The following is a 262,413-nucleotide window of genomic DNA, read 5'->3' on the forward strand; positions in this document are numbered from 1 at the left end:
CTGGACTGACTTACTCTCTCTTCTTCCCTGCTACCAACAGGTCATCCACATACTGTAACACTTGGGCTCCGAGAAGTGTTATAAACTTTTCTAATACGGCCTGTAATACCTGTCCAAACAAATTTGGTGACTCAGTATATCCCTAGGGCAAAACCCACCATCTATATTGCTGCTTTCTTCCTGATTCTGGATCTTCCCATTTGAATAAGTATCCCTACTTTCAGGGTCTAATGGGCAAGCCCAGAATGCATCCTTCAAATCTATAACACTGAACCACCAACTATCTCCAGGAATTCTTCCCATAATGGTATAAGGGTTGGGTACTACTGGATGGGAAGAAAGGACCACCTTGTTAATCTCCCATAAGTCCTTTACTAGCCTATAGGATCCATCCCCCTTTTTGACTGGCAGAATTGGGGTGTTAAAAGGGGAGATACAAAGTTCCAACAGTCCATCCTTTATAAGTCCTTGAATAACAGGCTGGAGACCCCTCCTTCCTTCTGGAGGAATGGGATACTGCCAGACCCTGACTGTCACTGTCAGGTCTCTCAATGTGATTCTAATTGGGGTGATCTTTATCCGCCCCTGATTATGGGATTGTGCCCAGACCTTCGGGTCAATTTCTTCCCCCCTCCCCCTTCTCTTAACACTAGCATCCTTTTTGAAGGGATAATTCGGGTTCCTTGAGGTATTAACTGAATTGAGAGTTTGGTAATCAGATCCCTGCCTAGCAAATTGATCCCTGCCCCCAGTATCAAAAGAAACCTCCCAAGGGCTGCCATTCCTTCACATTCAAATTCAATAATTTCAGTAAGGGGAACAGTAAAGGTGTCTCCCTTCACCCCAGAAATAAGTAGAGTATCTTTGGATAATTTAGTCCCTTGGGGCAGCTGTATCACTGAAGATCTAGTGGCCCCAGTATCAATCAAGAATAGTAATTCTTTCTTTTTCAGTCCCACCCTTAAATTTATCAAGGGCTCTGGGTGGGTCATTTTGATGAACTCCTGACACCCTAATCTTCCAGTTCCATAAGGCAGAAAACCCTCTGTTCAGACTTTCGTGAAGGGCATTCCCTTCTCATTCTTGCCCACATTCAAAACAGGTTAAGGGACCCCACTCCATTCTCTTCCCAGGGGGTCTAAACCCCCTTCCTCTTCCTCTGCCATAAGAATTTGATAAGTTTGCCTGTGGTTTCATCACTGACCTAGCTACCGTCTGTATGGTCTGAAGCACCACTTTATTTTGTTCCCCTTGTTGTTTTAGAGACTGTAACATGATTTTGGTGTTCTTATCCCTCTCTCTTTTCTCTTCTGATGCCCTGGCCACATACACCTTCTGAGCCATCTCTAGTAACTCGTCCTGAGGCTTTGTCTGCCACCCGTCCTGTTTCTGTAACTTCATATTAATATCTGACCAAGAATTGGTAACGAAGTATACCCTCAATAAGTTCTGGGCAGTGGGGTCATGCTCCCCCAGCCCAGGAAACTTCCTCATACACTCCTTAAGTCTAGTCAGAAAAGCAGAGGGGGTCTCATCCTTTTCTTGCTTGACCCCCGCCACTTTATTCATATTCTGACTCTGGGGGACTGCATTTCTAATCCCCTGGACAATCATCGTTCTCAAATCTTTCATATTTTCCCTATGGGATGCGTTGTTATGATCCCACCCTGGGTCCTGAAGGGGGAATTTCTGCTCTCCCCTAGGTCCTCCTTGTGCTATCTGTTGAGCATCATCCCAAGGCCTCGTAGCCGCCCTTCTTATTTGTCCTTGTTCTTCCCCTGTGAAATGGATCTCTACGACTGACATTAACTCTGGCCAGGTGTAAGTATTGGGGCCGAGAAACTTATCCACCTGTTCTGCCAAACCCATAGGGTTTTCTAACAATGATTTCATCTCCTTTTTAAACCCTCTCACCTCTGAGGTGCTCAAAGGGGCGTTCACAAACCCCAATCCTCCCTGTGCTATCGGGACCTCTCTTAGGGGAAAGGATTCAACCTTGGTCTTGGAGGGGAGGGGCAAATTCTCCTGATCCCTAACTGATTGCTTAAGCTCTCTCCTGAGAGGGCCGTGAGGAGTGGATGGGTTGAAATCAATCAGGTTACTATCGGTTCTCTCCTCTGCAAGCAAGAGTGGGGCAGAAAGAGAGTCTAGTCCCCCCTGCAACTGCGGGCAGAGCTGGTGGTGGAGGGACATATGGTGGGGGTAACGAGAAGAAGGGGTCCCAAGGATGGGGCTTCTGTTCTTCTAAGTCCTTTTTCGGCTTCTCCTCCTCCTGTTTTATCAGTACAAATTGTCCTGCCACCAGCAGCCATAAAGCCGCATATTCACTTTCTTCTGAATTAAATGGAGTTTTAGAATTGACATGTAAATTTAGTTGTTGGCATACCCAGTCCTCAGACGATCCGTATTTTGGCCAGAATACCTTTCCTCAGAGCGGGATGCTGCCCCAAACAATACAACAGTATTTAATCATCTTCTTTTTATCTTTTCCCTTATATTTGAATGATTCATCCCAGTCTTTAAGTCTGCTCCCTAGAGGACTATCCTCCAGAATATTGGGAAGATTTTTCGTGCTAGCTACCTCAGATGTTCCTTTCCCGTGGTTCACGAGTTCTTGTCCCCCGTCTGAGGACTCACTCGGTCTCACCAAAATTTCCAGGGAGCGGGAGTCTTACAGACTCGAACCACTTAGACCTCCCCCTGTCCCCTAACAGGTCACCCAGGGGCTCACCAGATCTTGCCCAGAGGACTCACTGGATCTTGCTTACCTGGGTTGTGCGCACAACGTGACCAAAATTCAGTTTCCTTTATTCGGTGGTCTTCGTTAGCACAGTTGGAGCTCCTTTCACTTTCGTTTCTACTTTCTCTTAAGTTCCTCTCTTCGGGATCCTTTACCCAGCCGGAGTAAGTCCCCCCAACCGAGATCCAAGGACCGCCAGAGAAATCTCTGGTGGGTACCTGCCCAAGGATCTTAGTGAGAACGACCCCCTCCTGGCCAATGCACCAGAAGCTGTGTGGGACAGTGATGACCTTTACCCAAATTAATTCAGAGGCTTCTCCAGGTAGAAAGTAGAAAGGATTTTATTTCAATCTCGAGAAAGGGCAACTCACACCAAAAGGCAGTTCGATGCAAGACTGCAGGTGGTCAAGCAAGCATTTTTATTCCCTATTGGCCACACCCTTTAGTGGAGACCAAAACTTAAGTTGGAGTTTTAATTGTGTTTAGGGAATAAGAGTGGTATAACAGTATGCACTGATACACATTGATTATAGTATTACTGTAGGACTATGGTGCAATGTTTGATCAACCCCAACTCAAATCTTAAACATTGATCAAACTCAGCACCCATTCTTCTCTCTTAGAATGTGAGCTCTTGTTAAGGAATGTTAAGGGGTCTCCTGAATTTGAGTTTTCCGGAAACACTAGACCCAGAGTATGCAGGAGACCCTGAATGTGTCGAGAACAAAGCTCACTCTGAGCTGACGTAATGTGTTGTTTGCATCCCAGGCTGGACTCCAAGTGTATCCTTGGGAATCAAGACAGACACCAGTCAGTCTGCACTAGGCTGAGAAATTGCTTGTGCAGCTGGGTCTCTTGTAGATAAGCAGACTCTCCCATCTTCATTGTCTAGCATGTAGGTTCCCAAAGTGGGGCAATACTGCCCCCTGGGGAGTGTTGGAACAATCCAGAGGGACAGTAGTAGCCTTGGGTGCAATTGGGGGAAGTTGAATAAAAATAAAGGGGTAGTGGTAACATAAGGAAAGAAGAGAAGATAAAAAAATTTGAAAAACTGTTCGTATATATGTCATCTGTTGTGTAACAGAGTTAAAGTCATAGTGATTACATTGTTCCAAATAAACACTCAAAATGCAAGTTATAACCAATTGTGGTCAAGTGCCCCTCCAGGTCTTAAGAAGCAAGTGTTGCACATTGTTGGAAGGTCCAGCATGCATGTAATGACTTGTTTACAATCGCAAGCAGCACAGAGTCCGTCAACATGGAATGAGAGAATACAGTCCAGGAGCCTGACATCAGTTGCCTTCAATTATGGTCTGAGAAAAATGAGGGTGGGCTGGGGGGTGGGAAGTACCAATGTTCTACTGGTGATTGGTGATTACTGAAATGCCCCACATTGTTCCAGAAGACCCAGAGCATATGGTAATATCATTAGATCACATCTCTTGAATGAACAATTGGGGTGATATTGGAGACTGAGGTTAGTTTCCACATCCAAAGAAACATTCCTCCATTCCATTTTGTTACATTTCCAATTTCTGAGGCTCCATTTTGGTTCTTCTGTGGAAATCTCAAGGAAATAGTTATAGTTACCATATAATATATAGACAACTATATTATAGGGGAATATTAATATGTCTTAGGAGAGCTTCCTCCCAGGTCCATATATCTCTAGGTTATAGGAGTCAGCTGGGAACTTGACCTGTGTTGGTTAAATCCTACCTAATGGGAACTTGCCTGATACTTGGCCTCAGCCTAGGCTAGCTAATATATAAAACCAAAGAACCACAGAGTCTCAGAGTTCAAATGGATTTCAGAAATCAAATAATGTGACTTTCACTAAAGCAGGAATCCCCTGCTTTATGATATTTTGATGCACCATCAAAATACTAATATGCAATGAAACCTGGCAATATTAATTAAAAAAGAGTCTGCTTTTGTTTACTTTGCTTAAACCCCCTTCATTTCCAGGCAAAATAATGATGATCATGCTGTTTAAGGGCAAGCCTAACACCAACATCATATTAGTTCAGATTCAATGTTGGCATGAAATACGACACTTGAAAGTCATTGAATAGTTAATGGAAGGAGTTTTACTTTGCCCTAACACAGCAAGAGTATGTAGCAAGAATAGAATAACACTTAGCCTCTCTGGTCATGGACCCCCTTATCTCCATATGGAAACTTATCTGGTCATCAGGTATGGTTGCCATTTGAGTGATCCACTTGGGTAGTCTTCAGACATCTCTCAAGTTAGATGGGCCCCATATCCATGTGAGTGGGACTTTTTATGATCTTATGTGAATAGGAAAATGCATCAAGGAAGGGGAGAGATAATCAGACCCCAGGGACAGCTTCGTTAATTTTTAGGGAAAATTAATTCCTCTCATGGGCAAATAGGGGAAACCTGGTCCTAACACAATGATGCTACTGTTGAAGATGATAGAGATACTGATGATATTGATCACTGAAAGAGGAGATGATGATGATAATGATGACAATGACGATGATAGTGACAGTGATGATGATAAAGATAATGATGTGGTTTTTTTCATCAAACAAAAGTGAATTTTTCATCTCTCCCCATCACCTACCACAGTACTCTGAGCACAGCTGATGATTAATAAATAATAAATATTGGTTGAATTGCATTGAAGGAAGGGACAAGGGTTTTGTTACCAGGTTTCAGCTACTGCTTCGCTTCTCTGCTATTTCTTTTAGGTTAGTAGGAGAGAGTGCATTAGAAAAACACTCTCTACTCTTTAAATGGTGGCTGGAAGACCACTTGATAATGTTCAGAAGGGGATTCCTGCTTTAGTGAAAGTCACATTATTTGATTTCTGAAATCCATTTGAACTCTGAGACTCTGTGGTTCTTTGGTTTTATATATTAGCTAGCCTAGGCTGAGGCCAAGTATCAGGCAAGTTCCCATTAGGTAGGATTTAACCAACACAGGTCAAGTTCCCAGCTGACTCCTATAACCTAGAGATATATGGACCTGGGAGGAAGCTCTCCTAAGACATATTAATATTCCCCTATAATATAGTTGTCTATATATTATATGGTAACTATAACTATTTCCTTGAGATTTCCACAGAAGAACCAAAATGGAGCCTCAGAAATTGGAAATGTAACAAAATGGAATGGAGGAATGTTTCTTTGGATGTGGAAACTAACCTCAGTCTCCAATATCACCCCAATTGTTCATTCAAGAGATGTGATCTAATGATATTACCATATGCTCTGGGTCTTCTGGAACAATGTGGGGCATTTCAGTAATCACCAATCACCAGTAGAACATTGGTACTTCCCACCCCCCAGCCCACCCTCATTTTTCTCAGACCATAATTGAAGGCAACTGATGTCAGGCTCCTGGACTGTATTCTCTCATTCCATGTTGACGGACTCTGTGCTGCTTGCGATTTTACGTGGGCTCTTTCCATGTACGTTTACTGGTACCAGGCAGCTAACTCCAGATAGGTGGAAAGTAGGATGTGTGTTTGTGTGTGTGTGTGTTTCTATTCTGACTCTATTGTATATTAATGCCTTAGGCCCTTTCTGAGGTAATTTCTTCCATCAGTCAACACACAGCTCCAGTTTCCTAGTCTCGGTGGCTATTTGGAACTCTCCAAAGAACAGAGTTTAGAATGACTATATTTTCTTTTTCTTTTTTTAAAAATCTTCTCAACTGTATTTATTTTATTCTATTTTTGCTTTTTTTTTTTTTTTGGTGAGGCAGTCAGGGTTAAGTGACTTGCCCAGGGTCACACAGCTAGTAAGTTTCATGTGTCTGAGGCCGGATTTGAATTCGGGTCCTCCCAACTCCAAGGTCAAAGCTCTATCTCCTGTGCCTCCTTGTTACCCCTCAGAATGACTATATTTCACACCCCATTCACTCCAAGTATCTTGTAGCCATCTCCTCTGTTGCTACTCTCTTCTCCCTATCTGGAGTAGCATCCTAAACCAGACCTTGAGAGATCCTGCCCCACTCTTCAGGGCAGTGAACACACTCAGTTTTTATTATCCACGCTGGTGCCAAGTTGTCCTGCCCCAGACACGCTTCACATCTATCCTCTTAAGGACATCTTGTTGCTATCCTACCCTTCTCTCTCTCTCTTTCCTACCTTTGATTTTTGGCAAGAATAATCAAAACAATATTGATATTGCTTCTATAAAGGATGTGAACATGGTGACGAGACTTTTCTATGGCTTCACTTACCATTCCTGTAACTCCCCAGACCCAAGCTCACTTCCTTAGCTATTACTCTTCTACATGTGGGGTTCTTTCTCCCCACTCCACCCATAGAAGTCATATAATGTAAGCTCCCTCAGGGCAGGGACTATATCACTTTTATGTTTGTCTCCCCAGTTCTCAGCACAGGCCCTGACATATAATAGATACTTAATAAATACTTTTTCATTCATTCACCTGTCTATCCATTCATCCATTCTGCCAATTTACTATAGCCTAGAATCTAGGCAAGGGTCTCAGAGCATATTATGCTCAGGAGAAGATTGGGGACAGAAAAGTTAATACAGCGCAATGTCCCAGTGTCAAGGCCTATGAACCATAAGACATTCAAGCTAAAGAGCAAAAGCATCAGTGCCACTCAGTGTTTTGCCTTCCAGGGAAATAGATTGTCAAGAAAAATATACAAGTCAGAGTGCTCAGGAAGAAAAGGTTAAAGATTAGAATGTCAATAAAACCAGAGGAACAGGCTAAAGTGATCACAGCTGGAGGCTAAAACCTGTAATCTCATTTTGTTGGAATGACATATGACTTGTCAGTGATATTTCTTATTCCTGGTAGATAAGACATCACTGCTGAGTAATAATCATAACAGAAAGGCAAACTTAGGCCCAAGTATACAGGCTTTAATTAGGTTAGCTATATCCAATGGAGGAGCTCCCCCTCCATGCCTGCATATAGTGGAACAGCATTAGGATCATTGGTCTGAAGGGAAAGTTTCAAATCCAGTAAATTCTTCACGTTAATTTTTTTTTTAAAGAACACTTCATTCACTAAGATTCTAGTCTCTTCTTCCCACTTTCACTTAAGGTACTTTGAATCATTTTATTTGACCAGAATAAACATTTTCTACATTGCTAATATTAGGAAAAGAAGAAAATATTCTTATTTTTTCAACAAGCTTCATTAAACCCAATGGAAGAGGCAGTATCTCAGTTAAAAACTGGCTTTGAAGTCACTGACCTTTCAGTGGTCCTTGCAACTCTCAAAGTTTTCATGTTGTAGAGGAATTAAGAAATTGCCTTGGTTGAGTTTCCACACTTTACCTAGGGGCAGCCTGGGGCAGTGAAAAGAGAACTCAGGTAGGAAGGAGAACCTGCAATAATAGGGCCTGGATTCAAATCCCACCGCTGATGCTTACTACCTGTGTGATCTTACGCAAGTTGTCTAACCTACTTCAGCCTCAGTTTCCTCATCTGTAAAATGAAGGATTTGGAAGAACTGACTTCTCAGGCCCTTTTCAGGTTTATGTTTATGAAACTATCCTAGGATAGAATCCTACCCTGATGAAATCTTGGGTCAGGGCAAAAAAACAAAGCAACAAAAACAAGACAATGCATCATGCTAGGTGCTGGAGGAAGATAATAAAGATAAATAAAATAAGACTTCCAAGGTCAAGGAGCTTAACTTTGTTCACAGATTATTCCAGAGCTGTGTTCTATTTATAGTGAATTTGAGAAGAAAAGAGGATATAAATGTGTTTATCACAATTTTTGGTAATGATGAGGGACTAAGAAGTGAATAGTAAAGAGGGAAAAGGTTAGACATCTTCAGTAAAGCAGGAAGAAAGGAGGGAGATTGAGTTGTGTGGAACTTCAAATTTCAGTCCCTGTTACCCCTCAGAACTTTCCCTAGTTCACAAAATCAGTTTTTTTCCCATTGAAGTAAGGCCTAAGCAAATATCTGCTTCAGGTATATTCTGTTCTTCATTTATCACTCTTATGGAAGTATTGAAATTTGTGCTGAGTCAGTCCGAGTGACCGCATTGTTTCCAGGTTTGCTTGTTTTCTGGTTAAGTGTCAGCCTATCTCTAGAGAAGGGAGACATGTACTTTGATCCCCAGTGCTTACTGGGGAATTCTGTTCTGACACCGTCGGCCTCCAAACTGGGCCTTTGTCTCTTGGTAAGCAGAAACAGACTCCCCTGGTGGTCAGTCAGCCATGAGGTGATCAGAAAATTTAACTCCCGAAACTCGAGGATAAGGAGAAATAGGTCTTAAATCTAAATTTTGATTTTTTCCCCCCTCTAATTTCTGGATGAAGAACAGAAGAGGAAGGTACTTGGAAAAGACAGGGTAAGAAAGGAGTTTGCTGTGTGTGTGTGTGTGTGTGTGTGTGTGTGTGTGTGTGTGTGTGTGTTCCCCTCATTTGCAAGAGAAAACCAGTATTCATGATAGGATGGGGGGGATAACCTTCTCCTGACTCCTGGGTAGTCAAACTACTAAAGCTTGGCCATAAGAACCCTGTCAAATTTGGTCTACTGAGCTTCACAATTTGGATTGGGAAAGTGGTGGAATAAACAGAAAAGAAAAGAAAAGAAAAAAGAAAATTTGGCCACATAAAGGATGGGATCTTGAGAATTATAGTTAATCAGATGTGAAATGCTAAACAAGAAGGGAAAGGGAGATTTAGAAAAATCAAGAAGGGCCCACATGGAAGGACTGCCAACCCACCCCCATATCTCCTAGGTCTAGAGCCTGTTGTGGATAAAAGGGATAAATAGCGACAATGACAGGAGGATGGAGGTGGTTAAGAACCAGGGGTGTCTTTGGGGGGCACCTCATTACCCATCACCGAGCTTCTGTGAGAGGGCACTGAAAGGCAACTTAGAAGGGTGTGGGGAGATTAATAAAACTTAAAACAGATATATTAATTCTCACTATCTTTTCATCAGACTCAGTGTGAGATAAGGAGGAAAACTGTGAGAGTCTTTCTGCCTCCACAACTCTGGTCAGGTTGGAGAAAGCAGAGATAAAGATAGATAAGGAAAAGGAAGAAATTTTTTTCTTTCTTTTTCTTTTCTCCTGGTTTGTAGAAAACAGTTGGAAATGATTCAGCAGAATTTAATTGTTTAGGTGAATTAGTAGGCTTTAATCTAAGTTCATTGGAAAGTTATAAAAGAAAGGAAGAGAGAAAGTTTAGGCAAGTAGGGATAAGAAGAAATGGGCAGAAAGTTAAGAAAGTGGTAGTCTGCATTAAGAGTGTGAATAGGGGGCTTGAAAGTAATGGCTTTGAAGTTAAAAAAATTTTTTTTTGGAGTATTTGAACTATACTTTTATTTATTTATTTATTTATAATTTCTTTTCCACTTAGTATTTTATTTTTTCCAATTACATGTAAAGATAGTTTTCAACATTCAACTTTATAAGATTTTGAGCTCCAAATTTATTTTTTCCCTCTGTTCCTCCCCTCCCCTCTCCCCAAGATGGCAAGCAATCTGATATAGGCTATTCATGATACAGGCTATCAGATTAAACATATTTCCACCTTAGTCATGTTGTGAAAGAAGAATCAGAACAGAAGGTAAAAACCATGAAAAAGAAAAAAAAAAGAAAATAGTATGCCTCAACCTGCATTCAGACACCGTAATTCTTTCTCTGGATGTAAATAGCATTTTCCATCATGAATCTTTTGGAGCTGTCTTTGTATTGCTTGTAATCCTTGTATTGCTGAAAAGAGCTAAGCCTTATCAAAGTTGATCATTATACAATGTGGCTGTTTGTGTATAATATTCTCTTGGTTCTGCTAACTTTACCCAGCATCAGCTCATGTAAGGCTTTCCAGGTTTTTCTGAAATCTACCTGCTCATCATTTCTTATAGCACACTAGTATTCCATTACTACAACTTGTTCAGCCATTCCTCAATTGATGGGCATCCCCTCAGTTTCCAATTCTTTGCCACCGTTAAAAAGAGCTGCTATAAGTATTTTTGTGCATACGGGTCCTTTTCAATTTTTTTGATCTCGGGTACAGACCTAGTACTGGTATTGCTGGATCAAAGGGTATGCAGAGTTTTATAGCCCTTTGGGCATAGTTCAAAATTGCTCAGTTTGGAGTTTGAGAAAGAGGTTTGAGGAAGGTTTTTAATCGTATTCAAATAAAAAGGATATTTAAAAAATTATTTTGTTATTCTTTATGATATGGAAAATATAATATAGAAATATATTTGCAGCACTGAATTATTTGAGTATAGCATACTAGAATTCTGTCCTTGAAGGATCATTAGAAGGGTACATTTTAGTCCTTATATATGGAGTATACATTCATAATTTCATTATTACATAACAGAGGTTATATTTGCAATTTTCGTGTTTTGAAAATCATGGGTCTTAAAAGCAGGGTGAAAATACAAGACTGTCCCTTTAAATCTTTGGCAATAGATTGTCTGAAGGAGTTGGCCCTGTAATTTGAAGTGCTAGCAGTAAATGGCCATTGGGAGAATTGAGATTCTATATGATTCCATTTGTAAATATAAAGCCAGATGTGACTGAATTTATTCTAGTCTCACTCTAGGTGAGATGTGTTCTCCTGTTAGGATAATTTCGATCTTTGACCCTTTATAAGTAAATCAGACCTTAATATTTTTACATTTTACATTAATATTTGATATTAAGGCAATGTGTTTAGAAACTGCAAAAATAAGTTTTTAAAAAAATATAATTGGTTCAAAATTATCCTGTATTGGTCTTGAATGCAATCAGTATAGAATACCAAAAGTGATCAAGATGAATGAAGTGATTTGCTATGTAAGATAATTTCGGAATGCATTCAACTGAATTGATGTTATTTGATTGTTAAGAAGTTTTATTTCAGGTTTTAAATTCATAATATTGAATATGTATGTTTCAAAATTTTTTTGTATTGTGAATTTGGTAAACCATTCATTGCATATGAAATGCCTTTAAGAGGATGATGCAATTGCATTAGAAAATTAACTCCTTTTTTGATATGGATGCTGTGAAATTATTGTTATTAAAGTCTGCTGTCATAATGTTAAAACCTATCAAGTATTTCATTGGATATATTTTGCTTTAAAGGAAGAAAAATAACTACTTACTATGTGGGAAAAGTGTAAGAAAACAAAAACAAGAGAGACCTTGTAAAACTTTCTTCCTGGGAAAGTTTTATCAGCCCTTATCAGCCCAGAAGTTGCTAAATGCTGTGAAATTATAGAATAATGGATTGGTTTACTGAAACACAGGGCAACTAGGTGGCACCATGGATAGAGTGCCAGCCCTATAGTCAGGAGGACCTGAGTTCAAATCTAGCCTCAGATACTTATTAGCAATGTGACCCAGGGCAAAGTTATTTAACCTTGTTTGCCTCAGTTTCCTCATCTATAAAATGAACTAGAGAAGAAAATGGCAAATCACTCTAGTATCATTGCCAAGAAAACCCCAAATGGGTCACAAAGAGTTGGACATGACTGAAATGACACAATAAGAAAAACTGAAAAAACTGGGATCCCTTCTTCCATCACAAACACTCACCACCAAAATGTGTGTGTGTGTGTGTGTGTGTGTATGGGGGGCAGTTACAAGTTGCTTATAGTATAGAAATGATTTACATGATGATTTGTGATTATGGAAATTATGAAATTTTATCGATATTAGTATATATTGAAGTTACATCTTGAACCAATTTAGTCTCAACAGACTGTAGTTTTAAAGATTTATTTTTGCCTTTTGTCTTAAGATATAGATATCTATTAGTCTGGAGGCTTACAGTAAGTAGTCAGTGGTCTTTTTTGGGGGGGGCAGTTCAAGTGAACTATCATATATATAATATCTATGTGGAACTCCAGAATGTGATTATTTTCTTAATTTCTGACTGATTTTTTTAACATCAAAATGTGTTTAAACTATAGGAAAAAAGAAAATAAATGAAAAGGATAATATTGATATATGTACATATACATATACATGTGTGTGTGTGTGTATCCTGCAAAACTTTTACTGTTAACTGTTATTGTAACAATATGAGAGAAGTAACTATATTGAGCCCTAAGCTGTGATTTGTGAAATTGCCCTTTGAAGTAAAATCTCTTAGGAGTGTAATTTGATATTGTAATAAATTTTGATTTCACTTGTGATTGTCTGGATTGTTATTAAGCTCAGTAGTCCCCCATTCATGGGAATGTGCTACCCAAAGGGAGCACAGCCTGAGAAAGGCTACAAGTGAATGTCTGTGCCTGGGAAAAGTTGAGGGGACAACTTTGCATTAATGAAGGTAAGATTCTCTTGACTTAGTTTCCCATTGTGCTATTTCATTTCTGAACAGAAAAATTTCCCAACTGGTTAATTGTGAGCCCGGCTATAAAATACCCTGTGAACACAAGTGGGACTTTGCTACATGATTGGCTATTGACTATGACTCATGCCCCCGTTAAGGCTTACGTCAGCTCAGTCTGTGCCCTTGAATGGACAGCGCTAATATTGTCATAACCATGTCCCTCCCTTTTCCTTCTGTGGCAGATTTCTATAACCAGGGCAGGTGAACTGTGGAAGTTTTGTCATTGCAATACTAAACCTATTAATTAATAGGTTAATGTTAAAACATCTGAGTTACTATAATAGGACACAAGCATGAAACATCTTACTATTTTTAATCTGTATTTGTGGTTATAACTCCATAGCTTTTGCAACTAGGTAAGTGAGTTTTTAGGCCGGCTCTTCCCTTGCTAATAGGTTTATATTCATGTATCAGATTAGGCCCTTGAGGTATCTCATTCTTTCAGGATGAGATAAGGTTAATTTATAGATCCTAAAAAAAAAAAAAAAAAAAGAGGGAGCAGATAAAGATGTAAATGTATTTTAAAACATTTACTGTAGTAATAAACTTGGAGAAAAGCAACAAGATTAAGCTGTTAGAAATCTAAGGACTAGGATATATGTGTGTGGGTGTATGTGTGCGTGTGTGCATACACACATATGTATATGAACAACTATCAAAATGTTTCAAAATGGGACGTACTGGCTTTGAGTATATTTTAGAAACAAGCTGTCAAAATATTTGGATGAAGGGTTTTACACGTGAAATTGCATTAATAAATGTCAAGAATTTTTAAATCATGTCTGTTTTCATATTTTGGTAATATTAAGAGACAGAAGTGCTTATTTTCCAAGTCAGGACCTTAAGGATCTCTTTTAGAAGAGTAGACCTGTAAGGTCTGAATGAGTTTTCATCATCACATGAGCTAATTATGGAAAGACCAATCTGATTAGATTGTGTCATATTTACTAAATTACACAAAATCTTATCACTAGCAAGACTTAGCAGCATTATGTAGAAAGTCTACAAAAGTGACCTGGAACCCAGAGATGGTGAGGAAATGCCTCCACAGACTTGCCTTGATCCATACACAGATGTTTGAGAGATGCACAGGAAGTGTTAGCCAGATCCCTGAAGATCATGGACTTTGCAAAAGGACTTGACGCTCCTTGAGCTACTGCTATATTGGGCTTACTCACCTACTGTAACTTTGCTTATGTTAGTCATGCATTGTCATGCACCTGTTACCTGTTCTGTAAGCTGCTATCATTTCTTCTTGGACTGGTGCTACTATAGGAACTAAGGCCCCTGTGTCGCATGTTTGCTGGTCATGGTTTGCCCATGGTCTTTATGCAGAGGCCCTTCCTTCGGTCTCTAGCTGCCTTTCTTGTTGAGCCTAACATCTCATATAAGGAAACTGTGATGAAAGGGGAGTGAAAGTGGGTGCCCTACAATCTGAACACCCACAGAGTCACTATGGTGCAGAAATTGTCCTTAGCTAAAGTATCTGTTTGTGGGTTTTCTCGTGTGTCCTCCTAGAGATTGTGTTCTGTTGATATTTACAGTGTCTCCCGTGGTGCAAGGGACTGACACCCAAGCCAGCTCCCACATTTACAGGCAACAGAGATTGGGATGTGGCAGCTGAGGATAGGGGAGCGATATAGGTATAAATGTGGTGCTACATCACGGGGGGAATTACTGAAATTTGTGCTGAGTCAGTCCAAATGATGCCACTGTTTCCAGTCTTCACGTGTCAACCTCTCTCTTGGGAGAGGTGACATATACTTTGATTCCCTTCCCGTATCCTTCGCTAGTCAGCAGGTTGACACATGGGCTTCATCATCTCTCCCTTATCTCTAATGTCATTTCTCTAAGATGTGGCAATAGGTGAGGAGCTAAGATGCAATGGCCCAACCCCTTTTGGAAGTGTGTACCTATCAAGATTGTCTTGCCCTTAAGTGAAATGAGCAGAACCAAGAAAACACTGTAGGCAATATCAGCAATATTCTGTGATGATTGGTGATGAATGACTCAGCTCTTTTCAGCAACACAACAATGCAAGACAAGTACAAAGGACTCCCGAAGGAAAATGCTATCTATGACCAGATAAAGAACTAATGAACTCTCAGAATGCAGATTGAAGCATTTTTTTTCACTTACTGTATTCTTTCTTGTGGTTTTATTTCCTTTTGATCTGTTTCTTCTTCCACAACAGTGACACATATGAAAATACGTTTTACATGATAGCACATGTATAAACCAAGGCAAACTGCCTGTCATTTTTCAAAAGAGGGGAGAGGAGGGAGGGAAAAAATTTGGAACTCAAAATCTTGTAAAAATGAATGCTAAATTTTTTTCTTGATATGTAATTGGGGAACAAATAAAATACTATTTAAAATTTTTAAAATAGGCACAAAGAGTCTACAACCAAATAAATCTAATATTTATTTAATTAAAAAAAAAGATTGCCTTGCTCTCATTACGAAAAATTGTCTATAAAAGCAGCAGGTGATTTAAAATTGTATCCTGGCCTCTCTCAATGCCTAGTTGCCTTGAAGTGCTTAACAAACTCATTTACATTTTCTCTACCTGAGTTTGCTTCATTATTGAGGGCAAAGGCCCAAACAAAAATTTTCTTTGTAACAGAAGGAAATGGAGTACAGAGGTCTCGGCCTATCCTTCTGAAGACCCGAATGACTCAAAATCGGAATAAGATTTGTGTTATTTACTCACTTCACAAAAAGTCCGGTATTCTGCACTCAGAGGACGGTGTTCAAATTTTCTTTCTAGAGTTGAAATAGAACCCCTTTGGAGAGAGTTTGGCTGGATCCAAAAATATAGGTAGTATGCAATCTAGTAACAGTCACAAAGAAGATTCTATAGGCAAAATGGCTTCCAAAAAAAAAGTATTTATGGAATATTTCATTTTCTCTCTGTCTCTATGATTCTTTTTTTTCAGTTTCATATCTTTTTAAAAATTTATTTATTTTTAGTTTTGTCTCTATGATTCTTAAAGGTATTTGAATATACATGACATTGTAAATTTGTTAACATTCTGAAACTTTCTTGATTTTCTCTCTCATAAATACAATGAATTTCATAGAGATCTTAAATGATCGTCTATGGATTTAAAATTTACCTTTTGTAAAACTGACCTTTGCAATCAGGAACTATGGACATTATGAAAAGGTAACCTCTTTTTGAAAAAGAAGACACAATGGGATTCAGTGTGCTATAGAATAGCAGGCTTAAGTTAGTATTTTAATGGAAAACTTCATGCGGAAAAGGGCAATTGTGATGACATATACAAGTCGCCAGCATCCTTAAAAATTTGCTATATTCTACGATGCCTGCAAGCTATCGTCCTAAATCTCTTCTGACTTTCTCAGCCAAACTCCTTTTTTTAAAAAAGCTCTCCTTTAAACCCTGTGAAATCTGGCTTTTGACTTTATCTGAAGTTACTTTATCTTTAACTGAAGTTCCTCTCTACAAAGTTGCTAGAGATCTCTTAATTACCTAATCCATGGATGGGAAACCTGCAGCCTAGAGGTCACATGTGGCCCTCTAGGTCTTCAAGTGTGGCCCTTTGACTGAATCCAAACTTCACAGAACAAATCCTCTTAATAAAAGATTAGGGCCGCCCTAATCTAAGAGCCTCTTCTTAATCCTCATCCTTTTTTTGATCTCTCTGAAGCATTTGACACTGCTGGCCACCTTTTTCTCTTGGATATTCTTTTTGGATTTGCATGAATCTGTCTGACTGATTTTTCTTAGTTTCCTTTAATGGATTACTACTCATATCACTCTCCCTAACTGTGGGTGTGCCAAAGGCTCTGTCCTGTGTCATCTTCCATTTTCTTTCTATACTTGCTTTTGGTGACTTCATCAGCTTTAATGAGTTCAATTATCACGCCTCAGGAGATAACTTCTTGATCTATGTCCAGTCTCTTTCTTGACCTACCCCTGGTCTCTTACCACCAATTGCTTCTTGAATATTTTGAACTTAACATCTTAGATTCATCTCAAACGTAACATGTCCCCAACTGTACTCATTATCTTTACTCCTTTTCCTCCCCTCCATCACCCTCTATTCCTTTTCCAAACTTCCTAATGACTGTTGAGATCACTACTATCCTTCCAGTACCCAGTTTTGCAAACTCAATGTCATCCTCAAGTCTTCACTCTTGCCCCACATTTCAATTGCCAAATATTGCCAATTCTATCTCTACAACATCTCTCAAAATCACTTCTTCTCTCCACTCACATCACCATAACCCTGGTATAGGCCCACCCCCATGCCTTGACTATTGCAACAAGTCTCCCCTCCAATTTATTCTTCACACAGCTGCCAAAATGATTTTCCTAAAGCATAGGCCTCATCATGTCACTCCCTCCCCAACAAACTCCAGTAGCTCCCTAATACCTTTAAAGCCCTTCAGAACCTGGTCCCAACCTCTATTTCAGTCTTACATATTAGTCCCTGCAATATTCACTATGGTTTGGTCAAACTATTCCTCATATACAGCATTCCATTTTCCATTAGAATGCAAGTTCATTAGTGAGTAGGGATTGTTTCATTCTTTGTACCTGTATTTCTATCTAACATTTAACATAGAGACTTACATATTTTCAGTTGTGTCTGACTCTTGTTTTTTAGGCAATTGGGGTTAAGTGACTTGCCCAGAATCACATAGCTAGTAAGTGTCAAGTGATTGGTGTGAAGCCAGATTTGAACTCAGGTCATCCTGACTTTAGGGCCGGTGCTCTATCCACTGCGCCACCTACCTGCCCCACAGGTCTGACTCTTTGTGACCCTTTCTTGGCAAAGATACTGGAATGGTTCTTCCATTTCCTTCTCCAGCTCATTTTACAGATGAGGAAACTGGCAAACAGGGTTATGTGACTTGCCCAGGCTCACACAGCTGGTAAGCATCAGAGGTCAATTTGAACTCACGAAGATGAGCCTTCCTGACTTCAGGCCTGGCACTCTTTTCATTGTACCACCTAGCTGTCCATAATTATGCTGAACTTAATAAACACTTGCACAATTGCACTAGGTATCCCCATGCTTGGAATGTAGTCCATTCTTTTAAAGTCCTTGGTTTCCTTAAAACTCAGTTCAGGAGTCGTTAAAAACTTTTCCCAACCCTACTCCTCCACCCCAGTTACTAGTACCCTGTCTCCCCAAACTACCTTGTACTGATTTTGTGTGTGTGTGTGTGTGTGTGTGTGTGTGTGTGTGTGTATCTTATCTACCTGGTTAGAATCTAAACCATTTAAAGTCAGGGACACTTTTATATCCCCAGCACTTGGCACAGTGTTGGCACATAATAAGCAAGTAGTGAATGCTGGCTGATTGATTGATTTGCTAGCTTAATGTCTCAGTGTTGTTACAAATAATTCAATCATTAGGTAGGAAAAACCTAGATGATAACATTATTTAGCATCCTGTGGCAATTCATCAAAAATAATATTTTAAATGCTTATACCAACACTCGTGGCCTTAGGATACATCTGATTTGAAAAGGCGTATCATCTGGAACAATGGAAGCTTACAGTTCTTATATATATATAAAATGCTGGCTTTTGATCTGACTTGCTTTATCTTTTTATTGTTCAGTTGTTTCAATCTTGTCTGACTCTTTGTGACTCCATTTGGGGCTTTCTTGGCATGGATACTAGAATGGTTTGCCATTTCCTTTTCCACCTCATTTACAGATGAGTAACTGAGAGGTTAAGTGATTTGGCCAGGGTCACACAGCTACTAAGGGTTTGAGGCCAGATTTGAACTCATGAAGATGAGTCTTCCTGACTCAAGACCAAGCATTCTATCCACTGTGCCACCTAGCTGCCTTTGCTTTATCTTAGGCTATCATCTAAAAGAAAATAAAAAACAGCATACATGGATTCAACGAATAATTTTTATTGAATGGTTAATTAGCATTGATTACCACACATAAGCATTTCAGAACATGAAAGAAATGGAAAGCAACGAACCTGCTCTCAGGTTGGAGCAAAAATGTAGGTACATACAGAGAATAACATATAAGTCATATGAATTAACACAATATGCAATATGTAGGGAACATAGGAAAGAGTGTGCTAGTGAGCTCAGGTTATTTGCAGACTACTTCCTTGGACAAGGTTTTGAGTCAGAGGCAAAGGGAATGACGACTGAATGTAGGAATCTGGAGAGACTATTGACTGTACTACCAAGTAAGTGGTCTTGTGACCTCATAAGCAGGTTCCTCCCCCTCTTTGGGCCTCAGTTTCTTCATCTGCACAATAAAGAGGTTGATTGGATGAAGCTAACGTTCCTCCCCACTCTCTGGGTCTGTGAGAGAAAGTGGGAGAAGGAAGCAGATAGCCATTAAAAAAATCAAAATGGTCACAAAGGTAGGGAGTGAGAATCAGGGCACAATGAGTGAATTTTCTTGACTAGAGTAAAGTCCGAGAGCAGCAAGCAAGGAAACTGATGAGATAGATTTGAAGGGAGGCTTTTGATAGCAGAGGCAATCAGGTGTTGTAATTGGAAAAGAAAACCCAAAAACCAAAACAATAACAACCCAATAATCTGCTTTCTGTAATGGGGAGTCTAAGTGCTTTAAATTTCCCTAAAAAGGGGCCTTTTCAGTTTTTCAGAAGGAGCCCCCTTTTATAGCCTAAGAAAAGAGCAGCTGCTGAAGTCAAGACTGTAGATAATCCAATCAGTCTCAGAAGTCCTGGCACAGAAGGCAAGTTCCTCTCCAAGAAGGTGGTGGTGATTGGCTGGGCTGGCACATCCTAGATAAAAGAATATTTTATGTTAGTCCTGAGACAGGTGGAGGGGCAGGGCAGTTGGTGACACATGGGGATAGAGTGCTAGGGCTGGAGTCAGAAAAACTAGTTAAATCTGGTCTCGTACACTTACTAGCTATGTGACCCTGGGCAAGTCACTAACCCCTGTTTGCCTCAGTTTCCTCATCTATAAAATGAGCTGGAGAAGGAAATGGAAAACCACTCCAGTATCTTTGCCAAGAAAACCCCAAAATGGGGTCATGAAGACTCAGATATGACTTAAACAACTGAATAAAAAGGTGAAGGGGCAGACTAATGTTTATATCACAGTCACAGGATCTAGAGATAGAATGAGCTTCCATTGTCCATGGACACACAGGCAGCAAGGGATATAAAGAACCCAAACCAAAGAGACTTATTATATTTAGATGCTTCTGTATAATAGACTAAAAGTCAGATGGGGGTACTTTGGCCAAGCCATTTTCTTTCTTTGAGAATCAGTTTTCACACCTATAAAATAAAGGATTGAAATTTGGGGTCTCTAAAATCCCTTCCTGCCATGATTCCCATGATCCTCCTTTCATGGTGGTATTCTCTTCTATTTTTGAAGTGATGGGGGGCACTGTATTTATTTGAATTTTCTGGTTTTCCCTTGAGCAGGGGAGGAAAGTTAGCCAGTGATTAGGTAGGGATGTTGGTAAAGCATCTCCAAATATGTTATTCAATCAGAAAGCTTCCTGGCTGAGTGATAGGGGACCTGGCAGTATAGAATCTATGAATGAGCTACATCCAGCACACTCAAATCAGAAAATTCTAAATCTGTGTGGGAGTATATTATGGAAGAAGGCACCAGACAGCCCAGGGCTGGAGAGGTTTGTGGGGCAAGTGAGGCGAGGCCTGGTGATCTTAGTTTATAAAACTTAACCATCCAGCCTTGTTAGCTGTCTTTCACATACATATCTACTAACCTTATCCTAGTAAATTATTTATGGATTGGTGTAGTCTCTTTTCCCTTATAAACAAATCCTTGACCATGCTTACTTGTTACAAGAATTTTTTTTTCTTTTTTCTTTTTCTAACAAGGTGGGGAGTGGGATGGATAGAAAACAGATTAATTTTTAAAAATAGAGCGATACAGGTGGTGCTACGTTTTGAAATGTTGCACTCACTTTCAGATGAGGTCATTGTATTATTAGTTTTACTTAACTCTTTTACTTTGTTACAAGATACCTAGCACAAAGTGGAAGTAAGAACAAAGCACATCAATAAAACTTAAAAAAAAAAGGAACCCTAAACAACCCATTCTTGTATTTTGGAATGTGGATGGCATAGGTAAGAAGGGAAAAAGGGAAGGAATGCTAGGATTCTGGCATCTAGTTATAGCCCCGTGGAAGAGGGGTAAAGGTAATCAATTATCATATGCAGCAAATCCAAATTCACAGTCAAGCCACCCATGTGGGTAATGGACTTAGTAACTCAAAATCATCAAGCAAGATTATTTACAAAATAATCAATTAAACTGGGTGTGGTGTCATCTGTGAATGTGGGAAGCTGAGGCTGGTGGAGGGCTTAAGCTCAGGAATTCTGAGTTGCAACGAGCTAGGATAGTCAGGTGTCCATATGAAGCCTGGTACTGACAAGGTGAGCCCCTGGGAGTAGGTCTGTGGAGCCACCAGGCTGTCTAAGTGCCTAAGGATGGGCAAATCAGCCTAGGTCAGAAACAGAGCAAGTCAAAGCTCCCATGCCAATTCGTAGTGAGATTATGAGTACCCTCCTCATTTCTAGGCTGGGAGAGATAGGGATTTCTTTTTCTCACTCTCTTTTTCTTGAAAAACAAATACACAGACATATATGTGAATATATATGTATATGCATGCATATATTATATATATAGAAAGAAATATATTCATATGTATGTATATACACATATTATATATATATATAAAACATATATAAAATATCTATATAGTAATGAACATTTACTAAGCAACCTACTATGAGCTAGGAAGTATACTAAGTGCTAGGTACACAAAGACAAAAATGAAATAATCTGTGCCTTCAAGGTGCTTCTATGCTGTGGATGACAATATGTCCTCCTACAAGTTTATATAAAATAATATGTATATAACATATCTTTATATGACAAAATAAATTCAAGACAATTTCCAGAGAAAGCACTAGTAGCTGGATGTATTAGAAAACGTTTCACATAGATGGTGATGCTTGAGCTGAGTTTTGAAGGAACTGAGGGATTCTAAGAGGCAGCTAGGTGGTACAATGGATAAAGTGCTGGGCCTGTAGTCAGGAAGATTCATCTTCATGAATTCAAATCTGGCCTCAGATACTTTTTTTTAATGTAAAACTAAAAAACTTGTTTTTCTTAGTTGCCTCTTATGGAGCCTTGCTGCCAATGAATTTTATCTAGATGCTCATGTACTTAGTTGTCTGTTTCAGACTGCATCACTTCCTGAGGTAGGTTTGGACAAGTATATGATTATTTTAGCCTTTTTTCATGCTTCAAGGTCTGCTTCTGGATCATAATATTCTGGGTCTTAGTATATCCATTGTACTCATGCCCTTAATGATTGCACAACCATATAGTGTAGCTTTCTCTCCATCTTCATCTTTACCAAAAGAAGAGGTCTAATAATCATGAAGAAGTGAGTCTTTTTCAGGTTAGATAGTCACTGAAGCTCCTTCCAACTCTGAAATTCTATGGGTGCTTCTGTGCATGAATAATTTTAGTTCACATTCATGCTGGAGCCTACTCATTGTTTCCATCATTTGACTTAAAAGCCATCCTTTTGTATTTCTATGGCATCTTTCTTTAGATTTCTTAATAAGCACTACATGGTGTTCAAGAGTGGGACAAGTTTCTACTTTCATTCTGAAGCCTTTCTTCATAATGTCTAGCATCTTGTTAGCCTATTTGGGCCTGATGCAGCATGAACTTTTTGGAGAGGAACAGTTACTAAAAATACCCTTTTTAGATTAAAGCATTAAAAAGGGTCTCCTTCATTCCCTGCCTACTTTTTTACTCTCTGTTACCATTTTCTGAGATTTTCCCAGTTTCCCTTATCACTTGACTTTTCACAACTCAGAAAATCTTAATGTCTTTTGTAAGATTATAGATTTTACCAAATGCTTCTCTTGCAGATCATTTACAAAAAATATTAAACAAGATTGATCTTAGCACTCATTTCTGAGGTTGTCTCCTATTCAGAAAAAAAAATCAGCTTGTTCCTACTCTTTTTACCTTTTATGTTCTATCTTGTTAGTTCTTTGTGACAAAAATATACACAACACTCCCATCTCCAGGCCCATGGTAGGTACTTCCTTAAAACATTCTTTGATTGAAGCACATAAGCATTTATTTTATGCCATTCATCCTGCTAAGCACAGGGGATACACAAATATACACAACCTTTCCACCTCCAGGCCCATGGTAACTCCTTAAAATATTCACTGGCTGAAGCACATAAGGATCAAAAAACTATATTTTTTCTTAATTTTTTAATAATAGTAATTTAATTTAATAATAATAAAAGAGATTTATACTAATGTCATCAGACATTACCTGAAGTCATTAGTACATCTGACATCATGAAACATCACTTACCACAGATTCTGGTTCTGACTTCCAGATTTCATCCTCTGGAATTTTTCCCATAGCATGTAGTACCTGAAATGAGAGCATTTCCCAGTGAATCCTACTAGTTTAAATGTAACTTGTAAACCTGCATTAAAGGAAAAAAAAAAAGAACTCTCTCCTCTTCCTCATGCATCCTCTCCTCCCTTTCTTGTTCCCCTCCACAGTAAAATGAAAGAAGGCCATCAGCTCATCAGCTAATCATTGAGTAGTCTGTATCTTTCCACCCCCCTTAGTAAAACAGAGAATTGACCTTCCTCTTTGGTTATGACTGACTGTTTCAAAGCCAAGACCTCAATAAAATGCACAGATAATGCAACTCTATAGATGAAGTATAAATAAGTGTGTGCATTTATAAAAATGATTGTAGTTAATTTTTTTCCCCAAGAGTGGGGGCTTAAATTGCTCCCCACCTCCTATTACCCTTTCATTTTATTTTTGAAAAAACACATCTGAACCTGGAAACCAATGTTATCTATGTATTTAATTAGTCGTTTCCTGGCCTGAACTGAATTTCCCTGGCTGTTGGTCTGGTTTTCTTTCTTATCTTTTCTGCTCCAAATGGAGGGCCTTCTTTGGGTGGGACCTGGGTGGTAATCAAGGCAGAGGAGGAAACAGTAATGTAGAAAGAACTCTGGATGTAGAGTTAGGAGACCTGGGGGTTCAAATCCTAGCTCTGTTATTATCTCTGTGATCTTTGGAACTCACTGAACTTCTCTGGGCCTCAGTTTCCTCATCTGCAAAATGAAGAAGTTAGACTGATGAATTCCAAAGTCCCTTTCAGGTCTAAGTCCATACAATCTTAGGCATCATGTATGAGTTACATGTCTCAATAATGGACAGAGTAGTGAGTCTTGATCTAGAAAGTTATTTGCAACCATTTAACTATCTCCATTCCCTCCACCAGTGTAATAGTCTTATTTATATGGGTGCTAGGAGAGGGACATCACTTATGTATTCAGAATTCCAGGGAATGTGTCTGTGGGTTTGCCTTACAGATTCTGGAGCTGGATTTTTAGCAGTGTTATAATCTGCTGGCTTTTATCAAATATAATACAGAAAAAGAGGATAAAAAAAAGATATGTTTGTGTATAATACACACACATATATTTGCAGGACTAGAGCTGTGATTTCATTGGATTAGGGGATTCTTGGTGAGGAAATGCTTCCCAACAATGCAGATCAACAACTATTTTGCAACTAAGTCTTAAACAAATGCTTGTGTAGCTGGGTGGCAAAGTGGATAAAGCACTGGACCTGGAATCAGGAAGACCAGGGTTCAAATCTGGACTCAGCTTACATGCTGGGCAAATCACTTAACCTCTCTTTGCCTCAGTTATGGAGATTATGGAAATTATAGTAGCATCTACTTCCTGGGGTTGTAGGACACATCAAATAAGATATTTGTAAAACATTAGGTACAGTGCTTGGCACATAGTAGGAGGTATATAAATCTTAGCTATTATTATTTCTATTATTATTTCATGACTTTCCCAAGGTCACATAACTAGTATGTGTCAGAGGTGGAGCTTGAATACTTGAGAGACCAGTCCTCTATCCACTAGACTGTATTGCCTCTCTCTATATACAAGTGATATTTTTAAATGATAAAAAAGTACCTTTTACCCTGCTTGGTGACTTAAAAATATGAGCATAAGAATAAAACTAAATTTGGTACAACAAATTACAAAAGCTCCCACAACCTCTTCCACCTGTAGAAGATAAATAGTATGTGAGGTTCGTCTAATTGGTATATTCAGGGTCATCTTTTGGAAGTCTCAAACATGCATTTCTCTAAGTATTAAAGCTGGAAATAAGCTGAAATAAGTATTAAAAAGAAGTATGCAAATGAATTCCTAGCTTTATCAGAAATGAAGAAATTTTGAAATTTTGGGCACATTTCAGCTTTAAATTGTTTTGGTCTCTTATTCCATAGTATTTTCTTGTGGACAACTTAGTTCTAGCTTATTGGATTTTAGGAGGGGGAAGAGAAGAGCTGCATTTGCATTCTTCATCTTGGGAAGTTATTATAAATAATGTGACATAATTCTTTAGAAGGAATAGAACAAAAAGCATGGGATATTTATTTCTGTAATAACCTCAAGAAACTTGGAAATTGTTGATTTACTTTTAAATCTCTAATTCATTCTGCTCATATGAAGGTTGAGGCTCTGGGAAAAAAAGAATTCCAAAGTGGATATGGGATCAAACGGAGAGTTTTGGATATACATGTTGTTAAAATTGATACACGGTCTTTTACAAAAATAAAATGTAAAAATGGAGCTTATGCTTTCATGGCCAATATTTAAATTTTTTTGTTTGTGTATACGAATGTTTGTTATTGTGATAGTTGCTCGGAAAAAAATTGCAAAATTAATTTAGTTTTAAAAATAGACATTGACTCCCTTCCCATACCTCTCTAGCTGCCCTCTCTCCTGCCTCCACTGCTCCTTCCATATATCCGCTCCAGTGTGTAGCAGTCTCCGTTCCAGCAAAATAAATCCTGCCAACTGGCTGGCGAAGAATCCTTGAAACCGAAGCAAAGAGAAAGAGAAGGGAAAAAAAGGGAAAACAGCTTTAGAATTCCAAAACAATTGTTCTTGTTATGGAATGAACTATACTGGCCGTGTTCCAGGGAGAACAACAGCAACCAAGGATTAAAACTTGCCCCAGCTCACAGTGCTATGTAGGGCACACTGCACAAAAAGAAATGAAACCCAGCAAGTGCTAGTCCCTGCCCCTTCCTTGTTCTCTATGAAGTGGGATAGAAAATAAATGAGGTGAACCACACTTTGGGGCCTCTAGGTGGCGCAGTGGATAGAGCGCCAGGCCTGGAGTCAGAAAAACTCATCTTCCAGAGTTCAAATCTGGCCTCGGACACTTACTAGCTATGGGACCCTGGATGAGTCACTTAACCTTGTTGCCTCAGTTCCGTCATCTGTAAAATGAGGTAGAAAAGGAATTGGCAAAGCACTCTTAGTATCTTTCTCAAGAAATTGGGTCACGTGACCCAAATGGGGTCCCAAAGGGTCAAACATGACTGAGCAACTGAAAATACCACACTTATTTCTTCATTGGATCCCCAGCCTTAGGAGACCTGCATTGCATTCACAGGAGCTCAGAGTTGGCAGGGATATTGGAGGCTATTTAGTGCACCTCTATCACTTTACAGTTGAGCAAACTGAGGCCCAGAGAAGTTCAGATTTATCTGAGATCACATGGCTAATTGGTGGTTAAACCGAGACTTGATCTCTGAGATGTTTATCTGTTCCATTAATCAGGTTCTGGGATTTTGTTGGAATGAGCTGTCTTTCTACACTATGGTCTGAAAGTCTTTTGCAGTTTAGTAGATGGCCTTCACAGGATGCTATGCTCAAAGCATGTTATCAACTTGAAGTCAACATCCTGTTGACGAGTCTCTCTGAGCTTAGCTAGATAGGCTTAGCTAAGCAGGCTGATCAGTGGGCCTGCACTTGAAGTTTTGCCAATGTGTAACAGAATTTGCCACACCTTAGACTCTGTTGGCAGAGAACCCAGGGTTACCCCAATGCCATGATAAGGGATTAAAGTCTAAAATTAGGGAGGAAACATGATTAATAGCAATGAGAAATAGTACCCTTAATCTTAAAAAAAAAAAAAGCCAGCAGGCAATATGATCACAAAAAAGCCACTTATCATATATTTCTTGTTATAGATAAGATGAGGTAAGATATATCAATTTGCTACTGAATTGATTATATAATGATATCTCAAAATATCCTAATAAAAATCCTTTTAAAATGGGTGTTCTACTTTCTCTCAAAGGTGGTGGTTAGTCAGCACTAGCCTCGGTCTCCTATACTAGAAGAAAAGATATCAGCATGCATTCGACAGCCAGTTAAGGTAAAACCTTTAATAGCCTTTGAATCTGCACCCAAATGTTGGGTCAAATCTAACTCTGTCACTTAGGTGGCATTCCTCTAAATTTGGAATCTGAATAGCCTGGGCTCTTCATCTTAGTTCCTGTCTTTCTGATTGTGGCTTAATAAACCATTTTATGTTTCAGTTTCTCCATCAGTGAAAATGCAACAATAAATCAGGCCTAACATTTTCAAGAGGATGTTTTTAACAATGAAAGTGAATTTTATGTAGAACCCTCAATGTTCAATCAATCCCTTTCTACCGGGGAACATGTAAATAAGAGACAAAGAATTACTTTCCAGTTTATTCTGTTGTTGGGCTATGCTTTGTTGGCCTAACACATCTAGTTATGCCCCCTTCAGGTTTCCTTATAATAGAATAAAAGTGGATGACCACATCCTGACTCAGGGAAACCAGGAATATGTTGACAGAAGAGCTAATGCTGAGCTAAGGCCTTAGATTCTTGGCTGTCCAACTCAACAGTAACTTTCATCGCATGTAGGTTTAAGTGGGGGCGGGGGGGTTAACAGTACCTTAAAATTTTCATAAATCCATTAAATCTGTATTGTTCTGTCTATATTTTATTGCCTTTTCTTCTTCTATACCATGTTCAGTCATTGTTTCCTCTAAAACATTGGACTAAAAAACCATATGCATTTGCCTACCACCAATACACATGAAAATGGTACAAAGTAACAGAAAGGAGAGAAAAGAACTCAGAGAATCATAGAATTGTAGAATTTTAGAAATAAAAGGCAAATTTCAGACCCACTACCTCATTTATTCCTGATTTAGAGTATATCCATTCTAATGTAAGCTAATATCAAGTGAAGATTCTAGTTCTTGAAGACTTTTCTCTCCTTTTAGAAAACATTACAAAGAATGTCTCTTTTCCCCCAAAATGAGCTGAATGTTTTTCGTATGTATATGATATTTGTATTATAATAATGTTTTGTTATTGCATCAAAGCCTTACATTTGGAAATAAAGCTGCCACATTGCCAGGAAGGTCACTTGCAGCAAACTGAGAATGGTTTCATTCAGAAAAACATGTCTGCTTTTTGATAATCTCTACCTGTTTCTCAAACATTCTAGGTCAAACAAAACCTATCCCACATTTTCCTAAGCAATTTCTTCCTTTATTTATAATTTACTTATCAATTCTTTATGCAATAAATTCATTAGGACACAAGTCTTCCTTAAATCTATGCAATACTGACAAACATAGCTTGTGATAGGACCACAGAGAATCCCAACAAAATCATGATCCTGATGACCTGGGACTGGTCAATGAAATCATTCTCAGTTTGCTGAGAGCAGCAGTGGCAGCCTTATGGTGCCTTTATTTTTAGATGCAATATGAGACTTTTGACCTGGTAATGAAACATGTAGATGATCATAGTACACAAAGAAGCCATTCGGGTTAATTGGGGGAAAAATAGAGACATTGCCTATATTATCTCCTAAAGAAAAAGAAAAAGCTTCAAAAACCAGTAGCATAGCTCTATAGAAAGCTACTCTATGCATCATGAATATTGACATAAGTGTAGATGTCCTCTAAATGAGAGGGAATTGAGGCAGTAGGTCTGAAATGTTCTTTCCAACTCTAAAATTCTTAGAACCAAAGAAAGTCATAGCTAAAATCAACCTTAGTGATCACCTTCACCACTGGGGATCTTGAGACCTCCCTTCTTGATTTTTATCATTCTCCTGGGCTAGTTGACTGCTTGCAGGACTTGGATGAGATGGGAGTACAAAACTCTACTCCTTGCAGTGAGGTAGACGATCATGGGAACTACCATTTTCCCTGTACTTGCTTCTTAAGGTTCTTCAGGCCTTACCATCTAACCTGCCTCTATACCCTGTAGAATTCCAATATTATGATTTGAACCACTTTGTCATCTAAGAGCTCTTGGGTCTTGCCATCTATCCTACCCCTGACCCTTATGTTTTCTGGGTCATTCCATACACCCTGCTGCAGCTGAGCTTTCTTTTAATTTTATGTGTCCTCTTCCCCCAAATAGATTATATGTTCCTTGAGGGCAGGGACTATTCTCTTTTTTTTTTAGTTGTATCCCCTGTGCTTAACAGAATGAATGACTGAAAATAGGTGCTTAATAAATGTTTTTTCATTTATTGATTCACAAATTAATTCATTTATTTATTCATATACCCCACAGTTGTGAGGATAAGGTGAAATAATATTTGTAAAAATATCTGTAAATAAATATACAAGCCTTAAAGCACTATAAAAATTCTAGCTATTATTGTTATTATTATTATTATCATTATATAAGTGAGGAAACAGAGGCTCCAGGTCACTCAGCAACACAGGTAAAACTAGAATCCAGATCTCCTGATACCTAATCCAGCGTTCTTTTTATCTCGCTATTTTGTTTCCCTTAGGTATTCTGACTTAGTTTCATATCCAGACCAAACTGATTGAAATAATATGGTTGGCACCAATAAATTACTATGTAAGATGTTTCTGATGCCCAAGATGATTTTTCTAGAAAATTTTCTTCTCTTTATCCTGCTACCTCCTCAAATTGATGTCCTCTCTTTACCTTTCAATGCCAAAAATGTAGAAAGTATTTGTTATACTTGTAGCTTCCACTCTTAAAGCCCTTTACAGTCTGGTTTCTTCATTACCACTCTACTGAAAAACATATTTCCAGGTTTACTAATGCCCTCCTTAATGACAAAAGTCAATAGTTCCCCCTCATTTTTACTCTCCTTAACAACTCTTCAGCCCTTGATACCATCACTTTATTTTTGATGCTTTCTTCTCCTTTGGCTCAGATATTTTTGACTCTTCCCTTTCACTTATCGCTCACATTCAATCAGTAACAAAGTTCTATTGATTCCTTCCTTTAACACCTCTCTCACCTCTCTCCCTTCTTTTCCATCTGTAGGGCATCCACTCTGGTCTGGACTTTCATTACCTATTGCCTGGACTATTGCAATAGCCTCTTAACCATTATCTGATTCTATTTTCTCACCTCTCTGATCTATCCCTCACACCATTATAGAGTAATCTGTCTAATACATAGGTCTGTTCACATGACCTCTCTTCTCAAAAACTCCTGGGTCTCATCTCTCACCTAAACTCCTGGCATACATCACCAACTGCTTACAGGTCAGCTCCAGCTACATGTCCTATAGGCACATCGAAAATGGAACCCATTTATCTTCCCCCTGAAACCTAGTCCTCTTTCTGACTTCTCTATTTCTTTTAAAGGCATTACCATCCTCCTAGGATAATCTCAGAGTTATGCTGAACCCTTCACTCTCTGTCATCCCTCCCCCATCCAATTAGTTGTTATGTTTTACCAATTTAACCTTACATTTCTCAAATCCATCTCATTTCTCTACTTATAATACCAACACCCTAGTCTATACCCTCTTCACATCTCACCTGTAGACTCACCTAAGATTATGGCAGTAGTCACCTGTCTCCACTCTTTCATTTCTCCAATCTATTCTCTATATAGCTGTCTAACTGGTATTTCGAAATATGGGGTTGACCTCGTGCCATTCACCTGCTCAAAAAATTTTAAGTGGCTTTCTCTTGCTTCTTGGATAAATAAGAACTCCTTTGGTTGACCTTTAAAAGTTCTCCAACTTATCTTTTCTAATTTATTTCACATTATTTCCTTAGTCAGCTAGGTGGTACAGTAGGTAGAGTGCTGGGCCTGAAGCCAGGAAAATCTGAGTTAAAATATAGCCTCAGATACTCACTAGCTGTGTGACCCTGGTCAAGTCACTTAACCTCTACTTGCTTCAATTTTCTCAACTGTAAAGTGTGAATAAGAATAGCACCCAACTCCCCCAGGGTTGTTGTGAGGATCAAATGAGATAATATTTGTAAAGCACTTAACACAGTGCCTGAAACATAAAAGGTGCTATATAAATGCTATTAGTATTATTACTTTACAAACTTTATATTTGAAGCAATACTTGTCCTTGTACAAGACATTCCAGCTGCCACATCTGTAATTTAGGAAAGGCTGTCTTTTATGCCTGGATGCTCCTCCTCCCTACCTCTGCCTCCAGGAATCTTTAGTTTTCCATGATAATAAAGGATACATTCTGATGTTACTGTGCCCCTTTTATCAGTCTGAGTGGAGCACTCGAAAGGTTGCTTCAGAGCATACCCTTACAGTGCCTTGCACATAGTAGGCACTACTAAATATCTGTTGAATTGAAAGCAAAAACAAACAAAAACACCTTCCAGCAATGGTTCATCATTGCTTCCCAAGGTCTTCCATATTCCAACTCCAATCTTTCAGCTTTATTTTTTACGATTTTCCTTCATGTACTTGAATCCAGCTCTTTTATTCATCATCCCTTATTCTCCTGCCTTTTGTGCTTTCATACATACTATCTCCCAAGCCCAAAATGGAAATTCTTCCTTTCCTTTAAGATCTGATTCAAGCAGCACATTTTCCAGGAAACCTTTCCTGAGACCTTCATCTATAATTGATCTTTTCCTTCTTGAACCTTGGGTTTCATAATGGTCTCCCTTGTACCATTATCTGTTTTTTCCCCCTATATGCTAGATTATAAATTATATTTTTTGTTTCATTTTTAAAATTCCTATCATTTAGCACAGTGCATTGTACAAAATAGGTACATCATTTGTTTAACTGAAAATAGGCAGCTGTATCCTGCAAACAAGAAGCAAACTTAAAAAACTAAGAAGCTCTCACTTACTTTTAATGTCAGAAATCATTGCATTTCCTTTCATATTGCCATTCACGTACCATTATAAGTACCATTATAGAAATAAGTACCATTTTAGAAAGTACAAACTCAACAAAAAGTTACCATTTCTGAAGCTACTTGCTGATCATTGGAATTAATATTCTTAAAAACATAGTAAGAGGTATCATGTTGGCTTGAGAGTTATCCTTGTGGTCACCCCCCTCCCCAAAACCCCACCCCTTTCCCAAAGGGAAGCTTTACTTAAAAGAAGAAAAAGCTGCCTTTGGGGCCTGATTAACTTCAACTTCCCTGATACAACTTCCTTCCCTGCTTTGCATCCTGCTCCCCACCCTCCAATCCTCAGTCAACATTGATAAGGACTAGGACAAAGCTGTCTCTGGGATGTGATTAGCACCAGTTTCCTTGATGCACCTCCCTGGTCATTTAATTGCATCAAAAGTCCCAGGCACGTGGAGTCTGGGCCTCTCAGATTTGGTAGGTGCTTGAGACCATGCAACTCAACATATCCTGATGACTTATTGACCTGAAGTGATTCCAGATGGAAAGAAGGGGGGCCATGTCCAGAGAGCCTGAGGCTACTGGACCCTTGTTGCATGTCCTTGCTATGTGTTAAGGCAAAGTAAACTTCCTTTGTTAAATATTCACTATATTATGACAGTGCCTCATTTTGTCTCAATATCAAATCTGAACTAAGGGTGTTGTAGTTAGAGCTATGCCTCCAACACAAGGATTCAAAAAACTGGATCATCCACATGAGCAGTCATGGGCAAAGTACTTAGCTTCACCATTCCTACAAGTTACAGAGAGGCACCATCTGCATTCGTGAAAGGATTCCCCTACAATGACAAGATTGGGTACAGACCCCATCATCTCCTCAATAAAACAAAGACAGAGCCTGAGATATTGCTTTTTATAATGAAAACACAGTAATAGAAATATAATGGTGCTGAATTCCATTTACTTAATGTTGAAGAAATAGACCTTAGGGACTGGATCTGTATACCAACTTAAAAGAGAATTTTTCTTAGCTCACCCCAAGGCTCCTACAGTTACAGCTTTGTACATAAGTTTCACATACAGTACCTCCCATACTGAGTCATTATTCCTGGAGGGAAGTAAGTTGTGTAGCAGCCTCCTGAGTACTGTTCCTCACACCAGTTTTTCTCTTCATAATGCACTGGCTGTAAGACAATTAGGACAGTTTGAAAGAAAGTCAAAGGAAGACAGCACCAAACACTATCATAGCTTCTTTCTGAAACAACCTTATATTAGAATCTCAGAGCTCTGCTTCTCCTGCTATTATAGGATTTGGCTTTGGCCACCAGTCAGCAAAGTCCAAGTATATGGAAAAACAAAAAACAAACAAAAAAAACTTATTAAGAATTCTAACTTTATAAGTTAGAATACATGTGATACATGCATATATTAGTTCCTATTTACATGTCTTAAGTTTCCATTTCCCTTTTAACAAGTTTTCACCATTGGTGTCTATTTCCTTGGAAAATGGATTATTTAAGAGGCGTTTACTGTTTAGCACGTTGGGATCTGAAAGGCTCAGAAAACTAGGACAATCTGGGAAAAGGGTATATCTACCTTGGGTGTTTGGTCAAAGATTAGAGACAATTGCAGTGGTAAAGAGTGACAGCATCTCCATGTGGAAGGCAACTGAGAAGAAATATTATGAAAACAAAACATAACATTTCTTCAAGAGACAGGGGCCATTCACATTTTGAATCTATCTTACCGTTAGAAATGATACTTTCTGACACAGTGTGACATTACTGTGTTCACTTTATCAGATTCATTTGGCAAGCTGAACATTTGTTCAGCTTGTTGAAAATTTGTTTCAGAGTGTGCCATCTGCTTCTAGTTACAATAAGCTGCCACCAAAAGCTGGCAGTACCTTGGTCAAAACCAGTCATAGTTCACACTTAAATCCAATTTACGTGCATGTCAAGACATCATCCTCATGATGTCACTGGTCCTCTTCAAGAACGAAAGACAAACAACAAACGAAGTGCACGGTAGATCTATTCCATGGATGTGGCTTATTGGCACACAGAGATGAGCAAGCTCTTTTTCCCTTTATAAAAATAAAATTCTGTACAAAAATGGAAAGCACAGTGGGATTGGACTCAAGAGGCCTCAGGCTTGAGTCCTAGATTTGTCACTGACCAGTCATTTGATCATGGAGAAGTGATTTTTCTCTGTTTGGATCTCAAGTTTTCTCATCTATAAAATAAGAGGCTTGCGTGAGATGATCTCTAAGGTGCCTTCTAGCTCCAAATCCCCGATGTTATAGTATTTTTGGCAGGGCATGCCTAAATATTACTTTTAGGTTAAAACTTGTTAATACTTGAATATATAGCCTAACAGAAACTAAACTTAAAAAGATTAAAAATGGTATATTGTTTACAAAACAAGCATAGCTTAGATTTATAAAGCATAGATTGGATTTTGTAAAATTCTTTTCCTACAATGACCCTGGTAAGTGTCAAACTCAAGACTTGACCTTTGGTCCTCTGACTCTCTCATTAGACCACGTGTCTCTTTCCTATAGGTTTTAGCTGTGTCAGAAAACAGCTCCTGGTACACACCTAATAGAGTTAGGAGCTGCTGGTTATTAATGTCCAAAATAGGCTGTTGGATCCATAAGAGCAGGTAAAATATACTACTCTTTTCTGATTTTCCCTTAGAACTTAGCATAATGCCTTGCAAACAGTTGACCCTAAATGAAGATATGTTGAATGAATAAATGAGTGAATGGATTGGATTGCATATAGGGTACTTTGGTTAGACTTCTTCCCCCCATGGTTTATTTTTATGTTAATCTCTGTGTTTGTTTGTTTAAAGCTTAACAGATAAATGGCTTTTGTAATCACTTTCAGAAGGTGATAAAATACATGTCAAAATATTTCAAAATGAGCAGTCTAGTGATTATACCCAGAACATTAATTAATACTCAAAAGCTATAGAAAGTGAACAAAGAAGATGGATTTTGCTGTTGCTTATGAACTCTACATTAGGGCCCCTTGGTTTATAATAAAAATGTACTAAAAGTGAAGGTACCCTCTAAGAGCCTTTGAATTTAAAAGGAGAAAAAAAATCATCTCTTTGAATTGTTTCCATGGGTACGCAAAACACAGCTTTCAAATGCTGCTTCAAAGAACAAAAATGACAGTAGAGGCGACAAGGGTAGTCAAGCATGCAGGCAGGACCACCTCTAGGTGGACGGGCGGGCTAAATCATACTGTGTATTCTGCTGCTCCTCTTCCATTCCCTACTTCTCCCACTCCACTTTTTTTTTATTCCAGTAAAATTAGGGTAAGATAAACACCGAAGTTGTCTTAGAAAAGGAAAAAAAAATCACAGAGGAACAATCTATCTATGTGAAAGCTGGGGAGGGAAAACCACCTTATCTGCTTTGCCTGAGTGACAAAGGCAGTGCTCGCAGCTGGAGGTTTATAGCCTTATTTATAGACCTATTAAGCATGATCTTCAGGTTGTCATCACCTTTTCCTAGTGCTGCCACTTCCATCTTTCTTGCTAGCTAGCTACCTTCCCAAGGCTGTCTTTATTTGAGAAGAGCAAGGTCTCCCTGAAACTGAGGGTCCTGGGCAACTGTGTCGTTCACCAAACCTAGCAAGAGCAGTAAACATACAGGTTTGTGAGGTCACTAGCCAGCCAGGAGCTGACTCAAGATGGATATCCTTTGTGTGGGTCCTGGTAGAGACAAATCACACATATATAATGGAAGAATTTTTTTTCTTTCAACCGGCTTCTTACAAAGGACATTGTTAATCATATCAACATTGACTTACTGAGTCCCTTTTATGGGGGAGGGAGGAAAACCTGGCTAATTTTGTAGGAAATATTGGTCTTACATTGAGTGCTTCTTTTAATCCCAAAACCTTTGCATAGAGTTCACAGAGTTTCTTCTTCCTTCAAAGGCAAAGTAGAATCAATTAAACACCACCTTAGCTTCTCCTTCCCCTCCCTTACCTCTCAAATAAGAGGTTGATTATTCATTATTATTTTATTTTAACTTGGCTAAAAAGGTCATTTCATATCCAAAACACAAAACAATAAAGACAATGAAACGCTCAAACATTTTGAAGGCAACTTTTCAGGTCAATAGAATCACTAAGCAGGTAAAACAATCACTTAAGGTTTGCTGTAGTTTACACCAAGCTGACTGTCACACAGTACAGGCAGTGCAACGTTGAGGAAGGAATGACGGACTGGGAGTCAGATGACATAGGTTTCCATCCTAGTTTTCCTACTTATTAGTCATGATTATTTCCTCATCATTGGGAAAAATAAAGACAAGTCTGCTAGTAGTCTCTAACTCATTGTTGAGAGGATTAAATACGATTATGTAACTAAAGCACTTTGTAACCACAAACATTAGATCAATGTACTTAATATAGAACCTTAGAACTGGTTCAGCTCTCATTTCACTGGGGAGGAAAGCAAAGCCCCAGAGAGATGAAGTGAGTTGTCCAGGGCCACATAGTTAGGTAGCAATTAGAATTAGACCTAGGTCTACTGACTCCCAGTTCAATATACTTCCCATTGCACATTGCTTCTAAGGGAAGACAAATATCACTTCCTTTACATGATAAGAAACTGGAAGATATACCTTTCTGCTCTCCATTATCAAGATTTTTAATAGCATTGTACAAATATTATCTCATTTTATTATTACAGCCATCCTCAAAGAAAGGAGCTATTATTACCTTCATTTTACAGTTGAGGAAACCAAGGCAGACCAGAAGTTAAGTGACTGGCCAAGGATCCCATAGCTAGTGAATGTCTAAGGCAAGATTTGAACTCAGGTCTTCCTGACTCCAGGGTCAATGCTCTATTCACTGAGCCACCCAGCTACCTTTAAGTGATAGACAGCCTTCTATAATATACGTGCTGTAGATAATTCAGTACTGCTAAGGCTGGGAAAAGACATTTAGCTGGAAGAAGGACTTTTCTGACCAAGAATATTCAAGACAATATAGAGTGTCCTGCTTTCTATATCTAATTAGATCAGTCTGATTAGAGTAGCAACTGCCTGTAATAAATTCAAAGAATACAATATTTAGTAAATGACCATGAAGTATCTGTCACCTTGGAAAAGGAAATGACGAATATTCATCAGATGCTACCAGTGAGTAAGTGGCTCTATTTAGATTGTTTTATAAAGTGCTCTGTGGATTACTGGCTGGTAGCATCTATTCAAATAGGAATTTACCGAATAAATTAAAAGAGTTAAGACATCTCCCAAAGCAGATTGCTTTCTCCCGGCAAGTGACTAAGTCCTTGGCAAAAAATCTTTCTGAATGAGGAGAATGTATGGAAAATTTGAAGAGTACCCTTCCCATTTCTCATGTTGACAAGTAAAAGAGGTTCATTTCCACAAGATTCCACAGCATGTCACTTAACCCTCTTTGCCTCAGTTTCCTCATCTGTAAAATGAACTGGAATATCTTTGACAAGAAAATCCCAATAGGGTCATAAAGAGTTGGACATGACTGAAAAATGACTGAACAACAACAAAAATCAACCTAATAATAAGCATGTTTGTGTTGTTCATTCAGTATTTACCACATATTGCTGTGTATTGTCCAGGGTATCGGTCTTATCTTCCTCACTAGACTATAATTTTTTTTAAGTCAATTGGGCTTAAGTGACTTGCCCAGGGTCACACAGCTAGTAAGTGTCAAGTGTTTGGTCTGAGGCCGGATTTGAACTCAGGTCCTCCTGACTTCAGGGCTGGTGCTCTATCCACCGTACCACGTCGCTGCCCCTTAAACTATAACTTAATTAGGATCAAGGACTGTACCTTAAATAGCTTTGTATTTCCCCATATAGGCCTATTACCTTGTTCATAAGGAGTACTCAAAACGGCAACTATTCTGCAGAATGAATTAGAAGACCAGTTTTTTTTTTTAAATTCCAGCTTCATACTTTTCCTAAAATGGCTTCTTAGTGCCTCAGTAATTAACAAACTACTAGTATTTTGTGATACATATATTAATTGTTAGGTGTTCTGCACATTAATTTAAAATTCATAGTAATAAACTGTTAAATCACAAGCTTTATTTCTTACCTTTCTTCTTTGGTAAGACGTGCCAATTTTCTTGCTTTGTGGGCAAGAATAAATCTAGAACATAAAAAATAAGAAAAAATAATATGAAATTGTCTTCCCTCTTGTCCTGCTCATGTAAATTTACACATAATAGCATTCTGTTTTAAAAGACTGCTAACTATGTCCCAAACTGATTTATTTTGTCTCCATGCTCCTTTTATTTGCAAGTTGTTCCAATTCTAGGTACTGAATGCCACTTTCAGTCTTGAGGAATTCTGGGGGATAAATAAACATATCATTTTGTCAGCAGTCCAGGTCAGTATCATATCATTTTCCTTCAATTGTCATAGAATGATAATTGCTTATTAAAATTCCCCACTTAGCCTCATTCTTTGCCAAGCACTTTCTATCTTAAAAGTATATCATTATTCTAATAATTTCAACAAGATAACTTTCCTGTGAACTGCTGTCTTTTTAAACCCAAACCAAAATGGTGATAGATGTAATAACTGTCAAAATGTAAACAGAATTCTACTTTTTTAAAATGTGAATTTAGTAGACATTTTGAAAAAGTAATAGTGCTGATTTATGGAACATTATATTTGAGGAACCATTTTCTTGCATAAGAAGACATTTCAAAATGATTTTGGTTCATCTTTCTTAACAACATTAGTTTCTTCTTTTTCAAGAAGCAAAGAAAATTTAAAAAAAATCCTTCATCACCAAAAATGCTTGGACATTATAAAGGGATAGCTTATCTTTCATTCTTACCCTATTATGGCAGCATAACTACCATCTGGCTTAGTGTCATCTAGAGTGTAGGCAATTGGAGCTTCCTCCCCTTCAATGATCATAGATCCACAGTAATCTGGGTAAACCAGAAAGAGCAGAAAGAACTAAATTTTCCAATCAAATCACTTCCAGGTTCAACAATGCAACACTAAATTCACTAGTTTATTGTTTGGACAATAAATGCAGAAAGATTAGACAAGTGATTTATGTTGAAAGGAAAGGTAACCAACAGATCATTTCCCTTCTTTATTTCTGAAAATAAGGCTACAGATTTGGTGGGGGGGAGTAAAAGAATATAGTACTAAGGACAAATGTAGGATTGATTTAGTGAAATCTTGTTATTAATTCTCTTTCCAACATAATTTTCTGTTCCTTTTTATCTAGACAATAAGAATAAAAATGCAGTATTTCACCACATAATCATCGCAGATTTCATGCCAAATTTTTTGCAAAAAGTGGGGTGTGACCATTATGTAAAACTTTTTAAAAATTGTGCTGGTATTACCTAAAAATCATTTGTTACTAAACTGTCTTTGGTGCAAGATTAGGATGCGCTGAATACTTGTGAATATATGTTAAAATTGAATACTGACAATGAGTGTGCAATGAGAATTCTGGGCTCATGACAATGCCTGAAAGATAAATGCATACCCATATGCCACTGGTGAATACATGCTGCTCTGTTAACCTTTTAAGCAGTGTGTGAGGAACAGAATTAGACCATGCGACGATTATGCGATGAAAGCTTATAAACCAATTTTTGGACTGGAGTTGTGGAGGAACAGGGTGTGATGATTATGCAGTGAAATGTGATAAAAAAGAAGATTAAAAAGGTAAAGGATTCTAATAGTCTATTGCAAAATACAAATAGTACATTATGTCTAAAAATCAGTCAGGCAATTTGCAGGTTTTAAATTTTATGGTTATTTTCTTTATAATTTCCCCCCAAGAAATATATGACAACAACTATTTGTACTAAATTTTCAAAGAAATATCAGTTATCTGAGAGACAATGAAAATATAGATAATAGAAATCTACCAATAGGACAAAATCTTCACTTCAACCAATCATCTCAACTTCTTTCCTGTAGGGAACTGGTGAACCCCTTGTGTTATCTGATTTCATATTGATGGGTATCCCCTGACCATTCACAAAATTGATGTCAGATCTAGAAAATGGTGATACCAAGGTGTGGTGAAGATGCAATGGTTAGTATTTGAAATATTAGAATATATGCTAGAGAAAAGCTCATGATGAAAGCTCTACTTGATCCCTCATTTATTCAACAAACTGAAGTCATATGAGTAATAAGATTATAGTAATAACTAGTATGTTTATAGCACTTTGCAGTTTGTAGAGTGCTTTAAAATATCTCATTTTATCCTTACAACAAGCCTGGAAGGTGGTTTTATTAATATAATATTATTACAGATGAGGAAACTGAGGCACAGAGAAGATAAATGACTTGCTTTAGGTCATACACTAGTAAACATCTTAGAGACAGGACCTGAACCCAAGTCTTCTTGACTTATGGTCAAAGGGTCTATTCATCGTACCACTTAGCTGCCTAATGAAGAATTGTAGTTTTTTAATTTTTAAATTGTTATAATAATTTTGTAGATTTTGTAATACTCCCATGCTTTGGGAAAACATGAAATCAGGGCTCAAGTTATCATTTTGTTGATTGTCTAGGCTTAATAAAATAATAGGGGTAGCTAGGTGGTGCAGTGGATAGAGCACCAGCCCTGGAGTCAGGAGGTCCTGAGTTTAAATCTGACCTCATACACATAACCTTCAACTAGCTGTGTGACTCTGGGCAAGTCACTTAACCCCAATTGCCTCACCTCACCCCCAAAAAAGAAAGTGATAGAGAAAATATTAATAAGTAAATTAAATTTAAAAGTGTGGTACATGGATCTTTTTATTCAGAGTTAGTTGTTAGATAGTTAAACATTTCTACCTGCACACTCCTGCATATTAAGTATATAAAATATATACAAACATTTCCATATTAGTCATTTTGTACAAGAAGACCCAAAGAAAGAGAAAGAAAGAAAGAAAGGCAGCATGACTTTGGTTTCTTGCAAAGACGTTCTCAGCCTACTGCAGATGGTGGGGGTGGGGAATAGAGAAGATTGAAGGAATTAGGTTTTGGGAAGAGGGAAGAGTGGGATGAATGATAGAAGCAACACTAACTACAGTACAAGGAGGACAGATCATGATTGATATGTTTCTATCTTGAAGTTGAAAGGTTCAATGAATAGAGAGATGGCTGGACAGGTGGATGGATGGCTATTAGTTGAAGTAGAGAAGAGGAGGCTCCTTTCTTCCTTAATGTGTCCTGGGAAACTCATCTGTGCTAAAGGTTTAAAAAGATTGGAAAGGACCTATCTAGATAATCCACAAACTAGATCAATTACATCAGTTTGCAAAAATGAATGGTCTAAGAATATTTAAATAGTTTCCTTTTAATTATCAAAATTCTATCCAATTCTATCCAGTTTATTAAAAGGTAACATACATAAATGGCTAATTTTCAGAGATCTGTGACTTCCTTGGTATGGATACACCCTCCCTGACACAGATCAGAACTCCTCTATGCTTTAGTAAACAATATTCATGAAAAAATCATCAAATGGTGATGGCCATTCTTCTACTGACAAATTTCTTTGCATTTGGTTACAATGGTGTTAGGATGATAAACATAATCTGTCACCTGGCCCATACTCAAAATCTTTTCAACTTGTAGAGTTTGTACTCCACTGGCATCACCTTTGAGAATTCAAGGTCACTTCCATGCCATGAGGAAGCCTTGGAAGAGGATTTAAGTGGTAGGAATGATGAATAATTGGTGCATAAAATCTGCATAGTCGATCATAGGATTTTCTCATGGACTTTCTCATGCTTTAGTAGACTGGTTCCAGGCAGTTATCCTCAAGGATTATTCTAAGTACTAGCTTTGGAAACAAAAGGGTTGGGTTCATGTCCTGACTCTGCCTCTTAACAGCTGTGTGATCTTGGATAAATCACTTTTCTTTTCCAGACCTCAATTTCCTCATCTGTAAAATAACTCTTTGGATTAAATGATTTCTAAATTCTCTTCCAGTTCTAAATCTATGATAGTAAATTCTATTTCCCTCAATCTGTCAACAGGTAATGGTGTTTTACCTTAGCCATCTTACCTATTTAGGTAGGTCAAAATGTTCCCTAACCTATTAAAACCAGAGATAGTAAACAGCCACAAATCCCTTCCTTTCTTAAGATCTTACAGCAGAGATATCTGAAATTGTTTAGACCATGCCCTTCCCAATTTTCAAGTGAGAAAACTGAAGTTCAGTCTCTGAATTGACTTAATTATTTAATTGACTTGCTGAGATCACACAGGTATATTAAATAATAGAGCTAAGAATCAAACTCAGATCCCTAACTCCAAATTCAATGTTGCTCTTCCTACGCCACAATGTATCTAGACTGACTGCTTTAAAAAACTGTCATATATATCATGTTAGTTATGTACTGAGTAACAGTTAGTTTCAAAGAATGATTCATTTTATTTTCTTAAATGGAATCGTGACTCTTAACTCAAAGTTCTAATTTATTAAATTGACTTTCAACTCCATTCAACAAACATTTATTGACTGCTAATTCTGTGGAAGACATTGCGTTAGGTCCTGAAGAAGATAACAATAGCCAACATGTGTGTGTGTGTGTGTGTGTATAGAGTGTGACACACACACACATATATGGAAAGAGAGAGAGACAAAGAGAGACAGAGAAACAGACAGAGACAGATAGACACCAGACACAGAGACAAAGAAACAGAGACAGAGAGAGACGGAGACGGAGAGTTTTAAAGTTTTCAAAGTGTTTTACATAATAATCTCACTTGATCTCCACAACAAACTGTGAGATTGGCACTATTATCATCACCATTTTACAGATGAAGAAACTGTGGTTGAGTCATTAAGTGGCTTCAGAAAGCTAGTAAGGTCTGCCAGATTCCAAGTCTATCCACTACACCAGCTCACTGACTCATATAGATAGAAAGACGAACAATACATGGTTGCTGTCCTGGGGGGGATGAGTGGGAAGACTAGATAGGTCCACACAACAATATAATTGAATGCATAGTATACAATTGCCTAAGAGAAGTACAAGGAAAGCGCTATGAGAAGGAATGATCTTTTCTGGCTGATGGAATCAGGGAAGGATTTGTGGAAATGATTTTGAGATTTGAGACTTAAAAGGTGAACTGGATGTCCAGTTCCAGACATGTTGGGAAGGAGGAACTGCAGACTTGGAGAATAGAACATTCCCTAAAGGCATGGAGGTAAGAAAGGATTCAAAAAATGCCAAATAATCCATCTTGGCAGGAGTAGTGAGCAAATGAATAATTACATTAGATGAGGCTGGGAAGGTTGGTTGTGGAGAGCTTTGAATGCTAAGGTTAGGACTTAAAACTTGTGTTTCATGACATTAGAACATTTTAAAGGAAGAGAGTGACAATATTCCAAAATAATGTGCATTGGTGGGGAGTAAGGAGAGATAAAGAACCCTCTAAGCATTTTTCTTAGCAGACCTCTGGAATATTACTTCATAGAAATAAAATACCTACCCTTTTTCCTCCAAAAAGGTTCATGGTAATATACTATACATTTGATGACTGAACCCAAAGGAACACGACTAATCAACTGGTTTCTCATCATTGGTAAGGGTGGGTTAAAATGAATCTTCATACCCAGTGCTGGAGGAATAGCACTAATGACATATTTGGCCTGTAAGGAAACAAATGGCAAAATATAATGATAATAATAATAATAATAATGACGACAACAATAATAATAACAATAATAATGAAATGTACTTTATTTTCATAGGATCATAGATTTGGAATTGGAAGAAACCTTAGAATCAATTGAGTCCAACCTTCTTATCTTACAGATGAAGAAACTGAAACCTGAAGACGTTTATTGACTTGTCCAGAGTCACACAGTTTAAGTGTCTGAGGTAGGATGTGAACTTGGGATTGACTCCAAGTCTAGCACTCTATCCATCACACCAGAACAATCATTACCTATTCAGAGAGCTCACATTATTATAGGTCTTTGAATGTTAACCAAAAAGGAGAAAATACCACTTCTAAAAGATAAGAGAGCATTTTTCATTCTTCATTAGAAAAGGTACTACATTTGAAGTCTGGTAAAATCTTGTCCATATTTAAGTGCTGGGTATTGGCAGAACTCTGACATAAAATCTTATTAGAAGGGATCTCAAAGGTTGTTTGGTCCAATCTCCAAATCAATCAATTGACAAATATTTATTAAGTACTTACTATGTTCTAGGCACTGTGCAAGGCACTAGGGATACAAAAAACAATGAATTAAATGATCTCTATTTCCAAGGAGCTTAAATTCTAAAAAGAGAAGAATCTTCTTTTACCCCATCTTTGACTGATGATCACTGGGTCTTTTCTTGCTGGAGTCTGGTGACAAGAATTTCACCATTTCCTGAATATTTCACTTCATAAGAAATTCACAAGGTCTCTCATTTCATTTTTTTGATAGTTCTAGCAATTAAAAAGTTATTCATTACATTGAGCTGAAACATCTTAAATTTTAAATTTAATTGTTCAATCTTAAAAATCTGAAATTTCCAACCATTGGACCTACTTTTTATCCTCCTCCTTCTCTCCCTCCTAACCCCCCCCCCCCACCTCTGTAACCACCTGGAATAAATCTAATTTCTATTCCACATAATTCATCAAGTATTAGAAGACAATTATGGTTTCCTCTCTTGTCTCTTCTTCATTTACTTCCTCCAACTGTTACTCATAAAATACGGTTTCTAGCTCCTTCATTATTCCGGTTACTTTCCTCTGTACGTGTCCAGTTTGTCATACTTAAGAAGAATACCTGACGTGTTCCAAACAGTTCAGAGTATAAAGACCAATGGATTTTACTTGTTGCATTACAGAAACTACATTTCCATTGTATGATTGATTACATTATGGCAGCCTATGATTACACTGTTATTTCACAGTTAGAATGTTGACTCATTTTGATCTCATGGGCCACTAGCTTCCAGCCTTTTTGCCTTCCCCACCTTAGGAACTACTGTTATTATAGTTTTCCTTTATCTAAAATGTGTTTAGTTGGTTTTTTTAGTCTAAATAAGGAATTCTACATTTTATCGTATTAATTTCAACCCATTATTACTATGGATTAACACCTTTCAAAAATTCAAATTTTGCTGTTTGATGTATTAGCTATTTCTTCTTGCTTTAGGGCATCTTTAAAATTTGCTTTCTATATCTTTACCTAAGATATTGATAAAAATGTTTAGTAATACAAGACCAAAAGAAAATCCTTTGGCATGTGTCTAGAAATCTTCCTTTAGCTTAAATTAAATTCATTAATCAATGTTCTTGAGTGCTTCAACCAGCCAAAAATCAACCTTAACTAAACATATTTGTGTATCTTAGAAAATGTTTGTTAAATGCTTTGGGAAATGTGGACACACTATGTTTATAACACCTCTCTTAATCTTCTGGGTCTAATAACAATTTTAAAAAGAATTGTATTCATTTAGCATAACTTTTTTTAAATTTTATTTTTTTAAATTTGTGGAATAAAACAAGCATTTCTATAACATAGTATAATGAAAAGGTGATTGCACATAAAACTATAAATCTATCAACTTGTTATTTCTTTTAACCATATAAAGTTATCATGTAAACTTTTTTCTTCCCTTCCACACCCCCAACCCTAGAGGTGGCTATCATTAGACACAAATAGAATATATGCATATACATACATATATACATATATATAAATGTACATATATATGTAAAATTACTCTATACAAACTTCAGTTTATCAGTTCTTTCTCTGGATGCAGATAACATATTTTTTATTTGTCCTTTATAGTTTATTTGGGTATTTATAACTGTCAAAATGATTTATTCACTCAAAGTCGTTCCTTAAACAATATTGCTGTTACTGTATACGATGTCCTCTTGATTCCATTCATTTCACTCTTCATTATGTCATGCAAGTCTTTCCATGTTTTTCTAAAATCATTGAGCTCATCATTTCTTATGTTAGTATTCCATTACAATCATATACCACAGCTTGTTCAGCCATTCCCCAATTGATGGGCATCCCCGCAATTTCCAATTCTTTGCCACCACAAAGAGAGCTGCTATAAACATTTTAGAACATATAGGCACTTTTCCTTTTTCCCTAATTATCTTTGGAAATAGACCCAGTAGTGGTATTGCTAGTTCAAAGGATATAGGCAGTTTAATAACTCTTTGGGCATAATTCCAGAGTGCTCTCTCTCTCTCTGGATAATTTCAATTACATTAAATTTAAAAAGATTTTGCACAAATAAAACAAATGTAGCCAAGATCAGAAGGAAAGCAGAAAATTGGGGGAAAAATTTAAATACAGTTTATCAGAAAAAAGTCTCATATCTAAAATGTATAAAGAACTTTGTCAAATCTATAAGAATACAAGTCATTCCCCAAATCAATAAATGGTCAAAGGGTATGAACAGGAAGTTTTCCAATGAAAAAATCAAAACAATTTATAGTCATATGAAAAAGTGCTCTAAATCATTATTGATTAGAGAAATACAAATTAAAACAACCTTGAGATATCATTTTATACCTATTAGATTGGCAAAAATTATTGAAGGGGAAAGAGAGAAATATTGGAGGGGATATGGAAAAACTGGGATGCTAATTCATTGTTGGTGAAATTGTGAATTGATTCAACCATTTGAGCATAACTTGTTCTAAGTGAATACATTCTGGCTCCTAGACATCATTTGTACAACTCTGAATCATTTATGTGTGTGTGTGTATATATATATATATATATATATATATATATATATATGTATGTATGTATGTATGTATATACTATTAATTAAAATACTATCAGGGCTTAAATTACCTCATATATCTCATGGTTCAGTGTCTCCACAATAACTTTATCACCAGACTGATCAATATGAATTACAGGCCTTTCCAGCTTTACACTGTCTCCAAGAAGTTCCATTATCCTCTCACTAACTTGACCAGAACCTCCAACAAACTTCCTTTCCTGTAAAAGAAAGACATGCCATAAGAGGTGGGATAGAGAGAAAAGGAAATAGAATCTTTAACTTCCTCCTCTCAATGACTATTTTTATTACCATCCTTTCCACCTTCATTTTGTTCTTCTCTTCTACCCTCCAGAGGTATGTTTAAATGTTTTTTGGCTGACTGACTGTGTGTCAAATGTAAGACAGGGTGGAAAAATAAATTATTATTATTATTATTTGTTCTGGACATTGAACTTCAATTAATGCAGGCAAAGGAACAGAGAGAGATGTAGACGAAAGGGAATGAACATAAAATGAGAGGGAGATCACAAATGCTCAAGAGGAATTTCCAAAGAAATTTTCATTTACTCAGAAGAAAAAGAATTGCCTTCAATCCTTCAGGAAAGTACTGGAAGGTTTCCTCGTTTCCTCATTACACTTTATTGTAGTTCTGTTAAATAAAATTTGTTACTCTAAAGACTGTATACCCAATTAGTGAAAGTGGACTGATCAGATCCACCTTCAGTGTCTTTCCCTGGCACTTCCTCCTCCCATCATCATATTGTTGAAGAACTGGAGCTCTTATAAGCTGATTAGCGGTGGTGGTGATGCCTGCATGAGCTACAGACATTTTCTTCTGTCTCTCTATTGACTTCTGATATACTTATTTTGAGTTCTTCATAGGTGTTGGCGTTCCATATCTTGGCTCTATACAGCAACACCAGTAAAATGATAGTATTAAATAAAAAAAATGAGCACTTGCATTCTTGACAAAAAAAAAAAAAAGATCTTGGTTACTGGTCCTGTCATTTCCCGGCAAATAGAGGGAGAAGAAATGGAATCGATGTCAGATTTTATATTCTTGGGTTCAAAGATCACTGCAGATGCAACTGCCTCCATGAAATTAAAAGATGCTTGCTCTTGGAAGGAAAACTATGACAAATCTGAACAGCATACTATAAAGCAGACATCACCTTGCTGACGAAGGCCCATATAGTCAAAGCTATGGTTTTTCCAGAAGCAATGTATGGCCGTGAGGTTTGGGCTATTGACGCGGCTGCTGCAGTGGTGAGCATGAGACCAGCTCAATACCCTTAACCCGGAGGCGTATTGATGAGGCGGGAGACAGCAAGATCGCAGAAGCTCCGTTTATTAAGTGCTAGTAGCTTTCTTTTATATCCTTAGTAACACCTGATCAAAGCATGATGTCCACGTGATAGCCAATCACCAAGTCTGCTGGACACCTGCAGCCCTCGTATCAGGGGTATGAGTAGGATTTTTCTCCCAATGAGAGGAGAGCCAAGCCAACCGTGGGAGCTGCGTGTCAGCAAAGGAGAGGTCTTGTGAGACTTTCTTGTTTTTGCCACGCAACAGGTTGTGACCCTCAGCTTCTGCCAAGAGAAGCTAGAACTCCCATGGGAAAATTCTCCCAACAATTCCCCCTTTTTGTTTTTTAGAAAAGGCGTTGTTGTGGATATGTGTCCATTAATATGTGTACTTGTGACATAACATTTTTAAACATGGAGATCATTACTTTCAAAAGACATCCGACTATATCAGCATAAAAGTAAGCACACTACAACAATTACCATAATCCAATACTCAAATGACCCCCACCAATTGGAGGCATTATCAAACCAATGTAATATATTGTCTGCTGTTTTATCAGGATCCAGGTCCTCTTTAGAAGCCTTTTTGCTAGTGAGGCAGAGGAGGCAATCAAAGAAACCAATAGAGTGATGCCCATGACAACACAGCTGATGCATCGTTTTTCTCAAATTAAAGTGAGGGGATTGTGACTCTCTTTTTTCTTAATTATGGCATCGAATACATGGTCAGATTTAGTGTGGTACCAATCCTTGCTTTCTACAGGAAGCATGACTACATGAGGACGCATGATGACAAACACCGTTTGATTGACTATCAAAGGTCCTAGGCATTCAGATACTCTACAGTTGTGGCAAGTAACATTGTAATAATCGCCACCACCCTCTCTGGTGATATTCACCTTATTTCCCCACATAAAGGCATAGCACTCCCCTAGACATGCCTGAGAGCCGAAAGTATACCCAATGTTGGTCCCGTGGCACCACGAGTGTGGTCCAAGCACACCCCTCCAAGCTCCAAATTGTGACCCAAGTTGTTGGATGATTGTTATGTTACCCATGGCTGCAAAAGCCTTCCAAAGATCCCTCCAAGATTTTCCTATTTCAGGAACCCATACAGGTAAGGGCAGGGAATCACATGTCATGCCGTGAGTGTCATGCCATGATTGAACAATAGTCCCACCTAAGTTCATACAGAGGCGATGTCCAACCACACAAGGTTCCGCATGAGGCCAGCCAAAACCAGAGTCATTGTTCACCTTACATTTGTCCAGACCCCCCACACGCAGGGAAGTGGCGTTGGAGCAGGGCGTCCCCTGTCCGCTGAGTAGGTGAAGCTGGTATGGCCCCATGTCGGGAATGTTCACAGCAAGGGCAATGTTCCGAACTTGCATGCAGCCCCCCTGGCTGTCACCGCGGGACCAACAAAGCGGCTGCTGCACGGACAGTCCTGCAAAGTCACACCCCGCCATTTGCACAGTCTCGTTGTTTTTCACCTGGAGGTCGAATTCATCTCTTACTTCTCCCAGGCAAGTATTGTCAAAAGATGTCATCTGTTCCCCAAATACTTTCCATCTCCCTGGCTCAAAATAACCGTGTTCCATGAGCCAAGGGGAGATCCTTCTCTGTCGTTTTCTTACCACGGGATACGCCTCGGAGATCTCTTTTTCTGAGATTGAAGCTCTGAGCTTACTGGCGCTAAACTCTTGGAAAAGTAATTTTCTGCTCGTGGAGCCTTTTCCTCCTGCCCCACATTGGGCGCCAGCTGACACGGCCGCTGCAGTGGTGAGCATGAGACCAGCTCAATACTCTTAACCTGGAGGCACATTGATGAGGCGGGAGACAGCAAGATCGCAGAAGCTCCGTTTATTAAGTGCTAGTAGCTTTATTTTATATCCTTAGTAACACCTGATCAAAGCATGATCTCCATGTGATAGCCAATCACCAAGTCTGCTGGACACCTGTAGCCCTTGTATCAGGGGTATGAGTAGAACTTTTCTCCCAATGAGAGGAGAGCCGAGCCAACCGTGGGAGCTGCATGTCAGCAAAGGAGAGGTCTTGTGAGACTTTCTTGTTTTTGCCACGCAACAGGTTGTGACCCTCAGCTTCTGCCAAGAGAAGCTAGAACTCCCATGGGAAAATTCTCCCAACAGGCTATAAGGAAAGCTTGAGCACTGAAGAACTGATGCTTTCAAATTGTGGTGCTGAGGAAGACTTTTGAGAGTTCTTTGGACAGCAAGGAGATGAAGTCAGTCAATACTTAAAGAAATTAATTCAGACTATTCACTGGAAGGCCAAACATGGAAGCTGAAGCTTAAATTAGCCCATAATGAGAAGACAGGACTCATTGGAAAAGACTCTGATGTTGGGAAAACTGAAGGAAAAGGGGATGGGAGAAGATGAAATAAACAGGTAGTGTCATGGAGGCAATGAATTTGCACAGTCTTCAGGAGATGGTGAATAGAAGGACCTGGGATGCTACAGTCCATTGGATCACAAAGAGTTGTATGCAACTGAACCATTTTATAACAACAACAATAACAACAAATTCTTGGCACCTATGAGGCCCTAGACAGGGCTCTAATTTGGGCTAGTCTATTTAAAAAAAAACTGTTCCAACCATTCTAGAGGCTGAAGAAGAAAGCGATAAAGTTTTTTAAAAAAACAAAACAAAACAAAACAAACAATATCTGACATTATCTGAAAGCCAGAAAAATGTGTTCATGTGGACTTTATATTTTAAAATTGCACAAATTTCTTTACTTTTAAAAAAACCTTACTGAGAATATACTCAATTTCTCCATATTTTTTTTGTTCTTACTGTCATTTTGTTCTAGAGCTTCATAAACATTCTCTTAGGTTTTTCTAAAAATCTTTGGTCACATTGATTCCAAATGTGTAATTACAAAAATGAATACATTTAGATTTTTGTCTTAAGATTACACTCCAAGTTTCTGTTATTTTTAATGCTTATCAACAAATAGTGCCCTTCTAAAATATAATAAGAAAACTAAAATTACTATAACACTCTGTTCTCTCTCTCTCTCTCTGTGCATGCTCTGTTGTTCTTTCATGCTGAAGTAACTTTCTAACTAGAAACATCTGTTGATAATTGTGAGTACCTGTCCTCCATTGGTTGTTGAAATAATTCTGGTTGTGCCCCCACACTGCTTCACATACCACAGGAACCAAAGGGCAGAGACTTCATGCGTCTCAGCAGTGACACAGAGATTCACAAACAGTGTGGCAAGCTGTTTGGCAGATCTGTATAGGAAACAAAAGTGAAATTATCACCGCAATCATCCTCAGGGGAGAGCATGTATTTCATTCTCCAAGAAATGTTCAGAAGAAAAATTTAGATGACAAGATGAAAATTAATATTGTTAAGCTCCTCAGTCTAAAGATGAGGAGCCCAAGATCAAGCAATGTTATGTGACTTGAGAGGCAGCATGGCATAATGGATGGAACACTCTTGGTACGACAGTTCTTTTCACTGACAGTAAAGCATAGGTCCCACCATGCCACCTCTGTTATACTCAACAAACTGTAGTTGTTTCCTTCTGTTACCAGGATTAAACACAAAATCTTTCATTTGACTTTCACCATCTAGTCCTCCTCCCCCAACCCCCACCTTTCCAGTCTTCTTACACCTTATTACCTCCACCCCCACCCCTTCGATCCAGTGAGACTGGTCTTCCTACTCTTCCACAAACAAGATACTTTTTCTCTTGGCTCTGGGCATATTCTCTGGCTGTATTCCATGACTGGAATGCTCTCCCTCTTCATCTCTGCCTTCTGGCTTTCTTCAAGTCCCAGCTAAAATCCCACCCTGTACAGAAAAACCTTCCTAATCCCTCATAATTATTTCCTATTTATCCTGTATATACCTCATTTGCACATATTTATTTGCTTGTTTCCTTTATTAGTGAGCTACTTGAGGGTAGGGACTGTCTTTTGCCTTTCTTTGTATCCCCAGTGCTTGGCATAGTTCCTGGCTCACAGTAGATGCTTAATAAATGCTTACTGACAATACAAATAAGCAACTAGCAGCTTTAAAGAGTTGCCTGGGGCACTGAGAGATTTAGTGACTTGTTCACAATCACAAACCTAGTATGTGTGAAGAGGCAGTATACTCTGTCACACTGCTGTTCCTCATATTGATGAAACAACAATTTCTACCCTCAGTCCCCATAATGCTGTTCCCCAGTCATGTTGACACTATGCCAGACACACTGCTCCATCTCTCCCCCCAGCCACCTCTTTCTTGTACGTGTTTCTTTCTTCTATTACAATATAGGTTCCTAGAGGGCAGGGACTGTCTTTCTTTTTGCATCTGTATCTCTAAAACTTAGCACAGTCCCTGGTATGTAGTAAGTGCTTAATAAATGCATTTTTGTTCATTTATCATAGAGTTTTGAAAAAAAATTATATTCTTTTTACCAATCATATCTTACTAAAAGTCACCCTCGAAACAGTGAATTCTGAAATGTTTCACATTGTTTCTGTACTTCAATGGATTTGTGATCTCACTGATAGGGGTACTCTGACCAGTGATACAGACTAAAGACAATTCATGCCTTTTCATACTCTGTGACTTTTGTCCAGGTGTTTCTATAAATCCTTTATAGGTGGTCCACTCAATGTGTTTTGGTGCCTCTTCCAGATCGTCAAACATTTCCTGGGCACCACTGGCTGTCTAAGGACTATCCCTCACCTTCATTAGTCTGCATTTCTATGATAATAAGCAAGGCAAAATGATTTATGATACTTAGAATCTATGACAGGTGAAATTAAAGGTCCTATCATAGAGACCCTTAGTTGCAGCTCTGGCTAAAATCCTTCTGATATTCATTACATTCATAAAGTTTCCCCGTCTGCTGTACAAGACATAATTCTTAAGATGTTGAGTAAGTTCTATGCAGTAGTTGAAGACTTTCTTCAGTATGAACTGATGTTGAGAAGGCATTTGCTCTGGGAAAAAGTCTACTCTCCTTTATAAATGTTATACATGGAATTTTCTGATACACAGCTCAGTTGTGTGTTCTGATTAAAGTTGTGTGTTCATTATATTCACATAGTTAATCACATTATCTCTTAATCTGATGTTGAAAAAAGTCACAGCTTCAGGTGAAGGCTGCTTCCTATCTATTATATTCATAAAGTAACTCTCCACTATGAATTTTCTGATGGATATCAAAGATTGTACTCAGAAGAAAGGTCTTCCCACTCTCATTACATTATAAGGTTTCTCTCTAGTGTGAATTCTGTGATGTTAAGTAAGCTGTGAGATTTGTTGGAAGACCTTTACACTTTTATATCATTTATAATTCTTCTCACCACTATGAATCCTCTCATGTTCAGTAAGAAATGTGTTTTAGCAAAAGACCTTCCAATATTCGTTACATTCATATGGTTTCTCTCCCATATGAATTCTCAGATGCACAAAAAGTTGGGTGCTGCTGTTGAAATCCTTCCCACATTCATTTATTCCACATTCTCTCCCCCATGAATTCTCTATGTACAATAAAGTTTATGTTCAGAAGAAAGCTTTCCCATATTTATTACATTCATATGATTTCCCTCTACTATGAATTCTCTGGTGTATGTACCTAAGTTGGGTGCTCCTACTGGAAGTGTTTCCACATTTATAGAGTTTCTCTCTAGTATGAATTATCTGCTATTGAGCAAGGTGTGAGCTCCTCTGGAAGACCTTCCCATAATTATAACATTTTGTAAGTCTTCTTTTCAGTATACAGTCTCTGAGTTTCAGTGAGGTTGGAATTATAACTGAAGGACTTCTACCCTCATTATACTTAGGGGATATTTTTGAGCAGATTCTAATAGTTTCTGAGGATAGTCTGAAGCTCTTTCCATATGTATCACCTTTAGGGAGAGTATTTCCTAATGATGCTTTCTATTGTGGAAAATGTACTGGTCTCAGATTAGCAATTCTGGCACATTTACTATGGTCATACCCTCTCACTTGATTAAGATGGATGATTTTTACTAGTTGAGAATGTTTTCCCTTATTGCTCTGTTCTCTCTCCAACCTGGCAGAACATTGCCAGGCTTCTCATAACTTGGAGATATAGATACTAACCATGAGAAAGCTTCCCAGGACTCTCTCTAGGGATAATTTTACCACAGAAAGGCACAGCTTGGGAACTGATTCCTGGTTTTTAGGTGTGGTCTCCCAATTTGCACAGCAGATTTCAGGGACATCCCCCACCACTAGCATCTAAGGTGCTTCCCTTTGCCCTAGCTGGTGGATCATATCTCTTGGAAATGATAAGTCCCAGGCAGACCAAGTTTCTGGAGTTTTCCTGCATTACCTTCCTATACAGCTCACTCAGGGAAGGATCTGGGTGTTTCCACTCTTCCAGGGTAAAGTTTACAATCACATCCTGGAATGTCACTGACTTGTGGGGAGTTACTGACTACTTATTCCACAGTCAGAAAGGAATCTGGATATATTGGCCCCTGGAGACCAGAGGCAGAATTGGAAGTCCTGTGCATGTGTACTGGTTAGGTACCCTGTGGCCCTGAGGGAGATCAGGGTCCCTACTGCAGAAACTTGGAATTCTAGAAGAATCAGCTACATGACTGACTTCCAGTACAAGGCAGGAAGTGGAAATGATAAGACTGTTCTGCAGGACAAATGTACCATTTTGGTATGGTAATGCAGAGGTAGGTATGATATTGCAGAGGCAAAGTTGATGCATGTATATAATGGGTACCTTCCTACTAAAGCCAATAGCCTCAGGAGGCCTGACCACTTAGGCCTTATCAGACAAAACAGCACTGGATGTCCCACCTTCCCTTCCCTTCTAGTTCCTACAAGGCTGCCAAGGGAGAGAGATGAGGTCTCTGGTCTTCTGCCCACAGTGACTGCTCAAAGTCTTTACCTTTCTCTCCTTTCAGAGCTGTGACCTGATACCATGTGTTTGTCTTCTAATACCATTAAAATATAGCAAAACCATGCATAGAACCATTATCATTTTAACCTTTAGGACCCTAAAAGATAGCAGGGTTCTAAGAACACATTTGTTTATTATTGCCATATTAATATGTAAACAATTCATCCCCACACATTCCCTTTCAATTAAACATGTATGTGTACTGTGTTTCTCAGCTCAGATACTACCTTCTTTTTTTCTTTTTCAGATACTACCTTCTTTAGGAGGCCTTTCTGGTTCCCCCCACTGCTAGAGCCATTCCTTTGAGATTACCTTTCACTTACACTATTTATCTTATATGTACTTTTTTTTTTGGTATGCTCTTTGCTCCATTAGACTGTGAGCTCACTGAGTACAGGAACCATGTTTTTGCCATTCTTTGTATTCCCACCACTTAGCATACATAATAAGTGTGCTACTGACACATAGTAAATGTTTAATCAATGATGTATAGTATTTGCTTAATAAATGTTTGTTGACTGACTCACAGACTTGCCCAAGGTAGTATAAGAGTTAGGATTTGAATTCTACAAATTCAGGATTCTTTCCATAACACCATGTTCTCCAGGTTCACCTGCTTTGTAGCGAAGCAGTTACTTTATAAAATCATCATCACTATCTGACAGATACAAACCTGCAGCTTTATAGTTAACAGCTGCCTTTAAAATATTTCAGTTCAGTTTGGCAAGGAAGTCAAGCATGGAATAAAGGAATAAAAACTGAACTTGGAGACAGACCTGGGTTCTTATTCAGGCTCTGTTAGTAACTGACCAGTGTTGCTTTGGGCAAGTTACATTTTCTAGGCCTTTTTCTTTACCTATGCAATGAGAAGACTTGACTAGCTGATCCTCACTGTTATTTCCAGTTCTCAATTTCTATGACTCTTAAGTATTTATTGAGCATCTGCTAGTGATAATCCCACTGTAGTGAATATAAAGTATTAGGTATGGGCCCTGACCTAATGCCAGCAATTTCACCAAAAATGCAAGATCTCAATTGAATTATTGTTGTTGTTGTTATTGAGTTGTGTATAACTCTTAGTGATCTCATTTAGGGTTTTTGTGGCAAAGATACTGGAGTAGTTTGCCATTTCCTTCTCCAGCTCATTTTACAGATGAGGAAACTCAGGCAAACAGAGTTAAGTGACATCAGGGTCACACAGCTAGTAAGTGTTTGAGGCGGGAGTTGAACTCAGGTCTTCCTGACTCCAGGCCTGGCATTCTATCCACGGCACCTCCTAGCTGAGGAAAGACCTAAATTGAAAGAGTAGGTCATGTATGACTGCTCATTTAGTGTAGAGGAACAAACATCAGATAAGGAATCAGGAGACCTATGTTTGAGGCCCAACTCTGGCATTTATTAGATCTGTAGGCATGGAAAAATCATTTAAACTCTGAGTTTCAGTCCCACTAACTGGAAAATTCAATAATCGTTGCATTATTTATAATAAACATATCATAGAGTTGTCATAAGGAAAGGACTCTATAAATCTTAAAGTCTATTTTTATTTGTGAATCATAATAATAAATGTGATTTTGGGCAGGACACTTAAAACAGTACTTATTTGCAATCATAATAATACCTAACATTTACATAACACATTAATATAAGATTGCACGTAGGTGACATACTGTTGGAGCTGAGACTCTAAGACCATTTTGCCCTACTGAGTCAAATGTTTCTTTTTTTGAACCAATAAACAATAATAACAGTAGAATCTTGCATTTTTCATACATCTCAATGAATTGTGAGGCTGGGAAGATAGAATTTGCTACATAAAATTGTAAAAACACCACTTCCTTGGCATATTTTCATCAAGGATGTCTAGATCTACAGATACAGACCATTCTCATAAAGATTGGTACAGCTGAAACAGAAGGCAAAACAGTACTTAAAGATGTCTCCTTAATCACCTTTTTTTTTTTAGTATTAAAAGTACTTGATCAAGTACTTGATCTTTTTCATTTTTTTGTAATGTTGACAGTGAAGTATCTTTCACACCTATAGTTAAGATTTGATCATACAAAATCCTCTGGCAGATAGAACCAGAGGCAACTTTGTTCAGTGATTTGCATGCATCAGTGAATTAATCAATATTCATAATTTCTCATTCTTATTACATTACCAATCCAATTTCTTTGCTGGTCACACATGTCCTGCATGTTTTCCCTAACAAATTACAAAATGTTGATGATCACCATTGTCCACATCTGTTCACATCCATCCTGTTTGATGAAACAATCAGTCAACAGTCATTTATTACACATTTACTATTTGAGGGGCACTATGCTAAGAGCTGGGGATAAAAAGAAAAGCAAAATCATGGTCACTGTCCTCAGAGAGCTCAAATGAAGAGGCATACTTCTGAAATATAGGAAGCAGACTCAACAGTGATGAGATAATATGGTGGTCAGTTATAAAATTGAATTGGTTTGGTGTGAGAATCAAGAGAATCAATTGGATTCTATCTCATGAATACTGACTCCATCTTGTGCTGCCACATGTATTATCTGCCATCTTTTTTTCTGTAAACCACCCATGAGAAACTAGATGGTATAGGCCATTTAGTGTTTCAAACAGCTTGACTGAAACTCACTCTTCCCCCCTCTCAACTTGGAAAGCCCCTAATCTTTCCTCTAATTAGAAATCAGATTACCTAATTTTGTATCCTGGTTTGCATTCTTTTAATAGTTTTTTTTAATTAATTAGTCTTATTTGATTAATTGTTTTTAATACATAAAAATTTGTCTCACTCTGTATTCAGGGTCTTTAGGCTGAGGAATCCAATGACCCATTTGTAATGTCTGTTTTGCTAATAAATCTTACAGCTCAGATTTGTGTTTCCTCGGTTATTATAAATTATCCATCACAACAGCCACCTTCCTAAAATGAAGCACTTCTCACTTAAGACAAGTGAAAGAGTGGAAAAATATTACAGAAGCTACTTTGCAATATAGATCTTTCCCCATTCTCTTTTCCCTGGATGGCTTGTTTATTTTTCTTCATGAAAAATCCTACAAATCTAATCCAATATGGAGCAGTTTAGGCGCTTGAAGGGATTTGTTTTAAATCTGCCTGTTTTTAATCAGAGCTGCTGCTATACCACCAAATGACCAACTGCTATGACTGCAAATGTTATGATTCTTAACAGTAATTACCTGCATTTCTAATTGTGTTTTCCTTATTTATTTTTCCCCTTAAATGATGCCCCAGGATGTGCCAATGCAATAAGGGATAAGAGAACACTATAGCAAATGCTATTTTCACTTCAATGCAATATTCCAAATGAATGTTCGGGTATTTGCTTTTGATGGATGACAAGCTTTTCTTTGATAAGAGAGATACTGCTCAGCAATTGCTAACTCTCCATTTACTTCAAGGGACATTGCAAAATTATCATAGTAAAATTAACTTTAAATCACTTAAATTAAACTTTTAAAAAAAGCTATGCCACCTAGCAATTTTGAGGGGTTGGGGGTGAAGAGGCAATAATAGAAAAGAACCAAGCACTATAGCTTGTCAGCTTGTCACAATTACATAAATGTCAGCAATTATGGATACATCTGTTGATTCTAGTCCCACATATACACAAGAGCAAGTTTCAGTACAACAGAAAGAGATTCTTTGCCAATGGGATCATCGATAAGCTGAAAATACTTTTAAAACAGTCACTTTGCTTTTTCTGGCCTCAGTTTCCTCATCTGTAAAACCAGAAGTTGTACTAGATGATGTCCAAGGTTCTTTTGACTCTTAAAGTCATCTGAAATATATCTATTTCTAATCAGGCAGATTTCTCATCTAATCTATGTTACCTGTTCATTGCCTTTTATAAATATTATTATGAAACGGAGAGTGCTAATGTAGGAAACCAAGGGACAAAAGGCACATGAGAAGTGACAGTGTAGTCTTCCCTAATTTCTCCCCTCAATCCAAAATTGTGATGAAAGCTGTTCAAATATTATCTTCATTTTAATATTATCATTCATATTTTGGCTTCTAGGTGGCGCTGTGGATAGAGGGCTGGATCTGGAATCATGAAGACCTGAGTTCACATATGGCCTCAGACACTTACTAATTATGTGACCCTGGGCAAGTTACTCTGCTTGCCTCAGTTTCCTTATGCGTAAAATGGGGATAATGATAGCAAATCCCAGTGTTGTTATGAGGATCAAATGAGATAATAATTGTACTATATAAAAATGTTAGCTCTTATTATTATTTCTTTGCACATGAATAATTGAGGCATAAGGAGAGTAAGTGGATTGCCCAAGGTTACAGAGCTAGAAAGCAGTAATACTGGAACTCAGGCACAAGTCTCCTGACTCCAAATCTGTTGCTTCTCCCACTATAACTAGTTAATTAACACTAAAGGAGGACCAGAGGTATGATGGATGATTAAGTAAATCATGTTTTTGAACTGTGCCTTCAGGCTTGTAAGTGAATAAGGCTATGTCTGATAGTCTGAGAACTTATTCCAATGAAATTATGAAAGCATACTACTAAAACCAGCATTGGAAGACCTTGCAAAGTTGTTCATTTTTCCCCATCCTGTCTGTCTACTGTTTACTTTCAACTCTCTCCACTCTGCAAAGAACCTCATGATAGGAGATTTGTGCCAAAGTTTCCTCAAAATTCCCTGGAGCATTCTTAAATATTTAAAAAATTTCTTTTGCATACAAGATCACATATTAGGTTCTTAATAAATATTTAATGAATTGAATTGCATGGAAATAAAGAAATATCAAGCTCCTAAGTCAAGCACCCAAGAAGAATAACGACCTAATTTTTTAATAATTTTAACAAATTTAACAGTTTAATAAATTGGAGTGCTCAAAAGCACTACAAATGGATATATGACATATATAAAGGGTGATATCAAAAACAGATTAGGGGAGCAATGAAGAAATTACTTTTCAGATTGATGGATAAGGGAAGAGTTCATGACTAAACAAATCTTTTTGAGGATTATAGAAGATAAAATAGACAATTTTGATCATATAGGTTGTTTAAAAGTTTTTGCACAAGCAAATCAAAATTTAGTTAAAAATAAAAGAGAAATAGAAAACTGGGAAAAATTCTTTGCAGCAATTTTCTTTGATAAAAGTCTCATATTTAAGATATATAAGAAACTGATTAAAATTTCTAAGACTAAGAGCCATTCCCCAATAGATAAACAGTCAAAGGACAGGAAGAGGCAGTTTTCAAAAGAAGCAACTTAAACTATTGGTAGCTATTTGGAAAAATACTCCTAGTAACTAATAATTACAGAAATGAAATTACGGAAACTCTAAGGTCTACCTCACAGCCACCAAAATGGGAAAGATGACAAAAGATGAAATTGACAGATGCTGGAGGGGCTAGGGAAAAGTCAAACTACTGCATTGTTAGTAATCTTGTGAATCTGTCCAATCATTCTGGAAAGCAACTTGAAATCAAGCTCCCAAAGTTACAAGCCTTAGTTGAATTTACTTGTCTGTGGAGGACTGTTTTGTCATCAGCAGCATCCACTGTAGTAAAAAAGAGCATTACATCTGAAGTCAAAGGATCTGGGTTCAAATCCTGTTTGTACCTCTCCTTGATCTCAGTTTTCCCAATTTTAAAATAATGGAGTTATATAAGATAATTTCTAAGGTCCCTTTTTAAGGTTCAAAGTTTAGTTCATGTGTCTTGACTCAAAGCTATGCTTGCTTTGGGCATATATCTTTATGTCTTTGTCCAGATTTACACCTAGATCTAAATATTTTTCTCCAAGCACAAAATATCTACTGAACTTCAACATGCAAAAAGAATTTTATCTATTGGTTAAGATATAAAATTTGGGCCCACACCAAATCAATCCATTGAAGTGAGGCCTCCCTACCTCACCCCCTACTCCCACCCAATACTGTGTATATAATTTCTATATACTTATATGTATATGTGTTGTCTTTCCTGATAGAATGGAAACTTTCTGAGGCAAGAACTGTTTCATCTTTATTTTCTAATCCCTTGATCTCAGCACATGCCCAGTACAGTGGAAGTGTTTAATAGATACTTAATGATGGATTGGAGGAATCCACTATGTCTGAAAGAGGTATGCAGTGTTCTGAGAATAATTCATTTATTTTATTTCACCAACAGTGGTGGGTTAAAATTAAAGAAACAAAAAGACAAAACAAAATGGAAAATTATTTTTGCTGATGTAACTTTTTTTGTAAATTAAACTTTTGTGGAAAAAAGCAATTCAATTCTGATATGTTCCAAGTACTTTTCTTACTGTAACTTTAGAAGAGTGTAATTCCATTCGATTAAAAGTTTTAATAGTTTAAAATGGCATTAAGACTTTTGAGACATCCTGTATCATATACATGCTCTGATCTCCTTAATAAAATTGTAATCTTCTTAAGGTCGGGCACCATGTCTTCTAGTATTCCACCCAGTGACTAGCAGTGTCCAGCACATAATAGAAGCATGTTGAATTAAATTGCTAAATCAAAATGAAAGATTATATATTATTCAGGAGTTTTGTGGGAAGTTACTTCTTACTCAGTCCAGCAGACCTTATCCAATAGCTCCTTCATTGTCATGAAATCCCACTCTTCTGCGAGAGGTGCTTTCCAGGGAGCGTCACTTGGAATCTATACAGAAAAGGGCAAAATGTTTTTCCATTTTGGGATTATTTGGGGATACCAGCTAAATAGCATGTTAAAGCATAACTTAGAGACCGCAAATAAAGCTATGTGTCTGTACTATGCAATTTCATAAAGTTCATCTAGATAGCGGGGAGATACTGTAAATAAATGAGCTATAGTGTTTTTAAATATTAAGACAGACATTCAGACAGACAGACAGATAGGTAAATAGAATGTAAGTATGGTGTAGTGGATAGAGAGTTGGCCTCAGATCCAAAACAACATGAATTCAAGTTCTGTTTTTTTTTTTTTGTTTTGCTTTATGGTGAGGCGATCGGGGATAAGTGACTTGCCCAGGGTCACACAGCTAGCAAGTGTTAAGTGTCTCAGGCTGGATTTCAACTCAGGTCCTTCTGACTCCAAGGCCAGAGCTCTATTCACTGTGCCACCTAGCTGCCCCATACACCTAGCTGCCCCTAAGAAACTTGAAGGCAAGGACCGTTTCTTTTTTGTCCCTCTATCCTCAGTGCCCAAACCAGTGCCTGGAAGCTTCATAAATTTAACTTACTGAATAATGGAATTAATGTCTACTTCTTTTTTTTTTTCGTTTTTGTTTCTTTAGGCAATTGGGGTTAAGTGACTTGCCCAGGGTCACACAGCTAGTAAGTGCCAAGTGTTTGGTCTGAGGCCGGATTTGAACTCAGGTCCTCCTGACTTCAGGGCTGGTGCTCTATCCACTGTGCCACTTAGCTGCCCCCTCAAGTTCTTAATCTAATGTATACTGACTGTATTTGTTGTTGTAATGTCTTTTTCAATCATGTCCAACTCATTAGGGTTTTCTCAGCAGAGATACTTGGAGTGGTTTGCTATTTTTTTCTACAGCTTATTTTACAGATGAGGAAACTGAGGCAAACAGGGTTAAGTGATTTGCCTAGGGTCACACAGTAAGTGTCTGAGGGTGGATTTGAATTCAGGTTTTCTTTACTCCAGGTCTGGTGCTCTATTCACTGAGCCCTCTAACTGCCCCACACTGACCATTTGAACCAGACCAGGGGTGGGGAACCTGCAGCCTTGAGGCCATATGTGGCCTCAAGGTCCTTGGGTGTGGCCTTTTGACTGAGTCCAAGTTCTACATAACAAATTCTTTTATTAAGGGGATTTGTTCTGTGCAGTTTGGATTCAGTCAAAGGGCTGCACTTGAGGACCAAGAGGGCCACACGTGGCCTGAACCAGACCAACTTATTCAACCTCTGAATGCTCTCAGGCAATGCTCTCAGACCACAAGTCACAGAGTTGTTTATCTACATTGATAGAGAAGATTTTTCTCACTGGGTGTCTGCCCGCATTGATAAAATGAAAGGAAATATACACACACACACACACACGCACACACATATATACGTAGGTATATTTTATATATCATTCGGTCATTTTCAGTCATTTTATTTTATATATACATATTTATTTTTTGGCCTGGACCTTTGATGAAATCAAAGTCTCCCCCTTCCCCTCCCATCTGTGTGTATACATATAAACACATGCATGTTACAGTTATGTGTACACATGCATGTGAATATATGCATGTGTATATGTATGCATGTGTATTTGTGGACATTAGCCAGTGTGCCCCCTGTTTTCATACGGCCTACAGGTTAAAAATAGTTTTTACATTTTAAAATACAATAAAATTTTGTAAAACTATTCTTAAGGGGTGAGCACAGTGGGATCAAATCCAGCCTTATGGGCCATATTTGCCAGCCTCTGCATTACACCATACTGCCCTTTCTATGAAATATTTTTACTGATGTTATTAGGATTATTTAAATTGTTACCTTCACTGCCATAATTTTATTTGTTTGGCATTCATATTATTATTTCTACTTATTGAACTCTATTAACTGAACTGCTGAATTCATGATGAAACCTTTTCTTTCTTATAATAAATCCTGTCTTTAAATAGATGGTCCCCAGACATGGATCATGATGTCTAATTCTAATTTAAAACTAGCCACTATGTCAGATTAGCCTAATAAAGAAGTGATTGGTGGAAAGGAAATACACAGACAAAACTTTCCTGGATCTGCCCAGAAGGGGAATAAATTTGCCTCTGAACATGTCAACCCAAATTCAAAATACTTCAAAAATGAGGTCTATTGTTATTTAGTCACGTCTGACGCTGTGTGACCCCATTTGTGGTTTTTTTGGCAAAAATACTAGAGTGGTTTGCCATTTCCTTCTCCGGGTCATTTTACAGATGAGAAAACTGTGGCAAATGGGGTCAAGCGAACTGCCCAGTGTCATACAGCTAGTAAGTGTCTGAGACTGGATTTACCCAGTGGTCAATCTACTGTACCATCCCTTCAATTTGCTCCAATCTACATTTCCAGTTTAATTTCACCCTATTCTCTTCACACATTCTACATACTAGTCAAAGAGACTACTATCTCTTTCCTGAATGCAAGCTTCCATCTCTGACTTCCTAGAATAGACCATGCTCCACACTGGGAGAGTGAGCCTTCTTGATGGCCTCCACGGACCTCCTCATCCAATTTTCTTAAGGTACTTTTTGGGGAGCTCTCTTTTGTCCCTTCCTCCTTTTATCTTGTCTTGTCTCATATGTATTATTAGTCATGTCATATTCCCCAGTGCAATGTAAGTTCCTTGCGGGGAAGAACTATGTCCTTTTTCCTGTTTTTATTCCCAGAACATAGTATAGCACTTTGTGTATCATGGGCACCTCATAAATGTTTCTTTAAATGCTGTCAGAGACGTGGGAAAATTGAGACACTAATGCACTGTTAGTGGAGGTGTGAACTGTTCCTACCATTCTGAAGAGCAATTTGGAACTATGCCCATATGGCTATAAAACTGTGCATACCTTTTGATTTAGCAATATCACTAGTAGGTATGTATCCCAAAGATATTAAAAAAATAAAAAGGACCTATACGTATAAAAATATTTATAGCAGCACTTTTTATGATGGCAAAGAATTGGAAATTGAGATATCCAGCAATTGGGGGAATGGCTGAATAAACTGTGGTATATTATTTTAGTGGAATACTATTGTGCTATAAGAAATGATAAGCAGGATGATTTCAGAAAAAACTTGGACTTAACAAGAACTGATGCAGAGTGAAGTGAGCAGAACCAGGAGACCATTGTATGCAGTAACAGCAATACTGTACAATGATCAACAGGAAATGACTTAACTATTCTCATTAATACAATGATCCAAGAAAATTCCAAAGGACTCATGATGAAAAATGCTGTCTACCTCCAGAGAAAGGACTTATGGAGTCTGAATGCAGATTGAAGATGCTTTTTCTTCACTTCATTTTTAGGGATTTTTTTGTCTGTGTCTTCTTTTTCAATATGACTAACATGGAAATATGTTTTGCATAATTGCACATGTATAACCTATATCAAACTGCTTACTCCCAGGGAAGGAAGAGAAAGGTGAGGGAAAGAATTTGGAACTCAACATTTTAAAAAATGATGTTAAAAATTGTTTTTATATGTAATTAGGAAAAATAAAATATTATTTAAAAATAAAAAGAAAAAGAAAAATGTTTCTTGAATTGAAAAGAAGTGGAATGAAGCTCTGTGTAGAGATGTGGAGTCATAGCCTATACTTTAGAGAGAAGGAAGACTTGGGGAAGCATCAGCTGGTTCTAGTTGGTTCTGAATCAATGACCTACTGTGAGCACCATAGAAATAGAGAATTTTAAGTAATTTTTTAAATAAATATACTATTTATAACAGTAATTGTGCATCAAATTTTCTTTCTTTCCTTCTTTTCTTTTGAGTGTCATAAAGAATGGAAGAGAAATAAGACAACATAAAAATTAACATAGTTGAAATGTGATCTTTTTTAAAGCTTAGGGAAAGAAATGTATTTTCCCTTTAACTGACCAGCTAAACAAGAAGACTCTGTACCTCATAAAAGAAGACTGTACAGGTTCAAACATTCATACCTGTTTTCCCATGTCATCCATCGTTCTCCATAAGTTATTATGATCCAAGAATGCGATAGGGTTCCATACTGGAGGAATTGGACCTCTGAAGGGATAACTTTTGCCCTGTAACATATAAGATGAAAAAATAACTTTGACAAAATGTTCTATAATCTTTCATTCCTTTGTACATATTTATATTAATTTCATTATAATGAATACTTTCAAAGGAGAAATCTTAGACTTTCAAACATTTTGTCTTAAAACACAGCACATAATACAATTCCATCATGTTGAAGAAAGAAATGATTAATTAAAACATGGGTTCTTAACACATAGTCTATGAACTTGGTTTTAAAAAAAATTTTGATCACTGCATTTCAACATAACTGATTTCCCTCATAACCATATGGATTTTATTTTATCTATTTAAAAACATTATTCTAAGAAGGTATTTATAAGCTTTAGCAAAAAGGGATCCATGACACTCCTGCATTACTAAAATTATACAAGTGAGGCAACTAGAAAAGGCCCAAGATATGTCTAACTTGTAATGAGATCATAAGATCATAATTTAAAGCTGGAAGGAAGATCACTTAGTCCAGGCTCCTCATTTTACAGATGAGGAAACTGAGGACAGAAAGACTAAGCAATTTTTCCAAGGTCACACAGGTAGCAAATGGCAGATATTTTGATCCCTGGTCCTTTGACTGGAAATCTTTGCACTATTCCATTCTGCTTGTTTGAAGTGTGCTATACAACATAAACAGTAGCTCACATGTATATAGCACTTTATTTTATTTTACAATCAACAAATCTTTATTAAGCACTTATTATATGCCAGGCATTGTGCTGAAGATAAAAATATATTTTTAAATTTTTATTTTTAATTTATGGAACAAAATAAGCATTTCCATAACATAGTTTTAATAAAAAAAGATGATTGCACAAGAAACTGCAAATCTACTTTGTACAACTAGCTATTCCTTTTAAAATACAACAAAGTTAACATTTAAATTTCATTTTTTCCCCTTCTCTCCCCTCACCCCACCCTAGAAATGGCCACCATTAGACACAAATAGGTATATATATATTTATATACACACACACACACATATACATATATGTGTATATATACACGTGTGTATATATATACACACACATATATGTATGCATGTAAAATTATTCTATAGATACTTCTAAACAAATCTCTGAGGAAAGAGGTGTAAACATTATGATTCCCATTTTATAAATTTGTAAACTTGGACTTAAGGAAGCTAAATGATTTTCTTGCAGCTTTATATCTTATTAGAGGGAATACTAGAACTAGGACTCAAATATAAACCTGACTATAAGTTTGGTGCCCTTTCCACTATACTACACTGTCTCACCTAAGATTTTACGAGATATAGGCACATTGGGGGATGCAGGAGGGCACGAACAGGCCCATGTTGTGGCTGTTTGGTCATTCAGTTGAAAGTAACTCTTACCTCCTTCCCCTAATGTTTTGTATGTTACTACTCAATAAACAGGTGCACATTAATTCTCATAGAGCCCTTCGGGCAGGCTGAAGGGCAGAAGGTTTTGTGAGAGAAAATAGCATCGAATTAGGAGTTAGCCCCTGCTCTCCATTACTAACTAGTTGTGGGATATCAAGTCAAGTTATTTCTCTGGGTCTTAATTTTCTTATCTGTAAAATGACGGGATTAGTCCAGCAGAGTCCTAAAAATTCTATGATGAGTTTCTCATTCTCTTAGTTACCCTATTTTGGAGACGCTTTATCAACATTCCTCCTAGAATGTGACAGCTGGAAGAATTTCTTGAGAGTTATTCAAAAAGGACATATTTCTTAGGGACAGGCCTGAAGCCAGTATCCTGTTCAGGTTTGATTTGGGGATGAAATGAGACACTTGTCAGGCATGGAACAATTAACAAAAAGAGGCTTACTTTGCCCTAAAAATCTGCAACAAGAATACAGTGGCACTTGCATCTACACAGCTTTCATCTCCATATGGAAATGCTTCTGGTGGGCAGGACAAATTGGTGACTCTTGTGACCTTCAGATAGCCACCAAATCTGATAGCCCCTAACTCCATTTACATGGGATTTTTTACACCCTTGGTTGGCCAGGAAGCTTCACCAATGGAGAAAGACAGGTGAGGTCCAGAGGACAGATTTTGCTTTTAGGATAAATGAATCCCTGTTGTGGGAGGAGGAGCTGTAACCATGAGAGATATGGATCCATCACAGTATTCAAAAAAAGCCCTAAATGTGGAGTCAGAACACTAGAGGTTATTCTGGGCTAGTAACTTCAATCCTTTGTAAAATGGGGATAATAATAGTTGATTACCTACTTCTTTGGGTTGTTTGGGAAGGAGGGAAGTGCTTTGTAATCACCTATGGAAATGATTATTGTTATTACTGACTAGAAATGATTTACATTAAGTTCTCTGGTCAAACAAGTCTCTCTAGGTATCCTTTCTAGCACAGTTTGGAGCCACAGGCTAATGTGGGGGCAGAGAGACTCACAAATTCATGACTTATCCCTTAGCCATCCCCTTAAATATGATTCACAGGTAAATTTTATTTCCTCAAAGTCGCAGGAAAAGAGAAAAGAAAGAAGACTACTTTGTTGCAAAATAGTTAAAAAACAGTAATTTCCATAGAATAATCAATCTATCAATAAGCATTCATTAAGCACCTACTAGTGCCAGGCACCATGCTAAACCCTGGGGATGCAAAGACAAAAAAGAAAAAACAGGCCCTGCCTGCCTTTGAGACATTTACACTCTAGTGGAGGGGAGACATGTACACATATAAATGTATGCAGAATAAATGCAAAGTGTTCGGGGGGGGGAGGGCACTAAAGGATGGTGGGATCTAGCTCAAAATGCCTGCTCTACAGTTTTGGATGTGGCACTAGAGCTTAGGAGAAAGACTTGGGCTTTACATAGTTCTGTGACTCATCTGCGTAGAGATGTGATTAAATCGATGGAAGCTGATAAAGTGACCAAGAGACTGAATATAAAGAAAGAAGCTCCTGATCAGAGATTTGGGGAATAGCCACAATTTGGGGGCATGATATAGATGATTAACCAGCAAAGGAGGATGAAAAGGAAAACTTAAGATAGGTATCAGAATCAGTCTTGAAGACCTAGAGAGAAGGGATTATCCAGAAGAGTATCAAGTGTAACAAGGACAGCAAGAATGATGAAGACAGAGAAAAGATCATCATATTTGGCAATTGTCTGATTTTGGTAAATTTTGGCAAATGTTTAGATTGTTGGTAACTTTGGAAAAGAGAACTTTTGAGAGATGACATCAGAAGCCAGTTTTCAAAGTGAGAGAAGCAATTTTTCTATTATATTAATAACCATTATTAAATTAGGATTAAAGCTTTTTCTCTTTATTTCCTCATTCAGGGACCAGCCCCTGTGCAACAGTCACCCAGTATCTGAAGGACAAGGCTGATAGATGACATTGTCCAAATCCTCCAAGAACATGCTCCATGATCTTAGGCAGGGCTTCACTCAACTAGCAGACCTTATTTCTGTTTAGAGTGTAAACAAAATCTAATCTAGGTGGATTCCAGCCCCCCCAACCCCCCAAAGCATTAAGCCCATGTCCTTGTACCCCTCATTGGAGTTTAGGATAATTCAGCTCAAGAAGGAGAAAACCAACCAGAGAGGTCTGGGTAGAGATAGCTTTCTTTGTCCATATTGCTGGTTATAACTGAGTCTCATGATCATGAGAGATTAGGAACCAAGGGAGTATTGGGCAATCTGCCAGAGTAGATAGGAGACAAAAAGATCAAGGGCTCATGTAGAAGGGTTGGCTTTGGAAAGAAGAAGTGCCTTCGTTATTAGAGGCTAGAAGAAAGGAGGACAGAATAGGAAAGGGGGATAAAATCAAGTGGTTTTGAGATGAAGAGAAAGGGACAAAAGAGGGAGCTGATGGTAAATGGACTGGATTTTCTCAGTAAAGAAATGAGGTAATCTGCTGAGGGGGTTGAGGTGTGGGAGGTTTGAGGGGATAAGATAAGATATGGAATAGCTTTGGTGGCAAGTAGAATGGGCAATCAATTAGGGAGAACCAACAAGATTGAGCTAGGGTTCATGGAGATTAGATAACATAATTGTTAGTTCCTCCAGTCAGCTCAGTTATTTGATTTTCTCCAGCTGAGTGAGAAGGAGAACCTAGTGGATGTTGGGAGTAAGATGTGGCAAGGAATCAGTGACAATAATATAGGGAAGCTAGGTGGTACAGTGGAAAGGATGCTGCCCTTGGAGTCAGGAAGACTTGAGTTTGAATCCCACCTCAAACACCTATAGGTTCTGAACAGATGAAAATTGATTTGACTGGTCTGGACCCAGACCTACAAGATGCATGAAAAGTGTTTTGCAATTATATTAATATAATACTGAATTGATATTGGCAGGTGAGTTTCCAAGTATTTTATACTTGGCATATATTATATTGTCTACAGTTATTTTAAATGGAATTTCTCTTTCTACCTCTTCCTGCTGAGTTTTGTTGATAGTATATAGAAATGTTGATGATTTATGTGGATTTCTTTTGTATCCTGCAACTTTACTGAAGTTGTTCATTGTTTCAACTAGTTTTTAAGTTGATTCTCTAAATTTCTCCAAGTATACCAGCATATCATCTGCTAAGACTGATAGTTTTGTTTCCTCATTGAAGAAATATTAATTTCTGAGGCTGAGCCAATATAATAAAAATGACAATTCTATTTAAGTGAATTTACTTATTCAGTGCCATACAAATCAAACAATCAAGGAATTATTTTACAGAGCTAGAAAAAATAATAATAAAATTCACCTGGAAGAACAAAATGTCAAGAATATCAAGAGAAGCAATGAAAAAAAAATGTTAAGGAAGGTGGTCTAGCAGTTCCAGATTTCAAACTATATTACAAACTGGTAATCATGCAAACAATCTGGTACTGCCTAAGAAACAGAGTGGTATATCAGTGGAATAGATTAGGTATAAAATACACAGTAGTAAAAGACCATAATAATCTAGTTCTTGATAAACCCAAAGATATAAGCTTTTAGGGTAAGAACTCACCATTTGACAAAAATTATTGGGAAAACTGGAAAGCAATTCAGCAGAAGCTAGGCATAGATCAATGTCTCAAATCATATACCAAGATAAAGTGGAAATGAATTTCATTTAGACATAAAGGGTGATAGCAAACATGGAAAATATATCTGTCAGACCTATGGATAAGGGAAGATTCTATGACAAAAAAAGATAGAGGGATTACATGAAGTAAAATAGATAATTTTGATTAGATGAAATTAAAAGTCTTTTGCACAGATAAAACTAATGCAGCCAAAATGAGAAGGAAAACAAGAAAAATGGGAAAAACCGTGTAGCAATTTTCTCTGATAAGTGCCTCATTTCTCAAATATATAAGAAACTGTGCCAAATTGATAAAAATAAGAGTCATTGTCCAGTTAATAAATAGTCAAAGGATATGAATAGGCATTTTCAGAAGAAATCAAAGTTATCAAGAATCATATGAAAACATGCTCTAAATCATTACTATTTAGAGAAATACAGATTAAAATAACTCTGAGACACCACCTCACAACCATTAGATTGGCTAACATGACAGAAAAGGAAAATGAGAAGTGTTGGAGGAGATGTGGAAAGATTGGGACACTAATGCACTGTTGGTGGAGTTGTGAACTAGTCCATCCATTCTGGAGAACAATTTGGAATTCCATTCAAAAGCCTAAAAAACTCTGCCTACTCTTTGAACCAGAAATCCCACTACTAGGTCTGTATCCCAAACAGACAAAAGAAAAAGGGGAAAGGACCTATTTGTGCAGAAATATTTATAGCAGCTCTTTTTGTGGTGGCAAAGAATTAGAAATTGAGGGGATGCCCATCAATTGGGGAATAACTAAACAAGTGGCATATGATTTTGGTGTCATATGATTGTGCTATAAGAAATGACAAGCAGAGTGGTTTCAGAAAAACCTGGGAAGACTTAACTGAACTGAAGCAAAGTATTACTGTTACACAGTAACAGCAACATTGAAAGGATGATCTTAGCTATTCTGATCAAGACAACGATCCAATACAATTTCAAACTGGTTTGTTTTTTTTTAATCCTTCATTACCTGGCGCCTTCATACCTTTCCAGTCTTCTTGCACCTTATTCTCATTCATGTACTCTGTGGTTTAGCAACACTAGTCTCCTCTTGTTCCATACACAAAACACTCCATTCCCTACCTGCATCCATTTTCATTGGCTGTCCCCCATGCCTGGAACTCTCTCACTCCTCATCTCCTGGCTTCCTTTAAGTTACAGCTAAATTCCCAGCTTCTGTAAGAAGCTTTTCCCAGTCGTCCTTAATCTTAATGCCTTTCCCCCAAGTTTATCCACCAATTTAACCTGTATAACTCTTGTTTTTACATAGCCATTTGCATATTGTCTTCTTCATTAGACTGTGAGTTCCCTGAGAGTAGGAACTCTTTCTTGTTTTGTTTTTTGCCTTTCTTTCTATCTCCAGTACTCAATACTATGTCTGGCACATAGTAGACACTTAGTATATGCTTATTGACTGCCTGAATGACAAAGGAAGTGAGCTTCCTGAGTGATGATGGCAAGAAGACAGTCTGGAAGTGACAATGGAAAGTACGAAGTATTATGAATCACTCTCAAAGCTGATGGTGGGTGTGGGAAAAAACACAGCCCATACTGGAGAGGAGGAAGAAGCTAAGGTCTCAGTAAGAGCAAATCAATGGAAGGTATATGAAAGGAGGAAGTCCATAATGAAAGACATTTATTATGGAATGGGAATTCCAGGGAGCACATTGGAAGGGGTGTACTGAGTTGGAGAGGGAGATGGAAGAGGTAGGATTGAGAAAGATAAGGATGGGAGAACAGGAGATAGGGTTGGGGTGGTGTGCTCCTAGACAATTAGTGGTTAAATAACAAGGATGGAGAAGGTAACAGGTGATGGGAGTTCTCTAGTTACAGAAGTGACAGTAGGAGGCAGATGATTTAGAAAGCTTACTGTGTCTGTCCCCTTTGAGACTCATAATAAAAAGTTTTTCAGAGAATTAAATAACCTTATTTCAGAAAACTAGAAAGTCATTGAATTGGGGGAAATTGAACTTGTCTGTTAGAAAACATGATAATTATTTTAGGAAGAGGTGATGGAAGGGTCATTGAATTTGCTTTTTTTTTTCTGGGAATGGAGCAGGGAATTTAGAAGACTGCTTATGAATAGGCTGCTATGGCTAGAACACTGACCAACATCACATGGGTATTTTATCTTCTACTACAGGCTAAATGGGAGCAGCTGGGTGGTGCAAGGGATAGAGTGCTAGGAGTCTCATCTTCCCACGTTCAAATCTGGCTTCAGACACTTATTAGCTGTGTGACCCTGGGCAAATCACTCAATTCTGTTTACCTCAGTTTCCTTATCTGTAAAATGAGCTGGGGAAGAAAATGGCAAACCTCTCCAGTATCTCTGCCAAGAAAACCCCAAATGGGATCATGAAGAGTCAGACGTGACTGAAATGACTAAACAACAACAAGAAAAAGAGGATAAATGGCTGGAAAAATTCAGACATAGACTTAGCTTCAGGTCCACTCTTACTTGTTCCATAGGAATGTGTGTCTGTGCAGAAGGTATAACGTGAACATATGCACCACCAGGGCTGGGGTGGCAAGAAGAGAAAATGATACTCCTGAATATCAAAGAACACAGGAAAATCCAGTGGCATAGGAGAAATTCCAATTCACCAAAAAGCATTCTGCAAAGTAACTACCACTCCCAGAAAGGTTTAAGCCATGGAGAGTTTGACACCTTTGGGGGATATGGAAGGAAGTTGGTAGGAAGACGGGGTCTGTCCTTTTATAGGGCTTGTGAACTGAGGAGACAACTTGGTTGGCAATTATGACCAAAGTGAAACCCTACTGTGATGTTTTACAAATAATCAGAAGCTGAATACTTCACAACAGAAAAAACCTTGTGAGGGTAATATATTTAAAATTCCAAACAAAACATTTTTCAGACAGTTCCTTTGACTTTAGCTAGACATATGATGATTCTTTGCAATGGAGGAAATCACCATTATTCAAAACACTTCTCCCTCCTACTTGTTCTTCTGTTCCTGCTCTCAGCCACACCAATCTTGATATGACTCATTCTCTTGAATTCAATTTCTTGGCTAAAGCTCCTGAATCAGGTATGATTTTTGGACTATTATCTTTTGCCCTTTTGATTCCTAGACCTCGATCTTTGAGCACATTCAACTTCACCTCCCACAAAGTTTACCTACCCTCTCCCCTATTAATCACTCATTAAGCTTGGCAGATGCCAGTACTTTTCTGTCTCCTTCCATTGGGAAGGAAACTATAAAAATAAGAATAAAAAAAAAAGAAACAGTGAGGTCCTTTGTGTCAGTAAAAGAAGGTCAAATGAGTGTAAATGATCCGTGATTGAAAAAAGGAATAAAATGTCATACTTGTTTAGCATCCATAACCATTTTTCTCCTTGGTTAGTGTATTAAAGAAACTCATTGCTTTGTAAAATTTATAAAAGTAATTAAGATTTTCAAATGGGTAAGAAAAACATCTCATACAGAAAAATATTATTATTATGTTCATATAATCTTCATGCCTCAATGAGTCAATTTATTACCAAATAGGATAGCGGCAACATTTAGCTGCTAGAGATTTATACATGTAGTAGACTTACCATTATCCTTCCATTTTATCATTATACTTTCCACAGAAATTCTCCTTTAATTTCTTTACAGTTTCCTGAATATTCTTTTTTGAAGATGGCAATTCAGAATAAGGGTAGGAAAGTCAGGTTTTGGTAAGAGGTCTACACAAATAACATGAAGTTTAGGAATTTTCTGTGGATTTCATTTATCTGTACTTATATGTGTTATTCTTGGTCATTCAAATAGCCAATCAGTCAACTATCAATCATTGATTGATCTTTTGTTCTGTTGGTGGGAAACAACATGTACACATATAGCAATATACAAAATATATAAAAAATATAAGATAATTTAAAGGAGTAGGAACTAGCAGCTGAGGGAAATTAGGGGAAGCCTCATCTAGGAGGTGTTAGGCACCTAAGTTAAGCTTCCAAAGCAGTTAAGAATTCTAAGAGATGGAGGTGAATTGGGAGTGCATTTTAGACTTGGGGGACAGACTGGGACAATGACATGAAAGGTGAAATGTCCACAGGCCATTTGAAATCAAGGCTCTCTTTCACTGACTGGATTTTTGACTTCTCTGAACTATGATCAAAAAGCAATTTGGAATCATACACGCAAAGTCACTACACAGTGCATTCCTTTTGATCTAGCTGGGTTAATACTGCTAGGCTTACAACATGACTAACATGGAAATACATTTAATATGATTGTACATGTGTAGCCTATATCAGATTGCATGCCGTCTTTGGGAGGAGGAAGAGGAGGGAGGGAGAAAAAAATTTGGAACTCAAAATCTTGTAAAAGTGAAAGTTGAAAACTATCTTTGCATGTAATTGGAAAAAAAATAAAATATTATTAAGTGGGAAAAAATACTGCTAGGCTTATACCCAAAAAGTGTAAAAAGAAATAGGTAAAGGTCTTATATGTACAACAATATTTATAGCAGCTCTGTGTGTGTGTGTGTGTGTAGTAAAAAACAGGAAACTAAACAGATGCTCATCAATTAAGGGATGGCTAAATAAGTTTTAATATATGAATATGGTAGAGTACAATTATACTGTAAGAAGTGGGACAATGATTTCAAACACTCGTAGAAAGACTTATATGAACTGATGTAAAGTGACGAGCTGAATCAGAAGAACAATTTATACCATAACATCAACATTACAAGAACAAACAATTTTGAAGACTTTAAAAAACTGATAAAGAATGAAATAAGCAGAACCTGGAGAATGGTTTATATAATAGCAACAAAGCTATAAAGACAAACTACTTTGAAAGCTATAAGAACTATGATTTTTATTGATGATCAGCCACGATTCCAAAAGATCAAAGACAAAACATACTATTCACCTCCTAAAAGAGAGGTAACAGTTTATGGTACAGAATAAGACACATATATTATTGTTACAGCCAATGAGGGGATTTGTTTCTATATTTTTTTGTCCAATGATATGGAGAGATGGGAGAGAGAGAACATAGAAGTCTGTTAATTTAAGATAAAAAAAAACAAGTTGGTGTGGTGCTAAAGATGTGTAATGCTACATGCACTTTCATTTGAGGTCACTGTTTTGTTTATTTTGCATAATTGATTGACTTCGTTACAAGATACTTCCCACACAGTGAGAGGAGGGAAGAAATCTGTAAATGTTTGTACTATAGAAACAAAACTTTAAAAAAATTATTTGTGCCCCCAAAAGATCCTTAATAAATCATGAGATAAGTGTAGACATGTCTAAAGGAACCTATCTCATAAATACATGTAGCTGAGTAGTCCATCTAGGAAGATTATAATATTAATGAGACTGATGTTACTGTCTGGATCCCTGAGTAGTCCAATTAATTTTGTTTGCTTCCATGGCTAGAGACAAATCCATCAATTGGTGAATGACTAAACAAGTGTTATATGATTTTGGCATCATACAATTGTGCTATAAGAAATGACAAGCAGGATGATTTCAGAAAAACCTGGGAAGACTCAACTGAACTGAAGCAAAGTATTTCTGTTACACAGTAGCAGCAACATTGAAAGGATGATCAACTGTGAAAGACTTAGCTATTCTTATCAAGACAACACTTCTTCCCATTTGTCTTAGCCCTCAGGAACTACCAATACTTTCTATAAGCCTTATTTATTTTAGTATTTGAAGTCAGCTATCTTCTCTTTCCTCACCCCCCAAAGACTTTAATTTGTATTTCCTAACTCCTTATTTAGCTACATAAAAATTGGAGCAAAATCCCTCTTTAGAAAGAATTACCAGCAGTCAAGAGTTGTCTTTAAGAATTCTTTACTTTTAAGGTTGAAGTTCACCTTATTTGGAATTTCTGAGATTATTAGAGGAAAAGACAGTTTTGACTTAACCTTAGAGTCTAAGGTCACACATTCCCCAAACTTCAATTGATTCTAAGAGGACCAAAAACCTTGAGCTTTTTCTTCTGTAGAGTTAAAAAAAAGGTAGATTAACACTATTACATGATCCTAGTAGAGGTTCTCTCAAGATTCTATTTAAAAAATCTGTGATAGTCAAAAAAACCTTTTTTTTTGGAAGAGGATGTGTGACTAGATGCCATCACATCTGGATGTCTCCTGCTGAACAATCCCTCTGCTTACTCTTTTCTGAAAATTTATGGTAACTTTCATGTCCCAAGCTTGACCGGTGAAGGCTTTCCAAGATTAATCCCTGTAGTCTCCTTGTCTATGTCACCAGAGATGTGCTTGAGGAAGAAACTGTCACCTCTCTGTAAGACCCACCGTCCTCATCTGAATCAGTGTTGAGATGATGGAGGACCCATCATTAAAAATAATGAGGGTCATGGAACCTGGTTGAACTAAGGGTAGTCTCTTACAGAGCCATCTCCCCTTTTTTTTCTCCTCCTCCAGTGGTTTGACAATCCTTGAACTTAACATTCTAACAACCTCCTTGGGTTCATCTATGTTTGACCATGCTTCTGCCCCTGGGCATGAAAGTATTATAGGAGCATACATCCAGAGCTTCAAGGGACTTCAACCGGCCATCAAGTCAAACCCTATCATTTTACAGACAAGAAAACTAAGTTTCAAATTAGGTCTTAAGACCTCTCTCGTGTGAATGCATTGTAGAAAAGTCCTATGGTCTGAGATATTACTGGTCTGGAAGACTTTTGGGAAAATACCCCTAAACCTCAAAACCAGTTAGCTGGGTGGCACAGTGGATAGATCATGGGACTTGGAGCTAGGAAAACACTGAGTTTAAAGCCTGCTTCAGAAACTCACTCTATGATGGTAGGTAAATCACTTACTCTTTATTTGCTTCAATTTCCTCATCTGTGGACGATAATAGCATCTACCTCTCAGGGCTGTTGTAAGGATAAAATGAGATAATATGTATAAAGTGCTTTGTAAGCTTTACTGTACCCTATACCATTTAACTATTTTCTGAAAGAGACAACGTCATGAAGTTTACTCAGTTAATAAAGGCACTGTAGTGTTGCTACAAAGGAGAAATAGAGATAATTGTTTGCTTCATGTGTGCATATCTATCTCTCCATATGTATGTATGTGTGTATGTATGTATCTGTCTGTCTACCAATATCTATAAAACCATTTCAAAGCTTGGAAAATATTCATGTATACATCAATTGACTTTCTTGATAATGCTTTGTAATTAGTAGAAAGGAAACTAAAAATGACAATTTAGTTTCCTCTGAAATCATCAAGCAACAGATTGAAACTTAGTTTAACTACATTTACTGGAGTGCCTTAAAATATAATGCCTCAAACATGAATGATTGCTTATCAATGCAATAGTTAAACAAGAGTCATCCTTTAAATCCATATATTGGATTTTTCTCAGTTCAGGACTTTCATACACTCTGTATTTCTTTCTTTTCATTAAACATACTGTCAGCTTCCTACTCCTTTCCACAAACACCACAAAGACTGACTACTAATGCTTTCTACAAATATCACAAAGCCTCATATGTAACCAATGGGAATTCATTTGACTGAATGTTCCCTCGCTGACAAAGGGATCAACCAGAAATCTAGAATATCTTGCCATGCCAGTGAGAATTTATACTCAGCAAAACAATCTAAAATTGTGAAGAAAAAAAAGTCTTTAGCTCTTCTCAGCAATGAAAGGATCTAAGACAACTCCAAAAGACTCATGATAGAAAATGCTATTCACATCCAGAAAGAGAACTATGGAGTCTGAATGCAGATCGAAGCATATTATTTGTTATCTCTCTCTCTCTCTTTTTTGTTTCTTCTTTCTTGTGATTTCTCCCATTGGTTCTAATTCTTCTTTACAACATGACTAATGTTAAAATAGGTTTAACATGAACATATATGGATAAGCCTATATCAGATTGCACGCCATCTAGAGAGAGGGGGAGAAAATTTAGAACTCAAAACCTTATGGAAGTGAATGTTGAAAACTAAAAATAAATAAATTAATTTAAAAAATAAAGAACAAAAGTCTTTTTTGTCATAGTAGGTGCTCACCTGTTCTAAGGATTTTTAAAACAATTTCTGAATCCAAAGTTCTGCAACAATCATAACCTAATGTCTTCAGTTATTGCCAAACAGTCTGGCTAATCTATAACAACTGTAATGTCTCCTAATCTGAATCAGTTATGCTTCTAACACAGGCATCCAGAGATCAATTGCTCTCTTCTTCTTTCAAAGATATTATTTGAATATATTTGATGTCCCTGATACATAGGATAAACACTCTTGTGAATCTGCTTTGATGGAGTAAAGTGGTTAATTGATTTGGGAGGAGAGGGCAAACTCATGAACCAAAAGGATTAAAATAATCTCTTTAATGCATCCATCCAGATTTTTTTCTTAAACTACTTACTGAGTTTTCTCCAAGAGTTAACAACTATTTTCTGGGGGGTGAGGATGGAAGTCATCATATAGTCTTAAAAATAATTAACCAGTCCTGTGATTTTATTGGTAAGAACATCACCTGCTCTGCAGCTTTTAGGCTTAGAGAGTTGCCTAGGTCATTGAGAGATTAGGTAACTTGCCTATGGTCACAGAGCCAGTTGTGAGAAGTAGAACTTGAATCCAGGTCTTCTTGTCTGTCAGAATTACTTTTGATCCATTATATTTGTTGTTCAGTTATTCAGTCACGACTCTGCATGACCCTGTGGACCATACTGTCTATGGGATTTTCTTGGCAAGGATACTGGAGTGGACCGCCATTTCCTTCTGTAGTGGATTGAAGCAAACTGGTTAAGTGATTTGACCAATGTCAAATAGCTACTGAGTGTCTGAGGCCAGATTTGAACTCAGGTCTTCTGTTATATTACTGATCTTTAAAGTGGGGGCTATGACCTGACCCCAAGGGGTATATAGTGAAACAGTTAAGGAGTAGGATGATGGGTTACATACCATCTTTCCTGCAATAAAGCATTTCCCAATCCTCCTTAATGCTACTGTGTTCTTGCGAAGATTGTTTCCAATGTATCCTGCCTATATCTTATTTATACATAGTTTTCATTTTGTCTCTGTTAGACTATGAGCTCCTTGTGGAGCAGGGACTGCTTTTTGCCTTTATTTATGCACTTAGCACAGTGCGTGACACATAGCAGAAGCTTAAGACATGCTTATTGATTTGTTTCCAACACAGATATAGCTTATCCCCTTACCCTTTCAAATTTCCCTTTTCCCCTTCCTACCCATTCCCTCCATTGTGTAAACTCCTTCCACTGTACAAGCTCTCAACCTCACTCCTTTTGTTCCAAGTACCAAAACTTCAGGGTGGTTATAACCTAATCACAATCTGTGGGCCCTTCTTACCTCCCTTAGTAACTGTGAAGGTACTATTGGGAGATCTCCCACCTCCCCACCTAACATGCCCATCCGCAACCTCCCAGAACACCCAAGGCTACAAAAGGCACTACTGTGGCAGGTTCTGGGTTTCAGGAATTGGCACAATAAGGGCCTTGATACTACATTCTTTTTCATTTTGGGAAGGGCAGTGAATTGCATAGAATAAGCAGATTTGGGATGGGTTGGTATATGCATTACACATCTCATCATATTTTTCATTGCCCACAAATCCAGTCTTCTTCCACACTGCCATTTCAAACACTATGTTGCTAACTAAAGTGGTCTATCTGCTGTCCCTGGATTATGGCATTCCATCTCCTTCTTGCATGCTTTCCAGGTTGTTCTTATGTCTGGAATGCTTTCCCTGCCCTTTTCTCTTCCCTTTTCCTTGGCTCCTTTCATAGTTCTTCCTTTTGTTAGTTCCCTCTTCACCCTCATAGGATGATATTACTTTATATGCTCCTTTTATTTTTTTAGCTCCATACATGTTGTTACTGTCTTCATCCTAAAATGTTAAGCTTCTTGAGGGTGGTGACATTTTTGCTTTTGTAACTCCAGCACTTAGCAGAGTGCTTTGCACATGGTAGTTGAACTGAATTGAATTGAATCAAATTTTAAGTTAACAAGGAAACTCCTTTCTCTGATGCAAACTGTAACCTACAAAAAATTGCTGTGGCTGTAAGTCATCAAATCACCCTACAACCAACCTGATGATAAGCTTCTCTGGATGTAGGCTAGTTCTTAAGTAATTTCCAACATCAAGCATATAGGAAAAATCTCTCTAGCCTTTCTTCCTCAGAATACTATATAAATTAATGTCAAGGAGAAAGGAAAGTAGAATTATTGCTCCTTGTCCAAAGATACTTGTCTTCAAGGTTTAAAGGCTGCCTCACTAAATAGAAAAGTATTCTCCAATCTCAGGCAGCTAAGTGGAGCAATGGATAGAGTGCCAGGCCTGGAGTCAGCAAGACTCATCTTCCTGAGTTCAAATTTGGCCTCAGATACTCAATAGTTGTGTGACCCTGGGCAAGTCACTTAACCCTGTTTGCCTTAGCTTCTCATCAATAAAATGAGCTGGAGAAGGAAATGGCAAACCACTCCAGTATTTTTTATTTATTAATTTATTTTTAGTTTTCAACATTCAATTTCATAAGCTTTTGAGTTTTAAATTTTCTCCCCTTCCCTCCCCGCCTCTCTCCCCAAGATGGTGTGCAATCTGATACAGGTTCTACACATACATTCCTATTAAACATATTTTCACATTAGTCATGTTGTAAAGAAGAATTAGAACCAATAGGAGGAACCACAAGAAAGAAGAAACAAAATAGAAGGAAAAAAAAGAGCAAATAGTATACTTTGATCTGCATTCAAATGTTATAGTTCTGTCTCTGGATGTGGATAGCATTTTCCATCACAAGACTTTTGGAGATGTCTTAGATTTATCAAAGTTAGTCATTGTACAATGTGGCTGTTAATGTGTACAACATTCTCCTGGTTCTGCTCACTTCACTCAACATCAGTCCATACATGTCTTTCCAGGTTCTTCTGAAGTCTGCTTGCTCATCATTTCTCATCATATTTCACAACAGTATTACATTACATTCATATACTACAACTTTTTCAGCCATTTCCCAATTGATGGGCATCCCCTCAATTTCCAATTCTTTGCCACCACAGAAAGAGCTGCTATAAATATTTTTGTACACGTGGGTCCTTTTCCCATTTTTTTATGATCTCTTTGGGATATAGCCCTAGTGGTATTGTTGGGTCAAAGGGTATGCACATTTTTATAGCCCTGTGGGCATAGTTCCAAATTGCTCTCCAAAATGGTTGGATCAGTTCACAACTCCACCAACAATGTATTAATGTTCCAATTTTCCCACATCTTCTCCAACATTTATCATTTTCCTGTTATGTCATGTTAGCCAACCTGATAGGTGTGATGTGGTACCTCAAAGTTGTTTTGATTTGTGTTTCTCTAATTAATAGTGATTTTGAGCATTTTTCATATGACTATAGATAGCTTTAATTTCATCATCTGAGAACTATCTGTTCATATCCTTTGACCATTTATCAGTTGGGAATGACTTGTATTCTTATAAATTTGACTTAGTTCTGTATTTTAGAAATGAGACCCTTATCAGAGACACTGGTTGTAAAAATTCTTTCCCAGTTTTCTGCTCCCCTCCTAATCTTGGTTGCATTGGCTTTGTTTGTGCAAAAACTTGTCAATTTAATGTAATAAAAATTATCCATTCTGCATTTTATAACATTCTCTGTCTCTTGGTTTGGTCATAAATTCTTCTGTTCTCCATAAATCTGACAAGTAAACTATTTTTTGCTTTCCCAGCTTGCTTACAGTATCAGCCTTTGTATCTAAATTGTGTACTCATTTTGACTTTATTTTGGCATAGGGTGTAAGATTTTAGTCTATGCCTAGTTTTTTGCCATACTCTTTTCCAGTTTTCCCAGCAGTTTTTGTCAAATAGTGAGTTCTTGTCCCAGAAGCTGGGGTCTTTGGGTTTATCAAACAGTAGATTACTATAGTTATTGACTACTATGTCATGTGTACCTAATCTATTCCACTAATCCACCACTCTATTTCTTAGCCAGTACCAAATAGTTTTGGAAATTGCTGCCTTATAATACAGTTTAAGATCTGGTATGGCTAGGCCACCTTCTCTAGCATTTCTTTTCATTAGTTCCCTTGATGGACCTTTTGTCCATCCAGATGAATCTCTGTAAAATAATTTATAAATTTACTCTATAAAATAATTTTTTAGTAGTTTGATTGGTATGGCACTGAATAAGTAAATTAATTTAGGTGGAATTGTCATTTTTATTATATTAACTCAGCATACCCATGAGCAACTGATGTTTTTCCAATTATTTAGATCTGATTATATTTGTGTGAAAAGTGTTTTGTAATTGTATTCATATAGTCCCTGGGTTTGTTTCAGCAGGTAGATTCCTAAATATTTTATAATGTCTACAGTAACTTTAAATGGGATTTCTCTTTCTATCTCTTGCTGTTGGGCTTTGTTGGTAATATATAGAAATGTCAATGATCTGTGTGTGTTTATTGTATATCCTGCAGCTTTGGTAAAGTTGTTTATTATTTCAAGTAGTTTTTACTTGATTCTTTCTTTTTTTGTAATAAATTAATTTTTCTGTTTTCAATATTTACTTCCACAAGATTTTGAGTTCCAAATTTTCACTCTATCTCACCCCTCCCCCCACTCCCAAGATGGCATGCATTCTGAATACCCCTTCCCCTAGTCTGCCTTCCCTTCTATCTCTACCCGCCTTCTTTTATCCCCTTCCCCTTCTATTTTCCGGTAGGGCAGGATAGATTTCTGTACCCCATTTCCTGTATTTCTTATTTCCCAGTTGCATGTGAAACATTTTTTTTAAACATGTGTTTTTAAAACTTTGGGTTCCAAATTTTCTCCTTTCCTTCCTCCCCACCCACCCTCATTGATAAGGCAAGCAACTCAATATAGGTTAAACATGTGCAGTTATGCAAAACACTTCCACAGTAGACATGCTGTGAAAAACTAACTCTATTTCCCTTAATCCTATCCCACCACCCCCCATTTATTCCATTCTTTCTTTTGACCCTGTCCCTCCTCAGAAGTATTTGCTTCTGATTACCCCCTTTCCCAGTCTGCCCTCCTCTCTATTATCCCCCTACTCTCTTGTCCCCTTCCCTGCCCCCCCCATTTTCCTGTAGGGTAAGACAGATTTCCATATCTAATTGAGTGTGTATGTTATTCCCTCCTTAAGTCAAATCCAATGATTCACTCATTCCCTCTCACCTTCCCCCATTTCCCCTTCACTGTAAGAGTCTTTTCTTTTCTGTTTTTTTTTGTGAGATAATTTACCCCGTTCTACCTCTCCCTTTCTCTTCCTCCTAGTATAATTCTCTCTCACCCCTTAATTTTATTCTCCAGATATGACCCCTTCATTTTCAACTCACCCTGTGCCATCTATCTATCTATCTATCTATATCTATATATACGTACATATAATTTTTTCCCCTCCAACTACCCTAATACTGACAAAGGTCTCATGAATTACAAATATCATCTTTCCATGCAGGAATGTAAACATTCAACCTTAATAAGTCTCTTATGATTTTCTCTTTCCTGTTTACCTCTTCATGTTCCACTTGAGTCTCTTATTTGAAAATCAAATTTTCTATTCAGCTCTGGTCTTTTCATCACGAATGCTTGAAAGTCCTCTATTTCACTGAATGACCATTTTTTCCCCCTGCAGGATTATACTCAGTTTTGCTGGGTAGGTGATTCTTGGTTGTAATCCTATCTCCTTTGCCCTCTGGAATATTATATTCCATGCCCTGCGGTCCCTTAACGTAGAAGCAGCTAAATCTTGTGTTATCCTGATTGTTGAATTGTTTCTTTCTGTATGCTTATAATATTTTCTCCTTTACCTGGGAACTCTGGAATTTGGCTACAATATTCCTAGGAGTTTTCCTTTGGGGATCTCTTTCAGGAGGAGATCGGTGGATTCTTTCAATTTCTATTTTGCCCTCTGGTTCTAAAATATCTGGACAGTTTTCCTGGATAATTTCTTGAAAAATGATGTCTAGGCTCTTTTTTTGATCATGGTTTTCAGATAGTCCAATCATTTTTAAATTCTCTCTCCTGGATCTATTTTCCAGGGCAATTGTTTTTCCAATGATATATTTCACATTGTTTTCTAATTTTTCATTCTTTTGGATTTGTTTTACAGTGTCTTGATTTCTCATAAAGTCACTAGCTTCCAATTGCTCTATTCTAATTTTTAAGGAAGTATTTTCTTTAGTAAGCTTTTGGACTTCCTTTTCCATTTGGCCAATTTTGCTTTTTAGGGCATTCTTCTCCTCATTGGCTTTTTGGACCTCTTCTGCCATTTGGGTTAGGCTATTTTTTAAGGTGTTATTTTCTTCAGTATTTTTTTGGGTCTCCTTCAGCAAGCTATTGACTTGTTTTTCATGATTTTCTTGCATCACTCTCAGTTTTTCCTCTACTTCTCTTACTTGCTTCTCAAAATCCTTTTTGAGCTCTTCCAAGGCCTGGGACTGATTCCTATTTTTCTTGAAGGCTTTGGATGTAGGAGCTTTGGCTTCATTGTCTTCTGCGTGTATGTTTTCATCTTCTTTGTCACCAAAGTAAGATAATATAGTCTGACTCTTTTTGCACTGCTTACTCATGATCCAAGTCAATTACTTGAGTTTTAAACTCTTTGTTAAGGTAAAAGTCTGCTTCCAATGTGGAGAATGTACTGTCCCAAGCTTTGAGTGTTTGTACGGCTGTTTTCAGAGATACTTCTAGGGATCTGAAAATTTTCAGTTCTTTCAAGGTGGTATGATAAGGGGTGAGGTGTTTCTTCTCCACCGCCACAACAAGCTCCACCATACCAGTGTTCCTCCTTGCCCCAGGACTGCCCCTCAGAACTGTGACCCAGATCCAAGCACTGGTAAAGCAAGAAATTCCTGCAACCCCCCCCTCTGATCAGCCACTTGATTCCCCCTCCGTCTGTGGGCCAGAAGCTCAGGAAACAGCCACAGCCCTGGGCTGAGCTCAATACTTGTGGCTGAGACCTAGCTCTTCTCTCACCGCAGTCACAGACTTTTCCCACTGACCTTCTAAGTTGTCTTTGGCGTTCCTGGGTTGAGAAGTCTGGAAACTGCCACAGCTGCCAGTGATTCAGTCCTCTGAGGCCTGCTCCAGGTTCGTTGCGGCCTGTGCGCCCACGCCAAACTGCACTCCTCTCCCTGCCCAGTGCGATATACCTTTCTGATCAACCATCCAGGCTGTCTTTGGCTGGAAATTTGTTTTGCTCTGTCTTTTTGTGGATTCTGCTCCTTTAGAATTTGTTTAAAGTCATTTTTTATAGGTATTTGGAGGGGTTTGGGGGAGAGCCCAAGCAAGTCACTGCTTTCCCTCTGCCATCTTGGCTCCGCCCCTGCTCTAGTTTTTTACTTGATTCTCTAGGATTCTCTAAGCATAACATCACATCATCTGCAAAGAGTGATAGCTTTCTTTCTTCTTCCCCTATTCTAATACCTTCAAGTTCTCACTCCAGTACCCTTTGCTAAGAAAACCCCACATGGGGTTACAAAGGGTCAAACATGACTGAAAAATGACTACACAACAACTGAACTAGGTGTCAATTTACTCATTTGTAAAATGGTGACAATACATGTAATGCCTACCTCTTAGAATTTTTTTGAAGGTTAAATGAGTAATTGAATAGAAAATGCTTTGTAAACCTTAAAGTAATATCTCAAAGGTTCCTAAACAAGATTCTCATACCTGTTAGAGTATAGGCAGCTGGTCAAGAGGATTACGTATTTGACTTTGTTCTGATAAATGTTTAACAACTTTATGATTCCAAATATGTTTTATATACTGAATAAAATTTTCTTCATAAAAGATTAACATATGAATACATATAAACTATGTATACAATTATTTTTTACTTAATTCTTATGTACGTATGAATGGTAAATTATAAAATTTCTTCCCTTTTATACTGAATGCAGGGCATGGGGAAAGTTTACTGAAATTCAAGGATATAGAGACTACAAAGGTTTGGGAATTTCTGTATTTTATCCCTGTCAGTTTCTAATATTACTTTTATTCAATCCAATTGATTAAAAGAGGTTCTAATCCAAGGCTCGTAGGCATTGGAATGACATCCAAATTGGCTTTATAATTGCATATGACTTTTTCTATTTTGTATGCCACTGAATCTCTAATATTTTCTTATAATTGATGACAATAAAATTTGGTACAAACTTTTTTTTCCTTTTCTTTTTTTTTTCAAACTCATGATTTAAATGTCATCAATTAGGGATCCCTGGTTAAAATTTCAAAAACAATCCTTTTTAATCATTGCCTCTCTTTTATTTGGTACACCATGTCCTAAAATACAAAGGTTATTTGCTCAATATTTACTCCTCTGGTAGCACTATTGAGAAATTCTAGCAGTTTTGCATAAGGCTTAAACAGAAGGACAAAACCGATTTTCTACAATTAGTTTTGTAATAGGCCAGTGAAGCTAAATTTTCCCTGTTCTTTTGTCCTCTAGCATAATCTCCAAATCACCTCCTACCCCATTCTATTTATTAATACTTTTATCTATACCTGTTAGTTGTGCTTATTTCTCTGGTTCAACATGAAATTTTTTCTAGGAAGTTACCAAATCTTATCTAGTCAAGTCCTTGTGGGCAGGGACTGAGTTGTTTTCCATTCTTACCTCCTTAGCATCCAGCATAGTGCTTTGAATATAGAAGGTACTTGATTTGAATCAAACTGAGTTGAATTGAATCTTTAAGATGGTTCCCAAATAAAACACTGAATTCTATGAACAATCAATAAATATTTACAGACTCATCCAGAAGGACTACTACAAATTCAGTCATGGTGGATGACTTCAGCCAATTAGTCAACATAGTGATTTTGTATGAACATTGTGAAGTCCTAGTGGATTTCATCCATCATTTTTCAGAATTACCTGAATTTAAGATATGCCATATATTAATTGAATCTATGTTTGAAGGGGAAACATTATTTTTCTGAAATATTTGTCACTTCCAGAAAATGTGGGGATGGGGGGGTGATGAGGGGAATCATTAAGCCCATCTCAGAAATTTCTAGACTCTTAAATGTGTCAGACAGGTTTCCTGGTGCCAGATTAGCTCTAAATGGTTTGTGTGAAGCTCATGTGAATCTAGGCAGCTGTTTCTGTGTGAAACAAAACATTTGTCTAACCTGTTCCTATGGATTTCAATCATTATAAGCAAAAACAAAACAAAACAAAACAAAATCAGACTATGATTACAAGCAAGCACAATGTGCACTTTGATCCAGGCTCCTGCAAATAACAGGATTTGGGGTTGGAGTCTGTCTCAAACTTCTCAATAATGCTTAATTTTTTTAACTAGTCATGAGGCTCTAATATAGAAGACTTGGATGTTTCCATATTTTGTCTTGCAAATTTAATTACTTTAAATATTTTCTTTCCTAACTTGTCTATTCCAATTCTATCTCCATTCTTTAAATGTCAGAAAAGCTTTGGACTCTATTAACTCTTTGGCAAAGTTCAGTGTCCTGGAATTACAATTATTCTTTCTACCCACCCCAATTGTTCTTCTATTTCTTGACTTTATAGCATCCTTAAATAAAATGTTTTCAAGAGGACTTCAAGTTTGTGGCCATTATTAAGGGACAATCCTTATTGCTCTCTCCTCTTATAGAATTTGGCTAGCAGTCACAACAGCAACAGCAAGCAGAATTTGCTTCATAGGTTACTCTGCTCCATCTTTTATATTTACTAGCTGTGTGACCTTGAGCAAGTCATCTGATCTCTCCTAGCCTCAGTTTTCTCATCTGTAAAATAAGGATGATAATAGCATTGACTTCAATGAGTTGTTGTGAATATCAAATAGGTTAACATATGTAAAGCACTTTGCAGATCTTAAGGGGCTATGTAAAACTATTATTATTATTAATTATCTCTATGCCTCTTCAATATATATCATCCATTTTGATAAATGGGGCAGCTAGGTAGCACAGTAAATAGAGTGCCAGGCATGGAGTCAGGAAGACCTGAGTTCAAATCTATCCTCAGACATTCCCTGCCTGTGTGACTCTGGGCACATCATTTCACCCTGTTTGCCTCAGTTTCCTCATCTGTAAAATCAGCAGGAGAAGGAAATGGCAAACCACTCCAGTATCTTTGCCAAGACAACCTCAAATGGGGTCATGAAGAGTCAGACATGACTGAAACGACTGAATAGCAACAACAGCCCACCTAACTCCACATCTAACACTTACTTCTCTCACTACACCACGTTGTCTACCATGTTGGAAAAACCAGAATTTTTTTTTTGAACAGATGGTATTCAATGCTATTGCAGTATGAGGAGAATGGAGTCTGGGCAGAGAGGCAGTATTGTGATATTAGTGATTGAACTGATGCAGAAGTGTAAGAAACTGCTTACTCATAACATGCTATGTTTTCTCTCATCCACTGACTCATGCTACTATATGTAAATGGTACAGTTTTAAGGTCCTAATAGTCTCCATACAAGAACAGAAAGTTCTCAGAGTGATATTAAGAAGTCCACAGTCAAAGCCTGTGACATCCACAATGGGAGACAAAGTGCTTAAATGACGGTTTGGTCAAAAAAGATCTCGAAGTTTTGGTGCACTGAAAGTCAAGTCAGTAAACATTTACATGCCAACTCTGTGCCAGGCACTGTACCAAGTAAACACTGTGGCACTGCAAGTTCAATAAGAATCAATATTGTGACACAGGCTTCACACATAAGTACTTCATAAATGCTTTTTCATTCATTCATTCATTCATGACAGCCCAAAAGCTAATGCTATCTGAGTTTGTATTAATAAAATTTCAGTGAAGAGAATGCTATAGGCGATTATTCTGCTCTCTTTTCCTCTCAGACCACATGTGGAGTACTGTGTTCAATTCTGGGAACTAAATTTAGGAAGGATATTGACAAGATGGAAAGTTCTCAGAGGAAGGAGACCAATCTGGTATGAAGACTGGAAAACATGTTATTGAAGGAAGTAGAAATGTTAAGATTAGAAAAGAAAAACTTAGAGTTACGAGAACTGACTTTAGGAGTGTAAAAGACCGTCACGTGGGAAAGGCATTAGACTTGTTCTGCTCAACCTCAAAGGACAAAACTGGAAATAATTGATGAAAATTGCAAAGAGGCAGATTTGGGCTCTAATAAGGACGAACTTCTTAATAATTTGAGTTATGCAAAAATGGATCGGGCTGCCTCAGGTGGTAGTGAGCTCCCTCTTCAGAGTAGGATTTCAAACAAAGGCTTGATAATTACATGTTAGGAATGTTGTAAAAGAGATCCTTGGTCACGTATAGGTTAGACTAGATGGCCCCTGACATCCCATTTAACCATAAGAGTATAATTATGTGAAAGTTTAGCAATAATTATCAGTCACCAGAAACTGGGCACAAACCAATGCTATTGATTATCCTGTTGATTTTGGAGCTAAACTATTCCCATCCCTTGACAAATTGCAAACAGATCTCCCTTTGTGCCTAAGGGAGTTTATGCTTACCTACACCAAGTTTTGGTTTCAAAAAATAAATTGGTATAAAGCTTCTTAAGAAAAAGAAATTTCATTTGTCAATGACCTAGTTCCTACCAATTACCAGAATCCAACAAAAAAACTGGATGAAAGCCAAATCACAAAATTCCCTAAAATTTGTGTCTTTAATTTTAATTAGATCAATCCAAGAAGAAAGAGGATAGCAATTTTACCTTAGTAAATTGCTATACTGTAAACTGTACTAACTGAAATTGCTAAATTTTTAAAATTTTATTTTTAATTTATGAAAACAAGCATTTCCATAACAGAATAATAATTAAAATGACTTCACATGAAACTGCCAATCCACTATGTAAAATTTGCTATTCCTTTTAAATATATAATAAAGTTATCATGTAAATTTCTTTTTTTGCCTTCCCTCCTGCCTCTCATCCTAGAGATGGCTATCATTAGACACAAAGAGGTATATATATGTAAAATTATTCTATACATACTTCTATTTATCAGTTCTTTCTCTGGATGCAGATAGCGTCTTTCTTACCACTACTAGATCTACTTCCAAAGATAATTAGGGGAAAAAGGGAAAGAACCTATATGTTCTAAAATTTTTATAGCAGCTCTCTTAGTGGTGGCAAAAACTGGAAATTGCAGGGATTCCCAAAAATTGGGAATGACTGATATTTTTTGAACCAGATTCAGTCTCAACAGATCATACTATTCTGTAGTAACAAACAAATCACTGGATCACAGAAGTGAGGAAAACACCTTCTGGATTATAGTGCTTCAAGCAAAAATCATTGATCAACCACACTGAAAATTAAATGTTAATTAAGCTGTGATGTTTTATTCATGAACAAATTCCTAAAAAACCACATGTTAACAGGAGTGGGATATATAGCAGTACTAAAAATGAATGATACCCTGGAGAATCATAAATATTTCTAAAAGAGGTCATAGTCAGACAACTGAAGGGATTATATGTTCATCACAGGGACAGTTAATTTATTTAAAATGTTTTAGGGACAAGAAAAAAGATGTCTCATGTCTTAGGAGGTGATCTCAATAGCACAATACAGTACGTCAGCAGATGGTACAAAGTTATGTGTGTGGTATTTAGTCTTGTGGGAAGAATTCTTTTAGCTGGATAATTTTCCAATGATGACTTGCCTTATAATTTCCCCTTCTTGGGTGCCTTCCATTCTCTTTATGAAACATCGAGGTGGTAAAGTGCATAGAGTGCTCTGCCTGAAGTCAGGAAGACCTGAGTTCAAATCTGGTCTCAGATACTTGGCAAATCACTTAATCTCTGCCTGCTTCAGTTAATTTTAAATTGGGGATAAAAATGAGATAATATTTTTAAAGTGGAGGGCTCATAGTAGGAGCTTAATAAATATTTCCTAATTTTTCTCTCAAGGCACTCTGGTAGCATTTCCCACTGGAAGAGCCCCAACTTCCTGATATGTCAGTTTTCCATTAAATTTCTCACAAAAACATGCAATACAGCCTTAAAACAGCAGGAACTTAATAGTTTGAATTCTTGTTATATAAAGAAATTTTCAAATATTTCTTGTTAAAAATAGTAAATTACTTATGTCAGATGCAAAATACTCCCCAATTAAGAGATGAAGAAGCTAAGTCACTTAAGTTAAATCAGCATTTCTCAAAGTGTGATCTGGATACCTTTATGAGTCCCTGAGACCCTTTCAAGGGATCTGCGAAGTCAAAACTGTTTTCATAAAAATATTAAGATATTTTAATTTTTAACATGGTAAATATTGAGAGATATAACCTGCATAAACAAAAGCTCTTTGGGGTACCCAGTAATTTTTAAAAGATCAAAACATTTGAAGACTGCTGTAGCAAATCATTATTTAGCATGGGAGGTGGGCCAGTAGAATGTGAGGGATTGTCTGATGTTGGCTACGTGCCACGTGGGGGTTGTGGCAAGATGGGGCAGGGACAAGATATTGGGAAGTAACTGGAGCTCACGGTCCCGAGGCAGGGGGCTGTGCCATGTGGAGTTGTGGAGAACTGGGGTAGGAACAGGATACAGGGAAGTAGCCAGAGCATGTGCTCCTGAGGCAGGGGACTGTGCCACGTGGGAGTGGGACAGCAGAGAATGAGCTCCCTTTGTCTAGTCCTCTCCCTAGGTGCAGCGCTAACCCCAGACGTTTCCTTCCAGTATCCGGGCCTAGCTTCCTGTGTCACGTCCTATCCCTTGGTGCAGCGCTAACCCAAGACATCCCCTTCTGGTATCTGATCCTACAATCATTCACTGGTAGGCGGGCTGAGGAGGAGGGGCTAGGAAGGTACATAGGGGCGGTAGGGGTCGGAGCTCGCTCTCTCTTGCTCCTGCTCTCTTGCTCTTGCTTTCCTGCTTGGCCTTGCTGTGATGGCCTCTGAATAAAGTTCGAGTGTTTGCACCTCCTGATCGGCTCGTCTCTGTGTTTATCCAGGTGGGCTCCGAAGACTGGTAAGTATGACCTTGGCAGCCTGCTCCTGTTAGAAGGAGAGTGCACGGCGCGACCAGCACAGTGGAGGGGAGGAAGAGATGGCAGCTTTTATTGCTATCTTTGTTTTTAAAACATATTCCTTGTTGCTGAATTTGTTCATGAAGCATTTTAAATTTCAGAAAGCAAGACATACATACACACATATGTATATGTATATATAAATCTTTCTTCAAACATTTGCATGAAACCATCACAGATTGTTCTCAATAACAACCAAATTATTTAGAATAGAATACAGGGCAAAAAGACAGGGGCAGTTTCTACAAAGCAATGGCCCAACTTTTTCCATATAAACAGACGTGGATTTTCTACTACAGCTGTCAGGTAAAGGAGAACTTGGAAGCTCTCAAGTCTTGTGACTAATTTCAGAAATGAATTTTGCTAACAGAAATGTATTTATAACATAAATCAAGAAAGAGAAAAATGAAGTGGGGGGGGAACCCCAGTACTCCAGACTGAGTTTTGAAAGCTATTACAAACATAAGATATTTATTATCATAAAATCTTCTATGGAAAAGATCTATCAGGCCTCAAACTAGATAATAGTTACACTAATATTTAGAAATCTTTGGAGTCAAACTGTCCAAAGAAATTGTTCTTTTGTAGCTGAGGTTAAAAAAACCAAAACACTCACCAAAGCTTCAGATTTCCTCACTTAGAGGTCAGAAAATGTCAGGGCTATGGAAGAGCTATGAGTTCAAAGAGTTCTTTCAACCTGAGAGTGCCAGACCGATGAATAGGGGCTAGGTGCACCATGTTGTTTACATCATAGCCCTGGTACCCATCTTAACTCCCTTCACAATGCCTGGTGGAATTGCAATATCACTGCTGAGTAGGTTACTATAATCGATTTTCCACCCATCAACAGTACTAAGTTGTACTAAGTACTAAGAAAAAGATTGATCTAATGCATAGCTTTTATAAGTACAAAGTTAAAATAACAGGGTCACTTGCAAATTCATTGACTTCTGCCAAGAATATGTAATCTACTGTCACCTCTTTTTTATAGATAATGTTCTAGAAAAACATCCAGGATAAGGCAAAAGACTATTAAAATTTTGTAAAAAAGGCATAAATTATAATCAAATCTAAACAAGGAGACTTAAAAATCAGAGTGGGCAGTTAATTTTATCTTTTTAATGGGAGGTAGTGATTGATTTTCAGTGAATCTCATAATTCATGTACCCATTCTTAACCATACATCTATAGTGGAAAGGGATCTTGATTTTCATATAGTCCTACACTTCCATTTTTCAGAAGAAAATGAATACCAAAAAGTGTCAGAGGAGAATTTGAATGCAGGCCTTTTTCTGACTGCCTGACTCTTCCTATTGTATTACAATGTTCAATAATTTTAAAAAATGATAATTATGTCTTGCTGCTGGATAAACATAGAAGCAGAGTTGATGTGTTTATGAAAAATATAAATTTGATATGGAAACAAGATATTTGTTTAAAAATTAGGAAGTATTTACTCCATAACATCATTTTTGGTTGGTTTTTATTTCCTAACATACTAAATTGTTTCTTACGCATGTTCTGATGTTTAGTCTACTTGCTATTATCACCCACTAAACATGGAGATATTTAAAATAATCTCTCAGGTATCTTTGAAATGTAATTTCTTGGGCAAAATATTGTGATACTTTCAGCCAGTTTTAAAAAAAAATCACAAGGTACAACATAGCTTATGGTATAAAACTGAAGGAAATCAACAAATTAAATCTCAAACATATTTCTAAGATTTTTCAACTATTATTTGATTAAACAACACTTTTTATTAAGTAGGCATTGACCCTAAGTTAATGTCTTCTCTTTATAGGGCCAAGACCCCACATAATACTCACTAAGGAATATGAATGAAATTAAATTTTAAAATGTACTTAAGTGATACAGAGATAGAGAAGAATACCAGGGAACATCATATGGCCCTTGAAAGTAGAAACATCTGTGTAGAAGGTTTAGCACCTCTCAGAGGTGGGTCTGAGCTTACCTTGACATGGTGGATGAGATGCTCTATTTCATTCACTTTATAGGTCTCTAATCCCAGCTCTTTACCTAACCTTAATATCCGATTCTGGGTTGGTCCAACATAGGATCCTCCAAGGTCTACGTATTTAACATTTTTATTCTGGTTTTCCAATAAAAAAGAGAAAAAAAGATATATTATTGAAAATAATAAATAGAGGAAACTAATCAGCATGTTGAGATTTAATACTTTACCTCACTTATTACCTTGAGTACATCTTTGAAACACTTTGGGTTAATGTGCCTACTTCCTCTGTTTATATTTATTTGAAAATTTGTAATATCATCAAATAATGTTATTGTTTGCTTTTCTTAACTAACAACAAATAGTCTCTCTTAATATATAAATAAAATACATAACTATATAAATGTGCAATGTAAAGGCACAAATGTTTATACATGTACATAAAACATTATTACAAAATCTAAAAATATATGTACATGTGTTATATATAATATAATTACACACACATATGAGAAAAGTTATTATCCTACTTAGACAACCAATATCTGGATAAAAAGATTACTTAAAAAGAATCACACGGTATATAAAATTTACTCTTTTTTTCTGGACAGCTATACACTGAATCTGGATTACTGACTTTTTAAATAAGACATGAAATGTTATGAATTCTCTTCATTCACTTCTTCAGCCTTGTTTAGATAAAGTACCTAGTCATTTGGATGCCAAAGAGAAAAGCAAGGGACAAAATTAAAATTCAAACCACTCAGTATAGTTTACTAGTCTATCATTTGGAAAGTCATAGCTGGACAGGGAAGGTACAATTATAATTTAACTTTTTAAAAATCTCCACATCCTTAACAGTCCGAAATTTGATAACTGTTTTGACTCAGCTACTAAAGAAATAACCTTCTGTGAATTAGAGCTGATCAACAACACAAGACGGTATGCTTCCTCTTTAAGTATTATTCAAAAAGAAGTTGGGTGACCATTTGGCTGAGCTGCTATAAAAGAGATTTTTGCAATTATATGGAGAGAGTTGGACTAAATATTCTTTAAATTCTTCATTTATTCAACAAATATATATATATATATATATATATATATATATATATATATATATATATATTTTGGTGAGGCAGTTGGAGTTAAGTGATTTGTCCAGGGTCACACAGCTAGTATCATGTGAATGAGGCCAGATTTGAACTCAGGCTCTCCTGACTCAAGGGCAGTGCTCTGTCCACTGCGCCACCTAGCTACCCCTTCAAAAAATATTTGTTAAGACATCTACTATGTGCAAAGCACTGTATTAGGTGCAATGAGGAATGCAAATATGTATAAACATGTTCTTGTCTTCAATAAGCTTATGATACAATAGGTTTGATTTTAAAATGTATAGAAACAGCTGAAATAAAAAGCAAAATGACATTAATGCAATAAAAAGGTATAAAAAGTGCCATGAGACTTCAGAGAAGGGAGACATTGCTTTTGACTGGGAAGTTAAGAAAATGCTTGAAAACAAGCTCATTCCAAGCATGGATTGCTTCATTCTTTGTACTTGTAGCCTCAGTGCTTAACACAATGTGGGCACATAGTAAGCACTTAATACATAATTGCTGATCTGTTGATGGAGAAGTTATCATATGAAGTGCATTTGAAAATTGGTAGAACTTTGATGGACAGAAATGCAATTCAGGAAAGGGAAATGCAATATCTATTATATGTCAGATAAGTGATCTAAACTAAGAACTACATGAATTCAGAGGAGGAAGGGCCCACTTATAGCTGCTGTGTTGAGAGAGGTATCATGGAAGTTAGTATTTAGCCTAGATACGATAAATGGTGTGCTTTAGCTAGGTCAAGAATTTCATAAGCAGAAATGACAGAGCATTCATGGTGGAGAGAATAAACTAAGTAAAGATATGGAAGTGGGAAAGCATAGTATGACATTTAGGAAATGACAAGGAGTACCGGTTGGCTGTGAGCATAGTGTTGATAAGGTAGATTAGGAGCAAATTGTGGAGGGAATTGAATGCCAAACTAAAGGGCTTGAATTTTACTAGGTGGTAAATGGCAAGGCAAGGAAGGTTGTTGAGCAGGGAAGCATCATGATCAGAGACAGACTTTTCAAATAAGCACTCTTGCTTGAATTACTGGGAGCTCTGAAACTGCTTCAATCTCTAAAGAACTAATAACTCTTGGGTAGAAATAATTGGAGATATTAACTAACCAAAAAAATGAAAATGCTATTATAACTCTCTTATTTTTTTATGTAAGGGGGTGGGGAGGGGAAGTTATTTTCTAACTTGCCCATCTCAAGTTGTGATTACTTACTCTTACGGTAAAAGTTCTTCCACCTACTCGATCCCGGGCTTCCAGCACTACAACACTCTGTCCAGAATCATGAAGCAATTTGGCTGCTGCCATACCTGAATGAGAAATGAGAGCAGAATCATTAGATTCCAATATTCTAAAATTCTCCAGTTACTCTAGAGTGCATTGTCATGGTTTCCAGATCCTTTCTGTATCATACTAACTAGTGAATCTGATGGTGTCTAAACTTCCTAAACACAAGAGACTAAACAGTCCACTAAGCGAATGGATATTTCTAATAAGAAAAAAACACAAAAAACATTTCACATCTGGTAAAAAGTCAATTGTACAATCCTAGGTCTGACTATACAAATTAAAGCTTAGCTGAACCTACGGTGATTGTTCTAAGAAATGTGTTGACCAGACTTGGGGCAATATACAAAACTAGCTAATGATTATGTTAATATATGTATATTACTTATGCATATATTAACATAAAAATATAAATAATATATACACATATGTTATGTGTATATATTATTTATATAGTCTATATAAATGAATATCATGTAATATGGATTATAAATTATAAGATGTATTATTTTATGTATTATGTTAATATTACCTCTATACAATATAGATACAAAAATATTGATAATACTCTGTGTGTGTGTGTGTGTGTGTGCGTGCGTGTATGTACACAAAAACCCAGGAAGAGCACATAGGACCTGTTATTAGGTTGATATTTTTGTAAAATATAAATAGACAATACCATAAGTAAGTATGTAAAGAAAAATACTCCAGAGCCCATATCACATTGCTTAAAATAATCTACATTAAAGCTTTCACTCTGACCACCTAAATTCTTCTTCCCTGACTTGTGGAGTTTATTCTCATGAAGGAATAACTGACTCTCATTTTTCATACTCTTGGATGAGATTTCTAAGGCAAGCCTTTATTAATAAATTTTATTATTTGATGAAACGCATTTTATTTAAGTTGTAAATTTGATTAATAGTCCTATAATTTGGAAATGCACAACAGCTTGAAAAAAATGTGGTGAAAGGGCTTAACCAAAGTAGCCTGTGGACAACAGGTCCCAAACCATCTTACAATAGTGAGAAAAGGCAACTGAAAGAACTTTCATCTATTTTTGCTGCTGTACAGTGAAACGAAACGATGATAAGTTGTTTATTAGACTAAAGAACAAAAAATAGTTGGGTAACAAATTTGTTAGACTTAGCTAAAGAAAATGACCTCTGATTTTCTTTTGTATGAAGTACAATTTGAAGAATCTGGGGCCCAGTAGCATGAAAAACCATTTAACAGGAGAAAAAAAAATTATCTAAGGTATTTCCATTGGAAAACATTTCTACTTTCATCATTGATCTCACCACCTAACTTCATGCTTCCTCACTATGAAGAACAGCAATTAAAACAGGAACTTTTCAATTTCTTTTGATCTACTTGTTTCTAATTCACATTTTGTTTTTTTATCTTCATCTGGTAGTTAGCTAATACTTCAATTTAGTGTAAAGTTAGAGGACTTTTCAAAGTTATAATGAACACATTAGTTAGCTAACTGGTTCCAATAATTTTTTATTCATTGTTTTTAACAAAGCAAATATTTTTAGAGATGTATATTTTTCCTTTTGGAAACAGGTCTGATTTGGCTCTTGTTTTCCTATTTACTTGAGCATTCTATTTACTCTGTCCTTGGGTGTTCCCATTTAAAAAAAAAATTAAAGTCTAGAGTCCGTTATAGAGAACTGATTGCCAAAAAAAAAATCTGAACTACTCCCTCCACAACACCTGTGGAGGTTCAAAGTGCAAAAATGAAAATGAGTATGTGAATGAGAAAATTTAGGAGATAGGTAGCTGGAAAATTGGCCCAGGGCTTACCAACTTCATCCCTCTAAGTTAAGGCTCTTAAAATTTAAACACTTTGATTCAGGAACGGTAAATAATTCACTGAAGTTCCATATATTGCATTCTCAGTTGAGCAAATAAAATGACATGAATACACAATGGCATAACTCTGTCACTAATAAACTCTCTCTTTTTGGCAATAGTAACACAGAGGATAAGCCCCGAATACTCTCCCAGCTGCTCTTTAAAATAATGTTATTCTGAATTTGAAAAACAGGAACTGAGCATTTCTATGTACAAAGAAGAATAATAATGAAAAAAGATTACATATGAAACAATAAATCACCACTATGTCTAGGTTATTTCTTCTTTAAAAGTTTATAATAAACTTAATTTATTAGTTTCAAAAATGTATATGACATATATCCATTTTCAAACATGTCCAATGTGAGGATTTGTTTTGACTGTTGTTGAGTGTTATAAGTCAAGGTTTTTTTTTTTTGCTAGGCAATGGGGTTAAGTGACTTGCCCAATGGGGTTAAATCACACAGCTAGAAAGTATTATATATCTGAGGACAGATTTGAACTCAGGTCCTCCTGAATCTAGGGCCAGTGCTCTATCCACTGCACCACCTAGCTGCCCCCAGGGTTTTTTTTTAAAAAGGAGTAGATAAAGTAGGGAGTATAGAAGGGTTCATGATTTTGATGCCCCCCCCCGCCAAAAAAAAAAAAGAACAAAAAAAGAGCAAAAGAAAGAATTTTCAATGAAGCATTTAAAAGAGCACCTAGCAGAGAAAAGGAGATTCAGAGGAAAACAAAAGTGAGCATCTGGTGTCATCTGGTCTTAGACACTTACTAGCTGTGTGACCCTGGGCAAGTCACTTAATCCTACTTGCCTCAGTTTCTTCATCTGTAAAATGAACTAGAGAAAGACATGGCAAATCACTTCTGTATCTCTGCCAAAAAAACTCCAAATGGTGTCATGAAGAGCTGGACATGACTGAAAAATGGCACATCAACAGCAGTACATAATCAACTGCCTTTTTGGATATTTTGAAATGCATGTCCAGTGGGCATCTCACACAAGTGCAAAACATAATTTATTATCTTTCCTCCAAAACCTACCCCTCTTCAACACTTCCCTATTACTACTGAGGATATCATGATCTTTCAGACAATTAGATTTACAACAAGTTCAGTGTTATCCTTCACAGCTCATTCTTCCTCTGCCCACATATCCAATCAATCGTCAACTCTCATTATCACTGTCTTTCCCACCTTTATCTCTCCTTGCATAGCTGCTGTCTTAGCACCTCATCACCTCTCACCCCAGACTACTGAAAATAACCTCCTAATGTTTTACTTGATTGCTTACCATCTGGTGAGTGGGGAGGAGAGGGAAGGAAGGATAGAATTTGGAACTCAAAACTTTAAAAACAAAAATAAAAGTTTAAACAATCGTTTTAACATGTAACTGGGGAAAAATAAAATATTGTTTTAAAAAAAGGAAAAAAAAGAAAATAACCTCCTAATTTGTTAGCTTGACTCAAGGCTCACTCCATTCCAGTCTCCCCTTCATGCCAATGTTGAAATGATTTTCCTAAGTCTGACCAAATGTCACTCTTCTACTTCATAAACTGCAGTTATTTCTTATGTCAATAGGAACAAATAGCATCTTCTCTGTAGGGAATTAAAGTCATTCACAATCTGGCTCCGACCTAAATTTCTAACTTTACGATACATGACTCCCCTTCATACACTCTACAGTCCAGTCAAGTTGCCTTTCTTAATGTACATCATACCTGACACTGCATTGCCCACCTCCATGCTATTGTCCTGGCTGCCTCCATACCTGGAATGAACTCTTCCTTGTTCCCTTATTTCTCTTCTAATTTCTAATTAGTTTTTCAAGACTTAGCTCAAGTGTTACCTTCAGGAAGCCCTTCCTGATCCCCAAGATACTTGCATCCAAATAATCTTTTAATTACTTGTACTTATTTTGTATATTTAACTACACGTACATGTTCCCCATGATAGAAGGTAAGCTCCTAGAAGGCAGGAACAGTTTCATTTTTCACTTTCTATCACTCAGCACAGTGTTTGGTACATAATAATTGCTAATAAATACTTGTGGATTGATTTATTGATTGCTAAAGGCATCTGGTGTCACAATGGATAGAGCAGTAGGCCTGGAATCAAGAAGATATGAGTTGAAATCTAGACTCAGACATTACTAGCTATGTGGCCCTGGGCAAGTCACTTAACCTCAGTTTGTCTCAGTTTCCTCAACTGTAAAAGAGGGATAATAAGAGCACCTAATTCACAGTGTTGTGAGAATCAAATAAGACAATATTTGTCAAAAGTACTTAGCATGGTGCCTGGGATGTTGAAGGCACTATATAAATAGTTATTGCTTTCCCTTCTCCCCTAGACATACTCACATGTCCTTAAAGAAAGTAAAGCATACTAAGAAGTTGTTTCTTGAAAGAGATTAAGTGAATCATACATGTGTATCATACATGCACACCATAAAAAAACAACAACCCATAAATATTTGTTGCTCCCATAAATCTTAGCATCCAATGATTCTGGTTTTTCTCTGTGAAAGACAACATCAGAGACAGAAGCTGTGTAACAGAGCTGGATAGCAAATGCATAGGTAAATGGAAGGTGAAAGGTCAAGGGAAGAAGTCCTTGAAAAAGCCTCTTCGTCAACTAGGAAAATATCAAAACTGAAGGGCAGTGGGTTTGAAAGAAAATAGTCTGCCCCACACGTCAATCACAAAGAGTTCTTTGCTTCATCTGTAAGTTTTGTCCATATTGCAAGCCAAAATATTTTTTAAAGGATGACAATATATGTATTTTGAAAACATGATGAAACCAATCCCATTTTAAAAATCCAAGTAGTTTTCCTTTCAGAAGAGTGCATAGCTCATTGCAAAGCTGCCAAAGGGAAGAAGTGAACTAAAATCTAAAATGAATCTCACCAACACTTTGACATTTCTACCACAATAGTATTCATAAAACATATCCCACTTTGTTAAGAATCATAGGCAAAACAGGCACTTGCCCATCACTTTTGAGATTTCTTCTTAAGTAACGGCTTTACGAAGCCAACAGCCTTCATTTCAAAAGTCCCAAAAGCTTTGATGTAGAAAATGCTTTTTTGCTTGCTTATTTGTTTTTAAGAGTAATTCAAAATGTATACATGACCTAGATATAAAGAGAGATATTACAAAAAAAATTTGAAGAACATGGAACATATTACTTATCAGACTTACGGATTGGTGAACAATTTATGAATAAACAAGAGATAGAGAGCAGAGTGAGGTACAAAATGGATAATTTTTATTAAATTAAAAAGTTTTTGTACAAATAAAACAAATGTAGCCAAGATCAGAAGGAAAGCAGAGAACTGGGAAGAAATTTATAGACAGTTTCTCAGATAATGATCTCATTTCAAATATATAAAAAAATTTGTCAAATCTGTAAGAATATGAGTCATTCTCCAATTGATAAATGGTCAAAGGATATGAATGGACAGTTTTTAGATATGTAAATCAAAACAACTTATAATCATTTGAAAAAATGCTCTAAAGATATTACTGTTTAGAGAAATGTAAATTAAAACAACCTTGAGATATCATTTTACATCTATCACACTGGCTAAAATGATTGAAGGAGAAAACGACAAATGTTGGAGGGGATGTAGAAAAATCGGGACCACTAATTCATTGTTGGTGGAATTGTAAACTAATCCCACCATTTTAGAGAGTAATCAGGAATCATGCCCTAAGAGTTATTAAACTGCCTATATCTATACCCTTTAACCCAGAAATACCACTTCTAGGTCTGTTTCCAAGGATGATTAGGGAAAAAGGAAAAGAACTTATATGTTCTAAAATATTTATAGCGGCTCTCTTTGTGGTAGCAAAGAACTGGCAATTGCATGGATGCCCGTCAATTAAGGAATGGCTGAAAATGTGGTATATGATTGTGGTAGAATACTACTGTGCTATAAGAAATGATGAGCTCAATGATCTTAGAAAAACTTGGATAGACTTGCATGAAATAATGAAGAGCAAAATGAGCAGAACCTAGAGAAAGTTGTAACGGCAATATTATTTTAAGAACAATTTTGAGTGAGTAAGTAATTTTGACTATTATAAATACCCAAATTAACTGAAAAGGTCATATGAAAGAAGATACTATCTGCATCCAGATAAAGAACTGATAAATAGAAGTATGTGTAGAATGATATTAACTATACATACATATTTGTGCCAAATGGTAGCTATCTCTAGGGCAGAAGGGGAGGGGGGAAAGGGAAAAAATGTACATAACTTCTATTATATATTTAAAAGGACTAGCAAATTGTACATAATAGATTTGGAGTTTCATGTGCAATCATCTTGTTTATTATTATACTATGTTATGGAAATGCTTGTTTTATTTCATAAATTAAAAATAATTTTTTTAAAAAAGAGTCACTCAGGTAGAACAAAGACCATTACAATATGAAACCAAACCTCTAGTTTGTGTTGCTGAATGGAACTCAGATGTCAATGGTTGAGCTCTCTTAAATGGAAAAAAAGAGAAAACAGTGAACTTACAAAATAAAAGTAAAATCCAACAACAAAACTGTATTCTGAGTGATAAGAATCTTTTCATCTCCTCAGTGACCTGCATCAGTAGAAAGAATTCTGAGGAAATCAGAGGTCCTTAAATGTTGAAAGATATATATTTACTAGCTATATGATTATGAACTAGTCATTTAACCTATCTCAGACTCAGGCAACTCTCTAAGACTATAAATTGAAACCATATTGTCATTTGTAATGGTGAAAGGAGTTTCAACCCTGGGAGTTCCCATAAGTCCTTAATATATTGGAGTTTACTTGTGTATCCTCTTAAGTCATATATATATATATATAAAAATCTACCCTATGCTTCAAAAATACTAACACACATTTATATAGCCCTTTATAGTTAAGAAAGAACTTTCTCCTATACAATGTAATTATCTCAAATTTACAGATAATTAAATTGAAGCTTATGGTTATCCACATCTCTTGTGTTGGTGGCAGAGTCAGCCCTCAAACGCACCCAGGGATTCTGACCCTCAGTCCAATTCTCTTCTCACTATATTATACCACAATGCCTGCTAATTCAGAGATTGGTGGAGTAGTTGATCAATGTTATTTCTTGAACCCCAAAAAATAAAATGTTTAAATATAGACAATTTCTCTGTGGAACTTCAATGATTATGATTTTTTAATCAAAAAGCTTTTCTTACCTATTTTTTCTGATGATGAGACAAAGGAAGTTGAGGAAATCAAGGTGAATAGGGGTTAAATGACTTGCCCAGGGTCACATTGCTATAAGTACATGAAACTGGATTTTAATTGAGGCTTTCCTGACTCTAGGACCAGCGCTCCAACCATTGCACCATCTAGCTGCCTCTGAGTAGCAAATTTATTTATTATTAAACCACTCACTTCTCCATTTGTGTTTCCAGTCTTATCGCAATATTGATAATTTACAGACAAAATGTGGGATTATGTTATTCAAGATAAAACTGCATACTAGAAAAGTCAGATGTCAAGCTCCCTTGGGAGCAGAACAGCTTCTGTTCTTCCTGATCTTCTAAAGGGATCAACATCTAACATATAAATAGTAATGACAAGGCACATAGGATTATGGAGGGCTTTGCCGAAGCCTCAAGCTGTGGGAAGACTTTTGTTCTGATCAAGTTGACTGAGGGTAAAAAACAGCCAGCTTTCATTAAGTTACTATAGCAACCTGATACCCAGATGCAGCTACTTCGAGATACTAAAATGAGATTGCTTTCTAGTAGGATTCAGGCTATGTTCAAAACCATAAAAAAGAGTTATTCCCTCAAATAATACATGAAAACGACTATATTTTATTGAAATAATAGCAATCATCACAATTCTTTTTTTTTAAATGTTTCAGCCTTTCTCCTTTCCATTTTATTGTTTGCACAGAGTTGACTACCTTCTGCATTTTGCAGCAATCTTAGGTAAAATAGATTTCCCCTTACCTTACCATGGGCTCTAAGGATAAAAGAAGAAAAGAACGAACATGAAAACATGAAGCTTTTTCTAAGTTGGGTGTCTAGGCATCATTACTCCCCCTTTATACGTGTACAACAGATACACAGCAAAGCTTTCAATTTGAGACATCTATTCAACAAATACTTTTGTGAAAAATATAATGCAGAATATGGCAGGATTCTGTTCTCTGAAATGTGGCTTTAAAGATTAAATAAAGCAGTTGTCTTAATTGCTTTAGGAAATATTTATTAAAAAGAAAGCATGACTATCAATATCATCAAAGCAGAATATAAAATTAGTTGCTTTCCCTCCAAGCAAGAGATTGGGTTTCTACCCTAGAATATCTTTGTTCTAGCCATAGATGATTAAGTACAAAGCAGGAAAAAAATAGGAGATTCTTAAAAGACAGAATTCCTATCAGATAAGCTGCAGTGTATGCTGAGAAAATAATTGGGGATCGGGGGGAGAGAGAAAGAGAGAGAGACAGAGACAGAGACAGACAGAGAGACACAGAGAGAGAGAAAAACAGAGAAAGAGAGAGCCAGAGCCAGAGAGGTAGTGCCAGAGACAGAGAGAGACACAGAGAGGCAGAGACAGAGACAGAGACATAGAGAAACAAAGTCAGAGAGAACACAACAAAAGAATCAGCAAACCAACAGGTCCATCTAGGCAACTAAGTTCAAGGCAAAATTGCTTCTAGGGACTATTTTTCTCCCTCTCTCCTGGCTTATCTAATACGTTTGAGGGTCCTGGGCCAGTAGTTTTATCAGCTCCCCCTTTTTAACAACTTTATAAAAATGCATAGGTAGATAGGTCATGGCAGTGTGACAAAAGCAAAAACAAACAAAAAAAAAATCAACCAAACAAACAAAAACCAAAGTGGGAGGAATAATTTGTTGGGAGAGGGAGTAGAGTACAGGGAAGGAGAAGGAGTGGAAGAGGAAAGTCCAATAAATGAATGAGACTAAAATAGTGTGATTTGGGGAAAAAAATGTTCTCATCTTTGAATCAGGACATCTGGGCTTTAAGTCTAGGTTCTGATGCTAACTAATTGTGTGATTGTGAGTAAAAGTCCCTTCACTTCACTGGGGCTGAGTTTTTTCCTCTGTGAAATGAGGGGTTTCTCATTTAATAAAATTATATAATTTAACATTATCTCTAATAAGGTCTTTTCATTTAATAAAATTATTTAATTTAATAATTTTTATTTAATAAAATTATTAATTAATTAAAATTTATTTAATAAAATTATATTATTTAATGCTATCTCTAATAAGGTCTTTTCCAACTCTTCCTTCTGTGATTAATTTAAATCATGAATAAAGGAAACCTTTCTTTTTTAGGAGGGGAGCTGAAATTTGAATGGGCAGTTTGGTGCAATGGATATGATGCTGGACTTCAAGTCAGGAAGGGCTGGGTACCACTGCTGCTTCAGACATCTGCTCTCTATGTGACCTTGGTTAAGTAACTTAACATCTCTGAACCTTAGCTTCCTCATTTGTAAAATGGGAATAAAACATCTTTACCTTAAATACCTCATAGGCTTGTTGTGAGGCTCAATCAAGATAATGTATTATTGCTGAGCAAACCTCAAAATTATTACTTAAGTGGTGGTTATGATGATGATGATGATGATGATGATGGTGATGGTGATGAAGGTGGTAAAGGTGTTGGTGGTAGGTCGACCACAAGGCAATTGATTGTTTCAGACAATCAGGAAAACAAACTTCTTAATTAAAGGTGGGTGGGTCCAGTTATGATCTTGTGGATATTAAATAGACTCATTGGATTCTTTTATACCTACCCTCACAAAAGACTCTAACCAAAACTTTGACTTCTTAGCCAACATTAATTACATTATAATCAATCAGTTAACACATTTATTCAAGCACTTACTGTGCAACTGTGTGGCAGAGTGGATACAGCCCTGGACTTGTAATCAGCAAGATCTGGGTTCACAGCCTTCCTCAAATGCACAATAGTTGTGTAACCCCGGGCAAGTCACTTAACTTCTCTTACCCTCAGTTTCTTTATCTGGAAAATGGGGATAACAATTGCACCTACCTCACAGAGTTGTTTATGAATAAAGTGAGATAATATATGTAGGGATAGAGATGGAAGATGAAGTGTTGTGTGCAAAGAACAGCAAGTAAGCCAGTATAGCTGAAATGTCAAGTAAATGGAGGTGAATAAAGTATAAAAACTGGATAAGCAGGAAGAGACCAGGTTAGGGAAAATTTTAAATGTCAGCCCTGGAGGAAATAGGCAGTCAATGGATTTTATTGAGTAGGCGTTGTTGTTTGTACTTAGTCCTTGAAGAGGACCAGTGACATCAGGAGGGTGATGTCTTGACTTGCAAGTGAACTGGATTTAAATGAGGCTGGGCTGTGCAAAGTCATCAACCTCACTTTTTCCTCCAGGGTCATCCCAGCCCAGTAGCAAGACATAGATCAGGATGGCTGGAGATGACCCCAGATGCAGTGGGAGACTTTGGCCTTTTTAAGGTGAAGTCTTTCCCAGGTCTCAGTTTGTCTGAGGTAACAGCCATTCAGTGATTTAAGGCTAGGGAAAAAATGAGGCAAAAGAGGGCCTACTTTGCCTACTCAAAAAAAAAAAAAAAAATCAAACTGGGAGGGGAAGACCCTCAGGGTTTCTGGTCAGAACAGGAACAATTGTTATTTACGCTCACTCTGACTCATTAAAACCCAAACAATGACCAAGTGAGGCTTGGGCTGGGCAGCTAGGTGGCATGGGCAGGCTAAGGTTTAAGGAAAATCACTTTGGCAGCTATGTAGAGAGTGGTTTGGAGCAGGAAGACACATCAGGCAGGAAAATGGCTATTACAACAGTCCAGGTGGGAGGCCATGAGAACCTGAACTAGGGTGGTGGTTGTACAGGTAGAGAGAAAAGGATATACAACAGAAATGTGGGTGAATCTAAGAGTTTTCAGTCTTTGTACAGCATTGGAAACCATAGGCCTTAGGAATTAAACACAAAGTATTAAGTAACAGCAAGAGTTTATGAATGATCCATTAACTAAATAATCAATGAAATATTTGAATTCATGTATTAAGAAATCATATGTAGTCAAGAGCACTGCATGACCTGCTAATTTCAAGCCAAGAGCATTTCATCCAAATCCCATGAATTTCAGGATGGCTGATAGCTCATTTTCTCATTAAATTAGAAAACTATCAATGCTATTTTTCCAATTCACCCAGAAGCAAACTATAATTTCACATAGATATATATATATATATGTATATAATTATCTTTCAATAGCAGAATAGAAAATTATGCACATGTATGTGTGTATGTATGTGCATGTATGTATGCATACATTTATATGTATAGACACACACATATGTGTGTATGTATATATATATATACACATATTCCCTATTATATTAGGTATTATTAAATACTTGCCATCTTTCCAACATAATTATTGCGATAATTCAACAAATATTTGTTAAGCATCTACTGTGTGCAGACCATGGTGCTAAGTTGTTTCATAGCTTCAATGGAAAGAAACCTCTGGGTCCTGGGGTATCAACATTTTACACATAATGAAACTAAAGTCAAGGAGGTTAAGTGAGTTGTCTAAAGTCACAAAGGTAGTAAAAGGAGAGATGAGACTTGAATAGAGATTCTCTAACTGCAGACCCAATGCTCTTTTCTATTGCGCCATGGTACCTCCATTGGAGGAAGATACAATGTTTGAATGATTCATATGCCCTGCCCTCATGGAATGTGTATAACCTATTAGGGAATAAGTCATAAACACAAATAAGCTGGATATATAAAAATATAAGATACCTGCATTAGAAATTACAACGTACTCTGTGAGGTCCAAAGGGAGAATTTTAATTCCAATAAATGGAGCCAAGATAAACTTTATAGTGGCTGGATCACATTACTTTCTGCCTTTGGACTTGAAGGAGGGAGGATGAGAACATGATTAATTTAGGTGGCTAAAACCCATATAAATCATCAGCATATATATAATCACAAACAAAATCTTGCAAGAAGAGATGGTAAGAGATACCCCCATTTAAAATAACTCTTGTAGTATAAAATACCTGGGAGTATATCTGCCAAAGCAAACCCAGGAACTACATAAATGAAATTATGAAAAATATTTTTATACAAATAAAATCACGTTTAAATAATTGGTGAAATATTAATTGTTCATGGGTAGGCAGGCCAATATAGTAAAAATGACAATTTTGCCTGATTTACATATTCAATGCCATCCCAATTAAATTACTAAAAATATTTTACTGGATTAGAAAAAATAATTTTAAAATTCATTTGGAAGAACAAAAAGTCAAAAATATCAAAGGAAATAAGGAAAAAAATGTAAAGGAAGGAGGTTTAGCAGTAGCAGAGCTTAAACTATATTATAAGGCAGTAATTACCAAAACTATCTGGTATTGGCTAGAAAGGTAGATCAATGAAATACAGTAGACATACAATTTATAGCAGCAGTAACCTTGTATTTGACAAATGTAAATACTTAGGATTTTGGGATAAGAATTCATTATTTGGTAAAAATTGTTGGGAAAACTGGAAAGCAGTATGGCAGAAATTTGGCATAGACCAAAATTTTATACCATTTGCCAAGATAAGGTAAAAATGGTTACATGACCTAGATATAAAGAGAGATAGTGCAAAACATTTGAATAACATGGAACATAATACTTATCAGACTTACGGATAAACAATTTATGAAGAAAAAGAGATAAAGAGCAGAGTAACAGGTGAAGTGGATAATTTTGATTGCATTAAATTTAAAAGTTTTTGTACAAGTAAAACAAATGTAGCCAAGATTAGAAGGAAAGCAGAAAATTAGGACAAAAAATTATAGTTTCTCAAATAAAGATCTCATATAAGAACTTTGTCAAATCTATAAGAATATGAATAATTCTCCAATTAATAAACGGTCAAAGGATATAAACAGCTAGTTTTCCAATGAAGAAATCAAAACAATTTATAGTCATATAAAATACTTTAAATTACTATTGATTAGAAAAATGCAAATCAAAACAACCTTGAGATATCATTTTACACCTATCAGATTGGCTAAAATGATTGAAGAAGAAAGTGTCAGATATTGAAGGGGATGTATCAAAATTGGGACCACTAATTCATTATTGATCCAGCCATTTTGGAGAACAATCTGGAATTGTGCCCAAAGAGTTATTAAACTGCCTATAACCTTTGACCTAGCAATACCACTACTAGGTCTATTTCCGAAGATGATTAGGGGAAAGGAAAAGAAAATATATGTTCTAACATATTTACAGCAGCTCTCTTTGTGGTGGTAAAGAAGTGAAAATTGTGAGGATGCCCATCAATTGGAGAATGGCCAAACAAGTTGTGGTCTACAAAATACTACTGTGTTATAAGAAATGATGAGCTCTATGATGTTAGAAAAACATAGATAGACTTGCATGAAATAATGAAGAGCAAAATGAGTGAAACCAAGAGAATGCTATATATAATAATAGCAATATTGCTTTAAGAACAATTTTTGAGTGAATAAGTCATTTTGACTATCATAAATACCCAAATCAACTACAAAGGACATATGATGGAAGATGCTATCTGCATTCAGAGAAAGAATTGATACATAGAATTATATACTGAATGATTATATATATATTTACAAATACATATACACATACATACATGTGTCAAATGGTAGCCATCTCTAGCATGAGGGGAGGGAAAAAAGAAAAAAAAGAAATTTATATGATAGTTATTATATATTTAAAAGGAATAGCAAGTTGTACATAATAGATTTACAATTTCATGAGCAATCATCTTTTTTTAAATTATACTATATTATGGAAATGCTTGTTTTATTCCATAATTTAATTTTTTTTAAACTTAGGTGGTCAATCCAGGGGTTTTTGTCTATGAATCTGATAAGGAGTCCAAATCATTACATTCTAAAGTCTTACCTCACTAAGCTTTTATTTAGAAAACATCTTCCAACATGGCATTAACAAATATTTTAAAACAAGAGGAAAAGGATGATGGAATCAATTCTCCCATACCTCCACACACCAGCATGCCTTATCCTGCACTGCCTAATGCCTTTCCCCTCCTATGTAGACTCATGTTACTAATTACTAATTTGTATTACTAATTGTCAGAAGCAATGGCCTCTAAGGGTTTGCTCTTCTCAATAGTAAAATGTGGCAGTACTTTCCAACAGCTAACTGGAAAAACAGAGTACCAATTGAATTGTTAAGAGAACAAGATAGATTCACAAAGCTCTTAGAACAAGAGAAAGAAAATAATAATCCTATTAAAATAACAATCAGTTAACATCCTGATGCATGTACCTCAAACAGATCATAGATACTGACAAGTTGATTCTGGATAATAAAATATTCTAGATAATATAAATATTTTAGATTCTAAGTAATAAAATATAGATCTTCTCTGCTCTCCACTTAACTAGCTAATGTGAACAGTAGCAAAAGGTCTCATATTACTACTTATTCCTATAGTTGCAAAAATATGAGATGGTTTAAACAGTGTTTAGTAACAATATACTAAAAAGCCGCAAAGGTGGTAATATCACTCCACAGAAATCTCGGTTTTGATTTCTCTCTCTCTCTCTCTCTCTCTCTCCACCCTTTTTTCTCTGCATGTTTATCGAGCAAAGGGCAGAGAACCAGATCCAGGAGGGATCATGGATCCAGAGAGACAAGACTTCAAGGCTTGAAGATGTTTCAAAGAGCATGATCTCTGGCAGCCAAAAAGAAAGCCAGCCACGGATTACAGGGAGAAATAGCGTTAGCCCTTGGAGATTGTCCCAAGGGAAGGAGGAGAGCCAGAGGGCCCAGTTGAACAAGAAGCTGAGCAGAGACTTGTGCAGACAAGGGAGCAACGCAAGGACATCACAAGAAGACAGATTATCAGGGCCTTATATAGTACTGTAAGCAGCCATAAATGTTCCCTTATACGTGTGTCTCACTACCGGTATATTCTAAGTTTGTGCTTACTCTTCAAAGGGACTCTGTGTTCATTTGTGGGAGAGTTATCCCCTGTTGATGAGAGAAATACTTTGTAGTAATTGTTCTTCTGATGCCTTCTTAGTAAATACATTTGCTATTAAAATTTTTTTTATTTAAATTTTTGAGTCCCAAATTCTCCTCCCCCCTTTTTTTTTTGGCTAGGCAAGGGGGTTAAGTGACTTGCCCAAGGTCACACAGCTAGTAAGTGTCAAGTGTCTGAGGCTGGATTTGAACTCAGGTCCTCCTGACTCCAGGGCGAGTGCTGGATAGAATTCACTGCACCACCTAGCTGCCCCAAATCCCAAATTCTATCCCTCCCTTCCTCCATTCCTTCCCCACTCCCTGAGACAGTAAGCAGATATAGGTTACAAATGTGCAATCATGTAAAACATTTCCATATTAGTCATTTGGTACAAGAAGACTCAAATAAAAGGAAAAAAATGAAAGAAAGAAAGTGAAAAATAGCATGCTTCAGTCTGTATTTGTTCAATATCAATTCTTTCTCTGGAGGCAGATAGTATGCTTCATCAGTCATTGTATTGCTAAGAATAAATCATTTACAATTCTTCATTGAACAATATTGCTTTTACTGTATACAACGTTCTCCTGGTTCTGTTCACTTCACTATGTAGGGATCAGTTCATGTAAATCTGTCCAAATTTTACTGAAATCGTCTCTTGTCATTTCTTACAGCACATTAATATTCCACTACAATCATATACCACAGCATGTTTAGTCACTCTCCAATTTATAGGCATCCTTTGATTTCCAATTCTTAGCCACCACAAAAAGAGCTGCTAAAATATTTTTGTACAAATAGGTCCTTTTGCATTTTTTTGGATGTCTTTAGGAATGCATCCAAAATTATAAGGAAAGCAGAAAACTGGGAAAAAATTTTGCAACAAGTGTCTCTGAAAAAGGCCTCATTTCTCAAATATATAGAGAACTGAGTCAAATCTATAAAAATACAAGTCGCTCCCCAGTTGATGAATGGTTGAAGGATATGTACAGGCAGTTTTCAGATAAAGAAATCAAAGCTATCTATAGTCATATGAAAAAATGCTCCAAAGCACTATTGATCTGAGAAATGCAAATGAAAACAACTCTGAGGTACCACCTCACACCTATCAGAGTGGCTAATATGACAAAAAGGAAAATGTTGGATGTTGGAGGGGATGTGGGAAAACTGGGACACTAATGCACTGTTGGTACAGTTGTAAACTGATCCAACCATTCTGGAAATCAATTTGGAACTATGCCCAAATGGTTATAAAACTGTACATACCTTTTGATCCAGCAATACCACTTCAAGGTCTATATCCCAAATACATTTGCTTTGAGCTAATTAGGTCAGCGGGCAGCTAGGTGGCACAGTGGAATGAGCACTAGACTTGGAATCAGGAAGACTCATCTTTATGAGTTTGAATCTGGCCTCAGATACTTACCAGCTGCATGATATTGGGCAAGTGACTTAACCTTTGACTCTCTGACAAAAGGATCCGCTGCAAAAAGAAATGGTAAAACCATTCCTGTATCTTTGCCAAGAAAATCCCATGTATAGATATTGTTCATGGGGTCACAAAGAGTTGGACACGACTGAACAACTGAGCAACAAAAAAGACTTAACCTATAATCTTGTGAGAACCAAATTGGGAGGGTAGCCCAGTGCAGGTGCTATACTTAAAAACATCACGAACTCCAAAAGGTAAGAAAATGTCAATAACTACTGGCCCATGTGCATACTCTTCCATGTCTATAAAATCTTTATGAAAATAATCTACATACCTATTGATGGCTTTCTGATGTGGGTATGTAAAGAAAACAGATAAGACTTTTGCAAAAAAAAAGATTAAAAAATATTCCACAGTAGGTCACACCTTTACAGTGGTCTGTAATACATGCTGTTATAATTATGTGCTTATTGTTCTTTTACTATAAAAAGCATTAGATTGATAGTTAAATGATGTTTTCCAGGCTCTTTCCCAACAAGGTATTGCATGTCTATACAACAAAATCATAACGTATTGCTTGAAAGTGAACAGATAATTTTATTCAATTACTCTGTAATTAGTAATATCAAGGACATAGGGTAAATACTAGGATTCCTCTAAATACTCTTGTTTTCAAATGACATTGTATTGATACGATCAAATCCTCTAACATTTCAGAGCTCTTAAAATAAGACCCACAATCATTCAAAAGTGTGCAGACTAACTATTAACATGGAAAAAAAAAACAACTGGAAGATCATCTATTGTCCAGATAATTATATATAGTTGAAAAGATGACTCATAGACCTATCAGGGAGAACTGGACAATATGAATGGGCAATGAGTTAATTGAAAAGGAGAGAGCTAAATTCCTTTACAAAACTACTTGTGATTTCCTAATAACTTACAAGATATATTATTTACTGATAACTTCTATTTGTCAGTTTTCAGCTTTTCTTAATATACCCACCAAAGCATCATCTCTTTTAACAAAGAATTAAAAAAGAATTTTTTTTAAAAAGTCCAGCAAAACCATATTATATGTTGTGTGAAGAAGGGAAGACCTTTTCATACCTTTTTTGGTAGCCAAACTTAGTCATTTTGCTTCATTGAATTTAGTTTTGATTGTTTTGCTACTGTTCTTTCCATATATGTTGTTGTAGTCATCAGGTATTTTTTTCTTGGTTTTGCTTATTTCACAATACATGAAGGTCTATATTAGTTAGCTTTTATTAGATTATGGTCTATAAGGGATATGTTTAGTATTTCTCCTTTTAAACATTCATTTATAATTTCTCTGTATTCAAGTATATGTTCTATTTTTATAAAGGTGCTGAGAAATACACACACACATATAATATTTACAGTTAGAATATCTTTCAGTTCTTTCTCATGCTTTTCTATATTCATCATATTCATTGTTTTATACAGCACAATAATATTCCATTACATCTGTTCACTGTTCCCCAGTTAATGGCCATCTATTTTATTTCCAGTTCTTCCCTACAAAATTGTTGCTAGAAATAGTTTGACTGAACTCCTTGACTAATGACTAATGAAATCTCTGTATCAGAAGGTATGGGCATTTAAGTTCCTTTTAAAGTTGCTTTTAAAAGAACTAGACCAGTTCACAACTTCACCAATGGTATATTAATGTGGCTGTTTTTCCATTACACCACTAAAGTTAACTATTCTCATCTTTTGTCATCTTTGCTAATTTGCTAACCTAAAACCACTGGGTATGAGGTAAAACCTCAAAGTTGGTTTAGTGTGCATTTCTCTTACTATTAAAGATCTGTTTCATATGATTGCCAATAATTTTTAGTTGTTTTGTTTGCTTGTATCCTGTGGGGAATGACTTTTGGTCATATGTGGATGTATATGCATACATATACACATGTGTGTATCTCTATAGGTATGTGTATTTCAATAAATGTTTTCAGATTCTTATCAGAAACATTTGATACAAAGATTCCCCTCTCCACTCCCTAAGGATAGACTTCTTATCCTAGTTGTATTAATTTTGTCTGTGTTTAATCTTTCCAATGTAATGCAATTGAAATACTTTATTCTGTCTTTTGTGATCACCTCTGTTGCTTGATTAAGAATATGCTTCTTGGGTTATAGCTATGAAAAGTAACTATTCTGATTCTCTTCAATTTTTTTGTTTTATGGTTATGACCTGTAATATTCAGTTCATGTGTCCACTTTGAGCTTATTATATAAACAATGAAAAATGTTGGTTCAAGTTTATTTTCTATCATTTCTCCAAAATTTTTTGTCAAATAAAGAGTCCTTCCCTAAGTAATGTATACTCTTGATTTGTTAAACACTGGGTTACTGAGTTTAATTGCTTATCTAGTATGTTTCACTGAGCTACTTAGTATGTTTCATGATCTAATTTTATATTTTAAAAAAGGTACCAAATGTAATTTTGATAATTATGATTTTAAAGTATAATTTGACATCTAGAAGGTCTTAAGTCCCACTCCCACCCCATTTCCCTTGGAGATCTATTTTTCTTCCCAATTAAATTTGTTATTATTTTGTTTAGCTCTATAAAAGATTACCTTGACAGTCTGGTTGGTATAATACTAAATCTATAAATTGATTTAGATAATGTAATTTTCATTATAGTAATATAGCCCAGCCATGATCACTGAATATCATTATATTTATTTAGGTTATTCTTTATTTCTTTAGGGAACATTTTATCCTTTTATCTCCATAAGTCTGAGTATTCTATGGAAGACTGATTCCCACATATTTTATGTGTTTTGTAATTATTTTTGAATTTGAGTATTTCCTCTTGAAATCTGAAAATATTTCCTCTTGGAGTTTGATATTGCTGTGTTGAAAATACCATTGATTTTTATAGGGTTAGTATTTATGTTAGTATATTCTATACTGAACTTAATTGCTTTTTTTTTTTGCTAATTCTCTGGGATTTTCTTTTTTTTTCATTCTTCAACAAACATTTATTTTTTTTTTCTATTTCCCTTTTTGAACTTTATTTTGCTTTCTTCTGTGCATTTACTTTTTAATGGTAATTTTAATTTTTTTTTTGTTTTCAACATTTACTTCCACAAGATTTTGAGTTCCAAATTTTCACCCCACCTTGCCCCGCCCCCCATCCCAAGATGACATGCATTCTGAATACCCCTTACCCTAATCTGCCTTCCCTTTCTCTCCCCCCTTCTCTTATCCCCTTCCCCTTCAATTTTCCTGTAGGGCAGGATGGATTTCTGTACCCCATTTCCTGTATTTCTTATTTCCCAGTTGCATGTGAAAACATTTTTTTAAACATATGTTTTTAAAACTTTGGGTTCCAAATTTTCTCCCTTCCTCCTCCCCACCCACCCTCATTGAAAAGGCAAACAACTAAATATAGGCTATATATGTGCAGTTATGCAAAACACTTCCATAGTAGACATGCTGTGAAAAACTAACTCTATTTCCCTTAATCCTATCCCGCCCCCCCATTTATTCTATTCTTTCTTTTGACCCTGTCCCTCCTCAGAAGTATTTGCTTCTGATTACTCACTTTCCCAATCTGCCCTCCTCTCTATCATCCCCCTACTCTCTTTTCCCCTTGCCCCCCCATTTTCCTGTAGGGTAAGATAGATTTCCATACCCAATTGAGTGTGTATGTTATTCCCTCCTTAAGCAAAATTCGATGAGAATAAGATTCACTCATTCCCTCTTACCTTCCCCCATCTCCCCTCCACTGTAAGAGCCTTTTCTTTTTTGTTTTTTTTGTGAGATAATTTACCCCATTCTACCTCTCCCTTTCTCCTCCTCCTAGTATAATCCTCTGTCACCCCTTAATTTTATTCTCCAGATATGACCCCTTCATTTTCAACTCACCCTGTGCCCTCTATCTAACTATCTATCTATCTATCTATATCTCCATACATATAATTTTTTCCCCTCCAACTACCCTAATACTGACAAAGGTCTCATGAGTTACAAATATCATCTTTCCATGCAGGAATGTAAACTTTCAACCTTAATAAAGTCTCTTATGATTTTCTCTTTCCTGTTTACCTCTTCATGTTCCACTTGAGTCTTGTATTTGAAAATCAAATTTTCTATTCAGCTCTGGTCTTTTCATCACGAATGCTTGAAAGTCCTCTATGTCACTGAATGACCACTTTTTCCCCTGCAGGATTATACTCAGTTTTGCTGGGTAGGGGATTCTTGGTTGTAATCCTATCTCCTTTGCCCTCTGGAATATTATATTCCATGCCCTGCGGTCCCTTAACATAGAAGCTGCTAAATCTTGTGTTGTCCTGATTGTGTTTCCACAATACTTGAATTGTTTCTTTCTGGCTGCTTGTAATATTTTCTCCTTGACCTGAGAACTCTGGAATTTGGCTACAATATTCCTAGGAGTTTTCCTTTGGGGATCTCTTTCAGGAGGAGATCGGTGGATTCTTTCACTTTCTATTTTGCCCTCTGGTTCTAAAATATCAGGGCAGTTTTCCTTGATAATTTCTTGAAAGATGATGTCTAGGCTCTTTTTTTGATCATGGCTTTCAGATAGTCCAATAATTTTTAAATTCTCTCTCCTGGATCTATTTTCCAGGTCAGTTGTTTTTCCAATGAGATATTTCACATTGTTTTCTAATTTTTCATTCTTTTGGATTTGTTTTACAGTGTCTTGATTTCTCAAATTGTCCTTAGTTTCCAATTGCTCTATTCTAATTTTTAAGGAAGTATTTTCTTCAGTAAGCTTTTGGACTTCCTTTTCCATTTGGCCAATTTTGCTTTTTAGGGCATTCTTCTCCTCATTGGCTTTTTGGACCTCTTTTGCCATTTGGGTTAGGCTATTTTTTAAGGTGTTATTTTCTTAAGTATTTTTTTTGGTCTTCTTTAGCAAGCTGTTAACTTGCTTTTTCATGATTTTCTTGCATCACTCTCATTTCTCTTCCCAGTGTTTCCTCTACTTCTCTTATTTGCTTCTCAAAATCCTTTTTGAGCTCTTCCAAGGCCTGGGACTGATTCATATTTTTTTGGAGACTTTCGATGTAGGAGCTTTGACTTTGTTGTCTTCTTCTGGTTGTATGTTTTGATCTTCTTTGTCACCAAAGTAAGATAATATAGTCTGACTCTTTTTGCAAGGTTTGCTCATGATCCCAGTCAATTACTTGAGTTTTAAACTCTTTGTTAAGGTAAGAGTCTGCTTCCAATGTGAAGAATGTACTGTCCCAAGTTTCAGGGGTTTGTACAGTTGTTTTCAGAGCTACTTCTAGGAACCTGTAAATTTTCAGTTCTTCCAAGGTGGTATGATAAGGGGCGAGGTGTTTCCTCTCCACCACCACAACAAGCTCCACCACCACAACAAGCTCCACCGCACCAGCGCCGCCCCTCAGAACTGTGACCCAGATCCAAGCATGGGCAAAGCAAGAGATTCCTGCCTCAGCACAGGCAAAGAGATCCTTGTAATCCCCCTCTGATCAGCCACTAGATTCCCCCTCAGTCTGTGGGCCAGAAGCTCAGAAGGCAACCACGGCCCGCTCTCGGGACTTGTGGCTGAGACCTAGCTCCTTCTCTCACCGCAGTCACAGACTTTTCCCACTGACCTTCTAAGTTGTCTTCAGTGTTTGTGGGTTGAGAAGTCTGGAAACCGCCCCAGCTGCCCGTGATTCAGTCCTCTGAGGCCTGCTCCAGGGTTGCTGCAGCCTGCACACCCAAGCCAAACTGCGCTCCTCTCCCAGCCCGGTGCGATATACCTTTCTGATCAGCCATCCAGGTTGTCTTGGGCTGGAAATTTGTTTTACTCTGTTTTTTTGTGGGTTCTTCTGCTTTAGAATTTGTTTAGAGCCATTTTTATAGGTATTTGGAGGGGTTTGGGGGAGAGCTCAAGCAAGTCACTGCTTTCCCTCTGCCATCTTGGCTCCGCCCTCTCAACAAACCTGGGATTTTCTAAGGAAAGCATCACAGCATCAGCAAAAGGGATAGTCTTGTCTCCTTTTTGTCTATCTTTATATCTTTAATTTCTTTCCATTTTCTTATTCCTATTCCTATCATTTCTAGAATTACGTCAAATTACAAGGAGGAAAGAGGACATTCTTATTTTATTAGGAAAGCTTCATGTATTTTCCCCCTTGCATATGATACTGGCTTTTGGTTTTAGGTACGTACTTTTTATCATACTTCAACACATTTTCTATGCTTATGCCCTGTAGGGTACACACACACACACACACACACACACACACAAACACACAAACACACTCACACATATATACATATATATACATAAAGGTGTGCTTTATCAAAGGCTTTTTCTGCATCCACTGATATCATCATATTATTTTATATTCTTTTGTTTTTATATGTTTAATTATATTATTTTCCTAATGTTGAACCACCCTTGCATCCCTGGTATAAATCCTACTCTTTGGATGTATTCTTATGTTCTTTTTGCAAGGATTTTATTTTAAAATTTTAATTCCTACACATCAATGAAGCTAGCTCATAGTTTTCTTTGCTCTACACTTCCCTGGTTTAGGTAGTAAGATTATATTTGTCATATAAAGAAGCTTGGTAGATTGTTCTCTTTCTCAATTTTTGAGAATAATTTGTATAATATAGGCATTAATTGTTCTTTAAAAGTATGATAGAATTCTCCATCTTGATCAGGGTTTTGCCTTTTTGAGAAGTATAATTATCATAGTTCCAAGTTGGTGTGTATCTTTTTTATGTATTCCTTGTATTAGTTACTATTTTTACTGTTCAAGGTCTGTCACAATGTGATTAATGTTTTTCTTTTACATTTATTTGTAATTTAATTTATAATTTATTTTTGTAAAAATGTTATTTGGACTGAGAAATACACATGTATATTAATATGTATATGTGTATATATGTATGTGTATATTGTACACATACATATATACATAGTATATGTATGTATATATCAGTGCTTCAAATCAGAAGATGCCATAAGTTTTTCAGCTCTAAATTCTCTAACAGTTTGTTCAATTCTATATTTTCCTTTTTATTTATATTTGTGTTAAATTTGTCCAGTTCCAGAGAGGAAAATCAAAACCTTTAACCATTATTTTGTTACTAGCTATATTATTTACAATTTAGGTTTTTTTTCTTTATAATTTATTTGCTTTGCCATTTGGCACATGTTTTGCATTGATATTTGGTTCATTGTCTATGGTTCCTTTAAGCATAATTCTTTTTAATCTCTAATGATATTGCAAATTTTTACTTTGTCTGTTAACATGATTATAGTGACTACTTTTTGAGATTGACCTGATGCGCAGTAAATTTTGTTCAAGTCTTATTTTCATTTGTATCTTTATCTTTTAGTAAAATGATGACTGTACACCAGAAAAGAGAGGCTAGAAAGTAAATGATGGGGAAACTTCTTTTAAAAGGTGAAAACTGAATAAACAGATAAATCAACAGAGAATATCTTAAAACCATAAGTAAGAAAAAACAAAAATTTAAGAAGTAAAAAAACCCTACAACTCCTCCTAAAAATATTGTGACACAAAAGGAAGTAAATCAATGCCTGATGAAAGACAACTCATGGATGCCTCGGAAAGCATGGAACAACAAAAAGTTCAAGAATGGTTGAAAGGAAAAACAATATTTATAGAATAAAAAATATGGAGTTACTACATATAGAAACTAAAGTAGTCAACATAATATTTTTAAAAAGCAAATTAGCAAAATCAAAAAAATATAATCCATGATGAAGAGGTTAATTATGGAGATTTACTACAGATCTCTATTGTAGGGCAAGACTAGTCAGAAGGTAGTACATTTTTTAGCTTTCCTGCCCCACCAAGGCTCTTCTTTCCTTCCTGCTTCTTTTAAAACAGTGGATGCAAGGATGTTTATTCAATCACTGTAGCAGTGCATGTAAGAGGGTTCCCTATCCTAGTCAAGCCCTAATATACAAGTCTACAAGTTTGGTGCATGGATTTGGGTAGAGGAGATCTGTGGTATTAATTCAAACAGGATTTTACCTTGTCACGGTTTCTTTCTTCTTCTGTGGATTTAGATGTAATCACTCTACATATAGCACATAATTCCTTTGAGGTTTAGGAGGATGAGGGATAGGGTTTAAGTGGTTTATAAAAAGTTTTTGGAGAAATCCCCTACCTTGTTGGTCATATGGCCTAGAATTTGCATATTACTTTTGTTTTTTTATTTTTTGCATATTACTTTTAACGACTCCAAGTTTCTCCCTGAAGCAAAGGCAATATTTATTCTTCCAGTGATGCCATATGGTTTCAAGTTAGGAAATAGCATAGTTGCCAAAAAATTAAAGTCTCAGGTTATAGTGCAGGAAAAATGACAACATTTCTTCTGAAGTCAGCAGATTTGGGTTTGAATCCTAGATCTGTCAATCATCCATAAAATAAGTGGCTTGGTCTAAGTTACTTTCAGCTCTAAATCTATATTCTTATGACTTTATTATTATTGTTTAGTCATTTTTCAATCATATCCAACTCTTTGTGACCCCTTTTGGGATTTTCTTGGTAAAGATACTGGAGTGATTTGCCACTCCTTCTCCAGCTCATTTTACAGAAGAGAAAACTGAGGCAAACAGGGTTAAGTGACTTGCCCTGGGTCATACAGATAATAAATGTCTGAAAACTGATTTGAACTCAGGTCTCTTTCTGACTCTAGATCTGGTACTTAATCCTCTGTGCCACCTAACTACCCTTTCTATGACCCAAGAGACAAGAAATTGTGAATAGTCTATAATGTATTACCAAGGAAAAATTGCTTCGGAAAAATTGCTTCAGAAAAATGTTGTCAGGAATGTCATCAGAGACATTTATGGAGCAAGAATGAATGAAAAAAGGAAAGAAACATTCATTAAGTGCCTACTAGGTGCCAAGCTCTTTACTAATATTATCTTATTTGATCCTTGCAACAATTCTAGGAAGTAGATATTATTATTATTATCATTTCCATTTTACAGTTGGAGCAACTGAGGCATATAGATGTTAAGTGACTGCCCAGGGTCACACAACTAGTGTCTGGGTTATTTGAACTCAAGTCTTCCTGACTCCAGGCCCAGCACTTCATTTACTGCACCACTTTGATGCTACTGGAGAGACAACCAGGAAAGTTCCATATGCTGCATGGTATCTACTGAAGTCTAGTGGAAAGGTACCTAGAATGTTGAGTGGGCCTTTGCTGAATAAAAGAAGCACAGGATGTAAAGGTATGGTCAGGCTATAATTTGCACCATCAAAGAGAATACCCATATCAGTAACATTTGATACATTCAATACATAGATTGTTGAAGCATTGAAGTATTAAGTTTTATTTTTAGAATAAGTTTTTATTGATATCTTTTCTTGGTTTTATATCACCAGTTTTCCCCAGTATTCTTCTCCCTCCTCCTCCTCCAAGAACCATCCTATATCACAAATAGCATTTTTTAAAAAGACAAAAAATTAAAATAAGAAGAGGAAAAAAATCAGCATAACTAAACTACATAAACAAAAGTCTGGGTATATATACATATTTATGTGTATATATATATATAGGTGTGTATCTATATATAAATATGTCTGTGCTAAATTGTAGCCTTCTGGCGGGGAGGTGAGGAAGGGGGAAAAAAGAACAAAGTAAAGAGTGCACAGAATAAAACAAAAGAAAACTAACAAGGAAGCAAAGAAAAGATAGACAGCTTTCAACATAATGTGTAGTATTATTATGTAAGCTTTCTTGAAATGGAAATTTATTGCTGTGTATTTTGAATCCTCTCATATTCTGCTGTGCACATGATAAGCTTTTTTCTTTTCTTATTTTGTATTTAAGTTTCCATATTTAAGTTTATAATATCTCTTTTTCTTTTCTTATTGTACGTTTAAGTTTCAATAATAAAAAAGCAAAAAAAATTAAAAAAAGTTGGGATATATGAAATATATAATGCTTATGGACCTCTCACCTCTGAAAATGGGTGGGGTGGGAGTGTCAAGTTTTATATTCTCTGTTCTTAACTTTAAAAGAGAATGAAATGAGACATGACATAAACTATTGTGAAATATCTTGTATTTCTCACTTAAAGAAAACGAATTAAGCTACGATATTATGGGAGTGACATTTATTGACTGATCCAGACCTATGGTTTCATTTGTTTGAACAACTCAGACTGAGAAATCTGCTTCAACCAATGCAGATAAACAATTATTCTGCAATATCATAATCTTTGAGAGCTGCCCAGGACACCAAGAATGTCTCTATTAATTTTAGTTGTATAACAAGCATGTGTCAGAAGTGGAACTTGAAGCTTGGTCTTTCTATCTCTGAGGTGGGCTTCCCATACATTATACTATGTTGCCTCTCATTGGTATTTTTAGTGTTTTAAAATATACTATGTATTTTACATATTTGATCTTACTTGATCCTCTCAACAGCCCCATGAAATAAGCACTATGGGTATTTTTTGTCATCTCTGTTTTACACAAGAGGAAATTAAGTCTCAAAGCAGTAAACGGTGCATTATAAAGTTAACCACAAAGTTAATAATAAAAGTGGGATTTGAACTCTGGTCTTCCTAATGCCAAGTTGGACCCTTTACCACTATATCATGCTAGAAGCTTAGGTTCTGGACTCTTCAGTTCCAGCTAATTTGACAGTATTTAGTGATTGACTGGGGAGGTCAAACAGAGCTAAGCCAGTGTTTCAAGCACTAAGACAATGATTGTATCTTTGATTGAAATGAGCATGACTAAACAGTTGCCTGGTTTAGAGTAAAAGAATATAGAATTTGGTCTGGTGACAAGAATAATATAATTTCAAAGCTGGAAGAGAAGGTACAGATCATAGATTGTAGACAAGGAAAACAAAGTTTAGAGAGATTAACTTCAACAAGGTGTCTGTCTTTGGGTCTATGTTGAAACAGAGTAACAAGGAAGACGAGGAATGGACTTATCCTCCTGAGGGCTCTAGATGAGGGTGGATCAAGAATTCAAAGTCCCAGGAGACCCTGAAAGTGATTTAGCTCTTCGGAACAGGAGTAAAATGCAACTAATTAGCAGAGTGAGTGCTGCAGGTGAAACAGGCTCAGATGCCATCACAGTCTTTGACTGATCTCACCTCTTTGTTCTTAAGTGGATTCCAAGGCTACCCCTACTGAATCCAGTTACACAGGAAAATGTCATTTATGGGGTTTTGTCTCTCCTGAACATCAGCAAAGCATGTTGAGTTACTTTCTAGAAAGAATTATCTTTTAGCTTTTCTCCTGACCATTCTTCAGATAAATGCTTCACTGTAAGACAGTTTTGGCCATCAATAAAATAAAATACTTTTTTTCATGATACTGTAATTTTATATCACAAAGAGCTGCCATACCACAGTCCCATTTCAGGAAGCTCAGTCCCACTTGGATCCCCTGCAGCTCTGTAAAAGAAGAAGGATCACAACAATATGTGTGTGGAGATTAAAATCACATGAAAGGCATTTCAAAAGAGGTTCACTTATCCGATTAGACCATTCAGTTCCATTCAGCAAGTTTTTAATTACGGTATCAGAATCAACACATGGCTATTGCTGACACACCTGAGGAATGGACTCTACCCCACGGAAAGCAGCTTTGAGATATACATGCAAAGACCTTCATTATAAGAATAAGCACTACCTCTGTAGAGCAAATTTACCAAATGGTAGACTTCAAAGGAAGATCACATAAAAATCCCGGCTAAATTATTTAAGACAGTTAGTCAATCAATCAGTCAGTCAACAAGCATTTAGTAAGCATTTACTATGTACCAGGCACTGTGCTAAGAACGGGGGATGCAATGAAAGGGAAAAACATAGTCCTCGACCTCAAGACATTCTAAGGGGGAAAATGCAAATAATTAGCTTTCTAGATCTATGCAGAACCTAGGATCAACTGATCGCACCTTATGAGTTTAGAACTGCTTAGGGAAGCAAGAGAAAGGAGTTGTATTTGTTTTTATCCCCCTCCACTTAATAGTATTTTATTTTTTCCAATTATATGTAAAGATAGTTTTCAACATTCACTTTTGTAAGATTTTGAGTTCCAAATTTTTCACCCTCCCTTCCCCCTTCCCTAGGACAATTAAGTAATCTGATATAAGTTGTACGGGTACAATCATGTTAAACACATTTCCACATTAGTCATGTTGTGAAAGAAGAATCAGAACAAAAGGGAAAAACCATAAGAAACAATAAACAAAAACAAAAAAAAAGTGAAAACAGTAAGCTTTAATCTGCATTCAGACTCCATAATTCTTTCTCTAGATGTGGTTTTTTCTTTTCTTATTTTGTACTTAAGCTTATAATGTTTCTTTTTCTTTTCTTATTGTATATTTAAGTTTCAGTTATAAAAAAGAAAAAAAGAAAAGTAAAAAAAAGTCTGGGTATATATACATCATGAGTCTTTTGGATCATTGTATTGTGGAGAAGAGCTAAGTCTACCAAAGCTGGTCATCACACAATGTGGCTGTAACTGTGTACAATGTTCTCCTGGTTCTGCTCACTTCACTCAGCATCAGTTCATGTGAGTCTCTCTGAAATCCACCTGTTGAGCTGACTCTTAAAAGAAGCCAAGGAAGCTAAAAGTATGAAGTGAGGATGGAGAGGATTCAAAGCACTGGGGACTGGCTAGTGCAAAGGCATGAATGAAGGAGATGGAGTGTTATGGGTGAAGAAAAGCATGTAGCCCAAAGTATCTTGTTTTAGAGTGTGTTGCTGGGCAGTCAGATTCAAGAATACTAGAAAGGTAGGAAGGGGACAGGTTATGAAGGGCTTTAAATGCCAAATAGGATTATATATTTGATCCTAGAGGTAACTGAGAACAATTTGAATTTATTGAGAAAGGGGGTGACATGGGAGGAACTAAACTTCAGGAAAATCACTTTGGCAGCTGAATGGAGGATAGATTGGAGTGGGCAGAAATCTGAGATAGAAAGATTTATTAGACAGCTATTGCAAAGTCTAGGCAAGAGGTGATAAAGGCTGGGTAGTGACTGTGTGAATGGAGAGGAGATATATTACAAGAGTTGTTATGAAACTAGAAATGAAAAGATTTGACAACAGACTGGATATGTGGACATAACAAGTCTGTGAAAGTAAGAGTATGAATTTCCTTCAGTTGCTCTGAAGAAAAGTCAAAACCAAAATTAAAACAATTATCACTCATAAAGTAAGCCAAACATGTAGTTTCAGTGCAGGGTGGAAGGAGAATGAAGGTATAGTGAGACCCCAGTCACTAGAATTTTCCAGGCAGAAACAGGAGGACTACTTGTCATGTATTCTACATTCCACAAACTGACTGATCTATTGCTTCTCTTATATAACATTTCATCGGCATCTAGGTACTTTCACACAAGTGATTTCCCATGAGATGTACTCGCTACTTACTTTTACCTCTTAGAATCTCTGTCTCTTTTCAAGATTCACTTAAAAATAATATGACTAACAAGGTGGAGCACTTGATACTTTCTTCAATCCCTACCACCTCACCAAAATAAGAATTAAGTACAAGAGATAAAATGATTTCAGCTGTCTGAGACATCAACAACCCCAAGAAGGTAACAACTGGATGAACTAACAGCAGAAAAGGCTAATCTCTAACTTGTAACGTGCTTACTCAGCAGCCCCTTCCCCAAATATCCATTAGACTCTGCTAGGGCTACATAAGACAACCCATATGCTTGCAACCAAACTCAACTCTACCCCACGGCCCATCTTTCCTTCTAGTGTCAAAGAAAAATGAAAAGAAAAGGCTCGTTTTGGATGATGAAAAAAAAATTGAAATCACCAAAGATCCCAGGAGGAAGGAAGCTAATTAGAGACCTTGAGCATAGGCAGATAAACCAATAGGGAAGGTAGTAATAACAGAAGGGAACATGGCCTCCAGAGCAGCTAAACAACTCTAGACATCTATGAATACATACTGCAAGATGAAGGAAAGTGAATCAACATCTGATGAGGCAGAGGACCTTTGGACTCCTAAGAGACCATGGAGTCACAACAGAATGTTCCTGAATAGTTTAAAAGAGAAGTAATAATTGTGAAAGCAGAATTTATGGGAGACTAATGAATTCTCAAGAGAGAATGGAGCCGCAGCAGGATGTTCCTGAATGGTTAAAAGAAAAATATGAATTGTGAAAGCAGAATTTCTGCACAGCAGAAATAACTGGCAGAAGAGAATAACTTTAATCAATGGTGGTAAATCTCATCAAAGAAACTAGAGAGAATAACTGATTGGGAATGCAAATACACAAGGTGAAAGATAACTTGGAAGAAGAGAAGAAAAAAGCAATAATATTAAAAACAAAGCATGATTTTCATATAAGCAAAGCATATTTATCTCAAAGACAGGATGAGTAAAGAAAACTTAAGGATTATAGGTCTCCCAGAAAAATATAACAAATCTAAAAACTTAAACACAATAATGTAGGAAATGATGTAGAAAAATGCCTAGAATTTCTGAACACACAAAAGAAGTGTCAGTTAAAACAATCCACAGATCACTTCCAGGAAAAAAAAATCCTGTGCTGTAAACGCCAAGACAGAGCAGTTAACTTTAACAGTTCCATCGACAAACAACAAATTCTTTCAGTGTCCATGGGAAAAAACCCTTCAAATATATAAGGGAAAGAAAATTTAAATAGAACAAAAACTCAGCTGAAGTACTGATTCCTGAAGGCTTTTTTCCTTATCTCCTTTAGTGCCTCCATGCCAAAATAACTGTGTATTTAATAGCTAGCATTTACACAGTGGTTTAAGGTTTACAAAGTGAAATATATATATATATATACACACACACATATATATGTATGTATGTAAATATATATATATATCATCTAATTTTATCCTCATAACAGCACTATTATTAGCTCATTAGTATTGTATTGGGTTAGTATAGTATTATATATGTGTGTGTATAGTATTATAACATATATATATAGTAATATACATATATAGTATTGTACATGTATATATACTATTATACATATGTATAGTATTATAATATATTATTAGTATAGTATTACATATTAGTATAGTATTAATTAGTATATTAAATAATTCTACTGTTTATATGAATATATTATCTCATTTTACCCTCATAACAACTATTTATTTCCACTTTACAGATCAAGAAACTGAGGCAGATAGATGTTAAGTGACTTGCCCAGGGTTACACAACTAGTAAGTGTCAAAGTTCAGATTTGAACCTATGTCTTCCTGATTCCACATCTAGCATTCTATCCATTCTCCACCTAGATGCCTGAGATTCCCTTTGTATTTATTTATATATGTATATGTCATTCTTCCCATTGAATGGAATCTAAGCTCCTTAGGACAGAGACTGTTTAATTTTTGTTCTTGTATTCTAATATAGTGCCTGGAGTATAGCAGCTCGTCAATAAATGCTTATTAAGTGATTGATTGTTCTAGACAAAACAGAATTCATGACTGGGTAGGATGAGGGTGGAGGTGAAGGAAGGGGAGTTAAAGGGATAAGCAGTGAACTTCCAGACCTCCAAGATCTTTTCTATTTCTTTAGTGTTAAATTTATGAGTCCATGATCATATAGAATTATACTGCCATGTAAGCAATTTTATTCACTTCCTGAAAGAAAACAGGCTGAGTTCTTTTCTTCCTAACCTTCCGCTCTAATAAAAATTTATACACTTAAAATGTAGGGAAAAGATTTACTAAGTTGAAAGAAATCTCAATGTATCAATAACTGGTTTACCTTCCTGCCATCATTAACCATCCCTTTCAGGAAAATATATAGAAATAACAAAATACTAACAACTTTGCAAAATACTAACAATTTGCATTTCCAGAATGCAAATGTATATTAAATTCTAATAATAAGCTCAAGTTTGATTAAATATTTTTTTTCAATACCAAACCCAAGCTGGGAAAGAGTGTTGCTCTTTATTATTACTTTTTTTTAAAACTAGGCAGCTCTTTTAATTTTTTTTCTTTGAATGTCACCTACATATTTTTGTTGTTGTATCTTTATTTTATTATGATGTTAGCAATTAGAATCCAGTAACATAGTTACTATTGTGCTTTCTACACTAATAAACTAAATCTGATTATTGTTCTTGAATTGACGGATTGAATTTGACTTTAGCAATCTTTAACTCCACTTCCATTAATCAACTGAAATCCCTTAGTTTATAGGAATGGAAAGAGTGATTTGTGAAAATACATACCCATGTAATATGATTTACTAAGTCTGTTGCACATATACACTTCCATTCATTCATTAATACCCCCCTCATTCAAAGGAATGACATTATATCACATGCTAAGTTGTATCAGTCACTCAGTCAATAAGAATTTATTAAGCACTTGCTATGTGTCAGGTACTGTGCTAAGTGCTTGGGATACAAAGAAAGGCAAGACATTCCCTCTTCTCAAGAAGCTCACGATCTCCCAGAATTCAGTGCTTTCATCTATAAAACAGTAATGACAATATTTGCATTACCTACCTCACAAGATTATGAGGAAAGTAATCTGTAAATCTTAAAATAATACATAAATATGCTATTGTTTTATTGCTATTATTATTAAGGACATATATATTTCTCATTTTCTTTTTTTTTCTCTTTTTTTGGGTGAGGTAATAGGGGTTAAGTGACTTGCCCAGGGTCACACAGCTAGTAAGTGTCAAGTGTCTGAAGCTGGATTTGAACTCAAGTTCTCCTGACTCTAAGGCTGGAACTCTATCCACTGTGCCACCTAGCTGCCCCTAGGACATATATATTTCTGCACTAAAGTATGTTCAGTATCAGAATGAACACAAAGTTAATGTAAAACATAGGGAGTAGGCAGACTAAATGTGTCAATTCTTGATTATTCTTTCTAATGGTATGGACAATCCAAGAACAATGTATAATATAAAAAAAAACTTTGATTTGACTTCAAAATGCAGTGAAAGACTTAATCAGACTTTTTTTTGGTGGGGGGGAATGAAGCCAGAGGGTTTGGATCTGTGATTTAATCCATGTGGGCAACTAAGCAACTTATTTGTGACTCACAGTCTTAAAAGACTTGTTGACAACACTGAGAGGTTAAATAATTCACTCAAGTTCACACAGCAAATATAATTCCAAGGCTAGCCTTTTGTCTTCTACTATGCTCATTCTTTACTTGATGAAACTCATGGTTAATGTGTAATGAAGAACAACTAACAAATCCATTAGTTAGGTTCTTATTTCTGCTTCATTGTGGACATGAATATTTCTGTTTTCAATATTACTCTATCTTCATTAATATCAATAAGTCCCATTGGATTCATAGGAATGGTGCTATTCCATTCTGTGTTCCCAGGGAGAAGAAATAAGGAATGTAGAGCTGGCATGATAGAAAAGCCTTCTTCCCATTAAATATAAAATATTAAGCATTCCCTATATTCCTCAGTGAAATACATTAACTGTATTTTACACTAAAATAAAGCTAGAGTTTTTGTTAAAGTTTTAAGAATATGATGGGAACCTTATTAACTTTTCCATCTATACTATCTCACTTGGTGATTTTGTCAGTTCATGGACTCAGTTATCATCTCTATAAAAATGATTCTCAGTTGTGTTTAGTCAGAGCTCATCTCTCTCCTGACCTCCAGTCTCATATCAACAATACCTATTGGACACCTTGAACTAAATGTTCCATGGGTATCTCAAATCCAACCCGTTCAAAACATTCATTATTTCCTCCCCCAAATAATCCTTTCTTCTGGATTTCCCTATTACTCTCAAGGCTACACCATCATGCTAGAAACCAAGACTTCATATTCAGGCTTGACTCATGACTCAAACTCAACCCACATATCCAATCTGTTGCCAAGTCTTGTCATTGTTGCCTTCACAAATATCTCTTCCACATGCCTCCTTCTCTTGACTTACACAGTTGCCATCTTTGTGCAGACCTTCATCATTTCACATCTAGCTCTTTGCTTTCTGGTTGGTCTCCTTGGCTCAAGTCTCTCCTAACTCCAATCCAATTCTCTACTCAGCTACCAAAACAATCTTATTAAAGTGCAGGTCTAGCCACACTACCATATCTACTCAATAAATTCCACTGACCCCCAATTAAACCTTCAGGATCAAACACAAAATTCTCTGTTTGACTTTTAAAGCCCTTCAGTCAGGCAGTTTTCTACCTTTGTAGCCTTCTTTTCTTTAAACTTATTTAAATATTTATTTTTAGTTTTCAACATTCACTTCCACAAGATTTTGTCTTCCAAATTTTCTCCCATCTCACCCCTTTCCCACTCTAAGACGGTGTGCATTCTGAATACCCCTTCCCCTAATCTGCCCTCTGTTCTATCACTCCCCTATTCTATTTTCCTGTAGGGCAGGATAGATTTTCATACCCCATTGCCTATATATCTTATTTCCCAGTTGCATGTGAAAACAATTTTTAACATTTGTTTTTAAAACTTTGGATTCCAAATTCTCTCCCTTCCTCCCTCCCCACCCACCCTCTTTGTAGCCTTCTTACTCTTTATCACCCATCCCCAACACATACTTTGTGATCGTCATTGATCAGGGGCTACTCAATAGAAGCTGTGGCCTAACAGACTGACCCAAATCAAATATAAAGGCAAGAAACAGGAAGATGTAGAGTCTATTACATTTATGTTAGGCCATTTGTCTGTTTTTTAGAAAGGCCCTTGAAGATTTCCAAGAGGCACCACAGCAGTTAAAACTGGAAGAGAATGTAGAGATTATTTAACTTAATCTGCTCAATAAGGAAAAGAATGCACACAGTGAAGTTGCTTGGCTAATTTCATAAAGAAATAAGAGAATTGATATTCAAAGGCAGGTCTTCTTACTCCAAATCCAGGGTATCATCTGCCATAATGTGTTCTGAACTTGTTAATAGCAGACGGTTTTCATACCTGTACCACTTCATCTCCAGTTATATGGAAACAAAATGTGAACATCTACCTTCATCTAACTCAGAGGGAGAAAAACATTCTACTGGAAAATGAAAGACAGTTCAGTGCAGTGCGGAGACCACTTTTCCCAACTAACCAAGAGAGTATGTATGTCATTGACATGTACTTTAACTTGGACTTGGTAGGACCACAGGAAGAGTAGGTGTGGTTACTGTTGTAAGGGATACGTTTTCTTGGGATACTGTATTCTTGTCTGCCTTAGCTTCTGGGTAACTGAATTACCACTTGCTCCCTCCCTTTAACAATGTCTTTTGAATTTTTTCCCAACCTTTAAGGAGGTTTATCTCTGGGCAACACTGCAAAATACCCAGCTTGCTGTAGAATCATAAGACAAAACTGGGAAGCAGGTCTTGTCATAGGACTACAGAATCTAGAGTTGGGCAGGACCTTGGAGAGCATCTTCTCTACTTCATTTAAGATGGCAAAACAAGACCCAGAAAGTATGACTCGCCCAAGGTCACACAGCTAGCAGAGCCAGAAGCTAAACCCAGGTCCTGTGTGTCTTCTGTTTTCCAGCATAGTGACTGGCACATAGTAGGTGCTATATAAATGCTTATTCCCTTCCTCAAACCTAAACCCCTAGGAAGTTTCACCTGCTTTCCTCCCTGTTTTTCTCCTAGCTAATTATCAGTGAAGGGCCCTAAAGTATCTGCATTTTGATAAAGTCTAGGAGACTTAAAAGCTTTCATACAAAGAAAGGAATTAATATCTCTAAAAGTGGAGTTCCTGACTGGTATAAGACATGTCATGAGTGGTAGCAGAGGTGGGTAGCAGGTAGAGACATTTAAGAAGGGGAGCATAAGCATCCTTCAGCTTCACTATACTGTATTGGCAGTGGCTGACTCCACCTATGTGTAAAGCTAGCCTTACATTCAGTATACATGTTAACACAGTGTACCAAGTGTACCAAGAGAAAATATTGGATTTCCCCCACCATGATCATACAAATAATTAAAATAGATCCAACAAATATTTGAGGTCTCCCTATAAATCACTTTACTAATCAGTACGGAGGAATATAAATAAAAACAGTACTAGCCCCAACACAGCTATAACATGCATATTCATAACTCTCTGATACCAAGAATGAGATTTTATCCACCAAGTTTAAAAATTTACATGGATACTGACCAAATAACTTATAAAACATCAAAAATGACAATTTCTAAGCAGCATGGTCAAAAGATTACTTGCCAAATCCTGTAATATTTTTTGAGGCAGCTGACTGCACCAGGGATAGAGCATTCAGCCTGGAGTAAGAAGTCTTGAGTTCAAATCCAGCCTGAAATACTAGCTGCCGTGACCCTGGGGCAAGTCACTTAACTTGCTTGCCTCAGCTTCCTCATCTGTAAAATGGAGATAATAAAGCACCTACCTCATAGGATTGTTTAAGGATCAAATGAGGTAATATTTATAAAAAGCACTTAGCACAGTGACTGGCATTTTGTAGGTTCTATATAACCCTTCCTCATTTGAACAATCATCTCTCACTGAAGAGTGAAGAAATGCATGAGAAAAGGTGTTGTATTCTTTTAGAATCAAGGAACCTTGGAGGTGGAAGGAGTTTTAGATACCATGAAATTCATCTTCTACTTTTTACAAATGATGGAATTAAGGCCAAGGCAAGGCATAGGATTTGTTCAAGGTCACTCAATTCATTCCTGGCAGAGCTAAAAACCAGAGCCATGGTCTCTGCAATCCTAATCAAGGATGTATTTGCTTTTTAAAAATTCCTCTTTCTCAACCTGGAAAGACTTATATGAACTGATGTTGAGTGAAATGAGCAGTACCAGGAGAACATTGTACACAGTAACAACAACATTGTGAGATGATCAACTTTGATAGACTTAGCTCTTTTCTGTAACACAATGATTTAAGACAATTCCAAAAGACTCATGATGGAAAATACTATCCACATCTAGAGAAAGAACTGTGGAGTCTGAATGCAGATCAAAGCATACTATTTTCTCTCTTTTTTTCTTTCTTGAGGTTTTTCCCTTTTGTTCTGATTCTTTTACAATATGACTAATGCAGAAATGTGTTTAATATGATTGTACATGGATAGCCTATATCAGACTGCTTGCTGTCTTGGGGATGGGGGAGTGGAGGGAGGGAGGGAGAAAAAAATTGGAATTTGAAATCTTAGAAAAGTGAATGTTGAAAATTATTTTTACATGTAATTGGAAAAAAATAAAATGATATTAATTGGAAAAAATTCCTCTTTATCTTTACTAGAACATTTTCTCATATGGCACATAGATTGAAAATCATTTAAAGAGAAACAGTTTTACTTTCAAATACAGAATTAGAAAAGAATGCCAACCATTTGCTTCTAAGTAGAGGTATTACTGCTTGAATAGTTAAAATATGAGGTGATGGGAAGACCATCAAGATTATGAAGTCAGAGACCTGGGGGATCCAGATCTTGGCTGTACCATTATTGACCTCAGGCAGCTCATTTAATGTCTTTGAAACTCAGCTTCCTTAAATGTAAAAGTGGAATAATAAATACTTCACTAATTGTCCCACAAAATTGTTGCGAGGATGAAATTTGATAATGCATGTGCTAGAATAAAATGGGATCCAAGGTCAGAAGACCTGGCTTTGAATTACAACTCTTGTACTGATTAAATGTGTGGCTTTGAAACAGCCACTCAACCTTGTTTCTCAACTCCAAAATGAGAAGGTTGAATGGTAATTTATAACAGTAATTTAAATAAATAAATGACTGAAGTGAGTTAGAACCTATAAACTCTAATGTCCCTTGTAACTTTATCCTATAACGATTTATAAAATTTAATTACTAATTAAATGCTAGTTATTGATAAGTAACTAGGACTTGTTCACAATAAGTAGAATATTTTGCATAGAATCTGCTAATAGAGTTTGTGAAAATACTGTGCCCTCTTCACTGTTGTTATTTTTGGAAGACCAATGAGATCATGAGTGACATCTTGACTTGTGAATTGCCACAGGTGAGTGTTGGGTGAAACAGATGAACACCAAAGGTGGATGAGCAGCCTTGAAAAGGGCTCAGCAAGCCCTCACACCAGAGGTCCTAGTCTTCCTGAACACCATTGTCCTCTCTTCCTCTCTCCCTGAACCAGTAAATCTTATTTATGAATGTTTAGCAAAACTTTCCTTCATAAATAGTACAAAGGGAAATTAAAGCCTAGCCTAAGTTGACTGATCATGAATTTCCATTTTCTGCATTTAAAAAGATTTTGTAGGGATTATTTTGTGGTTTTTGGAAGCTGTCTGCTATAAATAACAATCTTTTAAAGCTCTCTGCTATTTTGACAGAAATTTAAAGCAACATTTTTTTTTAAAAAGCAAAGTAACAAACAAACCCATAATGCCACACCTATATTTTTCAAAAAATTGTCCTGGGATCATGAAGTGGCAGATGAATTACAATGGATACATTGGGATGTACATGGAATGTGCTTAACTGGGAGACATATTTGTCTTGTATGCCAACTCTATGGAGTACATGAAGTCCTCTTGACAGAGGCAGTGTGCATCCTTAACTTCTTTCCCTAACATGGTACCTTTTCCCTACTCTCTTCTTCCCCAACCTTTTCATTTTCCTTTAATTTATAGTTTTCCCCATTAGAATGTAAGCTCCTTGAGAGCAGGAACTGGCTTTTTGCTTGTAAATGTATTTCCAGCTCTTCTTGCAATGCCTAGCACATAATAAGTGCTTAATATTTTTCTTAACAATATGTTGATCTTAACATTTCTTTTTTTTTATTTTAATTTTCTTTTTATTTTGAACTTAATCAACAAACACATTGGACACGTGAGGTTAATGAGAATCAGAAGGCAAGGCTGACAATAAGACTATAGACCTCAAAGACTAGGAGGACAGTGATGTCCTTGACTTTATCAGAGAAAACTGAAGATTATTTAGGGGGAATGATAATGAATTTTGTTTTGGACATGTTGAGTTTATGTTGATTTCTCCTCTTCTCCCCCAACCCTAAAGTTGGTAACTCTCTTTTCTCTTGGTGCTGCCTGGGGGCAGTGGGCACTTGAAGTACACAGTTGTTGTGTTTGGTTTTATAATTATCTATTTTACAATTTTATCTACTTTATAATTATCTATGTCAGTGTCATATCCTTCTACTAAACTTTGTGTCTCCGCTGAGCACCTAAGACAGTGCTCTATATTGGGGTGGAGGATATGATTTCATCAATGTGGGGAATTCCCAGGAGAGGGATTTTTTTTTTTTATTACAGATCATCAACTCCACTGTAATTCATAATCTCAAGGACTTGCTTGGGCCCCTGGGAGATGACATGATTTGGAACTTGGGTCTTCCTGATCTTTATCTTACCTACTATCCTATGTCACACCTCTCTCTGCAAATGTTTAATAATATTTACTGGATTGAACTGAATAATCATTTTTACATTTCAATTACTGAATATAAACTATTGTCATTCAGTCCTATCCAATTCTTCATGACCCTGTGGGCCATAGCACGCCAATACTGTCCATGGGGTTTTCTTGGCAAAGATACTGGAGTAGTGTGTCATTTACTGTTCCAGTGGGTTAAGGCAAACAGAGGTTAAATGACTTACCCAGAGTCACACAGCTTAGTATATGTTTAAGGCCACAGGTTAACTCGGGCCATTCTGACTCCAGCTCCAGGGCTTCTTATCCATTGAGCCATCTAGCTGCCTCTGAATACAGGCTCTACTCCCTGCTAAATCTGTGATTGTATAAAACCTGAGTGTAATCGTGCTCTTAGCTTTATCTATTTTTATCACCTTCCCTCACCCCCAATATCTTTGTGGCAATTGAAAAGAGAGTAGTGATGACAAAACTGAATAAAACCAATTCCTTTGAACTGAAATATAAAAACACTTTTTACAATAAATATATTTATAGTAATTTTGTGTAATTACATTTAGTGCACACACAAGCACATATCTTTTTTGTTTCCTTTCGAAGAACTCTCATTTTAATAATGCAATCTAGAATACGGCATTGCCTATTTTCAGACAAATACAGTACATTTCCTGGACTGTTTTAATGAAAAGGAAATGTTATCCTTAACCCAACATCCTGTGAGAAGCATAAACCTGAATAATATTCATCATGAAGAAAACAGAGCTGGACTCAAAGTCCTAGTACCTTAAGTACACTTTAGCAAGTTGTTTAAATTTCATCCATTTCAATTTGTTTTGAAAGGAAGAAAATTTGAACAGTTAGTTTACCTTTCTCCCAAACACATGGGCAGTCTTGTTTGCTTTTCTCCTACACAGAAACAATTGTCACACAGGCTATGCAACATTTCATAAAAAAGAGGTATGGCTCATTTGGGTCACAAGACCTCTGTTTTGTGGGTACTCATGATTAATACCATACTTTTGAGCATAATAGTGGGTCTTTGATTCCAGTTAATTGGCATGACATAAAAAGATTATCTTGATTAAGCAATCAATATTTTCCTTCTATATCCCTAAAGCAAATCAAACATAGAACAGGCTTCATATACAAGCTACCAAAGACACCTACAATTTAAGAGGAATATTGTTGTTTCATCAGCAGCTCTAGTGGTTGTGGTAAAAGCCTTACCTTAGCTAAATGCCTTATCTAAATGATCTTAAAATCAGATGTTAGATGTTTGGTTGTAAGATCACTTTGCTGTTCTAAGAATCTTAGGATTTTAAGGCTGAAACTGACCTTCAAGTATTCTGGTCCAACCTTCTCATTTTAGAGAAGGGGAAACAGACCCATTAAAGGGAAGGGGCTTTCACATGGTGTGAACTCCACATGTAATTCAATGGATTTCATACAGAAATAGTATCGTGTCAAGATGCCATCTTACTACTATTCTTTTATGTGTAATGTTCTGAAGACTATTGCAAAATAAAGACTATTGCAAAATGGAGAAACAATAAGTAGCTAGCTAACCCTTAAATAGTATTGTAAGTTTTACAAAGTTGTTTACAAATATCTCATTGGGTCCTCACAACAACCATGTGAAATATTATCATCCTTATTTTATAAATGATGAAACTGAGGTTGAGAGAAATTAAAGAACTTGTTCAGGGTCACACAGCTAGTAGTAAGTATCTGAGGTAGAATCTGAACTCACGTCTTCTTGACCTCAAGTCCAGCACTCTATTCACTATTGCCTAGATACTTCTCGTAGTTGAATAAACGTATGCAACATTTAGAACTAAACATGGATTGGTTTAAGATAGGAAAAGGAGTGTGACAAGGGTGTATATTGTCACCCTATTTAACTTCTATGTAGAGTACATCATGTGAAATATCAGTTCAGATGAACCAACAGCCAGAATTAATGTTGCCAGGGGAAACATCAACAACTTTAGATATACAGACGATACCATTCTGATGGCAGAAAGTGAAGAATTAAGAAGCTTCTTGAAGAGGGTGAAAGAGGAGAATATAAAAGTTGGTTTGAAGTTTAACATAAAAAACCCACTAAAATCTTGGTAACTGGTCCCATAACTTCTTGGAAAATAAATGAAGAAATGAAAGCAGCATCAGATTTTATATTCTTGGGTTCAAAGATCACTGCAGACGGTGATTGCAGCCATGAAATTAAAAGACACTTGCTCTTTGGAAAGAAAATGATGGCAAATCGGGACAAGCATACTAAAAAGCAGAGATGGTCACTTTGCTGACAAAGGTCCAGACAGTCAAAGTTACGGTTTTTTCAGTAGCAAAGTATGGCTGTGAGAGCTAGACAATAAGGAAAGCTGAGTGCCACAGAATCAATGTTTTTGAATTGTGGTGCTGGAGAAGACTTTTGAGAGTTCCTTGGACCGCAAGGAGATCAAATCAATCAACATTTAAAGAATTTAATTCAGACTGTTCATTGGAAAGACAAAACCTGAAGCTGGAGCTTAAATACTTTGGCCACATAATGAGAAGACAGGACTCATTGGGAAAGACTTGAATGTTGGGAAAAATTGAAGGCAAAAGGAGAAGGGGTTAGCAGACTTCCCCAAAGAAAAAGTTCAATTCAACTCAACAAATATTTAGTAAGTGCCTTCTATATTCCAGTTTGTGTGCTAAGCACTGGCAATACAACAGAGACAAAAGACAGTCCCTGCCCTCAAGGAACTTAAAATCTAATAGGGGAGAAAATATGCAAATACATATATACAAAACAAGTTGTATTCAGGATAAATAGGAAATAATTAACAAAGGGAAGGCACTGGAATTAAGAGTGGTTGGGGAGGGCTTCTAGTAGGAGGTGAGATTTGGGACTTAAAGGAAGTCAAGGAGGTCAGTAGTCAGAGCAGAGGAGGGAGAGCATTGCAGGCATGGGGGACAGCCAGAGAAAATGCCAGTAGCAAAGAGATGGAGTGTCTTCTTTATGGAATGGCCAGGTGGCCAGTGTCACTGGATCAAAGATGTGTTGGAGGAGTAAAATATAAGAAGATTGGGAAGGTAGGAGGGGGCTAGCTTATGAAGGGCTTTGAATACCAAACAGAGCACTTTTGTACTTGCTCCTATTGGCAATAGGAAACCACTGGAGTTTATTGAGGGGGTAGCATGATCAAACTTGTGTTTTAGGAAAATTAGTTGCTGAATGGAGAGTGGATTGGAGTGGGGAGAAACTCAAGGTGTGAGGTAATGAGGGCCTATACTAGAGTGGTGGTGGCGTCAGAGGAGAGAAGGGGGCATATTCAAGAAATGTTGCAAAGGTGAAATTTACAGGACTTGACAACAGCTTTATATGGGGAGGGAAGTAAGAGATAGCAAGGCATTGAGGATGACTCCTGGGTTGTAAACCTGAAGGACCGGGAGGATGGTGTTGTCTTCTACAGTAACAGGAAAACTGGAGGTAGGGTTGGGGGAAAGATAATGAATTCTGTTTTGGAGATGTTAAGTTTACAATGTATATTGGACATCTAGTTCAAGAGGTCTGAAAGGCAGTTGGAGATACGAGATTGGAGGTCAGCAGAGATTAGATCAGGAAAGGTAGATTTTTGAGTCATCAGCATAAAGATGGTAATTAAATCCATATGAGCTGACAAAATCACCAAGTGAAGTGTTATAGAGGGAGAAGAGAAGAGAAGCCTGAGAGACACCTATTGTTAGAGAGTATGATCTGGAAGAGGATCTAGCAAAACAATCATAGAAAGAGTGGTCAGATAAGTAGGAGGATAACCGAGAGAGAGTGGTATCCTAAAAGCCTGGAGAGAAGAGAGTATCAAGAAGAAGAGAGTGATCCATAGAGTCAAAGGCTGCGGAGAGGTGAAGGAGAAAAGGCCATTGGATTTGGCAACTAAGAGATTATTAGTGACTTTGGGGAGAGCAGTTTGAGTGGGACGGTAAGGTCAGAAACCAGATCGTAAGGGGTTAAGAAGACAGTGAGAGGAGAGAGGAGAGGCACTGACTGTAGACAGTGTTTTCAAATAGTTTAACTAGAAAGGGCAGAAGAAAAATAGGATGAGAGTCAGCCAGGATGGAATATCAAGTAAAGGCTGTTTTTTCAAGGTAGGGGAGATGTGGGTATGTTTGTAGGCAGTAGGAAATAAACCAGTAGAAAGGGAGAGCTTAGGGTCAGCTAGGTGGTGCACTGATCTGCTTTTTTAACTTGTACCAAATAGTTTTGATAACTACTGTTTTATAACATAGTTTTAGGATTGGTAAAGCCCTCTTCATTTTTTCCCATTAGTTCTTTTGTTATTCTAGAACTTCTGTTACTCCAAATGAATTTTGCTATTGTTTTTCTAGTTATATAAAATCATCCCTGGTCATTTGATTGATTGATAGCACTAAATTTGTAAATTAATTTGGATATCATTTTTTATTATACCAGTACAACACAGCCATGAATATTGAATAGCTTTCCAATTATTTGTCTTCTTTTACTTAAAAAAAGTGGTATGAGTTGTATTTATACATCTTGTATATTTGTTGGTAGGTTAACTATAAGATAATTTATGCATTTTTCATTTTCTCAAATGAAATTTCACTTATTTCTTCATGGTTCTTGCTGGTATTTTATAAAAAATACTGAAGATTTGGGGATGTTTTATACTCTGCTACTTTCTAAAATTATTAATTGTATAAAACTATTTTATTTGCTGATTCTGCATTTGATGTAGAAATATTTATTAATATACTATGACATAATCTTGGAATAGAGATCATTTTGTTTACTCATTGGTGACATTTACAGAGATTTTGCAGGTTTGGTTCCATGCCACCACAATAAAGCAAATATAATAAAGTGAGCTGCATGAATTTTTAGTTTTCTAATACATATAAAAGTTATTTTACACTGTAAAGTATGTTTACTTTAGTTTGTGTACAACCGTTTTATGTCTTAAAAAACCCAGTGTATGCATACCTTAATTAAAAAATACTTCATTGCTAACAAATGCTACCTATCACCTGAGCTTTCAGTCAATTGTAACTGTATTATAGTGTAAATTATTTTCCTACTATTAAACCATTCATATAATGCAGTTTGGCATAGCAAATTATTTTTAGGATATATTGCTGAAGGTTTTTTTTTTTGCAAGGTTTATTTAACATTTTCACATCAATATTCATTAGTAAATATGGGCTACAGTTCTCTTTGTTTTGTTTCTCCTTATTCTGGGTAGCACAAATTTATTTGTCTTGAAAAAGGAAATCGACAGATTTCTTTCTTTCTCTATTTCTGAAAAGAATTTTTATAGGCAAGTACCAACCGGTCTTTAAATGTTTCATAGTATTTACTTGTAATAGGCATCTATTCAAGAAGGGATATTCTGGCAATTCATTTATGTCTTGTTCAATTTCTATTTTCTGAGATTTGGTTATTTATTATATTGTTTTATTGGTTTAATTGTTTCATATTTGTGTAAATAGTCATCAGATTCCTTTGAATTCTCAGTTTCGCAGGCATATAAATATGTAGATTCTTTACCTATCTTTAATATGATGTTTCTCCTAATTTCTTCTCCAGTTGTAAATTTATCTTGTTCATTTTTTTTGACAATTTGATTTTCCTCCCTCATTTTCCATATCAATTTTGTTAATTGTTTATCAATTTAATCAGTCATTTCAAATCACTGTGCTTAGGGATTTTTAAAAATTGTTTCATAGGTTTAAAAAAATTCTGACCTTCTCCAGTTTCCAGATTTCTTCTTTTGTTCTTGTTATAAGACTGCAAATTTATGTGTTTTCTAGCTATTCTAATTGCATTCTGTTTGTTATTCTTATCCCATTTTGTAAATTCAAGTTTTAAGAGAAATCTGTTTTTTTCTGAAGACTGCTTTAGTTGAATTCAGTAAGTTTTGGCTCCTTATCTCATTAAACATGATAGAGCTTGCTTTGTGCGTTATTTGTTTGCATATTGTCTCCCTCATTAGATTGTAAGTTCTTTGAGGGGAGGGAGTGTCTTTTGCCTCTTTCTATCACTAGAGCTTAGTACAGTGCCTGGCACATAGTAGGTACTTAATAAATGTTTACTGGATTATTAAAAATTGCCTTTTCCATAGTTATTTTTTATTTCTATGATTTTTTTCTTTGACCTACAGGATATCCTTACTTAGCTTCCATTTAGGTCTGAATCTTTTCATCATATTTCCCTTATTAATTATTATGTTATTGTCTATAAAAGGAATTTTCACCATGTCTTTCTTTTTATATTTGTTCTTAATTTCTTTATGTTCCAAGACATCTTGTTTTGTATAAGTACAAATGCTAAGATGCTGAGAAAGGTGTGGATTATTTAACATTCTCATCAAAAGTCACAAAATATCAATTTGTTCAGCTACACAGTAGTTTTTGTCCTTATAAGCTTTCTTTTGGACAGATCTAGATATAATAGACAAGTATTAAAGTCTCCTACCATCATTGTATAACTATCAATATTTTTTCTCCAATTTGCTTAGATTTTCTTTTAAGAACTTAGAAGTTACACTATTTGGTGCATATGTTTTTGAAATTATTTTCGCATTTTTTATTATGCTTTCAAGCATAATGTAGTTTCCTTAATTAGTTGTCTTCATGTTATCTAGAGTCAGAGTGCTCATTTGTTCTTTCAATACTGTTTTCTTTTACTTTGTTCATATATTTTTCTTCTATATCTGCATCTTTTTAATAAAACTTTTTTTTCAGAAGATACATTAGTTTTTGAAGTTGTTTTTGCTCACCCTTTTAGAGTTGTTGATCTCTACCATAACAGTGCTAATTCATGGATTTTTCACTTAATACTTTGATTGCTTTTCTGAACATTCTCTAAGTGTTTTTCTATGTCCTTTCCTGAGGGCCTTGCAGATTTCTGGAATGCCTTAATTTTATGGGTATTTCACTCAATTTACTTTCTAAGTAAAGTAGCTGTTCACAGAGAGGGTCTTTTTCTTCTAAATTCTGTTCATTTCTCCTCAGTTAGCTTTTGTCTGATTACATGTTACTCTGCTCTTTGTTTCTTATTCCCAGAATATCTTTACACCAGCTGTCAAGCCATTTATACCTGATATCTTAATCTTTTTATCTTTTGAATTCTAGCCCTGGAACTCTAGCACTCATTGGTAAATGCCTCCTAAGGTCTACTATTTCATACTAGAACTACTTATGCCTGACTTACTCTCTAAGCATCTTCTCATCAGTGGCTTTGTACCACCCAGGCCAAAATCATGTTCTAAGAACTTAACTACATTATACCTTTGTAATTTTGGAACTAGTTATCCCTTCCACATCATGACTTTCCCCATCTTGGCTTCAATACATCACAGGTTGGCATAAGTGGAAATTTTTTGGGAGTTTCGTGGAAGTTGCAGACAACACAAAAAGTTTAGAAACTCAAATGCTAATATACATATATATATATATACATATTTGTATATATATATATATGTAGATTTAAATAATTTTTAATAGTCATTATCTTGGAGATTCAGAGCTTTTCCTAGCCCCCTTCTTCCAAAGTCCTGACTTTAAGTTCAGTTTTTCTTCAGAAAGACATTACTAACAATGAGGTTGCATTGATACTCTAAGGAGTAAGGATAAGTCCTGTCAGTCCCCACCTAAGCTTATAAGTAATTTAATCTGAATTAGGGAACCCCCATCATTTTCTGCTTAGGCTTTGGTGGAGACAAATTCTTCTGTCTAGATAGCCCAAGGCTGGGAGTGGTCTGTTATAGAGATATTTTCACATTTCAGGGGTGAAATGATGATGGAGTGACATGCTGAAATCATGTGTAAACTATGCAGCTTAACCCCAAAATGAACCCAGTTCCAGACTGGCTCCCTTAGGGACCCTAGTTCTAAACTGCAGCACCCATGCAAGCACATCACCCTCTTTGAGAGAAATAAATAATGGATTCAGACAACCTAACTCTGTTTGTCTTTCTTAAATCAAACTCTGTGTAAGGTTGTGCCTGGGACTCAGATTAGGACTGGGAACTAGAGACTGGACCCTCTCCTGACAGCACTAGGACTACTGCCCAGGACTTATTCTCCTGAAAGTTCTGGCCCTGATAGTGTAAGTAAGTCCCTTCTCTATCCCCTGCTCCTAAAATTGGACTCTTGCCTGTCTGGTGAAATCTGAATTTTTCTCTCTGAGCTGGCTCTAGGGACAAAGACCACTTGCATAGGTCTTCTCTGAAATAATATCCTCTGCAATTAGGTAGAAGTAATTAACACGTGATAAATTGTATTGTAATCTAAATGTGCTGCTTATGAATTGGGCTTTTAGAAGATATGGGAAAAAATTAGAGCAACTAAAGATAACCATGAATTTTGACTAGTCTAAATAGAAATTGGTTTATCTTAAAAACAAACCAAGCAGGGGCAGCTAGGTGGCACAGTGGATAGAGCACCAGCCCTAGAGTCAGGAGGACCTGAGTTCAAATCTGGCTTCAGATTCTTAACACTTTCTAGCTGTGTGACCCTGGGCAAGTCACTTAATCCTGATTGTCTCACCAAAACAACAACAAAAAACTAAGCCAAAAAGTCAACAAGAAAATTAGATTTGCACACTTTGTTGTCTTGTTATTTTGTCTGTGTTTGTAAAATGACTGTATCATGTTTGTACTGAAAGATTTAAAATGCAGCCAGCCAGAAAATTTCTAAAGACTGTGGTTAGAGAAAACACTAGAAAAGAACTCCCATCTTAGGTTTTCAGTGGGAGATTGACTTTTTTTGGGGGGTCCCAACACTGGCCAAGTTGGAGCTACAAAAATAAAGTTAGATAATAAGTAAGGGAATTGAAAAAGCAGGGTAAGACTCTCCAAAGAGTTAGTTTGGAAGGTGGAATCAGAGAAGGAATCTTCTCTCTGAGTAAAAACACTATGTTTACTTTTTTCCCCTTTGAATGAAGCTCTAGCAGTAGCTTTAAGCTGACAAAAATCCAGACTGGACCTGCACAACATCACATGGCTTGTGACCCACCAAAGGATTTTGGTCTGCAAAAAATGTAGAGAATGTAAAACAGGCCTGCACAACATCTGGCCTGCAGCCTACTATGCAGGCTTTATTTAGACCACACAGCCCAAAGATAGCAAGGGTTGATGAGGAAAACCTGAGAGATTTTTGTTACTCCAAAGTTAGACGAATTCAGGTTTAATTAAATGTACAAAGCTAAAAGTTGTAGATTATGTTTAAATTAAATCTAGAGAACTGTCTTTGCACCCCCCCCAATATATCTGATGTCTGGGCAATATATTTAAAACTGCAAAAATAAGGTGTTTGTTTTTTTTTGTTTTGTTTTGTTTGCTTTTTTGGTCTTTTAAGACACTTTAATCAAGGCTTTTATATCATAGCCTTAAATGCAATCACTTTAGGATTTCACTGATTTGTTTAAAATGTATATTAATATCGTAAAAGCTTTGTGGTGTGTGTGTGTGTGTGTGTAATGTTTATGAAGGGTATGAGAGAAATACAGCTCTTCTGATTTGTAAATTAATAAGTGTTAACTCTCTCCAGATTCTAAAAGGTGAAGAGCAGCAGGACAAAAAGGAGGCCGGGTGAGTATGATTTTTACTTGGGAAAACTGTGTATATTAGGCAGTCAAGCCTTTTGTAATTTGTTAATGGGGTTTGGGAATAGCCAGAACCCCACTCTTGTGTTTCAACAGGAACATAAGCCACTGCATGTCTCCTAAAAAATTTTTGTAATTATTAAAAGCATCTAGATAGATTTTTTTAAGAATTTGTCCCACAAACTTCTTTCTTTATTGGGACTAAGAATAGACAGCACAGGTTTCTATCTTCTTTTGGGAGAATGAAAGCTCTTGGATCTCCCAGAGAACACCTAAATTTTGGGATATGCAGATTAATGAAGAGAATCTCCTGGCTTAAAATTAACTCCATAGCCCAGGAAAAGTAGGGTTGTTGTAAGGATCACATAATTGTAAAGTGGTTGGCACAGTGCTTGGCATAGAGCAAATGCTACCTGAATATTAACTGTTTTTATTATATCTTTAATTAGATGTAATTGCTTCATACCTGGCAACTTTATATGGGTTTTTAGATGTGATCAGTATACAATGCCAATGGTGATGAGATGAATGATTTTCTGAGTAAAATAATTTGGAAATGCATCCAACTAAATTAAGGTCACCTGATTGGTAATTAATTGATTTTGTTTCAAGTTTAAATACATGATAATTGTTTATGGTATGGTTATATTTCTAGCTTTTCTTATATTGTGTAATTTGGTAAAGAATTGTATTACCTATACTGTTAGAAAAGCAATTTCTCCTACAACCTAGATGTTGTTAGATTAAGAATTATACTGTCAGAAAAAAAAGAATAGGTTAGGAAGCTGTTAGGTCATTCTATCTGACCATGTGTTGTAATATTCTGAAGTACTATAATTTAAGAAATCATAAACTTTCAAGTTTTGTCTATATTTAAAAGGAAGTTTCAGCTAAAATTATTTGGCTATCACTTATGAGTGTTATGAGATTGTTAACTAAGCTATTTGGAGTTATTGTTTTAATCAAGTATTTACAAAAGTATTTTTTATGAAAGGGAAATTGGTAATTATATGAAGAAAAGACTTGAAAATCTCCTCTGTAATTCTTATCAACCCTGTGCAAAAGTTTTCTTTATTGTGGAATTCCTCCTAAGTAAATGAGAATCCTTGCACAAAATAGGGGTGTGATTTTCAAATCTGTTTCATCTAAGGATATATTTATATGTGTTAATTTGGAGGTTTGGGAACTATCATTTTTAAAAGCCTAGTAAAACTTTGTTATTGATTTATTTATGATGCTTAAAGACATTTTATACCAACTTAGTTTTGATAAATTCCAATTTTAGAGGCTTCAACTAATGTACTTCATGAAAGTTTAGTGATTTTTCCTTTTAACAGGATAAATTTTAAAGCTGTTTTAAAGAAAGGGACATACTTTTACAAAGAAATGTTTGTAAAAAAATCTTTTTGTGTGATATTTAGAAGACCTACTAAATTTTCATTTACAAGCTAATTTATTTTGATAATTTGATGTTGATAACAAATTATCAAAGTCCACAACTACTGTGAATTTCTGAGTTTCATTCCCAGGTTTGTTGTGTCCTTGGACTGACCTTAAATGGATGCTTTCAGAGAAATAAGAGTCAGAGTCAGCAGCTCAATGGAAGCAGCATCAGAGATCTAAGGCTATTAATACTAAATTAATTTGTGATTAATAATAATAATGGTAAATAAATAATAAAGTGATTAATACTAAAGCATCTGAATTAGTATAATGAACTGTAAGTAGGAAAGATCTTGCTGTTTTGATCTCAATTCATTGCCATTCCATGGCCTAAGCAAAAGTTAAAACTAGTGTTTGAACTCATATGTATAAGACTCAGTTCCTGAAGTATCTCATTCTTTCAGATTGAGTATGATTAGAGAAGGGTAAACAGGCTTGAGAAACACAGATGTAAATCTGTTGAGTTGTAAGGTTAAAGTCAGGAACTTCTTTTATTTTTGCTTTAAGGAACAGGATTTCAGTACAGAGTTATGTTAGTGAAGAGTAATAACTTATGAGCTATCTTGTGTTGTCTTAATGGGAAATTTGATTTTACTTATGTTTGTTATTTAACCTGGAATATTCACCTTAAAGATGTTTAAAGGGATTCTGAGAGTAATAATATTTCTCTGAGATGAATCTCTTACTCTTCCCAATGTGGGATTATAGTCACATATATGATCCTTGAGATTTGAACCCATCAGAAACTCTGATTATTGGAACTTGCTATTGAAGACCTTATGGGATTGTTAACTGATGTTATTCTGAGTCTTACTCCAGGTATGATCATCAGTGAATGCTATTGAGCCAATGGTCCATGATGCCAGCAATTTTATGGGGTCTATGAACTGCATCTATGAACTACAGAGGGTGGTGTTGTAGGAAAAACTAGGAAAACAACTATTTGCATGAACTGAAGTAGGATTGTCCTGACTCAACTTCCCCAGTAAGATACCTGCTTGACTTTAAGCCTGTCTCAATGCAATTGGCCATTTACATAACTTTTGCCTGAAACTGACATGAAGTTAGGGAAACATTATTCCCTTAGTACAGTTGTGTCCCTTTTCGTTTATAGCAAATTTCTATAATCAAAAAGTTTTGTAAGAACAATATTAAATCTATTAAATAACACATTGATACTGAAACATCTTTGAGTTACCACAAGAAGACTAGCTATATATTCCTTTATAATTAGGGTACTTTAATTCCTCATAATGGTATGGGGATAGTTAGGTCAAAGACTTATGAAGCCAGGATATTATTCTGTTATTTAATTACTGTCTCAGTTCTGTTACAATTAGTTAATTTTAGAAGAAGAATGGCTTGTGGTCTATTTTACAAATGCCTTAAAAGAAACATCCACTTTAATTGTAGGTTACTTAATTGAACATGACTAAAAGTTGGAAATGTTTTTACTTGATATGCACTCTTTTAAAATTGATTACTCAATATATTTATGTATATCATTCCTGAACCTTTCGTTATAATTGTAGTTAATTTGACAACTTTTTAAATGAATTAATTTATGTATTGGAGTTCATCTTCTTATAAAAAGTGTTGTTATTAATTCCTCAGTGGAATTTCATCCTCCTAATAGAGGAATGAATGAATATGAGAAGTATAAAAACTGGCAATGTGAAGTATAAAAAGTAGGTTCTAATTTTTCTGTTTTTATCTGAGTTTCCTAGATTTATCAACATGACAATTGGCCAACCTAAAAATCTAAGTTCCCTGATCTAAAAGCCCCAATTTTGATTTTATAGTATTAGAGACCTAACAGTTGAGTTAACTTTCATTATTTGACCTGATTATTGGCAGAGTGATTTAAAATTGTGTCAAGACCAATTTTGTAGGACATTTTTAATGAAGAAAGAGGATCTCTATAAGCAGTCTAAGAAGACAGTCAGCTGGAAACTGCTTAAGCCACACGCAGACCAGAAAACTTCATCAGATGGTGCCCAGACCAATGTATGAGATGAGACTTCTAAGCCTTAATGGACAATTTTATTCATTGTTCACTTTTTCTCTTTGTATCTTTTATCTGTACAGTCTACTTACTAAAAGGAGACTGCCCCCTTTTGATTTTGTCAATGCATTGATCAATTTCTCCCCTTCTCCCCACCCCATTGTTACCCACCATAAGTCCCAAAACCCTTGATGAAGTGTTGGCTGTATCAGTTAGTGATTCATTGAAGAGGTTTTATATCTCTCATTAGAATCAGATGGAGGAATGGGAAAAATTACTTTTAATAATCATCATCTTGGAGATTCAGAGCTTCCCTCAGACCCCTTCTTCCAAAGTTCTGACTTTCAGTTCAGTTTTTTTTCAGAAGGACATTACTAATAATGAGGTTGCATTGACTCTCCTTATTCTGGTCAGCCCCTACCAAGCTTACAAATAATTTAATCTAAAGTTAGGGAACCCCCATTGTGTTCTGTTCAGGCTTAAGTGGAGACAGATTCTTCTGTTTAGATAGCCCAAGGCTGGGAGTGGTCTGGTATGGCTGAGAATAGTCTGGTATAGAGATATTTTTACATTCCAGGAGTGAAATGATGATGGAGTGATATGTTGAAATCATACATAAACTGTTCAGCCTAAACCCAAAACGAGCCCAGTTCCAGAATGGATCCCTTAAGGAGCACAGTTCTAAACTGCAACTTCCATCTATGCATGTTGATTGTTTTAAGAGAAAGAAACAGTAGATTCAGACAACCTAATTCTGTTTGTCTTTCTTAGCCCAAACTCTGTGCAATGTTGACATACACATACATACATACACACACACACATGTGTGTATATATGTGTGTATGTATGTATATATGTATGTACCTACATATATGTATGTACATATATATATAATATCAACATATTTTATCTTTTCATACCATAAAAATTCAGACTTGTTCTCTGGGATGAAAGGAGGGCCAAAAAAATTTACCCAGATACTCTAGGTCGTGGGGATGCTGTGGAAGGGATAACTGTATAATCAATGAATATTGCCCTTACTTCTGGAAAGGGTATGTTGGTTTATTCTCCATGGCTCCATTCGCCAAACCTGTAACTTTCCAAACCAAACATGCTTTTCTGGCCACTACTTCCCTCTATGTATTGTGTCCTCCGAGAAGAGTTTAAGCTTTTTGAAGGACAGATACTATCTTTGTTTTTACAATTGTATCCTGACTGCTTAGTACAGTACTTCATTAAGTGCCCTTAATATTTTAAAAATTCATTCTTATCCTCAATATTTCTAAAAGCCCAGTGCTGTCATGTTCCTAGCCTGTCCTTTAGAACTGGATAAGACCTGTTTCCTTCAGCAGTTGAGAGTAGCCAGTTTAGACACTGCTGCAAGAAGAGATTAGGAGGCCATTGTAGTTAGACCTATTCTTCCCCTTTCCCAGTGGTACTCCTCTGAACAACACTTTACTTTCTGTGGTTGGCTTTCTTCAGTATCCAGGCTGACCTCAAGGAACTAGTCAGGAAGGGGTGCTGAGGTGAGGGAGACAAATTGGGAGAGGCATTTGAAATGGATCTCTTCTCCACCTTTTTATCACTCATTCTGCTGGTGCGTGTTCAATCCTATAAAGTATTAGTTATCACCAGCATTGCACTTCTCAGACCCTCCCTTCTCTGCAATCTTCTCCCTTGGGCTTTCTATGACATTATTTTTACTGCTACATAATTACCTCCCTTTTGATCTTCAAGACTGTTTGATTCATGAGCCTCAACCAGCCCATAAACCAGCCCAAACCAGTGTGGTTTCACTCCAAAATGCAATGTCCCAAATTGCAGTTTTTGTCTGAGAAATACAGGGTTGTTACAAGCCAGCACAGATACAAGCAATAAATGAGACATCAGCAACTGGAATGCCAAGAGGTTGATTTGCTTTTGAAGTAGATTTCAGTCACTTTTTCTATAAGAATTACCTTGAGGAGAGTTCATTCCCCTCTAGTCACCATTTTTGCTTCACTTGGGGCCATTTTATAGTGTACTTAGGGTGGAGGAAGAGAAGCTGTGTCCTAGGTTACCTCTCACTCCTGGTCTTCCAAGGATTCTGTCCTTAAACAAATCCACTAAGCTGCAGAAAGACTGTGAACTACATTGCTGGAAGCATTACCCCACTGACAAAATTACAAATCCTTAAAATATTAAAATACTTAAGTCCTTCCAAGTATAATTCTCCTTTTATATAAAATAGAAGTCAAGATTTGAATATGTCTGCCTCCTCTCCATTATCCATTATCATTTCTTCAGTGATACCTACCTGAAGTGCTATCTATTCTTCAATTATCCTCTTGCCCCCAAATATAAAGCTCCTTTTGTTGTCCTTAGTAAGTTTCATCTACCTTGACATTACTCCTACTGGAACTCTTTTTTTTATTCATCCTCAGTTAACTCCCCTCATTTTCATCTTCTACATATATCTTTTAAAAATCTAAGCTTGTCAGCAAATTCCCTGTGGATAATGCATTATCCTTCACTCTCTCTTCCTTTACTCCTATCTCAAACGATGAGGTAGCCCTTTTTGCCAAAGCTAAATCCTTTATTGCCTACCTCTCTCATTTCCTCTCAGAACTTGCCCCTTTCATTATCCTTTTCTTTCTCCCTAATTTTCAGCTTTTCTTTATATCCTTGTTATTTCTTTGCTACTTAGGAATATGCCCAGATCTCCCTTACTCATAAAATAAAAAAAAAACTCTTTCATCATCCCCTCAAATTATAATTCTATATTATAGTCGAACTTCTAGAAATAGCCATCTATACTCATTGCTTTTGCATTTTCACCTCCTGCTCACTTCTCAACACCTTATACTCTGGTTTTCCATGTCTTCCACTCAACTGAAACTGATCTCTCCAATGTCTTTTCTTGGTGCTCATATATCCTCATTGATCTCTCTTTACTATTTGACACTGTTGATCACCTCTGCCTTCTGAGATTCTCTTCTCTGGGTTTTTCTCACACTACTCTATTGTGGTTTTCCTATCTGTCAAGCTGATTCTTCTTGGTCTCTTTTTCAGGTTCATGCCCAAGTTTCACAGGTCTCTGAACCCCAACAAAGGTATACCCCAGGTCTCTATCCTGAACTCTCTTTTCCTCTCTCTTCTGAAGATTTTCTCTTCCTATACTCTCTCTTTTGGCTATCTCATCAGCCACTACTGAGTAGACTATCAATTCTTTGCAGATGGTTCTCAAATCTATATGTCCAGCCTCATTTGAGCTCTAGTCTTATATTGCCAACTTCCTGCTTGATATACTCACATGAAGTCAATAGGTCTAAAACAGAACTGATTAATTACCAAAAAATTATTTTATTGAGCTAGAAAAAAATAACAAAATCCATTTGGAAAAACAAAAGATGAAGAATATCAAAGTTATTAAAAATGTAAAGGAAGATAGTCTAGCAGTACTAGATCTTAAATTGTATTATATGGTGGTAATTATCAAAAGTATCTGATACTGGCTAAGAAAAAGAATAGTGGATCACTGGAAAAGAATAGATATACAATACACAGTAGTAAAAAAAATTTTGGGGATAACTGAAAAGCAGTCTGGCAGAAACTAAGTATAGACCAATATCTTACACCACTTATCAAGAAAAGGTCAAAATGGATTCATGACGTAGCATAAAAGATAGTATCATAAGTAAATTAGAAGAACATGGAACATAGTACCTATCAGATTTATAGAAAGGAGAAGAATTTATGAATTAACATGAGACAGAGAGCATTGTGAGATGTAAAATGGATAATTTTTATTACATTAAAGTTTTGTACAAATAAAAGGAACTTTTCCAAAATTAGAAGGAAAGCAGAAAGCCGGGGCGGGGTATTTATAGACTCTTTTTTGGAAAGAGATCTCATATCACAAATACATACAGAATTTTGTCAAATTTATAAAAAATATGAGTAATTCCCCAATTGATAAATGGTCAAAGGATATGAACAGGCAGTTTTTAGAAGAATAAATCAAAGCTATATATAGTCATATGAAAAAAATCCCTAAATCATTATTGATTAGAGAAATGCAAATTAAAACAACTTTGAAATACTATCTCATACCTACCACAAATGTTGGAGGGCATGTTGAAAAATTGGGACACTAATACACTCTTGATGGAACTATGAACTGATCCAACCATTTTGGAGACCAATCTAGAATTATGCCTAAAGAGTTATAGGACTGTGAATGTACTCGTTGACTCAACAATACTATTATTAGGTCTGTGGTGATCAGGAAAAAAGAATAAGAACCTATATGTTATAAAACATTTAGAGCAGTTCTCTTTGTGGTGGTAAAGAACTGGAAATTGAGGGGATGCCCATCAATTAGGGAATGGCTGAATAAATTGTGGTCTATGATTGTGATGGAATTCTGCTGTGCTGTAAAAAATTATGAGCAGTTTGATTTTTAGAAAAACATGGAAAGACTTGCATGAAAAAAATGAAAAGTGAAATGAGCAGAACCAAGAGAATGCTGTATATAGTAATAGCAATATTGCTTGAATAGTAACTGTGAATGACTAAGCTATTTTGAATAATCTGAATATTCAAATCAACTACAAAGGACCTAAGAAGGAAGAAGCTATCCATCTCCAGAGAAAGAACTGACATATAGACATATGCATTGTATGGTTTCACATACATATCTGTGTCAAACATTGGCCTTCTCTAGTATGGGTTTGGGAGGGAGGGACGGAGATAGCTCAGAATTCAAAATGTAAAAAAAATAAATTAAAGAAAAAGATTGACAAAGATGGAAAAAACCCCAAACAAAATTGATTATATTTTCCCTTAAACTCATTCCTCCTTTTAATTTCAGTATTTCTGATGAGGGTACCTACATTTTTTCAGTCACCCCAGCTGTCAACTTTGGATTCGTTAGGACATGTAGATGTTGTAAAAGTAAAATATATCAATAAAATTTATTTTTTACAAAAGAATATCCAATCCCTCTTGTGTAACTTCCCCTTGGATTATAAAATTCTACCTAACCCTTCTTTGAACTTTTTGAAATTTAATCTTCCCAAGTCTATGGGATCTATGAACCCAACACTACCATTTTCCTTATCCTTTTTTAGATAACAAGATAACTTATATTACATATTATCTAATAAATGTTTATTAAAGTGAATTGCCAAATCTATCTGAAACTCCAAGATATCAAAGTCACTTTGAATAATACTTTTTATACAAGTTCTTTATTTTCCAGAGGCACATTCAGAAAAGAATTCTCCTTGCTTCCTCCTCCTTCTTAAGGAGTCTTCTTAATTGATTGAAAGGACTCAACAATAATAAATATTTGATTTCTTTGATTGGTTGATTGTTCCTACCTGGAGTGTAACCCCTTTTCTTTACTTTTCCTAAACCTTCTCATTCTTCAGACCCAGTTTAGATCCCAGCTCTTAAAAACCATTACCCAGTAAGTGTCCTTGGATCATAAACTTAGAGCTTGAAAATACCTTGGAAATCTTCTAGTCCAACCCCCTGTTTTTACATAAAGAATCTGGCAACAAAGGGTTAAGCTGAGGGGTGGCTAATTATTTCCTGTGTGCCCAACTAAAAAGAGGTAACAATTAGTATGATCAGAATTTAAATTCAAGTGCCCATTCCAAACCCTTTGCCTTTTCCACTCCATTGATTTTTTCACACACTCCAACCTTTACAGCACTCCCAGTGTACACTGTACAATTTAACATATAATTATGTGCTATTTTGGATTCACATATGTTAGTTTTATCTCCTTAACAGATTCTTAATTCCTTGAAATCTACTTTTTCTTGTTGACTGACAAACTGAGCATCCTATTTGCTTACTATATTAACACCTGAGGTCAAGGATGGATCTGGTTTTTGTTCTTTAGAATGAAAAGTATGCTGGAAGTAGAAACTGTAAAAAATGAGCACAAGATCTTTTTTTAAAATTATTTTTAGGCAATTGAGGTTAAGTGACTTGCCCAGGGTCACACAGCTAGTAAGTGTCAAGTGTTTGGTCTGAGGTCACATTTGAACTCAAGTCCTCCTGACTTCAGGGACAGTGCTCTATCCACTGCACCACCTAGCTGCCCCATAAGATCATTTTTAACTACCAACTATTGCCCAGAAATATAATTTGATCAAGTTTTGTTTTCCAAACTCCACTTCATGTTGAGACAATTCTATCCCTCTTCAGTTATCATTAAAAGGAGCTAAACTGTGTTATTTTAGACAAGTCACCTAGCCTCTCCAAGACTTGGTTTCCTTAAATGTAAAATAAAAAGGAACAACTAAACAGTTCTAACATACCACAGCCTCCCATCAATGCCATATTTTGTAAGCACTAGACAGACACTGCCCTGCCTCCTTCCTCTGTTCCTAAGCAAAGAAAAAGCAGAATTATTTCCCAGTTTTTCTGCTATACTATAGTTATATAGCACATAGAGGCAGCCTGCAATTTTCAGAGTGAATTCCCAGACAAGGCTCTTCCAGGTTTAAGGTACTCTGTGGATTTTCATTCTCTTGAAATCACAGCTCTCAAGCTGCCACTGAAATATTTATCTTTACTAGTTGTAAGGAGTAGGCCTGACTGAGGCCAGGAATACCTTAGCTCTGTTTACAAATTGGAATGCATGAGGCACTTGGAGACCATTCAATGGTTAAGAAAAGGAAGTTTACTTAGCCATAACACAGAAAAACAGGAATACTATAGCACTTTGCTTGGGTCAATGATAACTGCCCTTCATTTCCAAATGGATTCTGGGGATCAGGGAAGAATGTGTTGATTTCACTGGCTTAGGGAACATCTGCCAAATCTTAAGGGCCCAATTCCACATGGGTAGACTTTTTTATTTCCTTAGATGATAAAGAAACTTTGTCAGTATAGCTAGAGATTACAGAGTCAAGGGAGAGGCAGCTTCAGCATTTCTGGATCAATCAAAGCTTCTTGCCAATTTTGTAACTTTTCAGGAAAAAAAAAACAACAAAGCAAACAAAATAACAGCTCAAACTGGCTGACCATGCCAGTCAGCCAGAGTATACAATTAGTTTAATACAAAGGCATTTACTGAAATGGAATAGCAAGAAAAATAGCGATAAATTCTTTCCTCTATAAACCTGGGGCAAGCTCTTCCCTAACTATTCAGAGTTATCAATGGAAAGAGTGCACACATGGAGAAGGGAATAAACATTTATATAGTGCCTTCTAAGTGCTTTACAAATATTGTTATTTCATTCTCAAAACACTCCTGGGAAGTAGGTGTTACTGTACCATTTTAAAAGGAATCAGTTTGAGTCCTTTCTCCTTTGCCCAGTATTAGCTTAAACATTTTTAATGCCATTGTAATCTGGTACCGAACTTCATTTATGCACACACACTAATGACTGATAATGATTTGTGACTTGCCTGTAACTTAAAGTCTTAGAGGAGACATTGAGAAGTTAGTGTGTCAGAGAAAGGACTCAAACCCAGGTATCCTGACTTCAATGCTGTCCCTCCCTCCACTACACCACACAGCCTTTCTTGGTTGCATCTGGTGATCCCTTGAAATTTGAGGGGAAAAAGGCGCAAATATCACACTGATATCTGTATCAACAATGAATATCCAAGTTAACATTTTTATGGAAAATTTAAATTATGGATAATACAGTAGAAGAGGTCACTATGTTGAATAAAGTATATTAAGTCTCAGTCATAACTCAACAAATATTTATTGAGTTTCTACTATGTATGTAACTGGGCTAGGCACTGGGGATACAGAGAAAAAAAATTCCTGCCTTCAAGGGGCTCAATCTAATGGGCAGGAGGAACTCTATTGTATGTGGCTTTAATAACAACAATGATCAATAACTTTCAGGTCATCTTGGGATCAAAAGGATAATTGAAGTTCCCCTGTTGCCTCCAAGATTAAATACAGACTTCTCCATTTTGGTCTCTGGTCTACCTGTCCAGACTTACTGCACGTTACACCACTTGATGCACTCTGGCTAATCCAAATTGGATGATTTGCTGTTCTTCATACACACTATTCCATCTCCTGAGTCTGTGCCTTTATAGGCTGTCTCTCACACTTGGAAGGCACACCCTCTTCTCTTCTTCAATTAGCTAGTTTCCTCCAAAGTTCAGTTTAAATCTTACCTCCTATATTATGTACCTCATCCTCATCTCCAGCCCCTAGATGCTCCATTAGATCATATGCTCTTTGAGGGTAGGGACCATCTTTTGCTTCTTTTTGTACCCTTAGCACTTAGCACAGTGCCTGGCATACAGTAGGTATTTAAGAAATGGTTATTAATTGATTGGTGCCCACATCAAAATCTCCTTATGTTTACTATATATATATATATATATATATATATATATAAAATTTATATCTTTTCATGAGTATATGTTGTTTCCCTCGATAAAATATAAGCTACTTGAGGGTACGGATTGTTTTGGTTTTTTCTATCTCCAGCACCTGCCATAAAATATGGTATGATATAGTCACTAAATTAATTAGTAATAGCTAACATTCATATAGTACTTTAATGTTTACAAAGTGTTTTACATATATTAACTAACTTGATCCTCACAATAACTCTCTGCGGTAGGTGCTATTATCACCTTCATGTTGCAGATGAGGAAAATGAGCCACAGAGGGAGTAAATGATTTGTTCGATGTCACATAGCTTGTGTCCGAAGCAAAATTTGAACTCAGGTCTCCTGACTCCAGGTCTTCTGTTCTACCAACTGTGTCACTTAACTGCCGATTGATTAATTAATAATGCTTATTAATTACCTATGATAGTAATAATACTGCTTATTAACTCTGTTGATTATTTCAAATTTATCCCTTATGACATAGTTGTTTGCATGTGGTCTCCCCCATTAGACTGTGAGCTGCTAGAACTGGGACTCTTTTACCTTTCTTTGTAAGCCCAGCACTTAGCACAGTTCCAGGCATAAAGTAGGTGCTCAATAAATTGACTGACCAATTATTAATAATGATACATAGTAATCAATGCTTATCGATTGCTTAATTAAATCATCTGCTTAGCATCATGTTGCAACAAGTAATCTTGTGGTCTTACCCTACCAGAGAAGAGTAGGTTAATATATTTTTTTAAATACCAATCAGGTTCCCTAATAATATTAAAAGAACACATAATCTAATAAGCTGAAATTTAATAAATAGAGATTAATATAAAATCTCATACATGGGTCCCAAAAATTAGCATCACAAGAAATTGGAAAGAAATATAGCTAGAGTGGAGGTCACGTGAAAAAAGATCTTGTGGTTTTAAGGGACTACAACCTCAAGATGAGTCACCAGTGTGACGTGACAGCCAAAAAAGCCTATTATGATCCTAGTTGCATTAAAACAGATATTAGATTAAACACTATTTGCTCAGCAATAGGCAGCTAGGTGGCCCAGTCCTTGGAGTGTAGCACCTGGAACCGGGAAGACCAGAGTTTGAAAACTGCTTCTAACACTTACTAGCTATGTGATACTGGGCATTAAGACAGATCTGGAACAAGGTCAGAGTGTAAACCACAGGTTCCCAAAGTGGAAGAACCCCTGGGGGTGCTGGAATGATTCAGGGAGGTGGTAGTAGCCTCGGGTATAATTGGGGAGTGTGGAATAAAAATAAGGGGGCAGTGGAAGCATAAGGAAAGAAGATAATTTTGAAAAACCGTTCATACATGTTTCATCTGTTGTGTAACAGAATTAAAGTCATAATGATTACATTATTTTTCAAATAAACACACAAAATGCAAGTTATAACCTATTAATGGCCAAGCCCGCTGACAGGTCTTAACAGGCAAGTGTTGGCAGGTGAGCGCGTAACATATTGTTGGGAAGTTCATCATGCTTTGGCAGGAATATGTTTGTGTGCAATTACTTGTTTATAATACGATACTATACAGTTACATAATGCAATATTATGTCATCAAAATTTCAATGCAGGAAAAAACCCACAAATTTAAAATAAATTATTAAATTTCAGATGTGTCATTTAAATATATATATATATATATATATATGTAGTATATTTCTTTGAAATGACACAAATTTAAAAAAAAATTAAAGGGTTAAAGAAAGTAGATTTCCAAGGAGTCACCAAGTAATTTTTTTTTAAAAGAGAGTGGTAGGCCAAATAAGTGTGGGAACCCCTGAAAAAAATCATCAGACCAAAAAGTTTGACAATTGCTGCAGTTTTTTAGTATGGAAGGGATGGGGCAGAAACCCAACTGCAAACATAGGGAGCATCAAAACAACCAGACTTTCCTGGTGAAAGATAATCAGAATAAAGGTAGGGCTGATCCTAGGTAGATAGAAAACAATGCCCTTGCCTCCTTATCTTACCTTCTGTTTTGTCTCAATTCGCTTTCATCAGAAAACCGGAAATAGATAATCCTAAATTAGATAATTATCTGGAACACAGGGCTTTGTTCTCCAGTCTATGGGTAAAAAAGCTTTTAGTCTGAATTCTGTCTTCTATTAGTTGTAGTAGCTATGACTGAAGATTAGCCTGCCTATCAGGGAGAGGGGCTAGCTTCTACACCCTAGAAGACTGGAGCAGAAATAGATTGGATAGCCCAGAAGGGATGAGTCTAGAAGCTAGTACCAGGGAACAATGATCAAGAGATGCTATGTACTCAGATGCAACACTCAGGTGATACTAATGTCAAGATATTAGGAGACACACTGTTTTCCAGAGTTAAGCCCCAGAAAGCAAGCCATGCCCTGAGCTTGGCATAACAACAATCCTTTGTGCTTACCCTCTGGCAAAATCACTTCATTATTGTATTGTTTTGACCATGACCAGGTGTTTTCTGAGCTCAGCCAAGCTCTGGACAAGCACCATGTTCTGGTCATAAAGCACTGCTATGAATCAAACTTGTTTCATTGTTGCTGTTACCCATCATTGTCAGGGCTACAGCTCAATTCGTTAGCCATTGGTATTAAGTACTGAGATCTCCCTACATTTCCTCAGGTCCCCCCCCACACTAGGGGTAAGGCGTCTAGACGCCCTCTTTGTTTGCAAGCCATTTCCCTCACTTTGAAATTAATTTTTGTTAGATTCCTAATTCTCCTGTCTCTCACCTGCTCTGTGGGGCTCCCATCATCTACAGGTTGGAGGCTGGTTTGGTTCGGTTGAACCAAAGGCTATATTCCTAAAGAGCAAGTTTGACTATGGCCCCTCCTTACTCCAGTTGCTTCCCGAAATCACATATCAAATCATCTGTTTGGCTTTTAAAACCTTTCACCACCTGATCCCTTTCTACTTTTCCAGTCTTCTTAAAATCTACTCTCCTTTGTGTACTCTGTGATCCAGTGACACTGTCCTCCTTTCTGTTCCTCAGACACAACATGTCATTCTGATCTGAGCCTTTTCATTGGCTGCTGTCCCCCATGCCTGGAATCCTCTCCTTCCTCTCCTCTGCCTCCAGGCTTCCTTCAACTCTTGTGTGAAATCCCATCTTCTTCAAGAAGCCTTTCCTGGTCCTTCCTTCTGAGGAACATTACCTCTGCTAGTCTGCCAATTCTTCCAACACAGGTGTTTAATATGAGTCATCCCTGATTTCAGGGATTCCTGCTTCAATTTGAACCAGGGCCCTAGGATTGACTACAGTCCCAAAGAGGAGGCAATTTAGAATGCAGCACCTTCATTTCGAGGGCTATAACCATCTTCCTCCAAAGTTTTCTTTTTTTTTTTTCCTACCAAGTAAAGTTAAAACTCATTTGCCTGGCATTTAAAAACTCTTGTAAAGCCTGCTAAACTCACCTGCCAATCAAACTACCAACAAGTGTGACAATTCCTTCCCCCTTTCCCCCAGACTGTTTCCTATTCTCCCTATTTTTTACATTCTGTCTGCTAACTCCATCACTGAGCATCACAGAAAAAATCTTTTGGACTGCTGCCAAATACAGGCTAAGCAAGGCAGTTTGCTGTTCTTGGGAATGAAACCCTCCCAAGTTTCCTGAGTAACAAAATTCTTTCAAGTTGACTAGAAAAAAAACCTTCTGAAAGAGATGCAGGGAAGGAATACCCTTAAAAAGTAGAGTGCCTCAGATTGTCATTATGCTCCTTAACTACAAACTTTAGAGTGAAAAGTACCTTGAACACTATGACCTCGGTGTCCCCTTAAAGCTTTCAGCTGAGTGCCCCCCACCAGCGCATAGCACAACAGTTCACACAGTAAGCTGTTAAAAATGTTTACTGATTGACTGAAAGGACCTCCCCCTTGGGACCTTACACTGAACTTTGTCTTGAACCTCTTTAGTACTCTTATCAGGTGATATGTATTGCATAATTATCAGTATTTAAGGCCAATACATCCATTAGCCTAAATTCAAGGACAGTGTTTTATTTGAACTTTGTATCTACACCCCTACCCAACAATGTTTTGAATACAATAAATGTTTAATAGGTTTGCTGAATTGGATGGTCATTTAGTAAAATTCTAAGATTTTTACAGTGCTCTCATTTTGCACTTATCTCATTCAAAGGTTTAATTTAATCCTTTGCCGGGAGTTTTGTTTCTGAGTCAGGTTGCATAAATAACACAAGAAACACAAGAACTGACAAACCAGATCTGAGCAATGATATTGCCTAAGTCTGATGACAAGAGACTTTCACATGCATTTTATCATCACAATATACCTATGAGGAAGATAAGCCTGCTATTATTAACCTCATTTCAAAGATGGAGAAACTGAGTTTCAAAGCCGTTACAGGGACTCAAACTGGGACTCAAATCCAGATCTTTTTGACTCCAAGTTGAGTGTTCTCTGTACTAAATACACACCTCTCCACCATTCCACTAAATCACACAGCTTCTCACTACAATCATCTCAGCATATTTATGCATACTTGCAGATTTGCTCCTAGTGTGACAACTTTGAATCTACTAGTCTCTCTGCTCCCTCTTTCACCCCCAAACTATCTTTATCTACAAACAACCAGAGCAAACCAGGAATACAAAAATTTGGCCTGTAACCCTAATTCCCCGCAGCTCCTCTCACCACCACCACCCCCACCCGCCCAAACCCCGCAGTCACTGTTGACAGGAGGCAATATGGTTTGCCTCCTTCCCTCTCCCATTAAAATTCAGGGGCCGCAATCTAAGATGGAGCTGCCACCGTTTGGTGGCAAGGAGGAAAGTGGAGCACAGGGTGAGATACCAGCTGATTTATCTGTTTCTAGCTGGGCCTGGAGGGTATCGGAGTCGCGTTATTCTTCACACTCACTAGCACTAAAGGAGTTGGCAAAAGCTCTGGCCAGAAGACTTTGCATTTAAGACTTTGAGCTCCTGCTGCCTAATTCCTGAATGACCTAATTAGTTTTTCCTAGGAGCTGGAGAGAAGAGTGGGACACAGCGAGATCAAGTCACAGGATCTGGGGTCTCGAGAGTTAGAAAGGAGCTTCCCGAATCCTCCTCCAGCTGTGCCGCAGTCACTGGATTTTTAAAATCAGTACCTTGACTCGCCAGAGTCGCTGAAAAAAATTGAAAAAATCCCTAGGGCAATCCCTCAATCTTCACCCTCTCATCCTCCTCCCTTCCTCCCGGTCCATTTCTCCATTCCTCCTTTCAGCAGGTTAGACTGAAGCTCAGCCTCTGAGTCAGAGCCAAAAGGGAGCGTGGGAATAATAGAACGGGCAAAAACCCCGGCTGGACTGACCTGAGATTCCTCCGCCCACCACGATCACATCATATTTGCTGCTCATGGTGCACGCTCACCCACCCAACGTGGCTATTTCTGTGTGTGCCTCTGACCTCTGGCTCAAGTTTCTATCCACAAGGTCTCTTGGGCTCCGAGCTCCTCGGCCTTATATATAACTGCTCTAAAGGGCTCAGAAACTGCTCCGCCCGCTGATACTCCAAGCGCTGGGGGAGGAGAAGTGGGTTTAGTAAGAGGGAGGTGGTGCCACAGCCACCACCTCTCATTCCCTCCCCTCCTATCTCAACCCCAAATCTGCGTCCATAGTTCAAAGACCACCCCCGTCCTCACTCTCCCTGCTAAACTCACCTGCCAATCAAACTATCAACAAGTGTAAAAATCCTTTCCCCCTTTCCCTTGGATTTTCTCCTATTCTCCCCATGCACACACACCAGTGCTTCTTGGTACCAGACTAGAGGAAGGCGAACTCGAACCTGGGCTTCGAGAATTAGACAAAACGGGTTAGTTGGAGATTCGGAGAGGAAGCCACTAGTTGAATGATCTAAACTTTAATGCTCAGTTTAATGCTCAGTTAACCCTGGTCCACTTTGCATGTCTTTTAGTGTCGTCAGTAGTCTATTGAGGGCGGGGGACAGGAAAAGAAGTGGCGAAAAACTTGAAACAATGGGGAAGCTTAACCGCAACAGGATTGTACCGGTTTGCCTGTAGCTGTCCATAGCGTAGAGACAGAAGGTGGAACACGACCGCTTGTAAACTCCCAAGTTCTTCTACCACCAGAACCTTAACCCATTCCTTTCTCCCCACTCCTTACTTATTTCTAAATCCTAACCTTCGAGTCCTAATTCTCTCCTGAAATCCAGTATCATCAACTTCCCATCTTGCAAATTTCTCAGTTTTCTTTGGCGGAACTCATCTTCTCAGGTACTCAACTTTGTAATTACAAATTTGTAATAATTTGTAACCCCATGACCTTGCACAGCACTTTCTTAATAACACACTGTGCCGTAGGCCTGGAATGTACTTACTACCTGTTTATTTCTACTTGGCAGAATACTTGTCTTTTTTCAAGGCTCAGCGTGGGTGCAACCTCCTCCCAGAAACCTCGTATCTCCCAACTTGTCAGTATTTCTTCCATCCTCAGTTTTACTGGCACTATACACATTTCTATTCTATACTTATATGCTAGAATATCTTTGAAGGGAGGGATTTTCTTTCTTTCCTTCCTTTCTTTTTCTCTGTCTCTTTATTTCTCTCTCTCCTTTCCTTCTTTTTTTCCTTCTTCCTTCTTCCTTCCTCCTTCTCTCTTTTCTTCTTCCTTTTTTCTTTGTAACCCCATGACCTAGCACAGTACTTTCTTAATAAGTATCCATTGAATGTAGTAGAAGACCCAGTTCCAATGCCATCACTTTAGGGAGCCTTCCCTGAACATCCAATATGGTAACAGCCTTCCCTCACCTAGAACTTTGTTTTGTAGCTAAGTGTGGTATTGTATACTCTTTGTAATTGTGTTTTTCACCCTACATTAAGGCAGTAGCCATGTTTTCTCTAATTTTTTTTTCTCTCCCATTGCTTGGCTTGGTGCTCTGTGTAAGTACAATAGGTGCTTAATAAATAGAAGCTGCAAAGTGGCTCAGTGAATAGAATACCAGTCCTGGAATCGTAAAGACGTGAGTTCGAGTCCAGCCTCAGACATTAGCCGGGTAACTCTGGGCAAGTCACTTAACCTCTGTTTGCCTCAGTTTCCTCAACTGTAAAAATGAGGATTATAATTGCACCTACCATGAAGGGTTGTTGTGAGTACCAAATGAGATAAAATTTGTCAGGTATGTAGCACAGTGCCTGACACATAGTAGGTGCTATATAAATATTTTTTTTCTTTTCCCCTTTTTACTATGCCTGCATTTCAATTGAATGAATTTAATGAATAAATGAATAAGCATGTCTCTGAGGGTTTGGTTCAATCTTGCTAAAGAATGTGTAGCAATCTACTAGACTTAACATTTAAAACACAATGTGAATCCTTAGAAACACACAACAAAACCAAGAATAAGACCTGAGGATTTTAAAATATTTAGCTCAGTTTTCAGGGTTTATGTAGAGATGGGTTGTAATCATCTCCTAGCCATTCCAAAAAGTATTGGCAGAGAAACACAAAGCTCGCAATAGACTAGGAAAAGCAAAGGGTAGCAATTGAACATACAAAATCTTGAGATTCAGAACTGGTTGGGATTTTAGATGTCATTTAGCCTAACCTCCTCATTTTATAGTTAGGGTAACTGAGGCCCAAAGAAGGAGAAGTGAAGTTACTTGCCCAAGGTAACGGATCTGAGATTCAAACCCAGAGTCTCTTCTGCCCTAAACTTAGGACTTCTTTCAATATGTCATGTAGCCTTCATATCACTTGATAACCTTGTCAGCCTTCTCTCCTTTACCCAAATATCCCTCAGGCTGAGGACTGCTCATTTGTGCCACCTTCCCTTATTTCTCTGGTAAAGGCTGCCTTTGTGGTTTAATTTAGTTAGAGCATAACAACAATAAAAAGATGGCCTCAGAGGAGCGATTTATATGGTGTGATATGAGCCAGGCTTCATATCAAGGCAAGTATATCCTTGATTAGAGCTGAGTATAAAAGGCTCAGAGATAATTTAGTCACCAGACAAATTGCATCACGAAACATTCTAAACCTAAATATTTATTCAAATTTGTATAGATGGGGTTGGGGTGGAACTAAGCTTGCCCAGTCCTTAGAACATGCATGGTATGCTGTGCCTTCTGCACATCAATGTGGAAATTTAGCCTGCTTTTGGAAGTGTGTGATGGACGTGCTTTTCCCTCTGCAATTCAGAACATGTGTAGGTATCCTGGGACTGTTTGACTTACCATATGATCCTGAAAAGCTTCTTAATTGGCTACTGAGGCAGAACTGAGTGAGCATACAAAAGGCATGACCAAAATCTCTCTTTCTTTCAATGGCAACTTTCAAGTAAGGAGGAAGAAATCCTCATTTGATGTCATCCTGTATCTTTCCCCCTTTCATGGTTAACTCCTTATGAAGACTGTCTACAACTGGTGTCTCCAATTCCTTTCTTCTTACTCTCTTCTTAACTCTTTATGATCTGGTTTCCAAATTCATCATCTAATTGAAACTACTTTCTCCAAAGCTATCAATGATTCCTTAATCGCCAAATTAATAGCCTTTTAAAAATTCTTATTTTTCTTGACTTCTGAAAGGTGACTCTGAAAATGCTGATCATCCTCTTTTCCAGAGAGAAGGATACTCACTTCTATCTAGATTTTCATGACTGCTGTGTTCTAGTTCTTTATCTACCTGGTTGACCACTCCTTTTTTAGTCTCTTTTGCTGGATCTTCATCCAGATCAAGTCTGCTAACCATTAGTGTCTTAATCCTTCTTCTCTTCTCCCTCCAGACTATTTCATATACTATTCACATACTATAATTTCTCATCAGCTCCTATAAATTCACTTATTCCACCTATGAAGATGATCCTTCAGTCTATTTGTTCAGCCTTAACTTCTTTCCTGACTTCCAGCCTCACATCTCTAACTGCCTAATAGACATCTCAGATGGGGTGTTCCATCAACATCTCAAACTCAACCAATCCAAAACTGAACTCATTGTCTTTTTCTCCAAACTCTCTTCTCTTCCTAACTTCCCAATTACTATCAAGAGCACCACCATCTTCCCCAGTTACCCAGGCTCACCTCATAGTCAAACTGCCATCCTAGAGTCTTCAATCTCTCCCCCTGCCTATATCCAATCTATTTCTAAGTGTTGTCAATTCTGCTTTCATTGTTCTCATGTATATGATCCCTTTTCTTCTCATATATGGCCAACACCCCAGTACAGGCTGTCATCACCTCATACCTGGACTAATGCAATAGACTTCTGGTTGGTGTCCCTTCCTAAAGTCTCTCCCCACTCCAATCCATCCTCTATTAGATCAGAGTGATCTTCTTATCAGAGTGATCTTACTGAAGAGGTCTGACCATGTCACTGCCCTATTCAATAAGTTCCAGTGGCTCCCTAATACCCACAGGATCAAATATAAAATTCTGTTTGTCCTTTAAAGCTTTTTTATAACCTGCCTACAACTTATCTTTTCATCTTCATTGGACATTACTCCTCTCCATGTACTCTGTGATTCAGTGACATCGACCTTTTTGCTGCTCCTCAAACAAGGCACTTCCTCTCTTTTTATTTTATTTTTCATTTTTTTCTTGATAATTAATTTATTTTGAGTTTTCAACATTCACTTCCATAAGATTTTGAGTTTTTAATTTTCTTCCCGTCTCACTCCTCCCCCCCAAGATGGCATGCATTCTAATATAGGTTCTACTTATACATTCATGTTAAGCATATTTTCCTATTAGTCATGATGTAAAGAACAATTAGGACTAATGGGAGGAACCATGAGAATGAAGCAATAAAACAAAACAACAAAGGAAAAGGAGAGCAAATAGTATGTTTCCATTTGCATTCAGAGTCCATAGTTCTTTCTCTGAATGTGGATAGCATTTTCCATCATGAGTCTTTTCGAATTGTTTTGGATCCTTGCATTGCTGTGTAACACTCCCTCTCTTAACTCTGGACATTTTCACTGGCTATGCTTCATGCCTGGAATTTACACCCTTCTCATCTTTGCTTTCTAGCTTCCCTGGCTTCCTTCAAGTCTCAGCTAAAATCCCACTTTTTTCAAGGAGCTTTTCCTTATGCTTCTTAATGCTAGTATCTTTCCTCTGAGATTATCTCCAATTTACCCTGTATAGATCTTGCTTGTACATAGTTGTTTGCTTGTTGCCTCCCTGTTAGTCTGTAAGTTTCTTGAGGGCAAGGGCTATTTTTTTTTACCTCTCTTTGTATGCCCAGTGCTTACCCTGGAAAATAATAGATGCTTAATAATACTTGTTGACTTCATTTCATTTGACCTCTGGGTGAGGAGAGAGGTAGTGTCAGTACCAGCAGGGGAGGCTGCTGTGGATACTTGATCTCCCCATCTAGGCCTCCAAGTGGTCATGGCGCCTGTCTTAGAAAAATGGGTATCAGAGATGGATGAAGAAGCTTATGACAATTTAACCTTCAAAAGTCTGGAAAGCCAACAGAAGTTCAATAATTGAAAGTTACAATACTCAACTGGTAGCCTCACAAACTGGGCTGTGTAGGAACAAGCCATCAGGCCCAAATTGCTTAAACTAGAAATTAGTGAGTCAACCTGGTAGCTGGAACAGTATGACCTACAAGCAAAAGAGTGATTTATCCATTGGCTCTGCCACACTTAGAAGAGAACCTTTCTCAGGGACTAACGTATGTAAAGAAAAGAATGGTCCCCATTTCAGGAGAATAGATTTGTACTTCAGTCTTTGCTATGCCTTCTTAGCAAATATTTATTTGAAAAGCTTTTAGCTTTCAGGGATTTTTCAGTTGTGTCTGATTTTTCATGACCTCTTTCGGGTTTTCTTGGCAAAAATACTGGAGTGGTTTGCCACTTGCCATTTCCTTCTTTGGCTCATTTTATAGGTAAAGAAACTGAGGAAAACAGAGTTAAGTGATTGCCCAGAGTTAAGTGATTTGAATCTTCCTGACTTTAGGCCAGGTGCTCCATCCACTGCACCACCTATCTACAAGTTTGAAAAAGCTAATCAATGTTAATTTATTAATTGATACTGAGGAGAGAGCAACTGATGGAATGATATTGGGGCAGTAATCATTGATTAGATGATTTTGAGGAGATCATAACTAGTCAGTTGACATTAGGGCAGTAAGATAAAGCACAGATGGAGGAGAGGAAGATGAGCTTTGTCAGACAGAGGTTTGTGAGAAATTGTATTAGAAAAAGCCCTGCTAGCCTCTGCAGGTTCCTCATTTTGGGGACTTGACCTGCCAGTGCAGAGGTGAATTGGGAATGTGGCCCCAGAGCCTAGAATTCACACAGAATTTTTGAAGTACTTTCCATATAATAACCCTGCATAAAAGGTTGTATTAGTATTATCCTCAATTTCATATGATAAAATTGAGGCTCAGAGACTTTAAACGACTTCCTTAAGACCACAGTTAGCATCATAACCTGAATTGCAGTTCAAATTATCTCAAATCAATGATTTTTCTACTACTCAACACATATTGACAAAACTTATAAATGTTCCCACCACACTTCCCTACGTAACTGGCTATAGTAGGAAGAATGTATGAGGGGGCCTATTAGGCCAATTTCAAGTCAATTATATACAGTTTGTAGAAAATCCGAGTCACTTGCAAAGTGTCAGTGGTTATATAAATATATTACTAGTTATTACTATTTCTTAAAGTCATTACATGTTGTTCTGTAAGGGAAACAATCACAGAAGTAAGGTCACAGAATTTGACAGATGAAAGGGACCTCAATGGTTACCTAGTCCATTCCTGTACTCATGAAAAACAAAAACAAAACAAAACAAAAAAAAACAAAAAACAAACCTCCACTATAACAAAATGCTTCAAGACTTTCATTGAGTGGAACCCACTGCCTACTGAGGGAGTCCATTCCATTTTCAGAAAGCTGTTTTTTTTTTGTTTGTTTGTTTATTTCTTTGCAATTCTTTTTTCCTGACATTGAGTCTCAATTGGGATTTTTGCAATTTCTACCCATTTATCTTTTTTTTTTTGGGCAAAGGGTTAAGTGACTTGCCCAGGATCATACAGCTAGTAAGTGTTATGTGTCTGAGGTCGGATTTGAACTCAGGTCTTCCTGAATCCAGGACTGATGCTCTATCTACTGCGCCACCTAGCTGCTCCTCTACCCATTTATCTTGAGACAGTGTGATGGCTCAATGATTTAAGCGCTGGACCTGGAGTCAGGCAGACCTGAGTTCTAATCCAACCTCAGATGCTCGCTAGCTGTGTAACCCTGGACCAGTTACTTGACTTCCATTTGCCTTAATCCATTGGAGAAGGAAATGGCAAACCACTCTGATATCTTTGTCAAGAAAACCCGATAAAGGGTCATGAAAAGTCAGACACAATTGAAAGATTAAACAACAAAAAACCCCATTTATCTTGCTTCTGCCTTCTGGAGCCAAACTGAACAAGTTTAATCTTCTACCTGATAGCCCTACAAATATTTGAACACAGATATGAAGTTTTCTTTTTATAAGCAATCATATGCCGCTCCTACATCCTTTCCTCGAATGACAAGGACTTGATTCCCTTAACTATCCTAGTCCTCTTCCTCTCTACACTCTGCATCTTTTTAATGTCCTTATCCTGTGTCATCCAGAATAGAACACAGTACTTCATATAAGGTCCAACAAGAGCGGATCACTGGAAGCTTTGCATCTCCTACTGAAGGCTCAGATTGTCTTATTTTTCTTGGCTTCCACATCACATTGTTAACTTCATATTGAGCTTTCAGTTCACTAAATCTCTTAGATCTTTTTAAGACAAACTGCTCTGTAACCAGGCCCCCGCCATATTGTATTTGTGAATTTGTTTTTTTGAGCCTAAGTATAAAACTTTATATCTATGCCCATTGAGTATCATTTTGTTAAATTCAGCCCAGTACTCTAACCCTTTAGGAGGTATTTTATCAAATGCTTTGTTAAAGCACAACTAAGCTATATGAGCCACATTTCCTAACCTATTAGTTTTGTAACTCTGCCTTTTGAAAAAAGAAGAATAAGGTTAATTTCTCATGGCCTTGAGAAACCATACTGGCTCTTTGTAATCCTTTCTTCTTTTCATAGATAACCATGGCTTTAATGATCCATTTTAGATTTCTCCCAGGAAATAAATTCAAATTCACTGACTTATAGTTAGTACACTAATTTTTCCCTCCTTTTGAAAATCCAGATAATATTTGCACTTCTTTAATTCTATATAATCTTTTTACTGATAGTGGCTCAGGAAACACATGTAATTTCTTCCAGTACCCAAGGATATAATTCCTCTGGTTCAGGTGACTTGAATTCATGAATTCTCTTCCTATTTTAAGGATCTATCCCTTTTAGACTTGAGCAAAATTGAAAGCCATAAAGTATAAGATCAGAGGGAATGAAATATAAGGATGAGGCCCTTTTAGGTATAATCGAATCGTACTTCACCTCTTAAAGGTTATGAAACTTTGAATAGCTCAGCTGTTTATGAAAAAAAAATTAGAAACAATGATTACTTCAATAGTTATTCTTTAGTCACTCTCCTGCCTAGGAAACAGGAGGATTTGGGAAGAATACTGGCTGGTTGCCATAAGCTTGTGTGAGGTCCCTTGCTAATTTGAACCAAGCTCTGAATAAGGAAGAATATTCAATAGGACCAGCTTTCAACTCCTGCCTGGAATGTGCTGAACTTCAGAGCCAAAGCCCTGAAAGAACAGAATCAGAGAGGCTTATGCCAATCTGAGGCAAAGGGATTCTGCTTTTTCTCAAAGCTCAGGAATGCCCCAGCTCAAAGAGTCCAGTTGCATGCCATTCAAATCTAAGGATAAGTCAAGTCTAAAGTGGTGGGAATTATAGCTGCCAATTAAAGATTGTACCTGAGGAGACCAATGAATTAACCTGCACAGCAGAGTTGTCATGCCCTGTGAATAGTAAGTTCATCTCAGCCACCTATCCAGCAGAGATACAATGCGCTGTGAGAGGCAAGCCCACCTGAGCCATTCAGTCTGTCCTAGCAACAGGGTGACACACTCATCATTCATTTCACACTTTTCAGTGGACTCCATGAGAACTCTGTAGTTGTACAATTGTGAGTTACTTTGACCACATATGCTCCTTGCACACTTGCCTCACTGCTATTTAAGTTTATGCTCTCTGTTCCCCATGCACTGAGTACATTTGTGGATGATTAGGTCCCAAAGATGCCCATTGAGTATCATTTTGTCAAATTCAGCCCAGTACTCTAACTCTTTAGGAGGTATTTTATCAAATGCTTTGTTAAAACACAACTAAGATATATGAGCAACATTTCCTGACCTATTAGTTTGGTAACTCTGCCTTTTGAAAAAAGAGGAATAAGGAATCTTTTGTAACTACTGCTTTTGCTATGCCAAATGAAAAAAATGCCTTTGTTAACAGGTATTGAATCTATACTTAAGAACCTTTGGGGTAGGGTGAAATCTAACCTACCTGCCAGGCTTGGAGTTAGGAAGACCTGAGTTCAAATCCAACCTCTGACACTTACTAGTGTGATCCTGGACAAGTCACTTAACCCTGTTTGTTTTAGTTTCCTCATCTGTAAAATGATCTGGAGAAGGAAATGGCAAACCACTCCAGTATCTTTACCAAGAATAGCAGAGAAAACTGTAGTGGTCAAGGTTAAACATTAATATTGTTTTTTAGCACCAGTGATGCTATGTGGCTGCAAATCTCTAAACCAGGGTAGGGAACTTGCACCCTTGAGGCCACATGTCTAGGTCCTTGGGTGCAGCCTTTTGACTGAGTCCAAGTTTTACAGAACAAATCCTTTTATTAAAGGGATTTGTTCTGTGAGATTTGCATTCAGTCAAAGGACCACACTTGAGGACATAGAGGACCACGTGTGGTCTCAAGACCCACAGGTTCTCCACCTCTGCTCTATACACTGTGAACACTTTCCTCTCCAGGCTGTACTCTGGAACTCTTTTCTTATGCTCCAGTTCTTCATCCTAAACCTTCACTCTGCCCTGAAATTCGCACATTGAAAGTACCCATTTCCCCTTTGGCCTCTCCCTCTGATTGATTGCTCTCAGAATCTCCATTTAAGGAGGGTGCCCAGGCCATCCATGTCTCATTCCTCTTCAGGTTGAACTCTGGACTCCCTCCACCATCCCCCCAGTTTTGTCTCCCTCCCCTTTCAGCTTCCTTGTGTGTGTTGTCCTCCTCCATTAGAATGTAAGCTCCTTGAGGCTAAGGACTATACTTGTTTCTACTTGTATTTATATTCCCAGTGCTTGGCAGATAGCAAGCATGTAATAAATGCTAGTTGATTAGATAAATGATGGACTATAGCTCATGAAATAGCATAATAGATATCATTCAGGAAATATATAATTTTTTTTTTAGGCAATTGGGGTTAAGTGACTTGCCCAGGGTCACACAGCTAGTAAGTGTCAAGTGTTTGCTCTGAGGCTGAATTTGAACTCAGGTCCTCCTGACTTCAGTGCCTGTGCTCTATCCACTGCGCCACCTCGCTGCCCCAAGGAAATATATAATTAAAAAGGGAGATGGGCCATTTATGTAGGGAAAGTGACAGATAAATGCACAGTCCCAAGTGCCTCCATTGGTACCCATGAAATGTCACTATATTAAGTATATCCTTTATGGATGCTTTGTGGACAAGGAATGCATAGAACAAGAAGGCACGAAATGTATTGTGATTTACGCTGTTGGAAGGAGCGTCCATATTGATGAGATTCAGTATTGAACTAAGCCACATCTCAAACTATAACTGTAAGCTCTTTGAGAAGTAAGATGTGGACTTATTTGTACTCTTTTTTGTCTTTCATAGAGCCCATCCTATTGCATACTTAGCTCTCTAGCTGTGTGACCGTGATTAAGTATGCTCATTTTTTGAATGCATATAAACTATATGATACATAATATTCAGGTAGTATAGATTTGCAGAAATGATCATGTTTCCCTGCATTTTTCCTGATATCTGCCTTTTATACAGAATATGAGAGTTGAAAAGGACCTAAGAGACACAGCATCACTCATCTTATAGGTGAGGAAACAGAGGTTAAGAGGAAGAAGAGTAAATTGCCTAGGGTCCTATTACAAGTCCTTTTCTCTGTTTTCACTCTTTGTCTTGCTTCTCTTATTCCTTACAACAAGGAATTCAGTTTTCTTCTAGCTTGAGTTATTTGGCATTGAATAAAAATGAAACTTATGTGTCTTTTAAGATCAGATTATATTTTTATTTTATTCTTTATTAGAAGATTGGCAAAGAGATAGTGTCTCTACTGACTTATTCCTTGCAGAAGGGTATTTCTACAAATCTTTCACCATAGGAATTTTTAATAAAGATATGGGTTGTACAGAGCTCATCAGATATGATCTATGTTGTACAGTTTACTTGTCTGAGGAGAAAGGAGGAGGGGGAAGGAATGGCTTGCTTTGAAATCATATTATTTAGATTCTGCCACCTCTACCTCCCAAATATACCATTTCTTGGGGTCATTTTACTATGATTCTTCCAATCTTTCTGGCTAAATACCTGAATTCATCTTTCACTCTTTTTTTTGTGACTCTGATATACAATATGTCATCAGATTTTAAATATTTTTATTTCACCTGTCTCTCAGATTTATCTCTTTATCTTAATTCCCAATGCAACTACCCTAGTCTAAACCTTTATTACGTCCCATCTAGATTTCTGAGATAGCCTTCTAGCAGTGCTCTCTCTTTGTCTTCCAGTCCCATCCTGTATATTCTGATAGACTAATCTTCCTAAACACTACTTTTTTCTTGTCACTCCCTTCTCAAGAATTTGCAATGGCTACCAATTGCCTTCTGTACCAATCCTAATCTACTTTCCCTGGATTTCAAACCCTTCCTAATATTGCTCTACCCTAGGTACTAAATCTTATTTCTTATTGTTTACCAAGGAATGTATAAATGTAAAGAGTCTAGAGTAAGTTATCTCAGTTTCCTTATCTATAAAATGAAATTGAGGCTGTTGGTTCAAGTCCTGTAACTAATACAACATATTATTTATATAATCATAGACAAGCCATTTAATCTCTTGGTTTCTGAGGCGACTCTCTATGACTATAAATTATAGATGAGTTATTAATCTACATGAGTGGATGGAATTTCTATCTCTGGAATCATGTACAGAGATATCAATGTAGCTCAAGACAAAACAAAAAATGGGAAGGAAAAGGAAATGCTGGTATTATTTCCCAGGCCTGTAGTGAGAAAGGCACATTACAAAACTTAAAGCATTATAAAACTGTGAGTTGCTATTATTAACAATTTTGTTGCCTTTTCATATTTTCTTTATGCATATTTCTGTAATCATTGTATATATTATTCTTTCAGCTCTGCTTTCCACTATATGTAATTTCATATGTGTGTTTTGATGTTTCTGAATTCTTCATATTCATCATTGGTTATGGCACAATAATACTTCATTATATTTGTATGCTATAATTTATACAACCTTTCCCAGTAATTAGGCACATAATTTGGTTCTAGGTTTTTATTATCTGCTGTGAATATTTTTGTAAGAATGTCTTTTCTTGCTGTCATTAATTTCCATGCAGTATAAACCCAGGAGTGGTATCCCTGGATCAAAGAATATAAGAATAAATTTGTGTACTTTCTTACATAGTTCCAAGTTGTATAGTTGGACCAATTCACAAATTTACAATCTCCCTCCCATTTTTTTGTTAGTAATATATGAAAATGCTTATGACTTTCATTGTTTTATTTTTATCTGCTATTTTACTGAAGTCATTGTCTTGGTTAATTTTCTGTTGATCCTCTAGGATTCTCTAAGTAAAACATCATATTGTCTGCAACCAGAGATAATTTTGTTTCCTTTTTGCTTATGTGGATTCCCTCACTCCCTTGTTTTGTCTTATGTAATAGCTACCATTTCTTGTACTATATCAAGTAATAGTGAAGACAGTAAAGTTGTTATTCTTGCTTCACTTCTGATCCATTTGGGAAAGTTTCCCAGGTTTCTTCGTTTCAAATGCCACTAGCTCTTTGTTTTAGATAAACATTTTGATCATCTGTAAAAGAGGTATTTTCATTCCTATGCTTTTTGACATTTTTAGCAAAAGAAGTGTTATTGAAAGTTTTTTCTTCATATATTTATGTAGATATATGTTTGTTACCTTTTTTATACAAATCTGATCATGCTAACAATTTTCCTTACATTTCTGGTATATATCTAACTTAGTTATAATAAATAATCTTTTGGATGTGTTGGATGTGTTTTAAAAGACTACAGTCTTTTAAAAACTTTAAATTTTCTTAACTTGTTATACTTGTAACAGCACTTATTTCATAGCAATTGTTACCTTTGTTCGCTTGCAAAAATCACATAAATATGCCAACATACAAAAAAGTCCAAGAAAGAATTATATTTGAAATCATGAGCTTCTGTTATGTATAGTTTCTTTTTGACATAATGTCTATCAGTTATCAATCTATCTAAAATTTAACATGATAGTAACAATACTATTCTATTTGTGTATTCCTTTTTTGGTGTGTTCCTTGTTTCTTTTTATGAATTTAAAATATTTTGTTAATGCTCTTTCTTTTGCATATTTATCACTATCTACTAACCTATCACTGCCATTCTCCTTTCCCCAGGTAGAAGCTTTTCCTTAATAACAAATGTATGTAGTCCAACAAAATAAATCAACTCATGCCCAAGAATGCATATCACATTCTGTATCTTCAGTCCGTTACCTTGCTCTCACGTTGTGGGAAACATGTTTCATCATTAGTCTTTTGAAGTCACTATTGTCCGCTGCTTTGATTAGAGTTCTGAGGTCTTTTAAAATCGTTTTTCTTTTTGTTATTGATGTTGTAGCTATGTAAATTGTTCTTCTGGTCTTGCTTATTTAGCTCTGCACCACTTTCTACAGATATGTCTATATTTATCTGAATCTATCATATTTGTCATTTTATGCTGAGCGATAATATTCCATTACATTTATGCATCACATTTTGTATGACCATTTCTCAATTGAGGGGGACAGTTTTTATTTCCATTTCTTTGCTAATGCAAAAAAAATCTTTCTGTAAATATTCTTTTAGCTACAAGTCCTTTCCTTCTACCCTGGACTTCCTTGTTATATAGGACTAATAGTAGTATTACTGGATCAAAGGGATGCATGGTTTAGTGATTTCTGGGAAATAATTCCTAATTATTAGTCCAAAATGGTTGAAACGATTCACATCTCCCTCAATAGTGCATTAGTGTGTTTATTCTACTGCAACCATTCCAACAATTCCCATTTTCCTCTTTTGTCACCTTTGCCAATTTGATCAATGTGAGGTGGAACTTAGGGGTTTTTTAAATTTGTAGTTCTGTATTAGTCCTTTGGAACATTTTTCACTTGGTTGTAAATTGTTTCTGTTTCTTCATATGGGAACTGTTTATATTCTTTGACCATTAATCCATTGAGGTATAACTCTTATTTTTATATATTTATACATTCTTTACATGTCTTAGTTCTAGACCTTCTCTATGATTGAAATTATTCACTTTTTATTTTAACAATGATGCTGGACCCAAAGGATAGAAAATAAGGTGCTAAACCTACCCGCCTTTCCTTCAGGGGACCTTCTACTCTAGACTTAGGTGTGTAATCTAGTGGTAACATCCTGGTATGTCACTAAAGCTATACAGTGGTATAGGTAATATCATCATAGTAATTATATTTAAATGGACCAACCATGAAAATTAATACAAGTTGTTCCAAAAGACTTAGCACATTTTTAAGCTTTGGTAGCTTAGGATGCCATGTTTTGCCGAAATTGTTTGTCTTTATTTATTTCTATAAAGAATGTTTCATAGTTGTATGCATGTATTTCCTGGATATATTTGCTACACTTCCAGATATTTTAGATATTTTAGATATTTTATAGTTATTTTGAATTACTTTTCTTTTTCTACCTTTTCCTGCCTTTTTTTTTACTCTGCAGTATAAATGCTGACAATTTTTGTGGGCATCTTGGAATTTTTTGAAATTACTTAATGTTGCAATTAATTCTTCGGTTGAAATTCTAGGGTACTCTGTGTACACCATCATATCATTTTCAAAAAGTGATATTCTTATTTCCTCTTTGTCAGGGTTTATTCCCTCAATTCTTCCCTAATCTTATCACTAGAACTGGCATACACAGAAGATATTAAATAATGGTGGTGAAAGTGGGCATCCTAACTTTACTTTGCTATTTTTGGAAAGACATCTGGTGTTTTTCCATTACAGATGTTGCTGGTTATGATTTTTAATAGATACTCCTTAGGATATTAAGGAAAGGTTCATTTATTTCTCTGCTTGCTAGTGTTTTCCTAATATAAATGTGTTGTATTTTCTCAAAGGCTTTTCTCCATCTGTTGCTATAATCATGTTTTTTAACTCTATTTTTTTATTAATATGTTCAATTATGTTTATAGTGATAGGGATAGGCGAAGGATATGTAGTTTCATTAGTATGTATCTGGGACTCCTGAGTGAGAAAACTTCCTCTACCAATGCATGTTGGCACCTTCTCTACAACCTGTGATCTTTAGAGTTGCCTAGACCACTGAGAGGTTAAATGATTTACAGAGAATCAGGCAGACGTGTCACAGAAGGGATTTGAACCTAGATCTTCTAAATGAATGAATGAAAAAGCATTTATTAAGTACTTATTATTTGCCAAACACTGAGCTAAGTAGTGGAGATATAAACAGAAAAATTTGATACAATTCTTGCAATTCAAATCCTATTTGGAGGAGACAACACATTAAAAAAAAGTTTCCCTGAAGGACAGGTAGAAATGCTCAGAAATCCTATGGATATAATGGTTAGGGACTTAGGACTGGATAATTAGATCTGAGAATCTTTAGTATAGAGATGATAATTGAATCTATGGGAGCTGATGGCATCACAAAGTGAAAGTATAGAAAGAAAAGAGAAGAGGGCCTAGAACAGAGCTTGTGGGAATACTCAAAGTTAATTGCCATGATCTGGATGAAGTTTCAGTAAAAGAGACTGAAGAATGGTCAGTAGGAAGAAAACCAGAAGAAAACCTGTCTCACACACACACACACACACACACAACTAGAGAAAAGAGAGTATCTAGGAGAAGAGAGTGATTGACATTGGGAAAGTCTGCAGAGAGGTCAAGAATGATGGACATTAAGAAAAGGCTATTTGGTTTGGCAATTAAGAGGTCACTGGTAATCTTAGAGAGAGCTATTCCAGTTAAATGCTGAGGTAGGAAGCCGAATTGCTGAAAGCTAAGAAAAGAGGAAGTGGAGACACTAATTGTAGATTGCCTTCTCAAGGAGTTTGTTGTGAAGGGAAGGAGAGAAGTAGGATGATAGCTAGTAAAGATGAAAGGATCCAGTGAGAGTTTTTTAAGGATGGGGGAGACATAGTATTTATAGACAGTAGAGAAGCATACAGTAGGGAAAGATTGAAGATAGGTGAAAAAGTGGGGATGATAGAGAGAACAATTTACAAGACAAGATGGGTTGGAATGGGATCAGTTTTGCATGTAGAGGTGATTGTCTTGGCAAGGGGAAGGGACACTTCTTTTTTTTAATTTTTATTTATTTTTAGTTTTCAACATTCACTTCCACAAAATTTTGAGTTCCAAATTTTCTCCCCGTCTCATCCCTTCCCCCTCCCCAAGATGGCATGCATTCTGTATACCCAATTGAGTGTGTATGTTATTCCCTCCTTAAGCCAAATCCTGTGAGAATAAGATTCACTCATTCCCTCTCACCTTCCCCTGTTTCTCCTCCACTGTAAAAGCCTTTTCTTGTCTGTTTTATGTGAGATAATTTTCCCCATTCTACCTCTCTCTTTCTCTTTCTCCCAGTATAATCCTCTCTCACCCCTTAATTTTATTCTCCAGATATCACCTCTTCATCTTCAACTCACCCTGTGCCATCTATCTATCTATCTATCTATCTATCTATCTATCTATCTATCTATCTATCTATATACATACATATGATTTTTACCCTCCAACTACCCTAATACTGACAAAGGTCTCATGAGTTATAAATATCATCTTTCCATGCAGAAATGTAAACAGTTCAATCTTAACAAGTCTCTTATGATTTCTCTTTCCTGTTTACCTCTTCATGCAAGAAGGGACACTTCTTCACATGACAATAGGGTGGAGAAGAGTGCGGCAGAAACATTTGAGTGATGTGAGATGAGGAACAAGGAAGAAAAGAGAACTTTCTGTGAATAGCCTCAGTATTTTCACTGACATATAAGACAAGTTTCTCAGCTAAGAAGGTGAGAAAAGGGGGCTGTGAGGAGGGTTAAAGGGATAAAAACAATTGGAAAAGCTACGTTGTGTGTTGGATAGTGAACTGATTAGGAAGATATAAAAGAATCACTGTGCCACATTGAGGACCCAGTTAACTTTATGTGACATAAATTTTCAGTGGAACTGATAAACATAGTTCCATCATTTTTTCATTTAATTCAGCAGCATAGGAGTAAGAGTGAGGGCATATGGTTAGATGGTGAGAGGAATCCAAGGCTCATTGAGGCTTCACAGGCCATGATCAGCAATATGATAAAGAGTTAAAGGATTCAAGAGAATGAACAGTGTAGAATGGAACTGGTTTACTAAAAGGTAAATACAGAAAAAAGAATATAGAAGAGCCAGAATAAGGATGATAACCTGGGAAAGAATCAAGGAATGAAAGAACTGGAGGTGATAGCAAGGATAAAGAACAAGATTAAGGGTCACAAGGCAGAGGTAACATTGGAATGACAGCAGATTGTGATTAGATGAAGAAATTTAAGAGTTCTTGAGCATGACTGTGGCACGTTTGTGGGTGATGGCAAAATCAAGGTTATGAAGATCTCTGTAACTAAGTTGGAGTACAGAAGTATGTCATAAGAAACAAACAAATTGATGAACTGGGAGGTTAGGGTGTGTGGGGGAATGGCAATATGTATGTTGAAGTCCTGTAGTTTGAGAGTGGGAATTGTGGATGAGAGAAAGGCTGAGCTAGACACTGAAGTCATTAATTAAGCAAATAGAGCGTTCTCTAGGGTGGTAGATAACAGCTACAAGAATCTTGATTGGGTGATAAATATGGATTGGATGAACCTTAAAGGAGAGATTACTGAGTAGTGGTGGTAGAGAGCCTGGAAGTGGCAAGGAATATCCCCTACCACAACCAGTGTGGGTGAGGATGGGGAGGGAGAGGGATGGCATGAGTGAAAGTGCAAAAAATGCTGGAAGAGGTGGCCAGGGAAACTGTATTTTCAGGAAGGAACTAGGTCTCACTGAGGGCAATAAAGTAGAAGGACAAAGGAAGAGATTTAATGAAATCAAATGTTACCTATGGAACAGCCATTCCAGAGAATCCAGTGGAAAGGCAGGTGGCTTTAGAGTGGGATATTGGAGGAGATGGGTTAAAGGGGGTGGGGGAAAGTGAGAGAAGGAGAACAGAATTTGTACAATAATAGTTAGAAAGAGGGGTTCATTCAGACTCACTGGAATGAGGTGGGTATGACATGGAACATAATAATCATTGAGAATTGAGTTCAAGTAGGTTATTATTGTCTCTAGGGGTTCATCCTAAGAGTGGAGCTGCACTAGTGTGGAAGAGGGGTGGGGTACTAGGCAATGAGTATTAGGTTATAAGAGGACAGAGATGGTACTGGGGGTGTAATGGCATGGCTTTGCATTGTCTGTTTCCCTCCCCACCCCACTCCATCCCATGCCTGAAATGCTCTTCCTCTTCTTCTTCACCTCTTAGAAACTTTGTCATCCTCCAAGACTCAGGTCAAATTGTCCCCTTCTTTAGGCAACCTTTCCAAGTCTCTCAACATTAATTCATTCTCCCCTACAAATACCTTCCATCAATATGTACCTATTTATGGAAATGTCTTCCCCATCACAATGTAAGATCCTTGATGGCAGAACTGTTGTTTTTTAGTTTTTCTTCATTTCCAGCACATAGTATAATAGTTGACAAATAGTAAGCACTTAATAAAACATTTTTTGATTGATTCTTTACATCTGTCTGCCTATCAGTGTCCAAAGGACTTTTTGAGTTTTAAGACAACTTTACCTTTCTTGTCCTGCTTCTGTGTATCTTAATAACCATCAAGAAATACAAGCATTCAAATTCACAAATAAGCATTTTTTAAGAATGTTCATGAAACTGCAAACTTCTATGTGGTACTGCATTAATGCACTCTTGGTAGAACTGTGAACCAGTCCAACCATTCTGGAAAGCATTTGGAATTATGCCCCCAAAGCTATTAAACTGCATATGCCTTTTTGACCCAGTGATGCTGCTACTAGGCTTTTACCCTAAAGAGATCAACGAAAGGGGGAAAGGACTCGTGTACAAAAACATTTATAGCAGTTCTTTCATGATGTCCAAGAATTGGAAACTGAGAGGGTGCCTAAAAATTGGAGAACGGCTGAACAAATTATGGTATGTGGATGTTATGGGATATTATTAGGCTATAACAAATGATGAAGGGGTTCATCATGAGTGAAGTCATTCAGTGCTTTAGCAATAGCAGCATAATGCTTACCAAATTTACAGAAATCAGCAAATCCTATGAAAGTTCTTAGGTCTTGATGGTCCTTTAGATGTGACCAAGTTAAGGGCACCATGAAACAAATACTTCCTCTAACCTATTCACCTCTTTTATCAGAAATTCCTAATGTTATTTCAGTATCTTCCCAAGAAAATGTTAAATTCAAGTACACCAATATTTGAATATAGTTCATGTTTCCAACTACTTTCTCTAATAGTTATTGAACAATGGTAGGTACCTTCAAGGTGTCTTGAGGCATACACTAACACTGGTAAAATACAAATGAAAGCAGTCTTCTCTTTGTCTTCTTCAATAGAAATCTAGTAAGTGCCACTGTACAAGTCTAATACTAATAGTCCCTGGCTGCAACAGACAATCCAGAGCACCTTGAACTCTTGACATGATATACTCATCTCCTTTGGTTACCTTGTTCAAAGTCTTTTTGTCTACAAACATGTGTGTCTTACCACTGCTATAGATGATACAATGCGTTGTTGGATTCTATGATGGTGCTATTGACAATCAGGTCTTTGAAATAGCCTTTGAGTCTATCCTTCTCAATCAATAATCAATCAGTAAACATTTATTAAGTGACTACTATATTCCAGGCACTGTGCTAAATACTGGGAAATACAAAAAGAAAAATCTTCTGAGATTGTTCCCACAATGGTCAAGGTCAGTGAGATGGATTTTGTGATTGTTTCAAGGACACATCCTATATCCCACTTGTACTATGAATCTGCTGTCTTGCTGAGCTTCTACCTCAAATATTCCTTCCATTTTTATGGAACTGAGGACCCACTAACGTAAAAATTTTCATGATCTATTCATGAAGTTAAAGGGTATGTGCCTTTTTGAAGTTAAGTGTCACCACCTGACTTCTTGTATGCCCTCTGTATAGATTATCAAAGCATGCAGGTATTTGAACCTAGCTTTATTTTCTCAGTATCGTGCCAATATCTTGACCAGACTAGGTGTAGATTAGAATTGATTCTAATTTATTTCAATAGGTTCCAGTTATTTAGAATTAAAATTGGTGCCAGTTAGGGCTAATGAGTTTCTGAGGGGGCTAGTGGGTCTGGACACACTAGACACAATATCCTATTGACACTAGCAAATCCTTTGGGAAATTTCAAGGTCACCCCAATCCAAATATGGTTACTTCTAGTCACTTAAGTCAATCAAGGCCAAATCTTTTCAAAGGTTGTAAATGTATTTTTCTTAAACATATCTCACAGAATAACTTGGAACATGATGGCCACTTGTACTCTATTGCTAAGACCCGGAGGACAGTCCACATCCTCCTTCTTCACTATCAACTCAATGCTCTTGAGTGAGACCAAGCCCATGTTACACATAGAAGCAGAAAAAGGATTCAGAAGGAGGCATAAAAAAAAATAGGATAGTTGTGTTGCTATCTAGTTAAAGTTAATAAACATTGGTATTTTGTAACAATGTATAAATAATAGAAGTTTAATCCCACCCCCACCCAGGTGTATTTGGTGGTCGCCTAAAAGACAGCCCTGTGATGCTTTATACTGTGTATGTGAGGAAAGGAGATGTGATTTCTGATTGGCTGAAAGGCTTATGAGAAAGAAGAGCAGAGATGGGAAAAAGGAGTCCAAGGGCAGACTTTGAATGACTAATAGGAGCCCTCAGTGCCTTAACCAAGCATGTGGATCAATTTGGCACCTGAACATGTCCCTTGATTTGATCCCAAAGATGCAAACTTCTCAGGTGAAATAGTTTTCTTATTGGTTGATCTGAGATTCCATATTTAACTGAGTTTCAGAGCTCCTTTACTCTTGTGTATTGTAGCTTTTAAACTAATCTGTTCAACAATTACTTTTGTACTGTTTGCTTCGAAATAAATATCTTTGCTCACCATCCATGATTATCTTTTGTGTAAAAATTTTTGGTGGGAAGGGAACTACTCTTGAACTATCACTGTCCCAGTCTGTGGTAGGACTACTTCCCACAGAAAGTGATCAGGGACAGTGACTTTTGTCTAGAAACCCTTATGAGTTCCAGACTGGAAATATCTGACATGTAACCATAGATATAATTCTAGCCTCAATCCCCCTTCTGAAGATAGTAGCAGGAATAATTGTCTAGTCATGGCCAGTCTTCCTTGGTGACATAGAATGGGTCAGTCCAGATCATATAAATCATGTGATATACATGCTGCCTTGTGTCCCTGTTGTCCAGTTCTTCAACATGCTATAGAAGTTTGAAGTTCCACATAAAATCTTTAAAAACATTACTTATTTATGAATTCGAATGTATTTGTCAATGTTTATTAAATTTATAGTAAATTTATGAAAAGTATATGTAGATTAGTGCCTACAAAAATAAGAACAAAATATCAAAAATAACTGGAAAGTTGTAATACAAAAGTATTATACAGGAGTGGTGTGCCTATTTATGTAAAACTTATTTGGCATTGAGATTTGTGCTGGTAGGCATCAGTTAACAGATTAATTTCATTGTTAAAGACTAATTCCTAGAAATAGATAGTATGCAGTAAAACCTTGAATCACATATCAGAATGGATTTTTTAAACCTAGAGCTTATCTGACAAGTCTTTCCATGTTAAAACTCTTATGTGATTGCTCCTACCTTATTTACTTAATCAGAAGTGGAGTTTCAGAATGACCAAACCAAGCTCACATAGAATTTTTATTCATACTTTTCACTATAAAGGCACCATAGAAAACTAAATAATCAAGCTATGAGACCAAACAAAACAGATTTATCTTGAAAAAAGACACACTGGTGAATTCCACAAAAATAATTAATCATATCGTTTAGGACAAAGTAGTTTGTGGGCCTTTGGGTGGGTGGGGGCCTCTCAACATTTTTGGTTTAATCCCTCAGCCTCTCAAGGACTAGAATGAAAACAAAGAGTGAAAGAGTTAGAGAGAACAGAGGGAAGAAAGAAAGAAAGAAGAGAGAAAAATAAAGAAAGGGAAGAATGAAAGAAAGGGTCTGCTTCCGGGAGCCAAGATGGGGGAGAAAAAAGATAGTCTCTCTCACCCTCCCCTATCAACCTCTGAAAACCCAGAAAATACTTCCCCAGAAAAAAACATGGAACAGCTGAACCAGAAGAAAGATGGGGTGCAGCAGTGCAGTAGCCCAGGTAGCTAGAGGGATTAATGGGAAAGGCCCCTCTTACCCTGGGGGAAGGGGAGCAGTACGAAATAGGAGTCGCCCAGCCACCTAGTGGAAAGACCCACTTTAGCACACCAGGAGGAGATTTTGGTGCCTCGGCATTCTACAGCAAACGAGTCTCCCAATGCCTCTGCAAAAATAAGGGAAGCAGCACTACAAAGGGCTCCAGGTGGATAAGCACCCAGCAGCATTGTCTGAAAGGAGCTGAAGAAAGCAACCTAGAGGTGACAAAAAGTTCCAGCCTTGTTGATTCCAGCCCCACACCAGGTAAGCTGTCAGAACCCTACAGCCTCCAACTGCCAACCAGGAGGAGATCCTGAAGCCCAGGTGGTCAAGCAGGCAAACACCAACAGCTGTACCTCTGAGTGCCTCAGTGAGGGTGGGGAAACCAGTTCAGAAAACCACCAGGTGCCTTGGCATTCTACAGCGAAGAAGTCTCCCAGTACCTCAACGGAAATAAGGGAGGCAGCACTGCAAGGTGCCCCAGGCAGATAAACACCTGGCAGCACTTATCTAAAAGGAGCTGAACAAAGCTAAAGGAAAGGAAAAGCAGGCAACTTAGATTTACCTGAAACTCCCAGCCCTACTGATTCCAGCCCAACACCAGGTAAGCTGCCTGAAACCTACAGCCTCCAATTGCCAGCATAAGAGGCCCCAGCACACAAAGCCAGTGACCAAGACCTAGGCTGCCAACACAAGAAGCTTGTGTCAGTGTCCTCTGCTCCCCAGCAGGAGAGCTTAATCTCTCTATAGGCCAGGGAATAAAGAAACACCATGAGTAAAAAGAAACATAAGATAGATTCATATTATTAGAAGAGTGCAGATCAAGACAGAAATTCTGAAGAGGACAACATTGTCATCAAACCCACATCTGCAACATCAAAAGGGAATATGAAGTGCTCTGAAGTCCAAAAATCCTTCTTAGAAGAACTCAAGAAGGATTTTAAAAGTCAAATGAGAGAGGTAGAGGAGTCCTTTAAAAGTACAATTGGCCAATTGGAAAAAAAGTACAATGGAGAAAACAAGTCCCTTAAAAATACAATTGACCAATTGAAGAAGAAAGCAGAAAATCTAACAGAAAAAAACAATATGTTAAAAATCAGAATAGAACAAATGGAAACTAATGACTATGAGAGAGCAAGAATCAGTCTTACAGAAACAAAAAAAAAATGTAAAAATAGATGAAAACATAAAATACTTCATGGGTAAAACAGCTGACCTGGAAAACCGATCCAGGAGAGACAATTTAAAAATTATAGGCCTACCTGAAAGCCATGATGAAAAAAAAAAGCCTGGACAATATCCTTCAGGAAATCATAAAGGAAAACTGCTCTGATGTCCTAGAACCAGAAGGTAAAATAACTATAGAAGGAATCCATCGCCCCCACCTGAAAGAGATCTCAAATTGAAAATGCCAAGGAATATAATAGCTAAATTCCAAAATTACCAGATAAAAGAGAAATTACTGCAAGCAGCCAGAAAGAAACAATTTAAATATCATGGAACCACAATCAGGATTACACAGGACCTTGAAGCCTCTACATTAAAAGACCATAGGGCATGGAACGTGATATTCCATAAGGCAAAGGAGCTTGGAATGCAGCCAAGGATTAACTACCCAGCGAAAATGAGTGTGATTTTTCAGGGAAGGAGATGGATATTCAACGAAAAAGGGGACTTCCAAATGTTCCTGATAAAAAGACCAGAGCTCAACAAAAAATTTGATCTTCAAGTACAAGATTCAAGAGAGACATAAAAAGGTAAATGGGACAGAGAGATACAATATGTTGTTAATAAGGGCAAAATGTTTACATCCCTACAAGGGAAGATGACACTTGCAACTCTTGAGAACTATATTGTTATTATACCATGTTAAAGGAGTATACATAAAGGGGGTGGATATAAGTTGACTTTGATGTAATGATAAAAAAAATTTAATCAAGTGGGTTAAATGGATCCAAGTAAGTGGATTAGTCTGAGCTAAGAAAATGTACTGAGAAAGGAGGAGGCAGACAAGGGTAAATTACATTACAGGAAAAGACACAAAAACTTATTAGAGCAGAGGTAAAGAAGGGAGGGGGATGAGCATTGTTTGAACCTTATTCTCATTAGATTTGGCTCAAGAAGGGAATAACATAATCAGTTAGGTATAGAAATCTAACTTGTACTATAGGTAGTAGGAGGGGAAAGGGGAAAGAAAAGGGAGGGGGAAAGAAGGGAGGGAAGAAGCAATGAGGGTAAAAGGGAAGAAAAGGGAAAGGGATAATAGAAGGGAGGTGGGACTGAAGGAGATGGTGGTCAAAAGCAAAACACTAGTGAGGGGGGGAAAGGAGAAAGGAGAAAGAAAAGCATTAATGGGGGGAAAAGGATGGAGAAAAAGACACAGATAATAATCATAACTGTAAATGTAAATGGGATGAAATTTCCCATAAAATGGAAGCCTATAGAAGATTGGATTAAAAACCATAATCCTACAATATGTTGTTTACAGGAAACACATTTGAAAAAGAGTGACACATGCAGGGTAAAGGTAAAAGGGTGGAGCAGAATATATTATGCTTCAGCTGAAGTAAAAAAAAGCAGGGGTAGCAATCCTGATCTCAGAAAGCAAAAGCAAAAATAGATCTTATCAAAAGAGATAAGGAAGGAAACCACATCCTGCTAAAGGGCACCATAGACAATGAAGTAATATCATTACTAAACATATATGCACCAAATGGTATAGCATCCAAATTCTTAGAGGAGAAGTTCAGGGAGTTACAGGAAGAAATAGACAGCAAAACCATATTAGTGGAGGACCTTAACCTCCCCCTCTCTGAACTAGATAAATCTAACCACAAAATAAACAAGAAAGAAGTTAAGGAGGTAAATAGAACATTAGAAAAGTTAGGTATGATAGACCTGTGGAGAAAACTGAATGGGGATAGAAAGGAATATACTTTTTTCTCGGCAGTACATGGCACATACACAAAAATTGACCATGTACTAAGGCATAAAAACCTCACAATCCAATGCTGAAAGGCAGAAATAGCAAATACATCCTTTTCAGATCATGATGTAATAAAAATTATATGTAATAAAGGGCCATGGAAAGATAGACTAAAAAATAATTGGAAACTAAATAAACTAATCCTAAAAAATGATTGGGTCAAACAACAAATCATAGAAACAATCAATAATTTCATTCAAGAGAATGAAAATAATGAGACAACATGCCAAAACTTATGGGATGCAGCAAAAGCAGTTCTTAGGGGAAGTTTTATATCTCTAAATGCTTACATAAATAAAATAGAAAAAGAGGAGATCAATGAATTGGGAATACAACTAAAAAAATTAGAAAAAGAACAAATTAAAAATCCTCAATTAAACACCAAATTAGAAATATTGAAAGGCAAAGGAAAAATTAATAAAAATGAAATTAAGAAAACTATTGAACTAATAAATAAAACTAAGAGCTGGTTTTATGAAAAAAACAATAAAATAGATAAACCTTTGGTAAATCTAATTAAAAAAAAGAAAGAAGAAAACCAAATTACTAGTATCAAGAATGAAAAGGGTGAAACTACCACCAAGGAAGAGGAAATTACAACAACAATTAGGAATTATTTTGCCCAACTGCATGCCAACAAATTTGACAATCTTGGTGAAATGGATATATATTTACAAAAATAGAAATTGCCCAGATTAACAGAAGAGGAGGTAAAATACTTAAATAACCCCATCGCAGAAAAAGAAATTGAACAAGTCATTGATGAACTCCCTAGGAAAAAATCTCCAGGGTCACATGGATTTACATGAGAATTCTATCAAACATTTAATGAACAATTAATTCCAATACTATATAGACTATTTGGGAAAATAGGTGAAGAAGGAATCTTACCAAATTCTTTTTATGATACAAATATGGTGCTGATATCTAAACCAGGAAGAGTTAAAACAGAGAAAGAAAATTATAGACCAATTTCTCTAATGAATATAGATGCAAAAATTTTAAACAAAATATTAGCAAATAGATTATAGCAACTTATCACAAGAATAATACACTATGACCAGGTAGGATTTATACCAGGAATGCAGGGCTGGTTCAATATAAGGAAAACTATCAGCATAATCCATCATATCAACACCAAAAGTAACAGAAACCACATGATCATCTCAATAAATGCAGAGAAACCTTTTGACAAAATACAACACCCATTCCTATTAAAAACACTAGAGAGCATAGGTATAAATGGAGTCTTCCTTAAAATAATAAACAGCATCTATCTAAAACTTTCAGCAAGCATAATATGTAATGGGGACAAGCTAGAAGCATTTCCAATAAGATCAGGGTGAAACAAGGATATCCATTATCACCACTGTTATTCAACATCATACTGGAAACCTTAGCTTTAGCAATAAGAGAAGAAAAAGACATTGAAGGCATTAGAATAGGCAAAGAAGAAACAAAGCTATCACTCTTTGCAGATGACATGATGTTATATTTAGAGAATCCCAGAGAATCAAGTAAAAAACTACTTGAAATAATAAACAACTTTAGCAAAGTTACAGGCTATAAAATAAACCCACATAAATCATCAGCATTTCTATATATTACCAACAAAGCCCAACAGCAAGAGATAGAAAGAGAAATTCCATTTAAACTTACTGTAGACATTATAAAATATTTAGGAGTCTACCTCCTGAAACAAACCCAGGAACTCTATGAACACAATTATAAAACACTTTTCACACAAATAAAGTCAGCTCTAAATAATTGGAAAAACATCAGTTGCTCATGGGTAGGCCGAGCTAATATAATAAAAATGACAATTCTGCCTAAGCTAATTTACTTATTCAGTGCCATACCAATCAAACTACCAAAAAACTATTTTATAGAGTTAGAAAAAATAATAACAAGATTCATTTGGAAGAACAAAAGGTCCAGAATATGAAGAGAACTAATGAAAGGAAATGCAGGGGAAGGTGGCCTAGCCATCCGGATCTTAAATTGTATTATAAAGCAGCAATCATCAAAACTGCTTGGTACTGGCTAAGAAATAGAATGGTGGATCAGTGGAATAGGTTAAGTATGCAAGACACAGTAGTCAGTGACTATAGTAATCTATTATTTGATAAACCCAAAGACCCCAGCTTCTGGGATAAGAACCCACTCTTTGAAAAAAACTGCTGGGAAAACTGGAAAAGAGTATGGCAGAAACTAGGCATAGACCAAAATCTCACACCATATACCAAAATAAAGTCAAAATGGGTTCATGATTTGGATATAAAGGCTGATACTATAAGCAAACTGGGAGAGCAAGGAATAGTTTACCTGTCAGATCTATGGAGAACAGAAGAATTCACGACCAAACAGGAGATAGAGAACATTATGAAAAGCAAAACAGATAATTTTGATTACATTAAATTGAAAAGTTTTTGCACAAACAAAGCCAATGCAACTAAGATTAGAAGGAAGGTAGAAAATTGGGAAAGAATTTTTACAACCAATCTCTCTGATAAGGGCCTCATTTTCTAAAATATATAGAGAATTAAGTCCAATTTATGAGAATACAAACCATTTCCCAGTTGATAAATGGTCAAAGGATATGAACAGACAGTTCTCAGATGAAGAAATTAAAGTCATCTATAGTCACACGAAAAAATGCTTTAAATAACTATTGATTAGAGAAATGCAAATCAAAACAACTCTGAGGTACCACATCACACCTATCAGAATGGCCAACATGACAAAACAAGAAAATGATAAATGTTGGAGAGGATGTGGTAAAATTGGAACACTAATGCATTGTTGGTGGAGTTGTGAAATGATCCAACCATTTTGGAGAGCAATTTGGAACTGTGCCCAAAGGGCTATAAAAATGTGCATACCCTTTGACCCAGCAATAGCACTTCTAGGGCTATATCCCAAAGAGATCACACAAATGGGAAAAGGACCTCCATATTCAAAAATATTCATAGCAGCTCTTTTTGTGGTGGCAAAGAATTGGAAATTCAGAGGATGCCCATCAATTGGGGAATGGCTGAGCAAGTTGTGGTATATGAATGTGATGGAATACTATTGTGATATAAGAAATGATGAACAGGCTGACTTCAGAAAAACCTGGAAAGACTTGTATGGTCTGATGCTGAGTGAAGTGAGCAGAACCAAGAGAATGTTGTACACAATAACAGCCATGTTGTGTGATGACTAATATTGATAAACTTAACCCTTCCTGGCAATACAAGGATCTAAGACATCTCCAGAAGCCTTGTGATGGAAAATGCTATCCACATCCAAAGAAAGAACTATGGAAGTTGAGTTGCTATTTTTTTTTCTATTCTGTTGAGTTTTGTTTCCTCTTTCTGATGGTTCCTCCTATTGGTTTTGATTTTTACTTACACCATCACTAATATGAAAATATGTTTAATATGAATGTAAATGTATAGCCTGAGGGTGGTGGGGAGGAAGGGGGAGAAAAATTTTAAACTCAAAAGCATATGGAAGTGATTATTGATAAATCAAAATAAATTAATAAAAATTAAAAAAAAAAGATTGAAAGAAAGGACAAAGAGAAATAGATCATTTCCTCCCACCGCGCTTTAAGGTATACATGTCAAGGGGCAGCTAGGGAGCACAGTGGATAACGTACCAGCCCTGGAGTTAGAAGGACTTTAAATATTTACTAGCTATGTGACCCTTGTACAAGTCACTTAACACTGATTGCCTCAAAAAAAATTATACATATCAAATTCTGATTCTTATACCCGTATGATATGCTGTTGATTTTGCCCTTCTTTGGCTAGAATTTTGATAAATTGCTTATTTTCCATCCAATTAGGATGATTCATGCTTCTTACCTACCTAAGGAAATATAGTTAAGATAAATGAAGAACCCAGCCCTGTGCTAGATTCTGTGGAAGATACGAAAAAAAAATCAGAATCTCTCATCTCAAAGAGTCACAAGCCTAGTTCACAAGTCTTGCCTTCCCACAGGTAAGACTAAAACATTGAATTAGTGGTAATTAACAATTAGTAGTAAATTACAGTATGACTGGTAGTCTAATGGGTAAAGGGCTGTCCTGGGAGTCAGTAGGACTTGAATTCCAGTTCATCCTCTAATACATACTAGCCTTGTGATCACAGGCAAGTCACTTAACTTCTTAGAGGCCCCAGGGATCTATAAGCTATGATTTAGTTACCAATTTGCATTAGTCAAAGTAGTTACCACATGGAGACTCCTCAGTGGTAATGAAATCACAATTCCAGAACAATATATGTATGTATGTATGTATATATTATATAAATGCATCTATAATATATGATAATAATAAATAGACTATGACCAAGTTCCAGTTGATATGGTTCAGGCTACAAGCACAATAGAGTATGAGCTCAGGGAAGAAGAGTGTCACTGGAAGTCAGAGTCCTTAGGGAAAGTCTAACGGAAATATACTTGCATTGGGCTTAGGAGGATGGGTAAGATTTGACTAGAAATAGAGGAATGGGAAGAGAATGACAATAAGGAACTGAGAAAAGAACTCAGAAATAATAGGCATTTGCAGAGAATTGTGGCTCTTAATTCTCCATATCACAGTGAAATTTCTAGATTTAATATAAGAGAAGTTTCTGGGTCCTCAATAGAGAGACTGTGGAGGTATGATTTATACCACCAACTCTAGCCTGGACGATTTTAAAAAAGCAACAGAAAATAATTCCTGAATCTGGAAGAAAATCCTTAAAGCTAACTTATTCAAAAAAGATAGAAAACTTACAGTCCTATAAAAATAATAAGATTTACATATACTTGGATGAGATCTTAGGTAGCATCTCATCTAGTCTTCCTCATTTTACAGGTGAAGAAATGAGGTCCTCCTGAGTGAATTGCTTTGGTGGGGGTAGAGATGAGATTGGAATCTAGGCCTTTTGATTCCAAATTTAGGGTTAAGATAATCTTACCCTTAGAAGTGAATCCTGCCCAAATGAAAACCTGATGTTTCAGTTAGAGGACAGAGTTGAAAATGCCATTCAATTCCTTTCCATTTGAGGAAAAGAAGAATCATCTTGGACAAATAAAGCCTCTTTATTTACGAAACTTGCTTTTAGGACAAATGGTAGACCCAAAGTACAAAAGGAATAATGAAGAAGAATAGGAGTGAGTTCCATTAAGATCACAGCAGGCCACTTCTAAGTCCCAGTGTTCAATGGGCCTATGCCAAATATCAGAATTAAATTGCCCAATGAAGATGAATTGCGCTTTAAAAATGAAGATCTAAAGGCTAAGTGCAGGGATAATAGTTTTGAACGGGTTATTCTATGCTTGCAATTTTTTACAGAAACAAAATTGTTCAGACTGAAGTATATGGAAAGAGTAGGAGGCAGCCTTTGAAAAGAATTGGACCCCTGATCTGAGGTGACTCATTCTAGAAAATGAAGTGTCCTGTCAATTTGGCTGCTCTTTGAAATCAGCACACAGAACACTAGCTGATAACCTGAAGTGAGTAGTGCAGTCAGTTCTGCTATAATGAGGCATGTTCCCAAAAATCACTATGCAAAATCATACACCAAAACTGACAAGGCTTATGAGAAAAATGAGGGTAGGGGCACAATTCTCAATAACTTCTTCAGTGACACATTAAAAAAAGTTAGGAGCCTAATAAAAATGGTAGCACAAGTTTATACGTGTTAAATGGTTAAGAAATATAGTAGTGTGTTGAAGGCCACCGGCTACTGCCTGGCTGGTTCCCACAAGTCTGGGCTGGCAAAGAGCTACCCAGAAAGTGTTGGGGTAGAAGGAATGGGTATGGGCCAGCTTTCCTTCACCCATCACATTTATTGCACCAGAAGATATACAATAAATATGGCATTTTCCAGTGGTTTTCAGAAGGGTTGCAGTTAATGAACTATTGTGAAGTAGTGCCATTTCCCACCCTACACACACATTCTTGCTGTTTCTAGTGAACTAAATCATGCATAAGAAAGTATGAAATTTGTGATATGTTCAAATTGTTTCCTAATATATCAATATCATTGAAAAAAATTCATATTTTCAACATAAGCTATAGCAGAGCAGACTATATTTGGTTGTTTTCCCTTTATCATCCTGCCTGAGAGACACTATTTGAAACAAAGAAATAGTCATAATTTTTCATTATGTTGATGCCTTGCGGAATTAAATAATATAATGTAATAACCCTCTGGGGTACTTCCCCAATTTACTCTCTCACTCACATGTTAGAGCTCCAGAGGGCAGTTGCTACATTAGTCAGCTTGTGGGCTTCAAGCCCTAACCTGTGTGCTTCTCATGAAGAATCAGCCCGTAGACAGAGCTTTTAGCAAAGGCAGTTACTATAATTGCATTACAAAAATAATTGTTACAAAATATTCCCCTATAGAAACACAGGGCCCCCTTTACCACAAATACACATTGGAAGGGTAGCCTCAAACTTAGAGTACAATGTTAATGAGACACATGTTACAGGATCTATGTCTAGCAAAAGCAACTCAAATTCCTTGTACTGAAGTACTTTCTTTGTAGAGTTCTCCTGTAACTCCTCTTGGGTGCAGCATTTTTTCTCAGAAGGTTACTCAGCTGGGGTCTGCACCTTTCCATAGCTTGCTTTCTTCTCTGCTACCATGGATCATTACATTATTTGAAGAATCTTCCTCTCTCTAGTGACCACATTTCTCTATTTGTATTCATCTGGAATGTGTTTCTGCTTACTTAGCTATATCTTGATTTCTCTTAAACTGATGAACTCTAGAATTGCTTGGTGGGGAGTTCCCACTTTTTGGCTAGAGAGCATTGTTACTGTCATAGAGAGCTCCCAAGCCTGGACTATTTCTAACTCTGCAACTGCTGAAATTCATTCAGGGTATAGCTATTTAAAGCCCCTAGAGACATGGCTAATTTGTTTGCGCAGCTAATAATATTGATCCTTTCTTAACTCAATTAGGGGGTTGTACACATCCCACAAAGGCATATTACACCTTTTTAACATATGAAAATTTTATCATGTGTGACTGCTTCATATAACTACATCAACTAATCTGGGTAGTTATGTAGAGGTCACAATTCCCAGCCCACTACAACAGCAAGTACAGGCAGTGAAATTGTTTAATCCTAGCTATACAGTAAATTAAGGATATCTTTACAATGTGAGTTATTCTTTTTTCCACTTTGTTATTACTGTTTGTTGTCAGTATTGGATAATCTTAGGGAGCAGGGAAATTAAAATTTTTTAGTAGAGACATTTCTTTTTATGGATTTGTTAGGCAAAAGTTAGTATTCATGATATTAATAAATAATAGGATTAATAAAGTTAGTGCAGTAATAACAATGGAATACTTTGAGTTCGTACACTGAGTTCTCATTGATGTGAGCATGCCTACTGGTGCAAATCAGACCCTTCCACAACTTCCTTACCTCTGTGATTCTTGTCCACATGCTTCCACAAACTTCTCATAGAAGTTTTTCAGAAGCAATCACTCCTTTCATAAATTCTTCAGAGAAGTTCTCCCAACTCTCCTGAGTCTATTTGTGGCTGTACAAGTCATTGATAATGTCTGATGTGCCAACCCTTGCATTCAAGTCATTGTCGGTAATGTGTTGCAGTCTGCTGACTTATGCATCTCTTCCTTAGTCTGGGGGTCATCTGTATTTTTTATTCTTCTTGGAAGAGATGAATACATATACTGTTAGGGCAATCTGGCACAACTGAAAAAAAAACAAACCAAAACAGTAAAAACAAACTCCCCCCACTTCAGTGCCTACAACTCTTGTCTTGTGATAAATATCTCCTCTTCCTTGTCATAAAATCTCCTCCAGATGAGAAGACAACATCTATCTATCTGGACTATGAATCTCAGAATTACATGGCCCCAGTACCAGGCTAAACACAGATTATTAAAAGAGCCAAAGGAGGTCCCCAATACATGGGGTAGATATGTTATGGAGGAATTATAGAAAGCTAACGGCAAGAATCCTGCAGAACAAGAAAGTTTGATCGAGTTGCTATCTTCAAGGATGGAAGCAGTACCCACACTGATGAGATCATAGATCTACTGAAATATTGAACATAGGGCTGACTAAGCTGGAGGAAGTTAGGGTTAATCTTACAGAAACAGCCTGGCACTGTCCAGCAGCTGTCTCAACACAAATAGGAGTCCTACCTAGCAGCCATTAGACTTCTGTTCTGTTCTTTTCATGACCATTGTGCCCATCTGTTGGCCTAATAATATCTGCAGACACATACCTAATTGTCCCTTACACAGGCAGTACTGAGAAGAGCCATTGTTAACATCTCAAGGATATTATTTCACTTTCACATAAGGAAAATAAAAGAGATGGCAGATCCTCTTGCCTTCTCTGGATCATGATCAGCATTGATCTGAGTGTTCTATGTCCAATGAGAAGCATTTCGTAGTCCTCTTCGTTGTTACTGTTATCTCTTTCTTTCTTAACTTATGAATACACTTGTTCTTCCTCTTCGTCCTCCTCCCTCTGTCCACATGGGGAGTCATATCCTTATGTGAGGTTTTGATTGCTTCGCAAGATATCTTGGAGATGAAGAGTTAGTTCCCTATTTGTTTATTTATTCTATCATTGTTCTTTTTTTAAACTAGGATAATTGACTATTTTGCCTCATGTAGTTTTCATTCATGATTTTTTGAAATACAGGGAGGTAAACCAGGCTTTGATGAAGTCCATTGGGATTCAAATAGAACTACTAAATAGCAGTTGTTTCCATTCTGGCCAGAAACACTGAGGGTCTTCTCCTCCCAGAGTGATTCTTTTTTTCTTTTTTAATTTTTTAAATTTATTTTGATTTATCAATAACCACTTCCATATGCTTTTGAGTTTAAAATTTTTCTCCCCCTTCCTCCCCACCACCCTCCCCAAGATGGTGCACAATCTGATACAGGCTATACATTTACATTCATATTAAACATATTTTCATATTAGTGATGGTGTAAGTAAAAATCAAAACCAATAGGAGGAACCATCAGAAAGAGGAAACAAAACTCAACAGAATAGAAAAAAAAATAGCAACTCAACTTCCATAGTTCTTTCTTTGGATGTGGATAGCATTTTCCATCACAAGGCTTCTGGAGATGTCTTAGATCCTTGTATTGCCAGGAAGGGTTAAGTTTATCAATATTAGTCATCACACAACATGGCTGTTATTGTGTACAACATTCTCTTGGTTCTGCTCACTTCACTCAGCATCAGACCATACAAGTCTTTCCAGGTTTTTCTGAAGTCAGCCTGTTCATCATTTCTTATATCACAATAGTATTCCATCACATTCATATACCACAACTTGCTCAGCCATTCCCCAATTGATGGGCATCCTCTGAATTTCCAATTCTTTGCCACCACAAAAAGAGCTGCTATGAATATTTTTGAATATGGAGGTCCTTTTCCCATTTGTGTGATCTCTTTGGGATATAGCCCTAGAAGTGCTATTGCTGGGTCAAAGGGTATGCACATTTTTATAGCCCTTTGGGCACAGTTCCAAATTGCTCTCCAAAATGGTTGGATCATTTCACAACTCCACCAACAATGCATTAGTGTTCCAATTTTACCACATCCTCTCCAACATTTATCATTTTCTTGTTTTGTCATGTTGGCCATTCTGATAGGTGTGATGTGGTACCTCAGAGTTGTTTTGATTTGCATTTCTCTAATCAATAGTTATTTAAAGCATTTTTTCGTGTGACTATAGATGACTTTAATTTCTTCATCTGAGAACTGTCTGTTCATATCCTTTGACCATTTATCAACTGGGAAATGGTTTGTATTCTCATAAATTGGACTTAATTCTCTATATATTTTAGAAAATGAGGCCCTTATCAGAGAGATTGGTTGTAAAAATTCTTTCCCAATTTTCTACCTTCCTTCTAATCTTAGTTGCATTGGCTTTGTTTGTGCAAAAACTTTTCAATTTAATGTAATCAAAATTATCTGTTTTGCTTTTCATAATGTTCTCTATCTCCTGTTTGGTCGTGAATTCTTCTGTTCTCCATAGATCTGACAGGTAAACTATTCCTTGCTCTCCCAGTTTGCTTATAGTATCAGCCTTTATATCCAAATCATGAACCCATTTTGACTTTATTTTGGTATATGGTGTGAGATTTTGGTCTATGCCTAGTTTCTGCCATACTCTTTTCCAGTTTTCCCAGCAGTTTTTTTCAAAGAGTGGGTTCTTATCCCAGAAGCTGGGGTCTTTGGGTTTATCAAATAATAGATTACTATAGTCACTGACTACTGTGTCTTGCATACTTAACCTATTCCACTGATCCACCATTCTATTTCTTAGCCAGTACCAAGCAGTTTTGATGATTGCTGCTTTATAATACAATTTAAGATCCGGATGGCTAGGCCACCTTCCCCTGCATTTCCTTTCATTAGTTCTCTTCATATTCTGGACCTTTTGTTCTTCCAAATGAATCTTGTTATTATTTTTTCTAACTCTATAAAATAGTTTTTTGGTAGTTTGATTGGTATGGCACTGAATAAGTAAATTAGCTTAGGCAGAATTGTCATTTTTATTATATTAGCTCGGCCTACCCATGAGCAACTGATGTTTTTCCAATTATTTAGAGCTGACTTTATTTGTGTGAAAAGTGTTTTATAATTGTGTTCATAGAGTTCCTGGGTTTGTTTCAGGAGGTAGACTCCTAAATATTTTATAATGTCTACAGTAAGTTTAAATGGAATTTCTCTTTCTATCTCTTGCTGTTGGGCTTTGTTGGTAATATATAGAAATGCTGATGATTTATGTGGGTTTATTTTATAGCCTGCAACTTTGCTAAAGTTGTTTATTATTTCAAGTAGTTTTTTACTTGATTCTCTGGGATTCTCTAAGTATAACATCATGTCATCTGCAAAGAGTGATAGCTTTGTTTCTTCTTTGCCTATTCTAATGCCTTCAATATCTTTTTCTTCTCTTATTGCTAAAGCTAAGGTTTCCAGTATGATGTTGAATAACAGTGGTGATAATGGATATCCTTGTTTCACCCTGATCTTATTGGAAATGCTTCTAGCTTGTCCCCATTACATATTATGCTTGCTGAAGGTTTTAGATAGATGCTATTTATTATTTTAAGGAGGACTCCATTTATACCCATGTTCTCTAGTGTTTTTAATAGGAATGGGTGTTGTATTTTGTCAAAAGGGTTTTCTGCATTTATTGAGATGATCATGTGGTTTCTGTTACTTTTGGTGTTGATATGATGGATTATGCTGATAGTTTTCCTTATATTGAACCAGCCCTGCATTCCTGGTATAAATCCTACCTGGTCATAGTGTATTATTCTTGTGATAAGTTGCTATAATCTATTTGCTAATATTTTGTTTAAAATTTTTGCATCTATATTCATTAGAGAAATTGGTCTATAATTTTCTTTCTCTGTTTTAACTCTTCCTGGTTTAGATATCAGCACCATATTTGTATCATAAAAAGAATTTGGTAAGATTCCTTCTTCACCTATTTTCCCAAATAGTCTATATAGTATTGGAATTAATTGTTCTTTAAATGTTTGATAGAATTCTCATGTAAATACATCTGGCCCTGGAGATTTTTTCCTAGGGAGTTCATCAATGGCTTGTTCAATTTCTTTTTCTGCGATGGGGTTATTTAAGTATTTTACCTCCTCTTCTGTTAATCTGGGCAATTTCTATTTTTGTAAATATATATCCATTTCACCAAGATTGTCAAATTTGTTGGCATGCAGTTGGGCAAAATAATTCCTAATTGTTGTTGTAATTTCCTCTTCCTTGGTGGTAGTTTCACCCTTTTCATTCTTGATACTAGTAATTTGGTTTTCTTCTTTCTTTTTTTTAATTAGATTTACCAAAGGTTTATCTATTTTATTGTTTTTTTCATAAAACCAGCTCTTAGTTTTATTTATTAGTTCAATAGTTTTCTTAATTTCATTTTTATTAATTTTTCCTTTGCCTTTCAATATTTCTAATTTGGTGTTTAATTGAGGATTTTTAATTTGTTCTTTTTCTAGTTTTTTTAGTTGTATTTCCAATTCATTGATCTCCTCTTTTTCTATTTTATTTATGTAAGCATTTAGAGATATAAAACTTCCCCTAAGAACTGCTTTTGCTGCATCCCATAAGTTTTGGCATGTTGTCTCATTATTTTCATTCTCTTGAATGAAATTATTGATTGTTTCTTTGATTTGTTGTTTGACCCAATCTTTTTTTAGGATTAGATTATTTAGTTTCCAATTATTTTTTAGTCTATCTTTCCATGGCCCTTTATTACATATAATTTTTATTGCATCATGATCTGAAAAGGATGTATTTGCTATTTCTGCCTTTCAGCATTGGACTGTGAGGTTTTTATGCCTTAGTACATGGTCAATTTTTGTGTATGTGCCATGTACTGCCGAGAAAAAAGTATATTCCTTTCTATCCCCATTCAGTTTTCTCCACAGGTCTATCATACCTAACTTTTCTAATGTTCTATTTACCTCCTTAACTTCTTTCTTGTTTATTTTGTGGTTAGATTTATCCAGTTTAGAGAGGGGGAGGTTAAGGTCCTCCACTAATATGGTTTTGCTGTCTATTTCTTCCTGTAACTCCCTGAACTTCTCCTCTAAGAATCTGGATGCTATACCATTTGGTGCATATATGTTTAGTAATGATATTACTTCATTGTCTATGGTGCCCTTTAGCAGGATGTGGTTTCCTTCCTTATCTCCTTTGATAAGATCTACTTTTGCTTTTGTTTTGTCTGAGATCAAGATTGCTATCCCTGCTTTTTTTACTTCAGCTGAAGCATAATATATTTTGCTCCACCCTTTTACCTTTACCCTGCATGTGTCACTCTTTTTCAAATGTGTTTCCTGTAAACAACATATTGTAGGATTATGGTTTTTAATCCATTCTGCTATAGGCTTCCGTTTTATGGGAGAGTTCATCCCATTTACATTCACAGTTATGATTATTATCTGTGTCTTTTTTTCCATCCTTTTCCCCCCATTTATGCTTTTCTTTCTCCTTTCTCCTTTCCCCCCCTCACTAGTGTTTTGCTTTTGACCACCACCTCCTTCAGTCCCACCTCCCTTCTATTATCCCTTTCCCTTTTCTTCCCCTTTACCCTTATTGCTTCTTCCCTCCCTTCTGTCCCCCCTCTCTTTTCTTCTCTTTTCCCTCCTACTGCCTATAGTGCAAGTTAGATTTCTATACCTAACTGATTATGTTATTCCCTTCTTGAGCCAAATCTGATGGGAGTAAGGTTCAAACAATGCTCATCTCCCTCCCTTCTTTACCTCTGCTCTAATAGGTTTTTGTGTCTTTTCCTGTAATGTAATTTACCCTTGTCTGCCTCCTCCTTTCTCAGTACATTTTCTTAGCTCAGACTAATCCACTTACTTGGATCCATTTAACCCAGTTGATTAGATTTATTTTTATCATTACATCAAAGTCAACTTATATCCACCCCTTTTATGTATACTCCTTTAACATGGTATAATAAGAATACAGTTCTCAGGAGTTGCAAGTATTCCCTTGTAGGGATGTAAACATTTTGCCCTTATTAACAACATATTGTATCTCTCTGTCCCATTTACCTTTTTATGTCTCTCTTGAATCTTGTACTTGAAGATCAAATTTTTTGTTGAGCTCTGGTCTTTTTATCAAGAAGGTTTGTAAGTCCCCTATTTCATTGAATATCCATCTCCTTTCCTGAAAAATCATGCTCATTTTCGCTGAGTAGTTAATCCTTGGCTGCATTCCAAGCTCCTTTGCCTTACGGAATATCACGTTCCATGCCCTATGGTCTTTTAATGTAGAGGCTGCAAGGTCCTGTGTAATCCTGACTGTGGTTCCATGATATTTAAATCATTTCTTTCTGGCTGCTTGCAGTATTTTCTTTCTAATCTGGTAATTTTGGAATTTAGTTGTTATATTCCTTGGCATTTTCAATTTGGGATCTCTTTCAGGAAGAGAGCGGTGGATTCTTTCTATACCTTCTGGTTCTAGGACTTCAGGGCTCTTTTCCTTTCTGATTTCCTGAAGGATATTGTCCAGGCTCTTTTTTTTCATCATGGCTTTCAGGTAGGCCTATAATTTTTAAATTGTCTCTCCTGGATCGATTTTGCAGGTCAGTTGTTTTACTCATGAGGTATTTTACGTTTTCCTTTATTTTTTCATTTTTTTTGTTTCTGTTTGACTGATTCTTTCTCTCTCATAGAGTCATTAGTTTCCATTTGTTCAATTCTAATTTTTAACATAATGTCTTTTTCTGTTAGATTTTGTACTTTCTTCTCCAATTGGTCAATTGTATTTTTAAGGGATTTGTTTTCTTCAGTGTACTTTTTTTTCCCAAATGGTCAATTGTACTTTTTAAGGACTCCTTTACCTCTCTCATTTGACTTTTAAAATCCTTCTTGAGTTCTTCTAAGAAGGCTTTTTGGACTTCAAACTAGTTCATATTCCCTTCTGATGTTACAGATGTGGGTTTGATGACAATGTTGTCCTCTTCAGAATTTCTGTCTTGATCTGCACTCTTCTAATAATATGAATCTATCTTATGTTTCTTTTTACTCATGGTGTTTCTTTATTCCCTGGCCTATAGAGAGATTAAGCTCTCCTGCTGGGGAGCAGAGGACACTGACACAAGCTTCTTGTGTTGGGAGCCTAGGTCTTGGTCACTGGCTTTGTGTGCTGGGGCCTCTTATGTTGGCAATTGGAGGCTGTAGGTTTCAGGCAGCTTACCTGGTGTTGGGCTAGAATCAGCAAGGCTGGGAGTTTTGGGTAAATCTAGGTTGCTTGCTTTTCCTTTCCTTTAGCTTTGTTCAGCTCCTTTTAGATAAGTGCTGCCAGGTGTTTATCTGCCTGGGGCCCCTTGCAGTGTTGCCTCCCTTATTTCTGTTGAGGCACTGGGAGACTCCTTTGCTATAGAACACCGAGGCACCTGGTGGTTTTCTGAGCTGGTTTCAACCAGTTCCCCTGCCCTCACTGAAGCACTCAGAGGTCCAGCTGTTGGTGTTTGCCTGCTGGACCACCTGGGCTTCGGGATTCTTTAGGGAAGTCAAACTAGGCTGTTCTTTCTTTCTTTCCTTCTTTCCTTCTTTCCTTCTTTCCTTCTTTCCTTCTTTCTTTCTTTCTTTCTTTCTTTCTTTCTTTCTTTCTTTCTTTCTTTCTTTCTTTCTTTCTTTCTTTCTTTCTTTTTTTTTTAGGCAATTGGGGTTAAGTGAGTTGCCCAGGATCACACAGGTAGTAAGTGTCAAGTGTTTGATCCGAGACCGGATTTGAACTCAGGTCCTCCTGAATTCAAGGCCAGTGCTCTAGCCACTGTGACACCTAACTGTCCCTGCTTCAATTCTTACTCAGTCTTATAATCACTGAATAGGTGTTGCCTCAGAAAAACTGACACCTGGGAAAGACATTAGGTTAAAAAGTCCAGGTTCTCCCACTGTCTCTGCGGCCATCGCCAGTTGCCTTGCCCTATGTCTTGCCACTAGACTATGATGACTCTGGAGAAGAGAGTGAGGCAGATGACTTTGCATAGCTTTACCTAACTTAAATTCAATTCACTCTCAAGTCAAGACATCACCCTCCTGATGTCATTGGTCCTCTGTGAGAACTAAGGACAAACAATTATGCATACACTTACCTGTTTTCATGTTATATTCCTCTGTGTGAATGCAAGCTTCTTGAGGGCAGGAACTATTTTTTATTTTATCTTTGTATCTCTAATTTCAAGCAAAATGCTTTGTATATGTATAATAAATGCTTCTTGGAGTATTTGGTTATGACTAGTCAATTTCCTGTCCCCTTTAATTTTTTTCCTAGTGATAGTGAAATGTGAGCTTATTAGAATCAGCTCCTTATTTATCTTGGACCCTTTATCAGAGAAAATTGCTGCAAAGCAAGTTCTTAGTTAATTATTTCCCTTGCAATCTTAACTTTATATTTGTTTATGTAAAAACTATGTAATTATATATGATCAAAATAATTCATTTTATCTTCTATAATCTTATTTCTTAACTTAGTCATGAACTTTTCTCCGATCCATACATCTGATATGTAATTTTTCCAGGTTTCTCTAATTTGTTTAGGATGTGACCTTTTATATCTAGGTTGCATATCCATTTGGAGCTTATCTTTGTATAAGGCAGAGGTTCTATTTGGCCTACTGCCTCTTTTTAAAAAAAATTACTCAGTGCCGCTCTGGAAATCTACTTTCTTTAACCCTTTAACAGGTTTTTTTTTTGAAATTTGCATCATTTAAAAAATATATAAATTTTTCTTAAAAAATGACGCATTTTTAATTTAATAATTTATTGTAAATTTGTGGGACATTTTCCTGCATTGAAATTTTGATGATGCAATATTATGTCATGTAACCGTATAGTATCATACTGTAAATAAAGTTATAACATGCACATATTCCTTCCAATGCATGCTGGACTTTCCCACAATACCTGACAAGTTCACCTGCCAAAACTTGTTTGTTAAGACCTGTCGGTGGACTTGACCACTGATTGATTATAACTTGCATTTTGTGTGTCTATTTAGAAAATAGTGTAATCACTGTGACTTTAACTCTATTAAACAACAGATGAAACATGTACAAATGGTTTTTCAAAATTTTCTTGTCTTCTCCTTTTTCCTGATGCTTCCACCTCTATTTTTACTCAACAATTTTTTACCCCAATTGCACGCAAGACTACTATCACCCCTCTGGATCATTCCAGTGCCCCCCAGGGGTGTTATTACCCACATTTAGAATCTTTGCCTAATTTGTTTAGGATGTAACCTTTTATATCCAGGTCACATATCCATTTGGATCTTATCTTTGTGTAAGGTGTGAGGTGTTGGTATACATTAAATTTCTCCCATACTGCTGTCCAATTTTCCCAGCAGTTTTATAGTGAATCAAATAGTAGGCCCTTATCATTTTAGTCTTTTTACAAACATTATAGGAAATCTTTCTGTACAGTATTTAATCATTCATCCATTTTCATTCTTCAACCAAAATTTTTTTGAGCACCCACTATGTCAAGCCCCTGCTCTCACTTACAGTATAGGCACGGCATTATCTGAAAGTCAAGTTATATTGTGAGAAGTACTTCACATAAGGACACTAGTTTGGGGCTAGGCTCATGAAAAACCTCTGAGAAGGAACTAGAACCAGGTATCCTGATCCTAAATCTAATATCTTATCTAGCTGCGCATTTTTGGGTAAGTTACTTCTCTGGGCCTCAGTTTCCTTATCTCTTAGGAGCTACAAAGACATTTACTATCACTTATGAAACTGGGCAGCCCTTTTCTAGTCATCTTTAAGCAGAGCATATTTTCTGCCTGTTCTACTTCTTACAACTTCAGGGGACTTGAAATGCCTGCTGAGGGATGACTTTTATACAGGGCTTTGTAGTCTGCAAAGCACTTTTCTCCCAACCACCCCCTGAGATAAGTAGTGCAAGAATAATTGCTGACATTTTAGAAATGAGTAAGAGTTTATTGTAGGGAGGTGTGTCACACTAAACAATATTCCCACTGAACTTCACCCCATCCCCTTCCAGTTCATACCACTCTTCACCTTGGTTCCTGCTGATTTGGGGTGTCCAGGTCAAATGGTATAATTGGGAAGTAAGAAGAAAACCTTGGGAAAGAGGTGTGAAGGTCAATTAGTAGGTCCTTTCCATGAGTTGTGCCTGATTGTAAGCAAGAGGAGGGCCTTAATATATTGAACATTCAATAAATATTTATTTATTGAGTAAAAATGGATGAATGATCAAATATCAATGTCAACTCAGGACAGGTAAAGAAATAAGGCCAGTTAGGTAGCAGGCAGTCTTCAGGGGAATGAGGTAGTGTCCCACCATGGCACTGTCTAGGATTTAGCTCCAGTCACCCTGTGCTAGTTCTAAATCTACCTCTAGGATTGTTAGTGCATCTGATATGCCTAGAAGTGATGGAGGTAGATTGACAAAATGAAGACTATACATGACCCTTTGATTCCTAACAGAATGTTACTTAATATTATGAAAATAGTAATATTGTATCCTTAGAATAAATAATTTTCATCACTGGTATTTTGTATATTTCCAGCCTTCAGGTAACAACTCTGAAATTAGATCTGTACAATGGCAACTGTGTGAATAAATTCCCTAAACATTTCAGTTCAAAGCTGTAAATAACAATAACAATAAAATTAGAGGTTGTAGAAAGTAAGTGAACACTTTTAGTTTCATCTTTTCTATCCCTTTGACCTTAGGTCATTCCTTTGGCATTCAACCATTCACAGGTTTGTCAGTCTAGATATCATAGGTATCTTGCCATATGCCCTGGCACTGACCATCTCTCCTCACCAGTTAGAAACTCGGCTCTGTAGAGATCTGGCTTCCCTGTCCTGGAGGAGTGAATCTATTCATCTTGAGGACTTGTCACGGATCAGAAATGTTGTGGGTTGGAGGGAGGGTCAATGCTCACCTCTGCCTTCTATATCTAACAAGCCTCAGCCCACCTTTCATCTCTTATAGCTATCTGCCAGAATATCAGGGTGTAGCCAGTATGGGTATCAGAACATCTGACCTGCCTCTGTGCATGAGAAAAGGTGTGGCAGCCTGCTTGGGCTATGACTCCACTAACAATCTCAGGGTGTACCTAGCCCAAAGCTTTCTTCCCTAATCACTTCTCTTCAATGGATGTTATATAGTTATCCCTTCAACATCACAGGGGTTGGGGGAACAGTGCCCCTGTGATCTGCAATATATGCATAAAATTTTTGGCCTTGCCTTCATACCAGAGAAGAAATCTCAGTTTTTTTCTTTTTTTTTTATGGGGTGTTTACAGTACCTCATTGTAAAATTTGGGTTAAGTATTTGATTATAGACTTTGTGGTGTCCACTGATGTGTGTGTGTGTGTCTGTCATCTGCAGCTTCCGCAAAACTCCCCAAAAATTCCCACTTAATTTCTTATGCTGACCCACAATATATCAGAACTGTGATGGGGAAAGTCATGATGTGGAAGGGATAACTATATTGCCCTAGTAGAATGGAAGCTTCTTGAGGGCAGGGACTGCATGGCTTGTTGATTGATTTAGGCAAGAACACATATTCAATATGCCAAGACAAATGAGTTTATTTTAGAATCATAGTATGTGGGCATTGGAAGGGATCTTAGAACAAGTAATGGAAGCTGATTATTTTGCAGATGTGGAAACTGAGGCCCACAGACTTTAAATTATCTCAGATAACACAGTTAGTTTGTGTCAGGACTGGATCTAGAACCTAGTGACCATTCCACTACAATCCAGTCTTCCAAGACCATGAGAGAAGAGACTTGCCCCTTCCTCTCAGCCCCTACCCTCTGCCTTGTTCAACTTCTCAGGGTAACCCATATTGGAGTTTAAACAGTTTTAGTTGTCAAGAAATTTTTCCTTATGCCTAACTTAATTCCTTTCTCTATAGCTTAAGTCCCTTATCTCTTGCTCTTCTCTCAGTGAAGATGGAAGATAACTGGGTACCAACCTTTTCACAGTCATATGTGTGTGTATATATATGTATATGTGTGGGGGTATATATATATATATATATATTTCTTTAAGTTGCTTCTCTCCTTTCTCTTCTCTAGGCTTAAATGAACAAACAAAAGCAGACATTTCAGCTTTTATGTATAGATCTTGCTTTTCTGATGTTTATGGTTCTCTTAGAAGTGGCTAAGTGGCATAGGGAAATGAGCTCTGGGCCTGGAGTCAGGAAGGCCTGAGTTCAAATTCAGCCTCAATACTTACTAGGTGTGTGACTTTGAGCAAGTCACTTAAGCTGTCTGCCTCAGTTTTCTCAACTGTAAAATGAGGATCATAATTAGAAGGGTTGTTGTGAGGATCAAATGGGAAATTTGTAAAGCATTTAGCACAATGCTTGGTGTATCAATACACCAAGTAGGTGATTAATAAATACTCCTTCCTCTCCCCTTCCCTCTACTCTCCCCCAAGGCCTTTGAAAGTTCTTCAGGCTCTTCTTTCCTCATTGGGGCACAGCTGGACATACTCTGTCCAGTGGAGCTATAATGGTGTAGTAAATGTGCACGTGGTGTTATAAGAGCTGTGCTCAAGTTTTGGTTCTGCAGCTAAATAGCTAAGCAAATCGACCCCTTTAAGACAGTTTCTACATCTATAGAATTAGCATAAAACTACTTATTCCATCTGCTTCAGAGACTAGTTCATAGATGGACTATGATTGAAAAGGACTTCAGAGTTTATCTCGTTCAACCCACTCATTTTCCAAACGTGGAAACTGAGGGCCAACTAGTCTAGCCCAGGGTCACACAGGTAGGTAATAAATGGCAGAAAGGATACAAATGAAGAGCTTCTGACTCCAGATTGGTTAATCAATAAGTATTTATTAAGTACCTCTGATGAGCCAGGCACTGTGCTGAGTGCTGGGGATATAAAAAGAGAGGGTAAAAGACAATACATTGCCCTCAAGGAGCTCACAAGGAGAGAACAAGCAAAAAAAATGTTTAAAAAACACTATGTACAGGATAAATTGGAAATAATTAAAAGAAGAGACACTAGAATTAAGAAGAATTGGGGAAGGCTCCTTGTAGAAGGTGAGGTATAAGTTGGGACTAAAAGGAGGCCAGGGAAGGAAGCTGGTAGGCAGAGATGAGGAAGGTGAGTATTTCACACACGGGGTTAGAGAAAATTCAGGCCAGTTCTACTGTTGTGAAGAAACCCTACATATGTGTAAGCTATTATGCTATTATGCATCTCAAGAAAAGCAAATCATTCCTCTTCGCCAACTGCAAGCCAGTAGGGATGGACTCTATATTCAGAATTCATTCACATACAATTTACTTTTGATTAATTGATTCAAACTTGGTGCCTAGGCCCTGTCTGATTAATTGGGGAGGGGATAAGTGGGGAGGATGACCCTTGCAAATATGCTGCCATTACTTTTAACAGTGGGAGCACGAAATAATATTTAAGGCATCTGCCTTTGCGTTAATACGTGTCCCAAACTCCATGAATAAATGAGCTTCTTACGGTCAAGACTGGATTTAAACTATTTCTCTTGGTTATATTTGCATGTGCCCTATGTGTATTTGCTAAGCATGCTAAACCACAGTTCCTAGGCCTTGAAGTATCAAATGTCAAGGAATTCAGATCTAGATTCCCTTCTTGGACAATTCTCACTGAGTTTCAAATATTCATTTTACTTAATTTCTTGTTCAGCTGTTTAATGTGTATTGTCATTACTTTTAATCTATAAAATCCTTAATTGCCCTTCTGCAAGGAGCTTTTCCTAACTCCTCTTAATTCTAGTGCCCTGGAATATCACAGGCTAAACTTCTTCAAGACATTTTTGTACAAGTTTACTTAAGCAGATCTTTAAAGGTATAGTGTACCTCTACTTCAACTAAAAATGTGCATAAGCATATCTAATACGTGCATATCTAATTTATAAAATAGTTGACTCAACTGTAAAATGGAGATAATAACAGCATCTGTCTTGCTGCGTTGTTGTGGGGGTCAAATGAGATAATATTTGTAAAGCACTTAGCACAATGCCTGGCACAAAGTAGGTATGATACAAGTAGTTATTCCTTTACCTTTCCCCCATTTCTAATTTACATTTCTTCTATACTGTTTTATTTGATGATGTCATCAGCTCACATGGGTTCAATTATCATCCCCTCTGTCAACATCTCAAATATCTCTTTATTAAGTCCTATTCTCTCTCTTAAGCTGCAACCTTGTATCATCTTGTACAGGACCTTATGATAAAAACTTTACCTGGCTACTGAAGACAGATGGTTCTGATTTCTTGTCTATGGAGAATTTCAGGGCTTCCAGGTAAAGGAAAGCATAGAAAGAAGGGACAGCATAGAATTTTGAAGGACAATAATAGTTGGCATTTTATATATATATGTATATATATGTATATGTATATTTGTGTGTGTGTGTGTGTGTGTGTGTGTATGTATGGTTTTCTTCCTTTACTTTTTTTTTTTAACAAAGCTGGACACCTTACAATCACTCCTTATTCCCTCCCCTCATCTTCTCCAGTAGATCATACTCTTTTTCTCACTCTAGTTTTTCACTTTTGCCCTTATATCCCCAGTGCTTAGCTCAGTCTAGGATACAGTAGGCTCTGCTATTATTATTGATTACTTCCTTATTTCTTTTGTGTTTCAGCCTGCTCACACTCCCCATTGCCCTGTGAGTGTTACTCATTGTTAATTCTTCAGTGATCAGCAGTCATAAGTTTAATTATTGCTCCTTATATAATTTCTTTGTATAATTACTATATATTTTTGTTTTATTTCAATATTTTCTTTTTCTAATTACACTTAAAAACAATTTTTGGCATTCTTTTTTTTAATTTTGAGTTCCAAAATCAGTCCCTCCCTGCTCTCCCCCTTCATTGAAAAGGCAAGTAATTTGATATAGGTTATAAATGTGCAGTCAAGCAAAACATATTTCCACATTAGTCATGTCATGGAAGAAGACTAACAAAAACTTAAGAAAAATAAAGTAAAAAAAGAGATCGTTTTGATCTACATTCAGACTCCATCAGTTCTTTCTCTGAAGATAGATAGCATTTTTCATCAGAAATCCCTTGGAATTATCTTGGATCATTATATTGTTGAGAATAGCTAAATCATTTAGCATTGATCATCATACAATTTTGCTATTCCTCTGTACAATGGTCTCTTGGTCCTGCTCACCCCACTTTGCATCAGTTCATTTAAGTTCCTCCAGGTTTCTCTGAAATAATTCTGCTTGTCGTTTCTTATAGCACAATAGTATTCCATCAAAACCACAATTTGTTCAGCCATTTCCAATTGACAGGCATCCCTTCAATTTCCAATTCTTTGCCACTACAAAAAGAGCTGCTATAAATATTTTTGTACATATAGGTCTTTTCCCTTTTTTTTTTTACTCTTTGGGATATAGACCTAATAGTAATATTGCTATGTCAAAAGATATGCATGGTTTTAAAGCCCTTTGGGCATAGTTACAAATTGTTCTTTAGAATGGTTGGATCACTTCATAATGCTTTAATATCCCAATTTTCCCATATTCCCTCTAAAATTTGTCAATTCCCTTTTCTGTCATATGAACCAGTCTGATAGGTGGTACCGCAGGGCTTTAGTGCTTTTTTTCATATGACTATAGATAGTTTCAATTTCTTCATCTGAAAACTGCCTTTCATATCTTTTGACCATTTATCAATTGGGGAATAACTTGTATTACAAATTTGATTCTATTCTCTATATATTTGAGAAATGAGGCCTTTAGCAAAGAAACTTGCTGTAAATTTTTTTTCACAGTTACGATTACTATGTATTTCCTTCCATCCTATTTTCTCCTGTTTATCCTTCTCTCCTTCTCCTTTCACCCTATCCCTCCTCAGAAGCATTTTGCTTCTAACCACTTCCCCTAAATCAGCCCTCTCTTCTATCAGCCCCACCCCTTTCTCTTATCGTCTTCCCTTCCTACTTCCCTGTAGGGTTAGATAGATTTCTATACCCAACTGAATGTATATGTCATTCCCTCTTTGGCCTAAACCCCCTCCTTAAAACAGAGGTTCTGGGAAGGAGTAGCCAATCAGAGAGAGAGACTAAAGGGGCAGAGGGTACTTCCAATGTGTGAAGTCCAGGGGTGGAATGAATTTTCAGGGTAACAGGGTTTCTGGAGCAGTGTAGAAAAAGTCCAGAAGTATCAGGAATGCAGGGCAAAGAGGAATGAAAATGAATTGTAAAATTAATGTTGGGAGTCATATAATTTTTATTAGAAAATTTTCTTCACCACTAAGTGATTTCTTTCAGGGTCTACGCATACATTCCACATCCTATTCAATTCCATATAAATGTTTGTATAAACCCTGGTGGTTTTTAATAATTATGAAAAAGACAGTGATTGGTTTTTCCCCTCCAGACAAAGAATAGGCATCTGGGATGTGCTTTTTTAAATTGCTACAAAGGTTTATATTCACTTTTTCCTTTGACATCTTTTAAATGAGAATCAAAATTAAAAATGGTATTTGAAATTTTGTCTAGTGATTTCTAATACCCTGAGCTCATTAGAGTGGCAAAATTATCTGCTGAAAATTTATCAAAAAACCATTGCCAGACAAGGCAATATACAAATATTTAAATAAAAATAAATATAATGTGAAATTTAATTAATGAGTAGATGATTGTAAAAATCACATGAACCACAGTTCTTCAGAGGAAAATTGCTCTTAGAAACCTATAGCTTAGTAATCAACAACGTGATATGCTTGTAATTTGGATAGTTTATGAAATTTAAATTCAAAAAAGGGTTAGATATATTTTGTGGATAGGATTTGTTTCTAGGAAATTATTAGTGCTAATCTCAGTTATGACAGTGATTCCTTGTGTGGCCTGGAGTGCATCTTTGCCTTAATTATCAATTAATAAAATTGAGGCAATATTTCCTCCTATTTCCTAATGTGAAGAATGATTAGCATTGCTGAGGTATATAACAAAGAAGAAAGCCATGATATAGTATGAAAAATTATAGTAACTTGGAGGGACTGACCATTTAAATATAACAGAGCATGGAGGCAGCTTGGTGATGCAGTAGATAGAGTGCCAGGCCTGGAGTCACAAAGACCCTTCTTTGTGAGTTCAAATATGGTCTCAGACACTTACTAGCTGTATGACCTTGGGCAAATCAGTTAACCCTGTTTGTCTTAGTTTCCTCATCTGTCAAATGAGCTGGAGAAGGAAATGGCAAACCACTCCAGTATTTTTGCCAAGAAAACCCCAAATGGGGTCATGAAGAGTCGGACATGACTGAAAAATGACTGAACAACAAGAAAGAACAGAGTATGAAGACAAACTGAAACATGAAAATAGCCATGTAAGTGTTGATGGTAGAATAGGTAGAATGTTACTAACTAGAACCAAATCATGGCATTTAATTCAGGACTTGAGACTTGTTATTTCCTTAGGGTGATGAACTCTTGGTGATGAACCTCGTTCTACCAATACAGATTGCCACCTTCTCTGCAACTTGTAGTCCCTTAGAGAGTGGAGGGTCACACCCAGTATGTGTCAGAGGTGGGACTTGAATAGGGGTTTTCCTGACTCCAAGTCTTGGAGTCAGGTACTATGCAGTACCACCTGCCTATGGACATAGATGATCCAACAATTGCTTATAGTAAATGTTTACATTCAGTACACGGTGGCTTAGGGAGTTGCAAGGGATATGAAGCCAATTCCAATTTCCGATCAAGTTTTCCTTATGATGACACAAGATTTTTTTTTCCTAGAATATATACACTTGGCTTCCAAAATAAATGAAAATATAATTTCTAATGACAAAAATTTTTCTCTGAACCTGTTTTGATCATCATTCAAACATTTTTGATCACTTGTTTCCTGTCATCTGCATCAATATTGGCTACTACTGTGCATGAGACTATTTCTCCATGGTCATGATGGTACACTGGCTTTTTTTTTAGGTTAAACAAGAAAACACTATTTTCTGCATAAGCATAGTGAATTAGTTTACTCCCAAAGCCCTTTATTTTTCAGAGATTTAAAAAATTTTCTGCTATGGATCATCAAATGACCTAAGAGGAGGCTGAAAACCACTATCAGTTATATTGGATAAGCTCCAAGGGTAGAAGTAAAAAAGACTCTCCATGGGCAGCAGTCGCCTAAATCCAACCGACAGTACCCCGGGGAATTGTTAAATAAAAGCCCAAGTCAATAGTAATGAAGATCTAGATACAAATGACACAAGATCAGATCACTTCTACTTCTAATTGTAAGGAAGTTATTCTCAAGGATCCGAGTCATATTGATGCAGATGTTGCAGGAGCATCTTCATTTCATTTTGCTGAAGTTGCTCCATCTTTGTTTATCCTCCCAAGAAAGGTTGTTTTCTTGACATGAGACTTTTTTTTTTTAAACTCAAATGCCATTTATTTAATTATAAATGAAGTGGCATTTTAGTGGAACTTTGAACTTCTTTTCCCTTCCCACTTAATGGCATTTTATTTTTTCAATTACATGTAAAAATAGTTCTTAACATTTATTTTTGTAAGATTTTGAGTTCCAAATTTTTTCTCCCTCCCTACCCTCCCCCCTCCCCAAGATAGCAAACAATGTGATATAGGTTATACATGTACAATCACATTAAACCTATTTCCACATTAGTCATGTTGTGAAAGAAGAATCAGAACAAAAGGGAAAAACTATGAGAAAAAAATAACAACAAAAAAGAAGAAAGTAGTCTGAACATAGAGCTTCTTAATGACAGTAAGACCACTTCTTTATCTAGCCAAATCTTCTTTCCTTTTCCCCACATGTTTTGGCAAAGTCTTTGGCAAGGGATTTGCATTTATGCATCAAAGGATCAGATGTTTATAGCTGAAAAAGAACCTTGAGGTCTAGTACAATCCCATCATTTTATAGGAGGAAAGTAAGGTCTAGTGTATGACTTGGTTAGAGGATTCAAACCTTGATTATTTGACTCCAAATCCAGTGCTCTACCACTATACCATTTAATGGAGAAATTCTATGTCATCTCTAAAAAAATGTGCTGATATTTAATATTTTGTTATCAAAGTAGGTGTTCTAGCAGTTTCTTTTTTTTTTTGGTAAATTTTATTATTTATTTTAAACTTAAAAAAACGCATTGCCATGTATATAGCAGAACACAAGAGAGGATTCAATACAAAACAACAAATTTCCATTTCAAGAAAACCTATATAATAAATACATGTTGTTTTCAAAGCTGCCCAGATTTTCTTTGCTTCCTTGTAGATTTTCTTTTGTTCTCTGCAGTGCACTTTTTACTTTATTTTTCCCCTCCCTCCTTCCACCCCCATGCTAAAGAAGGCTACAATTAAATGTGTGTATGTGTGTGTATATATATATAATATACACACATATACATATAGATATCTATAAAAATACACATATGTACACATATATGCTCATACACATATATGTAAGACTATACTATGATTATTTCTACTTGTCATCTGTTTCTATGAAGGTGGATAGCATCTTTCTTCATAAGTCCAAGTCTTTCCATGTTTTCCTGAATCAACCAGCTCATCATTTCCTATATCACAGAAATATTTCAACCCAATCACATCCTGTCTGAGAGATTGTCTATGAAAGTTTCCCTCCATTTTTCTGCAGTCTTTCTATTCTTGGCTGCATAGGCTTTATTTATACAAGAAAATTTTGATTTAAAATAATCAAAATTATCTATTTTATACTTCAACAATTCTCTCACCTTATAATATAGTTTAAGGTCTGATACTACTGAATCTGTTTCCTTTAGATCTTTTCTTCCTGGTTTCTTTGAAGTTCTTGACCCTTTGTTATTTCATTTGAACTTTGTTATTATTTTTCTAACTTAGTAAGATAACTTTTAGTAATCTAATTGGGATAGCATTGAATAAATAGATTAGTTAAGTAAGTTTTTAGTCTTTTTTATTATATTGGCTTTACCTACCCATGAACAATACTTTAATTATTTAGGTCTGACTTTACTTGTATGAAAAGTGTTTTATGTTTATGTTCATAAAGTTCCTGTGTCTGTTTTGCAGGTAAACTCTCAAGTATTTTATATTGCCTTGTTATTTTAAATGGTCTAAAACAATGTTAAGTAATATTGCTGACATGTAGTGTAGTTTCCCTATTTTCCTCTTTTGATTAAATTTATTTTAGCTTTAACTTTGAGATCATGATTACTATCCCTGATTTTTTTTTACAAGATAAATTCTACTCCTGACCTTTATTTTATCTTTGTGTATATCTCTCATTTTTATAGTGTTTCCTTAAAGCAACATACTGTTGAATTCAAATTTTTAATCTTCTGTCAGTTTCTGTTTTATGGGTAGATTCAGCCCATTCACATTCTAAGCTATAATTATTTATTGTGTATATTCCTCCTTCCTATATTTCCTCACTATCCTTCTCACCCTATTCCTATCCATCATCACTCCTCTGCTTTACTTCTACCCATTACCTTGCCCTCCTATTCTTTAACTTACCCATCCTTCTAGGAGTCCCTCCTTTATCCTCTCCCCCTGCTCTATCCCCTTGCCCTCTTAATTCTTTCTGTATTTAGAAGACTTTTATACTTTCTAGATATATATGTTGTTCCCTCTTTAACCCATTCCTGATGAGAGTAAGGTTCCATCACTACTTTCCCTACTAGCTTCTTCAATATTAATTTTTCCTTTTATGCCTCATTTGTATGAGATAATTATTCCTTTTTATCTCTCCCTACACAATTTTATTTTTTAAGAATCACCCCATCATCAGCCCAAGTCGTTTTTTTTCAAACTACCCAAATAATGGTGACAGTCATAAGAGCACTGATAATATTTTCACATACAAGAAGTAAACAATTTGACCTCTTTGAGTTCCTTGTAATTGGTCTTTGATGTTTACCTTATTTTTTCCTGGATGTTATATGTTGAATTTTCCCTTAGGCTCTGATGTTTTAGTCGCAAATACCTGAAAGTCTTTCAGTTCATTAAATGCCTTTGTTATTTTTAATTCAGGATTATAGTTAACTTTGCTGGGTAAATTACCCTTGGGCATAGCCCCAGCTCTTTTGCTTTCCGAAATATAATACCTACAGTATTTCAACATAGTAGTTGCTAGATCTTGTGCAATTCTTATTCTAGCTCCTCGATGTTTAATTTTTTTTTCTCGATGCTTTCAGTATTTTCTCCTTAACCTGGGAGTTTTGAAACTTGGCATCATATTCCTGTAAGTTTTTCTCCTGGAATCTCTTTCAGGTGCTGATTGCTGGATTTTTTTTCTACTTCTGCTTTGCCTTCTTATTCTAGAACTTCAGGGCAATTTTCCTTGATAATTTCTTGTAATGTTGTATCAAGATTCTCTTTTTAATCATAATTTTCAGGTAGTCTGACTGTTCTTATATTATTTCTCTTTGATCTGTTCTCCAGATCAGTTGTTTTTCTGATGAGATGTTTCATATTCTCTTCTTTATTTTCATTCTTTTGATTTTGTTTTATTATTTTTTGGTGTCTTAAAATATCATTAGCTTTTTTTTTGCCCAATTGTAGTTTTCAAGGAATTTTCTTCCTTAAGTTTTTGATTCTCTATTTCAAATTGGTTGATTTTCTTTTCATAATTTTTTTTTCTTGGAATGCTCTTATTCCCCCCCCCCCATTTTCCTCTATCTCTCTTATTTAATTTTTAAAATCCCTTTTAAGTTCCTCCAAGAAGTCTTTTTGTGCTCTGAATATGAACCCAGATCTTCTCTATCCCCATGATAGCTTTATCTGGTTGGGTTCTTTCTCCTTTGCTTACTCATTTTTATTTTTGTTTTATTTTGTTTTTAGCAGCTATTAGTGTAATCAAGTTATTGTCCTGAGGTATGGGGAATAATACCCCAAGTCTCAGGTCCTTCTTATTGTTATTTTCTCAGGTCTGTCCTGGGGCTCAACCTTGGGCTCTCCTCTTCATGCCTAATCCATGGCTAGGGCCCCCAGTCACACTGTCCTGCAAGTGGTCTAGCTCCCTCCAGCCCGTCCCGTGGCTACAAACTACAGCTGTCCTCTCTGGCCCAGAACTGAAACCAGGGACTCTCTGCATGCCTTGCAAGTCTCCACAGCCAGCAGCTACTACAGCTGCACTCAGCAGGTATGTGCTAGCTCCTTCTCCCCTACGGCTGCAGACTGGGAAGAGTCTGGTTTGCACAACTGTGCTTGGCCACCAGTGGAAGATCGTTCAATCTTCTCCTACTCAGCTGTCAGACTCCCCGCACAGTTGGTGAGATGATAGTTTCTAAGACTGAGGCTGCCTCCTTGCCCAGTTGCCCCCAGGCTTGTCATTTGTTGATTCTGCAGAGTCAGCTGGGTGGTGTTTGAATTTCACTCTGGCTGAACCTGAGCCCCTGGAGGTCTTCCTGGGATCTTCTCAAGTTGTCTTAAAAGAAAAAAACTGCTTAACCCTAACTTTTGTTTATTTCTGTTGCTCTGCATTCCCTGTGAAATAATGTTCTGCCTTGTTGTCCAGGAAATTAGATTTTCTGATTTACTCCACCGTCTTCCTAGAATCCTCTCCCCTCTTGCAATTAAAAAAAAAAAAACGCATTAAGAGATTAAGCCTGGACCTATGATAATATGGAAGTTCACATTCAATTTCTAGTTCCATATTTGGGTTGCTATGTGATTCTAGTCAAATCCTTTAATATATCTGTACTTCAATTTCTGGGGGCAGCTATATGGCACGGTGGTTAGATTGCTAGGTCTCAAGTCAGGAAGACTCATCTTTGTGAGTTCAAATCCATCCTCAGATACTTACTAGCTGTGTGATCCTAGTCAAGTCACTTAATCCTGTTTGCCTTAGTTTCCTCATCTGTAAAATGAGCTGGAGAAGGAAATGGCAAACCACTCCAGTATCTTTGTTAAGAAAACCCAAATAGGGTCATGAAGAGTCCCAAACAATAACAAACTTCACTTTTCACCTATGGAAAAAGAAAATTCTCATTCTCTCTCTCTCTCTTTCTCTGTTTTTCTCGACCTATCTATATAGAATACTTCTTCACTTTGACATTTTCCTATCTTATTAGTATTTACAATCTATTCACTTAAGAAATTCCTTTCTTATATCATGGTTAAACATTTGGAGACTATAATTTTCTCTGACATAGTATCCTGAGCCAGGAAGGGAGGGTGGAGTGAGAGAGAATTGCTCTGAACATATAAGGTCTGTGCTGTCTGTTCATCTTTGAGTTCATTTACATGATGAAACTCCCATGCATATGTCTATATATATATGTTCCACAAGCTTTGAGAGAAATAAACACATATTGCAGACTATTTTGTTTGTTTTTCTAAGAACGAACTCAGTAAAGGTTGACACTATCTATACAGATATAGATATCTATAGACCTTTCACGTACACACACACACACACACACACACACACACATATTTATCTTTCCCCTAGAGCATTATGATAAATTATTATTTAAATTTTTTTTACAAATGTACATATGTATGTGTTATTGTTCAGTTATTTTATGGGTGTCTGACACTTCATGTCTCCATATGAGGTTTTCTTGGCAAAGATACTGGAGTGGTTTGCCATTTCCTTCTCCAGTTCATTTTATAGATGAGGAAACTGGGTTAAGTGACTTACCCAGGGTCACATAGCTCGTAAGTGTCTGAAGCTAGATTTGAACTCAGGTCTTTCTGATTCCAGGTCTGACACTTCATCCAGTACACCACCTAGCTGCCCATATATGTACATAATACATACATATATACACGTACATGTACAATGCACATAAATATATCACATAAATGTGTGTATATATTATACAAACACATGTATGTAAGAATACATATATATATATACATGTGCATTCTTATGTACTTGTATTTATGTGATATATCTATATCTATATTTATCACATAAGATTAGAATAAAATTATGCCCAGAACTTAAGCAAACAAAAGATCAGTCTACCCTACTGAAAGTTTTAAAAGGTATTGGTCTTCCTCTTCAACATTACTCTGATACTTTTTGCCACTTCCTTTTTAGAATTCAAATATACACAGACTTTATCACTCCATAATTCATTGCTTTAGGTATACTTTCCCTGACATCTTTAGTACCATGTCATTCACCTAAAATCTACTGAAATGAGACTTGCCTCAATGTAGTGGCCAAACTGTGCCAAATTTGAGACTGAAATTATAGCAGAATTATTTCTAGTAGTTAAGAATTAGGTTCTAAAATTAGCATGTCAGACAGAAATCCCCTGTAGTCAAATTTGTCCTTGACAACCTTAAGTTGCCCATAAAGTACTGTATAATATTTTTAAACAGCTGCAATTAGGAAATGGCAGTTTAGATATAGAGGGAATTTATATCAGAGAGGCAATGGATCTGAGATGGTTGCTATGGAAAAAAAATCAAGTGACCATTTTATTTTTCCAGACATTCAGCTAAGCTATTGATCAGGATAGAGAGGTGAAAACTAGAACTTCTGCTCACATAAGAAGAAAATAAAAACAGGTCAAGTGTTTGCTAGCAGGAAAAGTGTTGATTAGTATGATGGAAAAAAATGCTCTGGAAAGGGCTTCACAACTAATAACCTCTGTATTAGAGTGCTTGACAGTGATTTTTCCTACTTTAATGGAGAAAAGAGAGGGCACAAAGAAAGCAATAGAAACACAGCAGGGTCCTTCTAGGTGACTAAGAAAGCCTCAATAAAGTTGGACCAATATTATTTTCATTTGCTGAAGCAGAATGACTACACTATATCTACGGTGAACAGAAGGTTCTAAAATCACACTCAGTACACTATGAGAAGCACATAGAAACTGAGACCAACTAAGACATTAACTGAAACATTTATTCATTGAATGGAATGGCATTTTGCCAACATTATTACAATTATTTTTCTTCTCTTTTTTGAATCAATATTAAATTTTGTTTTTAATTTATGAAATAAAACAAGCATTTCTATAACAGTGTAATAAAAAGATGATTGCACATGAAACTTCAAATCTACTCAGAACAACTTGCTATTCCTTTCAAATATACATTATCATGTAAATTTCTTTTTTGTTCTCTCTTCCCTCCACCCCCAGATGGCTACCATTAGTCACAAATAGGTTTTATATATGTATATATTATATATATATATATATATATACATATATATATGTAAAATTATTCTAGACATAGTTCTATTTATCAATTCTTTCTCTGGATGTGTCTTTCTTCATATGCCCTTTATAGTTTATTTGGGTATTTATAATAGTAAAAATAACTTATTCATTCAAAGTCATTCTTTTTTTTTTGGCTAGGCAATGGGGTTAAGTGACTTGCCCAGGGTCACACAGCTAGTAAGTGTTATGTGTCTGAGGCCAGATTTGAACTCAGGTCCTCCTGAATCCAGGGCTGGTACTCTATCCACTGTGCCACCTAGCTGCCCCCAAAGTCATTCTTAAAACAATGTCACTGTTACTGTATATAGTGTTCACTTGGTTCTGCTCATTTCATTCTTCATTATTTTGTGCCAAGTTTTTCTAAGATCATTGAGCTCATCATTTCTTATAGCACAGTAGCATTTCATCATAATCATATACCACAACTTGTTCAGCCATTCCCCAATTGACAGGCATTCCCTCAGTTTCCAATTCTTGGCCTCCACAAAAAAGTTGCTATAAACATTTTAGAACAGATAGGTTCTTTTCCTTTTTTTCTTTTTTGAGGGGCCAAATGCATGTATAACTAAATTCATGTAAGTGAGGTGAACGTAGGCCATGACTCCAACGTGGTTGGCAATCCATCTGAGATGTCTACCCTACCTTTAGGCTTTAGAATCATAGAATCAACTAATAGCTAAAAAGGGGATATTAAGAGACCAGCTGATCTAATGCAATTATAGGAAATCATTTAACTTCTCTATGTGTTTCCTTATCAATAAAAAGGAATTAGTAAAACCTTCCCTAACTAACTACTTTACATGGTTATTTTAAATAAAACCATGTGGAATATCAAAACACTTTAATAGATCTGTGATTTCATAGATATGGACATTCTTGTTGCTGTTTAAACAATGTACCCAGTGTAAACTATATATAAACGTAAACCCTATATAAATGTGAGCTGTGGTTATCATAACTAGTTATGTGACCTTTGACAGAACACTTTTCTTTTCTTGGTCTCTGTTTCTACTACTATTATTATCAAAAAAGACCTAGAGCAAAACAGCCACAACTTGACACCAGGGGAGGAAGTGAAAATCAGCCAAAGGTCCCTTCCCTTGGTCTTGGGCCACTTCATAATGGAGAACACATTACATTCCTAGGAGTTTTTCTGTCTGGGATCTTGGATTAGACAGTCTTTCAATCCAATGCAAATTTAACAGATGTTGGAGGCTGTGATTAGAACAAAGTCAATTCTGAAACCTATATATGAGATTTCAAACTGAACCAAGAATCCAGAACCAGGCGTGAGCATGCATGCATATTCCTCCCTACCTTCACCAATTCAGATAAGAGTGAGGTTTCAGTGTCAGCTGTACACCCATTCCCTCTTCCTTGTTTGTACAGACTTCTACTTGCATACTTTGATTACGTGAGATACTTTCCCCTAACCTTCCTTTACCCTTTTCCACAATGTATTTCTCTTTTCCCTTAACATTTTTCTTCTAAGATAATTAAGATATAATATAACCACTTTGAAACCTTTGGTCCAATTAGATTCCCTTTATGAGTCCTGATAATAGAAGGGTTCAGAGGAGATACATGTATCATTTCCCTGTATCAGGATGTAAGCTGTTTATCCTTGTTTAGTTAATGATCATTGTTCATTTATGTTTGCCTTTTTATGTTTCTCTTCATTCCTGTGTTTGAACTTCAAAGTTTCTGTGCAGCTCTGGTCTTTTCATCTGCTATGCTTGGAAGTCCACTGTTTTATGAAAAGCCCATTTTCCCCTGCGTAGGATTATTTCTGTATCAGTTATTCTTGGCAGTAAGCCTATATCCTTCTCCCTTCAGGAATATCACATTCCAAGCTCTCTGCTTCTTTTATAGTGGTGGTTGCTTACTTATGTCTGTTTCTGATTGTGGCTTCTTGATACTTGAATTCTTTTTTTCTGGCCGCTTGCAATATTTTTGCTTTGATCTGAAAGGTCTGGATATTGACTACAATGTTTCTGGGAGTTTTCATTTTGGAGTTTCAGGTGGTGACCAATTCTTTATATTTTTCACTTTGGCTATGATGTTTGGGGAGTCTGCTGATTCTTATTTTTTCCTCCTTAATCTGTTTTATAGATCATTTGTTTTTAATATGAGATACCTTATGTTTTCTTCTATTTTTTTAGTGTTTTAACTTTGCTTTAATATTTCTGGTCTCATGGAGTCATTTACTTTTGTTTGATCTATTATAGTGTTTAGGGAGTTTGTTGCTTGAGCAAGGTTTTATACCTCTTGTGCCAAGCTGTTAATCCTCTTTCCATTTCTTTCTTCCACAGCTTTCATTTCTTTTCCATTTCCCCCCTCTATTCTGTTTTACTTCTGTTCAATGAAATTCTCATTTCATTGATAAAAAACAAAACTCTTGTTTTATCTCTTCCAGGAATTCATGTTGAATTTGTAGCCAAGTTGTATTTTTCTTTGAAGCTTTGCTCATAGATCTTTGGAGTCCTTATCTTATAGGTTTGTGTCTTGAGCATCCTTATCACTATAATATCTCTTTGTGGTAGGATCATTTGTTTGGGTACTCATTCTTTTACCCTACTTCTTGATTTGATGTTAAGGCCAGGCTCTGGTGCACTATGGGAGGGAAGATTTGTCTGGTCCTATTGCTGTTTTCTTGGGGTATTGAGAGTTGTGCTTTTCCAGGCTCTCAGAAACAGATCAGGCTTGGGCCTGCAAGCTTTCAGCATTCCCAAAGTGCTGACTATACCTTGTCCTGGCACATCTTTGTGAGCTCTAATGTGGTCTCAGAACCCAGAGCCAGGATAACAAGTCAGAACAAGTGCCATGCCAGAAAGATTACTTATTAAAATAGTGGAATGAAGCCTGAGATAAACACGTGCAAACATATACACACATGCATGCATGCACATACATACACACACACATGCACGCACTCACACACATACTTTTCATTAAAATGAGAGTTATTTAGGAATTCTAACCACCTGCCATATCTTTCCCTTGTGAACGTAAAATTCAATATTGTTTGCTTTTGCTGAATAAACAAAACCTTTGCTCTTGTAGCCTAAGGACTCATAGCTACTTTTGTATTACCATAAAGAACCCCACCTCACTAATTTTATATGTTGCAAGATAAGGAAAAGCCCTGAACAATCCTCTAGGTATGTATTTGTTGTGTTAATACTCACTCCACAATCCAAGGTGCTTTATTTATGAAGCTTACTCCTGCCTTTTTTTTTTTTTGGCTAGGTTTAAGACCACTGAACTAAACCTTAGAAAATCCCAACTGGATAAAAGAATATTATAATCCTTTTGCCCTATATTACTTGCCTGTTTTCTGTTGAGACTTAGAGAAGATACAACTGTTTTCTTACTAAACTTATTTCAGTCAGCAAGGGCTGTCTTCTATATAAAAAAAACAGACAAAGAAACTGGAGGACTGTTTGAAATGAAAACTGATATTGATTTCTGTGTCATGTTGTGTGTAAAATAACCATAAAGAAATCTCAAAGACAATGGGGTTCCGAAAGGACACTCATTTCTTCTCCCCCTACTGGAATATAAGGACCTTATTATCATTAAACTCTTTCCAATTGCTCAAATGTATTTATCTTTAAAGGTTTTTCATGTCTCTTATGTTTGCATTTCAAAGACTCTATTTAACTCTGGTCCTTTTATCAGGAATACTTGAAAGTCTTCTATTCTAATAAAAATCCATATTCCTTCTGTTGGCATATACTCAGATATGTAAGATGCTATTTTTTCCCCCTGACTGTTTTCAGGCTGTGACATTCCTAGTGTTTTCAGTTTTGTGTATTTTTCAGCAGGTGACTAGTGGAATCTTTTTTTTTTTTTTTGCTTTTATTTTCTTCAAAGATTCTACTCAACTCTGGTCCTTTCATCAGGAATACTTGAAAGTCTTCTATTCTCCAAAAATCAATTTTCCCCCATTGGATTATACTCAAATTTGTAGGATGCTGTATTTCCCCTCCAACTGGATTTTGGCTGTGAAGTTTCTGGGTGTTTTCAGTTCCGAGTATCTCAAGAGGTGACTGGTGAAATCTTGTCTTTTCTTTTCTTTCTTTATTTCCTCTTTTTGTACTTCAAAAATGTTTTACTGATGCCTTTTATTCTTATATTACAGTTATTTCTAGATATTTACCAGTGACCTGGTCCTTCCACCCATCCCTCACTCCCATCCTCAGCCCCCCATTGAATCCTCTTCTTCTTCCAGAGTCACACAGCTACTAAGTGTTATGTGTCTGAGGCCAGATTTGAACTCAGATCCTCTTGACTCCAGGGCTAGTGCGCTATCCACTGCACCACCTAACTGCCCCCCAATGAATCCTCTTTTGTAACAAAGAAAAACAAGTAAGCAAAACTACCTCAAAGTCACCATCTCTGATAATGTATACAACGCTCTACTCCCTTACCTTTGTCCAAAGGCAATAGATAGGTATGTTCCTTTATCTGTTTTCTAGGACTATTTTTTGCTTTTTCAATCACTCTGAGCTCAGTTTTCTTCTCATGATCTTTTCCTTCCTGTTGTAGTAGTCATGGTGCATATTGTCATTCTGTTTATTGTACTCCATGTGGGTTTATAAAAATCTTCCCAAGTTCCTCTGAATTCCTCTTATCTTACTGCACAAAAATATTCATTAAAGTCACATGCTACAGTTTACTTAGTTATTCTCCATTGAATGGGCACCTGCCTTGTTTCTTTTTTACTATCACAAAGAGTCCTGAAGTAACTCTTTTGTTTTTGTCTTTCAGCTCCTTGGGGAAGATGCCTAATAGAAAGATTTTTGAGTCAAAAGGTATGAACAATTAAGTCACATTTTTTTGCATACAAATGAAGAGCCAGAAGGGTTGGACCAATTCACAACTCTACCAATAGTGTACTACAGTTCCTTTCTTCCCACAACTTCTCCAACATTGGGTATTTCAATTTTTGTTATCTTGGTCAATCTCCCAGGTGAGAGGGGAAACCTTAAAGTTGTTTTAATTTGAATTTCTCTTACTATTATTGATTTGGAGCATGTTTCTAAATAGCAATTAAGAATTTTTATAATTAGCAATTATTTCAAAAACTATTCATATCCTTTGACTACTTATCTATTGAGGAATGGATTTTGGTCCTACTTTCTATTCTCATTGGTTCCAAGATAGTGCTGTGAGTACAACTGATATTCCCTAAATTCTTCTTGTTGATTCAACTCAGTAAGTATTTATGGAAATAATTCTGAGGTTAAACTATAGTGAGAAGAAAAAAGTACTTGGACCAAATAGTAACCTTTTGAAACTAGTTGTGAAAGTAATATTATCCTTGCTGAAATTGGATTTTTCTCCCTTTCCTTACTTTTTTTTTTTGGTTAGACAATGGGGTTAAGTGACTTACCCAGGGTCACACAGCTAGGAAGTGTTATGTGTCTGAGGTCAGATTTGAATTCAGGTCCTCCTGAATCTAGGGCTGGTGCTCTATCCACTGCGCCACCTAGCTGTCCCCCTTTCCTTACTCTTTAAAAAGCAAATTGAATATCATTTCAAGTCTATTTCCTTCCACTCTCCTGGAAACTGGTAAAGTTTGACAGCCTTGCCTCTGGAGTTCCAAATTTTATTCTTGCGTGTACTTGAATTCATCTCGTGGTATATGTCTGAGTTACCCACACAGAACAAATGAGTGTGAGAAACCAGATTCTAGCTGATAGCTGCCACAATCCAACTATATTCAACAAATGAGATAATATTTGTAAAAAAAAAAAAAGACTAAAACAGTGCCAGGCACATAATAGGGCATTATGTAAATGTTTATTCTTTTCACTTCCTTCTCCCCTCCATCCATTCCATGCTTACAGCACTGAACAACTTGAAAGCAAAAATCTAAATGATGGCACTGTGTTGAGAATATTGGGTATGAGTTAGGAGTAGAAAAATCTGAGGAGTTATGTGACTCTGACTCCAGGGGTGACAAGAAGGACAAAGATTAAAGTGTTTCCTTGTGCAGATTCTGGGCTTCCTCTTTTCACCCTGCTCTGGGAATCTGAGAAGAGCTGACTAGACACAAACTTAGTCCAATATGACATGAGCCAGACAAATGGGACTTTTTTCATGCTCAATATAAGCTTTCCAGTGGAATCTTTCTGTTTTTTCTTTGCTTTCTGTTTCTAATAGAGCTGGATAATTTTAAATATGGTCTCCAGACCTTTTGTTTGGTCTAGGTTTTCAGAGTCTGATAATGCTTAATTAATCTCTCCTTGACCTGTTTCCCTGGTGAAATTTTAAATAGTGTCTTACATGTTCCAATTTTGACAAAAGAAAATACCTACTGTGGGGCAATAGTTGTATCTTTTCTATCACCTCCAGAAACTGGTATTCCCAAGGCTGAGATACAACAGAAAAAAATTGGTCCAGCAGTCAAGATTTACAAGGCAATAGCAGAGAGAACCCAAAATAGATAACTTAGGATCTTAAGTTCCAAGAGGAATAGAGAGAATAGTGAAGGAATAAAGAAGTATGAGGGTCATCAATAAAAGAATAAAAGTCTAAAATAGAAAGAGAAGATAAATAATGAAGAGGAGGAAAAGTAATCCTTTTTTTTTTAGAAAAAATAAAATTTAAAACTCACAAACAAAACACATTGAAGGAAAATAAAGGATTTGGCTCCATAACTGAGAGGAAGAAAGAAGGGAGGAACTAGATAATTAAGTAAAGAAATAAAAAAGAATTAATAAATTAAGTAGTCTTGCAAGTGAGGGGAATAGGGTTACCTTAAAGCACATCAAGATAAAATAATTGAAGAGACAAAGTGCTATCTTTAAAGAAGAAGAGGGGCATAATCCTAACTGGGATGGGGGGGACAATATTAGAGACAGATGAAAATATGAATGTAACTCTCATAACTTTAGATATGAACAGATTAAACAATCCAATAAAATGAAAAAGAGAAACAAATTGGGTTAAGAAATAATCTGTTGTTTCCAAAAAAAACAACAAAAATCAGAGATATACACAGAATAAAATTAGGTACTACAACACAATTTACTATGTATTAGTTGAATTCAAAAAAGCAAAAGTTGTAATCATGCCATTAGATGAAGCAAAACATAATCAAAACATAAAAAGGGATAAAAACAATTGCATTATGCTGAAAGGAAACCTAGGAACAACAATCCATCCATCCATCAATCAAGAAACATTTATTAAGTGTCTACCATGTGCTAGGCACTGTACTAATGTCAATATTATACTCTAAAAGCTTTAGCATCTAAATAAAGGAAGAAAATAATTGAATTGAAAGAAGATGTAGATAGTATGGTAAGAGATTTCTGGCAAGAAATCTGACAATACTGCGAGAGATTTCAATGTCCATTTCTCAGTTTTAGACAAATCTAGCAGAAAGATAAACAAAAAGGAAATATAGAATTGAACACATTTCTGGAGAAACAAGAAGCGATATACTTTAGGTATTTTCTAAATGACACTTCTAAAGAACATATATATTCTGAGCACCATATGAAACTTAAATAAAAAAGCCAGAAATAATAAATGCATCCTTAAAGATCATAATACAATAAAAATACTAATCAGTTCAGAGTGAACAAACAAAAGACAGAGACCTAGTGGAGTCTTAAAAATGAAATTATAAAATAATGAGTAGGTCAAATAATAAGTGATAAAAACAACTAATAATAATGTAAAAGAAAATGACAATGATGAAAAAAATATGCCGAACTTTCTGGGATGTAGCTCTTAGGAGAAAATGATATTCCTACAAACATTCATTAACAAAATACAGAGACTGAGAGGCAAGATGGCAGAGTACAGGCAGCAGTTCAGCTGAACTCCCACAACATTCCCCTCCAAACAACTTTAAAATAATACTTCTATAGAATTTTGGAGCAGTAGAGCCAACAAAATGTTGAAGTGAGACTTTTTTTTTAGCCCAAGACAACTTAGGAAGTTAGCAGAAGTCTGTGACACCAGGGGTGGGAGCTGATTTGAGTGCAGTACACATCACAGCATTGCCAACTGTAGGCCTTCAAGGTGACTGCAAAAAGAGCAGCAGGTTTGGGAGCTCACTGCCCAGAGACAGTAAAACGGTCAGACAACTTTGTCAGAAAGTGATTACAGGGAACCCTTTGCTGGCACGGAGTGCAGGACCCTGATGCATTGCCTATATGCAGCACTACGTAGCAGTTCCAAGGTGAACAGGAGCACTAGTGCTTGTGACTGTAGGGGAACAGGGGCCCTGGTCAAGACTCCAGGACCAAGAAGAGTGATAGCACTTACAGCTACAGGGTAGCGAGGTCCCTTGCTGGGTAAAGACCAAAACACAGGTCAAAAGAGCAATGACCAAACCTCTCCTTGGATCACATCACTTTGAAACCACCAAAAACTTACAACCCCCCACCCCACCCTGCCCCAGAACTATCTCCAAAAATAGCAGCATGAAAAAAAAAAAAAACCAAAACCTGAAGCTTGGGACAATGCCTCCTCCACCCTAGGAATAGATCCCAAATTTAGCATAAAATTAAAAGTCAAGAAATATGCTGGGAAAATGAGCAAACAACAACAAAAAAAGAACCTTCCTATAAAAAGCTACTGTAGTGACAGGAAAGATCAAGACAAAACTCAGAGAAGACACGAACATCAAAATAGCTACAAGCAAAGTCTCAAGGAAAAAAAATGTGAATTGGACAAAAGTCCAGTAAGAATTACTAGAAGACTCAAAAAGAATTTCTTTCTTTTTTTTTCTTTTATGGTGCCAATTTTAAATAGATTTTATTCTCCAGGACAAGAATTGCATTTCCACTTATTGACAGTACTGGTAAAGTGCAATGTTGTTTACTTCTCTTCCTCTGCACACATTCAAGTATTCAGAATGCCCAGATTTACACAGTAGCTTAAATGTTACTTTTAAACTGCTACTGCCTTGGCTACAAATTTGAGTCCTTCAATTTTTTGAAAGCTGTGTGGAATTCTCTTTCTTCTGGTGTGTTTAGTCGACCTCTTCAGTGGGGGTTCCAGAAGAAGCACCTCCAGATAGGGCTGCTTCATCCCCTGGGAACCTACCAGGCATGCCTCCTTGTATGCCCCCTGCACTCTGGTACAGATTGGTAATGATGGCATTGCAGACCTTCTCCAATTCTTTCTGCTGATGCTCAAATTCTTCCTTCTCAGCAGTCTGGTTCTCATCCAGCCAGCTGATTATTTTACTACATTTGTCAAAGTTCTTCTGTTTGTCTTCATCACCAATTTTGCCTTGCAGTTTTTCATCCTCTACAGTAGCCTTCATGTTGAAAATATAAAATTCAAAAGAATTCTTGGAAGACACCTTGTCTCTCTGCTTCTCATCCTCAGTCTTGTATTTCTCAGCCTCCTGGACCATATGCTCAATGTCTTCTTTGCTCAGACAGCCTTTATCATTGGTGATGGTGATATTGATCTCCTTGTCTGTGCTCTTATCCACAGCAGAAACATTGAGGATACCTTTTGCTTCAATGTCAAATGTTACTTCAATCTGAGGAATACCCCTGGGTGCTGGGTGGATTCCTTTGAGCTCAAACTTACCAAGCAGGTTGTTATCCTTTGTCACTGTTCTTTCACCTTCATAAATCTGAATAAGCACACCAGGCTGGTTGTCTGAATAGGTGGTAAAAGTCTGTGTCTTCTTGGTGGGGAGGGTGGTGTTATGTTTGATAAGAATTGTCATAACTCCACCAGCAGTTTCAATTACAAGGGAAAGAGGAGTGACTTCCAACAGCAGCAAGTCCTGCCCATTCTCAGATTTATCTCCAGACAAAATGGCAGCCTGGACAGCTGCACTATATGCAGCAGTCTCATCAGGATTGATACTCTTGTTGAGCTCCTTGACATTGAAGAAGTCTTGCAGAAGCCTCTGGATTTTGGGGATGTGAGTGGAACCACCCATCAGAACAATGTCATGAATCTGTGATTTATCTAGCTTGGCATCTCTTAAGGTCTTTTCCACAGGGTCCAGTGTGCCACAGAAGAGATTAGCATTCAGCTCTTTGAAATGGGCTCGGGTGATTGATGTACAGAAGTTGATACCTTCAAAGAGGGAGTCAATCTCAATACTGAACTGGGTACTAGAAGAGAGGGTACACTTTGCACATTCATAAGTGGTGCCAGATGGCAAACAGCCATCTTGTTCTCACTGATGTCCTTCTTGTACTTTTGCTTGAACTTGGTAATGAAATGGTTGACCATTCGGTTGTCAAAGTCCTCCCCATCCAAGTGAGTGTCCCCAGCTGTGGATTTAACCTCAAAGATGCCATCATCAATGGTAAGGATGGAGACCTCCAAGGTCAGAGATCAATACATTTCTCTACGCATCAACCTTTTTGTCCAAGTCATAAGCAATAGCAGCAGCAGTTGGCTCTTTGATGATCTGGAGCACATTGAGATCAGCAATGGTTCCAGCATCTTTGGTGGCATGACTTTGGGAGTCATTGAAATAGTCTGGTACTATGACCACAGCATTTGTGACAGTCTTCCCAAGGTAAGCTTCAATGATTTCTTTCATCTTGGTCAAGACCATAGAAGATACTCTTCTGGACAGAAACTTTTGGTCTTCCCTTTGTACTCCACTTGGACCTTAGACCTGCCTGCATCATTCACCATTGTGAAAGGCCAATGCTTCATGTCTGACTGTGTAACTGCATCATCAAATCTGTGACCAATCAGACATTTGGCATCAAAAACTGTGTTGGTGGGGTTCATTGCAACTTGATTCTTTGCAGCATCACTGATTAAATGTTCTGAGTTGATGAAGGTGACATAGCTTGGGTTGGTCCTGTTTCCTTGGTCATTACAAGGATCTTCATTTTTCCATGTTGTAAGACTCCCACACAGGAGTAAGTGGTGCCAAGATCAATACCAATTGTGGGTCCCTTTGACATGGTTGCTGGGGAGTTGAGGGTTGTAGCTGACCTCTGTGGAGGAAGAAGGGCTGCTGCTGCACTGAGTAGCTCAAAAAGAATTTCAAAAATTATATGAGAGTTTGAAAAAATTGGGAAAAGAAATGAAAGTGATGAAAGAAAATTACGAAAAGAGTCAGTAGTTTGGTAAGAGGCACAAAAAAGTACTGAAGAAAATAATACCTTAAAAAACAGGATTGACCAAATGGTAAAGGTGCATAAAAATTTACTGAAGAGAAGAATTTCTTTAAAAAAGAATTGACCAAGTGGGAAAAAAAGGCACAAAAGCTCACTGAATAAAATAATTCCTTAAAAATTAGAATTGGGCAAGTGGAAACTAATGACTCAATGAGAGATCAAGAAATAATAAAATAAATCAAGAGAATGAAAAAAATAGAAGAAAATTTGAAATATCTCATTGGAAAAATAACTGATTTGGGAAACAGATTGAAGAGAGATAATTTAAGAATTATTGGACTGCTTGAAAACCATTGGAAAAAAACCCTCTCCATCATATTTCAAGAAATTGTCAAGAAAAACTGTCCTGATATGCTAGAACCAAAGAATAAAATAGAAATTGAAAGAATACACTGATCACCTCCTGAAAGACATTCCAAAATGAAAACTCTCAGAAACATTATAACCAAATTCCAGAACTCTGAAGTCAAGGAGAAAATATTGCAAGCAGTTAGAAAGAAACAATTCAAATATTGTGGAGCCACAGTCAGGATTCCACAAGATTTAGTAGCTTACACAATAAAAGAGTGGAGGGCTTGAAACATGATATTCCAGAAGCAAAGGAGCTAGGATTACAACTAAGAATAACCTACCCAGTAAAACTGAACATAATCTTTTAGGGGGAAAAAAGGATAGTTAATGAAATAGAGGACTTTCAAGCATCCCTGGTGAAAAGAGCAGAACTGAATAGGAAATTTGATTTTCCCATACAAGACTCGAGAGAAACATAAAAAGGTAAACATGAAAGAGAAATCATGAGGGAATCAATAAGGTTAAATGGTTTACGTTCGTATATGGGAAAATGATACTTGTAACTCTTGAGAACTTTATCATTTATTAGGGTAGCCAGAAAGAGTATGTATAGACAGAGAGCATGGGTGTGAGGTGACTATAATGAGATGATCTTTAAAAAATTAAAGTATGAGAAAGAGGGATGCACTGGGAAAAGAGAGTGGGGAGAAGAAGAATGGGGAAGTTTTGTTTTGTTTTTTTCAAATAAAAGAGGCATAAAAGGAAGCACTTTTACAATGGTGGGGAAGATGGGGGTGTGTGATGGGCAAAGCTTGAAGCTCATTCTCATTGGAATTGGTTGAAAGAGGGATAAAATACATGCTCAATTGGGTATATAAATCTGTCTTATCCAACAGGGAAGTAGGAGGAAAAGGGGATAAGAGAAGTGGGGGAGGATGGTAAAAGGAAGGGCAGATTAAGGTAAGCATTGGCCAGAGACAAAACAAACAAACTTTTGAGGACAGACAGGGAAGAGAGAGAGAGAGAGAGAGACAGACAGACAGACAGACAGAGAGAGAGAGAGAGAGACAGAGAGACAGAGAGAGAGAGAGAGAGAGAGACAGAGAGAGAGAGACAGAGACAGAGAGAGACAGAGAGAGACAGAGACAGAGAGAGACAGAAAGAGATTGAGAAAAGGATAATGGAAAAAAATAGGATGTAGTAATGATAGTAATCATAACTGTGAATGTGAATGGAATAAACTCGCCCATAAAATGGAAATGGGTAGCAGAATGGATTAGAAACTAGAATCTAGTGCACATCGTGTATTTATTAGTGAGCAGTTTCTGGACACATACACATAAATGAAATTATAGCTATATTTCTATATGCATATATAGCTATAATTTCATTATATACATGTATACACACATTTATTTCATTTTTGTATTTGTGTGTCCAGAAGCTATTCACTAATTATGTGGTCAAAAGATATAAACAAATAGATCTCAAAAAATAAGGATAGCAAACTATTAACAACTATACCCAAGAATTCTCTAAATAACTAATAATGAGAGCAATGCAAAGCACAATAACCCTGAGGTTTCACTTCACACTTTAAAATTTACAAAGATGACAAAAATGTGCATAATCAATGTTGAATGGGTTGTGAGACGATGGGCATATTATTGTATTACTGGTAATAATATGAATCAATACAACCATTTTGGAAGGCAGTTGGATTTATTAAAATAAAGTAATGTTCATAACTTTTGACCTGGAGATCCACTCTTAGGATTATACTCCTTGGTGGACTCATAAAATGAAAATTCTTTCGGACACCAGAATATTTATAATAACACTTTTTGTAATAAAAAAAATTAGAAACAAACTAGATGCCCATTGATTGGAGAATAGCAAAGCAAAATGTGTACATGAATGTAATGGGACATTACTATGCTGTAAGAAATGACGTGGACAATGAATATGGAGAAATGGGGCAGATCTTTGTGAATACAGTGGGAAATAAGCAGAGCCAAGAAAACAATACCCACAATGGCTACAATAATTTAAGCAGAAAGAACAACCAAAAGATAATTCAAAATAAATGTTGCAAAATTACAAAGAACACACATGGCTCAAAATAAGAGAGATGAGAAGATACCCTACCCCTTCACCTCTACAGAGGTAAGAGGTCCCTATGTGTGATATGTTGCATGTATTTTCAGGCTTTTTTGAAGTATTTATAAATTATACTGATTTTTTTCTTTTTTTAAAATGATTTTTGTTTCTAAAATATTCATTATATTGGTTGATTTTCTGGGAGGGGAAAAGATACTTGGAAAAATTAAGACAGCTCTAAAAACATAAAAAAATAAAACAAGTACATGTTGACTTAGTTTGGAGGATCCTTGCAGATTCTGTAGAGAAGTTGTTGTTATTTTGTTCTTAGTTTTTTCATCCTCTGCAATCCTTATTGATGCTCAAATTGTGTTTATCTTTGTTGTGTTTCACCCCCTGCCAGAGGCTTTTCCCAGACCGCCCTCTATACTGCTAGTGCCCTGCCTCTGAACTTATCTTCCAAATGCTCCATACTTATCCTATATGTACATGGCTATATTTAGGTGTTGTTTCCTTCATTAGAATGTGAGCTTCCTGAGGACAGGGACAATATTTTTGCCTTTCTTTGTATTCCCAGCACTTAATATGGCACCTGATATATGGTTAAGTACTTAATTGATGGTGCTTGTTCAGTCATTTAGTCATGTCCAACTCTTGGTGACCCCAAGTCCATGGGGTTTTCTTGGCAAAGACACTGAAGTGGTTTACCATTTCCTTCTCCAGTGTTTCCCTATTATACAGATAAGGAATGGAGGCGAATGGGGTTAAGTAACTTGCCCAGCTGTTTGCCCAGGTCACATAGCTAGTAAGTGTCTGAAGCTTAATTTGAACTCAGATCTTCCTGGCTTCAGGCCAAGAGTTCTATCCACTTCTGTAACAGTTGACGAGTACTGGTCAAGCCTCTGCTTAAGAGCCTGAAAGGAGGGGAAGGCCATCCTTGAGGTAGCCCATTTCAATTCTGGGTAACTGTAATTGGCAGTGGATACAGAACTGGACCTAGAGTAAGGAAGACCTGAGTTCAAATCTGGTCTCAGACACTTACTATCTGTGTGACCCTGGATAAGTCACTTAGCCCTGTTTGCCCCAGTTTCCTTATCTGTAAAATGAACTGGAGAAAGAAATGGTAAACCACTCCAGTCTCTTTTCTATATATGATATAATATAATGCAATGCAATGCAATACAACACAATATATAATATATAATTTAGTTCCTCCTGTGGCATGTCAGTTTATTATTAATCATGGCACAAAGATTTTTTATTTAGAGTATCAAGTAACTCAGTGTTCATAGATAATTTAAGAGCTGTATAATTCTTAACACACCTGATGTGTTTTCAGCTATTCTGCCACCATAACTGTGGAAATAGAGTGAGCTGTACAAGAATGAGGGCCATATTGCATTTTCTGGGTTATGATTGGTTATGATGGCTTATGATGACTATAAAAATAATCATCCTAGTGATCTACTTTCTACTGGTGAGTCTTTTCGTACTTGGCTACATGGGGCCTTTGCAGGGGAAACAAAGAGCAGACTGTTTGCAGAGATTAACACTGCTACGCTGGGTGGGCAGCCATGGGAAAAGAAGACGTTCCAAGGGGGAATAGCAGAGGAAATACTCCTCATTCCCTACTCCACAGATAGAGTACTTGCTGGATCATGCATCTTTTTGGACACTTTGATTTCAGTCCCCAAGCCAATCAGAGATCAAGCTTATGAACAGTTTTAGACAAAGAACTGATATGACTTTACTACAAAACTGCTCCCTAATCTGTAGGGGAAAATGGTGAGTTGTCCAGATCACTGAAAACAGTGTATTCTCTGAGTTGCTTAATAAAGAATAAGAATGAGGGGCAGCGACCCAGGGAACTTAACTCTGTGTCATAGAAGGTAAATGGCTGGGGAGGGGGTAATTAATGTTTAGTCTCTTGAGTACATAACAGAGACTAATTAGATACATGTAGAGAGCCAAAGTTCAAGGATTCTTGGAAGCAGTTGGACCTAAGTCTTCAGTGAGGAATTTTCTTAAGGAAAAGTTGTCTCATACTACATTAGGATGCAAACCTTAAGAATCTGAAGACTTTTCTGACAATATTGAATGAGAACAAAAATGACCATGGTAGGGGTCGGTGGGAATGGTACTATGGGGAGGAATGGTATCCATGTGGCTGTGTTTATTTAATTTCCACTCCTGGTCAGAACAACTTTAAATTGGTTAAGTCTTCCATCATTGTGAAGGGTTATTAATGATACCTCAAGAGCAAACTCAAGGAAAAACTTTGGCTTAAATCATAGGTAATTTACAGGGCAAGGAGGCACTTGATTTTCCTATAAGGAAGAGATATGGGGTTTTCCACAATATTTCACCCAAGGCTCATTGATTTTTGCCTCCAGAAACAGTTAAATACATGATTTTTCACTTTGCTTAAGGCAAGAAGTAATTTTATCCATTTAATCTGGCTAGGAAACTAGGTGGCATAGTAGATAAAGGACTAGACCTGGAGTCAGGAGGACCTGAATTCAAATCTGACCTCCAACACTTGCTAACTGAGTGACTCTCGGCAAGTTATTTCATTTCTGTTTGTCTCAGTTTCCTTAACTGTAAAATGGGGATTACAGTATCACCTACCTTCTAGGGGTGTTGTGAGGATCAAATGAGATAATGAATGTAAAGTGCTTAACACAGGACCTAGCACATTTGTTGTTGTTCAGTCACATCCAATTCTTTGTGACCCCGTGAACCATAGAACACCAATGGTTCTCTTGGCAAAGATACTGGAGTGGTTTGCCATTTCCTTCTCCAGTGGATCAAGGCAAATAGAGGTCAAGTGACCTGCTCAGGGTCACACAGTTAATAAGTAGCTGAGCCCTGGTTCGTAGTAAGTGCTGAATAATTGTTTGTTCTCTTCCCTTTACATTTGAGAAAATATAATCAGAATTTTATGCTTCTCTCCTGACATAACTGATTACTTTGGAGGGGTGAGAGAATGGACTATTTTGGGGGCTCAAATTCATTTTAATAATTTCATTCATTATTTGTTCTGACTTTTTGGGGCACTAAAAGGCACTAATATTTCTTTTTATCAGGTACAACAACCTCTACCACAAAGGCTTGGTGTATTTTCAAGGGCCCAGGGCCATTGGATGGTGTGTCCATAGGAAGTAGATTGCTTCTGACCCCTTGAATTTTGGCACAAAAAGTTCAGCTTATGCTGTAGGCATATATCTAATGGCTCGTTGAAGTTGTCTAACTCCTGCTTAGGCAAGAATTCTTAATCACCATCATCATTTTCTTCTTCTTCTTCTTTTTTGCCATGGATCCCTTTGGCAGTTTGAGGAAGTCTATGGACTCTTTTTAGAATGATGTTTTTAAATGCAGAAAATAAAATGCATACAATTATAAAAGAAACCAATTATATTGAAATGCAGTTATCAAAGTATTTTTAAGCCAATTTTGTGGACCCTTGTTTAGTGCCCCCAGATACTTCTTATACCCCCACCTTCCTTTCCTATTTAGTGAAACATCCGTATCAGCTAGGTCTATTCTTTCTTGCTTTTTACACAACTACTGAGAAATAGGTAAAGCTTTTCTATCCCAGGACTGGTATTTTGGTACATTTGCTCATTCAGGGTATACATCAGGAAAGCCATGAGAATTGGCATGTGGTCTCCTTCCCTCCTTTCGTTTTTTTTGTGGTCTCATCTATTTTCAGAGGCCTGTGCCAAGTTATGCACTGACAGGATGCTCCATGTGGCTGGAAAGAAGTCGATGCTAGCAGCAATGGTCAGCCATACCTGGCTCCAAAGAAAAACACTTTGGAAACAATGGAAAACAGAACCAAATGACATCGGTGACCAACGCATTCCAAGAGAAATGCCAGTGAAATAATCTCCATCTATACATCACCAACACCAAACCACAACGACAAAGGACCAGGCTATTAGCTCTTGATGGCAGGCATTTCCTTGGCAATAGTGGAGGGAGAGACCCAGCATTCCCTTTTGCAGCCCCATCCATAGCTATTTGAAGGTCAAGAGTTAAGAGGACTACTCAGAAGAGGAGAGAATCTAGGGATGCTGTGACTAATAAACCCTGCCTCCATTTATGGCTCCCCAGGTACCTGGACTTGAAGAAACCTGGCTGCATCATCATCATCATACAAGCTAATTACAAAGCAGATTCAAGTCAGGATTCAGCTTGTGTAGGAAGGGAAGAGGTTATTTAGAATTCTGATAATTGACATTTATAGGAACAGTATTGATAGAAAGAAAACTGCCCTCTGGGATTATTTGTTATTTCATCATTACTGAAACAAATAGTTTTGGCTACTGTATAGTCTTAGTATTTTTCTAATGATGGTGTGTGTGTGTATGTGTGTGTGTGTGTGTGTGTGTGTGTGTGTGTGTATGCACGCACACACGCAGGGTTGGAGCACACAACGAGCCTGGGAGATATGGGATACTTTAATTCTGTCTCTAAAAGGGATTGATTAGAGAGGGACTTGCGGCCCCTTCTAGCCCCTTCATTCTGAGAAACAAGGTGTTCATGAATGCTCTGTATTTATTTCAGAAATGCTGTTGTTAAATTTTAGTGATGCATTAGCGCCACCTAAAGGCTTGACAAAATGCTCCAAATGTATCCTGGATGAGTGCAGGCTGATGAAAATTCTGTCCTGCTGGAGAGATAAGAATCAATTGGCAATTGATATCCTGCTAGCTAGCTGTGCTCTCCCTTGCTATTAAAATTTAGAAGTCAACTCTACTGGGTAATTTTGCAATGCTTCCCCTGAAGAAGTAGGCGTTTCTTTTTTGCACACCAGCTTTCTTTTTTTCAGGAGTCTCCTGTAAAATGGCTGTCCGCAGGTCTTTGTCTCCCAGAAGCTGTCACAGTGTGTTTCTTTGTATGGGCATCTTTCTCAGTCTTGTGTAATATATTACTTCAGCATACAAAGATTTAAGTTTGTCTTATCAATGAGGCAGGAATGGATGGGCAATAGATAACACTTCTGTTTAAAAGTCAATGACAAGAGAAATATAGGAGAAAGACAGGTATATTGAAAACAGTGTAATTTTCCCCACTCGCTTTTCAGAGGAAAAAAACATAACAAAAGTGACAGATTCTGGGTTACTCTCTCTCTCTCTCTCTCTCTCTCTCCATACACACATAAACATACACACATATGTGTATATGTGTGTACATATGTGTATATATATCTGTACATATATATATATCATATAGCCAGAAAACCTAGGTTCTACCCCTGACTCTGCCATTAATTCATTGCGATCTTGGGTAAGTAATTTATTTCCAATGGTGCTCAGCTTCCTTATCTGTAAAATAAAGGCTGGACTTAATATCTGAGGTCTCTTCACTTCAGTGTTTATGAATGTAGTTAACTTGGTCTTGGGAGGTAGGTGTTATTATTATCCTTATTTTTCAGATGAGGACACTGGGTCAGACAGAGGTTAAATGATTTTCCAGACGTGACATAGCTAGTAAGTATCTGTTGTTCATCCTCTATTTTCAGAGGACCAGTGACATCACAGGGTGATGTCTTCATTTGCACGTGGATTAGATTATAGTGAGGCAGAGTTGCACAAAGTCCTCAGCCTTGCTCTCTCTTCCAGAGTCATTAAAGTACAGTGGTAGGACAAAAGGCAAGGTGACTGGTGATGGTCTGGAATGCAGTGGATGACCTTGGTGTCTTCCATATCTGACCAAGCTCTAAGTGCTTCACAGTGCCTCTTTTAGCCACCTTCATGGCCTTTGGAACAAACTTTTCTCATCTGCCCATTCTGCCAGAAGAAGTATTCACATACTTGGGGTAGATATCCCCCTAAATCACTGACAGATTTGAAGCTTCTCAGTTACTCTCCACCTGGTTTAGCCTGTCTGCCAAGATGGTTTTTTACCAGGGTATGGCCACTGTTCATGCTACAGCTTTTTGGAGCTGCCATGTTTATTGACTGACTGGCCTTGGCCAAGTAGATCCCCCTCAATAAGTCTCAGTTTTCTCTAGTCCATTAGAATGAGAGAGATCCTCAAAAGCCAGGACTGTTTTTGTCTTTCTTTGTTTCTCCAGAGCTTAGCACAGAACTTGGCAAGCAGAAAACATTTATTAAGTATCTTGGTCAGATATGAACTCAAGTCTTCCTGACTCCAAGTCCATCACTTATAGGCTGCTAGGCAGAGATGAATGCTTTGATTTCTTCTCTTTTCTTACCATAGATGGCTTTTATTAAGGTAGCATTGTATAGAGAGCCAGCCTTGGATATGGTACCCCAAAAGACCTGGGTTCAGCCACATACTGTGATTCTGGGCAAGTCACTGGGGCACCTTCCAGTGCCCCAGGTGACTCTTTAAGAGTATAAACTTCAGAGCAGCTAAAGAATCAGTGTAAAAAAAGAGTCTCTTCCTCTGGAGTACCTTACCACACTAAAATCAAAGGTCCCAAAAGTTAAACATTGGTTCCATTTTTACTCTATATAGCTATTTGAGCCACTTAACACAGCAACATCTTGGTCCATAGTCAATATCCATGGAATGCCTCCTTCCTTTGGAAGTATGGCAGCTCTAGGAAAGAGACCAATGGATAGAACCATTTTTCTATCCTATAAAGGATTTGATGTTCCCTGAAGGATTCAATTCAATTTTATTGAAATGAAATGAGATTGAATTGAGTTAGGCGTGTTAAAAAGGGTTTGATAATCCTGAAGTACTGGAGGGGAAGGCAGAAATTCCCATTGCTTTTGGTGGTATGATCCTGGTTAGGTTCTAAATCTGCCTTTTTCTCTCTCCTTTCCTACTTTTAAGGCAAAATCTACTGATGGATCATTAATAAAACACACATTAATACCTAAGGTACCTTCCCATCTTTCTATGGCTCATGCTGATAGAGTCAGGACGAATGAATGAAAAAAAGCATTCACCGAGTGCTTATTATGTGCCGAAAACTGTGCTAAGCCTAGGGATACAGAAAAAAAAAAGTCCCTGCTCTGAAGGGGACAACAGGGGGAGTGGTGGCCTTGGTGAGGTATTTTAGTGTGGGAAGTTGTGTGGAGTCATAGGCAAGTAAATCGACAGCCCTTTTCCAGAAAAAAATAAATGTCAGTACTGATTTGATCATAGTTTTAGAACTGAAAAGCAAAGTAACAGGATGGGAGAGCATGCATGCTGCCAAAGGCAGGAAGGAGAAGATGGTTGGGGAGTAGGGTAAAGCACAGATCTCAAATGAATGCTACATGTTTTCCTTCCAGGCTCCTCTAACAACCAGCCCTGACTACTGCCTTTTCTTCTTGAAATATCTTGCTTTTTCATCTATGCTGGGTGCTGCTAGAGCAACCATTGGCTGCATCTTTTACCAAGATAAGAAGCCTGAATGCAGCAGCAGATCTGCATTTCTTTTGCAATTGGGATATGTGATTTTTCTTTTTACTGGAACAAAAACAAAGCTACTTAATTTAAAATGAATAATCTGTCTAGGAATGTTTATTCAGCATGTGTTTCATAAACCTCTGAGCTGGAGACAAAGTCTCAGGGTAGATAACAAAATGAAGGGCTTTCATCCACTCACCAGCAACAACAAAGATGCCTGCCCATCTGTTGTTTGAGGATTTTTCTAATAGGGAAGAGAAGAAAGAGGAAAATGGAACTAGGTGAAAAGGAGGCATGTTTGCAAATTTGAGGTGGAACATAGCAACTTTAAAAAATAGTTTTTTCTAAAGCAAATGCTTGCCTCATCTGGAACTCAGTTTGAGAAAGCACTGTCACACCTCACCTGTTGTATGATTTGGCAAAAAACGATCTATGGCCCTTTGATGGTGCCTCCAATTCAAGTCATTAATATCGGAGGCATCTAAGTGAGACAGTGTGGACGGAACACTGGGCCTGAAGTTAGGAAGACCTGAGTTCAAATGTGGTCTGATTAGCTTTCTGACCTTGGACATGTTACTTAACATAAATTTGCCTCAGTTTCCTCAACTATAAAATAGGGATCATAACCTTACCTTGTAGGGTTGTTGTGAGTATCAAATGATATAATATTTGTAAAATGTTTAGCAAAATGCCTGGCACATAGTAGGTGCTATATAATTGCTTATCCCCTTCTCCAAATATGAAATAGCTCTTGAAAAAAAGAGAGAAAAGGAGCTATTAGGAAGAAAAGGGAGAAAGGCTGCTGTATATTGATTGAACCAATTGAAGAAATAAAGTGAAAGTAGAATTTGTGCCTCAGTTCAAGCACAAGAAACAGATATTTACATACATGAGAAGCAGTGGCATATAGTGGAGAGAGGCCTGGATTTGGAGTCAGAGTAATTGGGTTGAAATGCTAATTCTGTTGAGAACTAACTTTGTGACTTTGAGTGTAATTTTACCTCTTTGGGCTTTAGTTTACTCATCTGTAAAAGGAGAGGAGTAGACTTAATTACCTCTAAGGTTCCTTTCAGCTCTAAATATGTCATCCTATATATGCTTGGAAACATAGCCTGAAGTTCCACCATTGGTTCTGCCACTATATTTGTTGTTGTTGTTTAAAAAGTCCAACCCATTTGGGGTTTTCTTGGCAAAGATCCTGGAGTAGTTTTCCATTTCCTTCTCCAGCTCATTTTATAGGCGAGAACACTGAAGCAAACAGAGTTAAGTGACTTGCCCAGGGTCACACAGCTAGTAATTGTCTGAGGCTGGATTTGAACTCAGGAAGATGAGTCTTCCTGACTCTAGGCCAAGCACTCTATCTACTGTCACCTAACTGTCCTGCCACCGTGTTACATCAAGCAAATAATTTAATTCCTTGGTGACTTAGGAGGAAGAGGCTTTGTATACCTTCAAGCACTCAATAGTATTAATATATACTCTCACATACATAGACATATGTACACTTGTGTATTTATATTTATTTGTGCAGAGTGAGTTTCATAGAATGTTAGAACTGAAACATTAAAGATCATCTAGCCCAACCCCCTCGTTTTGTAGATAAGGAAATCGACATCTAGCAAAATTAAGAGACTCACCCAAGTTCACATACTAAATTAATGGCAGAATCAGATCTAAAGACCCTCGTCTCCTGCTTAGTCTTGAGTGCAGTGTTCTTTCCACCATACTTGGATCTGAAATTATCTATTCCTCACCATATCATGTTGGCAACTAATAGGTTAAACTTTTTAAGGTGGCAGTCAATTGATTGGTAATTTATCTAGTACCTTCTCAGGCATCAAATTTAAGCTCTAGCTGACCTCTCATTTGGAGAAACTTTTCTACCATTTCTAAAAATACGGGTATTTTTGCTTTGTCTTGGAAGACTTGTCTCTCCATGAATTTTCAAAAATCCCATATAGTGTCTCTGAATTACTTTAATCAATTTTTAGATGCTTTGACATGTCCTACTGATGCAGTCAGTTAAATGACACCTGTTCTCTGGGAGGTACTTGAACGAACACTAATCTTTCCTTAGTTTAGCTGTCCTACTTTACTGTTCCTATGACGTCACAAGGGAAGTGGTTATGTTTGGGGCAACATGTTATTGTTAAAATACATTCTATACTAAATACTAAATATATACTAATATAAAATACTAAATATATTTTATTGGGTTATTATTACTGTTATTGTGAACCACAAGGCCTCAATTCCTATCTGACTGGTCTTGAATTTAAAATTAATCGTGAATCATCAGCATAAGGGACTAGCTTACACATCTTGTCCCCATGTGGCCAGACATGGCCAGGAGTATGCACATTTCAAAGGTTGTGGAGAAAATTTGTGGAATGTGTAAGTTGGAGTAATTGGGTGACACTCAGAGAGGAATGCTCTGAAACAGTAATACAGTGAATTAATTTCCCCGACAAAGCTGAGGCCTACATGTCCTATTGCTATAATAATTTCAAAATTAGGTTTGATATTGATGATATGGTAAGAATGTAGGGGGATAAGCAAAGGACCTAATAGGCCACTGCTACATGTGGATAGAACAAACCAAATATTATGCTACATACTACCTACTCACTTTTATTTATTGAGTGGTAATATTATCTTGAAGAGAATTTAATTCTTTTACTCAAGTAATATAGCAACGTATCTCAATAATATGGAAATTTGTTGAAAAGAATATGAAAGAATTATGGCTCTATTATGCTCATATATTTCCATCTATTTAAGATGGCTGGGTAGTGTATGCTGAAATAAAAAGCAGATAGATTTGGGTGTCAAGTGGAGAACTCACAAATCAGGAGAAGGTTAATTTGCTCAACAGTAGTAAAGGTATTTCTTTACTTTTTCTCCAAGGGAAGCTGCCACATAGGAGAAATCATAGGCAACGTTAGTTTCTTCATCTGAATTAGATAATCTCTTTGGTTGGGGAAGATCTGATATCTGAGGTTTCATCTTATTATCCTATGACATGTTTTCCAGGTCCTTCTAATAGTTACCAAGAATGGATCTTAAAAGGGGATTTCTAGAACCAAAATTAGATTAAGAAAAATTAAAAAGTCTAATAGCTAATTTATAAAATTCTAATTATAAGAACGGAGATGCCCAGAAACATCATAGCTTTGCAACCAGAGACTCTTTGTGCTGGAATAGACTTTATAAAGATTATCGCATTCCACTTCCTCATTTTATAGAGGTTGGAGAACTGACATCTAGAAAGTTTAGGGGACTGTCCCAAGTTCACACATGTATTCCATGATAGAACTAGCACTAGAACCTGGATATCCTCTCTTGCCAATAGAAGAAGATGCACCATTCTTAGTGGATCACAGATTGAACAGAATATTATGTAAACAATTTAGTGTTATTGATTAATGAATAAATAAGTAGAGTCCAGTTTATAAACCATTGTAAGGAAGGAATTTGCCTAGTTAACTTTATCATAAATAATAAAAGCTCACACTTGTATATTTTGTAGTATACAAAACTCTACTTTCTGTAACTCTTTGAGAAAGGTAGTAAAAATGTCATCATCCTCATTTTATTGAAAGGGAAATGGAGGCTCATAGGTGACCAAACAAGGAGAACAAAGTAAAACAAGGATCTGAACCCAGAAATTTTTGGCCTAAATGGTACTTTACCTTAAACTGTATAATGGTACAGATGTTGAAATTATTTGCACAAAAATTATGGTGAGCATTTAACTCATAAGCATAACCTTGACTGGTCCAGGGCAGTCACCTCATAATTTTCTACCTGGCTGCTCTCCTGGACTTTACCATAGTCTTCAGTAACTCATCTTCCTGCAAGATTGCATCAACTCTGAAAACTCACTTCTCCTCTGTAGCCCCTGCCCCTGGGCATCCTCCCTTTCTCTGATGGGAGAGGGTAGAGGGTGGACCTTGGAAAACTCCTCCCAGATCCTCCATTTAAGAAGGAGGAGTGACAGCAGGCTTCTTATAATTTCCCATCTGTCTGTAGGACTTTATCATGCCTGGCACCATGTACCCTCCATCTCCCATTCTTCCTTCCATTTCAGCTTCTTTTTATGTGTTGTCTCCCCCCATTAGATTATGAGTTCCATGAAGGCAGGAACTGTCTTGACTTTCTTTGTATCCCCAGAGCTTACTTAGCACAGTGCCTGGCACACAATAGGAACTTAATAAATGTCTATTGGCTATTTATACCTTATCTGGTATATGACTCCTTCAGAAGAACCCCAATTAATAGATTAGAAAGGGCTTCGGTTCAATGCTCAGGAATGCTTCATACAAATATTTTCAAAGTCCCTTATGATTGATTCAGCCCAAAGCAACCAATCTGGTGTTAGGATTCCTTATGGAATCTAAAACATCCTAACTTCAGATGTATGGGAAGTTTTTCTCCTTCTCAAGGGAGCTTTTGTTTGTCATTCATATAGTACCAAACCCTTGATTTTTCAATCTCTTCTTCCTTCTGTGGTTTATTACTGAATTTCTCATTTGAAACTCCTTTCCTGCCCCTTCTCTCCTATTCATAGGGCATTATGGTCAACACCACCGAAACACCAGTCACAGCTCCTACCAGATCATACTCTGAGACCTGCCCAAGAGGAAAAGTATATTCACTTTGTTGATTTACAACTGGAAATTTTAAAATTCAAAATATAATTATTTCCTTTTGTATATATAACATCAGTATGTGAAAGACGAGTCTGTATACATGATGCAGCACACTTTGGAGTTGTGTTGACAAGTCAATTAAAAGGCTCAAGGAGGAGTTAGTGCTTGTACTAATCATTTTGAGTATGGTTACTTCTGGTAGTCCTGAGCAATATCACCTAAGTCTCTTCTGAGGACCATTAGCTTTGGTGTTGCAACAGCCAGCGGTTCTTCAGATATCTCTTGAGATGCACGTATCCTTGAATGGATAGGAATCCAGAGGCTGAGCATAATATGCTGTTTGCAAGCACAATGACATAATATTGGAGTTAGGAAGACCTGGTTCCAACTTCTGTCCTAGATATTATTAGATGTGTGACTGTGAGTCCCTTCACTTCTCTGAGATTCAGGTTGTTCCTCTGTCAAATAAGGATAATAATAGTATTCATCTCAAAGAGTTGTTGTAAGGATCAAAGGAAAGGGCTTTGCAAACTTTCTGTGTCACGCCGGGCAAGTCATTTAACTCCAGTTGCTTTGCCCTCCACATCCCCCCCCCCCCAAACTTTAAAGTACTTTGTAAATATAAGCTATAATTATTGTTATTGTTGTTACTATTATTAATGATAATGGTAAGAGTACTGGGATCAGTGCCAGGAAGCCAAGATTCTAGTCCTTAATCTGACACCTGACTTGTAAAGGGGTAGAGCTTTTGCCACTTCCTGACTCACAGGACTCCTGTGAAGAAAGCATTTTATAAAGCTTAAAGGGCTCTTGAGCTCTAGCGAACCAAAAGGATTTCAGTTCTATTCGTGCAGATCTCAGGACCCTGCCCCTTGTGAAAACTATCCTCATTCGATTTCATTCCTAGCCCCAGAGCAAAACTTTGCAACTCTTTCAACCCCCTGCCCCCTCCTAAAAACAAACAAACAACACAAAAAACCCCTATAATTTCAGAAATATCTCTATTACGTGTCCTAGCACACCCATCTTCCCTTTTTTCATGAGCTAAAAAATGCTTTCCAAGATGTTTGTCCAGTATCTATGCCAATTAGTTAAGTGCATTCGATGTTAATGGTGCGTTATCAGGACAGGCCATTGAGTGGGAAAGAAAACACTGTCACAAAAAAATCACTTTCACAAAAGTAGAAGAATATTTGAGTGGTGGGGGCTGCTTTGGTTTCATATGGACCTCTGGAGCAAAGGGTGGTGGAAGAGGTGAGCTTGTTTTAGGTAGGAATTTCTGAGGGTGGGCTCGTGCTGCTGTGTGCAGTCTGGGGGGCTGTTTCGGGGCAGGGGACCTTCTCCTTCTTTTCTCTGCTTCTCTTCCCCTTTCGCCTAGGCTGCCCCACCCAGTCAGCTATTCTAGCAAGGGTTCTTAACCTGGAGTCCACTGACCTTCCAAGAAATCCATAGAGATGTCAGGGCTCTGTGAACCTGAATGGGAAAAATATATATAATCTTTATTTTCACCTTTGCTTCAGTAAAGTACTTTGGTTTGCTTTGTAATTTTATGTATTTAGTTTATGCATTTAAAAACATTCCATGATTCAATAAAAGGTTAAGAACCCCTGCAATTGGCAGGTGAATTAGAATGTCTCCTTAGGAAGGTTAGGATTTTTCTGCTGCTTGAAACAATAAAAGACCTTTGCCTGGGGTGGGGGATGGGGGGTAATGGTGGGTGACCATTCCCTTTTAGGGCTTGTAGCCCTCAAGGAATGCCTTCTGGTCTATTGGCCAGATTTTGCAGGAGAAGAAAATAGTGCTTTATTTTAACCTTTTAAACTGTGTTATTTTAATTATTAAATTAGTAAAGTATTTTAAAGTAGATTTTATGGTCCACCAAGGACTTATTGCATTTTAAACCTCAAACTTGAATGATAGGCTAAGTCAACAGTAGTTTGACTAAGGAAACCATTGTGGGAGATAATGCTATAGGGAAAGAATACTACATGGCTGGTCAGATAACCCGGGTTCGAATCCTGATTTAGATAGTCACAGGCTGCATAGCTTTGGGCAAATTACTTAGTGTGTCTGGACCTCAGCTTCTCCATCTGTAACGTGAGGTGTTTGGACAAGATTATGTATAAAACAAGTTTGTTTTTTTTCCAGTTATTAATCCTAAGAGAGTTTATTTTTCCTTAAAATCAAGGATTTCTGACTTAGCAGATCTGATAGCAGTCCCAATTGGCTATAATAATTGCCTCAAGGACCAAAAGCATCTGTAGGTCAAGTGTTCAAAAGCTGAAATAATGACTGAGTTAGGCTGCCAATTTGGCACCTGGTAGAGACGCTAAGTCTCATATAGACAAAGGGGAGATTAGAAGAACATACAAATATAGCTGCTTAAGCTATAGTGCATATACATATTGGTTGATATCTGAAGTCATAGCATTTGTATACATGAATATAACTATTCCATATGCATCTGTACAGGTCTTTGAAATTCTGCTCTTATGCTCATTTGACTGATGACAGCCATAATTACTTTAGATATCCTACAAGTAAATGCCCAAATAGATATCATTGTATTTGCCCTAAGCCATTCCTAAATGAGGCGGGTAGTTGTCAGGGTCTAGACATTCCAGCATCCCAAAAGAGAGCCTGAGTTTTCTTGTTAATTATTTTTAATGCCAGCTAAACTTGGTCAAGCATGTCCACATACTTGGTGTTTGGAATAGACAAGTGACAACTTTTAGCAGCAGCAGCAGCAAATGTAATCAAGATCAATGTAACATGGAGATGAAAGCTCAACAGTGTAAGAAGACTCCATAGACAAGGCTTGGGTCTTCTTCTGCCTAATGTCATTTCTTCCATGGCATCTTCTGATGAGTGACAGCTTATAGCCTGTCTTCTTTTCCCCACTAGTGCTCAGGGGTGGATAGCATTCAGAGCAAATGGAGAAAAGAGGAATCTCAAAAACTACTGAAAGAACTTGGTCCAAGGGGAGGTAGAGTAGGGAGAGGGAGAAGGAAACCAGAAAGATACCAAACCCAATCCCCAGTGTTTTGCTTTTTATGAAAAAATCATAATGTCTGTTAGTAAAACATGAATCGGCCAGGTCAGAAAGTGTTACTTCTTTCCTGCCTCTGTCTATTCCCTTTCTATTCCCAATGCCTCAACTGGGAGAAGTTTTCCTGCTGGGTCATGCAGCCATCTGTCCTTTGGGGCTCCAAGACCCCACAGCTGCGGCCACCATAACAGCTAGTCCTATAGCGCCTCCCTTAGGCAAGCTTTAGGAGCTGCACTCTTCACAGTGGCAGGAGAGGATGTACCGATAGGTGGCTGTGAGTCTCATTCCCCCAGAGCATCGAAGCCTCAGGGCCTTCAGTTTGGAGGTCTGGGGCCGGCAGCAGTGACAGGTAGAGCGGAAGGGCTGCTTCAGGACTGTGCTGAAGGAGACCAGAGGCTCTGAGCGAGAGGGCTGACTGCAGTGCCCCTCACACCTTGCCAACAGCACCATCTGAAAGACAGAGGAAAGGAAATAGTCAACTTAGTTTGCCAAAATATCCATCTTTTTGCTTCTGTGTGTGTGTGTGTTTGTGTGTGATTACCAAGACAAAAGAAGAAGCTGTGGAACACTTGCTACCTATGTGACCCTGGGCAAGTCACTTAATCCTATTTGCCTCAGTTTCCTGATGGAATGACCTGGAGAAGGAAATAACAAACCACTCCAGTATCTTTGCCAAGAAAACCCCACGTGCTTTCATGAAAAAGAGTCAGACGTGGCTGAAAACAACTGAACAACAACAAGATGTTAAAATGAACCACCATTAGAGTTTATTTCCCCAAAGAGATTGTGCACATTCACATACTCTGTGTCTGAAGTTGGTGTTTCTAACCAGACAGAAAAGGAGAGAACCTAGACAAAAGTGGAAGTATCTAACTCAGCACAACATTAAGGACCCCCACCTGAAGGTAATTAAAGAATTAACAGAGCCCACTAGAAAATCAGTAGCTGTTATAGTTTATTCTAACATTTTTTACTAATGTTTTTTATTAAGGCATGATGTCTCTCCCCTCTGTTCCTTTTTTTTTTTTTGGCTAGACAATGGGGTTAAGTGACTTGCCCAGGGTCACACAGCTAGTAAGTGTTATGTGTCTGGGGCTGGATTTGAATTCAGGTCCTCCTGAATCCAGGGCCAGTATTCTATCCACTGCGCCACCTAGCTGCCCCCTCCCCTCTGTTCTTTAACTAGGGAACCATTTCTTGTGACAAAAATTTAAAGTTGGGGCTAGGGGAACAACTGAACAAAACATATTAACACATCAACTGTCTGACACTATATGAAATATTTAATATTTATGGTCTCCCACTTTTAAAAGTGAAGAAAGAGTGGTCTTTTTCTCAACAATTCTCCCGGGCTAGTCTTAGTTGTTTTAATTGTACAGTGTTCAGTCGAGCATTTCTGTTCCTTCAGTTTATGTTGCTGTCATTGTGTACATTGTTTTCCTGGCTCTGCTTGCTTTGCATTGTGTCAGGTCATGCAAGTCTTTCCATGGAATCCTTTATATTCACTGTTTCTTATAGTGTAAAGAGATTTCCCTACACTCATGCCCCACATTTTGTGTAGCCATTCCCCCATCGATGGATACCTACTTTGTTTCCAATACTTTGCTACCACAATAAGTGCCTCCATGAATATTTTGGTGTATATGGAATCTTTTCTTCCATTTGTTTTGTTTTGTTTTTCTTCTTGGGCCATATGCCTAGCCTTGGGAACTCTGGGTTGAAGAGTTAGATGTTATAGTCACCTTTTAAACTGTTATTTTAAAGACAATCCAAGAGAATAAGATTAGTCCTGGAGGACTGGAAAAGGGAGAACAACGTGCTCCTCTTGAAAATAGAAGGGTAGATGACCACTGTCAGATGCCATGTGCACTTGAACATTGCCTAGGAGCATAATGAGGATGGTAGCCTTGGCAGGAGCTCTCTAGCCGCAAGGACTTCAGAAGAAATGAGAGAATCAGCTGAATATCCACTTAAGTCCACAAACCAAACAAATGTGGTAGATTGGGATAACTTGTTTTCATACATATCTCTCGTTCCTGAAGAGTTCTCTCTCACCTCTGTTTCTTGGAATCTGTAACTCTACTCAAAGCTCAACCCTACACTAAGGCATTTCCTGCTCCCCTCTTTTCTTCCTTTCCCACCCCCCCAATTACTTCCTATAGATTTTAAATATACCTCTATGTGAACACATTGTCCCCCTCCCCCAGTAGAATGTAAATTCCTTCAGAGCAGGTACCCTTTTTCATTTTTGTCTCTGTATGACTCCTACTAAGCACAGCGCCTGGTACATAGTAGGCACTTAATAAGTGCTTATCTAATGGAATTGAATCATCTGTTTGCCTGATACCAAACTATTGCAGCCTGAACCCTGGGCTTCACCATTTGCTAGTTCCTTCTCTGATCAGGTTGTGACCACTAATTTTAACCTTGCCTCCATTTTAGCTATCATTTTCCACCTGTCAGTCAATTAATAAATATTTATTAAGCACTTACTATGCGCTGGGCCCTGGGCTAAGGCTGAGGATACAAAAAAAGGCAAAAGAAAGTCCCTACCCTCAAGGAGATCACAATCAAATGGGGGAGACAAGCAAACAAATATGTACAAACATGCTATATACAGGATAAATTGAAAATAAAGAAGAAAGGGAAGGGATGGAATTGAAAGTGACTGAGAAAGACTTCCTAAAGGAGATGGGATTTTAGCTGGGACTTAAAGGAAGCCAGGGAACCACCTCTAGCTCTTTCAGTTGCAGGATGGATCTCATCTATCAGGTTCTAGATCTTGCCTTATTTATCTTATTATTTTGACCTCTACTTGTTCACGAGTCTCTCAGCTATGTATCTCCCCCTCCTCCATGACCTAAATCAGAGAAATTTCAGTTAGTACCAGGTGCTTCACTTAGTCACAGCCCGTAATGACCCCTTTTAACTGTCCTCCCCTCTTTATATTTGCTCTGGATAACAACACAACCAGAGTGACTGCAGAACATTAACACTATTATCTGGGAGATAACACAAAGAACCAAGCAATCTCTTAGCAACCACATAAAAACCAGAAGATACTAGTAGTACTCAACCACTATAACTTTTCGAAGAACAAATAATGGCAGACCAATTTAGTTTATTTCTCCTATATAGATAATAACAGCAAAAATAAGATATATAAACTATCTTCATTTTAATCAGACTTTTCACTCAGTTCTATTTTAATAAGCTCGGAAAGTACCACATTGATTTTTCAAGCCCAGTGTTTCTCAAACAGGCTGTCTTTACCTTAGTCACATCTCTTTATCCTAACACTTCCTTTTCTGGAATCCTCTGGGCTAGAAACTTCTATTCCTCAGGCAACCTCAGAGATGGGCACCTACCTGCCTGTGACTTCAGGAAAAGAAAATCAAGGCCTCACCTGTGCCTATAAAACACCTAGCCCAGGGGTGGGGAACCAAATACTGCCCTTTGACTGAATCCAAACTTCACAGAACAAATCCCTTTAAGAGGATTTATTCTGTAAAACTTGGACTCAGTCAAAAGGCTCCACCCAAGGACCCAGAAGGTGAAATGTGGCCTCTAGACTGCAAGTCCCCGACCCCGACCTAGCCTTTTCAGCATTGTTAAGGGTGGGATGGGGATACTTGGAGTTACCACGGATGTAGAAACCCTACCCATCAAACTCAGGAAGAGAAGAGAGAGATTTTTGTAACAATGTACTAAGTTCTGGGAGAAGCCAGTCAAATAAACTTTATGAATTCTTTTCTCCTCCAATGCTGACAATTGCAGTTGTATTTCTTCCTTGTTCTTTGTATTCTCCTATCGTCCTTTTCTTTCTAAACGTTGGACCTAATGAAGGACCAAATAAATGCTTTGGATAGTCGCTAGCTCTTCTGACTCTTCCATGAAGCCCTTTTAACAGGTCCCAATGCATCTGTACCATAGGGTGTTGGCTATACAACATCTGTGCCAAAGATGGCAGGCAGGCTGGTTATGGCTACTCACATCTAGCGCATCAATGCTTGCGAGAATCATAGCCTTCTACTACCCTCTCTTACAAAGGCTGCCATGATAATTCTTCCTTATTACCTGCTCAGAAAAGTCAATGTAAGATTATGACCCCAGTTTCTATAACTCCTGGTATATATATCCCAGGAGGAAGGACCACTAAATTGGCACATTACATTTGGAAGATTGTCAATATCTGATCCAGGTCATGTTAGATGGATGAAAAGCTAGATTAAGAGTTGCATTTAAGGAACAGTTTTATTTACATTAAACATTTTTATTGTTATCTTTCATTTTCAAATATAGCCTTGACCACACTCGACTGAAGAAGCCAACCCTTGTTTTAATAAAGAATAAAAAAGAGAGAGAAAAAAATTTGTTGCAAATTAACTAATATTTGACTAATATTATAAGCAAATCAGCTGAGTGATGTTATTGTTATTGTTGTTTATCCTTCATTTTTTGAAGATCAGTGACATCACGGTTTGATGTCTTGACTTGTGTGTGAGTTGGATTTAAGTGACACAAGTTACCCAAAGTCATCAACTTCAGTCTCTCTTCCAGAGTCATCAAAGTCCACTGACAAGACAAAAGTCAAGATGACTGGCGATGGCCCAGGATGCAGTGGATGATCTCGGTGTCTTTGATGTCTGACCAAACTCTAAGTGCTCCACGGTGCCTGCTTCAGCCACCTTCATGGTCACTGGACAAATTGTTTTCATCTGCCTATTCCACTGGTAGGCATCTCCTTAAGTCACCCAGGTGCTTGAGGCCTGTCGGCTATACTCAACCTGGTTTAGCTGGTCTGCTGAGGTGGTTGTATGGAGTGAGGCTGCTACACATGCTACAGCTTCTTAGAGCCACAGGTGAGAGCTGGGAGACAGGTGGACATCAATGCTGGATGAGCAGCCTTGAAAAGAGCTTGGCAAGCCCTCTCATCAGAGGTGCTAGTCTTCCTTGAACACCCCATATACCCCAGGTGACATTATATGTGATATTTCATACCCACAGACCTCTAACTTTGCAATGAAAGGAAGATAGATTTTGTCATCTCATCTCTTCTTCAGGTTGACCTTGGTCATTACAATCACGTAATGTTCAGTTTCAAGATTTTGTTGATTGATGGTTTGATTTATATTTGTAGTTTGATTTATATTTGTAGGGTGGGGAATAGGGAGTATTTGACTCCCTCATCCCCACTCTCATGTGGACAAAATCTTTTTCCTAACTCTTCCCTTCAGGTATTCCTTGGTGTGACTCCCCTTATTCCTAGCTCTCTGTTCTACCCCTATGGTAAGGACTTTTAAACAGCCAGAGAGAGGACCTATGGAGAGGGGAGTTGTCCAACGTCAACTTGAGAAAAGGGAAGGTAGGAGAGGAGGGAAACTGGGAGAACAGTGGAAGAGGATGTGGTCTTCAAAATCCTCTTCAAAATTGCTTCCTCAAAGCTCAGGTTCTGCCTAGAAGCATTAGTTTAGATTCAATGCTTTTCCCTGTTTTGGGGGGTGTGGTGGGGGATGGAGGTAGGAGGTGTTAATAACATTCAATTCAATCTCTTTGGAGACCTCAGCTGGCACCCCAGAAATTTTTCAGAGAAAGAAGAGTTTCTTTCTCTGTGTATAGATGATCAACTAAGTTTACTTTTCCTTAAGGACACCAGCTTATCTTGAGAACAAATACATGGAAGTAAAAATTCAAAAAGTGAACAGACTAGAGGGTGAGAGTGATATAAGGGACAGACAGGGAAGAGTCACCACTGAAGTCCTTGGCAAACCAGGACAGCTTCTCCTGAGTCCTGTATGAGCTCCTGGTGTTCCTCCTTTGCTTAGCTATAGTCTCTTCTGTTGTGCCCTAGTCAGGTTAGTGGGGATAGCAGCAGCAGCAGCAGCAGCAGCAGCAGCAGCAGCAGCAGCAGCAGCAGCAGCAGCAGCATCCCTGGACTGGGAAAGTGAGCAAGTCAAAGAGGATGCAGCCTAGAACACCATGGAAAATGGGTCAGTCAATCAATCAGTAAACATTTATTAAGTGCCTACTATGTGTCAGGCACTTTGCTAGGGCCCTGAAGCTAAATATCAGAACCCTCTCTAGACTTCCTTTGACACCTTAAGGATGCCATAACTTCGTAGGTGTGTGTGCTCCCTTTAGGGATTTGGACCTCAATCCCTTTAACAGACAATGGAGAAGCCATTTTCTCCATGACCAGAATAAATGTGAATATCACAGGTGATACTTCAATTTGGTTGAAGAAGGTGGCTCGACCTTGGGTCCATTCAAATACAACAACAACTATTTATTAAGTGCCTACTATGTTCTAGGACATCACTGTGGCACAGTGGAGATAGCACCGGGCCTGGAGTCAGGAATATTTGAATTCAAATCTGGCCTCAGATACTTACTAGCTGTGATCCTGGGCAAATCACTTAACCCTGTTTACCTCAGTTTCCTCCTCTGTAAAGTGATCTGGAAAAGGAGATGGCAAACCACTCCAGTATCTCTGCCAAGAAAATCCCAAATGACATCTCAAAGAGTTGGATGTGACTGAAAATAACTGAACAATAACTGCAACACCATGTTCTAGGTCCTGGGAGCCCTATTTGAGGATTTGATGATATTGAAATTTATAACTAAGAGATATGAATGAATTCCTAAAGGGAACAAAGCTGTATTGGCAGTCCCTGGCCCATTAAACCAGAGGGTTCTGTGCATGATGCATGGCTTGAGAATGTGTAATTAGATTGAAGAGGGCAGGAGAAAACTGAATGGTAGTGTAATTGGAACATAACACAAAGTATGTATAAGGAAGTAATGGGAAATCAGTTGTGGCCAGATTGTGGAGGGTCTTGAACGTAAAAATGATTACATTGCTTTGACACTTTCAAAGTGCTTCACATACGTCAAATCATATGATCCTCACAACAACCCTGTGAGATAGGTGCTATTATTATCCTCACTTTACATATGAGAAAACTGAAGCACAGAGAGGTTAAATGACTTACTCAGGGTCACACCATTAGCATTTGAGGCAGGATTTGAACTCATGTCTACTTGAACTACAAGTCCCATGTTCTGAACCTCCTACTTGCCTAGTTAAAAAATGGCTAAAAAAAATGCAATATTGTTGTGAGGATCCAATAAGACAATATTTGTAATAATAGTAATAGCTAACATTTTTATAATTCCTACTGTGTGCCAGATACTGTGCTAAGCACTTAATAATTATTATCTCATTTGTTCTTCACAACAACCCTAGGAGGTAGGAACTATTATTATCTTTAATTTTACAGATGAGGAAACTGAGGCAAACAGAAGTTAAATAACTTGCTCAGGATAACACAGCTAATAAGCATCAGAAACTGGATTTGAACTTAGGTCTTCCGAATTCCAGACCTGGCACTCTACCCACTGTGCCACCTAGCTGCACTTAGCATCTGCCTGGCACTATATAAATGCCAGCTATAATTATTATTAACAATGACAATAATAATTCATTTCATGGACAGGAGAATAAATCCATTCCGCTATTTTCCACTTATCCTTTCCGAAGGGATAAGTTAGCATGTGTTCTCTGTGGCCATATGTAGAAGCTCATGAGCATTTTATTTCTCCTTGTTAGAAAAAGAAATGGGCATAACTCATTAAATTTTTAGTTAAGTTATAGTGAAAAGGTCATGCACTGATGTCTTCATCCGAGCAGCTAAGTTCCCCATTCCTTGAGGCTGGTCACAATCTTTCTTTCCTTTTTTTTTTTTTTTAATTCTTTATTTTCATGAAGATGCACCTCGTGGTCAAGGTAAGACAGTGAACCTGACAAATTGCCAACGAGCATGGATGTGTCTACTGAATTTCCCCTGAACTTGATGATTGGGAAAACACTTTGTTTTGGGAAAACCAACAGAAGTTTTTAAGATGTTTCCATCCATCTCTCCAGTACATCTGTCAGTCAATCCCTGGCAAAACATGTTTGCTTTTTCTAGGTACAGCATGCATGCAATCCCAATTCTATAAAATAATAAAACTTTATCAGTTCAGACTAAATGAAAGAAGGCTGGCTAGAGTAAGTAAAAAAAAAAGTCTGAATTACCAAATATCTTAAAATAAAAATGAATCTGTTGCTTCTAAGATTAGCAGTACTGAAATTCATATCAGTGTTTGAAAGTAGACATTCTGACAATCCTGCTTTAATGACTAGATATAAATTATCTACAAGGCATGGTATAATTTGCACAAAAATATTACTCTACCAATGTTCCTAGGAAGCAGGGTTTAAGAATAATTTGCTCTTTTTGAGAATTTCAAACATTCTCCCACTGTCTCATTTTAAAATAATTGATTTTACTATTTACACAGGGTGGAGAGTGTCCTATCAAATAAAATGGGTCATTAGGGTATGGAATGGACAGTGGGTACAGGTCATTGTGATCTGGAATGGTCAATGAGTACTTGGGGACCATGGAAGCAGAACACTAACTCTGGGAGACTCTACCATGCAGGATGAACAAGTCTGCATCCTAGGACCAACTTAGCTAAGCATGGAAAGGTTTGTCAAAGAGAGGTTGGCCCTTTGGTGAGGGATTGTTCAATAATGGCAAGAAAAGGAAAAATGCAAAATGATCTTCCATCCTATGTGGCCCTTTTCAGTATCTGCAGTGATGCTAGTAGTATTGCAGAAAAGTAGGGAAGAGAGAAATGAAAATAATATGGTTCTCATACCTCATATAAACATTAATGTAATCATTGATACCCCAAATGTAAAATCTTTTGTCTAGTGACCAATAAAACTAGGAACTCAATCAATGAAAAGGTATTTATTTATTTATTAAATACCTGCTATGCACCTGGCACTGTTTTAGGGACTGGGGATAAAAATTTTTTAAAAATTAACCCCTGCCTTCAAAAAGTTTAAATTTTTAGCAGAAACAACATGTATACATGGTTCAGGTCTGACCATGGCACATCCCCTACATACCTACAAACACACACACACACACACACATACACACACACACAACTCCAGTGACTTTCTATCACCCCTAGGCTCAACTATAAAATCCTATTTGGCATTTAAAGTCCTTCCTAACCTGCTTCCCCTCTCCCACCTCCCCACCTCATTCTTCCAGTCTTCCTACTCCTCATCCCCTTTTACCCTTTTTTCCAGTCACACAGGCCTCCTTGTTCTTCCTCAAACAAGAAACTCCATCTTCTAACTCTGGGTGTTTCCAATGACTGTCCTCAAGTATGAAATGTTCCTCCTCCTGGCTTCCCTGGATTTCTTCAAGCACCAGCTAAAATTCTTCTGTCTACAGGAAGCCTTTCCTGACCTCATTTTATTCTGGACTTTCCCTTTGTCAATTATTTCTTGTTTATCTTATATATAGCTTGTTTGTACGTGGTTATTTGCACATTGTCCCCCCCATTAGATTGTGAGCTCCTTGAGGGCAAGGATTGTCTTTTGTCTTTCTTTATATTCCCAGTGTTTGGCACGATGCCTGACTCACAGTAGGTGCTTAATAAATGTTTATTAACAGTTAATTATGACTGCCTGACATATAACTAAATGCAAAATATATACAAAATAAATACAATTTGATTTCAGGGTGACCAGGGGCACTAGCAAACGGGGGAACAGAAGAGGTCTGATATAGGAGGTGACACAAACTGAGTTTTGAAGGAAGCTAGCAGCTCTAAAGGTGGAGGTGACAGAGGAGGCGACTTCTAGGCTTAGGAACAACACAGAAATGGGGGATGAAATGTCATATAGGAGGAAGTGTGTGAAGGGGAGGAGTGTAAAAGAGTCTGTAAAAGTAAGTTTGCATCAGATTGTGAAATGCTTTAAATGCCAAATAGAGAAATTTACATTTTATCCTGGAGTGAATAGGGAGTCATCTGAACTCTCTGAGCAGGGGAGCAATATTGACAGACTCATGCCTTAGGAATGTCACTTTTGCAGATGCTTGGAGGATAAACTAAGGAGGGAAGAAACAGGCTGGAAGACCAAATAGGAGGTAGTCTAGGGGAGAGATGATAATTAATTGATTCAGGGTGATAGACATGACCAGTGAAGGCAAGGGCAAGAATGTGAGAGACGTAAAGAGAGAATCAACAATAACAACAGATAACACTTAGAAAGTGTTTTAGGATTTGCAAATATATATGTTATGAGGGCCTCAGAACATGCCCAGATCACCCAACTTTGAGGTACCTTCCTTCTGTGTTCTCCCAAGTAGGTGGGTGAAGGCAATTCAATTGTCTTTGACTGGCTAATAGCTGGAACAGGCTGTGTTTTTAAAAACTGTCAGACTGGGACAGTCTCTTTCCTGTTACACCCAGAGAGCCAAGATCATCCACGGTTCACCCAGAGTATGATCACCGGGGGAGGGGGAGATAACTTCTCTCCCTGCCTTTTACCCGAGCTCTGAGAAATGGGCTCAAGGTCTCTGCTCTCTTCAATTTGTCCTTCTCAGTTTCAGGTGTGGGTGGTAATCCCCACTGGACTTGGGAGTTCCCACCATGATGAACATGAAGCCAGGATTCCAGGCAGGTTGCCACAACCTGCCAGCCTGCCAGGAAAACCTTGAGAAGTCAGGGTGCCTGGAACTTGAGCCCAGAGTGGATTTGGGGCTTAGAATTTCGGATTGTGCTCTACAGACGCTAAGCTAAACCAAGAAAGCAATCTTCCTTCCCTGTAGACTAAAATGGTATGGATGGAGATCAAGCCCGAGATGTTATGGAGTAAGTTTGTCTATTTGTCATTATAACTTTTGAAATAAATATTCCTTTGTAGAAACTATTCTGTGGTTAAGTGAAACCAGAGCACAAGACACCAATCCCTGCACATTAGGGAGACACCATAGTGAGGGCTGGTGCCATTGTCAGAGTCAAGACTCACCAACCCCACTAAGAGGTGCCTGGGAACTCTAGAGGAGGGTGGTAACCCATCTGGCCTTTAGGCAGTGAGGAATTTGACACAGTGCTGTCGTTCAGTACTGTCCAGCTCATTGTGACCCCATTTGGGGTTTTCTTGGCAAAGGTTTGCCATTTCCTTCTCCAGCTCATTTTACGCAAGAGGAAACTGAGGCAAGTAGGGTTAAGTGACTTGCCCAGGGTCATACTCAGAAAGGTGAGTCTACCTGACTTCCTAACTTCCTGATTTCCTGACTTCAGCCCTGGCATTCTGTCCACATGCATTATTTCACTTGTTCTCCGCAATAACCTTGTGATGTAGATAGTATTATTATCATAATTTTTTGATATTATTTGATATATTTGTTGATATTATTATCATAATTGTAGAAATAAGGAAACTGAGCTGAAAAATTAAGTGATTTGGCTGGGGGTTAGAGAGCTAAGTGTCTAAGGCAGGATTTGAATTCAGGTCTTCTTTCCTTTAAGCCCAGATCTTCTTTTCCCACTATTCCAAAGATACTTGATATACAGATGAATGAATAAACTACTGGACTTGACCACTGGTGTGTGTGTGTGTGTGTGTGTGTGTGTGTGTGTGTGTGTGTGTGACTTAAGCATTTAGTGTGTGCCAGGAAGTGAGCTAAAAGCTGGAAATAAAAATACAAGGAGAAAGGATAATCCCTGCCTTTAAGGGAGTTTACATTCTGGGGAAAGACAATGGGAAGACTATCAACGTGGATGGGTGGGGGTAAGGAGGGTAAGGCAACAAATAAGGGAAACTGAAAAAGGAAGGATAACAACAAAAGTACAGGTATTCATCTCAGGAGCATGACGGAGACATATCAGAGTGCAGCCTGAAGAGGAAAGAGACTCGGCTGACTTCTTTAAATGGAAGTTCTTGGAGGAACCATCCAATCACAAGGAGAGGCTGTAGGCACAGAGGGTACTTTCAATATGTGAATTGTAGGAATGAGTGAGGCTTCAGGATGAAGAGTTGGGATATGTTAGAGAAGGTCCAGTGTGTGTGTGTGTATGTGTCTCTCCCTGCCTATGGATCATCTCCCTTACCATCTATTTATCCTTCTACTATGTATCATCAATCTACCTATCAATATATTATCCATCCATCTCTATCTATCTATCTATCTATCTATCTATCTATCTATCTATCTATCT

The 262,413-nt window shown here is 37.0% G+C and overlaps 2 protein-coding genes and 1 pseudogene across 3 annotated transcripts in view; all 3 read right to left on the bottom strand.

Moving 5' to 3' along the window:
- Nucleotides 1-18,939: 18,939 nt before the first annotated feature.
- Nucleotides 18,940-163,824, bottom strand: LOC114052800 (amine oxidase [flavin-containing] B). Of its 2 annotated transcripts, none has more exons than XM_027875517.1 (15): nucleotides 163,656-163,824; nucleotides 97,168-97,262; nucleotides 94,837-94,974; nucleotides 65,701-65,805; nucleotides 61,640-61,731; nucleotides 51,281-51,422; nucleotides 46,923-47,072; nucleotides 43,580-43,739; nucleotides 38,943-39,039; nucleotides 38,193-38,246; nucleotides 35,974-36,031; nucleotides 33,173-33,270; nucleotides 25,878-25,989; nucleotides 23,433-23,495; nucleotides 18,940-19,819 (listed from the first exon to the last, which is right to left on the bottom strand). In XM_027875517.1, the coding sequence occupies exons 1-15, from the start codon at nucleotides 163,699-163,701 to the stop codon at nucleotides 19,667-19,669; spliced, it is 1,563 nt and encodes a 520-aa protein (XP_027731318.1). In that variant the 5' UTR covers nucleotides 163,702-163,824; the 3' UTR covers nucleotides 18,940-19,666. The 2 variants fall into 2 exon arrangements, with proteins under 2 accessions (XP_027731318.1, XP_027731319.1); XM_027875518.1 differs by lacking the exon at nucleotides 163,656-163,824 and adding an exon at nucleotides 124,960-125,001.
- Nucleotides 163,825-230,732: 66,908 nt separating this feature from the next.
- On the bottom strand, nucleotides 230,733-232,656 carry LOC114052836 (annotated as a pseudogene).
- A 17,904-nt stretch (nucleotides 232,657-250,560) lies between these two features.
- Nucleotides 250,561-262,413, bottom strand: part of NDP (norrin cystine knot growth factor NDP) — an 18,858-nt gene continuing 7,005 nt past the window's right edge. The window contains exon 2 of the mRNA XM_027875579.1: nucleotides 250,561-250,788. Coding sequence (XP_027731380.1) covers nucleotides 250,561-250,788 — 228 coding nt within the window. The remainder of the gene's footprint in view (nucleotides 250,789-262,413) is intronic.

The sequence above is a fragment of the Vombatus ursinus genome, unplaced genomic scaffold (genome assembly GCF_900497805.2).
Source record: "Vombatus ursinus unplaced genomic scaffold, bare-nosed wombat genome assembly UNPS02014809.1, whole genome shotgun sequence".
Taxonomy (NCBI): domain Eukaryota; kingdom Metazoa; phylum Chordata; class Mammalia; order Diprotodontia; family Vombatidae; genus Vombatus; species Vombatus ursinus.

Excerpts from the sequence above, each read along its gene's own strand:
- LOC114052800 (XM_027875517.1), bottom strand. The coding sequence starts at position 163,701 with ATGAGCAGCAAATATGATGTGATCGTGGTGGGCGGAGGAATCTCAG. Across the intron at positions 51,423-61,639 it reads GATAAGGTCTGCTGGACTGA|ATCTGCCAAACAGCTTGCCA; the intron begins GTAAGAAGTAAC and ends TTTCCTATACAG. Across the intron at positions 36,032-38,192 it reads CGTCTTACCAAAGAAGAAAG|GAAGAAGAAACTCTGTGAAC; the intron begins GTAAGAAATAAA and ends TTGCCTTTGAAG.